Source organism: Marmota flaviventris, chromosome 14 (assembly GCF_047511675.1).
Source record: "Marmota flaviventris isolate mMarFla1 chromosome 14, mMarFla1.hap1, whole genome shotgun sequence".
In the NCBI taxonomy this organism is placed as follows: Eukaryota; Metazoa; Chordata; class Mammalia; order Rodentia; family Sciuridae; genus Marmota; species Marmota flaviventris.
Window position 1 is genome coordinate 47,262,955 of NC_092511.1, and position 288,358 is coordinate 47,551,312.

General features: G+C 34.6%; 2 protein-coding genes across 4 annotated transcripts; one reads left to right on the forward strand and one right to left on the reverse strand.

Annotated features, from left to right (window-relative positions):
- The first annotated feature begins 24,809 nt into the window (after positions 1-24,809).
- Positions 24,810-127,778, forward strand: Vrk2 (VRK serine/threonine kinase 2). Of its 2 annotated transcripts, XM_027934459.2 has the most exons (14): positions 24,810-24,888; positions 26,889-27,029; positions 53,389-53,438; positions 54,154-54,223; positions 55,561-55,648; positions 58,262-58,367; positions 59,770-59,862; positions 90,224-90,356; positions 98,908-99,028; positions 101,697-101,755; positions 105,438-105,604; positions 111,262-111,420; positions 111,512-111,615; positions 127,402-127,480. In XM_027934459.2, exons 2-13 carry the CDS (start codon positions 26,894-26,896, stop codon positions 111,578-111,580), a joined length of 1,251 nt encoding a protein of 416 aa, XP_027790260.1. In that variant the 5' UTR covers positions 24,810-24,888; positions 26,889-26,893; the 3' UTR covers positions 111,581-111,615; positions 127,402-127,480. The 2 variants fall into 2 exon arrangements, with proteins under 2 accessions (XP_027790260.1, XP_027790259.1); XM_027934458.2 differs by lacking the exon at positions 111,512-111,615 and having other exon boundaries at positions 127,402-127,778.
- Fancl (FA complementation group L) lies at positions 127,311-191,778 on the reverse strand. Of its 2 annotated transcripts, XM_027934461.2 has the most exons (14): positions 191,676-191,778; positions 181,799-181,857; positions 179,920-179,980; positions 176,473-176,529; positions 171,473-171,573; positions 158,956-159,052; positions 152,946-153,014; positions 130,889-131,039; positions 130,500-130,583; positions 130,190-130,235; positions 130,002-130,083; positions 129,132-129,248; positions 128,111-128,182; positions 127,311-127,839 (listed from the first exon to the last, which is right to left on the reverse strand). In XM_027934461.2, the coding sequence occupies exons 1-14, from the start codon at positions 191,769-191,771 to the stop codon at positions 127,804-127,806; spliced, it is 1,128 nt and encodes a 375-aa protein (XP_027790262.1). In that variant the 5' UTR covers positions 191,772-191,778; the 3' UTR covers positions 127,311-127,803. The 2 variants fall into 2 exon arrangements, with proteins under 2 accessions (XP_027790262.1, XP_071457692.1); XM_071601591.1 differs by lacking the exons at positions 158,956-159,052; positions 171,473-171,573.
- Between the last annotated feature and the right edge of the window lie 96,580 nt (positions 191,779-288,358).

Genomic DNA, 288,358 nt, shown 5'->3' on the forward strand with positions numbered 1-288,358 from the left:
TGTCTGTCATCTTTTGCTGCCTATGTGTAAGCAATAAATCTGCTTCATATGGCTTGTTATGTGTGGGGGTGTTCTGTTTCACCAGATACAGATAATCTGGTAACCAGTACACAGTGAACTGGCTTCACAAATACATTGGATGTTAAGATTTAAAATATGAATTTGGGGGAACACAAACATTCAGTCTATAGCATATGTGTTCTGACATTTATGTATTTGAGAATATCTCTATTTTTGCTTTCATACATAAAGATAATGCAACAGTGTTTAGAATTCTTAAGTATCATCATTTTATTCACAATCCTGTGGTTGGCACTCCCATCCTTTTTTTATTTAATATCATAATGAAGGATCTTTGAGTCCTATTTAATATCATAATGAAGGATCTTTGAGTCCTATCTACTTTGGCAGTTAAATATGGATGTTTATCTTTGAATTTTATTATCAATCTTTTCTTTTGAATTAAAAAAAATTAAGTTTATCTTTTACACAATTAATTTTGGTTTTTTTGTATGTAACAAATTAGGTTACTTTCATTACTGGTTTAAAAATTTAGAAACTCTAGAGAAAGTGCATGGGGGCAGAAAAAATGGTGGAATGAGATGGACATCATTACCCTAGATACAGGTAAGACTTCACATAGGGTGTGACGTTACATCATGAACAGCCAGAGAAATGAAAAATTGTGCTGCAATTGTGTAAATGAATCAAAATGCATTTTGCTTTCATATATACATACCTAAATAAAATTTTAAGAAATTTAAGATCTTTTATTTATCTCTTTCTTTTCTTTTATCTAGAATGCTTTGTGCTAGTCAGAATAATGAACCTCCCCAAAGATGATTTTCAAATGCCTATAACCTATGGATATGTTACCTTACTTCCAATAAGGATTTTTTGCAAATGTCATTACCTTAAAAATCTTGAGATGAGAAAATGATCCTGGATTTTCTGTATGGGCTCAATGTAATTGTGAGCATCTTTATAAGGGAGAAGCAAGAAGTTCAGAATCAGAGAGAAACACAGGAAGATGCTACACAGTGGCTTTGAAGACAGAGGGCAGGGTCACAGGCCAGGGAACATAGGAGGCCTCTAGAAGCTAGGAAAGCCTAGGCTTTGGTTCTCTTCTAGAGTCTCCAGAAGAACACAGCCCTACCAACTGCTTGATTTTTAGGACTTCTGTCCTCCCCACTAAACTGTAACAGAATTAATTTATATTGTTTAAACAACCAAATTTCTGGTAATTTGTTAAACTACAATATGAAATTAATATATGCCACCTTTAGTTTCATAGGTCAAAATAGCCTCTTTATTATGCATATGAATCAAACATTTTCTAGAGTAGTTTTCTCTTTGTGTGCAAATGTAATTTTAAATGAAGAAAGTTTTAATTTTCAAAGAAGGAAGGTAGTCTAAATTACAGGAGCCTTCTCAAAGGGTAGTAATACTTCTCAGTTTGGTCACTCACAAAGATGTTGTCACTACTTTCCTAGTCTCATTTTATGGCTGAACAGAAATGAATATGGTTTCTGCTAACCTGATATAATTTCCTGCTATAATCTAGCCTATCTAGATTAAGTAGTAAATAGGAAAAGTTACCATATAATATTGCAACTCTGATGTCTTCCCAGACCTCAAGTTTTGCAGAATCACTCTTTAACAACAATAACAACTATATATATATATATATATATATATATATATATATATATATATATATATATATGCATACATATATATTATAACTATATATATGTATGAAATAACTACAGTGTAAGTTCAGATAGTTTAGTCACCTCCCAAATAACTTCTGAGGATTCCAGGGAAGTGCCTACAAATTTTGATAACCATTGCTTCTTCTCACTGTCTATCATTTTACTCAATAGCTGGAATAATCTTGAGATGTAGATGGTAACATGACCTTTCCTTAATTAAAGAAAAGTGGCTACTCATTTCACTTTATCAAGTCAGATATCTTTAAGCACACAAAGATCCTCTGCTTACCTTTCTGGGTCAGCTACTACTACCATCTTTTGCCATTGTTGTTTTGCAGTCTTAAACACACCAAATTTCTTTCTACCTAATGACTTAGCATATGTCCTTTCCTTCAAGAAATGTTCTTCCTTCTCGTTTCTGCCTCCTAACAATTCTTGATTCTCTGGATGTTTTTTTAAATGTAACTCTCTCAAAGCCTTCGTGTGACCCTTCCTATCTGTTGAAATTAGCTCCTCTTGTCAAAGCTTCTAATAGAATCCTGTGCTGTTTTTTCTTAATGATTATTTAACAACTATTCCCTCCACAATGCTTACGTTTTAAAAAGGCAGTGACTTTTGCTACATTCTATCTCTAGAATTCTTAAGAAATTACTGAGTGAATGAACAGATCTGAATTACTGTTTGTGGCTACTCTGGGGATTTCTGGCCATTTCATCTTAACTTCTATTCCAAAACATCAGTTTGTCCTAGCCTCAGAGCATAAATATCATCTTCCATCTTTGTTCTTCATTCCACAAGGCAGTGCTAAAGAAAGATAAATCTTCATTTATTCGATCTAAATATTTATTTAGAAACTGGGTAGTATTTTCAACACTTGCTGGTTCTCTCTTGGTGTGAGAAGCCAGTTTCAATGGTACCAATTCATTAATCATGAGGCCTTGTAGTATTCATGATTGGGCCCAAATATTTTGTTTGATATGTGTTTGTGCATGTCAATGATGAAAATGACTGGGTTTTACCTTTAACTCTAATACCTCCAAAATCATGGGGTGATGGTATTCATTTGCTAATGTTTTCTCTGCTCTATTGTGGGTACCTTGCTCTCCTAAAAGAGTATGTTTGACATTGATAAGACTCCATGCCTCCCTTGAATATAATTCAATCTGCACTACTTAAGAAAAATGTCTTGCGAGGGCTGGGGTTGTGGCTCAGTGGTAAAGTGCTTGCCTAGCACATGTGAGACACTGGGTTCAATTCTCAACACCACATATAAATAAATGAATAAAGGTCCATCAACAACTAAAAAAAAATTTTTTAAAGAAAAAAACATGTCTTAAAGTTTCTTGCTTATGGCCAGTATTCATCTATATATTCCCCCCCCCTTTTTCCCCTTAAAAATATTGGATTGGAAATTTCAGTTGGAATTTGGAAATTTTTATGGTAACAGAGAAATAAAAGCTGCTCTTATTTCCCTAAGATTTCAATGGTTTCCTCACCAGAGGATGGTCCCTTTTTTCTGTCATATCTGTTAGGTATTTATTAGTTTATTTTTGTTATTGGCAAGCATTGCATTCCAGGAAATTATTATGCATATTAAAAACTCAAAAGTATCCATACAGCATGAAATAATCCCGTAATAGATTGTGCAGATAGCTTCAGAGGAAGGTTTCATAACTCTAGTAATATTTGCATTTTATAGTTGATTGCATGCCCTTGTGCAATGAATCAGCACCATTGCAAATACTTCATACTGTTGATTCACTCCAACATATTGGCATTTGAATGTTCATCACCCTTATCAAATGAGTTCAGCATTGCTAACTCCACTTCTAGAGAGTGGGATCATTGTAACTTTCTCCATAACTTGGATGAAGAGCAGAGACAAGGATGCATGTGATATGAAAGAACGCTAGAGTTTCTCCACTTTATGAGGGAATTCAGGTATCATGAGATGCAACCCAACCACAACTGTGTGGCAGTATGAATCCCTAAGTTGTGTATAATATGTGGGCATAAAGTGAAATTACTATGTAAAAAGCACTGTCCTCAAAATAGATTAGATTTTTTTGGACTGCATCATTGAAGAATGATCTTGGAAGGAAGAACTTCCATTACTAGTTTGTTGTTATTCATTAGAAGACTTTATGAGTAGTTTTCAAGTATCCTCTTAAAGGTCCTGGAATATGAGTAAATTTTTTTTGTATATGCCTGAGACAGCTAAGTAAAGAAGTCTTTCCAGGACTAAAACCAACACATCATTAATTTAATCTAATTGCTTCCCAAAGTGGTTCAAATTACATGCTTTTTTCCCCCTCACTGAACAAAGTTAGTACATGGGAAGTAGACTATACAGAACATGATATTTTATTTTCCACCATGAAAAAGGGAATATATTTTATTATTTATTTATTTTAAGATATTATTATCAAATATGTTTGATATAAAATATTAAGATTATTTGAACCCTGTATTTGAAATAAAAAGAATATATAAGTTTTATTCTTTTTTTGTATTTTTAAATTTTTTTATTTATATATGACAGTGGAATGCATTACAATTCTTATCACACATAGAGAGAGCACAATTTTTCATATCTCTGGTTATATACATAGTATATTCAAATCAATTCATGTCTTCATACATGTACTTTGAATAATAATGATCATCACATTCCACCATCATTAATAACCCCATGCCCCCTCCCTTCCCCTCCAACCCCTCTGCCCTATCTAGAGTTCATCTATTCCTCCCATGCTCCCGCTCGGTATCCCACTATGAATCAGCCTCCTTATATCAAAGAAAACATTTGGCATTTGGTTTTTTAGGATTGGCTAACTTTATAGTAGTTACTATGAGTAGTAACTACAGGGAGAAAGTGCTGAGGAGTGATATTGAAAAAATTATATTGGTGTATTGTGTGCATGTATGAATATGAAACAAAAAATCCCACTATTATGTACAAGTACAATGCACCAATAAAAAGTGCAGAAAGAGATAAAAATAGTTAAGTAAATAAATATGTAAATAGATACTTATTGTAAATACTTCATAGTTTAAATTTTAAACTAGGTGATACTAAATTTTCTTCTTCTAAGAACTTTTTAAAAAAATAAATATGGTAAGGAGACCATGGGTATATAGCTAATTTCATTTTATAGAGATAACACATGGATTTTTCTTTGTTTAGTAAAATATTCCAGAAATCTAAAGTAAAATATTAATCTATTCTCACCATTCCTATTCCACATTTCAAATTAACCCAGTGTAATCAGCATCAAGGTGGCACATACTTTTCACACCCTTGTCTACACTCATATAAGCAAAATAATTATAAACTTATACAGAGGGAAAACATGAAATAAACCAAGGCAATACCAAAAAAAAAGTTTATTATAAAATTACTACATCAAAAGGGCTGAGGGTGTAGTTCAGTGCTAAAGTGCTTGCCTATCATCCATGAAGCTCTGGGTTTGATCCCTGTACTGATAAATGAAAGGGTATTGGGTAAAGAGTGGACTTTCCATATGTCCACCTCCTGTATTCCTTGTGGCTGCCACACATGATCAATTAGTGTTATCTTCTAGTGGTTTTCCATCCTCTCTATTAGTGATGTCCAGGAGAGCTTTCTATAATGATGAATATGTTCTATAATCTACACCATCCAGTAGGGTAACTATTAGCTTCATGTGGCTCTTGAGTACTTACAACACAACTCATGAAACTAAGGAACTGAACCTCTAAATTTCTTTTAATTTATTTAAATGTAATAGTTAAAGGCAGTTTGTGACTTCTGCACTAGACAGCAGAATATCAATATTAGACAGCAATATCAAGCCCTTAAGAGCCTCTATAACTTTAGCTCAGACAAACTGAGGCCAAGGTCTTCAGCATCTAAGAATAAAAAATGAAAACGCTGTTAGAAAACATTTATATTGTGTGTGTGAGTGTGAGTGTCAGATGGAGGAATAGGGGACAGAAGTAGTTTTTGACACTTGTTTCATAAACATTTGCATATATACAATGAAAATTTAAAGAAAAGCTGCTTGTGGAAAACAATTCAAACTGCCCATTTTTTGGAATGAGCATTTTAAAAGGTTTAGGCCAGTACCTTCCTCCTGAACAGTATTCTCAGCATAAAAACAAACAAACAAAAAAGTAAGGAAATGAAAACTAGCCTTAAAAATGGTCATTTCCCTGTTTCTAAAAATCAGTAGACAGTATCTACAATTTCCACCTGGTTCTGCATATGATGTCCAAATTATTCCGTCATGACACTGAGTTCCTTGTTCAATGATGCAAGCTTGTTTTCAGAATGCAGGCACAGAACCCTAGCACGTGATCTAGAATAACCTGGAAAGGCTGGTAGATCTAAAAGTCTCCCATGGAGAACCACCATGACTGGAGAACAGGGTCTCAGAGCCCTGGGTTGAAGGCAAGGGGTACCATCAACAGTTGCAGGTGGACCCAAATAATGAAGGTTCTAGAAACTCCCCAGCCACAACCAATCAGCTCTCTATTTCCCCTACCTGCTTACTTTCTTTTGTGATAAGTGGATTGGGGAGACTAATTTGAGCATGGCTCCTATCCCCTTGCTGCTCAATCCACAATAAAGCATTTTCCTTTTGCAAAAATAGTGCCATAGTCTCAGCTTCTGTTTGGAGTGTGGAGCCAGACCTTGCTCAGTATCAGAAGTACACTCATATGTGAGGGGGCACCTACTGTGCTAGGTATTTTGCCATCTTTTTTCTTTCAAACCTAACAATACCCTGACAATATGTCCCCCTCCCTTTTGCCAATAAAGCAACTGTCTTCAGTAAAAGATTTTTTTAAAAAGGGGGGAAATGGAAAAAGCTGTGGACAAAAAACTAATTTTACAAAATACAAATGCCTAACAGACAAAGGAGATGTTGCTCAACCTTACTAGTAATCAGGAAAATAAAAATAAAGCAACATAATAATTTGCCATATGATTGGTAAAATATAAAAGACTGAAAATAGTGAAGCAAGTATTCACTCAACAAGCTTCTCCTCCTCCTCCTCCTCCTCCTCCTCCTCCTCCTCCTCCTCCTCCTCCTCTCTTTTTTAAACTGGGGATTGAACCCAGAGACACTTTGCCACTTTTATTTTGAGACAGGCTCTCACTAAGTTGCTGAGGATCTTGCTAAGTTGTTGAGGCTGGTCTCCAACTTGTGATCCTGCTGGCTCAGCCTCCTGAATTGCTGAGATTATAAGTGTGAACCACTGCATCCAACAAAAAAGCATATATTTGATTGCCTACTATATTCCAGTAAAGGAAATTAGAATATGACACCCTCAAAATAGGCCATTTTTGCATAAAGATTAATTTGAGTTAAAGACAACTGATGTTAAAGCAGCAGATGCAGGCAAAACTTTCTGGACTTTCCTTTCTGCCTTAAAGCAGGGAATAAGTTTCCCTATGTAAAGGCTACTTAAATTTTCACTTATAAAGGTGTTTTTCTAGTAGCAGGCAAAGAAGATGACTTCTATTTTCATAACAGCCCTTCTTAGACAAGCTTATCTACCATACATTTCCTGGTCAACTTTCCACAATTTACTGCTTCTGGGAGTACAAACCTCCTTTCTTTGATGTAGTCACTTCTCCACAATTTTATCACCCTTTGTTAAAATGCTATTTATAAACTCCCAATTCTAATTGCTTCTTCGAGTTTTTACTTACTTTCTATAAGATCCCATGCACATAAAAAAAGAAAAATAACATCAATAGACAGCGACATTTTTCCTGTTTACCTATCTTTTGTTGGTTTAATTTGCAGGCCCTAAACACATGTTGTGGGGCAGGTCACTCAGAAAACACACTAAGTCCCAGTTCTGTCCAAATCAAAGAGTCTTTATTTAGCCAGCAAGTTGGTGACTAACCTCCCCCTCCACCCACAGGACCCATAACTGTCTCTGCAAGGAACAGCCTGAGCCTGAGCATTTTAGGATATTTAAAGGCAAATTAAGTGGACACTACATTTGAATAAAATTTACAACAAAACGAATATAATATAAATAAAATGATATAAAAATTAAGTACAAAAAAAAAAAAAAAAAAAATAAAGGCAAAACCCATATATTTGTTGATTGATTGTATATCCTCTTCTGAGAAATGTCTGTTCATGTCCTTGGTCCATTTATTGTTGGGTTATTTGTTTTTTGTTTTTGGTTCTTAGCTTTTTGAGTTCTTTATATACCCGAGAGATTTTTTTTTCTTTTTGAGGATGACTTTGTTTTTTTTTTTTTTTTTTAATGTTTATTTATTTATTTTTTTAGTTTTCAGCGGACACAACATCTTTGTTTGTATGTGGTGCTGAGGATCGAACCCGGGCCGCACGCATGCCAGGCGAGCGCGCTACCGCTTGAGCCACATCCCCAGCCCCTACCCTAGAGATTAGTGCTCTATCTGATGGGTGAGGGGTAAAGATTTGCTCCCAAGATGTAGGCTCTCTATTCACCTCACAGATTGTTTCTTTTGCTGAGAAGAAAATTTTTAGTATGAGTCCATCCCATTTATTGATTCTTGGTTTTAATTCTTGTGCTATAGGAGTCTTATTGAGGAAGTTGGGGCCTAATCCCACATGAGGAAGATTAGGGCCTACTTTTTATTCTATTAGACGGAGAGTCTCTGGTTTAATTCCTAGGTCCTTGATCCATTTTGAGTTTTGTGCACGGTGATAGGGGTTTAATTTCATTTTGTTGCATATGGATTTCCAGTTTTCCCAGCACCAATTGTTGAAGAGGGTATTTTTTCTTCAATGCGTGTTTTTGTCTAATATAAGATAATTGTAATTTTGTGGGTTAGTCTCTGTGTCTTCTATTATGTACCATTGGTCTGCCATGGTATTTTGTACCAATATCATGCTGTTCTTAAACAAATATATGAAAAAAAATGTTCATCATCTCTAGCAATTAGAGAAATGCAAATCAAAATTATGCTAAGATATTATCTCATTCCAGTCAGTATGGAAGCTATTATGAAGACAAACTTATTGTTATAAGTGCTGGCAAGGATATAGGGAAAAATGTACACTCATACATTGCTGGTGGAACTGCAAATGGGTGCAGCCAATAAGGAAAGCAGTATGGAGATTCCTTGGAAAACTGGGAATGGAACCACCATTTTTTTTATTAGTTGTTCAAAACATTACATAGCTCTTGACATATCATATTTCATACATTTGATTCAAGTGGGTTATGAACTCCCATTTTCCCCCCGTATACAGATTGCAGAATCATATCAGTTACACATCCACGTTTTTACATACTGCCATACTAGTGTCTGTTGTATTCTGCTGTCTTTCCTATCCTCTACTATCCCCCCTCCCCTCCCCTCCCCTCCCATCTTCTCTCTCTACCCCATCTACTGTACTACATTTCTCTCCCTTGTTTTTTTTTCTCCCCCTTTCCCTTCACCTCCTCTTATATGTAATTTTGTATAACAATGAGGGTCTCCTTCCATTTCCATGCAATTTCCCTTCTCTCTCCCTTTCCCTCCAACCTCTCGTCCCTGTTTAATGTTAATCTTCTTCTCATGCTCTTCCTCCCTGCTCCGTTCTTAGTTGCTCTCCTTATATCAAAGATGAAATTTGGCATTTGTTTTTTTAGGGATTGGCTAGCTTCACTTAGCATAATCTGCTCTAGTGCATCCATTTCCCTGCAAATGCCATGATTTTGTCATTTTTTAGTGCTGAGTAGTACTCCATTGTGTATAAATGCCACATTCTTTTTATCCATTCATCTATTGAAGGGCATCTAGGTTGGTTCCACAGTCTTGCTATTGTGAATTGTGCTGCTGCTATGAACATCGATGTAGCAGTATCCCTATAGTACGCTCTTTTAAGTCTTTAGGGAATAGTCCAAGAAGGGGAATAGCTGGGTCAAATGGTGGTTCTATTCCCAGATTTCCAAGAAATCTCCATACTGCTTTCCAAATTGGCCGCACCAATTTGCAGTACCACCAGCAATGTACAAGTGTACCCTTTTCCCCACATCCTCACCAGCACTTGTTGTTTGACTTCATAATGGCTGCCAATCTTACTGGAGTGAGATGGTATCTTAGGGTGGTTTTGATTTGCATTTCTCTGACTGCTAGAGATGGTGAGCATTTTTTCATGTACTTGTTGATTGATTGTATGTCCTCCTCTGAGAAGTGTCTGTTCAGGTCCTTGGCCCATTTGTTGATTGGGTTATTTGTTATCTTATTGTTTAATTTTTTGAGTTCTTTGTATACTCTGGATATTAGGGCTCTATCTGAAGTGTGAGGGGTAAAAATTTGTTCCCAGGATGTAGGCTCCCTATTTACCTCTCTTATTGTTTCTCTTGCTGAGAAAAAACTTTTTAGTTTGAGTAAGTCCCATTTGTTGATTCTTATTATTAACTCTTGTGCTATGGGTGTCCTATTAAGGAATTTGGAGCTCAACCCCACAATATGTAGATCGGAACCAACTTTTTCTTCTATCAGACGCAGAGTCTCTGATTTGATATCAAGACCCTTGATCTATTTTGAGTTCACTTTTGTGCATGGCGAGAGAAAGGGATTCAGTTTCATTTTGTTGCATATGGATTTCCAGTTTTCCCAGCACCATTTGTTGAAGATGCTATCCTTCCTCCATTGCATGCTTTTAGCCCCTTTATCAAATATAAGATAGTTGTAATTTTGTGGATTGGTCTCTGTGTCCTCTATTCTGTACCATTTGTGTACCCGCCTGTTTTGGTACCAGTACCATGCTCTTTTTGTTACTATTGCTCTGTAGTATAGTTTGAAGTCTGGTATCGCCATGCCACCTGATTCACACTTCCTGCTTAGAATTGCTTTTGCTATTCTGGGTCTTTTATTCTTCCATATGAATTTCGTGATTGCTTTATCTATTTCTACAAGAAATGCTATTGGGATTTTGATTGGCATTGCATTAAACCTATAGAGAACTTTTGGTAATATCGCCATTTTGATGATGTTAGTTCTGCCTATCCATGAACAGGGTATATTTTTCCATCTTTGAAGATCTTCTTCTATTTCTCTCTTTAGGGTTCTGTAGTTTTCATTGCATAAATCTTTCACCTCTTTTGTTAGGTTGATTCCCAAGTATTTTTTTTTTGGAGGATATCGTGAATGGGGTGGTTGTCCTCATTTCCATTTCAGAAGATTTGTTGCTGATATACAGGAATGCCTTTGATTTATGCGTGTTGATTTTATATCCTGCCACTTTGCTGAATTCATTTATTAGCTCTAGTAGTTTCTTTGTAGACCCTTTTGGGTCTGCTAAGTATAGAATCATGTCAACCGCAAATAGTGATAATTTAAGTTCTTCTTTTCCTATTTTTATGCCTTTAATTTCCTTTGTCTGTCTAATTGCTCTGGCCAGTATTTCGAGAACTAAATTGAATAGAAGTGGTGAGAGAGGGCATCCCTGTCTTGTTCCAGATTTTAGAGGGAATTCCTTCAGTTTTTCTCCATTTAGAATGATGCTAGCCTGAGGCTTAGCATAGGTAGCTTTTACAATGTTGAGGTAAGTTCCTGTTATCCCTAGTTTTTCTAGTGTTTTGAACATAAAGAGATGCTGTACTTTGTCGAATGATTTTTCTGTATCTATCGAGATGATCATGTGGTTCTTATTTTTAAGTCTATTGATGTGGTGAATAACGTTTATTGATTTCTGTATATTGAACCAGCCTTGCATCCCAGGGATGAATCCTACTTGATCATGGTGCACAATTTTTTTGATATGCTTTTGTATCCGATTCGCAAGAATTTTATTGAGGATTTTTGCTTCTAGGTTCATTAGAGGTATTGGTCTGTAGTTTTCTTTCTTTGAAGTGTGTTTGTCTGGTTTCGGGATCAGGGTGATGTTGGCCTCATAGAATGAATTTGGAAGAGCTCCTTCTTTTTCTATTTCCTGAAATAACTTGAAAAATATTGGTATTATTTCTTCTTTAAAGGTTTTGTAAAACTCCGCTGTATACCCATCCAGTCCAGGGCTTTTCTTGGTTGGTATTTTTTTGATGGCTTCTTCTATTTCCTCGTTTGTTATTGGTCTGTTTAAATTGTGTGTATCTTCCTGACTCAATCTGGGCAAATCACATGACTTAAGAAATTTATCGATATCTTCATTATCTTCTATTTTATTGGAATATAGGGTTTCAAAATAATTTCTAATTATCTTCTGTATCTCTGTAGTGTCTGTTGTGATATTGCCTTTTTCATCCCGTATGTTAGTAATTTGATTTCTCTCTCTTCTTCTCTTCATTAGCATGGCTAAGGGTCTGTCTATCCTATTTATTTTTTCGAAGAACCAACTTTTAGTTTTATCAATTTTTTTTCTTTTGTTTCAATTTCATTGATTTCCACTCTGATTTTAATTATTTCTTGCCTTCTGCTACATTTGCTCTTGTTTTGCTCTTCCTTTTCTAGGGTTTTGAGATGAAGAGTGAGCTCATTTATTTGTTGGTTTATTCTTTTTTTGAGGAATGAACTCCAGGCAATGAATTTCCCTCCTAAAACTGCTTTCATTGTGTCCCATAGATTCCGATATGTTGTGTCTGTATTTTCATTTATCTCTAAGAATTTTTTGATTTCCTCCTTTATGTCTTCTGTAACCCATTGATCATTCAGTAACATATTGTTCATTTTCCAGGTGATGCAGGATTTTTCCTTCCTTCTTTTATCATTGATTTCCAGTTTCATTCCATTATGATCAGATAAGATACATGGTATTATTTCCACACCTTTATATTTACTAAGGGTTGCCCTATGGAATAATATATGATCTATCTTTGAGAAGGATCCATGTGCTGCTGAGAAGAACGTATATCCACTTGATGATGGTTGATATATTCTATGTAGGTCAGTTAAGTCTAGGTTATTGATTGTGTTATTGAGTTCTATAGTTTCTTTATTCAACTTTTGTCTGCAGGATCTGTCCAATGGTGAGTGCAGTGTGTTAAAGTCACCCATAATTATTGTGTTGTGGTCTATTTGGTTCTTGAACTTGAGGAGAATTTGTTTTATGAATGTTGCAGCACCATTATTTGGTGGATACATATTGATAATTGTTATGTCTTGTTGGTGAATGGTTCCTTTTAACAGTATATAGTGTCCTTCTTTATCCCTTTTGATTAACTTAGGTTTGAAGTTGATTTTATTCGATATGAATATGGCCACTCCTGCTTGCTTCCGAGGACCATATGAGTGGTATGATTTTTCCCAACCTTTCACCTTCAGCCTGTGTATGTCTTTTCCTATCATAAGAGTCTCCCGAAGGCAGCATATTGTTGGATCTGTTTTTTTAATCCAAGTTACCAACCTATGTCACTTGATTGGTGAGTTTAAGCCATTAACATTTAGGGTTACTATTGATATATGGTTTGTACTTCCAGTCATGTTTTTTTTTATTTATTTATTTTAATTTGGCTTGTTTTTCCTCTTTGGTTATTTTTCCCCCCTTTCCTATGTTACCTCCCACTGTTTGTTTTGGGTGCTGTTTTTCATTTCCTCTTCTTGTAGTGTTTTGCTCAAAATGCTTTGCAGTGCTGGTTTTCTGGCTGCGAATTCTTTTAACTTTTGTTTATCGTGAAATATTTTAATTTCATTGTCAAACCTGAAGCTTAATTTTGCTGGATACAGTATTCTTGGTTGGAATCCATTATTTTTGAGAGTTTGAAATACGTTATTCCAGGATCTTCTCGCTTTCAACATCTGTGATGAAAAATCAGCCGTTAACCTAATTGGTTTACCCCTGAATGTAATCTGCCTCCTTTCTCTTGTAGCTTTTAATATTCTCTCCTTGTTCTGTATGTTGGATATCTTCATAATAATGTGTGTTGGAGTTGGTCTATTACGGTTTTGTATGTTTGGGTCTTGTAGGCTTCAGGATTTGGCAATCCATTCCATCTTTCATATCTGGAAAGTTTTCTAAGTTTATTTAATTCAACAGATTGTTCATTCCTTTGGTTTGGGCCTCTATACCTTCTTCTATCCCAATGACTCTTAAGTTTGTTTTTTTTAATGACATCCCATATCTCTTGGATGTTTTGCTCGTGGTTTCTTACCAGCCTTTCTGCACTGACTATATTCTTTTCGAGTTGATAAACTTTGTCTTCATTATCTGATGTTCTGACTTCTATTTGATCTAGTTTATTTGTAATATTCTCATTTGAGTTTTTGATTTGGTTTATGGTTTCCTGCATTTCTAGGATTATTGTTTGATTTTTTAAAAAAAAATCTCTATCTCCTGGAAAGTTCATTTTTTGCTTCTTGAATCTGCTTATGCAATTCATTTTCAAAGTATTCTTTCATTGTTTGAACTTAATGTCTAATGACTTCTTTAAGATTCCATTCCATCTGAGTCAGGTATGCCTTGAGTTCTTTCTCTGTCCATTTTTCTGATGCCTCTAGGTTCTCCTGTAAATTTAAGTTGTACTGCATTGTTTGTAATCCTTTTCTCCCTTGTTTTTTCATGGTGTTCACATTAGTTTCCAACTCAAACTGCTGTGTTTCTGTTTTCTCCTATAAATTTGTTTTGGTTTTGTATATCTCTGTGGTCTCTCCTTTGTGGTGGGAGACTATGCCTAGAGATGTTGGGCTTTATTGTAATTTAAAACTGATTCATTCGATTCATAAAAGGCTTACGGATTCTGTAGGCATATAGTGATCTGTTGTTTGGTCTTAGGACTTTATGTTTAGGTTGGGTGCTATGATGATATGAAGGTTAGTATGTCTTGGCTATTTTGGAAGATTGCTCTACTGAAGGGGGATATTAACAGGTGAATGGATCAGGTATTTGGTAATAGCTAGGTATTTAGAAGCCCTATAGATAGCCTCAAAACAATCACCTATTTGCATTTAGAAAATTACATGTAATGAAAGTCGTAATGCTTGGGATGAAAGTTAGGGGGAAAGGGAAGGAAGGAGTCCTTAAAGAGAAAGAGGGAGAGAAAGATAGGTAGAATAGAGGAGAATGGAAAGAACAATAAAATTGAAAAGGGAAAAGAAAGAAAGAAAAAAAAAGATAAATGAAGTCTTAGAGTTCTATATTCTTCTCTTCCAGTAGGTGGAGCTGTGCCCTCCTAGCAGAGCTTCTGCCCTCTATGTGCCGGCAGCAATCCCTGTAAGGCAGCTCCTCTTCCCCTACTGGGCATCTCTCCAATCTTGTTAGTCCAGAGCCAGTTTCTCTTCTTCGGCCCCTCCCCCCTTCCTCCTACCAGCCAGCCAGGCCCCGCTCACAGGAGGCAATCTCCAAGGATCTGGTTACACTTGCAGCCCCACTGCGTGCCCTATTTCCCGAATGACTGAGCACTCTCTTTGTCATTCATCCAGATCCCAGGGTTGTGGAGCAGTGCTCTGGGAACCGACAGTTTAATTTGTCCGGACCCCTTTGGTGGCCACGCCCCCTGGAACTGGCAGCTAAGGCCTTGGGTTTCACCGCTGGTGGTAGGGGAGTTGGAGATCAGGAGTCCCCTCTGCTTCTCTCGGCCCCTACAGTCACGCCCATGCTGCTGGCGGTAGTGGGAATTGGGGGTCGGGAGTCCCTTCTGCTTCCCTCGGCTCCTACAGTCACGCCCACGGAGCTCTGGGGCGAGATTTTTGAGGTTTCCCAGCTGTATGTATCTGGTGGGGGTGGGAGTCACACACCTGCTAAAGCCCATTCTGCTGGGAAGGGATCCCGACCACTGAACTCTGGTAACGTCACCTCTCTGCTATGGCGGGCCCCAGATTCCTTGCCGGAGTGTCTGAAGGGAGGGGTGGGTCTGGCCTGTCTCTGGTCTGTCCCAGTCTGGGATTCAGTTCTGGTTCGCTTTTTCATGAAGGCTTGGTTAGCAACCTCTTCATAGAGTCTCTCCGCTGCACAGTGCTGAACCGCCTCCTATTGTGTTGGTCTCCAGGCAGCGGAGGAGGCCGAGACCTCCGTGCCGCGTGACCGAGATTCACCTGTCTGGGGCAAGCTGTCACCTCCAATAATCCCAAATTCCCCAGTAGGTCTCACTTCAGCGGAATTTTGCTGGGAGTTTCTCAGCAGATAGAATCTGAACATTCTAATGTGTCTCTCTGTCCATGTGGTTGAGGAGGCACTGAAAGCGCTGCCTCCCTGCCCGCCACCATGTTGAGTCTCTTGGAACCAGCATTTGACCCAGCTATCTCTCTCCTCAGTCTATACCCAAAGGACTTAAAATCAGCATACTAAAGGGACATAGCCACATTAATGTTTATAGCAGCACAATTCACAATAGCTAAACTGTGGAACCAACCTAGATGCCCTTCAGTATATGAATGAATTAAAAGAATGTGGCATATATACACAATGGAATATTACTCAGCAATAAAATAGAATAAAATCATGGCATTTGCAGGTAAATGGATGCAGTTGGAGAAGATAACTAATCCCCAAAAAACAAATGCCGAATATTTTCTCTGATATGGGTGACTGACTCATAGTTGGGTACGGAGGGGGAGCATGGGAGGAATAGATGAACTCTAGATAGGGCAGAGGGATGGGAGGGTAAGGGAGGGGGCAGGGGGTTAGCAATGATGGTGGACTGTGATGGACATCATTATCCAAAGTACATGTATGAAGACATGAATTGGTGTGAACATACTTTATATACAAACAGAGATATGAAAAATTGTACTCTATAAGTGTAATAAGAATTATAATGCAATCTGCTGTCATGTATTTAAAAAATCAAATCAAATAAATAAATAAAGGCAAAACCCATATCTGGTTTGATGTAGCTGCAAGCAAGCAGGTACAGAAGCTGAATTGGGCAGTTAGCAAGACAATGCAATGGGTACATTGGTATTTCCTATGGGACTTTTCCGGTTAGCAGAGTGGCAAGCAAGCAGCAGGGAAAGGGGTCAAAATGACCCTAGTTCAGTACAAGTTAGAGAATGGTTACTAACTTCTAGACAATCAATCTCTGACAAGGTACATTGCCCATGAAAAATGGAAACCAAAGAGAACAATTTTACATTGTATAAGAATTGCTATTTTGTGTGGCTAAGTATGTTATGCTAGGTAACTATTAATGGGTACAGAGGCAGGGCTTTCCCATGAGAGAAACATTTCTTACATCATATGGAGTCTCAGGGTAAAATATGAGCCCATACAGCCTGGCTCATAACACATAGAACCTTCAACCACTGCTGAAGGTACTGATAAAATAAGACAGATAAAAATCCCTGCGACCTTGATGATTTATAATAAAATCAAAGGTAACTAAAATATTCATGTAAAACAAAATGGTTAAAGTATGATGCATCTATACTATGGAAAACTAGAAAATAGTTAAAAATAGAAAGTAAAATAATTAGGAATTGATGCAGACTGGGGAAGACAAGATGTGTTAACTGATAAAAATCAAGCTGTGGAACAATAAGTGAAGTGTTATCTCATTTATGTAAAAATACAACATGTTTAAAGCTATTATGTAACCTGCATAATCCTGACCAGTTTGCACCCTTATTTTGAAAAGAGCCTTAGAATAGGATCATATTCTAAGAAACAACTGTCCTGCAGCCAAAGATAATTGAAAGCAATGTGCATTCTTATTGCACTTCCCTGGAATATTGCCAAAAGGGGAAGTACAGTCAACTCTTTAAAATGCTCTTTTTCTATCTCTTTCAGTCTCAGTTATCTCAGAGCAGCTCATATTCCTCTCTTCTTATGCCCTAAAAGTCTCTCCTAGACCCAACAGGATTGAACTTTTGTCTTTTATGCTTCTCTTTCGGCCTTCTTGATTTATTATTTTCTCTCCCTACTAGTTTCCTTTTATTTCAATGTAAATTCCCTGACTTCCCAAGATCATTCCTAGACTTCTTCCAACATACATATTAAGGGCTCAGGACTTAGTGGCTAATTGGGGGCAGGAGTGGGAAAAATATGTGCTCGCTAAGCAACTAATTGAGAGAATCAGAAAATAAAAGATATTATATACATGCAGTATGAACACAACTATGGAAAACACATGACTTAGAACCTTTTATGGGAAGAGAAATCAAAATCTGGTAGCAAACTCAGTTAAAATGTTAACAGAGGTTATTTTTAATTGCTTTTCTGTGGGCACCCCCTTCGTATGTCTACTCCTTTGTATATTCTCAACTATTAATGATAAATGATAATTTGTATTTTATAATATTAGCATAACTTAAAGAAATATAATTTTGCAGGTGACAGCTAGAATCTATATTTTTGCTGATTTACAGATTCAGAGACATCTAAGCCTATTTGCCTGAAATAATAAGTCTCCAGCAAAAAAAAAAAAAATGGAAGTCAGGACACTCACGTTTGTTCAGTAACTTTTTTTCTTTTTTTTGGTACTGGGAATTAAACATAGGGGTGCTTTACCATTGAGCTACATCTCCAGACCATTTTAGTTTTTAAGAAAGGATCTTGCTGACTTGCTGAGTCTGACCTTGAACTTGTGATCCTCCTGAGTTTTTGGTATTACAGGTGTGCACCATCACACCCAGCTCCAGTAAGTTCTTCATGTTCAAAACACATCCGAACATAATGACAATCTAAATATAATGTGGTGTCTTTCACTTGATGTTTCCACTAACTCCCAACTGCATGATTAGGTCCTTCTAAGGGGTGAGCTTTAGAAAAAAAAAAAAAACCTGAATAAGCTGATTACACTAAAACACTTGTTAGACCCTGCAGAAAAAGGAGTAAAGTACTGAGACAAATTGTGACCCAAAAGGGCAAGAAAAGCCTTTGCTTCTGTGTGGGCCACACCTTGGTTTAAGAGCTTTCAGGGTTCCAGAGACCCAGATCTATTTTGATGCCTTGCATGCTTCAAGTTAGCACATTAGCGAAGAGCTTCCCCTGTTAGTTGGTCATGGAGTCTGTGTCTCAGCAGCAGATGTTAACCCAAAGGTCCACTGCATGAGGGAGAAGTTCAAAAGACATCTGAACATTCCCCAAATATTCCTGGACATTCCCAGTGATTATCTCAGATATGCTCCTAAGGAAGATTCTTTTCAGGTCCCTTAGAGGATGGTGCTGCATTTGCATGAAAGAAAACCCTAAAAACTTGGCTTACCTAATGCATGAAAAAACTGCTTTTCCCCTCCTTTTTGAATACATCATCAACTTTATTTTTCCTGAATATAGACCTTCTGCTTAAAAATTGTCCAGCTAGCTCTCCTTCATCACCTTCTTCCAGCTCATATTTTAAAATTATTGCAGACATGTTAGGTGGGGAGAAAGAGTATGTAAAGTATAAACATAGTGTTTAGATTGACCTTTTATGATGTTTGTTTTGGGGGAATGGATAATAGTAAAACTCATATCACTTTTGGCTAGTGAAATAGGTATTATCAAATTCAATTAACTGTGTAAGGGAGAATTTGATACATATTTACATCTAAATTGGCAGTGCATTCAACAAATTAGTGTTCTTGAAAAAGATTTTATTAGACCTGCAGAGGTACTGAAAAATAGTATTATAAATTATTTTTTGCATGCTTGTTCTTCATTTATATAGACAAGCAAGAATTATGTCTTTTGGAAATTCATACTTTGAAATGATGTCATATGTAAAAATTGCAAAGACTATGGATATCTAATCTGACTGTGTATCTGATAGGCTTGGGATCAATGATTTGGATTCTATTATTTTTTTCAAAATTTCTGTTCAGTAACAGCTTAGCTTTCTAGGGACTACGAGTTTATGAGTACAAATAGTCTCCTGGTTTTTCTAAAACAAAAACTAGCTCTTTGGCAGGGAAAACATTTCCACTGAAGTGATCTCCTTTTCTCACATTAAATAACAAAGACTGGATTTTTCTAAATGTTTTGTCTATGCAACATCTTTAACACTTTAATTGATTTGAAATGATCTTGGCCTTGTAAAGTAGCTCACTAAATGATGAGGTTTTTCTTCTTCCTTTGAACCAGTATAAGCATTTTACAACACCTGGTTCTTTGAAAAGCAGAACCCATACACCATACCTACCCGTTGGCATACAGCCAAGAAAGTCCGTGTGTGTGTGTGTGTGTGTGTGTGTGTGTGTGTGTTGAATCATTCATAGCCTGTAAGATCTATCAAAATAGCTTTGTGTGAAAACCTTGTTTTCCCTCTCTTTTTTTTATGATGACTCAGACTTTGGTGCTTTCATGTCTAAATTTCTCTTTTCTTTCTTATTTCTCATCATGTTCATTCAGAAGATGTTCTTTCACTAGTTCCAAAATTTGTATTTCTATATTCTGTCAGTTTTCATCTTGAAACATACACACAGCAATATGCTCTGAATCATAAAATTCTGCATTAAATCCCAACACTTAAAAAAAATATTCTCAACATAGGTTTACCTGCCCTTCTGTTCCCGTTTTTATTTAGTTCAAATTCATTAACATTTTTAAATTCATTAGCACTTATGAAACTTGAAACTTTATTTTAATGTCAGAAAGATTTTTGCTGTAAGCAACATAAAAACCAATGAATACTTAGTGGCTTAAACAATAAGAACACTTAACACCTGGGGGTAAATGTGGAAAGTATGGGGGTTCAGGTTAGTTCAATTAGTAGGCTTGAAGAACTCAGGTTCTTCCCATCTTTTTTTCCGTCATTCTTTTAAATCATTTTTATTGAAGCAGATTATATATAATAAAATTCATCAAATTTAAGTGTATAGTTAGAGTTCTGACAGAAGTAAAATTATATAACCATTACTACCACCAAGAACTTGAACATTTTAATCTGTCTGGAAAGTTCTGCTAGTCACTCTGCAGACAGTCCTGTCTGTTCAACCTAGTCCCTAGCCATTTCAAATAAATGGAACTATGAATATATTCTCTTTGATGTATTTCTTTCACATAGTACTTGCTTTAGAGATTTATTCAAGTCATTTGTATCAGTAGTTTGGTCCTTTATATTGCAGAGTGATATTCCATTATATGAGATACACTGTTATTGATTCACCCATTCACCCAGTTGACGGGATTTTGTTTTCAGTGTTTGGCTATCATGCATGAAGCTATTAATAAATAATCACATGTCTTCATGTAAATATAGGTTTACATTTATTTCGCTTGGGTAAATATCTAGGAACATGGATGCCGGATCATATGTTATTTAAAGTTACACTAGTCAAAGTTTCACTTTCTGAGGTTTCCTTTACCTGTAGTCAACCATGGTTCAAAAATATGAAATGGAAAATTACAGAAGTAAACAATTCATGAATTTTAAACTGCACATTGTTCTGAGCAGTGTGATGACAGCTTGTGCTGTCCTCCTCTGTCCTGCCTGGGATGTGACTCATCCCTTTGTCTAGCATGTTCACTTACCTTGTATACACTACCCATAGATTTGCAGCTGCCTGGGTTTTGAGACAATCTTTTGAGATATTACAGTGCTTATTTTTAAGTAATCCTTGAATAGTAGACTAAACTAGGTTATGGTATCCACATAATTTACCTCTCTTCATCTCCTTATGTAGCCATTGTCTCATACGTCATCATCACAGGAAGAAGAGTGAGTATATCATAGAACAGTGGGGAACTGCACCTCAAAACCTCAGTTCTTGCATCCTGATGAAAGAAAATTTAAAACCACATACAAAAGTCAAGCAAGAGAATTTTATTATAACTTAAAGTAAAGAAAGAGTCAAGCAAAGACCTCTTTCTCTCTCTCTCTCACCCCCCCCACCCCATATCTCCCAGCAAAGAATGACAAAGGAAACAATGCTTCTTCCAAATTTATTACTGTTTGCTGTTTATAAGGAGACCTGGGGTCCACCTTCTGCGGTCTTTACCAATCAGATGATCATCTCCTCCTCCATGTTGGTCCTCTATGGAACTGTTTTGGCAATCATCCTATTTAGGGTGGCTTCGTGTACAAGTCAAGCTTATGTTAACATGAGTGTTGGGGTCAATGACCAGGCAAAATTTATCTTAGTTCACCTGTGCTACTAAAAAACTTTTCCTTATGAGATACATTGAGAAACCTATAGCCATAAATCCTAACTTCACAATGATCTAAGTAGACCCTGTCAGGAGTTTGCCCCATGGATCTTAACTTTTTTTAAAAAATGTATTTCTTTGTTTCCATTTGTTTACTCTCAGGGATAGTACAAGTTACTTGAATATTTATTAAAGTCAACAAGTTACTTGAATATTTATTAAAGACAATTCAAAGAAGCCCCCTGACCCTGCTATTATGGGTTTATAGTTCTCTGCTCATTACTATTACCTAATGAGTACAAGAAGATATTTTGAGGGAGCAAGACCACATTCCCATAACTTTTTTAATTATAACACTATTATAAGTGTTCTATGTTATTTTTGTTGTTGTTAATGTCTTACTCCTCCTAATTTTAAATTAATCTTTATAACAGGTATATATGAATAGGAAAAGCATGGTATATTTAGGATTTGGAGCTACCCAATGTTTCAGACATCCACTGGAACATATCCTCTGTGGATAAGGGAGGACTACTGGATGACAAACTGCCAAACTATTTTCCAAACTTACTGTACAATCAGCAATATAACAAAGTTACAGTTGCTCTGCATCCTTGCCAACACTTGGTATTTTAATTGTTTGAAGAGCAAGTTTTTAATTTTGAAGCAGTTAAATTATGCATGTCTGTATTTAAGTTTCCAGGTTTAATTATTTTATACTTTCAAAGTACACAAACTTAAGTTTATCACAATTATTTTCTCTTAGTTTTTCTTCCAAAAGTTTTATAGTTTAAGCTCATGTGTTCAGACCTATGTCTATATTAAATTCCACATACTGGAGGTGCAGTGTGAGGCTTTTTGCTTTGTTTTTCTTCTTTCTTTTTTTTTTGTATATGTGGATAACCAAGTGTTCTCATATCATATTTGGAATGTTCTGCATTCTCTATACATTCAACTTGTATTTTCTTCTACCCTCATAGTCACAAGATGATCGAGCCATTCTAAGCATCACATTCAGAACAATGTCCAGAAAAGACCTTTCTTTCTAGAAAGTGTTCAGGAAAATCTTTTCACCTCTTATTTCCTTGTCTGAACCACGCTTACTATTTACTGTCTAAAGCAAGCAAGCATTGGAAATGAGAACGAGGCCACCACAATACAAGAACATGGTATGTTTTTTATAATCATTCTAGGTTCTGGGGATACAGTAGTGACTAAACAGGCAAAAAATCTGCCTTCCCTCATGAAGCATGCAGTTTACTAAGGAAGACTATTTGAGTGTTGTCAAAATAAATGAGCAAAATACATAATACATTGCTATATAGTGAAAATGCTAGAGGGAAAGAGGAAAGGGGCTGTGAAATATTTTAGATGGGTTAAAAGTTTAGATAGGGTGGTTAGGAAAGGTCTCACTGAGTTGATTTTTGAATACATACCTGAGAGAGTGATGCAGTAGGTCATGCAGATACCAGATTGAAGAGTGGTCCAGGAGGATGGAACATGCAAAGCACCTGAGAACAGCAGGAAAGCAATGGTGGTTGGAGAGAATAAAAAGAGACCGGAGAGATGCAGAACAGGTAGATTATTCAGGTTAAGTTCTCAAGTAGGGCAAAATTGGCAAAATTTGTAATATTTGGGGACATTTGGGGGTGTCAAACATGTGTGGAAAGTGTCGGGGGGAGGCCTAGGGGATGTTGCTGAAAATCCTGCCATGTATAGCACACCCTACATCTCTGCCCTCTTCCTATCCTTTCTCCACAATAAGGAATTTTCTGGCCTGAATACCAGGAGTGCCTGGGTTGAGAAATGCTGTTTTAGATCATGGTAAGGATTAGTTTGCACTGAGTAACTTAGAATGATACTGAAGCGTTTCAAGTACAGATGTTATTTAAAATAGGCTTCTAAAAGGATAAATGGGCTGTTTGTTGTGAAAAGACTGAGGGAGTAGAAGGAAAACAGGACAGCATTTACTAGAGTATTCGAGTTTTCCAGACAACAGAATGTGACTTGGACCAGGATCATGACAGTAGGAGTGATTGAGTGGTGGATTCTGGATATATTTTGAAGGTTAACAGGCTTTACTCACACTGGATATAGGCTTGAAAAGAGAAGAGTTTTGAGTAATCTGCTCTGGCTGGTGCTGGATCTGTATCTTCCCAAAGAGAGTAACCTGGGGAACTGGTAGAAATCTGAGCATATTTCAAATGGGGGTGGATAAGTAAGTACTCCACATGGATATTAGGATAAGCAACCAGTCCTTTTACATATATATCTTATGAAACTAAGAATGGGCATTGATGGATTAGTGTATAATGACTCTCAGGGCAAAACTGTTCTATAGACTAAGTCTCTTTAAAAATGCTTTCATATCTGTGACATATATACATATATTTTAATGTCTTATGCTTTCATTTTCAAAATGAAAAGTTTGATTAATGCAGGAAGTTTCAATTCCTGATTCGATGGAATTAAAGGGCTGCAATTTTACTTTCAGTATGTACATTCTAAATACTTACTGACTTTTCCTATGCAGAGTGTTAATGTATTGTTTAATGTTTTCTGAGCATTTGGTGTATTCTAAAATACTTTAAGCTCATTATGAGTCCTTCAGGGTTAAAAAAAATTCAATATATTTCTCAACGGTCAAGATATCTTTATAATCAATAATCTTATAACCCAGCAAGTGCGGTTTTGTCCACTTGACAGATGAAATAGCTGAGTTGAGTAGTTTCAAAATTTTTAAGATTATCCAACTAGTGAAGGACAGGACCACGCCTTGAGCCAAGGTGCCTTTGAGGATTTAAAGGCTCTCAAGCCACCCCTCCTGTTCCAGAGGCTTGGGCTGCTGGTGAGTGCTTGGAAAGGACCAGTTGCTTGACATCGAAGGTACAGACGCGGTACAGGTACAGGAGACCCAACCCTCCTCCTGCAAAGAGCACTTTGCGCCTGTTCCACCCCACCCTGAACTGAAGGCTCTTCTGCCAGTTGGGGAAGGCTAGGGCTGATAAAATAATTCTGTCCCATTTCTGATTTACCCCGCCACCAGCTCTTCTCCCCTCTGGGCGTGCACAGGCCGCGGGAGGGAGGGCGCCGGCTGCGGCCTGTTAGCGGCTGGGTGCTCAGGGCGGCGCCGGGCGCAGATGAGTCAGCCCGGCCCCTTGGCGGGCCGCCAGTGCGGGGAACTGGAGGCCGCGCCCCGCCCGGCCGCGAGCACAGGCGGCAGGCAGCGCGTGGCGGGCGGCGGACACTGAGGCCGGGTCAGTCTCCTGCTCTCGGGGGTGGGCCTGGGACGGGGGCGCGTCGCTGGGCGGGCCTGGGGTGGGGGCGTCGCTGGTGGATTCTTGACTTTCCCAACTCGGAGAGCACCCGGCATCCCCTTCGCGGCTTTAGCGTGCGCCGAAAGCCGGGCGGAGTTTCGGCGGGGAGTGTGGAGTTGTTTCTTCTTTGGCTGGTGCGCCCGGAGGCGGGAAGTTGGAGTGCAGACGCCGGCGGCGCCCGCGCAGGGCCCGGCGGCCTCTGGGGAGGGGGCGCGCGGGGCCGTGGGCCGCGGTGACCGGGCGCCCGCTCCGAGGGCCTTGGCCTCCCAGACCCTGAGCCCGGCCCTGGCTGATGATGAAGCCCGCGGGTACCGATCTGTGCCCGGAAACTCGTGTTAGCTCTTCATCAAACCCAGGGAAGTAACCCAGAAAGCAGAAGGGACACCCGTGTCAGGGCCTGGCCTTAAAAGAGCCACCCCCACCCCCACCCCAGACTCCTGTGTCTCAAGCCCTGATGACATTCGCCTTTCGTGAAACCGCGTTTGTCTACTTAATTGGAATTTTTGCCATACTCAACAACAGTTGTTTAAAAAAGACTTGAAAGTTTTAAATTAGTAAATTCCTCCTGGGCATCAGTATGCACGATGTGCTGGTGAAGGGGACACCCCCCTCCCATAAAACTTTCCTTACTTTATGATACAGTACCCTAGTGATGGTTGACCAAATTCCTGGCTTCCCTTGTGTGTCTGCCAGGAGGACAGGTTAATATTGTTAAGGAACCATGCTGTGTTCCTTCATTATCCCTTCATTATGTTGATAGTAATGAGTCATTGACCAGGCCCTGGATTCAACAAGTGAGGGAGGGAAAAACCTGTTCAAAGGAGCAGATCCTTTCTCCTATGGAAGATAAGAAGGAATAGGGGAAAAAAACCTTCACATTTATATGTGCTGGATTTATACATAACTTTTCTATCTAAAGTTCTTAGTTTAAAAATTATTTAGATCGTGGTTACTCCCGCGTTTAAATTAGTTTCAGGTGTTCTGGTATATATATATATATATTTTTCCCTTCTAAAGTTGTCTTTCAACTCAAAATCTTCCACTGTGGAATATTCTAACCTGGGTACAATTACGATTAATTGATGAAAGTCATATGGCTCATATTGTAGTTCTTGTTAACAGGACAGAATATAGCTGTACTCTATACCCTTTTTGTATTTGTAAGAAATACCTGGGATTTGGCCCAGGAGCTCGCTATTATGGAGCTACATATCCCCAGTCTTCCTATTTTTGAGACAGGGTTTTGCTGAGTTGCCTGGACTGGGCTGGAATTTGTGATCCTCCTGCTTCAGTCTCTGGAGTTGCTGGGAATACCAGGCTAGGGCACTTAACATAGGGCTGTTTTTTACTTTGAGAAAGAGGAGCCAGCCCTGAAATTACCCAGGAGCCTAATCTGCTAAATCATATATCTATGAAAATTCCTTGTTTATTTAACAAATATTTACTGAATACCTACTCCTTTAGATGACTTGCTTGGTGGTACATTGCCATGTCTTTCTAATTCAAAGATGAATTCTTTCCTAGTGACTGAAGACCTTTCACATGGCATTCTTAAGGGAGTATTTGCATGTATATGAAATTTATTTTCTCTTCCTTGTTGAAAATTGTTAACCCTTTTGCTTCTTAAGGTCTATTCAGTAATGTTACTATAGAACCCCTAAAGGAATATTGAAATATTAATTAAAACGAAATTCAATAGATTGGTTGTTTTTTGGCTTTTAATAACCTCTTAGATTTCAAGATTGTAATATTTGTGAATTTCTAACTTGACTGTAGTGGGTGGGTTTCCCCAAACTGAATTAACTGCTGAATCCTAATTTATGGGACACTGGAAAAATTCCTCAGAGAAGACATTTTGGGCAATGTGTTTTAACTCTACGTTTTATTTGTGTGTGTGTGTGTTTTTTTTTAACCATTTATCTCGCCCCTTATGCCAATAGGAGTGATGCCACCAAGAAGAAATGGGAAATACAAACTTCCTGTTCCACTTCCAGAAGGCAAAGTTCTGGATGATGTGGAAGGAAAACAATGGGTGCTGGGCAAGATGATTGGCTCTGGAGGATTTGGATTGATATATTTAGGTAAAGTTTGACTGTAAATTACCAAATATTTTTATCTGTGTGATTGTAACTGTGATAATGATATTTTTAAAAATTGAAACTCATATAATGTAGAATTCATAGATGTGCTTTATGAAGTAATTTAAAGATTGTTAATGTCTAGTATGTTAACTTTAGGTTCAAGACATGACTAACACACTCCCTGTTGTCCATGTTTTCCTAAATGACTCTTAGAAATCTTTTCAGAGCATAATTATGCAATCTGCCAGACAAAATGTGAGTACTTTTTTTTGTTTTTGAAAGCTTGATTTCCTGGAAACATACTTCTTACAGTCAGAAACAACAACTGTAAAATATAAATGCTTTCTTTTTGTGAATCTTAATTGTTAATATTTAGGTAAATACAGAGGTCTAATAAATTCTGTTCTCCACTGGAGAATTAAGGTTTAATAACCCAGCATCTATGCATGGAATGGATTAACTTCTCTCTTGAGTGTGTAGAGTGATACTGGTTATGTTCCATCCTTTGGATAATTGAGAAAACAGACACTCAAATTGTTTTTTCTTTTTGTTGTACTATGGTGCAGGTGGGGAACCCTCGTTGGTTATACCCCTACAATGCAGTTACATACTTAAAATTTAGATCATTAAAATCTTTCTTAAGTCTGTGGTGGAATGAGGAAGATCTCCCTTGCAAGATTTGATTTGATGAATAAGTAAATTTTTTTTTAATACCCTGAAGCTGGGGGTGGTGTAGCTTTTGGTATAATGTTGCTTGGCATGTGAAAGGCTCTGGGGTTCCATCCCAAGCACCAAGACAACAACAAATAAACCACAAGGATAAATTCTACTAAAAGTGACTCACAACTATTTCTGTGGGTTCCTCCTCAAAATATTTCCAAACAAACCTGTTGCATGGATTATGAAAAATGGAGAACCTTTTCTGATAATGTTATGATTGTAGTTTTGAATAAATGAATGAAATTCAGTTAATAAACAACTGCTTGTTATCATTTTAATTTTATTAGAAAGACAAGATCAGCCCAGAAAAATTGCCTGGGTTAAGTGCGGTTTCCCCATTTAAAGGATTTCAACCTGCTTGAAAAATGCTATGATGTTGAGTGACACAGACAGCACTATTCAACAGAAATGTAATGTGGGCCACATATGTAATTTAATAATTTCTATCAAACACATTAAAAGAGTGTTAAACAGGTGAAATTTGTTGTAATAAAATGCATTATTAGGTGTTTAATATACCCAAAATATCATTTCTTTGTTATTATAAAAATAATGAAATATTTTACTTTTTTTGTGAACGTCTTTAAAATCCCGAGAGCATCTAGTCTCAAGGGCCCAGTTTTACCTGTGGGGTACCATATGAGATAGTGCAGATAAAGTACAAATAGAGTAGAAATCCCTATAGAATAAGTGTTGTTTGAGACTTCAAATTAGTTAATTCTCTTAGAGCAAAGAGTGAAGATCTCTAGTATACTGTCTTGACTTAAAGTCAGAAATATGAAGTCAAGTAGATTATTTCTTTTTTTTTTTTTTTTTGTACTGGGAATTGAACTCAGGGGCACTCAACCACTGAGCCATATCCCCAGCCCTGTTTTGTTTTATTTAGAGACAGGTTCTCCTTGAATTGCTCAGTGCCTCGGTGTTGCTGAATCTGACTTTGAACTCACTATCCTCCTGCCTCAGCCTCCCAAACTGCTGGGATTACAGGCGTGCGCCACCATGCTTGCTTTAAGTAGATTATTTCTGATGTGACTGAGCTATGGTCTTGCTTCCCACAGCTTATCACTTATACTTTTAGTTTTCTAACATTTGAATTACTTGAGTAATTCCAAAGAAAATCATTGACTGTAAAGATCTTATGCCTTTTTGCTTTTTAAAATGTAAATATTATTTATTAATATGTATTAATTTGTATTATATGTATTTAACTTCAAGTGCATGGTTAAGATTATTATGTCTGTACACATATACACATATGTTTATATGTGCTACTTGTTTGATTCCTGTTGTGAAGTTGTGAAAAGGGAATGTCTTTCCTTAGGTATAAGATTCATTTTTACTATTCAAATACAGAAGTCTTTTCTTTTTTCAGTCCAAATACGTGTCATATTTTTTAAATTCTTTCTCATTACCAAAATAATACTTATTTTAAACATATTTCAAAGTTCAATGTTATACAGTACTCTCTAATATCTGAATTTTAGAACCTGGATCCGGGGAAGATTAGAAAGTATACCCCACTGGGGAAAGCCTTTAAAGAAATGTTTAACTATTTTGAGAAAAAGGCTCCATGCTTCAGAATGTATAATAAAGCTGTGTGTTCCAAATATTGTCATTGTTACCAAAAGTGGTACCAAAGAATCATAGAATCCATTTAACTTCATTAGACTTAGTTTTTTTATTATTTTTGAAACTATGTAAGAAATTACATTGCTTTTTGCAGTTCACTGTGGTTCACATCACTTCCTGTATATAAATTAAGAAGCAGTCATTTTCAGGTTTTCCTTAATAACTTTGTATCCAGCTATTTTCTTTTCAGATATTCTTTCCAGATACACTGCTTTGGCAGACACTTTATCAGCATTTGTTGCCTAAGGCTGAGAAGAAACTAGCCACTATGTCTAACTCATTGTGCATGTGCAACTGTCCTCTAGCTTTGAGATCAATAGCCCAGGCCTCTCAGTAATCAGCGACTTACAGGAAAGGGGAAGGGGCAGAGAAGTTTGGTGTTTACTCTTGACTCAGAGAAATGATGTGCCTGTAGCATTAATAGAAATAGTTTTAAGAGGGAAAAGGAAAGTCTGAATACAAGAACAAAGTCAAGGTTCTTTCTTTGTTTCTGAAAGGTGTGGGGGCAGGAAGAAAGGAATCTAGTCTAGGGTATAGGGAAACTTGCTGTCATTTTAGTATCAAATGATTGAAAAAGTTTCTAAAACTCCAGGGAAACAGAATTGAAGGTCTGAGTTGTTCTTTTAATGCTAGGTATAAGATAGAATCAAGTAACCCAAGGGAGAACTGCATAATAGGAGCAGGGGTTTTTTTTGGTGTTAGGCAAATTTGAGTCCAATCCTAAATTGACTATGCCACTTAAAATCAGAGTGACTTTCACTTTCTCAATCTTTTGGAGTCTTTATTTCTGTTTTGTATAATTGAGTTAGTAATAATTATGAGGATTAAATGAGATAAGGTGTTTAAAGAACTTGGAATTTTGTAAGCACTTAATAAATGTAATTTACTTATTTGTTTAGAATTTCCCATTCTAAATATCTCATGCCAGAGTGGATTAGGATAGTGACAAAGACCTTCATTAGAAGGATTTTCTGTTTATCCTGTTATGGATTTTAGAAGAGTTGCCTATGTGATAAAGCTAAGAACATAGAGAATGTCCACAGAAATCTTCGGGAGATTTTGCTCACCAACCTATATATCTGCTTCGCCTCTAACATTTACTATAGAGGCGTAAGAGAGGGTGAAAAATTCTCGTTTAAACTGTACCTCTTCTGCTTCAGATAAGAAAGATAAATTTCAGAAATTATTTAAAATCCAGAAAAACAGAACTACAGGATAAACTTCCTCCAAATTTCTTTGCAGGATTGTCCTATGAGTAAAAGTAGATGTGATTTACCTATGGAAGTTTTAAATTTTTGAAGTTGGGCTTAGTGGTGACCATTTACCCTCTTTGGAGTGTCATGCACAGGGGGGAGTTCAACAATTATTTGCTTGAAGGATTGAGACTGAGATTAGGGTATTTAATCCACACAAGCCAGTTACCTTTGATCTCTTCCACAATTAGAGATGTTACCCTTAATCCAGTGTGCAGTTTCGACAGATGAGTACCCTTAGTCACAAGGAAGGTCAAGGCAAGGGAACTATCATGACATCAACCGAAAGAATGTGCATATGCTTTATTGACAGTACATCAATAGCATACTCTTGTATAAAGAAGAACACGTTATTATAAATGAAACTATGAGAAGTCTTAACAATTGGATTATTTCTTTGTGGATGAGTGTTTAGACTTTATCCCAGGGACTGTCAGACATTTTGGGAGTCATGTTGTCAGAATAGCCTAATTTTGCTTTTTAGAAACAGAAGGAAACTTTTTTGGGGGGGCGATTTTTAGAAATTATGAAAAAATAACTTATATTACTGGTAAGGAAATTTTTAAAAATGTTTTTTAGTTAATAGACTTTTATTCATTTATATGCGGTACTGAAAATCAAAACCAGTGCCTCATACATGCTAGGTAAATACTCTATCACTGAGCCACAAACCTAGTCCCATAAATTTTTTTAATAAATAAATAGAAAAATTGGCTGTGATGGATTGATTTTTTTTAAAAATAGTACTGACTGGATATTAAACCCAGGCGTGCTCTGCCCCTGAGATATATCTACAGACCTTTTTATTTATTTGGACACACAGTCTAAATTGCCCAGTCCAGCCTCAAACTTGGGATCCTGTTGCCTTAACCTCCAGAGTATAGATTGATTTTTTAAGGTATACAGAATAATGTTCAGAAGAGCCTAGTGTAATGCTAGCAACAAGGTAGAGTTATTGTAACACAGACTGCTTTATTACACATTTCAGTATTAAATTTTATTTTGGCAGTGTTTTATGTAGAAGGCTTAGAGACAAGCAGTGTTATGGGGGAAAAAAAGAGTAACTGAAAATAAAGATAATTTCTATAGGAAGCTATAGTATAAGTAGTTCTCAGATGAAAGTATAGATGATCAGTAATACTAACTCAAAATATGAATAATTTGGGATTTTTGTGAATTTAATATACTTGTTGGATGTATAGACAAGAAATTAAAGTCCCTAAAAGGTGTATTTTAATTTTGTATGTATTCTCCATTAGCTGTTAATTTGGAGTTTTAAAAGAGCATTGCTCTTTTACCTGTAAGTCAAGAAACTAAGTAGCTAAGAAAGTTTGGGTCCTTTCTATTAAAAAGAGAAAGTTCTTATAAAACTTGGCCTTTGCTTTTGTTTTTCATTTTTAAAAATTGTCTGACCTCATTTTTAACATATTTCACATTATGTTTCTTCATTTTCAACATTTTTACTGTCAAACTCTTGCCTCAAGGGAAGGTTTATAAACTACCTCATTCTTCTGTGCATTTATATGTTATGTCTCTTCCACTGCACCTGTTACTATCTTGTAACTGTTTACAGTGTTCAAGGTTTTTTAATTTGAAACTTATTGCTATGGGGACATTTCTTCTTCATGAAATGCGCTCACCTCTATTGCCACACAATAAAAGAATTCTCAGCTTTTGAGAGCTTCTGGGTTCCTTATGAAATATGGATAGACTTCTGCTTCTAAAGTGTTTTAGGTTTTGTTTCTTTAGATAAGGAAGAAAAGGAATAAATAGTATGAGGTATGTTTCTCCTTTTAAGACACCAGGAATATCTATGTTTATAAAATAAATAAGATTAAGAAACTTTAAAGCTATAAATGAGAGAACTCACTAGAAGTTAGCTATTTGAATAATGAAAAATTTCTGTCCTTGCTTAATGATACAAAGGTGTTTATGGATTTTATACTGTTTAGATCCTTGGCTTTGCAATTAGTACTTCTTCAGAATGTTTGTCCCTTACAGCTCCATTACGTGGACTGTGTTTTTCCTGAATACTGTCTTCTATGTGGAAGAGCATTTTAGGAGAAAAGACAGATAACAGAGCAATTATTGCATGATAATTGTTAGACTTCTGTTTCTTTTAAAAAGATAGCCAGGTGGACTGGTATTTTCTTTAACATCTCCAATTGAGGGAAAAGATTCTGTAGAAAGACATCCATTGAAGGCCAGAAACATCTACAGATGCAGTGTGATCCCAAGCAATGAAGCATGTGGCCCTTCATTGGCATTATATGATAACAGGAGGAACTTCTGGCAGAAGGACTGACTTTTGCTGCGTTCTGCATGCTGCCCCTCCAAACCCATCTTTGATTGGCACCTATGCCCTATTGAAACTGGCATCACACCTTCTGAATGGGCACTGTGCCAGGCTAGCAGATGGGTATAGGCAAAAGCATGCCAGAAACCCAGTATGTGAATCAAGTTTAAGTATCAGGGGCCCAAACTCCCATCCAGGGATGTAAAAACTGCAGTCTGTTGAGAGCTTTTTGTGCTTAAGGTTAAAGGACATGCCATTTTTACTCCAGCTTAGAGGTTGATTAATTTTGAAAGTCAAACAGGAACTCCTGTGGCTGTGTCAGGCAAAATTCTATCTTTGGTGAATGAGAATTACTACTTCATGTAGGGAAGAGAAAGTATTGTAATGAAGTTTCCAATGAGAGTTACTCTCCTGCAAGTGCCTCCAGCACTTAAGCAGCGTGTATTCAGTGGAGATGAATATTTCTATTCTCCAGCAGAGCCAGGTGCAATCAAAGCCAGATCTTCAACCTGCTGCAGTAAAGAACCCTAAATTTAGAAAGGGCAGGCAAAGTTTAGAAGAACTCCATGGTGGCAGCTCTTCTCACCATGAACTGATGGTGCTTCATGAAGTATATAAAGAAGATGATGAAGGGAACACTCCAAATAAAAACCTTTAGAGTATTTCAGCCTGAAACAGAAAGATTTTTAAAAAACCAAAGGAAAAAGTTTAGTCCTTTCTCCTCATTGCAGAAACCCTACTGAATTTTTCTATCAACAAAAACTTAGCTTACCAAAATGTTAGAACTAACTTAATGCAAAAGGAGTAAAACTTCCTGTTCTTACACTTATTTCATTGCATGTCTATCATGTATATAAACTTTGCTTCTTGAATAATGGATTTTGCATAAAATTGCGTTCTAAACATCATATTCCTTGTGATTGTCTCACACCCACTACAGAAATCCCCCCCACCAAAAAATGAAAAATAAAAATAGGGAACCATTCCCTGTGATCACTTCAATCATTTCACCTACATGCTCTTAAATTTACAGGGATGCCTGTAAGACCAGCTGTGGGCAAGAGCAGCTTTTTCTAATCACCGCATAGCCATTGCTTTTGCTTTTCCACTGTGTAAACTTTATCTATGGAACAGATTCCATGAGACCGTTGTGAATACTTCAACGTATTCAAAACATATAACTGCCACAAATTAAACTACTAAAACTAAAGCTGGTGCATCGCAACTGCCAACTAAAACTGGCACGTCCCTCTGTCAGACTGCAGGAGAGTGTGCCATACAGTCCTCGGAAAACACAATTCATCCAGAACCAATCTTGTCACTTGCTCTGATATTAAACCAGAGAAAGTGACATTAATTAAAGAAGTGACATGAGCCAACAAAGGCAATGAAATTCTAAGCTTTGGCTCATGTGCAGACCTCAATCCAACCTGCTCTGCTTAGGTATTATAGCCATTTCTGAGGAGGAGGAGTGTGACTACTTTTGCTCCTCCTCATCTTCCCTTTTTGAAACATTTTCAAGCAACTCACGTTTTATATCCAGCATTGGGCTGGTTAATTAGTGTACTAGTAGTCACTGCAGGGCTTCCCAAAATACTGGTGTGGTTGCACGTGGTACATTTACTGCACTTGGTAACTGCGTAAGCTATAGAGGTAAAGGTGGACAAGAGATGATCTAACAAAAAAGCAGGCAACAGCCAGAGTACTTAGACTTGGTCAATTGTAAGTTAGGAGGTCTGTTGCTAGGACTAGTTGTAGAAAACAAAGTGTGACTGGTAAAACTCTATGGGAATTTGGTCATGCTAAAGACTCAAGCAGGAGTGCCCATAACTTTTTTCTTTGTTTCCATAGTATGCTTTCTCATAGTGCTCAGCTTATTACTTCTTGTGATGACTCTCTGCTTACTGTCTTTTCAAACCCTCATCCTGCCCTTGGGTGAGAGCACATTCACATGCATTGTAGTAAGTTCTTTGTAGGCAATCTGTCTAGAGTCTTAAATATGACCTTGCATATCAGTTTTAAAAAAAGGATTTGTAAATTAACTGTAGAACTAGTCTTTAATGGAAAAGTAAAAATCACCTTCCCAATAGGTAGGTGATCTATTTATATTAAATTTTGTGATCTCTATACTAAAATATGTAATCTGTGTGTAAGGTACTACAATTTTAGATTTAGAGACATTATTTTGTATATTTGGAAGAGTTTTGGGGAAAAGAATCACTCAATTCTTAGGAATTTCCAAGTATTATTAAAATATAAGAAACCATGCACTTAATCCATAGATTGTAGGCTTCATTGGGAAAAGTCTATTTTAAAACAACTGGACATTGTGTTAAGAATAATAAGTTTTATGTTTAGAATAAAACAGTTATACTGGATAGCATTTAATTGGAATAGGTCTAATAGAAAGTAAACTTTTGTGGGGAAAAAAGATGGTGTTTACCACTAGATGAATTGATAGATGTGTATTAGAAATCATATGTAAGATCAGATTTTCAAAGACTGTAAACACAACTTTAACAGAAATCATTGAAATTTCTTTGTGTGTGTGTGTGTGTGTGTGTGTGTGTGTGTGTGTGTGTTGCTGGTGATCAAACCCAAGGCCTTGCAAATGCTAGGCAAGTGCTTTACCACTGAGCTGCATCCCCAGCCCTGGAATTTCTTTTGATCCAAGTCAGTTAAAGGTTTGACTAAGGATTTTGTACATAGTCAGAAGCTTTTGTTGTGGTTTCTGAGTATAGGCATTTTTTGTTCGAGATCCAGAATTTTCTGTCTATGTAATTAGTCATGAGGTTTAATGTACATTTTTCATATTAGGCAGACAATGGCTTCAAAGAGACAGCAATGCTGCAAAGGAGCAAGACAAGAAGGCCAAAGTTGACACACACAGAGGCAAAACAGTGTAGGAAAAATCAACACGTTTTGCAAAATCAATCATTGAAAATGTGTCAGTGTTCAGGAGACTGTCTTTAATTTGCAATCCAAGTGAAATAGAGTATTTAAATATGAGAGGCAGTATTATTGAGCCCAGCATGCCTGCTACCACTTGTTTGACTAGCTCAGAACAGAACACTGAGAGGCAAGGGCTCAAAGTTAAATGAACATTTATACATTTTAAAATCAAATGAAAGATTCAGAGTATATTCATGAATTAATTTTTTTCAGAATCCTAAATTTAATCAGCTGGAATTACTTTTAAAGTGTCATTCTATTTAACTTCGGGGAATGATGAATTTGCCTTTTAGTGGGGATGCTGTATTTTATCATGAAGATGAAACAAACTGTCTTTTGTTAATTATTCCCCAGAGACACTGGCCATTTTTCTCTCCTAGGCTTAGTGTAGAGTAAAGGCAGCTTCCTGCAAATTTATTTCAAGCAAGAGCAATCGGAAGCTTCAACATGTGTGGAAGGGGTACGTGGAGAAGATTGCTTCTGTTTCAGGTATTCTGAGTGCCACCTAATGAACCTCTTAGAGGCAATGTTACCAAAGCCTCACCTAGGAAGCTATGAACATAGAGCTTACAAAAGTGAAGAAGGAAAGACGGCATCCAGGAAAACATAGCAGATGTGTCAAACATCTCTGACATCTCATAACTGCTGCTGGGACTGATTAGTGAAATCCTTTGTAGGAAATCATCATTTTCATCATCAGCTACTAAAGTCTTGCTCTTAGTATGTCCAAGCTCTATGTTAAATTTTTACGGACATCCTTACATTTAATCCTTCCAACAACTTTGTCAGGATGATATTGAGGTCTGAGGAGGTTAAATAATTTGCCTCCAGGGCACAGTTTTAATAAATGTCTTCATCTACATTTGAACCCAAATTTCTTTGCTCTACTGATTGATGTCCCTTGTCAAAGAACACTTTGAGTTTTTTTGCTAGCCAGAGAAGATAGTGGCAAATGGTGTGCTGATGACAAGCTTATTTCTAAAATAACAGCAAAATATGTAATTGATAGTATTGGCAACTAATTTAAGAAATCTGTTACTGATGATGCTTCTAATGTTGTCATTTTCATTCAGATTGACAGCTCAAGGCATAGAGCATCAGTGATGTGTTTTTAATATTAAGATTACCAAATCTGTGAAAGAGCATCTGATATTTATAGTAAATCTCATGTTAAGCAGTGGAAAAAATATATTAAAAAAATGTGCTATACCTTAGATAAAAAATATTTTAATGAAAAACAAAGCGATACTAGTCCACCAGTAGTGCATACAACCTGATAAAAGATTTGATGGCTTTTCGGGCTTTTCAAATTTGAATAAATTGTCTAGTTTAGAGGGATTTTATACATTTGTTTTTAGTCTAATAAGAAATAGGAAGATCAAAAGATACCTCTTTAAATCTGATAGAAATTCAACAAGCATCATGTAAAAAATAGATATTTTTACAAATATTGAATTGGTCTCTATCATGTCTTTTCAATGGTAATTTAAAGATGCTCTTCCTATAATACTATATCCTGTATTGGATAAAGTATAAAAATATACTCAGATGAGTGGAATCTTGTGAAAAAATAAGCCTCTTGATGCAGAATTTGTTTCAGATAACAAAATATATATAATAGTAGTCTAGGTTTTTGAAAATTATTCACTTCTTTCAGGATATTACATAATAATAATTACAGATGTTTTCATGAAAAAATTAGAACATTTCATGTAGGGTGAACTTTGAATATTTTTAATATTATCAACTATATATATTGCAGTACTAGATGTTATATTAGAATACTTTTTTCTTTGGAGTATATACATAATAAGAAAAGGAATGGACAAAACATAAGCTATTAGAATATAAGTTTTTGAACAAAAGCAAGCTATTAAAATAAACTAGACAATTTTAGTTTTATTCAATTTTGAAAAGCCTGAAGAGCCATTAAAATATCAGCTTGTATGCACTATCACTTTTTCATAAAAATATTTTTGATCTAGGTATTGCACATATTTTAGCAATATATTTTTTCCACCGCTTAACATCAGATTTACTATAAATAGGATATTAATTTCAATTCCTGAGAATGTGAAGAAAAGTTCATTTCATTTGATCTAGTATGTATTGGGAGATCATGCGTTACAGTTCTAACTTGATCTCCAGTGTCGGATATATTATAATTGAGAATGGAATATTGGGTATGTAAAACTACTGTCTTATTAAATATTCAGAGGTTGCTATAAGAAAAAAGTGGTAAAACTGATTTTTAAATTCCCACACACAACACTTTAAGTAGAAAACAGACATTGTTGTGTATCTGATGGGCAAATGTTGCATGATGAAAAGGTCAAGAAAAACTATAGACTCTCATGATCATCAGAACTTCTACTTCAGCAGAAAGTTTGTGAACTGGCATGTATTCTTAAATTGATTATGTAATTAAATGTAAATTGAATGCAGTATGGAATCACTGTAAGAACAAGTTTTATTAAGTCCTTCTATGAAAGAAAATGGTATTAAATATGTATCTATAAAGGCTTTAATGAAGGAATCAAATAAAAAGAAAAATGACACAAATTATTAAGAAGAAAAAATAATGGTTCTGTTAATCTGCATAGGTAGTATACTTTTGGATAATAAGAGTATCACATGGAATTATAAGTCCTGCAAAATAGAAACCATAATGAAAGACATAAGAATGACTTCCCTCATTGGAAGCCTGATTTCAGCATAAATATTAGAAAGTGTTTTAAAAAAGTGGGAATGGGGCTAAAGATTGTTAGTATGGTCTTTACATTTAAAATACAAAATTTACAATTTTTTTTTTTTTAAAGAAAGATCAAGGGGCTGGGATTGTGGCTCAGTGGTAGAGTGCTTGCCTAGCACACGTGAGGCACTGGGTTCAAACCTCAGCACCACATACAAATGAAATAAAGATATTACTATCCACCTACAACTAAAAAATAAATATTAAAAAAAATAAAAGGAAGATCAAGAACCATTTCAGTCCTTACTTTGTACACTTTGAAAATAGACTCATGATAGTTAAGAGAAATATGGTTATCATTCTTGTATTGGCCAAATTTTATGTCTCTTGGGAGATAGAAGTAAAAATTTGAGATTGTAGGAAATCTGAAATCATTTTGCAACAGGTTATTACTTATATAAAATAGACTTTAATGGCCTTGAATGTATATGATTGAAAAAAATTAAAAAATGGTTTAAAATATTAAGATTTGATGATATAAAGTAAAACAAGGTTAGTAAAAACTGTAGAACTGGGGCTGGGGTGGTAGTTCAGCGGTAGAGTGCTCGCCTAGCATGTATGAGGCACTGGGTTCGATCCTCAGCACCACATAAAAACAAACTAATGTATCCACCTAAAACTAAAGATACATAAATAAATAAATATTTTTAAAAAACTGGAGAAGTTACTTTAAGAACAGTAATTTGAATATAGAATTTTGTAATGAAAGTCACATTTCTGAAGTAGATCAGTGAACTGTGTGTGGTAAGGAATTTTAAGATTGACAGTTAAACCCAAAAGTTGTATTTTGGCCCTTCATGCAAGCTCCCAATGTATTTAATTAATAATAAAAATGGATGAATTAAAATGTCAGGGTTAATATCTGAAATAGATATTTAAAAGATGTAATCTGTTATAAAATGAAATAAATGTGTAATGTGTACCACAGCTAGTAAGTAATAGGCAAAGGAAAACAAAAAATAATATTAACTTGTAGAATATTAGATGATAATGTAATTGTCTGTTACTGTGTTCAAGTCTTTCATCCCTTTCAAAGAATATGATTGACCAAAATTCTATAATTTCTGTCATCAAAAAATACTTGATAAGATACAAACACACTAAAAGGTTAAGATTTTTCATGCACCTATAAGAGGAAAACAATACAGTTTTATTAGTTTATATTCCATAGAAAGTCATTAAGAGAACTAAACAATGTATTATGTAATGCCAAAAGCTTAATAAAGCAAAGTGAAATCACCATAATGGCAGAATTTAATATGACCAGAATGCTACTGGTTTATTTTTATCCTTTAAAAATAGGAAAAGAAAATATATGAGACATCCAATAATAAATTAAGTATCACTGGAGGTATTATAAAGAAACTGAAAATAAGTCAGTTACCAGAAAGTTTTCACAGGTCTCGATGGAGCTAGGTATATAAGGGAAAAGGGCAGGGACTGTGTTCCTCCATCCACATTTCAGCTTGTGCATTTCAGCTTTCATCTGCTCCACATACCAGGCTTCCAAGAAACACAGCATTACTAACAGGCCTTGAAGATAACTAATTGTGCTACAGTAATTAATGTAAAATTTACAGGAAAAAATTCTGAGTGACTTGAATGGTATTATAATAAACCTTTTTTTTCCAATTATATAAGAATATATTTAAAGCATTTCATGTGTGGTGACTTAGTAAATATAAAAAAATTCTTATTTATATAGTCTTGGAATCCATTGCTGGAAATAAAATACAGAGATCATCTTGCTTGTTCTGTTCTTCCTGTTTTTCACCTACATGCTCTCTCCAGTTTCCGCATAAGCAAGTATACTCCTTTGAAGTCCCCCTTCCTGTTGAAGCCCGTTTTCCTTTCTGCACTTTTTACCAAAGTTGTGCATTGTGGATTTCTTCTCTGCGACACTTTTGCCTCTATTTTATCTCTAGGCATTTACTGTTTTGTATTATAATTATGCAGTTGTCTATTATTTTAGCACTTTGTTGTGTGTGTATATTTCTATGAATTTTCACATGCTGCAAACACAATTAGGATTTAGAACAGATGCATCACCTCTGAAGTCCTCATGCTCTCCTTTTGTGGTCACACCCTCCCTTTATTTCTAACTGCTGATCTGTGTTCCGCAATACAATTTTATCTTTTTGAGAATGTACAGGATTTCTATAAATGGAATCATAGGGAATGTAACTTTTCAAGATTAGACTTGTTCTTTTTATTGTCAAGTTGTATGGATGTATCATGGTTTGTTGTTCTGCCATTTTAATGGCTGAGTACATTTGGGTATTGTGATATTTGGATAGTATAATTCCTTCAACTTTGTTCTTCCTCAAAATTGTTTAGATATTCACATATCTTTACTTTTTCATGTACATTTTAGGATCAATTTATCTATATTGATAGAAAAAATTTCTGGGATTGTGTTTGGCATTGATTTGAATTTATAGATGAATTTGTGAACCAGCATTTTTACTAGAAGGAGTCTTCTAATTTGTGAATATAGTATGTGTCATCTTAGATTTTCTTTGATTTCTTTCATAAGCTTTTTTTATTGTTTAGTATATTAGGCCTGTACATGTATTGTTGGATTTGTTGGACATGTTTTCCTTTTTAATTTTGATGCTATTGAAATATTACTTTTGTAATTACTTCATTTTTTAGTATATAAAAATATGATTCAATTTTATTTGTCTAACTTATATCTCATGATCTTGATAAGTGCTTACTCGTGAACTATTTTGGAGGGGCAGATTTTGGTTGATTTTCTTTGTAGATAATCATGTCATCTGAAATTTGGCACCTGTTCCTTCTTCTTTCCCTTCCTCTCTTTTTTCCTCCCTTCCTCTTCTCTTTCCCTTCCTCTGCCTTTCTGTTCTTCCCTCTGCAGTCTGTCCCTCTCTTCTTGATTAACTGCCTTGGCAAAAGTGAACATCTTTGACTTTTTCTGAGTTTCAAAGGAAAAGCATTCAGTCCTTACCACTTGTGATGTCAGTTGTACCTTTTTTTTTTTTTTTTTTTTGTAGATGTTCTTTATCAAGTTGTGGAAGTTTCTCTGAAGTGTATTGAGAGTTTCAATCTTGATTATTGAATTTTGTCAATTGAGTTTTCTACATCAGTTGATACAATCATGTGATTTGTCCCTTTGAGACTATTAATGTAGTGGATGATACTGATGGATTTTTGAATATTGAAGAATCCTTGTATTCCTCAAATCAACCCAACTTCATCTTGGTGTATTATTATTTTTTATATATTTCTGGATTTGTTTGGGTTTTTGGTAGTGCTTAAATTGAACCCAGGGGTGCTTTACCACTGAGCTACATCCCCACTCACTTTAATATTTTATTTTGAGATGTTTTGAATTTAATATGTATTAACTTTTGATCTTTATGCCTCAGCGGCACCAAGCCCAGCTGATTTGTGTTTTGTTGAGGATTTTTCTATCTATAGTGTTATTGGTCTGTGGTTTTCTTTGTTTTTCATACCATCTTTGTCTGGTTTTGGTATTAGAGTAATGGTGGCCTCAGACAATGAGGTATGAGGTATTCTCTTTTGCTTTCTAGAAGTTAATATATAGAATTAACATTACTCCTTTTTAATTTTTTTTTGTTTGTTTAATTCTACAGTGGAGCCAGGTGGGCTTAGATAACTCTCTCAAAGTGGGGTTTGAGATTTTTTTAAACCATGATTCTCTTTGTTTAATGGTTGTTGGATTAACATGGTCATTTGTGTTCATCTTAGATAACTTTTAGTAGTTTGTAGATTTTTAAAGATGGGCTCCATTCTTGAATTGTCACATGTGTAAGAAGAGCTGTTCTTAGTATTTTTGTGCTCTACTGTTTTGTGTGTGTGGCACTGGGGATTGTACCCAGAGCCTCATGCATGCTAGGCAGGTATTCTGCCAGCCCTCCAGCCCCGTGTGCTATACTTTTAATGTCAGTCTTTTTTTTTTATATATTTATTTTTGGGTTGTAGTTGGACACAATACCTTTTTATATTTGTTTGTTTTTATGTGATGCTGAGGATTGAGCCCGGGTCCTTGCACGGGCTAGGCAAATGCTCTGCCACTGAGCCACAAGCCCAGCCCTAGTGTCAATCATTTTTATAGTGCTGTTTCCTCTTTTTTTTTCCCCCTGATGTTGGACATTTTAATTTTTCTTTCTTTTTGTCAGTCTTGGTACAAATTTATTTTATTGACCATGTCAAAGAAATAGAACTTGGTTTCATCAATTTACTCTGTTGTTTTTCTGTTTCCAATTTCATTGGTTTTTGCTTATTTTCTTCCTGTAAGCCCTGCTTTGGCTGCATTCCACAAATTTTTATGTTATAGTTGTTTTGTGTGTTATGTTTGTATTCATCAAAAATCAAACCAATTCATGTTTTCATTTTTGCTTCCACTTTCAAATACATTTTAAACCGAAGAGATACATATATTGATTACGTTTTCCAGATGTATTCCACATTTTCTCTTATTTTATTCCCAATAGCATACAGTTTCCTTGTATAATATTCCTATTCTCTCAATGTCTTCCTTTTCTTTTTTTAGGGCATTTTTGGTGGGTATGAGGTTGAATTTTTTTTTTTCCTGGCACTTCCCACTTTGTAATTTCTGATGAGCAATCTGCAGTCATTTGAGTCATTGTCCTCTGTAGATAATGTACTGTTTTGCTCTAGCTTCTTTCATGATTTCTCTTGGTTTTTTGCTCTCAGCAATGTAACTGTGATGTATCTGGGCAATGATTTTCTGTGTTTACTCTTTTGGAGAAATTTTCTGAAATTTTTGAGTCTGTAGGTTTATGTGTACATAAAACTTGGGATGATTTTCCATCAAGTAATTTTTCAGTATCACTTCTCTTCTCTGTGACTCCAAATGTTAGATGTTTTATTATTGCCTTCAAGTTTCTAAGGCTCTCCCTGTTCAGTTTTTTCCATATTTTTTCTCTCTCTTCAGGTTGGATAATTTCTATTGACCTGTCACCAAGTTTAGTGACTTTTTCATGTGTCATCTCCATAAGTGTATTGAACCCACTTTGGAACTAAAGACAGATTTTTGGTTATATACTTTCCACTTCCAAAAGTGTCATTTGATTCTTCCTTGTATTTTTTGTGTCTTTGCTGCTTGTTCTATCCTTTCATTCATTTTATCTTAGTAGAACATTTTTATAGTAGCTGTTTTTAAAGTCTTTGTCAGATTGTTTCAACATCTCTGTCATTTTGGCCTTGGTAGTCTGTTGATTTTATTCTCATGGGCTTTTTTGTTGTTGTTGTTCTTATACCTAGTGCTTTTTGGCTACATCATGGATATGTTGAATATTATGTTAGCAGATTTGGTTCTTGTTTATTTCTAACATCGAATATCAATATTTTCTCTTAGCAGGCAGTTGTCCTGGGTATATTCAGGACTCAAGTTCTGACAGATCTTTCATAATTTGAAAGATGATGTTGGTTCAGTTTTCAATAGCAAAAGTGTTACTCAAGTTGGTCCCTTGTGTGTTCCACTTAGTGACCAGATTGGAACTTGGCCAGTGGCCTATCCTGTAGTTGACTCTTTGAAATTCACATGCTGTTTAGTGTTAGCTTCACTTGTGCACAGCATGAGAGTGAGCTCAGGAGTTCAACACAACTTTTTGTGGTCACTCTCCTGAGTCCTTCTCCCTTTATGTTCTCCTTGGTACTTAGTGGATCTCAGGGCTCTCCTTTTCAGGTTCTGTTACTAGAAAGCTGGGCCTTTTTATATCTTGTCCTGTGTACCTGTATCTGGGGCAAGTGGTAAAAAGGTATAGAGAAAAAAAGAAATTGGATCACCCTCCTTTGGGGGGTCCTAGCTTATCTAAATGGAAAGGAAGGTTCTCTTCCTTCAGTTTTGAGTCTCTGGGTCCCTGTATCACCACATAATTGCTCAGGCACTATAATGGGAGTGAACTAAGGAAAAATGGAAAACAGAAATTTCCATGCTCTCTGCATGTTTTAAGACTCATTTCTTACTCTTCCTCCCTCTTCCAACCTTAATAAGAGGGCTTTTCCTGAAGATCTATTTGCAGTGATGCCAACTTCTAAGTTTTGGTGTTCTTTGAATTCCAACTGACAGATACCAGAGGGAAAATAAATGGAACATCTGCTGCAGATTGCTACTTAAATTCTGACCTTTTTTCACATTGAACCTTCTATCATATATTATTTTTAATTAGGGGACTATTATTTAGAGCAGTTTTAGGTTTACAGGAAATTGAGCAGTTAAAACTGAATACCTGTACATGACCCCTCCCCTCGCCCCACTCCATTGTCAGTTTATCTTATGAGGAGAATATTGAATTAGTGTGATATATTTATTACAGTATTAATGAACTAATATAAATACGTTATTTCTCACAAAGGTACATAATTTAGTGTTCACTTCTTTTATTGTATAGTTTTATGAGTTTGTGCAAATGTATAATGTCATGTACCACCATTACAGTATCATATGCAAGTAGTTTTACTGCTCTGCAATTGCCTGGGCTCCACCTTTTAGTCTTCTTCTCCCTGCCTATTAACCCTTGATGAGGATTGGGAGTGTAGCTCAATGGTAGAGCACTTGCCCAGCATACACCAAGCCCTGGGTTCTATCCCCAGTACTAGGGGAAATAGGGGAATCTGGTAAGCACTAATTTTTTTTTCTGTCTTTTATGGTTTTGCCTTTTTCAAAGTGGCATATAATTGGAATCAAACAGTATAACCTTTTCAGACAGGCTTTTTTTCACTGTGCAGTAAGCATTTAAAGTTCTTCCTTGTTGTTTTATGGTTGGTAGAGCATTTCTTTTTATTGTTAAATAGTATTCCATTACATAGATATACCACAGTTTATCCACTCACCCGAATATCTGGGTTGTTTCCAGTTTTTGTCAGTTGTAAGTAAATCAGACATAAATATTCATGTGCAGATTTTTATGTGGCAATATTTTAGCCAATTTGGATATATACTTAACTCCAGGATCGTATAGTAAGACAGTTCAGCTTTGTACAAAACTGCTAAACTCCTTCCTAAGTGGCTATACCATTTTATATTCCCTGCAGCAACAAATGTGAGTTTCTCTTGCTCCAAATCCTCCTGCCATCTTTTGTCATTGTCAGTGCTTTAGATTTCAGCATTCTCACAGATGGATGGTTTTATCTCATTGTTGTAATTTGTGAATTTCTGTTGATTTGATTTTGAGCATCTTTCTTATTTATTTGACATCTTTATATCTTTGGGGAAGTATATTAAATCTTTTCCCTATTTTTTAAATGAGTTTATTTTCAATTGTTGAGTTATAAGAGAACTTTGTATATTTTTGATATGCCTTTTATCAGACATGTGTTTTCTAGATATTTTCATGAAGATTGTGATTTCTTTTTTTAAATAGTATCTTTCATGGCAGGAATTTTTAATATCAGTGAAGTACAATTTATCAATTTTTCTTATATAGATTATATTTTTGTTATTATATATATATAAATTACCCTCCATCACCTAAATTTTCACCTGTGTTATCCTCTAGATGTTTTATAGTTTTGCACTTTACATTTAGATCTGTTATTTACTTCAAGTTAATTTTTTTGTAAAGTTAGCATCTCTCTCTCTCTCTCTCTCTCTCTCTCTCTCTCTCTCTATATATATATATATATATATATATATATATATATATATATATATATTTTCTTTCTTTTATTTTTTTGGCATCTGGATGTCCAGTTCTAATATTTTATTGAGGATTGTTGTATCAATATTTATTAGAGATATTGATATAGAGTTTTCCTTTCTTGCAATATCTTTAGATGCTTTGGTATTTGGGTGATGCTGGTTTCACAGAATAAGGAAATGTTCTTTTTGCATCTGTTTTCTCAGAAAAATTGTAAAGAAATGGTGTCATTTCTTATTAAAATGTTTCAACATTTAAATTGAATTTTACAACCTGTTTAGGTCTGATGCTTTCTATTTTAGAAGATTATTATTGATTTGGTTTCTTTAATAAATATGTCGCTACTTAAATAATTTCTCCTTGTGTGGATTTTGTTAGATTTTGTTATTCAAGGAATTGGTACATTTCACATAAATGTCAAGTTTGTGAGCACCGATTGTCATACACAGTTTTTCCATTTTATTCTCTTAATATCCAAGATTGATAGCAGTGGTCCTTAAGTAATTTCTGATATTAGTACAATGCATCTTCTTCATTTTGTCTTGGTCAGCCTTGCTTAGATATTTAAAGTTTTGATCTTTTCAAAGAACTGGCTTTTGATTTTTTTTTTTTTTTTTTGCATTACTTTTCTCTTTTCAATATAATTAATTTTTACATGGAAATTTTAATTTCTTTTGTTTCCTTCTCATATTGTTCTTTAGGTTCTCAAAGAATAAGCTTAGATGATTGATTTTAGCTCTTCTACTCTAATATTTATGTTCAGTGCTATCAATTTCCATGTAAGCATTGCTTATGCAGCATTCCACAAATTGTGTGTTTATTTGTGTGTGTGTTTGAGATGGTCTCAAACTCCTAGGTTCAAGTGATCCTCCTGGCTCAGCCTCCTGAGTAGCAGGAATTAAAGGCAGATGCTATCATATTGAGCAAAATTGAACTAACTTACTTTCTTTTGTTGCTAGGTATTAAACTCAAGTCCTCAGACATGTTAAGCATGCATGATATCACTGAGATATGCCCCCAGCCCTATCCCATAAATTTTGAAAAATTGCATTTTCATTTCATTTAGTTTAAAGCATTTTAAATTTTTCCTTGGGGTTTTTATTTTGGAGTCCATTTGTTATTTAGAAATGTATTATTTAAATATTTTGGGGTTTTTCTGTCTGACTTTGAGCTATTTATTGGTTTTTAGTTTATTTTTATTGTCATCTGAGAACATATTTTGTGTCATTTCTATTCTCTTAAACTTGTTAAGATGTATTTTTTGTCACAGAATATTCTGTTTTGGTGAACATACAATGTGAACTTGGTAAGAATCTGTATTCTGCTGTTGTTGGATATAGTATTCTATAAATGTCAGTTAAATTTATTGATTGATGGCGTGCTGTCAGTTCAACTATGTTCTTACTGATTTTCTGCCTGCTGGCTCTGTCAATTTACAGATAGAGGGGTGTTTAAGTCTCCAACTATAACAATGGATTTGTCTTTTTCTACTTGCAGTTTTCTTAGTTTTTGCTTCATGTATTTTAATGTTCTTTGGTAGTACCTATATATTAAGGATTATTAAATCTTCTCTTAAGATTTGACTTCTTTATCATTGTATAATGTCTCTCTTTATCCCTGATTATTTTCCAAGTTCTAATATCTGCTTTGTTTGAAATTAATATGGCTACTCCAATTCTTTTGATTTGTTAGCATGGTATGTCTTTATCCTTTACCTTAATCTATCTGTGCATTTGTTTTTAAAATGAGTTTCATGAAGCTAGATCTTGTTTGTTTGTCTTTGTTTTTATTTTTGTAACAACATATAGTTGGGTCTTGAGTCTTCTTCTTATCTACTCTGCCAATCTCTGTCTTTTAATTGGCATATTTAGACCATTCACATTTAAAGTGATTATTTATATATTTAGATTCATATATTCTATATTTGGTACTGTTTTCTGGTTGTTCTTTGTTTTAAAAAATTCTTTCCTTTTTTGCCTTCTCTAATTTTAATTAAGCATTTTATATGATTTTATTTTCTCTCCTTTTTTGGTATATCAATTATTTTCTCTCCTTTCTTGGCATATCAATTATGCTTCTTTAAAAAACTTTTAGTGGTTTCTCTAGAGTTTGCAGTATATATTTTTACCTAATCTAAGTCTACTTTCTCATAACAATATACAATTTCCCAATTAGTGCAGATACCCAATTATACCTTTTCTCTTCCTCTGCCTAAATCTATTTCACTTCCTATAAGTTATTATAATTGCTATTATTATTTGGAACACTTTACAAACTAAAATAAGAAAAATATTTTAAAATTTTATATTCATTTATTCCTTCTCTAGCATGGTTTGTTTATTTATGTAGATTTGAATATCTGACCTATAATATATTAGTCAAATTTGCATCACTATAACCAAAATATCTGACAAGAACAACTTAGGAGGAAAGATTTATTTTGGCTCGTGGTTTCAGAGGATTCAATCCATAGTTGGTTGGCTCCAAGGAGGAAACATCGTGGTGGAGGAAAGCTGCTCAGTTCTTGGCAGGTAGGAAGCAAAGAGAGAAGGAAAGTGGGGAGCCTGAGAGAAGATAAACTCTTCTAGGGCATGCCCACAGGGACCTCTTTCCTCCAGTAGATCCCACCTTCTTGTCCATTCAGTCCTCATGATCTAATCACTGCCTAAAAGCCCCACCTTGCTGCACTGGGGACCATGCTTTCAACACAGGAGCTTTTGGGCGACATTCCAGATCCAAACCACAATACCTAATATTATTTTCCTTTCTGAAGAACTTAACATTTCTTGCAAGGTAGATTGGCTGTTGATGTGGTGCAAGGTGTGGGAGAATTGAAGGCATTTTATAAACTCAGAATAAGAGCTTATCTCTTACTTAGTCTATGACCCTAGGATGTGATGTTTACCAGTGTTTATCAACTCCCTCTCCCCCATTTAGGTGAGATGAGAAGGCTAGAGATGGTTAGAGTTAGTTAATTCCCTTATCTCGTGTTGATTAGGCTCTGGCAAGGTAATTTCCCCTTTGCCTACTGGAAACCAGACTGGCTCTGATCTTCACTTTGAGAGCCTGGTGGGGCTCCTGGATATAAACTCTGTCCCAGTAAGCTGTTATTCTCTGTATTCATTTGTTTTCCCCTAGTTGTTAGATGTTGGTTTGTCTGTAATCTTAATTCTCTGATGGATCCAGGAAATACAGTTTTTCTTTTCTTGTGAAAGCAGGAATGAGGAACTTTAAGCTCTTTTATCAACAGTGGAAACCTCAATTTACTTCTTTTTAAAATTTATTTTTTATTTGTTCTTTTTAGACAGTAGACTATATTTTGACATATTTATACAAACATGGAATGTTTCTTTTTAAAAAATTTGTTACATATGACAGCAGAATGCATTACAATTCATATTATACCTATAGAGCACAATTTTTCATATCTCTGGTTGTACACAAAGTAGAGTCACACCATTTATGACTTCATACACATGTACTTAGGGTGATGATGTCTATCTCATTCCACTATCAATTATGGGCTGGGGTTGTGGCTCAGCAGTAGAGCGCTCGCCTAGGGTGTGTGAGGCCCTGGGTTCAATCTTCAGCACCACGTTAAAAAAAAAAAAGTAAATAGAATAAAGATATTGTTTCCAATATCTGTATTCTCTGACCATAATGAATGGTTTATTAGGCAAAAGAGAAATCACAATAGAAATTAGACAATATATGGGAATAAGTAATAGTAAAAATATATCTAAACTAATTAAGGTAGTTAAAATGCTTATTACTTGTCTTCCTTAGCTAGCATGTAAACTTCACAAAGACAGACATATTATGCTTTATTAAGATGTATCCCAAGCACCTAGGTACGGATGTCTAGTTAGGCATCCATTAAATATTTGTAAATAAATTAATGAATGCAAATTAGAAATTTAAAGCATTAAACATCATTTTAAGAAAACTGAAAAATAAGTTCAGTAGCAAATCTTAATAACTTAAAAATGGAAGATATGAACAGAAATTAATTAAAATCAAAACCAAAAAGCTAAAAAGGCCTAAAGAAATAATCTCCCAGTAGAAATGAGCACATCTAGTGCTAGAAATGTGGTTTCTAAATACCATTTCCAATAAAATGAAGGAGAGCTACTTGGAGAAATGGCTGATTCCATGTTGGGCAAGAAAAATATACACATAAAATACATGAAATACATAGTGATAGTAATGTACTTTAACCCATAGAAAAATAAATATCCATTAACCTCAATGATGTAAATAACTGACCAAATGAATAGGACAGATAAAACAGTTCTACCCTGCAGTTGAAATTCAATTAATGAATGTAGGAGTAATGATAAAAATAGAAATCACTTTGGGTACACACCACAATAATAACTGTGGCAAGCAAAAGTCATTAATGGATGCTAAAACAAATAATACTTTCAGCTATAATTTTCAGCTATGTACATGACTCAATTGAAGTGAAGACAAACAGACATCTAGGATTGACTTTGTCAGTGTTCAAGCAATGACAGCTATGTTATAACTGCTGTGTGGTCAACACCAACTATATAGTCTCATCAGTTATCAGAGGTATTCATGCATCAGAGGTGTTAAAGTGTGCAAAAATGTGTGACTAAAGATAGACTTACCCAGGTATTATCATTATGTGTTTTTGATAAATTTCTCTCTATTTCAATTTTTAACCCTTAATTTTCTGTTTACTAAGTTGTCTAGGTATACTTTTTTCTCTACCGGTTTTGAAGTTTTGACCTTTATTTCTGTTATTTTAATGGTTACCCTTCAAAATTCAGTGTACTTGCTGGCATTAACCATGAATCTAATCAGTATCTCTGCTTTTCTGGATAATAAAAGGATATTATGGGACTTTGATACCTTTCTTCCTACATTGTACATTGTTTTTGTCAATGTTTCCAGTCTGCTTTATCTGAAGTTGCAGTTTTTCATTGGTATGCAAGTAGCTGACTAATGTCCGATTTCTCCCCTAGACTGCAAAAGTAGATGTCATGATTGTTGTTGTCATTATTTAATTTTACTAGCTTGAATGGGGCTTGGCTTATAGTAGAAAATAAATATTCCCTTAATTAACTGACTGATTATTCTCATGTAAAGAGCGTTCCCTGGTAACTGGAACAACCTGTTTGTTCATATGAAATATACATCTCTGTAAACATTTTAGTCAATTTATCTTAGATTGAGGCTTCCAGTATACCCTGGAAGTTTATTAAGGCTGTGTGCAGCCATCAAATAACGGGTATGGGGATGTTTCAGATATGTGTTAACACGTAGTCATGTTCATGTGAAATAATATGAAAAGAAGATTTCGTTTATAAAGTGATGGGAATGTACTGATTGAAATCAGCCAGAAGTATGACCTTGGACTGGTCTGGTATCTTCTTTTCCAGTGGTGACATGATAAGTTATTTATCTAGCTGAAATCCCCATTTTCCTTTCATACTTTTCTGTTGGACATCAAGATTTATTTGCTGCTGTGGTCACTTGCTTTTAGAAAAAAGGCTGGAGGTTTCTACCACCCTCCTCAAGAAGCAGAGGCATTTGTCTGGAGTGGATACTGTTCTAAGTGGACAAGAGCTGGGAAAGGGCCATTTCTTCTAGGCTTGGGCACCACACCAGTAGAAAAATTCATCATGGAGTGGGACAAAAAGGTTTTCTCAGCCCTTTTCCATAAAGCATCAGGCCTTCTCCCCTCCATTTGCTTTCTTCAGTTTTCTTTTTACATCTGTATAATCCCCTCTTTCAGCTGTTCCCTTAGAACTACTGAACAGGTGAAAATGAAATACCATTACATGAATGAAGATGAGAAGGGAATCTTAACTGATATAAATAAGTTTAGTTTCTTTTTACTATAAAGAAGCTTAGGCTTACAGTTTATATTTAATATCATCTATTACAGTATTGATAACATCAAAACCTTTGGAGGATGGGTAAGAAAACTGAGCATGAGTTCACTGGACTATAATGTACAATTTATATTTTATAAAAATTCTTATTTTTTTGTTTAACATGAGCATTACTAGTTGACAAAATTGTTGATAGATTTAGAAGGAAAAGAAAGAAAAATATTAGTAGGGAACACAGAATTTTAATAAACACACTGAAACTATAGCTTACAGAATGTTATCTAAGTACTGAGTTTCAATACTAGGTCACCTTTTTTTCTTTCTCTTTCTTTAGAACATTATCATAACTAACACTTGACGTGGTGCCTAGCATATTTTGGCTTCGCAGTAAATATTAGCTCATTGATATATGAAGGGATAAATGGATGAAGGGTGGATAAAAGAATGGAAGACAAAATGACTTCTACAATACAAATAAATATACATATAAAATTATAGAGATTTGAAAGCATAATGATCTTTTAATCATGTAGATAATATAGAGGAAAGGATTGATCTATTTGAACACTAGATTTTTCAAAAATAGAAAATACTTTCTGAAATTACAAGTGGAAAAGAATAAAATGAAGACAAATTGAAATAGAAATAAACTTATATTAGATGATACATATTCTTAAATGTGGGAATGCTTTGGTTGCTGAGTCAGAAGCTGATTTTAAAAGACTTTATTCTCATTTTAACCTGATCTATTCTAGGATTTTGTCAGGTTGAAATTTTTTCAAATATCTATTTAAAATGAATCAATTCATTTCTGAATTATCATCGTTTCTCATTTAGTGAAATTGAACCAATCAATGGATTTCACTACATATCATCTATTGAGTTTAATGCTATACATCTAGAAAACATTTCCCCTTATATTTTAGATCTATGTGACTAATGTCATCTTTTTTCCCCATGCTTTAGTATTGTGAATATTAAGAAGTGTGGGTTCTGGTGTCAAGACAGATTTAAATTTCAGTCTCCAATCTGCTCCTCCTTAGTGAGAAAGTTGTTCAACTTCTCAAACCTTCGTAGCACCCTGTGTAAGGCAAAGGTGATACCTAGCACTACCATAGGAGGTTGTTGGGAGGATACAATAAACTAGTATATGTAAGTACATAGCACAGTCTATGGGCTATGTTAGATATTCTGTCACTGGCAACAACAATCATTCATTCATTTATTTATTTTTTCTGCAGCTTTCCCCACAAACAAACCAGACAGAGATGCAAAACATGTTATAAAAGTGGTAAGTATTGCTCTTAAATTTGTGTTTTACACATATTTGACATTTTTCCTCTTTGCTTTATTTTTGTAAAAGTTTCTCATCTTAATTTTTCTTACAATTTACATATCAATAACCTAATGTTATATTTTCACATTATTAACATGCTACTATTGAAGAACCATTGTTATGGAAGACCATCCATCATCCATCATTCTGATGGATGGTATTCTCCAGCAATCTGTCCTCCCTCTTTTTTCCCCTCCTCTGGACATAAGGTCCTTAAAGGCAGGCATAAAGTTTCATTTCTGTATGTGTGCCCCATGCCTACTACAATGAATATAGCCCAGTAGACATTTGGTAAAGGTGTCATGTATGAGTGAACCAGCAGGGTAGTTTCCAGCTGTCCGCTCTGATGTACGTGTAGTTACTCAGTGTGTATGTTATATTTATGTATGCAGCTCTCAGTGCTTTTAGTAAGTGCTTTCCATAAGGCTACTTTCATGTGTAAGACTATATTGGGATAGAAGTACAATATGTTGTTTAAAAATGAGATTCTTCAAGTTTATTTAGTGTTTTCTGAGATTTTTAGTGGAAATCTGGTGCCTGAGTTTTAGAAAAAATGATTCAGGTACTATAATGTATTACATATGTGTACTTACATTTTCACAATTGAAATATCAATTCTATCTCTAGGATAATTTTTCCTAGTAAAATTAATGTTTCTTTTCTTTCATAGGAATATCAAGAAAATGGCCCGTTATTTTCAGAACTTAAATTTTATCAGAGAGCTGCAAAAAAAGACTGTAGTAAGTAAAATTAGCCAAGCAAGCTACTTCCATATATGTACTTGCTAAAGTGAGTGTTAATATTTTGGTCTTTTTCTGGCCTTCTGGAAAATTCTTTTCTGTAAGAAATTTTATTGTAAAGTGATACAGTTAACTGTTATAACATATAAAAGCAAGACAGATGGTATACAAATCTTGATATGGCATACATAATGGGTTATATATTTTAAGTCTAAATTGTTTCTACTACTTAACATAAAATGTTGAGTTGTTGATCAAAGCTACCAAGAGTTCTCTAAGTATAAAAGATAGTAAAATGAAATTATTTTTTTATGAAGAACAATTTGGATAGGAAGGATATACAGAAAAGACATTAAAATAGGCAGTAGACATATATACAAAAGGATTGGTTGTAAAATGGATTAGAATAGGTGTCTGGAAATGATTAAATGTTAAGAAAATATTTGAAACTTCAATGTTGGGAAATTAATTGGAGTTGTATATCATATGCCAGTTAAAGAATTTCAATGTAAAATGAGAATGAGTAGAGAAGAAGGATAAAGCATTTTTAAAACAATATATATCATAGTTAGGCTAAGTAAAACATTAAGGAATTTGATAGGGATAATCACTAGTATGGCTAAAGTTCTTTGCCTTATGCTTAAATAAAGGAATGATATGTCTGGCCTAAATAATTAACTTTGTTTTCCTTAAAAAGCCTGTTAAACATTAAGATTGTAGTCCTTACTAACTGCTTAAACTCTGTCAGAGTGACAAATAAAATCCATTAAACTTGATTGTTTATGGGTAGAGCTGTCTTAAACATGAAACACATATGGTAGAAAAGTGAAAACATGATTAAGCCACCTGATTCTTTAAATCAATTTGATTTTTTTTTGTAAACTAAGTTTAATAGAAAATTTTCTATATTATAGTTTCAGAATAAGATGATTTTTCTGTCCAATTCTTATTGCTTGGAATATCATGGTTTTAGATTTTAAAATACAAGCAATAAGGAGGAAAAAAAAAAAAGCCATGTCAGTACTGAGCCTTTGGAAGTTAACAGGTATAATGTTTAGAAATTTAGTACATAAGAAAATGATTTTTTCATAAATAGAAATGTTTGTGAATATAATACCAATGTATTTTGAAGACTATAAGTTCTTACTATTGATTTAATGTCTATATTTTTTGTATTACACTGATAACATTTTGAACTCATTAGACAGGTATATTTATTTTAAAATTTTTATTTTAAAATAAAAATACTATTTTTGTTAGCTCTGTGAGTCTTAGCATGTACACAAAGATTGAAAATATAATGTGAATAATTTTTCTTGTTAAATTTGTCTTTGCAGTCAAAAAGTGGATAGAACTCAAACAGCTTGATTATTTAGGAATTCCTTTGTTTTATGGAACTGGTCTGACTGAATTCCAGGGGAGAAGGTAAAAGGAAGTTAAAATATTATTATAATCTTTTATACAAGACCAGAGTACTACTTATTCTAATTAGGATCCTAGTCTTGTGATTGTATATGATATGGAGATTCACTGTTGTACATTCATATATGTATATAGGAAAGTTAAGTCAGATTGATTCTACTGTCTTTCCTATTTCTGTCACCTCTCCCTTCCCTTCATTCCCTTTGTCTAATGTACTACTGTTCTTCTCCTTCCTACCTTGTTGTGTGTTAGCATCCACATATCAAAGAGAACATTTGACCTTTGGATTTGGGGGATTGGCTTATTTCACTTGTCTGTAGATCCATCCATTTACTGGTAAAAGTCATAACGCCATTCTTTTTTTACGACTGAGTAATACTCCATTGTATATATATATAGAAACACACTTTATTTATCCATTCATCTGTTGAAGGGCACCTAGGTTGGTTCCATAGTTTAAGCTATTGTGAATTGAGCTGCTATAAACATTTATGTGGCTGGGTCACTGTAGTATGTTGATTTTTAAGTCCTTCAGGTACAAACTGAGGAGTGGGATAACTGGATCAAATGGTGGTTCCATTCCAGGTTTTCAGAGGAATCTCCCTACTGCTTTCCATAGTGGTTGTAAGAATTCACAGTCCCACCAGCAATGTGTGAATGTACCTTTTCTCCCCACATCCTCACCAATCTTTATTGTTACTTGTATTCTTGATAATTGCCATTCTGACTAGAGTGAGATGAAATCTCAGTGTGGTTTTAATTTGCGTTTCTCTAATTGCTAGAGATGTGGAATATTTTTTCATATATTTGTTGATCAGTTTTGTTTCTTCTGTGAAGTGCCTATTCAGTTCCTTTGTCCATTTATTAATTGGGTTATTAAATAACTATTCTTTATGGTATTTACTAGTTATCTGTTGCTGTGTAGCAAAACATAGTTTCTTATAGTAATAAACTTACAATATATTTGTTTCTGTGGGTCAGGAATCTGCAAGTGACTTATCTGAAGGAACTCTCAGGGACTCGCTTGAGAATATAATATAGTCAGCTCTCCGCCAGGCTGCAGTTATATCAAGCATGGATTGAGGAAGTGTCTGCTTCCAAGGTCACTCAAATGCCTTTGGCAGATCCAAGAAGACCTGCTCTTAACTTTAGTCATGTGATTGTTTGCAGGCCTTGCTTCCTGACTTTGTAGATTTCTGCATAAGCTATGTGGGTGTTAAAAAGAAATGGCAGTTGGTTTCCCCTAGAGCAAGTGATTAAAAGGGAAAGAGACCATATGCAAGAGAGTGCATCTACACTGAAATTATGGTCTTTCTATAATCTAACCCTAGAAATGATAGCCTGTTACAGCAGCTGTATTGCCTTTGCTTAAAACAAGTCACCTAGGTTCAAATGATATGAGAGGAGATTCAGTCTCCATCTCTTTAAGAGAGTACAACAAAGAATTTCTAGAAATATCTTTAAAGCCACTCAATATGAAAGTCATCATATATAAATAATTCATTAATAGAAAAAAAGTAAAGCAATGTCATTTGTTATATATTCATTTCATGCCCAGAATTTCATATATCTCATTTTGTCCTTTGAGTAGCCTTTTTAAATAGGTGATATTATTTTTGTTTCACAGATGAGAAAATAGGAACAGATGTCAGCACTTTGTTCAGATTATCTTTAAACATTATAAATAAAAACAAAATGAGGGATTGAGGTTGTGGCTCAGTGGTAGAGAGCTGCCTATCATGTGTGAGGCACTGGGTTCAATTCTCAGCACCACATATAAATTAATAAGTAAATAAGGTCCATCAACACCTAAAAAATATTTTTTAAAAAATGAGAAACAAATGATCATGAAACTAAGTGAAAGACTGCCAATAGGGGACTGAATGGCTTTGTGAAGCATGATACATTCATATTGTGCAATATGCATCCTGTTGAAGAAGTCAGAGCTATACCAGTTGACTTGGAAGGATGTATATGAGATACTGTTTAAATAATTAGTGTAGAGAAAGTTCATGTGATAAGATCACATTTTTATAAAACACAAATCCAAAATGTTCTTCCTGTATGTGTATGTATGCATAGATAGGTGCAGAATGGGGCTAATGTGGGTATGTACACAAAAGGAAGATAAGGGGTGGAATATGCTGAACAGAAAAGAAAACATACAACTGCACTTTAAAAAAAGACATGTTTATGAATATATGGGGAAGCAAATATGATTTTTATAAGGTCAACAAACAAATATAGATAACATTTTATGTATGCACCCATAATTTGTTCAGGGCTATATGGCAAGAAGTTGATGGAATTAAAATGAATTAAACTTAGGACTATCTAATTTAAAAAGACCATTCCCTTTTCATTATCTAAAGGAATATGAATGATTCAGTACAGCATTCTCTTTGACTACAAAACTAACAGCAAAGAAAGTACTGAGAAGTATCTTTTTGCAAAAGACTAACAGGATTGTTAATGTGCATTTATTCTCTAAGGTGCAGATTGCATCATTTTTGGTTCTTAGGTTGGAGGTATTTTTCCTTGTTTCACATTTATTAATAGAGAGCTTCAAGCATTATAATCTCGTGGAGATCTCTTTCTGATGTCTCTTTCTTATAGTTACAGATTTATGGTAATGGAAAGACTAGGAATAGATTTACAGAAGATCTCAGACCAGAACGGTACTTTTAAAAAGTCAACTGTCCTGCACCTGGGTATCAGAATGGTAAGAAAGAATGACTTGTTACAAATACAAATCTTTGCCCTTTGTGGAATTATCAGAAAATGAAGGATTATTGCCCTAGAAATGTCAATTATTGAGAGTAGAGGCTATTTTGGTGAAATTGATAACAATGGGCTCTGTAAATGACAGAATGTGTGCTGTTTGGTCCTGCAAACACAATTAGGTATTGGTGCTATAGTCTTTTTCTCCTTGTAGTTTTGTTTTACATATCAGTACAAGTTTACATTACTTTAAGAATAACCTCTCATTTGTCAGTTGTATTTATAACAATGCAAACTATGGCCAAATATATTATTTTGCATCCTAAATATGATAATATGGGAGGGTGCGTTAAAGTTTTTAGTATGAGTTGGGGATGGTGGCAATAATTAGTTGTGGTGATGAATTATACACACACACACACACACACACACACACACATATATATATATATATATATATATATTTTTTTTTTTTTTTTTTTGCTAAATAAGGAGCAATGAAATCTTTGTAGCACACATGCATACCCTTGTTTATACCATATATTTGTTTTATCTTGTTTGTATTTGGCTTGTTCAAGTCTCATTCTATTTTTTTCATTCATTTATTTGTTTGTTTATACTGAAGATTAAACAGGAGTACTCTACCAATGAGCTGTACCCAAGCCCTTATGTATTATTTTGAGACAGGGTTTTACCAAGTTGCCCAGACTGGTCTCAAACTTGTGATCATCCTGCTTCAACCTCCTAAATAGATGGGATTACAGGTGCGCACCAGTACACCAAGCTATTTTTTCCATTTTACATAGAATGAAATTACTCATGCCAAAATTGGATGTAACAGATAGAACTCACGAATTTCCTGCTAAACCAGTAAATGTTTATCGAGCATTAGGTTCTGTAACATGGAAGGGCAAAGGGCTTTAAAGATGAAGCTCGGAAATTTTCTATTACTACATAGAGGATGAATACTTATGGGCATGATATTTTGTTTTGACTTCCCCAAGGTTTACTTATATAATTACTGCTTGGGTGAGAAATTACTGAGTGGTCTTCATCATTATTTCACTGTAGATCTCTGATTTTATGCTGTTTTTCCTATTAGTACAGTGCCATTTAGCCATTGGGCTCACTAGAGCAAAACCATTGCTGAATTCTGTTTTGTTTTGTTTTGTTTTTTCATCAGAGGTTCAGTTAAAACATTTGCTACTTGAGGATCATGTTGTTGAATTTTTTTACCTAATGAGCAATCAGAAATTATGATATTTTAGGATAATTAACCAATAATTTTGAAGTATATCACTTTGTCATCATTAATATAAAATGTTAATCTGTATTTAAAGTGTCCAAGTTGATCAGGAGTTCTAAATAACTGTATGACCTTATGTTATCTGTTTCTTTCACAGCTGGATGTACTGGAATATATACATGAAAATGAATATGTTCATGGTGATATAAAAGCAGCCAATCTACTTTTGGGTTATAAAAATCCACATCAGGTAAATAAAGTATTAAGCCTTTGCTTTTAGTAAGTATACTGTATTGAGACTATAAAAACAAACTCAACCCACTAGAGTTTACAAATGAAGGCCTAAAATGATGAATGTTTTAATTTATCTTACCTTGCTTATCTAATTTAATCCTTGCACCAAACTAATGAGTAATTAGGATAAGGAAACTGAGAGTCAGAGGGGTTAAATCATTTATTAATGGGCACATAGTTAAGAAGTGGCTAAGCAGAAATCTGAATTTCTAAATAAATATAAACAAAGGACTATCAAATTCCAGTGAGAGCTGGGTGCAGTTCCTGTAATCCCAGCTACTCAAGAGGCTCTAATAGGAAAATCTCAAGTTTAAGGCCAACCTTAGCAATTTAATGAGACCCTATCTTCAAAAGGGCTGGAAATGTAGCTCAATGGTAGAGTACTTATGTAGTATGCACAAGGCTCTGAGTTCAATCCATAGTACTGTTGGGGAAACCACCAGTAAAAGGTTTTCTTCTCTTATTGTATAATCAGTTAAGTTTTAAATAGAGGCCGGGTGTGATGGCACATGCCTGTAATCCCAGAAGCTCGAGAGGCTGAGACAGGAGGATCACCGGTTCAAAGCCAGCCTCAGCAATGTCGAGGCGCTAAGCAACTCAGTGAGACCCTGTCTCTAAATAAAATACAAAATAGGGCTGGGGATGTGGCTCAGTGGTTGAGTGCCCCTGAGTTCAATCCCTGGTACTCCCCCACCTACAAAAAAAAAAAAAAAAAAAGAAAGAAAAAGGAAAAGTTTTAAATAGAGAAGGTTTTCTGTTAAAACTTTCATTTATAATGGAACTGTGCTGTGTTTCTCCAATATGGTCACCATTAAGAACTGTGGCTGTTAAGTTCTTGAAATGTGGCTAGTACAATTTCCATCTGCTGGCAAGTGTGTGGAGCAAAAGATACTCTCTTTTATTTCCGATGATAATGCAAAATGGTGTAGCCTCTGCATTTTTACTGTTTGTTAGGAAATGAAAACTCCAGCCATACCATCTAGTAATTATGCTTCTCTATATTTACTTAAAGGAATTGAAAACATTTGTCCACACAAAAAACCTGCACACAGATGCTTATAATAGTTTTATTCATACTGGTTGATACTTGGAAGCATCCAAGTATTCAGAGGACTGGATACACCCAGACAATGGAACATTATTTAGTGCTAAAAAGACACTATCAAGGTTTGAAAATTTAAGTGCACATTAATACGTAAAAAACAGTAAGTCTGAAATGGCTGTATACTGAATACTTAAATTATTTGATGTTCTGAAAAAAGGTATAACTATGAAGACAGTAAAGGATCAGTGGTTGAAGTGAAGGAAGGATAAACAGGCAAAAAAACCAGTTAGTTTTTAGCTCAGTGAAACTCTACTGTAGACCACAGTGGTAGATGCATGTCAGTATTTCTTTATGAAGGCCCATAGAGTGTAAGCCAAGAGTGAAACTGTGTAAACTGTGGACTTGAGGTGATAAAGATATGTTAGTGTAGGTATATCCATTGTAACAAACACACCATTCTGGTGAGGGATATTGATGGTGGGAAGGCTCTGTCTACAATCTAGAGGTATGTGGGAACTCACTGTACTTTGCACTCAGTTTTACTTTAATTGCTCAAAATTTACATAAATTGAATCAAGAACTTCTCTAAAGTTTATTTTACAAATGTGGCCTATTTGACTAAACTAAAATTTGAATTTAACTTAATTTTAAATGATTTAAATGGTTACATGTAACTAATATCCATTGTATCAGCTCAGGTTTAAAGAGTTAATTATTATGTCTGTAAAAATTTAGAGGAAAAAAATCCATATTTAATTGACCTTTGCATGGGGGAAAAAGTAAATAAGAAACTTGGAAATATACATATGACAAACATTGAGAATATCTAGCACACACTAAAAACGTTCAGGGGTGGATGCCATGGCACATGCCTGTAATTCCAGCAACTTGGGAGGCTGAGGCTGGAGGATCAAGAGTTCAAAGCTAGCCTCAGCAAAAGAGAGGCACTAAGCAACTCAGTGAGACCCTGTCTATAAATAAAGTGCAGAATAGACCTGGAGATGTGGCTCAGTGATCAAGTGTCCTAGAGTTCAATCCCCAGTACCCTCCCCCAAACAAGTTAATAAGAAGGACACCAAATAGTTTCATAAAGCAATGATCAAAAGGAATGAACAGATAGAACACAGTGAAAAAAAGTCATCTTTACTATAAGTAAAAGATAGGAGACCTGAGCAGTAAGGCAACATTTTTAAAGGTTTTATACAAGGGAGAAGTCTGAAATAATAATATTCTGATAACATTGAGGCTTGGGAGGGTGCAGGCTCTTGTAGAATGCTGGGGGTGAATGTAAATTTAATGGTAATAGATGAATAAATTAAGTTAATGGAAGGACAGTTTGGCAATCTATATTAGAAGCCTTTAAAAAGTCAGCATAACGATCTACATTCGGTGGGGTCGGGCTCCAAATTCCTCAATAGGACACCCATAGCACAAAAGTTAATAACTAGGATCAACAAATGGGACTTACTCAAACTAAAAAGTTTTTTCTCAGCAAAAGAAACAATAAGAGAGGTAAATAGGGAGCCTTCACCCTGGGAACAAATCTTTACTCCTCACACTTCAGATAGAGCCCTAATATCCAGAGTATACAAAGAACTCAAAAAATTAGACAATAAGAGAACAAACAACCCAATCAATAAATGGGCCAGGGACCTGAACAGACACTTCTCAGAGGAGGACATACAGTCAATCAACAAGTACATGAAAAAATGCTCACCATCTCTAGCAGTCAGAGAAATGCAAATCAAAACCACCCTAAGATACCATCTCACTCCAGTAAGATTGGCAGCCATTATGAAGTCAAACAACAAGTGCTGGTGAGGATGTGGGGAAAAGGGTACACTTGTACATTGCTGGTGGGACTGCAGATTGGTGCAGCCAATTTGGAAAGCAGTATGGAGATTTCTTGGAAAGCTGGGAATGGAGCCACCATTTGACCCAGCTATTCCCCTTCTTGGTCTATTCCCTAAAGACCTAAAAAGAGCATGCTACAGGGACACTGCTACATCGATGTTCATAGCAGCACAATTCACAATAGCAAGGCTGTGGAACCAACCTAGATGCCCTTCAATACACGAATGGATAAAAAAAATGTGGCATTTATACACAATGGAGTATTACTCTGCATTAAAAAATGACAAAATCATAGAATTTGCAGGGAAATGGATGGCATTAGAGCAGATTATGCTAAGTGAAGCTAGCCAATCCCTAAAAAACAAATGCCAAATGTCTTCTTTGATATAAGGAGAGTAACTAAGATCAGAGTAGGGACAAAGAGCAGGAGAAGAAGATTAACATTTAACAGGGATGAGAGGTGGGAGGGAAAGGGAGAGAGAAGGGAAATTGCATGGAAATGGAAGGAGACCCTCAGGGTTATACAGTGGAGGGGGTAGAGAGAGAGGAGGGGAGGGGAGGGGAGAGGTGGGGAGGGGGGATGGTGGAGGATGGGAAAGGCAGCGGAGCACAACAGACACTAGTATGGCAATATGTAAATCAATGGATGTGTAACTGATGTGATTCTGCAATCTGTGTATGGGGTGAAGGTGGGAGTTCATAACCCACTTGAATCAAAGTGTGGAATATGATATGTCAAGAAATTTGTAATATTTTGAACAACCAACAATAAAAAATTAAAAAAAAAAAAAAAACAAACACTGAAGGGTTAGAAGCCCTTGAAAAAATTAAAGTATATCTAACATAATGAAGCCACTGTATATCTGTATGCACATACGTTCAAGGGAGGGAAAAAAGCATATGAACTGGAAGATACACCTAACAGATAAATTGATATTCATTTCCACTTTGAGAAGTTTTAACTGAGCATTTTTTTTTTTTTTTTGGAAAAGCTACATAATTTTCATTAGGTAGATAGTAAAAAGATAAAAAGTCAGCATACTTTTTAAAGGTTAGGTTTATCAAGTTATAATTTACAAACAGTAAAATTCACTCTTTAAAATGTACAGTTTGATATGTTTTAACGCATACATACCATGTAACCACCACCACCACCATCAAGTTAACAGAACATTTTTTTTTTTTCATTCCCAAAAGTTCTTTCATTTCCTTTTGCTGTCAGTCCCCTTCTCTTGGCCCCACCCCCAGCAATGATTTCTACACTTGTATTTTTATATTTCCAGGAAGGTTACATAAATGGAATTGTAAAGTATATACTCTCTTATGTTTGTCTTCTTTCACTTAACATAATGCTTTGGAAATTTATCCTTAGAGTTCATTCCTTTTAATTGCTGGCTAGTATTTGATTGGAAATTACAATTTCTTTATCTGTGGACATGTGGGTTGTGTTTTTGATGAAATCATGTGTTTTGGATGAAATGATGTGTTTTTGATGAAATGACTATACACTCTGTATCCATGTATAGGTTTTTGTGCAGACTCGTGTAAATTTCTTTTGGGTAAATAACTGGAATTTCTGGGCCCTGTAATGTTTGTTTAACTTAGAAACTGCTACAGTATTTTCTGGAGCCATTGTGCTATTTTATAATTCCCATCAAGCAGTGTGCGATAATTCCATTTGCTCCACTTTTTGCTTTCATTAATTTTCTAAATTTTAGCCATTATAGTGGGTATTAGTCATAAATAGTAGTTTAAATTCTCATCAGTCATCTCTAGTGACAAATGATATTGAGCAAATTTCATGTGCTTATTTGCCATTCATATATTCTTTGGTGACTACGTCCATTTTAAATTGGTTTCTCTTCTTAGTTGTAGATATTTATATTTTATAGTTTATCAGATATTTGTTTTGCAGATATTTTATGCATCTATCTTTTCATTATCAATGTCTCTCAAAAAGCAGATTTTTTTTTATGAAGTCTGGTTTATGATTTCTTTTGTGATTTGTGCTTATTATGTCCTAAGCCATCATCATAAATATTTTCTCATACATTTTCTTGAAGAACTTTTCTAGAATTTTTGCATTAGGCTCCAGATACATTTCAATTTAACTTTCATATCTGGTATAAAGTAAGAGTTACGGTTTGTTCTTTTTTCTACTTGCATATATATTTCAAGACTATGCAGCTACACTAATCAAGGGAGTGCAACTCCAGCTATATGGCACTGGAACAGAGAAAATTCAGAAATAGACCCATATGTATATGGTCAAGTTATTTTCAATCAAAATCCCACAGCAATTCACTGGGGAAAAGATACTCACTTCAACATATGATAGTGGAACAACTGGACATATGTATGCAAGGAGAAAGGGCCAAGCATGGTGGTGCACACCTGTAATCCCAGCGGCTCGGGAGGCTGAGGCAGGGGAATGGTTCAAAGACAGCCTCCCCAATAGTGAAGCACTAAGCAGCAACTCAGTGAGACCCTGTATCTAAATGAAATACAAAATAGGGCTGGGGACGTGGCTCAGTGGTTGAGTGCCCCTGAGTTCAGTCCTCAGCACCCACCCCCCCAAAAAAGAAATTAAGTAGTATGAATTTTCCAACTTCATTTTTTTGTTTTCTTCAAAATTGTTTTGACTATGCTGCTTTGGAATTTTCCCATATATAATTTCTATAATTCTTTAGCATTCCCAATTTTTGTTACAATTATTTCTAACTATTATATTTTTGTGGGTATTGCCATTGTGCTTTACTATATTGTAATGTTTTCTGATTTTTGTTTGTGTATATGAAGCTTTGATTTCTGCACATTAATTTAATATTCTGTCAGTTTACTGCATTCTTTTGTTAGTAGTAATTTAGTAATTATTTACTAGTTTTGTTAGGAAACTATCATCATATGCAAATAGAGATAATTTTCCTTTCTAATTCTTATATTTCTAATTGACTTTTCTTATCTAATTGCTATGTAATAATCTATAGTACTCTACTAAATACTAGTGAAGTGAATGATCTTGTTGTCTCTTCCTTATATTAGTGCAAATGCCCGGAATGTTATCCTATTAAGTGTGATGCTGGCTTTAGGATTAAGGTTTGTCTACTTGTGTGTGAATATATATCTGAGTATGTTATATAAGAGTATGTGTTTGTGTGTTCATAAAGTTAAGGATATAACCATCATTTTCTATATTCTTTATTATAGTTTAGTTTTATGGAATGGATATTGAGTTTTTTTAAAAGGCTTGTGTAGCATCTATAGAAACAACAATCTCTTCCTGTCAGATATATTAATATGGTGCAGTATATTAATATTTAACTCACTCCTAATATTGAACTCATGTTATAGGAATAAATCTCAAGTTGTAGTACCATAGTATTTACTTAATATGGCACCTGAAGTATGTTTGCTAATACTTTATGTTTAACCTTCTATTCATAAGTGATATTGGACTATAATTTTCAGTTTTTTATTATTTCAGATTTTGTATCACATTGAACTTTTTTTATAAAGAAGATTTGGAGATTTTGCTTCATTTTCTATGTTCTAGAACTCTTTGTCACATTGGACCATCTTGGTCTTTGAATGTGAAACCATCTGATTATGTTGCTTTTCTGTGAGGTAGTTCTTTGGGATTCTTTATTTTTCCTGTGAAAATTGGTTGTTTAAACTCTTTATCTAGTTGGTAGGTTTAGTAATTATCTATTTTATCTAAATTTTCCAAATTTATTTGTTTGGTGGTCTGCAGCATAGTTTCTAATGACTAACATTTCTTTTACTTTAGGTACCAGGGATTGAACACAGTAGCACTTATGCACTGAACCACATTACCAGCCCTTTTTGTTTCCTATTTTGAGACAAGGAACTTGTGATCCTCCTGCCTCAGCCTCCCATGCCACTGGGATTGTAGGTGTGCACATCACCACATTCAGCATAACTAAAATTTCTTCTGTTTCAATGATTATTTCTTTTTTTTTAATCCCTTTCTGCTGTCATCTTAAAAATGGCTAATAGTCATTTTGTTAAATTTTCAACAAATATATTTTGATTAATTAACAAAATATATCTCCTTTTCTATCACATTTATTTCTGATTTTGCCTTTATTATGTTTTCATATGCTCTTAATTTTACCCTTTTATTTCTTTTTCATCATCTTCAAAAGGGGATCTGATTTATTTTTTTCTTAATTTTAATTTTTTAAAATAATTTCTTGATTATGGAAGTATGCATTTTCATCATTGAAAGAACCATTTTGGACAAGGTTAATACCTCTGAATCTGAAACATTCATAATAATTACTTTTTTATGTGTGTGTGTGAGAGAGATTTCTTTTTAAATTTTTTCTAATTAGTTACACATGACAGTAGAATTCATTTTGACATATCATACATAAATGGAGTATAATTTCTCATTCTTGTTGTACATAATGTAGAATCACAGCAGTCGTGTAATCATATATGCACATAGGGTAATAATGTCAGATTCTTTCTACTATCCTTCCTACTCCCCTATCCTCTAACCTCCCTTCACTCCACTCTGCCTAATTCAGAGTGCCTCTTATTCTTCCCTAGCCCCCACACTCTTATTTTGAATTAGCATCTGCCTTTGTATTTTGGGGATTGGCTTATTTCAGTTAGTATAATTTTCTCCAGTTCCATCTATTTACCTGTGAATGTCATAATTTCATTTTTCCTTAAGGTGAGTAATGTTCCATTGTGTATATATACCACATTTTCTTTATCCATTCATCTGTTGAAGGATACCTAGATTGGTTCCATAGTTTAGCTATTGTGAGTTGAGCTGCTATAAATATTGATGTGGCTGCAACACTGTAGTATGCTGATTTTTAGTCCTTCGGGTATAAACCAAGAAGTGGGATAAGTGAGTCAAATAATGGTTCCATTCCAAGTTTTCTGAGGAATCTCCATATTACTTTCCATAATGGTTGTACTAATTTGTAGTCCCACCAGCAATGTGAGAGTGTACCTTTTCCCCCACACCCTTGCCAACAGTTATTGTTCCTTGTATTCTTGATAATAAACTGCCATTCTGACTGAAGTAAGGTGAAATCTTAGTTTTGATTTGCATTTCTCTAATTGCTAGTGATGTTGAACATTTTCTCACATATTTGTTGATTGATTATATTTCTTCTTCTATGAAGTGTGTTCATTTCCTTACTCCATTTATTGATTGGGTTATTTGTTTTATTGGTGTTAAGTTTTTTGAGTTCTTTGTATATCCTGGAGATTAATGCTCTGCCTGAGGGCCATATGATAAAGTGATAATGATTTTCTCCCGTTCTGTAGGCTCTCTCTTCACATTATTGATTGTTTTCTGGTCTGAGAAGAAGCTTTTTCATTTGAATCCATCCCATTTATTGATTCTTGATTTTATTTCTTGCATTTTAGAAGTCTTGTTGAGGAAGTCAGTTCCTAAGCGGACATGGTGAAGATTTGGGTCTACTTTGTCTTCTTTTGGGCACAGGGTCTCTGTTTTAGGGCCTGTGTCTTTGATTCATTTTGAATTGAGTTTCATGCAGAGTGAGAGATAGGGGGTTTAATTTCATTTTGCTACATGTGGATTTTCAGTTTTCCCAGCACCTTTTGTTGAAAAGGCTCTCTTTTCTCCAATGAATGTTTTTGGGATAGTTTGAATTCTTCTTTTCCTATATAGATCCTTTTAAGTTCTTTCATCTGTCTGATTACTCTGGCTAGAGTCTTTGTCTAGTATGCAATAATTTTATTTATTTTGGTTTGTCTCTGTGTCTTCCGTTCAGTACCATTGGTCTATGTTTCTATTTTGGTGCCAATACCATGCTGTTTTTTTTTTTTTTACTATATTTCTGTAGTATAGTTTAAGTTCTGGTATTGTGATACATCCTGCTTCACTTTTCTTGTTAAGGATTGCTTTGACTATTCTGGGTCTCTTATTTTCCAAATATATTTGATGATTGCTTTTTCTATTTCTATGAAGAATGTCATTAGGATTTTAATAGGAATTGAATTAAATCTGTATAACACTTTGGTAGTATGGTCATTTTGACAATATTAATTCTGCCCATCCAAGAACAAGGGAGATCTTTTCTTCTTCTAAGGTCTTCTTTAATTTCTTTCTTTAATGTTCTGTAGTTTTCATTGTAGAAGTCCTTCACCTGTAATGTTAGATTGATTCCCATATATTTATTTTTTTTGAGGCTATTGTGAGTGGAGTAGTTTTCCTTATTTCTTTTCAGGGATTCATCACTCATATATAGGAACACATTTGATTTATTGATGTTGATTTTATATCCTGCTACTTCACTGAATTCATTTATTAGGTCTAGAATTTTTCTGGTAGAATTTTTGGATCTTCTAAATATAGAATCATATGATCAGCAGGTAGGGATAGTTTGAATTCTTCTTTTCCTATATGGATCCTTTTAAGTTCTTTCATCTGTCTGATTACTCTGGCTAGAGTTTCAAGGACAATATTGAATAGAAGTGGTGAAAGAGAGCACCCTTGTCTTGTTCCAGTTTTTAGAGGAAATGCTTTCAGTTTTTCTCTATTTAGAATGATGTTGGCCTTGGGCTTAGCATAGACAGCTTTTACAGTGTTGAGGTATGTTCCCACTACCCCTAGTTTTTCTAGTATTTTGAACATGAAGAGATGCTGTATTTTGTCAAGTGCTTTTTCTGCATCTATTGAGATGATCATATGATTCTTTAAGTCTATTAGTGTGAGGAATTATGTTTATTGTTTTCATATATTGAACCAACCTTGCATCTCTTGGATGAACCTCACTTGATCATGGTGCACTGTCTTTTTAATATATTTCTATATGCAATTTGCCAGAATTTTCTTGAAAATTTTTACCTTTATGTTCTTTAGGGATATTGGTTTGAAGTTTTGTTTCCTTGATGTGTCTTTGTCTGGTTTTGGTATCAGGGTGATAATAGCTCCATAGTATGAGTTTGGAAGGGTTACTACCTTTTCTATTTCATGGAATAATTTGAGGAGTATTGGTGTTAATTCATCTTTGAAGGTCTTGTAGAACTTGGCTGAGAATTGGTCTGGTCCTTGGGTTTTCTTGGTTGGCAAGCTTTTGATGGCATCTTCAGTTTCATTGCATGAAATTGATCTGTTTAAATTGTGTATTTCCTCCTGATTCAGTTAGGTGGGTCAGATGTCTCTAGAAATTTGTCAATGTCTTCAAGATTTTCTATTTTATTGGAGTATAAAGTTTCAAAATAGTTTTGAATTATCTTCTGTATTTCAGTAGTGTCTGTTGTTATGCTTCCTTTTTTCACCATGGATTTTAGTAATTGAGTTTTCTCTCTTTTTCTTAGCATGACTAAGGGTTTATCAATTTCATTTATTTTTTTCAAAGAACCAGCTTTTTGTTCTATCAATTTTTTTATTATTTCTTTTGTTTTAATTTCACTGATTTCAGCTCTGATTTTAATTATTTCCTGTCTTCTTCTGCTTTTGGCATTGATCTTCTTTTTCTAGGGCTTTGAAATGTAATGTTAAGTCATTTGTTTGTTGACTTTCTATTCTTGTAATGAATGAGCTCAATGCAATGAACTTTCCTCTTAGCACTACCTTCATAGTGTCTCAGAGATTTTGATATGTTGTATGAATTTTCTCATTTACTTCTAAGTGCTTTATTTCATCCCTGATTTCTTCTGCTTTCCATTGGCCATTCAATAGTGTATTATTTAGCCTCTAGGTATTATAGTAGCTTATATTTTTTTATTTTATCATTAATTTCTAATTCCATTCCATTATGATCTGATAGAATGCATGGTCTCATAACTATTGCATTGTATTTGCTAAGAGTTGCTTTGTGGCATAAGATGTGGTCTGTTTTAGAGAAGGATCTGTGTGCTGCTCTGGAAACAGTGTATTCAGTCATTGATGGATGAAATAGTCTATACACACACACGTATATATGTTCGGTCTAAATTATTGTATTTTTTAGTTCTGTAGCTTCTTTATTTAGTTTTTGATTGTAGAATTTATCTAGTGGTGAGAGAGGTGTGTTAAAGTCACTAGTTTTATTGTGTTGTGATTTCTTTGATTTTTGAAATTGAGAAGAGTTTGTTTGATGTACATAGATGTACTCCATGGTTTGGGACATAAATATTTATGGTTATTATGTCTCATTGATGTATAGTTTTCTTGAGCAGTATGAAATGTCCTTCTTTGTTCCTTTTGAGTAACTTGGCTTGAAGTCCACTTTATCTGATAAGAGGATGGAAACGCCTACTTGTTTACATGATCCATATGAGTGATAACGTTTTTTCCCATCCTTTCACCTTCAGTGTGTAGATGTCTTTTTCTATGCAGTGAGTCTCTTGGAGACAGCATAATGTTGGGTCCTGTTTTTTAATCCAATCTGTAAGTCTATGTCTTTTGGTTGATAAATTTAGGCCATTAACATTCAAGGTTATTATTGAGATATGATTTGCATTTCTGGTCATTTTGGTTTATTTTTGGTTTTTAATTTTACTTAGTTGCTCCTTTAATTGACTATTCCTTTAATGTAGTTCCTCCCCCTTTGCTGATTTTCACTTTTTTTTTTTCATTTCATTCTGATGGGATAGTTTGTTGAGAATGTAGTGTGCAGGCTTTCTAGCTGTGAATTCTTTTAATTTTTGTTCATCATGGAAGGTTTTTATTTCATCTTCAAATATGAAGCTTAGTTTTTCTGGGTATAAAATTCATGGCTGGCATCCATTTTGTTTCAGAGCCTGATAAACATTGTTGCAGGACCTTATAGCTTTAAGGGTCTGGGTTGAGAAATGAGCAGAGATCCAAATTGGTTTGCCCCATATATAATCTCATTTTTCTCTCATGGTCTTTATAATTATATCCATGTTTTGTATGTTAGTTATTCTTATTAAAATGTGCCTTGCTGTGGTCTGGTGTAATTTTTTTTTCTTTAATTTTTATTGTTGGTTGTTCAAAACATTACATAGTTCTTGACAAATCATATTTCACACTTTGATTCAAGTGGGTTATGAACTCCCATTTTTACCCCGTATACAGATTGCAGCATCACATCGGTTACACATCCACTGTTTTACATATTGCTATACTAGTGTCTGTTGTATTCTGCTGCCTTTCCTATCCTCTACTATCCCCCATCCCCTCCCCTCCCATCTTCTCTCTCTACCCCATCTACTGTAATTCATTTCTCCCCCTTGTTTTTTTTTTTCCTCTTTCCTCTCACTTCCTCTTCTATGTAATTTTGTATAACCATGAGGGTCTCCTTCCATTTCCATGCGATTTCCCTTCTCTTTCCTTTTCCCTCCCACCTCTCACCCCTGTTTAATGTTAATCTTCTTCTCATGCTCTTCCTCCCAACTCTGTTCTTAGTTACTCTCCTTATATCAAAGAAAACATTTGGCATTTGTTTTTTAGGGATTGGCTAGCTTCACTTAGCATAATCTGTTCTAATGCCATCCATTTCCCTGCAAATTCTATGATTTTGTCATTTTTTAATGCAGAGTAATACTCCATTGTTTATAACTGCCACATTTTTTTTATCCATTCGTGTATTGAAGGGCATCTAGGTTGGTTCCACAGTCTTGCTATTGTGAATTGTGCTGCTATGAACATCGATGTAGTAGTGTCCCTGTAGCATGTTCTTTTTAGGTCTTTAGGGAATAGACCGAGAAGGGGAATAGCTGGGTCAAATGGTGGTTCCATCCCCAGCTTTCCAAGAAATCTCCATACTGCTTTCCAAATTGGCTGCACCAATTTGCAGTCCCACCAGCAATGTACAAGTGTACCTTTTTCCCCACATCCTCGCCAGCACTTGTTGTTGTTTGACTTCATAATGGCTGCCAATCTTACTGGAGTGAGATGGTATCTTAGGGTGGTTTTGATTTGCATTTCTCTGACTGCTAGAGATGGTGAGCATTTTTTCATGTACTTGTTGATTGACTGTATGTCCTCCTCTGAGAAGTGTCTGTTCAGGTCCTTGGCCCATTTGTTGATTGGGTTATTTGTTTTCTTGTTGTTTAATTTTTTGAGTTCTTTGTATACTCTGGATATTAGGGCTCTATCTGAAGTGTGAGGAGTAAAGATTTGTTCCCAGGATGTAGGCTCCCAATTTACCTCTCTTATTTTTTCTTTTGCTGAGAAAAAACTTTTTAGTTTGAGTAAGTCCCATTTGTTGATTCTAGTTATTAACTCTTGTGCTATGGGTGTCCTATTAAGGAATTTGGAGCCCGACCCCACAGTATGTAGATCGTAGCCAACTTTTTCTTCTATCAGATGCCGTGTCTCTGATTTGATATCAAGCTCCTTGACCATTTTGAGTTAACTTTTGTGCATGGCGAGAGAAAGAGATTCAGTTTCTTTTTGTTGCATATGGATTTCCAGTTTTCCCAGCACCATTTGTTGAAGATGCTATCCTTCCTCCATTTCATGCTTTTAGCCCCTTTATCAAATATAAGATAGTTGTAGTTTTGTGGATTGGTTTCTGTGTCCTCTATTCTGTACCATTGGTCCACCCGCCTGTTTTGGTACCAGTACCATGCTGTTTTTGTTACTATTGCTCTGTAGTACAGTTTGAGGTCTGGTATCGCTATACCGCCTGATTCACACTTCCTGCTTAGAGTTGTTTTTGCTATTCTGGGTCTTTTATTTTTCCATATGAATTTGATAATTGCTTTCTATATTTCTACAAGAAATGCCGTTGGGATTTTGATTGGCATTGCATTAAACCTATAGAGAACTTTTGGTAATATCGCCATTTTGATGATGTTAGTTCTGCCTATCCATGAACAGGGTATATTTTTCCATCTTCTAAGATCTTCTTCTATATCTCTCTTTAGGGTTCTGTAGTTTTCATTGTATAAGTCGTTCACCTCTTTTGTTAGGTTGATTCCCAAGTATTTTATTTTTTTTTTGAGGATATTGTGAATGGAGTGGTTGTCCTCATTTCCATTTCAGAGGATTTGTCGCTGATATACAGGAATGCCTTTGATTTATGCGTGTTGATTTTATATCCTGCCAGTTTGCTGAGTTCATTTATTAGCTCTAATAGTTTCTTTGTAGACCCTTTTGGGTCTGCTAGGTATAGAATCATGTCACCTGCAAATAGTGATAATTTAAGTTCTTCTTTTCCTATTTTTATGCCTTTAATTTCTTTCATCTGTCTAATTGCTCTGGCCAGTGTTTCGAGAACTATGTTGAACAGAAGTGGTGAGAGAGGGCATCCCTGTCTTGTTCCAGATTTTAGAGGGAATGCCTTCAATTTTTCTCCATTCAGAATGATGCTAGCCTGAGGCTTAGCATAGATTGCTTTTACAATATTGAGGTATGTTCCTGTTATCCCTAGTTTTTCTAGAGTTTTGAACATAAAGGGATGCTGTACTTTGTCAAATGCTTTTTCTGCATCTATCGAGATGATCATTTGGTTCTTATTTTTAAGTCTATTGATGTGGTGAATAACATTTATTGATTTCTGTATATTGAACCAGCCTTGCATCCCAGGGATGAATCCTACTTGGTCATGGTGCACAATTTTTTTGATATGTTTTTGTATCCGATTCACCAGAATTTTATTGAGGATTTTTGCATCTAGGTTCATTAGAGATATTGGTCTGTAGTTTTCTTTCTTTGAAGTGTCTTTGTCTGGTTTAGGAATCAGGGTGATGTTGGCCTCGCAGAATGAATTTGGAAGTTCTCCCTCTTTTTCTATTTCCTGAAATAGCTTGAAAAGTTTTGGTATTAGTTCCTCTTTAAAGGTTTTGTAAAACTCTGCTGTATACCCATCTGGTCCTGGGCTTTTCTTAGTTGGTAGTCTTTTGATGCTTTCTTCTATTTCCTCAATTGATATTGGTCTGTTTAGGTTGTCTATATCCTCCTGACTCAATCTGGGCAGATCATATGACTTAAGAAATTTATCTATGCCTTCACTAACTTCTATTTTATTGGAGTATAAGGATTCAAAATAATTTCTGATTATCTTCTGTATTTCTGAAGTGTCTGTTGTGATATTGCCTTTTTCATCCTATATGCTAGTAATTTGAGTTCTCTCTCTTCTCTTGCCCCTCCGTGGGTTTCTGGGCCTGTTCTGCCGGTGGGTCGCAGGTCCGCCTACCTTGCAGGCGCGGTTGGCGGCTCTGCCCCTCTGCGGGCCGCTGGGCCTGTTCTGGTGGTCACAGTTCCGCCTACCTTGCAGGCGCGGTGGGGAGGGGGTGGCTCTGTCCCTCAGCAGGCCGCTGTGCCTGTTCTGCTGGTGGGTTGCAGGTCCGCCTACCTTGCAGGCGCGGTTGGCGGCTCTACCCCTCCGCTCTGGTGTAATTTTGTACATTTCGGATACTTTAAGCCTCTTGTATTTGATTTTCCATTTCATTCTTTAGGTTTGGGAAATTTTCTGATATTATTTAATTGTTCAGAATGTGCATTCTTTGGTTTGTATCTCTGTGCCTTCATCTATCCCAGTAAATCTTAAATTTAGTCTTTTCATGTTATAATTCTTAGAAGTTCTGTTCATGCTTTGTTACCATGTCTTCTGTGTGGTTAACTTCACTTTTAGGATTGTATATTTTATCTTCATTGCCTGAGATTTTGTCTTACAAATGGTCTATGTTGGTGATACTTTCCATTGAATTTTTAGTTTAGTTTAATGATTCCTTCATTTCATGGATTTCTGTTTGATTTCTTTTCAGAATCTATCGTTTTATTTAAGTGATCTTTCACCTCCTAAAATTCATCTCTGATTTTACTCTGATATCCTCCTTCACATTGAAGATCAGTTTAACTGAGTACATTCTGAACTCTTGACATTTCTTCCTCTGTGTTGTCAATTTATTCTATTATTGGAGCATCTTGGTTTGTTTGGAGTGCTTAATTACCTTGTTTTTTTTTCATATTGTTTGTATGTCTTTCCATCTAGTAGTATGGATCTGAGGCAGTACAGTTTCTACTATGTAGACTATTATAGTATCCCTTAATGTTTCCAGTACCTTGCCTTTAAGGAGGAGACCAATATTAAGAGCACCCAGTGCAAATAATAGACAGCCTTAAGCCAAATAGCTCCTACATCTACAGTTTTATTGTATTACACAGAACTGATGTGTTCAATTATGTCTATAAGATAAACAGTAGGTTTGCCAAAAGGGTTTACAGTTTTAAATGGGGGAGAAGGAGAGAACAGAAGTGGTGTAGGATGTGGTGTTTATGAAGAAGGAGGAGAGAAGATAGAAGTTAAAAATTATTATAGGAACAGTGAAAGAGGAATTAATAGAGGTTGGCTGTTAGAAGGAAAAAAGAGGGAAAGAAAATCCAGGCAAACAGATAAGTGAGAGGAAAAATATATATAAAGTAAAACTTTATTTTAAAAATTTAAAAAGTAAAAACAAAAGAATATACAACAAAACTATGATATACTATTCAGACATCCCAGTCCCCAATAAATTGATGTGTAAAAAATACTTGGTTTCAAAAATGGTAAAGATGTGAGAGAGAGAACAAAAGAAAAAGGATTTCGATGGAAAATTGAACAATTGCCTCTTCCCTTCTCAGCCAATAGGAGTGGTTATCTGGAGTTTGATGGTAGCTCCACCCTTAGAATGGTGAGAGTTTCTAGGGTAGCCAGGTTAGCACTGGAGGCAGAGTGTAACAATTGCTGCTTTGAGTTGGAAGACTGCACCCTAGGAATCTCTTTTGGGTTCCACTCATATGATATACGAGCCTGATCTTAGCCTCTTATGTTGCCTACAGACCCCATGATTCTGGTCTCTGATTTAGTCTCTAGACTCAATCTCCTCCCACCCCCAGTCATGTACTTCTCTCCCAGGTGGTCCTAAGGGCTGGTCATCAGACTCTGCACCCATCTCAGAAAACTGTTGTATCAGGCAGAGCAAGACCAGGTGTTGAGACCTGCAGATTGGCCACATAGCTGCAGGTGATGGGCTGGCTTGGGGAATAGGGAGGGTTTGGGGGATTGGTAAGCTGGATGTCCCTGTTGGGTGCTGGGCTGATGCTTGATTTGGCAGGATTCAGGGATTGGTGGATGTGGGACTCAGGAGGGAATCAGGGACCCCATCTGCTCCTTTGTGCTTCAAGATTTGCTAAACTGGGAAGAGGCCAGTTTGGGGACAAGTGCATGGAGTACTGCATATGTGGCATACGTTAAGGGTGTCTGAGTGGCAAACCACTCCCTTGTACTAGGCGTGTGAGCAGCAAACCTCTTACTCCTTAGGCACAGCCCTGGGTGTGAGGCTTCCTGTTGCAGTCCCTGAGCTTGCTCCATGGCCCCTTCCTTGATTGGTTGCTCCAAGGACAGTTAGCCAGAAATTGCATTGGTGGCTGCCTGTAATCTGCTTAGCTATTGCCTGAGTATGTATACATAGTAACTGCGCAATAAAATCAGACCTACTTTCTACTTGGTCTCCGGAGGTCTTGAATAGCGACTCCACAGCCACACTCTACCCTGTTCTGTGGACCTCCTGGCTGGATGAGAGATAGCCCATGCAGCTGGTGCCCAAGCAGGGACCTGAGGTAAGCCTATTAAGACAGGGTGGCCCCTCACAGAGCAGTGAGGAAGGGGAAATGGGGAACCTACCAAGTTCCCCCAAAGACTCGCAGCTGCAAGTGCTGCACACTCTCTTATACTTGAGTTTTAACCTTGTATAAGAGAGAAGCCTAGAAATTCTGGCTATGTTTGATACCAGTCCATGGATAAGTGCTGCTGATGTTTTTGATCCTATGATATGGGACAAGGTAATGGCAAATTGCAGCAAGCTAAAGTGAGACAGGGGTACACTATGCTTTATCACTACATTTTTTTCCTATTGTGACAGCCATTTAACAAAGTTTAAGGGACCCTGCAACAGACCCTTGTCATATAATGATGGCCCTGAGGGAAGATGAGGCTGTGAAAGATGGACAAGGGGAAAAAAGTGGGGTTGAAATCTACCTCAAAGCAAGCAACCACAGCCCAGCTTTCTTCAGCCTTTCTAACCTATGTTTCCCCGGGGTTAAATGCTCCCAGTTGTCTGACTTTCCATTGGATTGCTAGGCTCAGACAGGCCTACGCAGACCTAGTGGAAAACTTACAGACGTGGGTTTCAGTTTCTATAGGCTACACAGTGCTGCAGTCCCAAGATAGCTCTTGGATCACAGAAGATGGAGAGGTTCCTCCTTATTTTTTAATATATCTGAATAATGAGTCAAGCAGTCCATGGTTCACCTAGGGCAGACTGCCCCTCCAGTCTCGGGATTTTTCACTCTAAGTATCAGGGAGACATGGTATTCTCACTGTTTGAGTTCTGGGTAGCTAAGCTAAGAGAAATGCTGTCTTGCACTATTCCACCATCTTTAAATCATTCTTTTTTAAAAGCTATTTCCATAGTGTTTAAGGCTATGAATTTTCCTCTGGTTACTGATTTGTCTCTCATGGATTTTGATATACAGTATTTTTACCTGTATAGTTTTTAGAAGGCTTATATTTTTCCTTTGCCAAAAAGTGATTCAGTAAAAGTTTCTTAAATTTTTATTAAAATTGTTTTTTTATAATTGCTTAAATTTATTACAGTATGATTTGGATATTTTAGTGATTTTACTCTTTGTAGTTTACTTGTTACTTAGAAGATGATTAGTTTTTGTTAGTCTTCCATGTTTGCTTAAGAAATAGTCCTTATTTTCAGAGTATAAAGTTTAATATATACCTAAATTATCCGCCTTAGTGACTCTATTTGTAATCAATACCTTTACTTAGATTTTATCCAGGTGATATATTTTATACAAGAAGGTACAAAAATCTCTTATGTGCAATTCTGTCTCCTTTATTCTCCTGTAGCTTCTTCCTATAAATATAGTTGCTTTGCTATGGGATAGTCATTACAATATTTACTCTATCTCCTTTTTAATTTTATATATTTAATTTGATCTTATATCCTTTAAATATATTTGAAGGATGGAGGAGATATTTAGAAAAGTTGTGGTTTCATTGTTACTAACTTGACCTTTCTATCTGTTGAAGAGACTCTGAGGCCCTTTTATTATTCAGTCTTTTACTTCTATAATTATAGCTGTTGTATTCATTTACTTCCATGTACTGCTTATTCATTATCATTGAATTTATTTCACTTTTTTCTTTGTCTTACCATTGTCATCTCATGTTTTAGCTGTACTAATTTTACTTTTTTAAAAAAAATACATTTTTATAATTCCTTTAATTTGTCCTATGTTTTGTTTTATTATTAGATGTAATATTTTAAGTACTTACCCTTCTGTCTTCTCACCAAAGTTATTCTGTCATTTTCTGATTGCATGTAGCTCATCTCCTGGTACATTGTTCAAGAAGTGCCCATTGGTACATGTCCACTTTGTTGTTTTTTGTTTTGTTTTTACCATAGATCAAACCCAGGGTGCTTAACCACTGAGCCACATTTCTAACCCTTTTGGTTTTGTTTACTTTATTTTTAATTTTGAGACAGAGTCTTGTTAAGTTGCCTAGGGCCACATTAAGTTGCTGAGGCCAGCCTCAAATTTGCAATCTTCCTGATTCACTGGGGCTACAGGTGTGTGCCACGGGTCTTGGCACTGCATTTTTTTAAACTTATAAAGATTGCATTGATACTTGAAAGATAAACTTGGATGGATTTAAAATACTTAGTTCACTTTTTCTTGTGTTTCTTGAAAACATGCCATTGTATTATCTTGATTTAGATGTTAAAACAAATCTAGAAATTTCCTATGTTTTTTTTTTCAATTTTTATTTTGAGATAGTCTCTCTCTAAGTTGCTAAGGCTCCCCTTGAATTTTTTCCTCCTGCCTCAGAGTCACAAGTATCTGGGATTACAGACATGCGCCACCATGCCTGATCAGGGATTTCCAATCCTTCAAGCCATCTCAATTTTAACAAGGATCTTAAAGAATTAATTATTTTAGACAAAAGACTAAACAAAATACTTCAGTGGTAATACCCTATTTCCTATATAAAATGTTATTTGTCCTTTTTATAGGTTTGTTTAAATATCAAATTAAAACTTTAAATTAAGAAGCATAGAAGAGATAACATTTTAAGGAACGATAATATAAAAGCATTAACTAATTTTTTAAGGAATGATACTATAAAAGTATTAACTAATTTTTAAAACATTTATTGTGTGATGTCCTTTAATGTCTTTCTGAATCTTCCTATAGAAATAGGTAAACATCATAGTAAACTCTTGGACTACCTAAGGTAAACTCTTGGACAACCTAAGCTAAGTTTTAAAGTTTCCTGATTTTAGAATATACTATTGTCTAATTTATAACTGGAGAGTTAGGCTTATAAGTACTGATCTAGTATTTAGAAAACAAATGTTTTTTGTTGCTTATGTAGGCATTACCAGAAGTAATGCCAAGTGGTGGTTTTCAGTAAAACCCTGGATCTCTCAGGGGTCACAGTGAAGAAGGTTGATGCAGTTTAGCCAAAACCAGACCTTTTAGTCCAGTGGTGCACTCCCTGTTAATCAAAAGCATTTTTTTTTTCTTGTGCCACCGTACATCCCTACTTTTGGGTGAAGTCTTGATTCTGGTCTATACTGATCTCCTTTTCTGATTCCCTTTAGCTCCAAATATGTATTTTAAGCCTAGAAGCTCTCAGGTATCACTTGCCTTGTGTTATTTTATATTTTGAACAAAAATGAACTCCTTAAGGCTTATAGATAGGTACAATTCTCTTTCTTCCTTTTATATTTATGGGGCCTGTGTACATATTTCTTTTATGTAACTCTTCAAGTGATACTTCATTGACTGTCTAAGACATGAAGCCAGTTTAGATATAGTATCTGTTATCTGACTTGTTGCCAGAAGTACCTTGATTGTAAAGTTGCATGCCTGTTCATATTCAGTATCTTTCTATTACAAAGCTGCATACTAAGTCAAAGAGGGTGACCCTCACAGGTAGAGAGCAGCTCTTCATGTCAACATCTGGAGTGTTAAACATGACTTAGGACCTGTGATGGCCCTCCTGACTGCTGGGAGCCATGCTGGAATAACTCAGGAGACCAGGTTCCAGTCCCAGATCTGCCATCGATCAGATCTGCAGCCTTTAACTTTCACTTATACAATAAGAGACTTCAGCTAAGTGATCTCAGAGACTCCTTCTAGCTCTAAAATTCTGTGATTCTCTAAAAATTTATTCGCCAAGTACTGAATGCTCATTCCAGAAGGAAATGTTTCTTATAAAGTTTCCACAGCCTATTGTTGCAAAACTAAGGAAGTTAAAAAGTTTAAATTTAGAAAAAAAATTATAGATTTTGGAGAAGGAATTGTAGCATCTGACCTATATATCTGGTGACAAAATACTTTCAGAGTCTCTCAAATATCCATAGTTTAGGGTCATAAGCCTTATTAAAGTTGCTTGTTCACTGTGGGCTAGAGGGAATTCTAACACAATCTATTTATCAATCATGGTTGCTTGTAAGATGGAGTTTGAAGTGTTCTAAGAATTTTACATGGTATGTGTACATAATACGGTTACAATTTTGGGAGTGGCATTTTCTTTGTTGAACATATATAAAATTTAGTTCTTATAATACCTTAAGTAGTGTTGTATATCTTAGCTTGATAATGCCATAACATTAACTGTATGTTACGGCTGGTGAGGCTGTTTTAAAGTGGTTTGCTATCACGTGGATAGGGTTGTGTCATAGATTAAATATAACATGGTGATGTTGGCCACTTGTAGCATATAGTGACATGCATATTATTTTTTCCTAGTGAAATCCTACTGTATATTTTTAGTTAAAAAAGGAAACTTGAAATTGTTCCTATGACTTTTTTAAGGAATGATATTTTATTTTTAAAATTTTATGAATTTTTAAAATTTTATGAATTTTATATTAATAGTGCATATTTAAAAAATAATCCTATCACCAAATGTTTCTTTGAATAAAAATTGAATATGTTATAATCACTTCTATGAGCTATTTTAGAATTCTTTCAGTATGATTTGTCAAATGAAAGTAGTCAATCCTAAATTTTATTTTCATTTAACTTTCTGTGGTGTGTTATTATTTTTCTGAACTCCAGTTTATTTACTTAATTTTTTAAGAAATACTTAATCAAATACATGATATAACAATGTTTCTCTTATCAATTTATTATTATTTTTCTTTTTTTGTACCAAGATTAAACTCAGGGGTGCATAACCCTCTAAGCCACATTTCAAGCCCTTTTTAAAAATTTTTATTTTGGGACAGGTCTTGCTAAGTTGCTGAAACTGGCCTTGCTAAGTTGCTGAAACTTATGATTCTCTTGCCTCAGCCTTCCAAGTAGCTAGGATTACAGATAGCTGCCACCACACCTAGCTCGAAAGTTTATTCTTAAACATATTAAGATGTCTGTTTCAAAATCAAATTGCAACCATTGTTTAAAAATTTGTATTTCAGAATACTATGAGAATGATAGCTATGTGATTAGTCTTATGAGAGTGTATCAATGGATGGAAAATATTGAAGACAATATCATAATAACTATAATTTGTAATTTGGGTCTGTATTTAATATTTTGCAATGCTTATTTTCCAGTGCTAAAACTCTGAGAACCTGTTAAATATAAAATTTTGTCTCTAGGCAAAGTATATTTTTTAAACTTTATTTTGAAAAATTTTAAACATACTACAAATTAGTGGGCTCCATAGATACCTTGCTTTAAAAATTAACATTTAAAATTTTTGTTTTATTGATTTTTTTGGCTGAAGTATTTTATAGTAAATTATAAATATTATGACATACTACTTAAATATGTAAGTATGTATACATCTTCAAAATAATGAAGTTCATCATGTCATCATGTCATTAGCACTCAACAAAATTAACAGCCATTTCTTAATATCAGGTACTGTTTTATTTCTTTCACTTTCTTCTGTATTCTAAATTTATGAGAAGTTGGGAATACAGATAATTTTTATTCTAGTTAATAAAACTCCAGTACTGCAGATCTCTTTCTCCTTTAAATAATTCAGTAGGCTTTTTAGTGGTCCATCTTCCCCTTCTGTAAATTGAGTAGCCTACGTGATCTCTTTTGTCCCTTTCATTTCTCACCATATAGAACTGGTAGTTAGCTGCAGATCTGATTTAAGAAACTACTGGTATAGAACTAGGTTAGTGTGATTCTCTCTGTACTGTGTACTGGACTTTCAGAAAATCAAATTTGTGATCATGTCAATGGGAAAACTAGGGTTGTGTTCTATCGACTGATTTGTTACCATCAACTGGCAGAGAGTATGGAATGTATAATACACTTAATATATGAATGATAAGGGAACAATAAGAAATTGAAGAGATTAATGCATATATGAATTTTTTATTTAGTCAGCATTCAGTTGTAACAGTTACTTCCAGCAGTAGTATAGCCAGGTACAGTAAGTCATTTGTGCATATCGTAAATTTCTTTTGCAAGAGATCTATCAATGTCAAGAGACCTTCACAGTTGAATGTGGCCATTATGAGTGCTTTCTTGTAGCGAGAACCCTTTCTGGTTATTTACAAACAGAATGGTGATTGCTGTAGATGGAATTGTTTCCTCAAAAGCTTTTGAAGGCCTCATCTCCATTACCTGTGAGAGTGACCTTATTTGGCAATAGAGTCTTTGCAGATGATCAAATTAAAGTGAGGTCTAATATTAGGGAGGACTCACTTCAGTATGGTTTGTGATCTCATGAAGAGGGGAAATTTGAACATGGAGACAGATGTGAAGAGACGGGGAACACCATTTACAAGCCAAGGAGTGCCATAGGCCACTAGAACCAAGGAGAGAAATAGGGACCAGATTATCCCTCACAGCCCTCCAATACAATTGCTAGAAAATACCATCTTTTATTGGTTGTCATGCTGATAAGAACCCATTTTTTTTTATTTTGCCCCACAAGAATTCTTTAGTTTTATGAAACATGATTTATAGTCTGGTTAGCTGTTATTTTCTGGGTTTTGCTATGTTCTGGATACTAGTCTAAGACTTTGATAGGTTTAAATCACTTGGTCCTTTCAATACCACTTGAGAGGGGTAGGTTATTTCTTAGATGATGAAACAGAAGTACAAAGAAGTAAAGTAACTTGGCTAGGAATACAGTAGGAATCAGAGGTAAAGCCAGGACTTACACCCAGGGAATCTGATTCCAGAGCTCCTATTCTTGACTATCCTTCACTGAATCTTCCCAATTGAAAGTTATATTTCCATTTGAGCCAGTCTAGCTACTCCTTACTGGGGAATCCTGATTCTCCAGGAGCAGGAAGATCAAACCTTGATGAGAAAGAGATCCTTTATACTCTTTTCCATCAGCTGCTACTGTGTCACTCAGTTCCAACATAAGCTGACAGAAACAGAAGCTAGTTGGTCTAGACTGTTCATCTCCAACTGGCCAGTTTGCTTTGAGTACAAAAGTTATCATTTTATTTTAAAAACATCTTTTCCTCCTCTGATCCCTTTTTTCTCTGTTCATTGAATCCTCATTTCCCTATCCAGTCACTCTCTCTTTACAGTCCCCACCTCAAAAAACCATCCTATAATTTGTGGCCTTTTTTGTCTCCCTTCACCAGTACCACTAGTCCAGGCTCCTCTTGCCTGAACTACTGTCATAGTCTCCTAATTTGACACTCCGTTCTGCTGCCAATGCTGATATTTTTTCTTGCAAAGCCTTTCAGTGACATGAATTTACTTACAAAAATTGTGTTCCAGCTTCTTAGCACCATTTCCAAGGCTCTTTGTAAATGAACGTGGATCTTTTTTTTTTCTGACTTGTGTTTCCACTAACCTCTAGACTACCAGTACCCGCCAACCCACACCTTGTTTTCCTTCTTGTGTTGTTTCTTCTTCCCTATCTCCATTTGTGGAAATCTTAGATGTATTTCAAGGCCCAATTTAAATGTTGCTGCTTCTTCTGAGTCTTATTAATGGAAATAATCTCAACTTGCTGAAAACTTTCATATTGTCAGAGCATATCTTACTTCTCTACCTACAGATGTGCTAAGCTCTCTCCCTTTCCTCAATGTGGGCCAGATAGAAAATAACTCAGTCTTCTGGTCAGACTGATTTAAGTTCAAAGCCCAGCTTTTCTAGCTGCTATAAGTTTGTTTTGCACAGAACACCAAACCTTATCCTATTTTCTCATCCTTAGAAGAACTTAAAATAACTTATTAGACTAATCAGGTTTAAATGATTTGTCTAGTATAAGGCACTTAATGCCCTCACTTAGCAAGAGTTCAATGAATGTACGTTTTTTTTTCTTATTAAAATGTACAATTCCCAATAGTTTATTATGCTTGGTGCCCAGATATCTATGGAAAGAAATTAGTTCAGTTGGTCCAATTATTATCAAGTCAAATCAATAAAATTTTATTTAAACCTACCATGCAGAAGGCCTTTGAGATGTCACAGATACAAAGGTGTGTGCACCTTATCCTGATCTTTCCTCTCCTTGGAGCTTACAGCTTCCAGATATGGAACTGAGACATAAATAAAAGCTAAATACTTTTTTACATTATTATAATAGTAAACCACAGGGATACAAGTGAAAACCAAGACATTGCTCATGATTGAAAGTATCTCAGTGCCAGGATAGGTTTCAGGTGAGTCCAGGAAGTAGAAGTGTGAATTCTGAAAGTGTGGTAGAAGGTAAGAGTGTACTTGGGGTGGCGCAGGAGAAGTGCCCAGTTGAGGATAAAGGCCCTTCTGATACAAATTATGTCAAGGAGAATTGTCACAGGATGCTTTTTAATCCTTAGTTCACCCATTCTTCTGGAAAAATAAAGCCTTTATTGTCCATGCAAGCATCAGGCAGCAAAGGCAACTGGAAATAAAAGCTTAACCAAGTGCAAAACTTGAGAATAAGGTGTATATGGGTACATCCTGGCTTATGGCAAATTGTGTTCTCATTGGTAGTACTTGAAGGATTATGTGTTTTTCATCTTCATTTCATTTATTAATCAAGGATATTATTTACTGACGAGCTGTGTCAAATGAGGTTCTCAGGGAGACAGATGCTGAGACAATTAGGATACAAGGACTTCGTTGGGAGAAGGGAATATGATACCTGTGCAAGATAAAAAGAGTAAACACAATTGGATAGGGAAGCTCTCAGGGTAGGCTGTGGATCTGACCCTTGTGAAAGGGAGAACATTGGACTGCAATGCATATTTGACATTCTCGGCCTACCCATCTCTGGGCTCCATAGCAAAGATTATTATTTTTTTAAATAATAATTTTTTAAAAAAATAATGCCAACAAATAACTATTTCTAATAATATTTATCATTATAATTTATTATAAAGTAATGATAATAAACATAAATAAAAAGATTTTTACATGATGATGATGATGATGATTGGAGATACCAACTGAGTAGAAGAGGGTTCCCTTTCCTCCCCATGACTAGTCATCTGTGAGGCTGCCTAAGAATAGTATGGCTTTTGTTCTCAGGCTGTGCAGCAGATCCAGTGGCCCTGCTGCTGGAGGCTGTGGGCCTATTGTATTCCTTATAGGTGAAAGGCCAATCCTTTTTTAATGGGAGTGTACCTTGATGGGTGCCACACTATCTGTTAAGTTATAAGATATTAAAATTGAGAGTCCATGGAAGCATTAGTTCCATTTGGGTGTTTTTCAGGGGAACGATATAAGAAGTACACTAAAACAATGAGACCCTCCAAGGGAATGGTTTCAGTGAGCACTGGTAACTTGCACTTAGTAAATGTGGATACTGACATGGTGCATCTCCCCTCAAGAAGTTGGAAAGGGACATAATTGATATGGAGTGTCATATGGAAATGTGAGAGGCAGCAAAGTACAATAGAAAGTACTCTGAAGCAGGGCTGTCCTTTGTACTTATGGAGGAAGGAAGGGGTTACTGTATTCAGAAAAAGGGCATAAAAAGAAACTCACTTAAAATGCATTAGAGAGATAGCTATTTAAATATTCCTATGGCTAGTCTTATTACAATGCAAATAATCACCCCATACTCAATTCTGGTGTAAATCTTTGGGTTTCCTAAGGCAGGCCTGCCTAAAACTAGGAATATTATACATATTTATATGTAAAGTGAAAAAGTATAAGCTATCTGTTTTTTATTTTACACAGAGAGAAAAAAGGATAGTATAAAAAATAACTAAACCAAATTTCATCCTAGAGGTTGACATACCTCTTCTGTGAAGAGCCAGATAGTAAATATTTTAGGCTTTGAGCTCCTTGGGCCGCATGTGGTTCTCTATTAGTTCCTTCCTCCTTCCCTTCCCTGCTTCTCTTTTCTCTCCTGCCTTCCTTTCTTCCTTCCTTTTACAGTCATGTATTTTTCCTCTCTCAGCTTTCACATAAAAATGTACATTTTCTTAGTTTTAAAGGGTACAAAAATAAGTCCTAGCCTGTGACCCCTACTGTAGATTGGGTTCTGCTTCAACTTATTTTTGATGTTGATATGACTTCAGAAATTGACAGAGACACTTCTATATTTTTTTAAGAGGGGAAGAGAGGATGATTTTGGAAGTCATACTGATCTGGATTTGAGTACTGCTTCCATCTTCGTTTCATGAGCAAGTTATTTAAGTAGTGAATGGTCAGCTTCCTCATAGAATCAAACCAGTGCTACCTGGTTTGAGAATAGTTGTGTAGATTTAATGAACTAATTTGTGAAAAGTACTTTGCCCAGTAATTGTCACATAATAGAATCTCATAAATGTTAGCTCCTTTATTCCCTCCTTTTTCTTGTTTGACGATTTTTCCAAGCCCTTATTCCCTGTCTTTGAATTGTTCTGGCAAAATTCTAGACTGTCTGTAAAACTTTGAGTTTGACATAATTGAGTCAAATTAATTTGTTGACATTTTGGTTATTTGAGACAGATTATTGACTTTGCTTTCTATTACATAAAGTCTCCATTCACCCCTAGATATCTTCAATAGAGCCCTGACTATATTTCTAATAGTGTTGATGATGTATGCTAGTGATATGCAAACTTTTCATTAAAAATTTTAGAATTTTCCAGGTCAATTCTTGTAAAGCTATATGAATATAAATATTTTGAACTATATGCTAAATTAGGAGACAAAAATCTGAATTAGTAGATTGTAAAAAAAAGATGTATGAGAGTTGGGAAGGGAGTGGAGACTTGTTCTTTTTGCTAAGAAATCTTAATTTTATATTTTGATCATTCATGATCCTTTGAGTTCTACCTATAACTCTTATTAAGACTAACAAGAGCATTTCTGGTTGGCTGGATAATACCTAGCGTGCTTTAAAGATCACTTTCTTAGAGTATATGCATGCTCCTTGAAGCTGTGACTGTGCATGCTTTAAATCACTTTTACATCTGAAATATTCATTGACTAAAATATAGTTAATATATGCCTTCTTTCTATATTATTAGCTTCTTGTCTTTAAACCTTGCTCTGCCAAATTTTGAGCATCCTAGCACAACTCTAAGACCTATGGCTAAGCAAAGACCAAGATGGTTATAAGGAGCCCATCAACCTAACTAAACTTTTGACAGGTTTCTTCCCGACCATAGTCTTGACTTCCCTTTTCTTAGAGTATTCACTTAAGAAAACTCAAAATTGTAAATCCTTTCCTGTCCCTTTGAGACAGATTTTCTCCCAGTCTTACAAATTTTAGAACATAGGCATGTTTTTGTTAAGGAACTGGGAGTTGTCCCTATGCAGGATGGTAGTCTCTGTGGGATACAGTAACCCAGTGCCAGTTAGCAAACATAGGTGGCATATTCACATTGACCAATGTCCCCCTAACATTCTCTAGTACTCTCCCACTGGCTCACTAGCACTTATAAACTTTCCTGCCTTTTGTTTCATTGGAGAAGAAAGTTTCCCTTGTGAGTTTAACTCAATTGCCTGCTGCATTTTTTTTTTTTTTTGACAGTGACTGAGAGTGAAGACTCTAAAGTCAGAACTGCTATAGAATCCTGGCTGCCTTTTCTTACACAACTCATACAGATACATTAAGCCTCCATTTCCACAGGAACAAAATGGTGATAATGTTACCTACCTGTAGGAATTCAGAAGGATGGTTGGGGTCAATGAAAGTACTGAACACCCCTGGTGCCTAGTATTCTTTCTTAAAATTTTGGTCTTATGACAACATGAAAAGCTTTTTGATAGCACTTTCTAAAAAATAGTAAACTGCTCTTATGTACTAAAACATAATTCTGTTTGCTGAATTATCATATATACCCTTCCAGGTGAAGTCTATTTAGTTCTTGAAATAAAGAGATAAATAAATGCATCAGAAATAGTGAAGGGAAGCAACTGTTCCTGAAGTGTGTGGTTATTTAAGGTGGAGAAATTTGTTACTTTTAAGGATATACTGAGAAGCAGCACATGTGGGAGAGGGAGACAAATGAAAATATGTGTTTTCAGTCTAGCAAGTGATATTCTCCAACAAATAAAATTTGTGCTTTTATATTTTGAAGTTCAAAATATCCTCTACTTAAGCTATCCTAAAACCAAAAGTTTAAACTAATATCCAAATACTGAATTTTCTTTTAAAATGCAGGTTATAATTATCTATTATCTTGAAGCCACTTCTGGAAATATTTCCTACTTTGTAAAGAAATATATATATGAAACTACATGTGTTAAAAGTTGAAACTGCTTTGTTTTGGAGCAGGGGAATGGAATGGTAGCAGATGGGTGGGAACTACATTTTCTGAATCTGTGTTGCAAAAAATGTCCAGCAATTCTCCATTCTACATATGACATATCCGTAAAACTACTCCTTCCCACTTCTCTCCAAAAGTAATATGAGAAAAATTCATTTGAATTGTCTGACTTTGAACAGTCTATGTTTCTGTTTGGAGACCCTGCTTGCAATTCTGATTGACTTACAAAGATAACAGTAGTGATATGGATCAGTCTAAAAGACCAGAAGTCCTGCATTGATGTTCCATTCTTAAATACAGACAACATGAGGGTGATTTTTTGGTTTATTTTGAGACATCAGCTCTATAGTCTATTCCCTATTTTTATACTTCCTATTAGAGGAGACTTATAAAATTAGATTTATATTTTTAGAATGTTTGCTTTTATGTCTCTTCCGTGCTTAAAACTGTTTTGTTTCTGGGAGGGGTTACAAAGGAAGGCCGAGCCTCGTAAGCCTTTATGAATACAGGTAAAAAAGACATATTGTGGTTTATGACGTCTGGATGCCCACCTGGAGAAAAGGGAATTCAGCACCAAAATAAGAAAAATTAAATCCAAGTTAGCCCAGAAATCAGATATGCCCATGATGTAATAAGGATTTAAGTTGGAAAGTTAGTTGTTATAGCCCCCTAGTTGTATATATGTTATCCTGAGGCACCACTTGGTTTAATAAAATATAGATCCGAGACTGTTCCTAAGTTATCAGCTTCTAAAGACTTAATTATAAAGACCATATTTTCAGAGGACAAAAGCATTATTCATTTGTCTGTTCATGTCTTCCAGGTTTATCTTGCAGATTATGGACTTTCCTACAGATATTGTCCCAATGGGAACCACAAACAGTATCAGGAAAATCCTAGAAAAGGCCATAATGGGACGATAGAGTTTACCAGCTTGGATGCCCACAAGGGAGTAGGTGGGTTTCTCTTTTCTTTTTCTTACTTTTATTTCAGAAGAATGATTAGAGTCAAGAGTAATAAAACTGCATGAGATGACCTTGGCAGAGTCGGTTTGAAGAGTGAGAGCACTGCTGAGGTTTTTATGTGCATTAGTGAGTTCCTATTATACCAATGAATATTTCTTCTGATAGTGCATGGGGATATAGACTGTAACAACAGAAGAAGGAGCCAAAGAGTAGCAAGTAAACAAAGTTTGATGTTCTCTTGCCCAGAAAGTCACTAGCTTGTTTTTGTTAACCCTAGAGGTTAGTGAAGAATTTTTTATGCTGTAGGTGACTATCAGACTTGATAAAGTTGCACATGTGAATGGTTATTTGTTTTTCCTTGTGCCCTTATCAGAAATCTAGAAGATAACATCTCTCCATAATAAGGATATCTTTCTTGAAACTATAAAGTGTTAACTTGTGGAAATCTCTCCTAGTCGCCTTTCATATATCTTACTTATTTAAACTCACTTTGATGGTATTGGAAACACATTTGCAGGTAAATTACATACATAGTCCTTTTATTGGATATTGATTGGACTGCCTTGCATTCCAAGGCAGACTTAATTCAACAATTCCCTAATTAGTTAAAGTCATAACCTATGTCTTGTATTCATTTACCATTAATTAAACCTTAGCTGTTTATTACTCTGCAGTCCAAATCCAATAGCCGACCCAGAAAGCCATGGAAAAGGAAGTAGGAGGTCAATATTGAAAATATATGGTGCTGAGTCCCACTGATGGTTGCTTTGTTCACAATCAATATGGTCAATGCAACTGTACTTTCTTAGTTGCTCTGTCAGCAAGACAAAAAGTCAATTCTAATGTTATGCTAGTGAAAAAATTGTGATTATTGAAAAACTTTGGCTTTCAAAATTATATTCTTTGTAAACTTTGTTTATAAAGGTATTTTCAAATATGCTAAATTAAATAAACAATTTTTAAATAGCATTGAGATGAACACATTTTCACTAAAAGGCAGCAAGACATTTGCACTTCTTAATGGTTTGTTGAACTGTTACCCTAAACTGAGACTTTCTAACGAGTTTTAGTTGGCGCAAACAACTGTATATTATTGCCTTTTCTATTAAAAGGACCATTGACCATGTAATGTAGAGGGTCTTGATCATTTTCCAGAGCAATTAAAAACCCATATTAGTTTAAGGTAAGCTGATGAAAAAGTAAAACAAGTGTGTTGGTTGTATACCTAAGAAACTTAGACTATATTTCTGAAACAGAATTTAGCCTTTATACTCCCAGCAGAAAGTAAAAGAAATCACTACCTTTTTTCAAGTATGATTTTCTTAAAAAAGTAATGATCACTCAGAAATTTAGTAGAGTTGCATAATTTTTCACCATTTACATTGCTAATAAATCAGTGAGCACTTAAAGACAATGGGACATAACTTTGATTAAATTAAAAAGCATAAACATCAAGAATATTGTGGGGGTTTTTTTTAGCTTAAAGTTCTTTCACTTCTGATGAGTTTTATTCTTCACTTTTGCCAGAATTATTTTACAATACCTAATAGTTTTCAGAAACATGCAATTACTTTTTACATAGTGGTACACATGGAAATTCATCATACAGATTCTTACCTATTTGTACAGTTTTGTTAACAATGATACTGATTTATGGTTAGGCCACTTATTTGAATTGATGCCACTGATACTGATTAGTCTGGTTTTGTGTATGAAAATAGCTAAGAAACTATTGTACTTATACAAGGGGAAGGAGAGTTATTAGTTGTTGGTCTGACCAAAGTTTGACAGTAGTAATTCTGAACATCATCTTCAGTTAATTCCATAGTTGAATGTTGTGTTTGCATTGTTCTATCTTCATGAAATATTTGAACAATTTTTTATTCAGTAGTCCACTTAAAGTTTTTTCTCCCTTAAATCTTATACATGTTGATGAGTAGATTTAACCATTCCCAGTCTTGAGGGAGAAAAATTGAATTCAGAATGATCACAAAAAGATATTATATCTCTGGAAGGAATATTCAGGGAAGAACCTACATTAAATATTTTTGGTGTTTGCTGGAAAGTTTTATGCTGGAATATTCATTTTTATCATAGGTTTTCCAAGGTTCCTAAATAGTAGATTACCTTCAAGCATTTAAAATATGATATATTTTAAACTTCTAGGCATATCTGTATCTACTTGTACATATAAATATATTCATGTTTATGAGAACATGTGTATACACACATTTGCTGAAATTTTTATATGAAGTTACTCTGGTATATAAAATGGAAAATTTGATATTCTCAAGTGTTTGAACAGTGTTTTTAAGGTATTGTATTTAATATTCTAAAATAAAACATTTCAGTTCAGCATTGTATAAATAATTATTAGGTAATAATTATTTAACCATATTTAGAAGCCAAAATAAACAGGACCATAAATCCTATAGGTGAATGCAGAAGATCAAGTTCATAAATATTCATGTGTTTACTTTTAGTACAACCACTGTGTAGCTTAATCTCAGAAAAAAATCTTCTGTACCAGTCCAGCTATGATGTCAAATAGATATGGAGGAAAGATAATGCAAAAGAAAGCACAGAGAACAAAAGTTATCACTGCAAAGTAGAGCTTCTGGTTGCCAAACATTTGCTATGTGTCCAGTATATCTGGGTTTGGTCAGGCCAAGGGAATATTCAGATTTTAATACTATCTTAGGAGTTAGCCACTCAATTAAAGACTATTAACCTGATCAGACTATCTAGTTGCTCCTACTTTTTCTAATGGTTATTCAGAAATTGAAGGGAAAGCTCATTTTTGTGTGTGTATGGATTAAGTTTTTATAATGAAGGAATGTGTATAAAAAATATCTCAGCCTCTTCACCTAAGTGTTTTCTCATTCAGCTATAAAGGGAGGGAAAGAAATAACCATCTTAGCTATTAGCTCATATTATTATAGATTAAAAATTATGCATAGAGATGAATGGACAGATAACTATACCTGGAACTATCATACATCTCTGTATCTGTATGTTTTTAAACATTTCAGTTATTCTTCCAAACTCAATTCTCTCATGTATCCTAAATGTATTTTCTAAGTGGTTGAACTGCTTTTATTCAGTATAAAATTAAAGTAATATATGTTGTATTTATTTCTTCCATTATTTCTTTACTCTTCATCGAAACTAGCACATATAAATTTGACATATATTATTCTCATTGCCTGATAATTAAAGAGAATTATATCTTTGTCAAATATACTATTTTAAAATTTGTTACATTCTTAGTAATGTTAAAAAGCAATATTTGGATCAATGTGTGGTATGGATTTCTGTAGATTTTTCTACTCACTGAGGCATGCAGTCAATACCTAATTTCTCTAGAGATATACTGCATTTAACATATTGAGCTTTTTAAAATACTTCAGACCTAGGCATTGAGTGTATAATACCTGTTTTAATTCGACATCATTGATGACCATAAAATATGATATCTAAATTGTACTTTAAATGTCCATTTGTTTATGTAATATATTCAGTGTCAGATAGATATATTAACTTTTTAAAAAAAATTTTTTTTGCCAATTGCTACAGTATATGAAATCCAAGTCTGGTGTTATTTCTTGCCTGGTTTCCTTTCATTTTGCACCAACTTACAAAATACATGTGAAATAAACTGAGAATGTATTTTCATGTTACCAAACTTAGGAAAATGACATGGTTTGCACAATACTTACCTTCCCAAATACTAATTCAAAAAAGAAATCTCATTTTCCTATTATAAAGTATAAAGGTAAGCCATCAAATATTGGTATTCCCTTATTTCATTAGTTGACAAAAATATAGGTAGGTAATGTGTAGGTAAATTTGACTGCTCTAAATAGTCTGGCTAATGTATAAACAATAATGAAGATTATTGCTTCTCTGTGGCATATAACCATTGGTTTACATTCACACATGACTTTTAAAGTCTTAACATACATCTTGACTTTTTAATTGAACTCTTTTTGTTAAAAACTATGCAATGGCCAAATGTAAACTATCTCTGCTCTGTTGAATGGCTTTTCTTAATCTTCACGTAGTAGGGTTTCATGAGGAAACGTAATTTAAAACGTAATTTAAAAGGTACTGAAAAAATAGAGACCTGGGTTCAGTATTTTATCTGAAATATTATTTATTATATTCTATTTTCCTAATATCCTTTTTGAAACTACAGTAAATGTGGTTACCATAATATTTTGTAGCTCTTTGTACATTCTAATGGACAAAATATTGAATTATATAAGTTATCCGTTAGAAAACTAAGAACAAACTTTAAATTTGTCCTTCATATATCACTATTCAGTTTGTCAAGGAGCATCTTATCAGCAGTTTTCTGCTTTCATATTGTCATGCCTGGTTACATATATTCATATTTTGGGCATTTGAACCCAGACATTTTCAAGTTCATTTTATTTTCTACCAATCCCTGTTTCTCTTCATACTCCATGATGCTACTATATTAAGAAATAAAACTAAACAGAAAGTCCCTTAGGCAAATAATCAGATCCATTTTGGGGGAGGGCAGTTAACACTTAAACTTTGCTTTTTCTCTTTCATTCCTATTGGTGAATTTTACTCCAATTTGTCTTTTGAGGACCAGTTCTCAAAAGTGGTCTCTCTGTTGTTTGATTGGAAGGACCATTTAACACTTTATAAATAAATATTCTAACTTAGAGATCCTTCTTTATGAGAGTGAAGTAGCTTGAAAGAAATAATTTTTCATTCAACTATCCTTTTATAAAACTTAGGGATGCAGCTTAGATCTTGGCTTGTTTATGACCAAAACATGTTTCTTTATGTCAATATGTCTTTCAGTGCTTTAAGTTAAATTGCCTGTTTCAGTAGTGTAAATAATGCTATTTGAATAATGTTAAAATTAATTCTGGAGGCAAAGAATTCTTAGATTGAGCATGGACTTTGGATTCTGAAAGTCTTGAACTTCAGTGTTGAGCTCCGTCTAGTTTTGCTCTTTGATACTGAACAAGTTATTTAGCCTCTCTTAGCTTCTTTTTTTTTTTTTTTGTCAGTATGGTTAATAATATTTTACACTGTTCGAGTGATTCAATGCAATAATAAAAAAACAGGTAGAGTACCTGGCACAGTAGCAGCTCTCTATAAATCACAACAATTGTTTTTATTGGTTCTGCATTCTTTTTTTTTTTAACTTGCTGCATGTCATGTTTTATTCTATATGGTTTATATGTTTTGTTTGTTCCTTTTAGTTATACATGACAATGGAGTCTATTTTGACATTTATACAAACATAGAGTATATCTTATTCTAATTAGGATCCTAGTCTTATGGATGTGCAGGATGTTGAGATTCACTGTGGTGTATTCATGTAGGTACATAGGAAAGTTAGGTCAGATTCTAATTCATTGAAATAAATTTAAGTTCTCATATAGGCCTTTTTTTTTCTTTTTTCTCTTTTTCTTTTTCCATTGCTGGAGATCAGACCCAGGGCCTTGCACCTGCTAGGCAAGTGCTGTACCACTGAGCTGTACCCCCAGTATTCTGTTTTTTCGTTGTTGTTGGTGGTGGTGGTGGGTTTTTTGTTGTTGTTGTTGTTTGTTAGTTTTTGGTTATTACTCTTGGCAATGCTTTATCATTTTGAAATGTTGAACATTTGAGAGCACCACAGACTTAGACTGAAAAGACTAATTTACCTTGCTGCATATTAGTAAGCTCAGTAAACATCAGATGCCAAATAACATTTAGAAACTAAATTGAGAAAGTTTGGAGGAAAAATCTTTTATTAATAATAGTGTCACTATAAGTAAATTACATTTACATAAAATAGTAAATTCTTGATTTTTTTTGAAATCTATGAAAGCTTACTATTAATAATTATGCTAATTATCAAGTGTAGTCAAAGAACTTTATGTATTATAATTATGCAGAATTATGACTCAGAAAACAATTCATAATATATTTTCTGAGTGAATGAAAAGATGTTAAAAGAAATGTATCATCTGGCATTATTGAATCTTAGTACTAAAATAGTAATAATGGTGGAGGCTGGAGGTAGATCTCTTCTCTATGAATTCCTAGTCTAGGGCTCCTTCCATTTACTGCTTCACTTAGCATGTTTTTAAATGCATTTTTAAATTCTGTAATAAAAGAAACAACTTTCAAGTTAGAAGGTTTTTAGTTTTTCCAGTGCTAGGGATTGAACCCAGGGTCTTGTGCATTCTATATAAGTCTCTTACCACTGAGCTGTACTTCCAATGCTCAAAACCCTTTTATAGTTAGATATCAATAGTCTTTTTCAGTGATGACTAATTCTGCATGTAAGTGGGTACACACAGATTCTAATATTGTCTTCTAGAATTTTAAAATTAACTTAGCAGATATTACTGTATGGTAGATGGAAAGTAAACATTAGCTTCCTAAATCAAGTTGTTTATTCTGTTTTTCTGGGAGGGAATATAAGGGAGAGATACTCAGAAACACTTCATGCTCTTATCTTTACTAGTAGAAAAGGGTGACCGTTAGGTGTTCTTTTAAATAATATGTGTATTTTTATAGAAATTAGTGGAAACAGTGGTAGAATGCTTAGCCATTGTTATTAATGTGTATGTGCAGTGAAAGAAAATAAGTGAAAGAATGGAATATGTGATAATGTATTTTAATTAGGTAAGACCAAAAACTATAATAGTGAAGTAAAGTTAACTCTCAAAGGGCTATTTTAATTGAAGACCAGTTTATGAAAGATTGACTTCAGAAATCTAAATGACTTGTCATTACTTACAGCTTCATATCAATTAATCCCTCAGTTGGGGGGTGGGGAGAAGTGGCTGGGAAGGTTCATTCCATTTTAATTCTGATTGTTTTTCCTCAAAGGGCCTCTTGTAGTCTGTATCATCCAAACAGGTGCCAAAATATCATTTTTTGAAAATTAAAGGATGTGAACATTTTTTAAGTGGTGGTAATCGGGAATTGCCATAATGGAAAAGAGACTTGTGAACACATCTGTACAAATGGAACCATTCCATTATTAATGGGAGATTTATTACTAAAGAAATCACTGCAGAACAGCATGGTAGAGATTGTGTTTTTATTTTAATACAAGAGCCAAGTCTTGCATTAGGACATTGTTGAAGCTTGTGCAGAAAGTAAATGGCACCCATGGGACTGTAACATTCTTCTGGATTGAAGGGCCTTTAATAATCCAATACTCTAATAGCAGTTAAGATAGAGTACGTGTAAGAGCTGATCTTGTCTTCTGCTTTTATAACTACTTATGTATGGTAACCAAAAGTAGTTGCAACATGATGGCATCATTGTTCTTAGTAGATGACTTTTTAAATTAAAAACTAAGTTTACTGAGTGACTTTTCAGAGTTTATTTAATGAAAGAAAATAAAACAGGATACCTGTTTACAGCAGGTTTAACAGTCACATATTGGTCTTGGGAGATTATATTATTCTTACACAGATGAACATTCAAGTAGTGGTAGAAATATAAATACCAGTCTATTGTTTTTATAACAGTCTGAAATGGTTGTTAAAAATGAGTTTATTTTATGGGTATTTGCTGATGTTGCAATCATTATTCCAGTGACTTGTTAACAAGTATCAATTATGTTTGACACATTTCTTAGGTTTCATTGTCCGTCTTTTGATAAGAGGCACTTTAACAGACGTATATAAAATCATGATGACATTAGTTTATAGCATTTAATGATTTGATATAAATGATATTTACAGGGCCATGAAAATGTTCTTTGTATTTTTTTAAATGAAAAGCCATCTTGTATTAAATTTGGGGAACCTCTATTTCGCTTCACACTCACTCCCACCTCTCTCCTGTGGTCCCATCCATTGTCTTACCTTTAGATTTCTTTCCAGGATCTGGGGTTAGAATTTTAGCTTAGAGCTGCTTAATTATAAGACAATATCTGTAACATTGTAGAATTGTGCATCCAAAGCAGTGGACCTATTTTAATTATCCTTTCATGTAACTGAAAAATCCCCAGACAAGCCTGTTTAAGACTGCACACTAGATGGCAGTTTTGTCATATTCTTCCAATTTCAAATGCTGCCACCAGTGTGGGTAAAACAGGAAAGGCCATCAGTGTTTAGTCTGCACTCAAAGGGTCTCTGCATGACCAATGCAGACCCCATGGACTTCCTGGAACATATGTTAGCAATTTAGCTGCAGACATTTATTTCTTTGTTTTACTGCTTGGCTCTTTGAGAAAGTGTTGGTGCCGGGTTATGGGTTGTCTGGATCATGTCAGAGGCCATGGGGATCAAGTTCATGTGACAGGCCAGACTAAGGAAAGATGAAGTTGGAGGAGGTGAGGAAACTGACCCTGACTTTCAGCAGCAACAAGTCACTGCCTGTCTGTGGACTGGGGCCAAACGCCTGGGCGTTTTAAGTTTTGCTCCAGCTGAACAAACAAAACACTTCTCCTATTTTGGCTTTTCCATATTTCATCAATAGTAGTTCACTCAAAGATTTCACTTTTTCTCAAGGACTTACTTATCCCCCCTCTTAATGTTTACTCCTGTAGCCCTGTCCAGAAGAAGTGACGTTGAAATCCTCGGCTACTGCATGCTGCGGTGGTCATGTGGGAAACTTCCCTGGGAACAGAACCTGAAGGACCCTGTGGCTGTCCAGACTGCTAAAACAAAGTACAAATTTTTAAGCATTCCATCCTTTACTACAACAGGTCTGAAGGGATACAGTAAAGGGAGCTAATATCTCAGGATTACCATTCATCCACTGTGACAACCAAGTACATTTCTTTAATTGAAAAATACTTTTAACAACAAACAAACATAAAATGCATTAAGATAACACCTATAAAGTCACATGTACTTCAATTGCAATGCAAAATATAAAGTGAAATATCCATTCCTTTACAGGGTGTTTTCCAGAGCTTAGATTGTAGGTGGTGGTGTTTTCAAAGAAGAATATTTTCAAATTAGCATTGTACAAGTGTATAAAAGTAGTCTGAACTCAGTGTGATTGATGTTAACTGTGCAGAGCAACAATGTGAAATGGGACAGTTTGGGCTTTTATCTTTAAGGTGAGAACAATGTACCTCTTATTCCTGTTCCAGAGGATGTTCTGTTGCCTAAGGAAGAAACAAAAATTTTATATGAGCCATTTATATGAGATAATCTTGTAGCCACAAACATTTTTAATATTCTACATTCAATTTTTATTACCTGATTCTGTTAGCAAAAGAATTAGGTCAAACTTAGAGTATGTTACTATTTTACAATTCTCTTACTGGTCAGGCCCACGAAAGTCAATTGGATGTGGCACAGAGTACCCAGACTTTCATTATATACTAAGATATGCTGCAGTTATCTGTAGATACAATATCACATTTGGAAAAGGCAGCTAAGTTTTAAATAGGCCAAGGCACAACAGAAGTGTACTAAAAGGGGTAGCTTATCCATAGAAATCAATCTTCAAATTCAGAGTAGAATTAGTTCTGAAGGAAGAAAGACTATGCTGCAGATTCACAATAATACAGATGATATTTATAAATACTGACATATTGTGAAATATTTTTTTACTTGGAATCTCTATTATCCTAGTGCCTTACCCAAAATTGACACATTCATATAAGTAAATATTAGAACCATCTAATCAGTTATATACTGTGGTAATTGATGTGTCTGTATTAATCCTCATATAACTGATGGTCTCCAATGTATGTGTCAAGTCAGAGCACAATTACAATAATATATTATTATTATTACTATTAGTAAAATAATAGCCAGGCATGGTGGCACATGCCTATAATCCCAGCGGCTGAGGAGGCTGAGGCAGGAGGATCACGAGTTCAAAGCCAGCCTCAACAACAGTGGGGCCCTAACAACTTAGTGAGACCCAGTTTCAAAATAAAATATATAAGGAGCTGGGGATGTGGCTCAGTGGTTAAGCGTCCCTGGGTTCAATCCCTGGTACAAAAAAAAAAAAAAAAACAATAATGGGTATGCATGGGCATTTTTATATCCAATTTTCCAACTCAGTTTACCTAATTTGAATAATGTACTTTATTTCAAAGGCTAGCATTTTAATTTGAATGAATATATGCATGTTTTACTTTTAGGAGGACTTACTAATGATTTGTTTTAGTTTGTGTCAATATGTATATATAGATGCATTCATTGTAGGATCCATAATGAATATATTTACACATGTATACTCAGAATATTAAGGTTTCATATAAAACTCAAGGTTTTAATAAGTCAAACATAACCTCCATTTACATTTTGGGGAACTCTTATATGTTAATATACTTTCATTTTGGTTTGATTAATAATGTAAACCTGTAGGCCAGTAAACTTACATTGTGAAGTTTATAACTCAGATAAACTGAATTCTAACTTTTTAGTGTTTAACATTTTAAACAATTTCAAACTTCTTATGGTTTGTAATACATAGTCATTATTTATTAAACTTATTAAGAAGGGATAGCATGGAATATCTTCATAAGGGCATGATTGTATATTCAACCATAACATTATACTTCTCTTAACCCCTTTGTTTCCCCCAAGATAGGATGAAATTAAAATGGTGCATTTATTGCTGCTATTCTGCCTTTGCCTGAGTTTGTGAATTATTCATTCATTTTCAGTAATTTTAGTTGAATATTTATATATTTGTGCCAAAAACAACTTAAGAGAGTTGTGCTTATTTAGCCTAAAACATGGGAAAGTGCTTATAATGTTTTTTTCAAGAATTTCTTGTTAACCAGTTTAATCTTAGGATAGCATAAAATACTGCCCAATGGAGAACAATATACATGAATAAGTAATATATGCCTCTCCAATAGTAAATACCTGAGGAAAAAATGTCCTCAAAATCCAGATGTATTTTTATATGATTTTCCTTTGTTTTTAAGAAAAAAATCATAATACTCCTACTTCTGAATTTATATATGTATGTATATGTATATGTATGTATGTGTATATGTATATGCATGTATATGTATGTGTGTATATGTATGTATGTTTGTATATGCGTGTGGGTATATATGTGTATGCCTGTGTATGTGTATGTGTGTGTGTGTGTGTGTGTATACTTTAATTAATTAAATCATTCATACTATAATTCTATATAGTTTAGTTTCTAGGTGATTGTATAAAATTGGGCAGTGAAAGTGAAGGGATCTCCCTCACTTTTATGTATCCTCCAATCTATTACAGGTGGGTGAAAAACACCAATGAAAGTCATAATTTTGGTGACCTACCAAGATAGAATTACAGTTTTGTTTTCTAATTAAAACAGTGAACAGAGAATTGGACGCAGATTCACTGTGTCTTCCTCTGTTTGTTTTAGTCTGTTGGATGAGCTGCCTGGGTCAGTGCTGAAGTGGGCTCCATCTGGAAGCAGTTGCTGTAAGTCAGATGATAACTTCTGCTTTATCTTGTGATTTTCAGGTCACCACATTTGTCATTCTTGTTTGTAGTTTTTGCTTAACTCACCTACTCCTGTTCCCACAGGGTGGGAAGAAACTCCTCAGGGTTACAGATAGGTTGCTGGAGAAGAGAATGTTTAGATCATCACTGACATTAGAACACAAGGACCCTGTAAGATACTATTTAGGTGGAGTTCAAGCCTCTGTCAGTTGCATTTTTAAAATACATATTTTGAGAATCATGCACAGGTTAAATCATCATCTGCATCTGATTTTTCTAGGATTAAGGTTTTCCAGTTTGCTTCTCTATGTATTGTTGAAAGAAGATAAAGTCAACCTAAGGAAAGACTACTTTTCATCAAATATTTAAAAAAACACATCATTAAACACTCAAATGCTTTGTAGACCTGGGTTATACCCTAACCTAACTGGCAAATTTTTTGATGAGCAAAGTATCTGATCTTGGAATTTGGAGGTATATTTGACAAAGGATTTTCTTTTTTAAGTTCATACAGAACTTTTTGGAGTTCTTTAATTGACAGTATTATCAGTATAAAATAGTAAGTCAACTCAGAATTACCCAAATTTCTGTCATTTCTTTATGGATACATGACACATTATTTAGTACTTATTTTACAGTTCAGTTATTTTTTTATATGAAAGAACCAACCAGCTCTGCAATCACACTTGCTTTTTCTTAGAGTCAGATTAGCAAAATGAATCTTAATCTCTGTTTACATCGAGCAATGTCAAGGTTAGCTTTTAACTGATTTCTCAGAGTAGATTTCTACACCGAACCTCTAGTTAAGGTCACATAGCATCAGTGCCCATTTGAGAGTTGAAAAGTAGAGTTAAGTCATCTTAAACTTATATTCACAGCCCTTCTTTGACTAGAAACCAAAATTTTCGTTTGTAAAGGAAATGAAAGAGAAACGGTCCAGTTCTGCTTCCCATTTCTCATTTCTAAGTCTTACACCTTTCCTCATGTGAGTCTTCTGTCTTCCCCATTCTGTGGTACTTTTCTTCTGATGAAGGGTACCAAATAGGAAAGACTCTCTCTCATTCAGGGAGATGGGTTACAAGATAAAACTTTTGTTTCTGTGACTATGTGAAATAACTTTGAACAAAATGATAATATTCTTTTTTGGCTAATATTCTTAAATTGGGGTTTTTGCCAAGTCATAGAGTTTGTTTTACTCAATGAGACCAAAAAAAAAAAGATATCATTATTTCTTTTTCAAATTATATGTCCTTCAGGTTTGGATTGGAAAAGAAAGTTCAGATACTCTAGATTGTTCAAGATAAATGCTTCTTTCATTAAAGACAAATTAAGATTGAATCACATGAGAAATCTAGATGGGAGGCACGCCTGGTTCCTTAGTACAAGCCATTTATTCGAGTCTGTACTGCTATTTATAAAATGCAGATTTCTATTCCTAAAGCACACAATGTTGAATATTAAGTGACATTCTCTTAAGTTGGGAGGCTTAAGCACAGCTATGAAAAAGGAACGGCCTTGCAAAGCATTTACTACCAAGATGTTTTATTAAATAAAATAGTCTAGAGGTTTGCAGCATGCATGTCCAACCCAGTGTAATGATAACTTCAAAAGTTTTTATCTTTTGAAATGATAGTCAGTAATGATACTTAATATTTCACTAGCTTAAAAAGCAGGTGATTCAAGAATATCATAATTTCATCCTACTCAAAGCATTTTGTTTTATAGCTCTAGAAATATGCTAGTAAATTAAAAAATGTACTTAATACAATAAATCCAGATCTTGAAAGGCTAACATTTAAATCAGTACTACATCATGATAGTCTAAGCTTCAGGTTTATAATAATAAATTTATAATGGAAGTGGCTTTTTTCATTTTATCCTTCTCCTACCTCACTGGTACCTCATTTTTCCAAACCTCAGTCCCATGAAGGCTTTGCAGCACAGCTGCTATCAGTTGGTGGAGTGCCAGGAGTTTCCATTGTCTTACAACAATGATTTGTTCCCACAAACTCAGCTCTCTTCTCCATTTGGGATATTCTGGTTAACAGAATTGTAAATATACACCATACTTGGCTTACCACTTTTAAAAACCAAAGAACAACTGAATAATACCATTTAAATGGTACATGTGAATGAAATTCAATTTTTTTTTTTTTAATCATTCCTTTAGGATTGGATGTTCCCACCCTGGGTTTTCAGGAAACTATTATAAATGTGATGATAAAACAGCAGCATTTGCTACTTAAGAGAGATGTGTTTGACCAAATGCTAGATAGCACAGGTTGATGCATTTCATAAATAGAAAAGGAAAAAATGTAGTTGTGTAATTGCTCAATTGTCCAGGTTCAAAAAAAAGGCAGAGCCTAGAGTTCTCATTTTGGCCACATTAACTTTGTTTATGAAAATAGCTCTGAAGTCTATAACGTGGTCACTCTCACTTTAATAGGGAGAAAGGGGTGATAACTATAGCTTTTGGAATTTTTCCCTATTGGAAGTGAAACCCATGCCTCTGCAGTTTTCCTCTTGAATGGAGTGGGCCTGGAGGGGAAGGGAAGGATTACTAGGAAACCACTCTTGCCCTCTCATGATTACTTCCACATTTTCCAATTGTGGTGCATAAACAACTAAGTGAGAGATTAAATGATATTCATGTTTGGGTCAGTAATATCTTTTGAAGGGGAAAGGCATATCTAAACAGCTCTATTAACAAATGAAAGTCTGCCAGTTTTTCAGTAGTATCTGATATTACCACTACTTCTATCCCAATTTTAGATTTAATCTCTACCAAAACCAAAAATGCAAACTAGAAATAATTTGATGCGGCTATGTTTGTAATTTTTGGTTACTAATGCTACTTATATTTAAAAGCTATTGGGTTGAAAGGTATGGTTCAGTGGTAGCACATGTTTAGCATGTGTGAGGCCTTAGGTTCCATCCACAGTACTGAAAAAATAAAAATAAAAAAAATGTAAATGAAATCTGGTAGTCCACAATCTTTTTAGGGGATGGAGGATAACCATGTGAATATGTTTTATTTTAGAGAAAAAATAAGAGTTGATAATTCCTTATCCTTATCCTTCTGAACTAAAATCAAAACTGTGTTGTGACTGCACCTGGCTAGCTAGGTATGGAGGACTTGAGGGAGGGTTTGTGCAGTCTGAATTGAATCCTTGCTAAAAACATGGAACTCAAGATTATTTCTATAATATTTTGTTACAATTTCAAAAATGAAAACTTCAATTAAAATTTTCACTGATTTTTTTTTCCTTTTGAAGTGAGGAGGCTCATAAAACATTACATTGGTTTTTAACTGAATTTTTAAAGTTCAAAATAAAGCAATGTCTGAAGCAAGTCTGAAATATTATACTTTTTGTGTAGTCCTTAGTAGCTGCATGATATTAAAATTTGCTTCCTTCCATAAGATTAGATGACTGTAAACATACCAGCAAAAGGTTTATCCTATTAAGTCAAATCTGTAGGTAGGTATATTTCAGTCATTTTTTAATATCATTTAAAAAGTGGTCTTTATTGGATTGTTCATTTTTAGTTTAATCAGGGTATATGTACAAGAGAGAAAACTTAATAGAAAGATTTTAAGGTTATTGAGGTTTTGCTAATCTTGCCAATATGAATTACATGTAAACAATTTAATACTTCACAGGTGAAATAGCTGAATTTTTAGCATGTGTTTATAGTTTAGCTTACAATGAAAAGCCAGACTATCAAACGCTCAAGAAAATTCTGAATCCTGGTGGAATACCCTTAGGACCACTGGAGTTTTCCACTGAAGGCCAGAGGACATGTGTATATTCTCCTCCCAATAAAAAAGTAAGTAACAATCTTGGGATTGTCTCTGTGAAACTTTTCTATCAAATGAAGTTGTTTACAACTCAGTTCCTTGCTCATTATATTTAATTCCTGTTCCCCCTAACTCAGCACCAAGGAGGTGGTTGACCTTAGTGTAGGATCTGTAGCCTGCTGTGTCCTGTGAAGGAAATGAAGCCATCCTGATGTCTGATCAGACTTGATTCATGAGAGCCTTTATTTGCTCCTTTTCTTTGGGTTTTCTTCAGTTTTTGCCCTTTATTTTTGCCCACCAGTTTGGCCATAATTTAGTGTTGGATAATATTCTTAGATGTTATCTGTATTGGTTGATATTTCAATCCTTTCAAATGATTCTTTTTTACAAAGAGCTATCAAGGCTCCTCCTTTATTCAGCCATCTTCCTTTGCTTCATTCTTTAAAAAAGAAAAAAGGATTAGAACTTGATACAAAGAATTAGGATTTAAAATTTTTAAAAATGTTCAATCTTTACACTCGGCATAGGCCTGAGACTACTATAAGCAATATTATTGGACAGGTAATTAAATATCCATTTCTTTCTTGACACTGTCCACATGCAAAAAAAAAAAAAAAAAAAAATGTGGAGGGCATTTTTTTTTTCCTGATGCATGTACAATAAGGTAAGGTCAGGATGCCATTCATTTTTAATATTTCTTATGAACTTTGGATCATCACAAGTGTTCATGAGCCAAGAATGCAGGATGCAAACTAATGTGACTGATAGGCTGCGAGATGAATGGTGAGTCAAGTATCAGTGCACAGATGGTTCTGATTTGCTGAATTTTGTAGCTGCTGCAACTGAAGACATAAAATATCCTTCTAGTCATAAATTAGCTCTTTGGAAGCAAAACCTTGGCACCAGAGCTTTACAACCTTCAATTAGTAGGAAAAGAAGTATTTGAATGACTGTGGTATTGACATCTGTAGGCCTGCATAGTAATCATTCCTAATAGAAGAGAATATCTGTTTGAGGAGGTTTTGCATGGCTAATTAACTACCAGTGAGAATATGTAATTTTTTCATGATCTCCTGATTGTCACCTTTCTCTCATGATACAATTACATTTTATTGTAGCAAGTGCCTCACAAACCAATTGTCAGCACTATTTACGTATTGCAGAAGGCAGAACAAAAGTTCATGTTTAATAAAAAGCCACTGGATTTTGATCTTGGTAATTACTGAGACTTATTTTAACAGTTTTATTGACTTTTGTATTTTTATCACTTTTCCAACAAAACAAAGAGCCATTTCCTAGACATAGTATTTCCCTTGCAGTAATGGTCACCACTTAATCTACACTAATTTAAGTAGAGTTTTTTCCTTTTTTGTAGTTTTTCAGTTTCATAAACTTAATTGAAATATAAAAAAGCCATTTTAAAAACCAATAACTATATCCTCTGATATAAAACTCTGATTATTATCCACCAGAATTTTCAGTTTCATCAGATTCAAAGGGTGTTTGTTATGAAACCATTTTTATATGCAGAGAATAGAATATAAAACATTTTTGCCAGTGAGCTCCATCAAAAATACTTTATTTCTTTTGATTAGAACACTTTGGTTATGAGTAAAAAAGAAAACACTTTAATAACCTAAGAATAACATGCATTCTTAAGACCTTAGTTTTGGTTAACAGTGTGATCAGACCAACGTATAGATGTTAAGATATATTTCACAGCAGATCAGTATTTAATTATTAATGACTTTATATTGTGCACAAATTTATTTAATGATAGTATAAAATACAGTTTCCTGGAAATTTCCAAATGCAAAGCATAACAATATCAACTATCCTGTGCTTAATTCCTGCAAATGATACAAGTGTAGTATGATTTCCACAGTTGATTGTTTCTATAACAAAAATGATTTAGAGCCAGAATGAAATCAACCACATGGCCCCAAGTTTTTCTTTTGTCATAAATCCTCTTATTATTATAAAATATTTCTTGTTACTCTGTATGTGGATTGTTGTAATTAGTTAACAGACTAGTGAATAAACTCTGGACTTGTATTTTTTTTTTTTACAAAGATACTTAAAAAGAAATCATTGGACCCAAAGAGGAATACAGATATAAATAAAATGTTTCTATGATTCATTATTCAAAGGGAAGAAGTTATGAATGTTCTTTCATTCAAAAAATTTTAAACTTACACTAAGGGAAATTTAGCCTTTTTAATAAAAAAAATGTTTGGGTTAGAGTCTAATAAGAATTGCAGCACACTTATAACATCTTTTTGCAAAGCAAAATGAGATATTTTTCTAATAGATTTTCCTAGGTATCATAAACTGTTCCAGTAATTCAAGGCTTCCTTTTGAAGTCCTCAAATACTGTTACTATAGTTCAGTTGGAAATGAAGTTTTGTCAAGATAGTAAAGAAATTGATAGTTTTTTTTTTTTTTCTTGAAAAGCAAATCTTTTGGGGTATTTGCCTCAATCAAAATCATGGTATGTATAGCTGGTGTCACTTGCTAGTAATTCTGGCAGCTCCTGTGGTCACACTGTCAATCAAATTAGAAGATTCTATCATCAGGGCTGCTGGAGTCTATTTATGCTACTCACAGAGATGTGTGTGTGTGTGTGTGTGTGTGTATGTGTGTGTATGCACTTGTATACACATCCAATAGACGGAACTCAGAGCCATGTCCCTGGAAAGTATGGTCTCCACAATGAGCTAATGTACCCCAATTCCCCACCGGAATATAATGTTCAAAATTCAATGAAGAAAACCATATTTTAGTATGAACACTTATTGAGGTGAACTAAAACTCTAGAATTCCCAGATGAGAATGTCAAAGCAAATTGGAAAATAGTATTATTGAAGGTCCAAATTCAACCCTTGGATAATCTACTTCAAGAACTGGTAGATCCTTTTATTAGTTTTATCAATATGGCTCTCCTTATTGAGGTGCCTGAATCCATACTGTAATGGTGTAGACACTTGGGCATAATAAGCCACCCATTCTTCCTAAAATCTTTAGTAAGGTAGAAAAGTAAAAATGTTCAAGCTCTCCTGCATTTCAGGCAGTAAGTTTGTTCCTTCATTTACCCTAAATCTGAGTTTTCCACAGCAAATCCAAGGTGTATTAGTAATAGTAATTTGCAAAATTCTTTCCTGAGCTTTAATTCTCAAAATAATTCTATTAATTTGTTTTCCCATTTAGTTTATGTATATGAGAAAAGTGGCAATACAAATTCTTAATCAGAAGCACATTTTTATTGATTTTTTAGGAGTCTAGAAGTATGCTTGATTGTAGAACACAGTACGAATTTTCAATGGAAAATTAAATAAAAACTACTTTATTTTGAATAGCAACTTTTTTGAAAATGGCACGTATTTGGATAGTGTTCTTTGGTTTGATTATGTGGGGTGCCTGAGCTGTTTTCTATATTTTCATATCCTTGAGAAACAGAAAGTTATACTCTGTTCACAATTAGGAATTAAACATAATCATCCCACTTTTCTCTCATCATTTTAAGTTTCCCCAGAATTAGAAATATCCCATACACTGGATATAGTTTGTTTATCATCTAGAAGAGTTCATAGCAATGAAGCCTAACCATCCAACCAATGACAGTATGTGCACCAGGAACCATCACATAGAACTGAACACATTTTACTTTTATGTCAGAGGCTCCCGGTGAGAAAACTGGTACCTAAAATGCTTAGCATACAGGCGGTACTAAAATCCTCAATGATATCTCAACTAATCTCAGTTCTGGGTACATTTCCAAAGGAAGTGAAATAATGATGTCTTAGAGGTCTCTGCAGTACCTATTTTTAATTTATTACAGCACTTGCTTCACTAAGTACATTTTGTTTATTGTTTCTTATAGTATTATTTACATAACTAAGGTATAGAAAGAACATGGTTTTACTAATAAATCTATAGATAAAATGTGGTAACCTGGCAAGTGGTGCACACCTATAATCCCAGTGGTTCAGGAAGCTGAGGCAGGAGGATCAGGAGTTCACAGCCAGCCTCAGCAACGACAAGGTGCTAAGTAACTCTGTGAGACCCTGTCTCTAAAAAAAAATAAAAATAAACCTACAAAATAGGAGCAGGGATGTGGCTCAGTGGTTGAGTGCCCTTGAGTTCAACCCCCAGTACCCCTCTCCCCCCAGAAAAATGGTGTGCGTGGAATATTATCCATCCATAAAGAAAGAAATCCTGCCATTTGCAACAATGTGGAAGAGGACATTGTGCTATGTGAAATCAACCAGAGGGGGAAAGATAAATACCATGTGTTATCACAAGTTGATGATCTTAACTGTGCCAATTTCACAAAGTATATGTATATCAAAACATAGCATATGCCTTAAATATATAGCTTTTATTTGTCAATTATATTTCAGTAAAGATGGATGGGAAATATCTCAATTCTTTATAATACAGAACACATTTTCACAATGCTTACTAAGCCAGTCTTTTCAGAGGATCAGTGTGCACACACCTCAGGAGACCCTTTGTCTCTCACTAGAGGTATGATAGTACATTTATTACCAAGATGACGTCATTGGAAGAGTGGCTCAGAAGATGGTTACCCATCAATTTTCCCAGTAGTTTGAGATGGTTGAGTGGTGAAATAAAGAATCCCTGAGTGATTAGGAAACATTTCCAATTTGCAGGTTACTAAAAGGCAGTAGTTTTGCCATTCTTTGATAAGCTGAGATCCGGGAGGAGGTGGAAATAAAGAATGGTGTTGTGACAACTTAGAGCTAGCCACAAAACACCAGCATATTTTAAAGGGATGAAATGAACACACTTGGCAATAGAAGCTAAAAATCGAGAGACTACAAATTAAGGCTCTGTTTGCCCAGCCAATGTAATTTATTCTCTGTCTTGGCACTGGCTACTCCATTATTTCCCTTTGTGCTGTTCCTGTCTTCTGCTCCCTATTTAACCCATGAAAAAAGGTGATGGCACTTTCAGCTGCTGTAAACATGAAACTGCTGTACAAATACTTCACATAAGGACCTTCACGTAGCTTTCAATCTTCCAGCTGTATTGTAGGATCTGCCCTTCTATTTCTGTGTCTCTTCAAGGTTATTGAGAATCAGCCATCCCCCAGATAGCACCATGGTGTGAAAGACAAACCTTAGAGACAGCAAGCTTGTTGCAGAAGTTAACCTCTGGTACTGGCACACTGCACTAGATGACATGAACCGTTACTCATCTTGCTCACAGGTTAAACTACCTGCAAAAAGCAAGGAGCAGCAGCATCTCCTTCTCTACTCTCACATTAATTAGACTCACTTCAACGAGAGAAAACTTAAGATTTTAATTAATAAGAAATTAAACTACAAAGATATACTGGATCCACCCCAGCAAAGGTTAATAATGAATTCACATGCAGTGAAAAATGTGACAATTTTCCAGAAAAAAAAAAAATGCTGGTTTTCAGTAAGCAAGTTATCTGTAGAGATAATTTCTAAAGAATGCCTAACAGTGACATTAATTTTAATTGTTCTTGTCCCATTGATGAGAAAGGGTCTGGATCTTGCTACTACACATTTTTCCAGCGATGTTCATTGTTGCTTCCCTCTTTCTGTCTTTGTTACAGTGTGGCAAGTTTAGGATTTTTTTAAAGAATTTGAAATGTCAAAAAAATTCATAATAAATCATTACTTCCCACCAACAGGTTGATTCACAAAAGGCTGCGACAAAGCAAGTTAGTCAGATGCAAGAAAAGTCAGCAGAAAGAGTTCACAGTGAGAGAAGTGCTGAGTCCTTGGCCACATGGAGAAGAGTGCCAAAGGAGGACAAGCTGATGGGATCCATGAACAGTGAAGCAGCTCAGGTGAGGGGGTTGGTTGGGTTTCATTTTGTTTTGATTAATGCTACATTAGAATATTCCCTCTGGGAATAAAGACAATTTATTTTTTCCTTAGGTCCAAGGTTGTATGGCTTTGTTAAATGAGAAGGGGCAGAAGATATCCTATCCCGCTGATAAAAAATAAAGGCAGCCGACACTAGTTATTGCAGAAAAGTAACAGTGAGCACATTTGTGTACTGATCTGGTTTCTTCCTTTATCCTAAGAATGTAATGAAGTGCACTTAAGTTTCTCATGCCATCTATGATGGCATATTCCATACTTTTACATGCATATTCCATACTTTTACATTGGTTCTTCAAGTCTAACCCTTACAATTAGATATAAGTGAAGTGTTTCCCTATCAGTAAGTTGTATTTTAAAGTGATGATTTTTTACATGATTCGATCATTTATTTGGCTGGATAGTGACATACCTTTTGCAGAAGGCTCATTTAAGCAACAGTAAAAATCCTTCCTAATCCAACTATTTTTGATAAAAGAAGCATATGATATGTTTATATCTAGACTGAAAAAATATTTGATTTTGTCAAACTGGCCAGCATTTTATGTGTTTTATATGTGACTATTTTCCCCAGATGATTTAAAGTGGTTCACAATATGAACAGGATACTATAATACCACCTTTTACACCCTCTGTCCCAGAAAAAAATTAATATATCAGGGGGCTAAGGTGCTAATCACTAAACTGAGCACTGAACTTGGCTCTGAACTTCCTGGCAGCTAAGACAAAAATTAGAAGCCTAATAGTTACATATTCCTCAGCCAGCCAGCAAGCAAAGTATATTCAGAGAGAAGCACTTCTTTTAGTGCTGGGAGGAATCTTTAACCTTATTCTCATATAAATAGTAACATTGTTTGTTGTTTTGTAAACGGAATCGACTTCAAATAAGTATTTTATAGTTCCAATTTATAAAATTAATTACTGCTTGGTGACAAAATTGAGAAATGCTAACTCTTCAGTGAGAATATTTCTCAAATCTTCCAGTTCACCAGTGTCACTTGGTATCTGGGCAGGGAGGAGCTATAATATTGATACCTGGATTCAAGCAGAGAAACGGATTCATTTTGGCTAAACTGGCAGTGAGATTTTGAGATTTTTAGTGTAGATTTTATGACTCCAGAAAGTCCTTTGCTCCTTTTCCTTGTCAGTTCCATCCCTCAGAAGCAAGCCCGGTTCTGACATTCTGTTTCTCATATCTAGATCAGTTTTGCCTCTCTGGGACTTCATATGCATGCGTTACTACAGTGAGCAGTGTTTTGTGCTCATCATCTTTCAGCATGTGTTTGAGATTTGCCTGAATTCATGCATGGCTCTATAAATTGTACTTTTTCATTGCTAAGTAGTCCTCCATTGAATCATCATTTTACATGTCCATTTTCCTATTAATGGACACTTGGGCTACTCCTGATTTTGGCCACCATGATGATATAGTTGTCATTCCACTCCCTCCCAAACATTTGGTGTTGTCAATCTAGCCTTAGATTTTAGCCACTCCAATGTATATATTAGTACATTGTGATTACAATTGTCATTTATCTGATGACTAATAATTTTGAACAGTTTTTTCCCCTGTGGCCATTTCTTACCTACTTTGGAGAAATGTCTTTCCAAGTGTTTTCACTTATTTTTAGTTGGATGTTTGTCTTTTAATTATAAAGCTTTAAAAGTCCTTTGTGTATTCAATATACAGGATCCTCATTAAATACACACACAACACACACACATACTTGAGATCTTCTTTTAAGTTGTGTGCTTTATTTTTAATACTATATTCATCAAGTAGAACCTTTTATGTGTTTATTCAAAAGTTTAGTTTATGAAATTTTTAATAGTGTATTTTTCTTTAAAAGAAAAAAACCTAAGAAACTGTGGTTTACCTCAAGTGTCACAATTTTTTTTGCTGCATTTTTTAGTTAACACATGGCAATAGAATGTATTTTGACATATACATACATGTATAAGTACCATTTCTGTGGTTGTACATAAAGTGGGATTACACTGTCATGTATTTAGATATTAACATAGGAAAGTTATATTTGATTTGTTTTACTCTTCTTTTCCATTCCAATCTTCCCTCACTTATCCCCACACCCCATCCAATCCAGTAAACTCCACCTGGACCCCCCACACCCTGCCTATTGTGAGTCAGCATCCACATATTAGAGAAAATTTTTGGCCTTTGATTTTTTGGGGATTGCTTTATTTCACTTAGCATGATAGTTTCCAGTTCAATCCACTTCCCAGCAAATTCCATTCTTCTTTATTGCTGAGTAATATTCCATTGTGTATATGTACCATATTTTCTTTATTTATCTGTCGAAGGGCACCAAGCTTGGTTCCATAGCTGAGCTATTGTGAATTGAGCTGCTGTAAACATTGATGTGGCTGCTTTAATAGGCAGATTTTAAGTGCTTTGGGTATATGCAAATGAGTGGGATAACTTGGTAATATGGTGATTCTGTTCCAAGTTTTCTAAGGAATCTCCATATTGCTTTCCAGAGTGTTTGCATGAATTTGCAATCCCAAGGGCAATGTGAGAGTGTACCTTTTATCTACATCCTCACCGACATTTATGGTTACTTGTATTCTTGATAATTGCCATTTTGACTGGAGTGAGGTGCAATCTTAGTTTTGATTTGCATTGCTCTAATTGTTAGTTATTTTGAACATTTGTTCATTAATCATATTTCTTCTGTGAAGTATCTGTTTAGTTCCTTTGCCCATTTATTGATTGGTTATTTGTTTGCTTATGGTGTTAAGTTTTTTGAGTTCTTCATCTATCCTGGAGGTTAAGGCTCTATCTGAAGTGCAGATGGCACTGTAGGCTCTCTATTCTTGTTCTTGTTTCCTTTACTGAGAAGCTTTTTAGTTTGATACCATCCCATTTATTGATTCTTGATTTTACTTCTTGTGCTTTAAAAGTCTTATTGAGGAATTTGGTTCATAAGCCAACATGATGGAGATTTGGGCCTGCTTTTTCTTCTAGTATGTGCATGGTCTCTGGTCTAATGCCTACGTCCTTGATCCACTTTGAGTTAAGTTTTGTTCAGGATGAAAGATAAGAGTCTGATTTCATTTTGTTACCTATGGATTTTCAGTTTTCCAGGTGCCATTTGTTGAATAGGCTCTCTTCTCTCCTCTGTATGTTTTTGGCACCTTTTTCTAGTATGAGATGACTGTATTTAAGTGGGTTTGTCTCTGTGTCTTCTATTTTGTACCATTGCTCTATGTGCCTGTTTTGGTGCCAATGCCTTGTTGTTAGCTGTATTTTACAGGTTTTCAAATATCGTGTTTTCATTATTGTTTGGTTGAATATATTTTCTAATTGCACTTGACTTAAATTTTGAAACATGGATTTTTTAGAGGTTTGTTAATTTCTAAATATTTTGGAGATTTTCTGGGTATCTTTTTGTTATGTTTCTAACTTAATTTTGTTGTCATCGTAGATAATATACTATATTATTACAGTCCTTTAAAATCACTGAAACTTTTGAACCTTGTTTAAATACCCAGCAGAAATTCAAATGTGATGAATGTTCCTTGTGTGTTTTTTGAAAATATATATTCTGAAGTTTGGGTATACTATTCTTTAAATGTTAATCGGTTTAAATTGTTTCATACAGTTGTTCAGATCTTCTATAGTCTTTTCATTTTTATTTCATCCTTTTATTTTTAATGTCAGTGAATTATATATAATATTGGAGTTTTCTGTGACATATTCATATATGCATATAAAATAACGTTACAGTTTATTTCCCACTACTCACATCCTTCTTCTACCTCTTCTCCTTCCTCATCTCCTCCAATATTCTTTCTGATTACTTATATGTATATATATTTTTTCATTTGTGCATTATAATTATATAGATGGGATTCATTATGGTATATTTGTACATGTATTTAAGATAATTTTGTCAGTTTTATTCCCCAATTCTTTCCCTTTCTATCCTTTCTTTCCTCCCCACAGATCTCCTTCCTCTTCTCTATTGGTCTCCCTTATATTTTTGAGAGATTCTCCTTCTTTTCTCTCTATCTCCTGCATATGAGGGATGACAGTTGACTTTGGATTTTGAGTTTGGCTTATTTCACTTAGTATGATATTCTCCAGGTCCATCCACTTTGCTGCAAATGACATAATATCATTCTTTTTTTATAGCTATGTAGCCCTCCATTTTGTATATATACCTTGTTTTCTTTATTCATTGATTTGTTGACAGACAAATAGCCTGTTTCCATAATTTGAATTTTGTGAATTGCACTACTATAAACATTGGGATGTTGTATTGCTATAATATGGTGATTTCAGTTTTTTTGGATAAACACTAGGGAGTACAACAGCTGGATCGTATGTTGGATACATTCCTAGTGCCCTGAAGAATCTCCATACTTATTTCCACAGTGTTTGTACTAATTTGTAGTTCCACCAACGATGTATAAGTAAAAATTCATTTCCCCAATATCCTTGCCAGCACTTATTATTATTTTTTTTTATCTTCTTGATGGTTGCCATTCTAACTGGGCTGAGATGAAATCTGTGTAGTTTTGACTTCCATTTTCTTTATTGCTAATGACATCAAACTTTTTTAATGTATATGTTGGCTATTTTTATTTCTTCTTTTAAGAAATGTCTAGTTCATTGCCCATTTATTGATTGAATTATTGGGTTATTTGCTTTTTGGTTTTGTTGGGGGGTTGAATTGTGTTCATTATGTATTTTAGGACTTTTTTTTCTATGAAGAATGTCATTGGAATTTTGATCAGGTTTTTTGTTTTTGGTTTTGTAATGGGGATTGAACATAGGGGCAATTTAATACTGAGCTACATTCCAATCTTTTTATTTTTAATTTTAAGGTAGGGTATTGTTAATTTGCTGAGGGTCTCATTAAGTTGCTGAGACAGGCTTTGAACTTGTCATCCTCTGTCTTTGCCTTATTAAGTTATCTGGGATTATAGGTATATGCCAGCACACCATGCCTTTTCATCTTTAAAGATCTTCAGTTTCTTTCTTTAGTGTTCTATGATTTTCAGAGATCTTCAATTCTTTGGTTAGATTTATTCTGGTTTTTTTTTTTTTTTTTTTTAGACTATTGTAAGTTGAATTATTTTTCCTGATTACTTTGCATTTGTTATTCATGTATAGGAAAGTTCTTTATTTTGATCTTGTATCCCATACTTCACTGAATTTGTTTACTAACCCCAAAAGTTTTCTGGTAGAGTTTTTTTGAGGTCTTCTAAATATAGAATCCTATAATCTGCAAATGATTTGGGTTTGTTGTTTTCCTATTTATAGCCCTTCAACTCATTCTCTTGTTTAACTGCTCTAGCAGAAAGTTCAAGAACTATGTTTAGTAGCAGTGAGCACAGTGAAATAGCAGTGAGCACAGCTGAAAGCTGATGTTTTCTTTGGGTTTGTCATATTTAGCATTTATAATGTTAAAGCAAGTTTCATCTCTTTATTGTTTCAGAATTGTTTTTAACATGAATGGGTACTGAATTTTATCAAAGGTTTTTATGGATCTGTTGATGTGATCATGTCATTTTTTTGTCCTTAATTCTGTTTATGTGGTGAATTATATTTATTGATTTTTGAGTGTTGAACCAACCTTGAATTTCTGGAATGAATCCAACTTGATCATGATCTACAGTCTTTTTAATGCATTTTTAAATGAAGATTGCTACAATTTTACTAAGGATTTTTGCATCTGTGTTCATCAAAGATATTGATCTCCAATTTCCTTTCTTTAATATGTCCTTTATCTGGTTTGGGTATCAGGGTGATGCTGTCTTCACAGAATGGGTTGTGTTCTCCGTGTCCCACCATGCTTTGTATTTCATAGAATAATCTGAGAAGGATCAATATTCTTCTTTAAAGTCTGTCCATTTGTATTTCTGTATTTGTAGGATTCAGGTGGTAAGCCATCTGAAACTGGACTTTTCTTTGGTGGAAGGCTTTTTATTAAAAACTTAAATGCTTCAGTCTCATTGCTTGTTATTGATCTGTTTAAGTTTTTGTGTCCTTTTTTTCTATTTAATAGGACATGTATGTCTAGAAATTTTTCAATATTTTCTAGATTTTCCAATGCATTGTAATACAGGTTTTTAAAATGGTCTTTATAGATCCTCTGGATTTCTCTAATGTCTGAGATAGTATCTCCGTTTTCATATCTATTTTTGTTGATTTGGATTTTCTGTCTCTTTCATTAACCTGGTTAAGGATTTATCAGTCTTGTTTATCTTTTCAAAGAACCATTTCTTTGTTGCATCAATCTTTTGTATTATCTTTTTATTTCTATTTCATTAATTTTGGCTCTGATATTAATTATTTACTATCTTATGCTGGTATTAGAATTAGTTTGTCTCTGCTTTTTTTTTTTAGGGCCTTAGGATGTAACATCAGGTTATTTGGGAATTTTCTGGTGGTTTTGTGTTTTTAATGTAGGCACTCATTGCTATCATCCTTCCTCTTAGATGTGCTTTCATAGTGTCCCAGGGATTCTGATATGTTGTATCTCTATTCTCATTTCATTTCTTGGAATTTTTTTCTCTCTAATAATCATTCGTTATTTAAGTGTGCTTATTTTCCCTATGTTAAAATGATTTTTGTAGCTTTTCTTGCTATTTATTTCTAAATTCATCCCATTATTATCTGATAAAATGGAAGGAGTTATCTCAGGGTTTTTGTGGGGGTTTTGTTGTTGTTGTTGTTTTGTGTGTGTGTGTGTGTGTATTTACTAAGACTTTGTATCCTAAAATATCTAATTTGGAGAGCATTCCATGAGCAGCTGAGACGAAAGTGAATCCTTTTTTTAAAAAAATTCTGTTTAGATACACATGACAATAGAGTAATAGAATGTATTTTGACATATTATACATAAATGGACAATAATTTAGTATTATAAAGTGAATCTCGTTGTTGATGAATGAAATATTCTATAGATATCTGTTAAGTCCATTGGTTAATAGAATTTTACAGGTTTGAAGAGTTTTGCTTTAATGTCTGTATGACCTATTTATTGGGGTGAGAGGTGTGTTGAAATCACCTGCTATCACTGTATTAGAGCCTGTTAGTCAGCTTTTTGTTGCTATGTTCAAAATACTTGACCAGAATAACCTAGAAAAATAAAAAGTTTATGTTGGCTTACCATGTCAGAGATTAAGTCCACATCCTAAGCCCAGAATTAGCAGAACATTTGGTGGTAAAGGATATCTGCTCAGCTCATTATAGCCAGGAAGCAGAAAGAGAGAAGGGGCTGCAGGAAAGATGAACACACCCAGTGTATGTGCCCAGTGATCAGTCTCTTCCAATCACAACCCACCTGCATACAGTTACCACCCAGTTAGTCCTTTCAAACTAGGTTAGATTGATTAAGTTACAGGTCTCATAATCATCATCGAAACTCTGAATGTTTCTGCATTAATATAGCCGCTTTTAGGGGGATACCTTCTATTCAAACCATAATATTCTTCCACTGGCCACTGAAAGCTCATGTCCAGCTCACAATGCAAAATAAATTCAATCTATCTTCAAGAGTCCCTGTAGTCTTAACAGTTCCAACATTGCTCAAAAGTGCAAATTCAAAGTCTCATCTGAGACTCAAGGTAAACCCTTGGCTGTAATCCCTGTAAAAATGAAAAGCCCATTACATATATCCAATATACAATGGCACAGAGTAGACATTCTTATTCCAAAAGGAAGGAACCAGGGGCATAGAAGAAGAGATAGAAAGAAAGACAAAATCCAGGACAGGTATTAGGTTCTGTAGCTTCAAATTTAGCATCTGGACAACATGGTGGCAAGATGTTCTCTTCAAAGGGCTTGGCAATCCCACTTCTTTGGCCTTGTCGCAGTGCTCATAACATCTCTCTTAGCTTGGTTGTCTTCTTAGCTATGAACAGCCAGAAGCTATCATCAGCTTGTCCATTTTACTGGCATTTCTTATCTAGGTGGTTTCCACTGCAGTTTCAGCTTCCATCTCACAGCTTCGTACATCACACTTTCAGGCAGCCACAAGGATTCCCTAACCTTATCAGGTCTTCCTTTGAAATCTCAGTAGACATGTCCATGACCCCCTAATTCCAGCATCCTATACTCCAGCAGAAAAAATATCTTGTAGATGATGTAAAGATCTTTGCCAGCTCCAGCAGTACTCAAGACACCTTGGACCAATGTTAAAAAGGCCTCTGAGTGCTTGGGTGGCTGAGCTTGGTGAAATGAATACTGGGGAAACAACTTTCTGGGCACCCTGTGCAAGGTACATGTCCCCATGATTTCTTAAAGAGATTTATTGTCACACCCTGAGCTTATAATGGGTGTGGTCTTTTTGGTCTTGGAAATTTCTAAGGCAAACTCTTATTGTTTCTGTGCAAAGTACTTAGCATCTCTTTAGTGGCTCTAATCTCTTTTAACTGTCATACTGTATTTTCCCCAATTTGACACTTTTCTGGCCAAACTGCAAATTTTTAAAATCCTTCAGCTCTTCCTGCTCCTAATTCTTATCGTAAACTTGGTTACAAGCTGCCAGAAAAGTCTGTGCCACTGCCTGAATGCTGTGCTGCCTTGAAATTTCCTCTGACAAATTAATTCATCGATCACCTATGAATTCAGCCTCACACAAAGTTTCAGGATATGGGTAAAACATAGATAACTTCTTTATCAAAATATACCACAAATGGCTTTTAGTCTGATACTCAATGGAATCCTAGTTTCTCTCTGAAACTCATGAGCACAGTCTTTACTGTCTGCATTCCTATCAGTATAATTGTCTTCTCAGCTGCCACCAGAATTACTCATTATGCTCTACTTACAACATTCTAAGGCTTTTCCAGCCTGCATCTTCAAACTTTTCCATACTTGTCCCATAAACTAATTCCAAAAACTTATGAAACATATGGCCATGTTAGTCATAGCAGTGACCCCACTTCTTGGTACCAGTCTCTATATTAGTCTTCTTTGTTGCTGTGACTACAATGGTAATCAGAACAACTTAGAGGAATAAAAGTTCATTTTGGCTCATAATTTCAGAGATTCGGTCCAGTTAGCTGGTTCCATTGCTCTGGGCCCAAGGTGAGCCAGAATGTCATGGCAGACGATAGCTGATCATCCCATTACAGTTAGGAGAAAAAGAGAGACAGGAAAAGGGGCTATAGGGAAAATTAATCCTCCTATGTCATGCACTCATTTACCTACCTCCTCCAGTCAAATCTCACCTATCTATACTTACCACCCGGTTAACGCATTCAAACTAGGTTGCACTGATTTAGGTTACAGGTCTTATGATCTAATCATATCAACTCTGAATATTCCTGCCTTAACACAAACCTTTTGAGGGATACCCCATATCCAAACCATGACAGGGTCTATCTAAGTCTTTATGTTGAGTTCATTTAATGTAAGTAGGTTCCCCAATATTTGGGGCATAAATTTCTCAATCTTTATATTAGGTGAATATAGATTTAGGACTGTTATACCTTTTTAGCAAACTGTTCTGTTTATCATTTTGAAAAATCTTCTATATGTTAATACTTAAATTCTACTTTCTCTAATTTTAACAATTCCGGCCTTATGATTAGTATTTACGTAGTGTAACCTTTTCCATCCTTTTATGTTTAATCCACCTTTCTTGTATGCATGTGTCCTTTTGTAAATAACATAGTTAAGTCTTGTTTTTCTGTAAAATCTAACAAATACTACCCATTTATTGCTCCATTTCTATTTAATGTAATTATTGATAATATTTGTGTTTAGTCTATGATCTTGGCACATGCTTTCTTTATGTCTCACTTTTTCACTTTGGACTTTTTCATTTTGGACCAATTTGAAATTTTTTCTCTTTTAAGCTTTTTTAACTATATGCACTGGGCTTTTTAATGTTTTTTAGTGGTTACTCTAGAGCAAGGAATAAGTAAACTATGGCCTACATGCCAAATTCAACAATCCACCTATTTTTGTAGTTTTGTTGAAAAACAGACATACTTATTCTCTTACTTATTGTCTGTGCCTTTTGTCATGTACTGTTGACTGAGCTGAGTAATTGCAAAAGGGACCATATGATTCCTCCAAACTATACTATTAAAACTGTTACAGAAAAATTTTCAAATCTCACCTCTAATGCAACTCTAATAGAAATATAATGTGACCCACATACATAATTTTAAGTCTTCTTATAGTCACATTTTAAAATATAGACAGGTAAAACATACTCTAATTAAACCAATATCCAAATATTATCATTTATAAAAATTGTTGAGATATTTGATCCTTTTTTCACATATCTTCAAAATTTGATTGCTATTTTATACTATCAGCACATGTTAGTTCAAATCAGCCATATTTCAAGTGTTCAAGTCATGAGACAGCACAGCTCCTGAAATTGCAAAGTGAACATTTTAACTTATACCACAATCTGCCTTATTAATAAACAAGTTCACAATTACAATATACTGCTATACCCCATCCTTCATTGTTATACATTTTGCTTTACATAATAAATTTCATAATGCTTATTATTATTGCTACAAACAGTTCTTTCAAAGAAATTTTTAAAAGAAAATTTAATAAAGGAAAAAGAAAGAATTGGAGTACATGTAGCTCAATCATAACTTCAGCGATGTAGCTCACATTTGCCTAGCATGTGTTGAGGCCCTGGGTTCAATTCCCAGTAACCCCCAACACATATATACACACATACATAAAAGAATTAGAAGTCTTAAAAAGTTTAATATTTAGTTATTGGAATTTATACTATCAATAAATCTGAGTTTACATTTCATATCTTTTCCCTTCAGTGTAAAGAAATTCCTCTTATCATTCTGAGAGTATCTTTACTTTAATTTTACTTTTTATTGGTGGAGGGAAAGCTGGATTTATATTTCATTTCTGCATTTAAAAGTATTTTGATCCCTAGCTGTGCAATGAAGAAAACATAAGCATATTTTTATTTTATCCTGAAGTGATTATAGATTCAGAAATTGCAGAAATGATCTAGAGATCACCCTTAACCCAACTTCCCCCAATGAAAACATTTTATATAACCATGGTATAATTTTCAAAACCAGGAAATTGACATAGGTATATTACTATAATAATATATATTATTACTATATATAATTTATATTAGTATACTTACTGAATAGACACAATTCAGATATCATCACTTTATTTTTCTACCAGACATCACCAATTTTTATGTTCACCAAAGTGCAACTTTTTTATTACATGTCTGGAATAAACAACATAATCACCCTACAAAACTGTTCTGTGACCACAAATCCTTTGTGGTGCCTTGTAGTGACATTCTTTCCTCATTCTTAATCCTGGATAGTATTATTTTTTCTACATCTCTATAATTTATTAATTTTGAGCATGTCATATAAATCACCATTTTTATTCAACACAATTCTGGAAGTCTCAGTATGAGAAACCAGATAAGAGAAAGAAATATAGGGCACAAAACCGGAAAGGAGGAAGGCCAGTTGTCACTTTTTATAGATACCATGATCTTACATGTAGATAACACAAAAGACTCCACCAAAAATTATTCAAAATACATGAATTCAGCAAAGTTGTAGAATAAAAAAAAACCTCAGTATATAAAAATAAAAAGCATTGCTGTATGCCAATAGCCAGTTATTTGAGATAGAAATCAAAGAAATCCCATTTACAGTAGCTACAAAAAATTAAATACTGTGGAATAAATTTAACAAAAAGGGAGAAAGATCTACACAACAAAAACTGTAAAACATTAGAAATTGAAGAGAATACAATGATGGAAAGCTACCATAGGAAATTGGTAATAAGCAGAAGCATTGTTGCCGTGACTATACATCAGATGACGTGGAGAAGTCTTAACTATTGGTTTGCTGGAAGAGTTTGGAAAAATTTGGAAAAGTAGGCCAGAAAAAGCCTAGACTGCTATGAGCCAAATTTAATGGGTGATATTGATGAGTGCTCAGAAGACCAGAATGCTGATAGAAACGATGATAGCAAAGACTGTGCTTGGAAATGTGCTTCAGATGGAAATGAGGACTCTATTAGCCATTAAACTACAGGCTGTCTTATACTGTACCAAAGAATTTAAATGCATCATGTCCATGCCCTGAGACTTTGTACAAGACTGAGTTTAAGGATGACAAACTAGTTTCTCTGGCTCAGCATTCAGGCAACAGCATGGATATTGTTTTAGCCAAATTCACCAAGAGAATCAAGAGCAAAGAGGAGCACAGCAGAAAAATTTGGAAAACTTGCAGTTTAACCAGAGAGGTAGCATATTAGTGCTTCCAACAAGGGTGCAGCTGCTAAAAAGATTAGTTTCACTAAAAAGAAGTCAGGTACTTTGCACTGGGACAACAGGAAAGGTGCTTTGACAGCATCTTGTGAATCAGCAACACTCCATACACTGCAGATTCAAAAGTGTAAATTTAAAGACTTGTGGTTAAGAAGATAGCCCCCACCCATCTATCCGGGACCATGGGATTCATTCCAGCCAGCAAGGCACTCAGAGGCCATTGTAGCCATGGTTCCAGTGGGATCCAGCACAGCTCATGTCAGCAGCAGACCCCACCATCACCCATGTGATGATGGTATTGCATGCATTAGTCGGGTATCATGGAGAATTTACACCAAGATTTCAGAGGAAAGCCTGGAAGGCCAGGTAGTGTGGGACAGGGCCAGAGACCCTGCAGGCATCTCCTGTCAGGGTGATGTGTGAAGCTATGAGAGTGAAGCCAAAGCCACACCGAGGACCACAGAAAGTTAGAGAGACCAGCATGTGGAATATCTGCCAAGGGAGGCTGCAAGCAGTGAGCAGAGCTAGCCAAAGAGAGTGGCCATGTAGGCTGCAGCCAGCAATGTGATGGGGGGTGGGGCTACCCAAGCCATTGGGAGTCCATATTCTACCACTGTGTGCCCCAGATGCTGAAATTGGAGCTGTAGGATTTAATGTTTGCCATCCTGGATTTCAATCTTGATTTCGTAGTGTTCCTCATGATTTTCCTATTCCAAACTTATGGAATGATAATCTTTATCTTGTGCCATCGGTGACTTTTTTATATTTTACAGGGGCTCACAGATAAATATGCTTTGACTCTTTGAGATTTTTGGAATTGGACAATTGAGAAATGCTGGAACTTTTAAAATTTTGTAGACATTTGGATATGGATTAAATGCATTTTTCATTATGAGAAAGACATGAACATTCAGGGGCAGAGGTAGACTGCTGTATTTTAGATCTTGGCATTCCCCCAAGACCCATATGTTGAAGGTTTGGTCCCCAGGCCATGATGCTGTTAAGAGGTGGTAGAACCTTTAAGAGCTAAGGCCTAGTGGGAAAGTTTGGTTACTTAGAGCATCCCCCTGAGAGGGGATATTGGGACTTCTGCCACTTCCTCTCACTTTCTGGCCACTCTGTGGTGAGTAGCTTCCTTCATTATGCATTCCTAATATAATGTACTATCTTGCCACAGACCCAATGGCAATAGGGCCAAGTGGCCATAAACAGAAATCTTTAAACCATGACCTAAAATAAAGCCTTCTATCTTTTGATTCTCAGATATTTTGTCACAGTGACAAAAAGCTAAAAAATATCTCTGGCTGCTTTGAAGATCTCCTTTTAATCTTTGACTTTCCTAGGCATGGTGGTCTTTGTTGTGTTTGGGATTTATTGAGCTTTTATCTATGGGTTGGTATCAGTCATGAAATTAGAAAAGTGATCATCTATGACATCAGTTTGTTTCATGCCTTAACCCCTCCTCCTCCATGATCCAAAGACATGTATATTAGAATACTTCACCTTTTTCACATAAAATTGAGACATTTTATATTTTAAACATTTTATCTTCTTTGGATGTTTTCTTTTGCCTGACTTCTATACTTAACTGTAAAATCAGCTATTAAATCTAGGGCGTTTTTCCTTTTCTGCATTTTTCATATTTTTGCTAATGTTTACCTATCCACCATGTTTAATTTTTCCTTGATGTCCGTGAACATATTTATGTAGCTGTTCTGCGGTCTTTGTTTGATAGTTGTCTGAACTGAGACATCTGAGTTCTTTTCTTGCCTGGTTATGGTTTACATTTTCATACATCCTATATGTAGTCAAGTATTTTTGTATACTGAGCACTGTGGATGCTATGGTCAGAATTTACAGCATTCCTTTAAAGAGTTTTGGGCTTGTTCTAGCAGTTAATGTACTGATCGTTCAACTTGATCTTGTCATAACTTCGCTTTAGGCTTTTGTGGCCTGATCTAGAGTAAGTGTAACTTAAATTGTGGACTTTCTGAAGTCTGGATTTTCTGTTTCTTGTTAGTTTTAGATGCCTCCTAATGGCTTTATATTTTTCTTCTGACTTTATCATTTTTTATCATGGGTTTTTATGGCAGAAGAGCCTGATACCCATTACTCATGGCCAGAGAAGTTGCATTTATATTTTCCAAGCTCCCCAGTTGTTTTTAATATGCATTCAAGCCTAATAACTGCTGTAATGAAGGCTTTCTTGACAGCACCATTGACTTCTGGGACTGGATTATTTTTTGTGGGGTGGCTGTTCTTTATGTTGTAGGATGTTTAGCAACATTCCTAGTATTTTCCAGATGTCAAAAGTACCCCCTCCCCGTTGTGGCAACCCAAAATGTTTCTAGAAATTGTTAAATGTTTTTGTCTTGAACTATTCAACTGTATGTGCAAAAGCAGCCATAAATAATCTTAAAAAATGGACAAAGTTGTGTTCCAGTAAACCTATTAAAAAAATTCAGGTGGCAATTATTGCCAACTTCTATTATAAACTGAGATCTTTCCCAGTCAGATCTCAGAGACCAAATACTCTTATAAAAGAGTACTTTCCCATTTGATGTCAATTGTTGGTGCTGAATGAGAAAATGAGCGGTATAGTTTACACAATGGATGGTTCTTAAAATTTTAGTAGCTTGATTTCTAACTATATGGAAATATTTCTTTCACATGTAAGTTATATATAAATGCTGCTTAACTAATCAGTGATTCTCAGCCCTTAGAATTATGATTTGAAGGCACAGTTCTTTGAGAATGATTTACAATGTACTAGAATACTACTTATTTATCTTACCTCTAGTGAATGAAGTCAACAAGACTTAGGAAAACTGCATTAGTGTAACTTTGTTAGCTTTATCTCTCAATTAGTTTGTTTATTTTTAATAGGAAAGCTAAAGAGTCTTTTCAGAACATCTCTACTTTGTTTCTTGTGAATTATGTAGAAATCCTTTCTTACCTTCTAAAACTCGACCCTGAAAGTGACTTTTTTGGGGTGGGGGAGACTTTTTGAAGGGTGACAGTTTAGAAATTGAGCTTATACTGAAGAATGATGGTGTTGCAGATGTTTCTGAATGAAAATAACAAGAAGACTAAGGTGTTTCTGCTTTGTTTTATAAATTGAATAAGGAGAGGGCAATCCAAGGATTACCAAAGTGAAGAAGAAACAGAACAACTCCTGACTTTCAGCCAGTTAAGTAGTGAGGAAAAAACTGATTCCTGAGGCTCTGATCCACATGAATGATGGTGAAAACATTGAAGCAACTTCTGAAATGTGTATTTAAGTAACCAGTTAATTTATTATCTATTCAGTCTGTCCTGTTTGGGCTTCACAACTTTGCAACAATTGTGACACATCATCCACTGTGAATTTTTCCTGGTTTGTACACAGCCTCATCCTTTACTCAGTAAATAAAGCTGGAATCATTTGACTTGCCAAGATATGCAAGGTTGAGACTAGTGGCCAAAAGCTTGACCATCTTGCCCAGAGAATTGTTTTTTCATATTTTGTTTTTAATTGTACACTATTTAGTGAAATTGTCTATTTGTTTTAAAAAGAACCATCCAATGACTCTGATTTGATTAAATTTTATTTAGCATTCATACAGAATATTCAAAAGACAAAAAAAATCTAACAAACTATATATGTATTTTTTTCCATAGGAAGGCAGAAAGAGAAGACAAAAATATTGTGAGTCTTCAGAACTTCTGAATGAAATAAACAGTTTTCCCCAAAAATCTAGCTATGTGCAATTCCCAAATTCATTTTATGAGCCCTATCAAGATTTTACCAATTCAGATGTAATCAGCAAGTCAAGGTCTCCTCCTTGGTACACACATACTTCCCCAATTGGTACAGGGGTCACAGACTTAGAAAGTTCTACAGGACTCTGGCCTACAATTTCCCAGTTTACTCTTAGTGAAGAGGCAAAGGCAGATGTATATTATTATGGCTTCATCATAGTTTTCCTTTTGATATTAGTATGTCTTGCTTTATGTATTCTCTGAAGATATCAAATAAAATCCTTTTAATAAAGTTTCTACTTCTTCATAGAAATGCTTATTTCAGGGTTTCCTTCCAGACATTTTCAAGGTAATTGGCTAAAAAAAAAATATATATGATTTTAAAGTTCGTGAACACTAAAATTCTTTATGCTAGAAATAATATCACTATACAGTTTGGGACATCATTTTCTAAAGTTTCAAGTAAATGAGGAAATCTAGAAAAGGAGTTCTTAGAGAAAACTTTTCTCACTAGGTAAATAGAGAATGTGTTTCAAAAAGTTTCAGATAAGCTGATATTCTCTATAGGTGTCTTTTATAACATTAATAAAAGGCACATTCTATGAATTGTGATAAACACTTTGCTTACCTTACTACAGTATGGACATTCACCAAAGATGATATTAAAACTCTGTCTACTAGTGAGTAGTCCTCTCAACCACTGGAGATTTTAAAAAAGAGAAAAAAAAGTCAGTATGATTCCAGATGGTTAACCTTACTAATTGTTTAATTATTAGAGTAAGAAATACATTTTTAGCCCTTGGTTCAGTTCCAAGCACCACTAGGGATTGGGTAGGGGGAGACACATTTCTTGAGCCAAATAATACCAGAGTATTGTTAAGTTGAATAACAAGAGGAGATCAACATGGAATAGTCTGAACCACTGGTTTATAAGACCCTTTGATGAGAGTTATACTTTCTTTGCCCTCAAAGATAATGCATAGAAGTTCCTGGGGTTTACATACCTTCCCTAAATCCATTAATCAATATAAAGAACTCCTGCCACAAAAGATCCTATAAGCTTCCAAAAATTTAATCTCACTGTGGTCTTAATCACCAAGATTGTATTCTCAAGCCACTGATTACAAAGCAATATTTTAAAGTTAAATTTCGTATTACAAAAGCACATGTTCCCTTAGCGTTCTATAATCAGACCTGATATTTATGTAATATAAATTGATGTTTGTATCTGAAGTCTCTATTGGTATGGTGTATATAGTACCGAATGCTATCTTTAACCAGAAAAGTGTGATTGTTGCATTTCTTCTATGGTTAAGTACAGCCTGAAAAATAAGGTACTGTACCGTGTGTTAATTCCCTCACCTCAGTGCTGCCACCAGGATGAATCTATGGAGCTTGCACTGGGATAATGTACCACCAACTTAAACTGTTATGCAAAAAACAAGTCTGCAAATATATTCTGGATAGATTTTTCTCCCTTCTTGGATACTTTAAGCATCTCTTCATTTACTAGTAAACTGGTAAAAGAAATTAAGGCAAAAGGGGATCACAACTGAATAAACAAATTTGTTCATATATTTCAAATATGCATATTTTCTATGCTGTATTAGCTGGAAAAAAAAAGTCTTGCCATTATTTTTTAGTTTTACCTCATATAAGCATATTTGATGAAAAGGCTGTCCACACTGGGGATTACCACACACTTGATCAGGAATGGTACCATCAAGTTGATAGGCATAACAAATTCCACAATCCATAGTAAAATCCTTCAAAAGAAAAATATTTATATGCATATTTCTTCAAAATGCATATGTAAGATTAGGGAAAAACAGTACATATACAATATTAAATTTTATATCATTTTTATAAAAGTAACTTGCCATATTAAACATCTAGTAAAGGTACTTTTTAGTATTTCCTTTTTCATTCAAATATACACATATGTACCAACTTTCATTTTGGGGCCTTAGAGATTTCATCCATACGCATGAATATGTCTATATAATATGTAAATAAGGGAATTGACATAATCTAGTAATTACTAACTAAGGTTCAAAAATTTATATAACTACAAGAAAAACATCACCACCACTTAGTATTCTACAACCTTAGTAGCTATGTGAACATCAATTCTTTATCTTTGCAATAGTAGTTTTCATTTAAAAAAAAATACTGTCATCCTTCATAAACACTTACATCAAGTTAACTGAAACTATACTTCAGTTATCCATAAGTAGATAATATAGAAGATCCAAACATCTCATTAGCTATTTTGGACTTTTCCCTTTATTTCTAATGATAAACGTCTGTCAATCACTCTGCTGCTGAAGACCATGATAAAAAGTACATTTAAAACCACCAAAGGTTAACAAGTTCTTTGATATAAAAATTTGTAGTTCAGAGGTCTGTGTTAGAACATTATTCTAATTCCCTCCCTGTTAGCCTCATTTTTCTGAGAGAAGCATTTAAATTTAATTATGCAACACAATGTGGAATATCAAAGCACTGATAAAACTTACAGATTTTTCCAGGATACCACGAGCTGGGAAATCAATTTCTAAAACATCTTTCAGATTTTGTAATAGACTATTTTCTGGATCCCTAAAAGCATGAAAAAAAAAAAAACATATACATACATATACAATCATATATTTGCTATAAAATTTGTGAAATCATAGACAAATTAATATATTGCCAAGATACTTACCACAAATGTATGTTCCTGCTCAGCTTAATTCCCAGGGGTTTTACCACTTCAGATATTAAAACAAAAAATAAATAAATAAATAATTTAGGGTTTTCTCTCATTTCATACAGCCACATTTGATACAGAAAGTAAACTTCTGAACTATTTGACTTGAAAACCTAAATCATATGCATGGTGTTAATTAAAAGTATATAATTCACAATGAGAAATTTTCATTTAAAGTAATTACTATTTCTAATTCAGAATTATATTTAACAGTGGTAGCCAAGGACTTTATGATTCTGTTAAAAATATTTCTGAGTTCTGATACCATGGTCAGCTCCAAGAAAGCAGCATTCAGGAAGCATAGTAGGATGCCTGGGGTCCACTTCTATATTTATGGAAGCATTATTTCCTAGAACAAAAGAAGATTAAAGTTTTCACAAGTGTACCAGTTCATCAAGCCAACAAAGACATGTCAGTCTGACTGCCAATTTTACTGTATACCCACTCAAGTAAAGATTAACGAAATGTTTTATTAAAAGAGGTAATTTTGAAATCATGATCATCAGTAAAGATTCATGGATCTCAAGTTTAAAAAAAAAACAGTCAATTTCTAATGTAAGTAACTTGGGATTCTGGTCAATTCTGTTACAGAAAAGTTCCAATAAATATAATTTTAAACACCTGAAAATAAAACCTAATCATCTTTTTCCCTACCTAATGCAATTCTGCGTGCTGTTGCACTCCGGGTAGGTTTTTCTGGCTCAAGTACCCAGGTCTTCTCATCAATTTCATCCATAACATCCCAGAATGCCTTCAGTGATTCTAACGCTGCCAAAAACTGACTATGAATGCTTATTAAGGAGCCCTGTGTAAAGATGAAAGCTGAATAAGTTATATGGCACTCTACCAATAGGAAATAATGTTTCCCTCAAAATACCTCAATTTAGAAATTTTAAGCTCTGTTTCATTTCAGCTAGAAGGTGGACTCCAACAAACAAAACAACTCTCCCTGTATTACATCTCTTCATCTCCACTAGCATTAACAGGATTCTTTTTCTGTCAATAGATTATATCCTTTATAGAGAAAAAAAATTTTTAAACCCATATTTTTATGACATATATAGCACAGTAATTATTAACATATGAACAACTTCATTAATGTATACTATATATCTAATGTATTGAGCATAGTGTCTAAATGTCGATATGAAAATATTTGTGCTACAAAATGAAGTCCAGTACAGCATTGTCATTTTATTATAAAACTACCAACCTTTATCATTAAGAAATACCTTTGCAGTTCTAATTAGGCAAAATGTACGAAAAAGGTTTAACATATTTTTCAAGAATTCAGATAACCATGATTTAACTTTTAGTTCATCTGAATTTGGTGTTTAAGATATTAATCCCTTGTGGGAGTTAGCCTAAATAAATTTTCACTAAAAGCCACCACCAATTTTTTAAAAGTTTTTATTTTTACTCCCCCCCCCCCGCCCCAGCTCCTTTGGTAGTATTATGGATTGTGCTCAGGGTCACTTTACCACTAAGCTATATCCCTGCTCCTTTTTATTTGAGATAGGGTTTCACCAAGTTTGGTGAAGCTGGCCTTGAACTTGCAATTCTCCTGTCTGGTCTCCTGAGTCACTAGGATAACAGGTGTGCGCAACCATGCCCAGCCTTTAAATAAAGTCAAAGTCACTTATAAAATAATGTGATATGTTTAAAAGACACAACTATTTTCTAAGCATTTTTTATATAAAAAGTAAAATGATTTGAAAAGAATTAAAGGGTGCAGTTACTCTTTCAAATAAGCGAAACATAATTAAAATAGTATAAGTGTACTAGGCCAATGTGACATAAGCCAACAATGCAAGAATAAGACATAACCTGTGTAAGAGAAAGACAGTAGCCACTCTTTACACATCCCAGGTGCTTAAGGAAAACGAATTCCATGTCATCACTTCTACCAGTGTTTATAGTTAGATGAATTCATGGCTCAGTTTCATCAAGCTGAGTTCAACTATTTCACACAAAAGAAAAAAAGTAAGAGTAGGAACTAGAGCTTAATGTCTGAAAATAACTTTTTAAGACACTAAGGGTAGAATGTCTTTTCTGATCTATCATACCTACAAATTTGGAAGAAAAAATCCAGCAATTCAGAAAACTAACTTCCCAAGTAACTAGTTTTTAAATCAGTATAGCAGTCTTTTCCTTTCTCATTTCTCCCCATAAAATGTTTTCATAATATTTTATTTGAAAGTATTTCCAAATGTCCATTTCTCTTACATGCAGCTACAAATAAAATTCTAACTGTAGTTTTAAAAAAATATTTTTAGTTGTAGATGGACACAATACCTTTGTTTACTTAGTTTTTTATGTGGGGCTGGGGATCAAACCCAGTGCCTCACACGTGCTAAGCAAGTGGTCTACCACTAAGCCACAACCCCAGCCCCTCTAACTGCATTTTGAACAGAAAATAAGATACTTCAAAATAAGAAATGAGCCAATAACAGAAAAAAAAAAAAGCACGTGAGAGAAAATAACATAAAAAAAAGGAAACAATCCTCAAACTAGAGATCACTTGGTATTTATAGAAAAAGTGCATTTTAAATCCTAAAAACCATTATCAGATTTCATAAACACACACACATACCATAAATGATAAGGAATAATGTAAGTAAAATTAAAGTTAGTTATATTTCAATAAGTATTTTATAGGGAAATTATCTAAACTATTTTTTTCAAAATAAAAAAAAAAGGCAACTCATTTTGTAATAAAAGCAGTTTCATATCTCACCAAAACTACTATGCTGTTTTAAGATTTACTGTTTTGGCCAATATGCAATCTGAAAAATAAAATGAAAAATGGATCAAAGAAAATGTTCAGAAACGGGTGAGAGAGTGAGAACACAAATTGTGAGATAACATTAAGTTGAAACAAAACAAAAACACAGCTATGTAAAGCAACCTGAGCTCTCATAGTCCTGGTGGGCATGTAAAATGGCACTGATTGCTTTTGGAAAGATTTGGCAACTGCATGTCTTTAAAAACTGAACACATCCATATCCTGTTACCTAACAAGCCTAATCTAAGAGCAGTGAAAAGATATGTCCATGACAAGACTTCCCCCGGAAAGCTCTTTGCAGCTATGTTCCCAAGAACCCTTACTAAAGCTTTATTCTCAAGAACCCAAAACTAGAAATAATCCAGATGCCCATCAATAGAAAAAAAGGATAAATAAATCCCAGTAAATTTAAGTGACAGAGTACCACTCAGGAATAAAAAGAGCAAACTATTAATATATGTCACAACATGGGTAAATTTCAAAACTTTATGCTGGGTGAAATAAGCCTACATACGAAGAGTATATACTGTCTGCTACTGTTTATATGAAGTTTGGAACAGGCATAATTAAGCTATCAGAAAAATATCAAAATAATGGTGATTTACTAGAAGGGATAGGACCCTGGGATGGAACATACTGCATTTTGAATATGGACTGCACAGGTGTGTCCACTTACTGGGTTGATAGTATACTTCAGATTTGTGCATTTCATTGTTTTCAAATTGTACAAAGTAAAAGGTTTGCATGCTGATGTATTTTAGAAAAAGTGTTCTAATACTAGCAAATTATTTTGCAAGGCACTAAAAATCAGATGGCTTCATGAATGGATAGAGTGATGAATAAATGTAAAGATATATAATAAAGTAAGTACAGTAAATGTTAAGTGTAGAATCTAAATAATGGATATATGGGTATTCATCATAAAACTTTTTCAAGGTTTCTGTATGTTTGAACATTTATAATATAATATTAAAAGGGAAATGAATCTTTAAAATATTAAATTATATCAATTATGCATGAGTTATTTATTATAACTGAAAAATTTTAATAATTAGCCTTTTAAAATAAATTTCTAAATTTATATAATTAACTTTTTAAATATATTAGGGTTAAATAGTAAACTTGCAATCATGTCTTCTTAGGAAAAAAGCTCATTCTATAAGTAAATTATAATCTTTGAAATGAAATATCTATGACAGGCATTCTTAATCAGACAATCTTAAAAGGATTAAAAAATATATTCTCTAATTTTTTAGTAAAATTCACCCTTTCCTTCAACTATGAATATAATTTAAAAAAAAAAACCCACTGAAATACCATTAGCACATCTTTCTCTAAAATAAAAATCACACAGGAATAACTCAAATAACACTAATATATATTCTACACAGACATTCCTTTTCAATTGATCTTAGTTCAGAGCAGCCTTTGGCACTGGGACTTTTAAAAGTTTCCCCAGTGATTCTAACATGCAGACAAGGTTGAGAACCACTGGTGGAACAATGAATAGCCATGCTTGTTATAGTTTAAATGGTCCCAGAGTCATACTTGTATAAGATTCAGGCAATCCAGCCTGTAAGGAAAAAAGCATCCTTCAGAACATTTTCATCATAACTTTAATAAGTAATATTTCATTTTTATAATAAATTTTGGGATATTAGGGACTATATGAGTTTGTAAAAGTAGAATTCATTTTATAAAATATCAAAGAAAATGCTTTATCTTCAACTTAAAATTCTCAATTTTTAGCCACATTCAACAAACTATGAGTCAAGCAATGAAGAAAGCTAGTCTTCATTTATAGTACAAAGTAATACAAAATTAAATAAGTAAATACTACATAAATGAATTCTGACCTAATACATTCAGTTCAGCAAATATAAATAATGTGTTTACCAAGTGTTATTCTGTATGCTAGATACTGATGATGTTAAGAATACAGAGCAAGAGTGGTGGCACATGCCTATAATCTCAGCAACTTGGGAGTCTGAGGCAGGAGGATCACAAGTCCCAGGCAAGCCTCAGCAATGTAGCAAGGCCCTAAGTAACTTAGTGAGAACCTGTCTCAAACTAAAAAAGTTCTGGGGGCGTAACTCAGTGGTTAAGTGCCCCTGGGTTCAATTCCTGGTACCAAAAAAAAAAAAAAAAAAGGGAAAAAACTGTGTTAAGATCATAGACTGTAGTCAAATCTCAAGGCACATTCGTAGCTCCACCATGTACAGTTGCATTTCTCAGCAAGTTAGTTAATCTCATTTAGTTTCTTGTGTTAGCTTTCTGTCACTATAATAAAGTACTTGTGTTAATTAACTATGTTAGTCATCATTTTGTCATGGTTTCGGGGGTTTTCGTCCACAGTTGGCTGGATCCATTACTCTGAAGTGAGGCAGAACATCACAGCAGAAGGGTGTGGCAGAGAAAAGCTGCTCAGCTCACAACAGCAGGGAAGGAAGTGGGAAGGGGCAGCAGGGACATGATATAGTGGTAGAGGACACAGACCCCAGTGACCTCTTGGTCCAATCATGTTCCATGTGCCCAGTTTCCACCACCTTACGTAGTCCATGCAGTTATCAATGATTAATCCACTGATGAGGTCACAGGTCTCACGATCTAATCACTTCCCAAAAGCCCCACCTCTGGACAATGCTGCACCAGGGACCAAGCCTTCAACACATGAGCCTTGGGAGAACATTACATATCCAAACCATAACATAACTTATCAAGTGCAAAGATTTACTTCATTTCACAGTTCTGGAGTTTCCAATTCAAAATCAGGCAAACTCATCACTTCTGGGCCTCTAATAAGGGTGCCAAATGGCAATGGCAGGGAGCATGTGGTAGAGCAAAATGCTCATCTCACTGCAAGGAAACCAAAAGAAAGCAGCAGCAGCCTGGGCCCCAACAATTCCCAACAAGGACATATTACCAGTGGCCTATGGACCTCCCAAAAAGCTCCACCTCCTAAATGGTGCTGCCCTAGGGACCAAGCCTTTAACATATGGATCTTTGGGGGGACACTTATCCAAACCACAGCAGTTCTATAATATGGAAACAGTGTTACTCCTCAGGAGATCTGAATGAGATAATGTATACAAAACACTAATTGTGGGCTGGGGTTGTGGCTCAGTGGCAGAACGCTTGCCTAGCATGCATGAGGCACTGGGTTCGATCCTCAGCACTGCATAAAATGTAAAATAAAGACATTGTGTCCACCTAAAACTAAAAAATAAACATTAAAAAACCCCACTAATTGTTTATTAAATAGTAAATGTTTCAATTTTGTAGCCATTACTGTAAAACATTATTGTAAGTTCACAGCCCAATAAAGGAAATGGAAAACAGGATGTACTGTACTATATTAGGGAAAATATTGCTACCATTAATATATAAGGGATTATTGATCAAATCAATAAGGAGAATAAAAATGAACAGATAAAAATATTAAACTGGGGGATAATGGGAGAATTCCCTAAAGACAAAATATGCATGATCTAATAAAAAATATTCACTCAGTGAGACCCTGTCTCTAAATAAAATACAAAATAGGACTGGGGAAGTGGCTCAGTAGCTGAGTGACTCTGAATTCAATCCCTGGTACCAAAAAAAAATAAAAAATAAAAATAAAATTAACCTCCTCAGTTTAGGCATTATTTCTCTAACTGCAAAGCTTTAGGGTAACCAAAGGAAATTAGAACAGTCTCAGGGTTAGAAGATGATGGTGAAAAAAAAATAAATAAATAAAGTACACTGGATAGGGAATATGTATTCTCTGAAGTAGCTTTTCCTTCAATAACAGCTCAATCCCAGAGTTTGGCTCTTTTCTCACCAGACTCCCATTATTAGTCACTACTTTATCACAGAACCTCAGTAAACAGACAAACATTTTGCAGGTCCTATGGGACCCTGATCCATGACCTTAATCTACTCCAGACTAATCAACAGTAGTTTTGTTCTGAATCTGTTCTAATTACTTTATTCCATTTCTTCATTAGCCCCTGGTTAGTGTGGTTAAAAAACAACCTAACGCTCTTTATAATGACAATTTTGATACTCTTGTTTGTACTTTTTATTTTCTACAATAACACATTATTTTTATAATCATAAAAAAGCCTAGGTAAAAATAGATATAAAAGGTCAGATAGCCATCCTTTCATTTCATGATATATGTAATATACCAAAAAATATGTTGTCAGTAAAACTAATAGGATTATGTTGAGGTCTCTGATACTAGGATACAAATGCCCAGTTCATAAGCAAGTCACAGCTCTAATCTTGGAAGTAATGAGGTATCTGAGATATGCTTAGCCTCTCTAAAGCTTTAAAAACTGTAATTATAAATGTAGGTGTGCAACAGATAACTTATAATGTAACTTCCAGGCCTAAAAGTCAAGAATTCTAAATCTGTTTGAAAATCCATAAAGTAATGCTTTCCACTTAAAGAATCCATATTCCCTTTTAAGATGCCAATTACTATAATGTACTCCCATTTATTTCAAATTCTCATTTGTAAACAGATTTTGTCAAATTATATATAAATGCATATCTATTAAATATAATGTATATTTGATTTACTGTAATATTTTATCTTGATCAAAAGAACTTTCATATAAAAATATTAGCTTTTAGGTAGAAATAAAAATATTTAGATTACGTTATATTTTACGGTCTCCACATATTTAAGTCAAAATGTATTATGTGATTATTATTTTCTAAAATATACAGCAAAGATTGCAATCTCCCCTCAAAATTGAATTTTTGAAATAGGTTTAGAACCACAAATTTCTAGCAGGAATAGCAAAGCAGTTATAAGGACTAAATATACTAAAGACCCAAAATTTATACTCAGAGCATTGTGACTGAAGAATTCACATACTTACAGTGTACATACATACATACAGTGCTACGATTAAAAGAAATACAATAGAACGAAAAAAGACCAGAAAAATTTGAGAAGACAATAGAAACTAACTTCAGAAAAAGGTCAAGTAAACCCATACATATACATCTATAGGGCTGAAGGCCCAAAACAATAAAGTCTCTCATAAAGAAGAAAAGTAGCTCACAATCCATTACCATAATGCTGAAGCCTCTCAACTAAAATTCTGGCGTGGTGGAAGAAAGATGTAAAACAGACTGTCTTTAAGATACCTACCACCTATAGCGATACCAGACTTCAAACTATATTACAGAGCAATAGTAACAAAAACAGCATGGTACTGGTACCAAAACAGGCGGGTGGACCAATGGTACAGAATAGAGGACACAGAAACCAATCCACAAAACTACAACTATCTTATATTTGATAAAGGGTCTAAAAGCATGCAATGGAGGAAGGATAGCATCTTCAACAAATGGTGCTGGGAAAACTGGAAATCCATATGCAACAAAATGAAACTGAATCCCTTTCTCTCGCCATGCACAAAAGTTAATTCAAAATGGATCAAGGAGCTTGATATCAAATCAGAGACACGCCGTCTGATAGAAGAAAAAGTTGGCTACGAACTACATACGGTGGGGTCGGGCTCCAAATTCCTCAATAGGACACCCATAGCACAAAAGTTAATAACTAGAATCAACAAATGGGACTTACTCAAACTAAAAAGTTTTTTCTCAGCAAAAGATACAATAAGAGAGGTAAATAGAGAGCCTACATCCTGGGAACAAATCTTTACTCCTCACACTTCAGATAGAGCCCTAATATCCAGAGTATACAAAGAACTCAAAAAATTAGACAATAAGAGAACAAACAACCCAATCAACAAATGGGCCAAGGACCTGAACAGACACTTCTCAGAGGAGGACATACAATCAATCAACAAGTACATGAAAAAATGCTCACCATCTCTAGCAGTCAGAGAAATGCAAATCAAAACCACCCTAAGATACCATCTCACTCCAGTAAGATTGGCAGCCATTATGAAGTCAAACAACAACAAGTGCTGGCGAGGATGTGGGGAAAAGGGTACACTTGTACATTGCTGGTGGGACTGCAGATTGGTGCAGCCAATTTGGAAAGCAGTATGGAGATTTCTTGGAAAGCTGGGAATGGAGCCACCATTTGACCCAGCTATTCCCCTTCTTGGTCTATTCCCTAAAGACCTAAAAAGAGCATGCTACAGGGACACTGCTACATCGATGTTCATAGCAGCACAATTCACAATAGCTAGACTGTGGAACCAACCTAGATGCCCTTCAATGGATGAATGGATAAAAAAAATGTGGCATTTATACACAATGGAGTATTACTCTGCATTAAAAAATGACAAAATCATAGAATTTACAGGGAAATGGATGGCATTAGAGCAGATTATGCTAAGTGAAGCTAGCCAATCCCTAAAAAACAAATGCCAAATGTCTTCTTTGATATAAGGAGAGTAACTAAGAACAGAGTAGGGTCGAAGAGCATGAGAAGAAGATTAACATTAAACAGGGATGAGAGGTGGGAGGGAAAGGGAGAGAGAAGGGAAAAAGCATGGAAACGGAAGGAGACCCTCAGAGTTATACAAAAGTACATACAAGAGGAAGTGAGGGGAAGGGGAAAAATAATACAAGGGGGACAAACGAATGTCAGTAGAGGGGGCAGAGAGAGAAGAGGGGAGGGGAGGGGAGGGGAGGGGTGATAGTAGAGGATAGGAAAGGCAGCAGAATACAACAGACACTAGTATGGCAATATGTAAATCAATGGATGTGTAACTGATGTGATTCTGCAATCTGTATATGGGGTAAAAATGGGAGCTCATAACCCACTTGAATCAAATTGTGAAATATGATATATCAAGAACTATGTAATGTTTTGAACAGCCAATAATAAAAAATTAAAAAAAAAAAAAAAAAGATACCTACCACCAAAATATTTTAAAAATTTAAAAAATAAAGAGGAAACATTATGAGAAACCTGGAAAATACCAAAAGGTTAAAAAGGAAGAGCAGCCACAAACATTTTACTTCAACTACTTCAAGGTTTGCAACAAAGGTCTATGTTCAAGGTCAACCACAATAGATTTTTTTTTGGGTCCATTTTAATGTAGGGTTCTGCTACAACGGGGGAGGGGGGGGCGAGCTTTGAATGAACAAGAGAAATTGGGAAACTGCCTCTAAAATGTTACATGCACAAGGCACACAAGAGCTAAGTGTAACAAGGAGCTATCCCCTGATACAGAATGTAATCTTCCTATGGTAAAAAAATGAAGGTCAGAAGAATTCTAAGTATTGCTTTGGGGGGAATAGGGTACTACAAACTGAATCCAGGGTACTAAGCTATAGCCCCAACCCTTTTTATTTTTTATTTTGAAACAGGATCTCATTTAATTCATCAGGGCCTCACTAAGTTTCTGAGTCTGGTTTGAAGCTTGTGATCCTCCTGTCTCAGCCTCCCAGTTGCTGGGATTACAGATGTATGCCACTGCCAAAGTATTACTCTTAAAGTATTTAGCACCAAGCCGAAGTACTATTTTTAGAGGAAAAGACATCTCCAAATGATTTGGAAAACAAGCATAAAGATACTAATAAATCATTCCAAAATTGGGTTCACTTAAGACAGTGAAATTCTCTGCACCTGAATCAGGTGTCTGGATTACTCTGTATATAGGTTTTACCATTAAAACAACAACAACAACAAATGTTATTTGGGATCCCTGTGTTGATTTACTAAGATTTTCTGAACACAGACAATTGAAAAGATTTCTAAATCAACCATACATTCAGTATAACTTTTCCATTTAAATCTTGAGATCATGAACCATTAGTAAGTTAGTTTGGCCAAAGATCATCAAATGATGACTTTAACAGAAAACAAAGACTTATTCTATTTCCTGAATAGTTTTACAATTCCAAAACTAGCCACTACTCCAAAGCCCACTCAGGCTCTTTTTGCAACACTTTCCAATTTTCATGCTGGAACATGTACATAAATCAAGTATCCCAATATCTGAGCAGGGTAAGGCCAGGTTGGTTATTTTGTTCATGTTCATGTTTAATAAATAAACCACATCATTATTCCCAGACCTTAAAGGTGTCATTTTTTCTAATTATTGCTTATGAAGCATAAGCAGTGAATAAAGGAAATTCTTCTTATTAGCTCCATGACTGGAGCTAATAAGTGTCATTAGTAAAAGAAGTTTGTGATCTGGTTTTTCTTACCACGTCATCAATTCATTGATGAATTATTTATATGCTTAGATCCAAACTCTTCAAAACATAGTAGTACCTGTATTTCAGTATAACTGAAATACTGAGAAACACTTTTCTTTCATTCTACAAATTAGCTATAAATGCAGCTAAAATGTTAGTGCCTACAGTCCACTGCTACTCATTTAAATTGTGGTTACAAGTCAAAAGAAGTTGATAGCAATTGTGAGGAAGATTACAATTTTCTGGGGTCAAGGATATCATTTTAAAGAAGCCTAGTGCAGCCTTTGATTTATAAATTGATTTTAAAGAAGGTGTGCCAAGTTAAACAACATAGGAAATCATATGTAGTTGCATAGGTTTTGTTCAGTCCTGAAAAACAAGTCAAATAATCACATAGCAAACATCAGAATTTTTTTAAAAGGTGAATTTCCAGGCTATAAGTATGAGTGTTGTATTTAGAACACGTCCTATGCCATATTTATCTGTAGCATATGACAATGACAATTTGAGTATGAGATCCCCTCAGAAAGCAAAGCCTGAGACAAAGGCTTATCTGAGGCAAGTGTGTTGGAAATGAACTAAGAGAGTAGGAGTGGGGACTGGACAGGAGGAAAAGCAAAAATAAGGGTGTGTTTTCAGGCCAGTCACTGTGCTCAATGGTGGCTTTACAAGAAGCTGTAAAGAATTCTAAGGAATTCCTGTCCCAGAAATAGAATCCAGAAGCATTTATTACTGGCTTCCATTCCCCACTGGTCAAGTTGCCTTTAGGAGGATTAATTTTCTTACATTTCCAGGTTTGCACACATATGTATACCTAGTGGCTCCCCCAAGTACCTTTGGTCAGAGAGAGAAAAATGAGAATGGTAAAGCTGAGGTGGGATGTTTTGTGAACACATACCATTATGAAGCTGACTAAAGCAAAGTAGCTCAGAGTGTTGCAGAGAAAGTGAACTAGGAAGCAATCATCCGACACCTAGCCAAAGGTCATCAGGCACATGAAGTTCAATTCTGAGTTAAGTAAGTACATTTTGGAAACTTTTTTCACAAAAAGTCAATTTATATACAGCTTTAATGGTCATAAAAGAGTTATCCTTAAGAAATTAGAATATATTCTTAAGAAACTAGAAATATATGGGTTTTCTTGAGCTTTGAGAGTTCTTGACCTATTCTGAAGACAAGTGCATTATCAAGTATATAATTTCTAAATATTTTCTCTTAGTCTGTGTGTCTTTCTGTTTCATTCCAGTACCTTTTTCAATGATAGAAATTTTTTATTTTGATGAAGTCCAATTTTGTATTTCATGGTATAATAAGAAAATTCTGCCTAACCTAAAGCTACGAACACATTCTCCCATGTTTCTTCTAGAAGTTTTGTAGTGTTAGGTTTTACATTAAGGTTATGATCCATTAGGAACTAATTTTGGTATATTATTAAATTATTATTAAATTTCTTCTTTTTGACACACAGACATCCAATTGTTTCATCACCAGTTGTTAAAAAGACTGTCCTTCTTATATTGAAATGTCCTTGCATGTTTGTTGAAAACAGGTATCTATATATGAATGAGTTTATTTCTAAAATTTTCAATTTCGGTGACTGTGTGTCTACCTTTTGACAGTATCACATTATCTTGAAAAAGGTGGATTAACAAGTTTTTAGTTCAGGTAGGGTTAGTTCTCCCACTTTGTTCTTTTTTAGGATTAGTTCAATTATTGCATAGGTCATTTGCATTGTTATATGAATTTTAAAATAATTTTTCAATTTGTAAAAAATGTTCAAATTTTGATTTGGGTTACACTGAATCTACAGATCAATATGTAGAGAACTGACTTCTTTTTTTTAGGTAAGTAATTTTATTTTAATAAAAGTTCAATGAAAATTGGTAAATAAATTCTTCAAAAATAGTAACCCTTCTTATGACTAACAATTTGTTCTTTCATCCTAAGGTTTTGCAAAACTAATTGAGGAAAAAATGTCAATGAAAGAGAGGTTAGTTTTATTATCTACTGTGATTCTTGGTTTTTAATGTCAACTTGACTAAGTTGTAGTGCCCTGTGATCAACACTAATTGTTGCCATGAAGACTTATACATATGTGGATAACTTCCACCACTGGTTGACCTGAAGTAAGGAAACTACTTTCACTCGGTCAGGGTGAAATGGTTGTGGTGCACCTGATCCAGCCACTGAAAGAATAAAAAAATAAATAAAAAATAAAAAAAAAAAGTCAACTGGAAGAAATTTTGCCTCAAGATTCAATAAATCTTCCAACCCATAAATTTGATGTGTCTCTCCTTTAATGCAGGCATTTAGGCAAAAAAATGTGAAGGCACTTCAACAAAGATATCTGGATGATAAATAAGCACATGAAAAGATGTTCAACACCACTGTTCATTAAGTAACTGTAAATTAAAATCACTTTTGAGAGAGCATTAAATGCAGATTACAGTGATGCAAATGAAACTGAGTGACCATACCAAATGTGAACAAGGAAGCAGCTGAATAAGAAGCCTCAAACACTACTGTTAGGAATGGAAAGCAGCACAACCAGCTCAGAAAATAGTTTGGTAATTTCTTATAAAGTTAAAAAGATACCCCTCCTATGTGATCCAGCCACTACTCTCCTATGTATTTGCCCTGAAGAAATGAAAACATGTTTATACAACACTGAATTAATGTGCATCGCAGCTTTATTTGTAATAGCCACATCCTAAAAACAACCCACATGTATATCCACAGGTCAATGTGGAATTTATGTGGTACACACACAAACACTTAGCAATAAAAAACAAATGAACACACTACAACATGGATGAAGTAATTCAAAGTAATTACACTGTAGAAAGAAACCTGACATCAAAAATCACAAAAATTATGTAAATTCTACAAAATGCAAATTAATCTAGTGATAGAAAGCAGGGGGACCAGGGAAGAGACAGCAGAGACAGAAAGAACAGGAGACAGGGACTACAAAGGGGAAGGACACTTGGGTGTGACAAATGTTTATTTGTCACATCTGGATATATCTGGATTGTACAGATGATTTCATGGGTAAATATTTGTTAAAACACACCAAAGTGTACACTTGAGTATGTTCAGCTTATTATATGTCAATTATACCTCAATAAAGCTGTTTTTTTAACATAATTCAGATTTCTGGATGGTAATGGATTTATATAGCTGTAGCTCCTTTATAATAGTTTTTTTCCCCCAACAATTAGGAACTTAAAAACAAATACAGAATAGCAATATTCCTTATAGCAACAATAAATAAGGTATAACAGTCATAGTTCATACACCATCACTTAAGAGAATGAAATTATATCACTTTTATATATCTATGTCTATAACTTTTAAGTATCTACATAGATATATAAAATATGAATATATTGGAGAAGAAAGGAAGAAAGATATATATGGGAACTAAGATGTTAGCTATTCCCCCATAACTGTTATTAAATTACGTTAAACTAGGAAAGCACTTAAGCAGGAAAGTGTGAACACTGCCAATCTCAAAATGTAACGCTTATTATCTTTAAAAGCATTTTGTTACTTTTATAATACCTGAAGTGAAGCAATAATGTCAGTCACTTAACCAGATCTTAGAGTATAATATCTTCAACTTAAGTACTATTATTTCCAGTATCTTAATAATGTTCACATAGTCCCAGAATATGATCTTTTGTGCTCTGATGACACTTAAATTAATAGCATAATTTTCTGGTACTTGCAACAGTTGCTTCCCATTCTGATTTTTTTATACTTCCTTATAACACTTGCAGATAAATCCTCTAATAACCATTTTTATCTTTATCTTTAGGGAATTCAAAAGTTTCAATAGAATAAGGAAATATTAAAGATTAAACTTTTTAAAAAATTTTAATGTTGATTGCAATATTTCTAATCAGATATCTTTAAAGAGGTAATAAATCTTCTAAATACTCAGTTCATTTGATCTTTCTTGCTTGCTTCACTGATGATGTTCTCAACTGTTTTCTATAGATCCATCTATAACTGAATCTGTTTAATCAAATGCTGTTTGTTGTCAAAGCAATCCACAAAGAATTTATCATCTCTTCAATACTTAAGTTATTTAATTGACCACTGATCATTAAAATATTAGCTGTTTTCAATTCATGTGAAGAGGGTATCTGCCCGCAAAGCCAAATGAAACAATCATCTCATGTGAAGCCATCATAGAATGACTGCAGTAATTCTACTTTAAAAAAGAAAAGTCTGTCTAGTGCATGTTGAAAATAGACATTTTCAATTTTGTCCTTAGCTATCCTTGTTTTAAACAAACAAGCCAATTAGTAAAAAATATAAACCAGTCCAGCTTTTCATTCCAGTTAGGTTATATCAAATAAAGGTATAACCTATGCAGCAAAAAAAGTTAGCTCTATCTAATTTTTAATCATTCATACTAAAAACAATGAAATAAAGAAATAAATGGCAACAAAAATCTTTACATCAAATAAAGTTAAGTCTAACAGAAAATTAGTGTATTGCTGACTGCCCATGCTACTCTCATAGCCAGAGCCAGGGAACTAACCTCAAATAGTGACATCATTAAATAAATACTGCCCCATTGCTTCCACAATTAACCAACTCCAATACTCTGGTTTGGCTCCCTACATCTATCTGCTAAATTGAATTGGTTTCTAACATTCAACATCTATTTCACTATAAAAATATGGTGGAGTTCTTTCCTAGCTGAAAGAACTAATATCTCTTAGTGATATCTAAGAGATATGTGAATTAACACTTTTCCTTAGTGAATTTTTCTGCCTGCAACCTACTAGACTTTACCTTTAAAATGGGCTATGTTTCTAAAAGAATGTTTTAAAACATAAAAATACTCCCATTCACAAGCACAACACCCACACATTCCAAATTAACCCTAGGATTAAAAAATAATAATAAAAGTACAAATAGACAGCCTATCAATTCACCAGAGTCCCTGACAGGAACAAAACCTGAGGTAGAGAATGTTAATAAACAGTATGTTGGTTGTAAGAAATTAACTTTACTGGATAATTAGCTAAAATAATTTTCTTGTATTCAAAAGCATTTAAAAATATAAAATATACCATTAAGAAGTCATTTATAAACTGTTTTTTTTTTCTTTTACTTGGGACATCTGCTATGTACAAATATTTCACTGATTTACTCCAAAGGTAACATTATTAGTTTATTTAAGTATGAACAATGTTAACCAATAAAATCAAATAATATTTCTCTTAACATCTTTTATCTTTTCTTACACAATATATAGTCATCTGCTACATCCACATACTTGGTGAAATTGGTAGTTATTTTTCATCAATCATCCCCATTTCATTTTGAACATCAGAAAATTCCTTAATGCTGCATATAAATGGGAAACACTATCTAAAGTCTTAAAAGTATACATAATTCAATAATAGACCAACTATTTGTTACTATGTATTTATGAATATATGTATATACAAATACATAATAATAATACTGCCCCATTGCTTCCACAATTAACCAACTCCAATACTCTGGTTTGGTTCCCTAAATCTATTGTCTATACAAATACATAATATAAATTTGTGTAAACATATATTATTTCTTTTCTATTTTATTAAAAGCTCACCAATGCACACAACTCCTTATATCACTTTGTACATCTCCATATAGCACTTTCCAATTCAACAGGACTTTCATTCATATCTGTTTACTCCAACATGCAATCTATGACAAATTATTATTTCCTTCTTTTTATAAAGTTAAATAAACAATATATATAAGGTCATGAACTGGTAAAGACAGAGACAGGATTTCATCCAGAAGTTTAGACTTTGTTATGCTACAGTAGTCCTGCAGAATAACTATGAAGACTACAATGAACATCTACAGTGAAGACAGATTAACATCAACAGGTAAATCATTTAAACTATAACTTAAGGTAATAGTAAAAGCACCTGACAAACAACCTGTTCAATAAAACTAGTTTCTTGGGATCTCCAAATTCGCATAAGAATTTTACCATTTCATAGAACTATGTCATTCATGTGTTCACAGTCACAGGTCTCAAATCTTCTACAAAGCTTCGACCAACTTCAATAATACTTGAAATAAACTGAAATTATAGTACATATTTTCTTCTTTAATCTAACTTATAACTGATTGAGATTCAAATTCATACATCTGTTTGACCACTAAAAATATTTACTTAGATCTATCATAGGTATATGGAGTTAAATGAGTTATATCCAATTTAGAAAACTCAGTGAATAAAAAAATAAGATAATTCTTAACTTTAGGAATAACAAAACCAGGATGTTGAAGGAAAAATAATTATAGTTAACTACATACTGTTTACTTGCATAGCATACATAGTCAGAATGACATAAACATTGAATATTTACATCAAAATTACAATATAATTATTGATAAAAAACAAGAGATTAAGAAGTATTCTTGTGTATATAGAGTGGCAACAGAGAGACAGAGCAGCCAATTCATTATCCACAGTGGGAAATTGATATACAATGCCTGAAACAAACAAAAATTAGCATAAATATAAGAGAATGTAATAGCAAATTATAATACTGCTATAGTTTGGATCTCAAATATCTCCCAAAGGTCCACGTATTAAAGGCTTGATCCCCAAAGTGGTGTTACTGTGAGGTAATAGAAACCTTTAAGATATTTTAGGCATGAAGATCTGCTCTTAGAGGGGATAATGGGACTCCAGTCCCTTGCTCTTTCTGTTTTGCATCTGGCCATGAGGTTAATGATTTTACTACACCATTGACTCCTTCCAAGACACTGCCCCACCCCCGGGCCTAACCCAAGTGAGTCTAAGGATTATCTGGAATAATACATGTACAATATTATCAATGATATTTTGAAAATGAAATTTGCTAAATAACAAAACAGAGTTTTTGAAACTATTATCCAGTAAGATTCCAATTCTAAATAAGGTATAAAATTGTTTTCTTAATTTTGACTGCTACCATTTTCCCTCTTTTTTCCTTCTCTTTTAGAATTAATGCAGAGTATTTTTAAAATACATAGTTATTGAAAAGGGAAAAAAAAGAAAGGCAGTTAATTATAGACTGAGCCTAATAGAACCCATTACTCCTTCTCTCACACTTTTTCTATCATATCACATAATCACAATAATGAACTTTTCTTCTTTTGATCCTTTTTATCCACACCACTGTGGCAACAATTAAGATTGCCAAGAAAGCAAAAGCATATGTAATTAACCAATTTAGGAATGAACAAAAATTCAGTACTATTTGACAGAGACAGCGAAAACAAACAAACAAACAAAAAAAACCAAAAATTATAATCTTGTTGTTCAAAAGAACTTACACAGGTTACTTATAGTGAATAATTAAGTTTTGTTTGTCTGTACCCCTGATATTGGATTTGTTATTAACCAAATTTAATTTTCTCAACATATCTGTGAGAGAGAAAAAAGATTCACATACATATGAACTGAGGCAAAGGACAGTCATGTGACTTGTTTGAAATTATACAATTAAGTCAGTGGCTGAACTGTAAACAGAACCAAGGATACCCAACTGCTAGTGTGCTGCTCTAACTAATGGATCATGCTCCCTGCTATGTAATAGGACTGTTTCCTTTAATTACAAATTCTTCATTCACCATCAGATTATCAGCCAGAGGCTTTATCATTAGTTTTGCTCTTCTTCATTCATGGCACCATTCCAAGAATATCAGATTTCCATGATAAAAAATATAAATACCACTGCTTATTGCATTAACCAGATCTGAAAATCCCAACTGCCTGTGGCAAGGATATTCCACCATATCTGTACCTAATAGCATATTTACAGGTAGAACTGCAATTTTAGCAGCCATTTTTGCTTGATCAATGATCTGGACAAAATGGATTTCATTTTTATTTAATCACATTATCAGTGCATTTATAATTTGACATTACCACATTCTATAATCTCATTAGTCAACACTATTAACATATATGACCTGAATGTAAAAATTCTAAAGGTAGCAGATTTTTAAGGATATACCTTAGGGGACATGTGATGTTAGGAAGTAGATGAAGATAAAAACCATGAGATGTTCTTACATTCTGTGCTAAAATCTATAAAAGAGAATTTACTGGGTAAACAAATAAAATAAATATCTTTAAAGAGGTATCTAGACACTTGTCTTTGAGAAGCACTTTGTGTTTCTTTGGCACATATCACAGTAGCAATAGTAGCAGCAGCCTTGCCCTTGGTGCTGATTTCTTACTACTCTAAATGTCTCCTCTGAGCCAGAATACACTGGCTGTTGCTGATCATGCTGTGAGACACCTGCACTGGCTACTAGGCTTGTCATGACGCACAAAACCCTACCATCTTCAGCTTGACATTGTGCAAGTTATAATTATTCATCCAAATGAATATGTCAGAGCAGCAGCAGCAGACCTCTCATCAGAGCAAAAGAAAAATACATCAAAACATTATCAACTCAGCAGGAAGACAGGGACCATAAGGAAAATTACCCATTTTTAATATGGATGCCACAAAGCCATGTCTATTATATTACAAAAAGAAAAGAAAATAAAGATCTTCCAAGTGTAAAGTCCAGAAACACTGAATCCAAAGAGAAAATGTACAAAAGCAGACAATGATTTTTAAAATCAATTATCTGAAGCCTATTTACAGTCTCTTAAATATAACTTTACTATTAGATTACAATGGTAACATTTATGCTACATAAAAACCACAACTGTTTAAAAATGGTTAAAACTGAAAATACCCACAAGAATTGTTTTCTGGTGAGTCAGTAAGCAAGGATAACACATAAGCAAAGTCATCTCATACTGCTTCTTACATTTAAATATATTTAACTAATATTGCCAACCTCATCATACTAAACAACTCAGAGTTCATACTGCTAATACCATTACCAAAATCCTTATGATGTTTAGCTAGCATCTAGACTCTCATTGATAAATATTTTTAAACATTCAAAATTTTAATATTATATGTAAAATAAAAACTAAAATTACTCCCATACCTGCACAAATGAAGAAGATATTTCTAAATTGTATATAAACATATAACATAGGCAAAGATAATTTCAGATTGCTATCTCATCTTTAAATAAATGTGAAAACTGTTAACTTTTAGAACAAATTATACATAGGAGTTTACCTTTTCAAAAAAAAAGATATGATTTTCTTGAGACAGAAAAGGCAGAAAACACAAGGATAAGCCTGATACATTTGACCACAATGAACGTTAAAATTCTGTATGATAAATATATCATATACAAAGTTAAAGATATGCCATAGAGAGAATATAATTTACATTCCACATAACCAACAAAGCATTGGGATTTAAAATAAATTAAGAATGCTCAGAATAAAAAAAAAAATCTCAAGCAAAGACTATGAACATAATAATAATGATTATCAATTCTTGATAAAGAATTAAAGTCAGATTAACTAAGATCATAATAACACTTGGAAAAGATTTGGGAAAGTAAGATTATTATACATAGCTGAATAGCAGTAATCTCAGCGGTATATTCCCTATAATTCAGCATTTTCACTTCTAGGAATAATCCATACACAAAGTCTAACATATATGTACCAGGAAACATGTAAAAGTTTTCATTGTGGACTGCTAGTAAGAAACTGTGAATAACCTTATCAACAGGGCAATGGCTAAATTAACTGGTTGATGGACATAATGGAATGATATACAGCATTTTAAGATAAAAATGTATTAGGCACACAAAAATCATGGATAAGTCACTGAAACGATATCATATAAAAAAAAATCAAACCACAAATACAGTTTTAAAATGTAGTAAAAAGTCTGTAAGGATAGCATACACATCAATTCCAGAGAAAAGAGATAACTCGTTAGCAGAAAAGCAAATAGGAAAGAAAGGACTGAAAAAGTAATGGGGTCTGTGCTATTCCCAGAACTTTTTATTTATCAAAGGGGGGGGGGGGGGGAACTAGAGATATATCTGAAGCAAGTGTGAAAAACATTAATACCTGTGAAATTTAAATTATGGATAAAAAGCCACTGTAATTTTATCTGTATTTTGCTAACAATATCAGTGTATTTATAACTTCAGAAAAAAATGTATGATATTCCAGTTACTAATCAATTTTGTTTCCTTAGCACAACTGCAAAAAAATACTAATAACTATTAAATCAATACCTTGAGTATAAATTATTATTATTGTAGGCACCCCAAACTTATATATACAAGGCCCTGAACCAGTATTAAGTAAGGAAACAAAATCTAAAAGAAACTGCCCTCAAAGATATTCCACTCTAGCAGTCACAAACTAACTTTGATTTGATACAAACTTTTCCATAAAGTTTGTACAGTTATCTGCATTTTAAAACAACACTAAAAAACTCATCAAAACTATGTTCTTCAAATTTGGAACTGTGATAAACATTAATTTGTGATTTAAAGGTAATATCTAGAAAGAGTAATAAAATCTAGATATAATATTTTCTCATGATCTCACTGTCTTAAAACAGAAAGATAAAGCTTTCAGAACCAAATAGAAAACATGTATTTCAAAGTTATACAATCATGTATACATGATTCAATTTTGGAAAAAAATTTTAATAAATTATAACATACATCAAATACCCAAAGTAAATCAAAGGCTTCTTCTTCTCCTTTATTTTGCTGTTTCTCAATTTCCCCTGAGAGAAATAGGACTTATTTTTAAAGAGAAAAATGAGAACAGTAATTTTTTTGACAAATGTGTGTAATTAAAGTGATATTTGGACACTTGTAAGCCTATTTAAAACCTGTTAAATGTTGTTTAAACTTTAAAAATTTTTAAAACTAATTTCACTTATAATTACTTTTATGTATGTATAGTTTAAAATATATGTATCAACTTTTACTTGAACCTAATCAAATTTTGCTAACCAAAAAAATGGGTAGCTTCCATTCACAGAAAATTCATAAAATATCACTCTTCATTTTCTCTTTGCCTAAGAATACAAACATTTTCTCCTTTTTGCTATCAACTATCACAATTCACTTGGTGAGATAAGGCCAATGTCTATTAGACTATCCTGCTAACTTTAATAACCATATTCTGCCACTTATTTAAAAATCACACATGAAATTCTGTGAGTGTACTATTAATAATCCAAAGCACCTTGTGACTACATGTACATTTTACAACACACTTCTAAAACATCAGCTTGTTAGATATAACCAATGTACTGAGAAACTAAATTAACAGAAGCAGGAGAATCTTCTATTATCTTTACTTCAGTATGAATATATGAAAACATATAAAAAAGAAAATACATAATCTAAGTTCAAGGATAAACCAAGTCAAACATTTTAAAACCATGAAAACTGAGTACAAATAGCAAGGTTTTTATTTTTACTTTCCTATGATAAAGATTCTGATATAATATCATCAACGTTAAAAATTTTAGCAATATAAAAACTTCCATTCACTTTTACACTTACTGCGTATTGTTTTCTACATGGTTCTTTAGGATTTAAACTAAAAAACAAAATGGATGTCAAGAGGGCTTCTGCATGTTCACTGAAAAATGAAACTTAAAGATCTAGAGGGTGAATAATGTGTGTGAGGTGTGTGCAGAGAAAGAAGGAAATAATGGACATTAACTATTAGAAAATATAACTAAAGCATTGTATAAGGCTTGTTTATAAAAGAATGCTCTAAGAAAACTGGAAAATAAATCACTTTAAAACCTATAATGGCTTCTTGACTTAAAAAAATATAGTTTTTAATTACTTAAAATAAATTTAAGAATTTACCTGTGGTGTCCAGGAAATAGAAAATGGAACAGGAAAATCCACAAAACAATCTGGTGATTCTGCGGGATACTACGAAAAAGCATAAAATTTGGTCATTTCTGATTTTCTGGAAAAAATTGAATATACTAGGAAAAATATAACTGCAAATGCACTAAATATAAATATTTTTATTCTACTATTACAGTGATATGGAGAGTTCATTAACAGTCAACATATGTTCATGAGGTACAAAGTTTGGTGATTTAGTGTGCCACAACAGTCAATGTTAAGCAAAGAAAAATGAACTAAGTTAGTGTCAGGATAGCTGCTAATGTTATGATCTGAGGGTGAGTCACACTGAATCTCATTTTATCTTTAAAATACAGAATCAAAATAGTTGATATTTAATTCCTTCCAGTCTAAAATTTAAACTCAAATAGCTTCAGTAACATTTAAATAGTCAATGTGATAAAAGAACCAAGATATGCATAAGAATGACTACATAACTATCAATTTAAAAAAATGATTTTTCCGGGCTGGAGTTGTAGCTCAGTGATAGAGCAATTGCCTCACAAGTGTGAGGCACTAGGTTCGATCCCAGCACCACATAAAAACAAATAAAGGCACTGAGTCCATATACAACTAAAAGAAAATTTTTTTAAAAAAAATAAATTTTCCATATGAAAACAAGTATTTTTAGCAAGTAGATAAAAATCAGGTTTCTAAGTTGACAAAGACAAAAGATATTTTTTCTTAAAATTAATTTTTTATTAGAAAATCAAAGGATTATAATAAAATTCTATTCTGAAATCTTCAAAGTCACATAATTAAAAGCACTCATTTCTTTCCATTAAAACACTAAATTTACTAAAAGAAAATTCATTTTAGGGAAACTTTCATTTAACAAACTTAGTTAATTCAGATCTTTATGTTTTTTAGTATCTTATTATTGAGTATTTCACTGGAAAAGCCAAAGGGGATAAAAAATCATCACTATAATATTTAACAAACACCAGCACAAAGCAGATGCTTACAAAAATTAACATTTTGATATAATGATCAGTAGGCTAAAAATAAACAGCATCTGCTGCGCATACACTTGTAATCTCAGCAGAGGTTGAGGCAGGAGATCTCAAGTTCAAAGTCAGCCTCAACAACTTATGAAAGGACCTAGAAAACCTAGCAATACCCTGTCTCAAAAAATAAACAGGGAGGGGGATGTGGCTCAATGGTTAAGCACCCCTTAACCTTAAGTGGTATCAATTCCCGGTACCAAAGAAAAAACAAAGAATAAACAAAAGTATACTATCTGGTTATATAAAACTAATAATACAGAGACACATAGAAAACCACCTAAAAATATTACAGTGCTTAAATTCTGTAAAATGAAAAATGATCAGGCTGAGATAAGGAAGTCTATTTCAAACAATTCAAAATATCACAAGGTGATATTATTATATCAGAACACAGTTGCTATAATCACTGGAAAAACAATGTGTACACAACATTAAAAAGTCATGAATGTCTCAAAGTAAATGCAGGTAGAGAGCTCAGGTCTCTCTGGTTCCACCTTTATTAACTAGCTAACATGACCTTGGAAGAGTTATTTAATTTCAATGACTGTTTCACAAGTAAAACTGATAAAACTCAACAGTATTACAAAATCTCATTTCTCTCTAAAATGTGATGATTCTTTTTTAAAAAATTATGCACACTTAAAATCTCCTTGGGTCAAAATGGAAAGTTTAGTTCTCCTTTGGGTTGCTGCTACTTCTTTCCCAGAGATGCTAATAATGAACAAGATCAACTCTCTAACATAAATAAATTGTCAATATACAATAAGAAGTTAATGAAATGTTTACTATATTCTAAGTAAATATATCTAGTAAAATATCTGTGGCCTTTGAAGTCATTGAGTACATACATTCATATCTCATTATGCTAAAAGAGAATAAAATCCTATATTCAAGTGAGACTCAGTACAGTAAATGGTACAAATGCACAGATATGGAAAAAGATCCACAAAGAGTTAAACAAAAAAGCAGGTTATAATAAATGTTATCCCAAATACAATAATGACTACTGTGTCATCTGTGAAAGGATAACATCTTTCAAATATATTTTATATTATACTTATGCAAAGATAATAACATGTATATAATAAACTGTAGTAATCTATATGTGGGTGGCTTTAATACATATCTATTAAAGTTGAATACAGGTATATTTTATATGTTAATTGTATTCACAAATTAAGAATGATTTTATTTACATAATAATCTTCACATAATTACATAAAACTTAAAAAGAGCAAATTTATGTGCATTTGGGGATTTATTATGAATTATTAAAATAGGAAATAACATCCTAGATATTCATTTTCAAAATAGTCTGAACTGCAGTAGTACTAAGTACAGTGTAGTGTATATATAATGTCACAAATCTGCTTGATCAAAATTAAGACAGTTTTTAAAAGTTATATAGATATATATAAAACCACCAGAAACTGTCAAAAATTTCCATTTTACAAGTTTGATAACAAATGCTCCAAAACAACAAATTTTAATTAAAAAATTAGTATTTAATTATTTTTAAGTAAAAATATGGGAGAAAGAAGGGAGATATGAGAAAGTAAAAGAGGGGAGACATGATCAAAGCACACTATATGCATGTATGGAAATGTCACAGTAGAACCGTTCATTTGTACAATTAATGTGTGTTAATTAAAAAAAGCTCTTCAAATCGCCCTTGAAGCAATCCAAATCAGTAATTATAAAAAATTATTCCACAATATTAAGTACATATAATATGTACTTATAGTCATGATATTTTTTATAGACTCTGTAATATATTATTCTAAGAAAAATCTTAACCAAATCAGTTCTGTTCAGACCATCTAAAAAACAAGGCTACCCCCTGCAAGTGAAACCATACATATTGCAACAAAGACAAAGTGCCCAGCTTCTGATACACATCTGTGATTTTTTTCCCCCCAAGTAGTTCTGATCTTGGCAGAAGCTGAGAAAGCTCTAAGATACATTTTTTGTACAGAAAAGATAACCCCATCCTATAGTACAGGATGCACTATAAGTACTACATAAATATATCTAAAAACACACAAAAAAATCCTTATTTTACACCTTTTTAATTTACATATTTATTTTTAATAGGAATTGTCTAATTCAAATTAGTGTTCTTTTCTTTGTGGGTTCTTGGAGATGAGGAGTGACTGAATCACAAGAGAATGTGTTCAAGAAAAAATATATTTTAAATACATATATACATCAAATCAAAGAAATAAAGGTTGTGTAGTCAGAAAAATAATCCTGCTTTAAGGTTTGTTTCAAAAAAAGTTTTTAAAAATTGATTTTAAAAAAATCTTAGTTTAAAACTTAGATTTTATGAAAACTTTGTCATGTATTCTGAACAAATAGTTTTTGCTATTCCTGTTTTTTAACTGTCAATTCCAGACCCAAATAGTCCTCAAAAAACAGAAATTACCACATAAAAAAGATAACTTTGGGGGCTGGGGTTGTGGTTCAGTGGTAGAGCACTGGCTTCGCATGTGTGAGGCACTGGGTTCAATCCTCAGCACCACATAAAATTAAAATGAAGATACTGGGTCCAACTACAACTAAAAATTTTTAAAAATAAAATAAAAAAAGATAACTTTGGCCTCTATAATGCTAAACTAAACAGGCAAATAATGAATCTAACAAATCACCACAATGTAGTATTGTCATCCTAACTTTTTTTAATAAACACTTTTTCCCCTAATATCTTCCTAGCTCCAAGTTTTCTCTTCTTTCTTGCTAGTAGAGCTTCACAACTATAAATGTTGCAAAACTAATCAAAACCACAACTAGAAATCATTTCACATAAACCAGGAAGGCTAAAATAAAAAGATATCCTTAAACAGTGTTAGTGAGGGCATGGAATAATTGGAGTTCCTGAATATGTCTGATGGAACTGTAAACTGGTGCATCTATTATATGAAAGATTTTATAAGTCCTCCAAAATGTTAAAAAAAATAGTCATCATATGACCCAGCAATTTCACTCCTAAGTATATAACCAAGAGAAATGAAAAATTTGAGCATACACCAAAACCTGTGCACAAATGTTCATAGAAACACTCTTCATAATAACCAAAATATGGGAACAAATGTTGCAACAAAAGAAGAATGGGGAAATGAAATATGGTGTATCTGTAAGGTGAATATTATTCGGCAATTAAAAAGGAATGAAGCCCTGTTACATATATGAACCTTAAAGACATTACTCTAAGAAAAAGGAGTAAAAGACTGTATACACAATTCCATTTATATGAAATGTCTGGAATAAGCAAATAAATAGGACCAGAAAGTATATTAGTGGTGTCCAAGAGCTGGGGAAGGGTTAATGAGAGTCTGTTTATGAATGTGAAACTCTTTCCTGGAATGATGGATATGTTCTAAAGTTAAGTAAGGGCAATTTTTGCACTGTTAATATACTAAAAACTAAAAACTAATAAAATGTACATTTGTTAAAAAGAAAAAAATGTTGCAAAACTGACACTGGAAAATATTTCCTGGAAAAATGTTAAAAGAATCACCTAATATACCTTAAAAAGATGTAAGAAAAAGCAGACAAAATGGACCATATAAGTGTCCTCAACATAGGATAAATATTTTTTATCACACAGAACCCCATTAATATGTACAATTAATACATTAATAAAAATAAATAAGGACAATCATAAAACCTTCAAAGCATAAAAGGCAGTGTATGTTTAAGGCATTATCTTCTTAGTAAGTATAAGAGTTTATAAAAATGAAGACGGGATATACTTAAAATCTTTAATTTTGGTCTTCATAGCAATAAGGGAACTTTTTATCAATGTACAAAATAAAAACAAAGTATTTTGCAGAATATGACAGAACCTTTGCCACTAGCAGTATGTGATCTTTTAAAAGGATAAAGGCAGATCTTAAAGCATACGTTGAAAAACTTAAAAGGAAAATAAAATTATTTTTATTTTAATGAAAATAACTATCTAATTTCTTTTACAAATAAGGTTTCTATCCCACTAATTTTGTTCGACACTTATATGGGTCTCAAAATTATATCTAAGCATTCTGTGTGTGAGAGGAAGAGAGAATGAGTCATTTCTCAAACTGTCTGATGTAGCACCACTATAAGATATCAACTTTTCTGTGTCATCCAGTACAGCTTTATATATTAATTTTCTCTTGTGGAAAGCTTAAATGCCAGACACATTTTTTAAAAAGGACAAACACAATTGATCTTTTCATCACTACAATCTTCCGAAATAGAATTGATTGATGACTACTGGGAACAATAAAAAAAAAGGTTGGATGTCCTGGTTTTCTTTAAATTCTAATGTTTTCCCAGTGATTACCAAGTAAATGATTAACATACTGATCTTGCTTATGCTACTTATTTCCTAAGATTCACAATCTAGGACTAAAAATAAAGACAAAAATGGAAAGATGTTTTGTGTCAATAAATTAGTGAATAGTTACAGATCACTAGCCTATAAGGACCCTACAAACACATAACCTTTGAAAATTCTTAATATATAAATGCCAAAAAGCTTTGGCCAAAGGAAATAAACAAACAATAAGAAATATGTATATAGGTATGTCTGTGTTGGGGGTTGGGACAAGTCAGTGACAAGAACTACAAAAGTAATTCTTAAGAATTGAGAGCAAAAGGCATTTTCAGAACTTTACTAGAGAGCATGTAAGAATCCAGTCTTTGTGGGATGCTACAAAAATAACACTATAGTACTTAGAGGCTACTGAATCTTATTTGTAATATTTCTCTATTATTAAGTCTATAAATTGATCAAATTTAAACTAAAATTTTGACATGAAATTATATCTAGGCTTTTGGAAACCTGGTGAATAAATTCTCTGATGCTTTCTCAAATCCACTTTTTAAAGCATTATTTATGTACATTAAAAATATTCAGAGTCTATTTCTCAAAATATTTCCTGACCACAGTAACAATTAGACAAGGCACATACCTTTGCTTTCAACTTGACAGTGATTAGATGTTCTCTACCAGAAGCATCTTCTGCTTTTAACTTGATGGTACTAAAGCAACTATCTACAGATACTAGTCTGGTAAGGAGAAAAAAGTAAAAATAATCAGACTGGGGTAAGTTCTGGAGGGGGATGGAGATTGTAGGATTGAAAAGAAAATATTTGTTATGTTACTATTAATCAATTATAAAAATTAATCCGAGGAATTTCTGTATGCCAACCCTTTCTGCTGCTATAGATTTACTGCCGTTAATACACCAGCCTAGTGCTTAATGCAGTCATAGATCTCCAGATTATTTACAATGTGTGTCAAGGCTCATGCTGTGGTCAGTGAGCACTATGTTTCGGTTTTCCATCACTGGAACCTTTAGCACACACAGCATGTTTCTGTCAGCCTCTACTTATGTACACATTAAACTTCCTGTCAAACTCTTTGATCCATTTCTGTAGTTTCATACAGCATGAGACATTTATGCTTCTTTTATTTGTTTTTCTCCTCAATGAACCTCTCTTTTATTATCAATTATGTTACTGTACAAAAATCTGGCTGATATTAGTTCATATACTCAAATTGATCCTCTAAGGAAAATGCTATATAAGCACATATACAACCTGGTCTCCTAACAGTAAATTTTCTTCTTGTACAATATATAGCTTCTGACACTTAACCTAGGCATGTATTCAAGATGACTAATATTTTAAACATATTACACAATCACAATTGTTTTTGCTTTAAGTTGCTCTAAATGCATGAATTTTCTACAATGGAAACCAATATCTTTTGAAATATATCATTCTGTAAAAATATGGTCCCTTGAGTAGCATAAGCTACTGCCAAAATGGTTCAAATTTAGCAGTATATTTACTAGTGAACAGGGCATGTGGATATTTTTTGACATTTTTACAATACTATTCTCTTGTAGAGATAAAAAGTAGCCTAAGAATATTGAACAATGTATCACCCAGACTGCTGGCAAGACCTATTAGAGTTCAGAAGTAGCATTAGCCTCCCAACTTAGGCGACATTTTATGACATCACTTTATGCCATTTAGTTACTGACCAAGTATAATTGTAAAATGGGTTAATTCCAATAAATGCTGGACAATAAAGATATAGAACACTATAACGAAAAAATAGATCTAGATATGAAAAAAAAAAATATATATATATATATATATATATATATATATATATATATATATATATAAAACAATGATATAAAAAGTAAATCAAAAAAATCTACCAAGAAATAGAAGTTTCATCAAAATCTGTAAAAATAATTTAGGGTCTTAGAAAAAAAAGCAAATATTATTCTAGAAAAAAATGTATATTTATGTAATAATATCAGTGACTATATGGTTAATTTTTTTCCAACTATATCTATAAATGCCTTCAACTGCCTACCTCCAAAAAATTTGAACATGAGCGCTTATCATGGTTTTACCATGACTAGGGTTGAGATACATGAGCATCTGACTCTGAATGCCTCTACAAAACAGATTCAAGTTGAGAAGAGCACATGCATTTATACTCTCCCTCTATTCACTAAAAAAAAATAAATAAATAAATAAATGAAATTTTTTAAAGTATGAAATTCCAGTTACAAAAAGAACAAGAAAGATCATTAATTAAAGCAAATTTTTAACAACTTTTATGAGAACGTATAGTACTTAAAAGAACACTGGCTGACAAAACAGATTAGAAGAGAAAGAGGGCTCCAGGAGGGTGACAGCTGGCAAAAAGGCAAAATCTGTAGAACAGAGTATGATTGATACACACTGGCAGAGATTATGGGGATTTTTTTTAAATGAAAAAAGCAAAGAGGAAAGAGAAAATTTAAAACTAAATTATAAACAATAAAGTCCTTTAAAAGACTTTTGAAAGACTATAAATATTCTGTTATAAATTATTCAGTGAAAAATATTTATGTAATCATAAAAAATAAACTGCTTACTAATTATAATTTTTAGATTCCAGCAAGACAAAATGCTAAAAGACTTCATTATAGTTATAGAAACTAATGTAAATATACTTAACCATAACCATTGCTTTTTTTTTTTTTTTTTTTTTGGCCAATATTGTTCCCCAGTATCTTTCCTGAACATTAGTATTTAAAGGAAAAGATTACAAAAAGTGGAGCATAGAAAGGGGACCAATATCAGGAGGAAGGATAATCACAAAATCTGTAATTCCTAACTTGAGAGTCAAAAGATAAATCCTTGGGTTCAAAGGAAAGAGAAAAATAAATAATGAAAGGAGAGAGAAAGTGGTATATGAGCTAAATCCTTTTTTATTATCACAATCAGTATACGATTCCTAAAACTAGCAAATCAAGAAATAATACAGACATGTTATTTAGAAGGGTAGAAGTGTAAACATGATCAAAGTGTTTGTTTCAAAGAATAAGACTTGGAATCGGAAATGGATAGCAAAGACTGTTTGCATTTCAGTGTAAACGCTGAGAGAGCATGTGAGCGAGAAAGAGGGGTTTGGGTGAGACAAAAAAAAGGACAACTAAACAACCAACAAGTGTTTTCTGTACTTCATGGTGCTACTCATTAGCTGAATGTTCAAATCATTATTGAATATCTATGAAATCAGAAATAAGAGCTCTAGTCTTTTGTTTATAATCACAGCAATGTAAGAGTATCATTATTCCACAATTTCACAGAGGTAATACTTTAGAGAATAAAGTGACATGCTCAAAAATATTTCAGTCCAAATGGCCATGAAGTTACTTTTGTTAAAACTTTAAGAAGTACTAGAATTCAAATAAAGCAGTATGAAATGCTTATACTTTCATGTTAATCTCAGCACAAACAATTAAAATTAAGAAACATTCATAATTACCCATATGAATTCCTGGCTACTTTGTTGGGGGGCGGCGGGAATCTTACTGCAATTATGAACATCTTCAGTACATATGACCTAGACTGCCAATTTTCCTCTGATGCTTATTCTCACCTTCTTCCCTTTGGCAATGGAATCCCTGGCTCCCACCCTAACCCCACCTAAACCTTGATTTACCTGGGTACAATCCACCTAGCTAATGACTTGCTAGCTGCCCTTCCACATGGACATATAACTAAACTTTGGCCACAAGGTTACAAGCAGAAATAATATGTACCTCTTTTGGATCATTTATAACTAAAGTGCACCCTCCTCTCCCCCTTCATCTCATTCCCCTCCCATAGATTGAACTTGGACAGGCTAGTATGAAACAGCAAAGACCATGAAGACAGGAACAGTTTTGTTGGCAAAACTGGCCAACAGAACCCTCTGTGGTGTTCTGTTTGGACTGTCCAAAACAGTAGCCATTAGTCACAAGTAACTAATGGAGGACTTAAAATACAGCCAGTACAGTGATTTTTTTTACATTTAATTTTTAAAATTTTAAATTTAAATCTAAATGTCAATAGTCCTGTGTGGCTACAGGATACTGAACACCAGTATCCTGGTGTTCACAATGGATAGTGAAGAAATCAGTTTAAAAATTCCTGCATTCTTCAAGGACCTTCTGAAACAGAGCCACCAACCTATTTTTCCTACTTTTAACCATCTGCCTATATCTAATTTGTTAAATAAGAAACAAATAAAATTCCATTTTATTTGAACTACTGAGAATCTGAGGTTTTCCTTGTCCTAGCAGATGAGCCTGTACCCTAACAAATAAAGCATAAAAAATTTATATCGATTCATGATAGGAAAAAGTATCCTGGTTTTGATAATGAAGGTAAAAAACAACCAACTGGGTGATAAATTCTCACAAACAATATCAAATCTGTCTTTCAAAGAAAGTCCACTTCAAATGTTCTGCCTTCCTCTTAAATTGGGTGTCTCAACTTAAACAATAGGGAATAATTTTTGTTCATTTAAATGAAATATAAGTAATTCATTTAAATAAATACATTTAGGGAAGTTTCATCAATGAAAAGCTTGAATTTTTTTAAAAGTTTATGTAAAATGCTAGAAAAATACCCACAAAAATCACGGTGAAAATTTATACTGAGAGGAGTTTAAGTATTATTTAGCTGGGCATATTATAACACTGACTAAGAAACTATAAATACAAAATGTAAGGAATAAAATATTTTTTTTTTGGTCCTCCACTTTGTATTTATCATCTGCTACATTTCTTTATAAGTCTGTTTGCCATAAATAAAAGACACTAAATTTGAATTAACTTTTTTTAAAAAACATTTGCAAAGAATACTAATACTTAAAATTTCAGGGAGATTTTGCTATTCCTGAGGATGGTGGCCCTGTGAATAGCTGAATATATCAGTACAGACAGAAGAAATGTATTCTCTTGAAATTTTGACCAACAGCTTAAGTTATGTAGTTTTTCTTTCCTTAATCACCAAGGTACATTTAAGTAGTAATACCTTGATATCCTCAAACAGCAGTCTGAAGATAGCCATAATTTAATAAAGTATCAAAGATTTCATTTTTACCACCACTCTCAATGTAAGCTTTAATTGCTTTATTCCTTGATTACTCAAAACAACCTCCCTAATGGGTATGTTCTCTTTATTTCTACACAACAATTCATCCTGCCTTCTGTGTCTAGATTTAGCCTTCTTATATACCTCTTAAGTCAATTCAACCCCTTGCTCAAAAGCACTCATGGAGTCCCTATCACTTGCTTAAACAGAAACATTAGTCTAGCAGTCAATATCCTCCAGTCTAGCCCTAATATATTAATCCCCTTATGTGAGCAACCCCTCCACTCAAAGTCCCAAAATGAACTGCACACTTTCTTCACTATAACCTTGCCTCCACCATTCCCTCCTTTCAAGGTTACCCCAGTACTCATCTCCTCTAAGAACTTCTCAAATTTTTTGTAGACCCAAAGTATTTCACCTTTCTCTAAACTCACATCGGTTTTTTTTCATTTGAGTTTTAGGTTGCCAATCAAATAAGTTTTTTGGTAAGGAATATGAAAGTTTTCTATTTGTATATATATGTAATGCTATATGTGTACATGAACATGCAGAAGCTATTGTCAGACTGGTTCATTATTTACCAATTTATGTCAAAATTTTAAACAACAGATGAATATAAATACTGTTTAAATTAAATACTATAAACATATTACCAATTCAGAAAACAATTTTTTCTCTATATTGTAATTTGTAATTATTCAGTGCTTTGGATATATGTACAATGGAAAATCACCCATTTATAAAGGTAGCTTAGAATGAAAATGATACTGGTTAATACCTATACTCATATGTGCTATAAAACAGAAATTATCATTTGTTGCAATTAAATTACTACCCTAATTAAGTTCTATAAAACTTATGTTGTCTAACATCTTGACTCAACTAATATATCAACAACTGCATTCCTGCTATACATAAGAAACTTTGTTAGTTTCATAATGTGTTCTTTGTTATTAGGAAGATTAGCTTCATTTGAAAAATGCAGAAAATATGGCTCAGAGACCTAAGTTACTTGTCCAGGGTTACACAGGTGATAAGCCAGAATTAAAGCTCTGTTCTAATTATTGGGATTACTTTAGTATAAATAAGTGTGTATCTCCAGATTCCCCAGTATCATTCTTTAAAATACATTAGGAATTATAAAAAATATAATCATTAATCAGCTTCCAAGATAATAAGCTTAATCAAAAAGTCTAACAATATATGTTGACAATGTTTCCCAGCACATCAGATTTAGTACAACTCAGTAAACTCTTTCCCAAGATAAAACTGAAAGGCCAGTAGTTGAACTATACTCACTTTAAATGATAAATACTATGCTGTCTGAAAAGGAGGAAGCATCAGCTCACATCTGTTAGAACCATTCAATCGCTGAATTATCTAGGGACATGTGGTTAAAATAAATATAAATTATCTTACAAACAAAGTGACTATGCATCTCTCAAACTGGGACAAATTTAAGACTGAAAGGAATCAAGAAAAAAAGGCATAAATTAGGACTGTCTAGGTAAAGTGAAATGCATGGTCAGCCTATGCATAAAGCTCAAGTATCTTGGTGCTTTCTACTCCAGAATGCTCTTAGTACCAAAAATACACGCCTGTTAAACCTAAAGAATTCTGTTTAATTCTGATTGTTTTAATGAACCACTCTATAAAACAGCATAAGTATAAGTTGACAGAAACCCATCAAGTCATCTTCTGACATCACCTACCCTTGTGAGTCAGTGTAACACCCAGAATAACCCAGAACTGTCATACCACCTTCATCTTACCCCATAAAGAAGCTGCTGTTTTAGAATGCTGAAACAAGTACAGAAATTACAACAAAAGTAGTCAAACTTAAGGTCAGCAACTAATTTCCACTGTCACTTTTATTTTTTAAAAAATCTGAATAAAGGTAAACTCATCATATTTTAACTATTTTTCTTTTCCAACTCAAATTTTTATAATTCCTGATCCTATAGGGTTAGAAATGCCAAAGATATAACTTAAAAAAAAAGATTTTTCTTTTATTATTAGATTTTATAACACTGAGAAATCTACAAGTTTACTATTTAGAATATAAGGAAAATGCAGACATTTTGACATGGTCTAAAAATCATTAACATTAAAAAATTCCATTTTAATCAATCTGTCATGCAAATCATGTGTGTATCAAAGTATATTTTAAATTAAAAAGCTAGCCAGCTGTTCAAGCAGGACCTCAAAAGATAGCAAATCTAGTATGCAACCACACAGTTCAGGTCTCAGCTGCAGCTCTACAGATCCTGAAACCCAATTTTATCAGGGTGTCAGTGGGTGGATCTGATTTAATTTAAAAATAAGTCACAAAAATAAAACTAACTAATGATTTTTATTAGTTTACCAGATAGTGTTACATAAATGCTGACAAAGTCTTATTCTCTGGCTTCTCAGGATTCATGCAGACAACTTCTCTTCTGTTGCTAATACATTACTTGTAAATAGCAAAACAAATGATTAAGTAACAATGGCTATATTCTTAGTCATTTATTTATCTTGGTCACTATAATTAAATTATGATATTTCACAATCTAAACAGATTTTAAAACTATCTCTAAGGATGGGCATGATTTTGCAAATGGCCAATTTTACTCAAAGTAAAACAAGTTTTCATTAGCTTCAACCTTGGCAGAATCTTGCAAATACTCAAGTAGTAGAGGGGACTTTATTAAAGGGCCTATATTGGAGCTGTCCCCTGGTACAACTCAAGAAAAGTATCATTTACAATGGGTGTTCTGGTGCATGCTTATAATCCCTAGAGACTCAGGAGGCTGAGGCAGGAAGACAACAACTTCAAAGCCAGCCTCAACAATTTAGTGAAACCCTAAGCAACTCAGCAAGACCCTTTCTCAATAAAAAAAAAAAAAAAAGACCCTTTCTCAAAATAAAACATAAAAAGGGCTGGAGATTTGGCTCAATGGTTAAGCGCTCCTGGTTTCAATCCCTGGTACCAAAAAAAAACAAAAAAGTGGTATTATGTAGACAGCCTTATCCATATATACCCATTTTATATACAAAATTGGAAATAAAAATATACATCTTGAAAATTATTCTGAGAATTAAATAAGAATATGAAAAGCAGCTAGTACACTGAGTGACACAAAACAGAAACTTCATAAAAAGCAGTCCTATGTGAAACAATCTAAATCTAAAGAGGAGATAAGCAATTATACTGTAATGAATGATTTTTGGCAGACACATTCATATCCTTACTTTTGCCTTTTATTTATTATCAATTTAGAAATCTGTTCTTTTTTCTCCCACATTAGAACAATGGATATAATGCCAAAGTCAGCACTTTCTATTTATCTCTTAAAACCCTACATAAAATATTCTATTTCTCTTATAAACTTTGCTGCTAATGGCTCTCAAGAAATCTTATAATTACACTCCATAGTACTTCTCACAGTTGAAATTAAGTACTACTATGATCATCCACTTAATTTCTAACTTTTCCACTAGATTGAAGTTCCATAAGAATCTTAAGTCTTGCCTAAGTATCTTCATTACCTTGCATCACAGACATTCAATAAATAATTGCTGGGTGAAAAACTGAATGATTCCAAAATCTCATCTTGCATCCTCAATGATTCAACCAATTTTGCTACTGGATTTTTCCAAACAATGTCAGATCCCACTTGGAAAACTGCCTTAAACTCACTCTATCAATATAATCCAAACAAAACTAGAACATTTCCTCCCCCTTTGCCAAACCCTTTTTGCACTCCCAACTATCCTCTGAACACTAAGATTTAAAACCAAGCAGCTAAAAAATAATACGAATAGTTTTTCTCTGTTCCATCAATCTGTATCTGAAGAATGAGTGTAATCCATGACATCAATGGCTCAAAACATATCTTCATAACCTCGGTTGAAATTGCTGCTATAGAGTCTAAAATTTTGCTTGTGTTTCCTATCTCTCCCCTCCATTATTAGCTTATTTTTATTAAAAAGGTCAGATCCATCCCAATTCTAGTCAATTCTAGTACCTTCATAAATATAAAGCCTGTTATGAATAAACATTAATTAATCCTCAACATCATGATAATAGTACATTTTAAATTACATGTAATATCCATTTCTGGCTAAAATGAAACAGACCAACACCTCTGTTAGCAACTAAAATAGCCTGGGAAAAGGAAAAGGCATCAAAGAATTGCTAAGCTAACTGGGACTTGAAGGGCCAAAGTCCTAAAAAAGAGAAGTAAGCCAACACTCTGAAGCCATTTTCCCCTGAGCATATTTATCAATTCTGGGCACAGGGCAAGAAGAGAATGATCTGGGCAAAGGGCCCAGACAGAGAGTGCTATGAAGTAGCCAAAAAAATAGAAAAAGAAGCAAACAAACAAGAAAACTAGCAGCATTTTTGGCAATCTCTTGAGGACAGGGATAAAAATAACAGACTTGAAGGGTCAGAATGTGGTAAAATGGTAGGACCAGAGAACTTGGCCTCATATTCTGCCAATTTTCCCTCAAAACTTCTGATCAATCCTTAAAACTATAGGAGACAAGAGGGTAATAAGCCAAACTGAAAAACAAAGGAAAATATTTAGAAAGCTCATGATACTCAGGAGAGATTAATTAGAATTAGAGTCTGTGTGTGGGACAAAGTCCAAATGAATACCCCTGACATCTCAGTGAGAACCCTTGAAGAGATACTCTTAAAAGCAAGGCAGACAAGAGGTAGGTGGAGCCTTGCCAAAAATGGTCTCTAATTGAGAGGTAAATTGGTCTTGTGGAGAAACAGAGTATAGAGTTTAGAATCTACCAAGAGAGAAATCACAATGAATATACCTGGCTTTTGCTTGAAACGGGAGAAGGAGAAGAGATTGACCCTGTGGAAATAATAAACTGCTCCGAACTCATGGGCCCCATGGCAGTCATCCCCAACTCTATCTTCCCAGCAAAGGAAAAGGGAAACCCACTATGGGGAAGGGGAACAGTAGCAAATGGAGCCTCTCAACATTTTTATGTGCACTAACACTGAATAAAAACTTATTAGGTATAGTACGGCAGCCTGAATAAACAAGGGCAAACACTGAAAAAGTGCCAATAGGAGAAAGTGATCAAAGATTCATTAACTAAAATGTCCCCAAATTAACCTACTTCCCTCATTCCTCTTTTACCAGTTTCTTGCGAAAGAATAAGTAGTTGCCTTATTGAACTGAGACAAGATTTTAAGCAAAAGCAAAAAAAAAAAATAAAAAGAAGGCAACACATTAACACGTTTGAGTTCCAAGCAATCAGGAAAATTCAACAGCATGGAATATAAATTTCTCCACTTTATTTTTAAAAATCAATTAACAAGTTCACTGGTCGGGGAGAGGTTCCAGTGGGAGACGCAGAAATCTAGAGAGGCATTGAGGGAAGATGGTAAGTCGCCAGCAGAACGTGACCCGTAGGACTCTGAAGTTTAAAGAAACTACACATAGGTAATAGGAATAGGTAAAAATATAAAACCAGTTATAGGCCTATAAGTCAGCCTGTGGTTGTTCAAGAAAATGGATGAGCAAGAGGTGCATTCTTTACTTCATTAAACACATGACTACTTCTGTTCCTCAAACCATTTTTAAGAGATTCCAGCAGCTAAATTCAGTTACAGAAACAGTTTCTGTAGGTCCAGATTTCCACTCAAGAAATTTCTACAGGAATGTGTTTTGAGGCCCCATATCAAATATATAAACTTTTAAATGTATTGGTTAATAGCTGACTCAATTAAGGGTGTTAAAAGCAGAAAACTAGTCTATCAAAAAGAAAAAGAGATTAAAAAAAACAGAAAGAGAATTTAATGCAGTAATTAGAGCTATTCAAAATTAAAGAGATTCTCTCATCAGAGTACTTGGCATCATAACAAATTTAAGAGGGTCCTGATAACACTCTAGAAATAAATACATGGAAAGCATCAAGATGTGTCATGCCCAACATAACTGAAAACATGTGTAGAACCAATGCCTTCCAATTAGAGAACTCTGGTAGAGTTGTTTTGATTTTAGTGGGGGAGTGGGTGAAACTTGTTTGAGATGATGAAGCCAAGCTTTTTAATACAAAATGTTTGTATGGAACTTGGTAAATATATAAAAAATCTGAAGTCAAACTACAGAGAGGTGGCAGATGAATGGAGAAGACTGATTAATCTCTTTGAGGGGAAAAAAAAACAAGGACCACAAAGGATCATTCACATTTTGGACATGGAAGAAAAATCTGAGCCAGACTGAAAATAATTTTTTAAAAAGGAGAGAGAGAAAGAGACAAAGAAGTATCCAGGATGGTCATAAAAGACAAAAAGAATTTTAAGAAGGAAACACTGGCTAAAAGTATCAAATACTAGAAAAAGTCAAGAACAAAGACCAGACTTGTCCAAAGGACATAAATGTCAACTTTCGTAAATGCAATTTTTAAAAAATATATTTATTTAGTTAGTTATAGTTGGACACAATGCCTTTATTTTATTTATTTATTTTTATGTGGTGCTGAGGATCAAACCCAGGGCCTCGTGAGCGCTCTACTGCTGAGCCACAACCCCAGCCCTCATAAATGCAATTTCACTGAGAATGTCAGAATAAAAGTCAGGCTGTAAGAGATCAGAGACAATTAGATCTTTTTATTTTAAATACCACTTGTTCCAAAAAGAATTCCAGGAACTTTACAAGAAACAACAGAAAAATAGCAGAACAGAAAATAATATTTGCATACAGAAAGATAGATCATATATCCAGCATGGCTCTACAGTGGGCCAAAAACTTGATCTTGAGCATCCTAGGGGCCATGTCAAAAACAGCTTAATTAAAGTATTCATATTGTTCATTAAATAAAAGATCAGATATTCAGAAGTATGACTTCTCTAACATCAAAACGGAAGAAAACTTTCATAGTTTCTCATGAAGACAATGCTGAAATATAAAAAGCAAGACCACCAAACAAAATCCCAAATGCAATTCACAGTACTGTTTCATTTTTCATTCCTTAATGCCAATCAATGTCATCCTCAAAAGTAACTACATAGGAGACCAAAATCATGATGTTCAGTTCTAAGATCCAATTTGGAAAACATATACAGTAACTATTAAACAAACTTTAAGCAGTCAATCCATAGTGAAACACTACTAATTGTAATCATGATTTTAAAAAGGTTTCAACAGCTGAATATTGAAGTTGTACTTTTTAGCAAGAAGTCACTGTTTAACTTCAGGGCTCCTAAGTACAGATTTGCCAACTCTATTAACCAGAAATTTAAGAAGTACTTATAAAAAATTAAAAAGTCTGACTAAAGTATATATATAAAATCTCTGTAATTCTCTGATTACAATGAAACACTTTTTCTAAAATCATATAAAATAAATTCAGCAACTGAAAATCAAGTAAATCACCACAGATCTCTTTTCAGGCGATAGATGAATAAAGTTTTAGCAACTTGCATACCCATCTATTGAACTTGTTTTAAATTTTTTATTCATCTCTTTTTTCAAAAAAGCTACATGATTCTTCTAAATCATACCTGCTAAAATATACTACTCAAATTACAAAAGCACTTAAAAATTCATGTGTGTGTGTGTATACACACACACGGAGTTAAATTTAGAAAGGCCAAACTGTATATTAACCAAAAAATAACTAAAAATATAACTATATACATCTCTCTGTGTATATCTATATCTACATATAACAAAATTATAATAATTTTTTCTCTTTCACATTTATCAGTATCACTTTTCAACCATGGATAATTTACTAACATTTAGAATAATGCTATATGTTCAACAAAAATACTGCTAAATGTTCAATAAAAATATCTATTCGTATAACATCTTACCATGTATATTAAAATGTCATGTTTTCCCAAATTACATTTTGCTTTGCAGGTCAATTTTTTTTAAATATCCCCCCTTTAATTCATAGTAACAATAAAAATCAGATTCTCTGATTACAATAAGACACTTTTTCTAAAATCATATAAAATAAATTGCTAAAATGGAAATATGTTAAATTGAAATGTGTAAAACAAAGAAATTTTTAAAACATATGTAGACATACTTATCCCAACCAAGAGTTCCTATCTCTTCAATAAGGCTTGAATAGAACTGGGGAGGAGGAGGTAGTGCACATAACTCTTGTCTATTCCTTAAAGCAACTTCCTGTTTAAAAACAATAATAATCAGTTGTGGAATGCCAGACAATGAATTGTACCTGATTACAAAACATGAATCATAATCTTCTTAGTGTCTAACAAAAGTGTTCATTATTTTATAGAAAATCTAGGTGACCCATTCCCCTTTACATGAAAAAGTTAAAGGAATACAATAAAGGTCATGCAAAATGTCAATTTTTATACCAAGAAAAGAACTTAAGGTTTTAATATTCTCCTGGGCTATTATGCCTATTAGAAAAAAGATCTTAAAAAATACTCATCTTCAAGGCTTCACTATCTTTCTAATCCCATGCATATGATGTTTGATATTAAAAAACCAGGTGCCTTTAAACAAAAGGCTGAACTCTAACTATATTAACTAGATTGATATAAATTACATCTTAACAAACCTGCATTATCACAACAAATACCTACCTGCAAATTTCTTTCATTGACTTGTATTCAGCATTACTCTATAACCTGGTAAGTATGGTATTTTTTTATTCAACTAGCTAGATGACAGTCCCTTTTCCTTGCTAGGCCCACTTATGAAGGCTTTAAAATGGTTTATGAATTAAACTAGAATGTAAACTTTTTACAAGCAATGCAAACAAACCAGAATTGCTGAGGCTAAAAATTACCAGTGACTTTGAAGTTGCCAACCTCAACAAATATCTCATGTGAAAAGTAAAAACATATATAGCTACAATTACTTAAATATTCATATGGTCAGGATTATCAAAAGATATTAAAAGTTGAACACCCTTTATGTGAAAATTCAAAATCACAAATTTTAGTACCGACCTGACACCACAAGTGAAAAATTCCAAACCATAAAACTTTGTTTCAAGCACAAAATTATTAAAACTATTGTCTAAAACTACCTTTAGGCTATGTATATAAGGAATATATTTGAGTCTTTATTTCACTTTATATTTGAGTCTTCTCCCAAAATATTTTACTATGTATATGCAAATATTTCAAAATATGAAAAAATCCAAAATCTGAAATATTTCTTCTCCCAAGCATATCAGATAATGGATGCTCAACCTATATAAAAAAAAAGTCAAAAAAAAAATTAGTCACAATAGCAATAATAGATGAGAACAAGCTGAAAAACTATGAACACTTCTGGTAAACATAACCACAATAAAAATCTGAAAATTTTATTCCTTTAAGTATATGTTTTAGATTAAATATAGATTACTATTTGTCCTTATACTTTTTTCATTTAACAAGGATAGGATATTATTAAGTTGAGGTAATACTAGAAAGAATATATTTTACAAAAGAGAATTTCAGAATTAGAACTATTAACTGAAACTACTTCAATCTAATTCTGAAAAAATTTAGGATGATAAAACCATGAAACCAGATCTGTAAAGCCAAGAAATCAATATGGATTTAGAGGGTAAGCTCCTAAGAGAAAAAACATACACTGCCTTTTTTATGACCTAAATGTCTAATATTATCTAAAAATAGCTTGGTGGGCCACAAAATTAATTTGTATCATTAAGATTATCCTCCACTTGTCACTGAATGAGTTAATACAGTTCTTTGAATTAACAATTACCCAGTATTTCTTTTGAAGTTTTTTTATTCAGAAATATTAATTACTGAATATCCATAAATATTGAAGGTAAAAATAAACTTGGACAATAAAAATGTATTTCAAACCTAGGTTTATGTCATTTGCCTTCCACTGTGGGTCAGGACAGTTACTCCTACTTTAGAACCTTAATAGAAAATAAGGCAAAGACAGAGAGACAACCACTTTTCACAAAGGGGACAAAGGGACTTGGTAGTGAAGATTTAACATATATACTAAATTGCCACAATATGCCCAGTTATTACTAGGAAATCCATAGGAGATTTACAAAATTTCCTGAATAAGTTCAATAACTACTCATTTCATTTGGGTACCACACTTAAGAACTCCAATGTTGATTATATTCTAGGAATTCTACTACTAACAACACAGCCTAAGAAATAGACTAGTAATTCTTACATATTTAGGTATAATATCTTGAATGAGCAATAAAATCACCTATTTTACTATGATTCATAAAGAATGATAAAATATAGGCTCTCATTTTTTATTCAGAAAGGCAGCACAAATATACTAAGTAAAATGCTGGAAATCAGAAATAAATTTTAATATCTCATCTTAAAATGTTTCCTCAAAATGACATGACCAATAGCTCTATTACTTACAACTCAATAAAGTTACTTTTAGTAATAAGAATTTAATAGTGTATATAGTTTTACTCTGGTTCCCTCAGACCCTATATTTGTATAACATTAAAATTATTAAAAAAAAGATAAGAGAAAAATTTCAAACTTTTTTCCAGTGTCAAGGGGATACAAAACAAATATGCTTTACTTCTTCACCTGATCATTTTTAAGGTTATTATATCATGGTCTTTGATGACATTCATAATCAACTTTGGGTTTAAAAATTCATAATTTGAAATTTAATGCAGAAATTAATTTTAATCTCTTTATTCTGACCCCAAGCATTTTTAAGTTCTACCTCAGAGGGTTATTAGAAGGATTTTTTTAAAATGACTCAAAAAAATCTAGCAACTAAGTTTTCAACATGTGGCAATGCTACAAAAAATGAAAAAGTCTCAAAGAAAACCATGAAAAAATATCCAAGTGCTTTCAACTGTTGGAAGCAATATAGGTATTATAATTTTGATATAAGCAAATATAATAATAAACATATATATGGAGAAAAAAACATAACAAGTAAAGCATAACCAAAGAACGTAATAATGCTAATATCATTAGAAACCAATATTTCAAAGTAAAAGACACGCAAGCATAAAAACAAAGAAGTAAAAACTCAATGCCAAATCTGAATTGGAAATAGCAACATTAATAGATAATTAATTGTAATTCTTCTAAAATGTATTTTTCCTAGCTTTGTCCACTGAAAGAGTCTAGAATTAGTAATATCAATGATTACTTCACTTTCCAGTCACAGCAGCCCAATACCATTTCACACATACACACAAAAGAAATCTATGGTTTTGGAGAAATGTCTAATTACAGTTCTAGAGTAAGATGAGTAAATGAAGCTAGAGCATAGGAGGTTTGGTTACATTAAAAGAACTGAGAAGCCAACATGAAGGGGCTTACACCAACCAAAAGTGGGATAATTTAAGCATCAAAAAGAAAATGAGTACAGTGCATAAAAGTTAATCGAATATATAACAACTCATGAGTTCATAATGACACTAAAAAGAAAAATCTTTAGCTCCCTGTAACAGTTGCTAGGCACCAACTCATTATTCTAAAAATTGATCTTAAAAAAAAAAAAAAAAAGGAAACGAAACAAGCACTTATCCTATCTTCTAGTACGAGCTGTACCTCAAATTAACCGAATAACTATTGAGGGTTCTTCTCTTCAGAAGATTTTCAGATAATAAATGCAGATGACAGAATTATTTTTAAAATATCACCATTTGTAAATTCTAATGAAATAGTGGATTTAGGCTATTATTAATACTGGATGCTAAAATCACTCTGTGAGAGGCTGATGGGAAACTCTGAGATGGATCTAAATCTACTGATCAATCTTAATTAAAAGAGAAATTATGGGACATCATGTAATATAAGTACACAGCACTGAGTATGCTTATTTAAAAAAAAATGAATCCAAATCTACTGGGACCTCTAGATCTAACTGCAAAATTACAAAGAAGATAAAAGTTGAGTACTCCTATTCTCAAAATGCTGGGGATAAGAAGTGTTTCTGGATTTTAAATTTTTTCAGATTTTGGAATATTTATAAATACATAATAAGATATCTTTAGGATGAGGCTGAAACTTAAAGAGAATTTATTTATTTCATATGCACCTTATACACATAATTTGAAGCAATTTTTTAAAATATTTAACAATTTCTGCAACAAACCAAGTTTCATAGTGTGAAATTTTCCACTTGTGGCATGATGTCAGCACTCAAAAAGTCTGAGATTATGGAGCATTTTGGATTTTCAGCTAAGGAATGCTCAATCTATAGAAGACTGTTAAAAAGAATCCACAAATATCTAACAAACTAAATCTATAATGTGAGAAATTTTATAGGATATATAATTTGGTTTATTCAACAAGTAGATGACATAAGAGAGAAAGGGTAAGATGAAGGGGAGATATTACTATAAATTAAATATCATATAAATCTAATTTAAGACTAAAGACATTAATATATTGTGTGGACCTTATTTGGATATTGATGCAAGCAAAGCCACTATAAGGAATTATTAAGTTCACTGAGTCTTCACTGAGTCTCTTCTTAAAAAAAAAAAAAGTAGAAGGAAAAATATATGTAAAGGTTAGATTACAGGCTCATGATATTCACTATAACCTTCTCTCCTCTTTTGTTTATGTTAAAGACCTGTGTAATAAAAAGATTATAAGTAAACAATGTCTACAAGATAAACTAAATAATCAACTATTTTATGCAAAATTAATTAACTGACCAAACACCTATTGTTTGTAACTGAATATATTTAATGAAGTCCAACAAGTTTTTCAGGGATCTGCAGCTACATGCAAAATTATTCATGCATCTTATTATATCTTTAAGTATAATTATCTAATCTCTCCCTAGATGTTACATTCTCCCATAGGCCAAGAATGCATTTTATTTCTTTAGCATCTATCGAACATTAGTATCAAAGGTACCAAGTTTATGATACAATGAAACTGATTCCTACATATAGTTCTTTCCTTATGCAATTCAAGGGAAGTACCATTCACATTTATGCACAAAGTAAAATAAAAGAGTAAATGACTGGAAGTTGACAAGTTTTACATTCTAAGAGATTTTTAAAAGTTTATGGAAACAAGCAAGACTTTAGAATATGGTAACAATATTAGAAGAAAAGATTCTTACCAAAATCATCTTCAACTCCATCATAAAACTCATTAGATCAGCAGAGTGCTGCATTCTCTAAATCAAAACATTTCTAATTAATTTAATATGTAAATAAATATTCTAATCATCAAAAATGGAATAAAATACAAACTAAAATGAATGTGAAAAAATACTGGCTATGTCTACAACTTAAAGGAATTAAGTAATAAAATAATGGTCATCATTCCTACTATTCTTACCAATTTCATTTTGAAAAAAGTAATTAAATCCCTCAAATCTATTTTAGTGAGACATAATGAATTGTATAAGAATGTCACTTAAAACTTCACATACTCCTCTGCTCACTGCCAAGTTTAGCAAATCTAGCAAATGACATCATTATTTTAAGAAAGAGGAGGAAGAGGGGAGAGAAGGGGAGGAGGGGAGAGAGATGTAAATGGAAAGAACATAAAACATAAAAACCAGACAAATCTACATAACTTTAAATTTTTAATTATTATAAGGACTAACAAGTGTTTATCAACAATATTAAATATTTTTGTCATTTCCTTGACCTTAAAGACCACTTATAGTTATTTTTTGTCCTTTCACAACTAGCCCATATTAATTCAAAAGGAGATAATCATTCAATAAAATAAAAGCTATTATAATAAAATGGCCAAAGGAAATAATCTCTAAAGTAGAATGAATATTTAGGAGTTATGGTTCCATTTCCCTGAAATCTTTCTTTCTCAAAATAGCTATAGAATAAAAAAAAAGAAAGAAAGAAAGAAAAAAGAAAAACGAGTTTTACATTGCTTTCTTAGAACTCAACAATCATTTCTGTGCTTCAAAATATTGTATTTTGGGTTTTTGTTGCACTACACTAACTCCACATAGTTCTTAACAAAGTCAAATATAAATCTGGTCTATCTTTTTAGATGAGAATAATAAGAATCTAGGATATTTCAACAATGCATGAAGACATACTTACATCTTAACATAGCTTTGAGCAGACATATGTTCACAGAACATAACTATACCTTTTTTACATGGTATTTCTTTCCTTTAGTTTACTACAGACAAGTAACAAATTACATCAAGGGTCTATAAACTACAGCCAGAAGCTAAATTCAGCTTAATACCTATTTTTGTTAATAAAGTTTTTATAGGAATACAGGCATAAATTCATTTGCCATTCGTCTATGGTTGCTTGGGTGCTATAAGAAGGGGGTAAAGTAATTGTGACGAGATTTATGGTCAACAAATCTAAAGATGTTACTATTATTCTTTACAGAAATAAATCTGTTAACCCCTTGGGCCATATTTACTGAAAATGAGACAAGATAAAAATAATAATATTCAAATGGTCTTTGACTAAAACAAAAACTCAAACTAATACTGAGGTCTACCTGACCAGTTGGAGGGCAGGGAGAGATAAGCAACTGACATGTTTTCTAGAAAATTTGTTGGTCAATTAGTAGAGGAAAACAGAATTGTACATTTTACTGTTATACATAGCTTGATTTAACATTTTTTTCCAGACTACACATCACAATAGATTAATTTCTTAAACTTCAGTGTATACTACAAATTGTCATAGAAATGTGGGGAGGGGCAGTGAAAAAAGGAAATTTAAACATTCCATTAAGAAAAAAAAAACTGCTGTAATTATTCTGCAACTATCACAGCCTATATTCTACAAAGTAAGTAGTTTATCTCCTGTATTTCTTTATGACTCAGTAATGCTTTATGTGAGTGATTCTCATTGTTGGTTATCACACATAACTTGCTTGTAAGATAGAAAATATATAGGAAATAGGAAAAATACAAATGGATAAAAGAATCAAAAAATGCAATTCTATTAACATTTATTTTTCTATAAGAGACAATTCATTATTTTTAGTTGCTTCAATAACATTATGGAGTTTTTTGTTTGTTTATTGGTAGGTGTTTTTTTTTTTTTTGCTTTGTTTTGTTTTGTTTAAGTTTCTCTGATTATTCAAGGAATTTTCAGGTACAGGACCATATACATTAAGAATAACTAAATTAATCCTGCCTGTATCTCACCTTGGCTACCATTTCTCCTCTCATTATGCAAGTACACCTGATCCTAAGTGATTTCTCTCACACCTTTTCTGTTGCTATTCTAGAGCTAAAAGATTCATTTTTGTTATAGATATGCTACAGCGCTAAATGGGCCCAGGGTTTTTTGTTTTGTTTTGTTTTTGCTTTGTTTTGTATTTTTCCTGTCACCACTATTCAGTCTCAGGAGAAAAAAAAACAAAAACAAAAAAACATCACCAAGAAAGCTACAAACACGAATAGGGGTGAATCCATTTGAAGGGCCTAATGGCTCAAGGATGAAAATCAGTTTCAACAACACAAATGCTACCTGGGAATCCGCTGAGGATTCCAGAAACCTTTTTTTTTTTTTTTTTTTTTTTGTAGTTATAGATGGACAGCATATCTTTATTTTATTTGTTTATTTTTATGTAGTGCTGAGGATCAAACCCAGTGTTTCACACATGCTAGGCAAGCACTCTGCCACTGAGCTACAGCCCCAGTCTTCCAGAAACCATTTTGTGTAATCTATAGATCCTTAAAATATTTAATAGCCAGAGATGGAACCTAAAAACTTTAGCAACTATGAAACCACTTTGTTATAACATTCTGCAAAGCAGGATTTTTTTCCATGCTATTTAATTGGTGTATTCTAGTTGTACACAATGGTGGGATTGTTACATATTTGTATATGAACACAATATAATAATATAATTTAGCAAATATTATTCCTCAGTATTTCCCCTTTCCCTCCCCCTGGTTCCTTTCCTATACTGATCTCCCTTTGATTTTCATGAGATCTCTCCACCCACCCACTTTTATTTTCCTTTTTCCTCTCTAGCTTCCACATAAGAAAGAAAATATATAACCCTTGACCTTCTGAATTCGGCTTATTTTGCTTAACATTACACTCTTAAGTACTATTCATGTTCCTACAAATGACATAATTTCCTTCTTCTTTATGGCTAAATAAAACTACGCTGTTTATAATATATACCACATTTTCTTTATCCTTTCATCCACTGATGGGTCACCTAGGCTTGTTGCATAGTTTGGCCATTGTGAATTGTGCTGCTATGAATATGGGTATGCATGTATTGCTTTAGTACACTGACTTTAACTCTTTAGGATAAATACGAAGGAGTGGTATAGCTGAGTCATATGGTGGTTCCATTCCTAGTCTTTGAGGAATCTCCATACTGATTTCTATAGTGATATACTAACTTAAAATCCCACCAACAGTGTAAAATTATTCCATTTTTCTTCACACCGTCTCTAGCATTTATTATTGTTTGCATTCTTGATGACTGCCATTCTGAATTGAGTGAGCTAAAATCTCAGTGTAGTACAAAGCAGGGCTTTAAAAAGTAAATTTAATACTTTCTTATCCTCATTTAAAGCATAAACCTTTAAAAGACTTACCTGTTGGACTATTTGATGGTATCCATTAAGTATAGCTTTCAACTGCCAACTGCATAGTAATCTAAAACTTTAACAAAACAAAATGGTTTTATTCATTGTTCAGAATTAAAATAAGAAAATTTATTTGTATGTTAACACAAACATGCACATATGATCAAAAAAATGACATAAACATAATTCTGACAAGTTAATAAAATTTTACCACTTATACTGTTGAAAGTCTTGTCTTCAAATTGTCAGTATTAATTTTACTTCGAAATATAAATAACCACAATCAATAAATGACAGGCAAACAGTACATCTTTTTAACTTTAAATTACCCAAAGCAAAGTTTACTATTGCACTCAATTCTTAAAGGTAGGTTAAATAAAACCAAAGGTTTTGAGTACATCAAAATTGTATTTAAAAAAACATATACAGCACTATATTCTTATTCAACTTCCAGATTAATGTAACCAAAAGAATACATACTTTGAACTGTATAAGTAGTGATAAGTTAAAATTCATCTATCTACTAGGCTTACCTCACCTGCAGGTAAGTAATTTCTCTAAGGAATTATATTAACTTGCCTTCAACTTTTAAATCCTGTAGGGACCCCATCTCCTTATGCAGAGCAGTTTATTCAACTGTCTATGGATAACATCCTCTCCAAGTATGCACTGGATTCCTTGCTACTACCTTGGTCACTTCATTAATTATCTTTTTACCTGTGATAGCCTTAACTTACTCTCTGCAAGTTTTTCTCCTTAATGAATTAAGTATATATCATCTTGAAAAAAATCATAGCTCTTCCTTAAATGCACATGCCTTCCCTTTTCCTTAAAGTAGTTTATATTTTCCATTCCCTTTCTACCCACTCATCCAGTCAAAACCCCAACAACCCAGTTTCTTCGACTGCACAAATCTATTCATATCTAACCTCATCTTTGCAACACTCAGCATGGCTAACCATTCCTTCTTTCAATCCCTATTTAAAACCTACTGTTCAAATTTTCCTCTTTTTTTGCCAATCCTAGTCTTATAAATTCTATAAATCCCTCCCTTAAGATCCCATCACTGGCCTTCTCTTTTCACCCCACAGACACAGAAACTAGAAAATCTATTAATACTGACGGCTTCAACTTCTATGCCAACTGTGATTTTCACATATAACTTCACTCCAAATCTCTCACTCAGATTCCACACCAATATACTACTACTACTTACTAAATAGCTACTTCTGATGTTTTACTCTCAATATATTCCTAAAAACAATCTCCCTTCCACTTTTCCATCTGTGATCTCTTCATAAGCTTAATAATCTGAGCCAAGAACTTGGAAAGTATCCTCTAATCTCTTTCCCTCTTACTGCCACTTCCAATCACAAAATCCTATCAAATCTACACATAAATATCTCTGGATTCCTCCACTCTACTCCAGAGATATTTAGGAGCAGAACTGAGATTTGTGACAATGCCTAAATACCTAGTCTCATCTTCTGACTAGTCGTCTGTACCACCTGTCCCTATTTATACATAATTTATAACAGAACTAAACTAGATTTTTGTCACATTATATTATTATATTACATATAAATACTCAGTCCAAAGTTGGGGGGAGGGATTTCTAATCCTTTTAAACTTCTATTCAGTTCTTATTAGGGAAGTATACACAATTATTGTTTACTGCTTTAAAAAAAATGTATTACCTCTGAAAAGCACTTAAGTAGCAAGGAAATTACTTACAAATGCCACTGGTTTCAAACAATCAGAAATGTTTTAGGTTTATTGATAGGATTCATTAATAAACATATTAGACAAAACTCTAGTCACCAGAATCAGTTTAAACACACTTGCCTATTCCACCAAGATACAAGCATGTCACTAAACATCACATCACCTTGCATTCTTCACTTGTAAATCTTCAGGCAACACTATTCTAAGGTGGAAGTCTTTCCCCTATAGAGAAAATGTAAAAAAAAAAAAAATCACTCAAAGTTTCATCTTTTACTTAATGCTAAGAGAAGTTAAACATAGAATCACAAAAAAGGCAGTATTTTCCAAAAGTTATCAAATTTACCCAAATTTTTTATACTTAAAAAATATAAGCAACGGAATACAGGATTTGGGGGGAAATATTTCATAAATGTATGTCAAAAACTTTGGAAATATTACAAAATCAAAATCATATATACTTGGACCTTGTTTTTAGATAAAGTAACTTATATACAAGAAATTCAACCTCAACACTGTTAGCAGACATATAAAGGAAATTTAAATGTTCTTAGGAAATAAACAAATTCCCTCAGGTTGCTCATGATTGCACTTACTTTCTAAATTTTCATAAATATATTACACAATTTAAATATTTCAACATAAAATACTTCCATAAACTGGAGTATATTTAATTTTTCCATACTAGTAAACCTTTAATAGATAAAAGCAGAAACATATTGTTTATTTTAATCTAAGTATTCACAAACTTACATATTTGAATATACAGAATTTTATTCAAGTTTCTTTTTAAGGAAAGGGAAGAGTGTTCTCTGGGAAATATATTCAGTTTTACTTTCTTTAGAAAGTGAATGGGTAAGCAGTTTAAACTTTATAACTTAAATAGGATAATACATGTGAAATTTGAGAAAAAAATAAGCAGAAAAAGACAAACAGAAATGTAATCTTTTGCTTCAACAGTATAAAATGAAAAGAGTAATAAAATTCTCAAAAAAAAAAAAGAAAAAACAATTACCATGTGGAATTTTAGCAGTCTCCCTCAAAGCAGATTCAAAAACAGAAGAACACAATTAAATGTACCCCATAACCTTTACTTTCATGGTAATATTACAGTTCTGACTTTCATTACATTTAAATGTCCTTTTGAAAAAATGAAACAAAATGTACTACTGACCTTTTCAAAGGTCAAGTAACAATAATTCACTATTTCATTAAAACACTAAAAGGTATTATGTAGCAACTTTAACCTAACTTTATAGACATCCCACACATAGGTGTAAGAACCTATGTTCACAATTCACAATTTACCTGAGGAACAGTATAAGAATAAAATTCCAAAGTTCCCTATTTGTGAAATCGAACTATTTTAGAGGTCAAATGACGTGTCACATACCACAATACTTTTCTGGTTCAAAAAAATGTCCAAATTTAGACTTTTTGTAGTTAAACCACCTGAAAAAATATTAACTCTTCCCCAAAAGCAGATTTTCCAAGCTTACGAGGAACAGAAGATTAATGTGAACACAAAAGTCAAAGAAACAGTCTTGTAGAGGAAATGATTTAAAAGCAGAAGACAGTAAAAAGGTAGGTAAAAAACACCTTTTGGAAACTGGGCATTAGGAAGAAAAAAAGACTGGAAAACTTAAGCTCTTATATGAGAAAAAAAGAACATAATACTCCCCTCAAAAGTTCCCCCCCAAAACCATCCATTAAACAAACTGCATTTTTTTCTTTACCAGTAAATAGTGTATTATTGAACTAGGAATTTTATAACTATTGTACATAGTCAAAATGTTTAACAAATAATGTTTCCATCAATCCTTTAAAGTTACCATGAAACAAAAGCAGAAAATGAAGATCAAACATTTCAGATGACAGACCCAGGAGAAAACCCAGACTAAGATCAGAAAGTGTTTTTTTCTTAAAGTAGGAATGAATGAGCTATTAAAATGGGAGAATAAATTTAAAAGTGTCCAAGGAAAAAAGTTAAATAAAAATTTCATAAGGAGTAAGAAAAAGCAAGAAAATTACCAAATGAGAAAAAAAATAAAGGCCATCAAAGAAAAAGGGTTGAAGATGAAATCAGGCAAAGAAAGTCCAAATGCATATAATTGGAAGACTTAGAGAAGAAGACAGGAGGAAAAAATATTTAAAATTATAATCCAAGTATACTTTCTGGAAATCCACATAACAAAAGCGACAACTAGACACAAGAAAAATGACTCAGAATGATCCACTCTGAGATATATCTTAATAAAGACTTTTAAAATAAGGAAAAAGTTCAGTCTTTCTAGGAAAAAGGTCAAAACACTTACATGGGCAACAAAATAAGATTGTTATCAGTCATCTCAAAGCAAGATTAAAAAAATTAAAAAGAATGAAACTAAAATTTTAAGAAACTAAAGTGTTTCTGCTTTTAGGCAGGATGAAGTAACGGAGGCGGGATTTACCTAGTCTACCTTAATTTAAAAACAGGACTAAAAATATGTAAATATGGTTTTCAGACATTAAACAATAGGCAGCACAGGACATTGTTCCTTGAAAGAAGAAAACAAATTAAAAATCCTTATAATTGGCCAGCCTTACTCCCTGAAAAATATTTAGGCCACAGGTAAGGATGAGGAAACAAACAGCTAAACAGCCTCCCTAATCTGAGAAGAGAGGTTAAGTTAGAGGAGGCCAAAGCATGTAGAATTCACAAGATAATTAAGTACCAACAAGAAGAGAGATGCAAAGAGAGGGACAAGCACACACAGAGAAAACTCCCATGTACTTCAGAGAATTTCTTATGTGGGAGACTTCAGCATTGATGTGAGAAAACCATTTAAACTGAGAACCATAAGAAAAGGTGATGTAAGTATTCTAGGAAATACTGTATAAGCAGAATATGCAGAAAGGTATTGCCTCACTGGCATAGCCAAATTAAACTAAATTCTGTTCTGGTTTTGCCTAAAAAAGCTTAAAAGCAAATCTTGAAAAGATTAAACTCTTTCCAAGTAATTTAACTGTAATGCACAACAAATCTCAAGAATATTTAGAAAACAAAAGCATCTAGCATGCACCAGGTAGATGTCATATCCGACACCAATTAAGATATATTAGGTATGCAAGGAAGAAAAAATAAGAACCATAATGAGGAGAAAAATCAAGAGAAGCAGACACAAAAATAGCACAGATGATAGAACTGGTCAAAAATAAAACAGTTTTATTTCATATGTTGAAGAAGAAAGAGGAAAGCATGATCACACTACATAGAGGCAGGAAAGATATAAAAAACCTGAATTAATGAAATGAAAAAATACAACATCTGAGATGAAAAATATGCAAAATGGTATAAACAGCACATGAAACCACGTAAAAGATATTAGTTTACTTGGAGACATAGCAACAAAATATATCCAAAATAAAACAGGAAGAGATGGAAGGGAAAAAAATGGGACCAGCCCCACTTGGAACTTAAAGTGGCTTAATAGGCACATAAGTATTGGAAGTCCCCAACACATGAGAGAGGAAGGAACAAATTTCTAAAGAAATAACAGCTAATGTTTTTTTTTCCAAATTAAATGAAAATATAAACTCACAGATCAAAGAAGTTCCATAAGCCATATTGGGAAAAAACAGAAAGAAAATTACATCAAGATACAACACAAATTAGCTGAAACCAGTGATAAAAATCAGAGGAAGACAAAATACAACAATAAATAGAGGACAAAGCTAAGAGCACAGACTTCTCATAGGAAGAGTGCAAGGCTTAGTGAAACATCTTTATAGTACCAAATCAAAAAAGAAAAAGAAAAAAAACCTGTTAACTAGATTCTACACCCAGTGAAATTATCTTATAAAGGCCAAATAATCACATTTTTCCACATAAAACAGCTAAAAGAATCCATCAGTAGCAGACATGTACTATCCTGAAATGTTAACAGAAGACCTTCAGGAACAAAGAAAATAAGATACAAATGTGAATATATAATAAAAAATACTAGATACAGCAAATATATAGGTAAAGATATAAGATCTTTTATTTAAAAAATATATTTTTAGAGGATAATGACTTAAAAAAAGGGGGAGGGACTGACTGTTGCAAAGCAATTTGAGCAATGAAATAGTATTAGTTTATAAACCAAAATATAAAATAAGTGCCCATAAATCATACTTGTGTAAATAAATAATTTAATGAATAAATAAGGGAGAATAAACAAATTTCCCATGCAGCATTTCAGATTAATCATAAAAGAGAAACTAATTCCCACTCTTTAAGCTGGGACTGCTTATAGTTACTTCTTTTCAGAGAGTATAATATTAAAAAGGGAGAAAACAGTGACTGCAGTGAAGAAGCCTGACAAATACTACATCAGCAAAATGATCAAGGCCAGGATCAATCATCATCAGTGATATTAATTGACTGTACCCTTAATAAAATGAAATGGTACTTTAACTCTGTGATCTTCCTCTTAAAAACCTATAACCCTAACTCAGGAGAAATATCAACCAAATTCCAATAAATGAATATCCTATGATAAATCTAACTTGTACTTCCTCAAAAAATCAAGCCATTTCATATTCATAAAAGAGTCAAGGTCATCAAGAACATGAAAAGCCTGAGGAAATGTCATAGCCAATAGAAGCCTAAGGAGATATGATAACTAAATGTAAGGTGGTATCTTAGGTGGGATCCCAGGAGAGGGGGAAAAAATTAGGTAAAGGTAAGGAAATCTTAATGAAGTATGAAATTAAATTAATAAATGTATAAATATTTTTAACATCAACCAAATCATTAATCATTAATTATAACAAACACACCATACTAATATGAAGATGTTAATAATAACAGAGGGCTGGGGATGTAGTTCAGGGATACAGCACTTGCCTAGCACACTCAATGCCCTGGGTTTGAGTTCCAGGACCAAAATAAAGAAATAATAGGAGAAACTATGTGGAAAAGGCAATGGGGATAGAAATGCAGTATCACCAGTTCAAGTCTCCTTTAAATCTAAAACTATTTTTAGTTTATTAATTAAAATAATCATCTAAACCAAAATTAATAACCACATTGGTTGGGCTGGGGATATAGCTCAGTTGGTAGAATGCTTGCCTTTTATGCACAAGGCCCTGGGTTCAATCCCTAGCAACACACACGCGCACACACACACACACACACAATAATCACATTGGTGGGATTATAAGAGAAAGTATGTGACAATAGCACAAGGACCAGCAGATAAGAAACGAAACTATACTGTCCTATGATACTGGGCTGGTGGTGTGGCTCAGTGGTAGAGTGCTTGCCTAGCACGTGTGAGACACTGGATTCGATTCTCAGCACTGCATATAAATAAATAAACAAAATAAAGGTCCATCAACAACTGAAAATATATATTTTTTAAAAAAGTACACTGTCACGAGATTCCTTAGGGAAGTGGTATACATGAAAGCAGATAGTGATAAATTAAAAGATGCATACTGTGAGCCCTAAAGAAAACACACACAAAGAATGAGGGATAAAATCATATAGCTAATAAATCAATTTTGCATATAAAATAGAATCCTAATATTACTTTAAGGTAGATCATGACAGTTTTAAGATATATACTATAAACTTTTAAGCAGCTACTTACAAAAACAAAAAACAAATACTTCTAGGCTTTGGTAAGTCCCCTGAAATTCTTGTGTTGGAAAGTTAATCCCCTAAATCATATATTAATAGCCTATGGGAGATAATTAACAATTACAAGAGGCCAAGAGAATTGAGCCCATATGATGCCATTAGTGACTTGATAAGAAGAGCAACAGAGACCCAAGCCAGCAATCTTGCTCTTCACACCATGTGAAGTTCTCTATCATGTAAAGATGCAACAAGTAGGCCTTAGCCAAAGGTGATAAGAGGCCAGCATCATGCTCCTGACTTCTCAGCCTCCAGAACTATTAGTTAAACAAACAGCATTCTTTATAAATTATCCAGTCTGCAGTACAAAGTTGTAGCAACAGAAAACAGTCTGACAAACATATAGTAAAAAAGCTAACAAAGGAGATGAAACAGAATCATAAAAAGAACGTGCATGTAAAATGTAAATGCAGAAAAATAAGGAATGTAAAATGCAGGAATATAAAAAAAATAAGGAATGTAAAATGCAGAAAAATAAGGAAAAAATAAAGAACACATTAGACAAAAAGAAAACAGCAAAACAGAATATTTAAATCCAACCATATCAAAAATCACATTAAATGTAAATGGTCTAAGCATGCCCAAGTAAAAGGCAATGATTGTTAGACTCCGTAAAAAAGCAAAGTCCAGAAAGAAACTCACTGTAAAGATCCAAATAAGTTTAAAGTATGGAAAGAGAAACTAAACCAAAGAAAGCTGGCATCACTATATTTGTATCAGAAAATACAGATTTCAAAGAAAAGATTATTAGGAATAAAAAGGGTCATTTCATAATTATAAAGAAATCAATTTTCCAAGAGTTTATGCCCCTAAAAGTTTATGTAAATAATAACAAAACTTCAAATTATGTGAAGGACAAACTAATAAAAATGAAAGCAGAAACTGAAAAACTGAACAGGAGAAGAAAAGTGAAGGTACTAAGAAACAAAACTGACAATAGTACACTTTTCTATTGTATGCATGTACAAATACATTACCAAGAAATCCCACTATTATGAATGATTATAATGTACCAATAAAAATTTTTAAAGTAAAATAAGAAAACTTACTAGTTGGAGATTTTAACACCCCCTCACTAACTGATAGAACAAGTAACACACAAAAATAAGGGTATAGAAAAACTCTAATAGTATTATAAATCAACTTGATCTAACTCATATTTATAGAAAACCCCATCCAATGGCAACATATTTTTTTTTTCAAGTATAAACAGAATATATACCAAAAGAGACAAGATTCTGGGCCATAAAATAAGTCTCAGTAAATTTAAGGGTTAAAATCATACAAGTTTGCTCTATAGCTAATACAATATTAAATTATAAGTCAATAACACAAAGGTATCTGAATAAACCTGTATCCAGATGCCCAGAGAAAAATAGATAAGGCACAAATTACCAATAGAAGGAAATAGAACAAAAAAGCATTTTAAAAAATATATCCATGAATTATCTGACGACTTCTACCTTTAGGAGTTGGTGCCTGATGTCATTCCTTTTGAATATGGACTGTACTTGAAGACTTGCTTCTAACAAATAGAATAAAATACAGGTAAAATCGTGTGACTTAAGAGGCTAAGGAAAAAAGATAATGTGCAGCTTTCTGCTTGTTCTTTTATCACTCACTCTGAGATGCTAGCTGTTATGCTGTGATGACAGTCAAGCAATATTATGCAGGTCCATGTGATGCGAACATGAGGCTCCCTGTCAAAAGCAGAAGACTCAAGCCACTAGCTGTATGTATGAATAATCTCGGAAGCAAATCCTCAAACTATTCAACCTTTGAATAATCAAAGTCATCATCTTGGCAAACAACTTTATTGCAAGTTCGTGACAGACTCAATCAAGATTTACCAATTAAATCGATCCCAAATTCATGATCCACTAAAACAGAGATGATTAGTGTTTGTAATTTTAAACCACTAAGGTTTGGAATCATCATACTGCAAAAGATAACCAATAAAAGAAGTATCATCACAGATGCTAAGGACAATAAGGGACTATTATAAAAAATTTTAAGCTCACAAATTTAAAAACCAAAATGAAATGAACAAATTCCTTGATGAACACAAACTACCAAAACTCATTCAAGAGATAAGAATCTAATAGTAGAAACTTTCACCAAAAATTTTTTAAAACTTTCTAGTAAACAACTCAGGGGTTCAAAGGAACTACAAATAGAAATTCCATAACTTATTAAAAAAAATGATGATGAGAAACACTACATGTCAGTATGTATAAGGACAACATCTACAAACTACTATACTGGATAAATGTTTGTGAGGGGTGTCCAGCACCTGGAGTGCCGATTTCTCCCAGGCTAGTGGCCAAGTAAAATAGGGCAACACGAAAATAGGAAGTTTATCTACATTGAACTCTTTTGTAGAGACTCTTTTGCTGACAGTCCTAAAATCAGCCATGGTGAAGATTTCTGGAGAAGCCCAGTTAAGATTTTTTTGTGTGTGTGGAGGAGGGGTGCCACTACAACATGACAAATTTAATTCAAGATTTTACATCAGAATAATGGGGAATGAAGGAAGTATAAAGTATGCAATTATACATACCATTAACAATATTTAAATATGGACTCTAGGTTAGAAAAGGTATTATACCATAATTAAATGTCCTGCTTTTAGTAAATGTACTATGGTTATGTATAAATGTATCCCTGTTTTTATGAAGTGTATGCTTAAGTATTTAGGGATAACAAGAGAGTGTGTCTATGGTTTAATTTCAAATGGTTCAGGAAAATAATGAGTACATATGCTCCCACAAACACATTCCACACTCAAGAATAAATCAAAGGGGGTCAAATGTAAACTGATGAATTTTAATAAATATACTAGAATTCTTTGGTCACCCTTGCTACTTCTCTATAAATATGAAATATGCAGAAAACATTTTTAGACAAATAATGTTTAGATTGATATAAACAAGCTGCTTAAACTGGGAGCTTTGGCCCACACCTTTAACTCCAGCTATTCAGAAGGCTGAGACAAAAGGATTGCAAGTTCAAGATCACTTAGGCAATTTAGGAGGACTCTGTTTCAAAATAAAATTTAAAAAGGGCTAGGGAATGTAGCTCAGTGGTGAAGTGCAGGCCTAGCATGCAAGAGACCCTGGATTCAATCCCCAGTAGTCCTAAGTAAAAAAAATATATATATATATATGAAAGCTATTTAAGGAAGGTACAAATTAGAATTGTAACTTTGGGCAAAGGTCATTAAAAATTTCATCCAATTCTGATAGCTGCAACTTTTCTAAAGGATGTTAGCAGATGCAGACACATATATAAAGTATTTCCCTCAAAAACTGCCTAAAACTAGGTGTAACAGGATTCCTTTAAAAAAATAATAATAACTTAATGCTACTTTTTCAACTTTTCTAACCACTGTATGAAATCAAGTAGTATTTTTTTAACTAGGTAATTCAACAATTGAGGAAGGAACGGTAGGTTTTTCTTCCATATGTAATAATGAATTTTAATCTTTACTTTCTGTGATGGTCACATGAATTAGAAAGTAAATATAATCTTTCACTAATCACAGAACATTCTGATTAATTTCATCTTCTGAAACTCCTTGGGACAATTTTCATTTAGCAAGTGGATTTGATAATGCACTTAATATTTTTGAGACATAAAGTAATTGCTAAGATATCATCCCTCTCCTTAAACAGTTACGTATGCTGTGCTGGCTGGGAGGAGTGAAGGGGACAGGAATGAGTGTCATGTTCAGAGAGGAAAAGTCCATACTCAAAATCCTAACCTAAGATATCTTCCTACAACGTGAAAGGAAAATATCCGGGATTGGATCAGCCTGAGTTTAAGGGAAGGTGATGCAAGATTGTGGACAAGTTTTTCAACTTGTCTCCCCTGATCTGATTTCCTCAACTATCAAAACCAGAATATTTTTCTGCCACAGGGCTGAGGCTTGAGATACTATGCCTGGAAAACACTCTACAAACTTCAAGACCTTGCACGTGTTACTAGTGTAATGAACTCCGTATGAGAATGCTATCGGTACAGGTAATTAATTCCGTTGTTATTAAGATTTCCTACAAAACCTCGCAACTAGAGGTGCTCAGGTTCCCCGGATTCGGCAGAGGAACAAACTGAGGTTCCCCCCCCCCAAAGCAACACAAATAGCGGGGGCTTGCGGGTGACCAGCACCGAACCGAAGGGGGACGCCGCCTGGCGAAGGAAGGCGGCGAGAGTCCGGCTTCAGGGAGCCGCTGTCCCCCCAGCGTCTGGGACCCGTCCCGCGCTGTCCCGCTGCATCCCCTCCGGTCCGGGTCGCTAACGCCCGCCCGTCGCAGACTCCGGAGCCCGGGACGCCACGCTGGAGGCTCTTTTAGCGAGAGTGCAACAACTGGGCGAGTACCTGAGCCGAAATGAATCCCTCATACACAGTTTTCGCCCGGTTCTGGGGCAGAAACAGCGGGAACTGGCGCAACAGAGTCCCCTCCGTTCCCGCCATTGCGCCACAACGCCGAGCATGCGCAGTTCCGCCGGCGCCCGCTGGCCCCGGTCCCCGCAGCCAGTTTGGCGGGAAGAGCTGGGCTTCAAGGGCGGAAGTGAGCATCCAGGCCCCTGAGCCCCATCTGAGCGCCTGGAAGAAGGCTCTCAGGCCGCAGGTCCGGCCGCTGGGGATCCTTCTAGTCTTGATTGTTCAAAGAAGCTTTTGGTGATTTTATTTGCTTTTATTGAAAGACTGCTACAACTTCTGGGTTGCATTTCCTCCAGCACTGATGGATTTTACAGCCTGCATGTTGGACCAGTTAATGCACTCCCCTTCTTCGCTGTTGTTCTCATTCAAGAGTGTCACCTATATGCCCTCAGCATGCACTATCACTTATTCTGTATATAATAATCAATATATTATAATACATTCAAAATATCACGTACATTGCAGTATAGTTCTATGCTTTACCATTTTTAATCAGATATTATATTTGAGAGACACATATAAATTGCTGAAAATTCGAGTCGACCTCTATCCAACTCAGGTTTTGGTGTACTACAAATGCAAACACATAAGCCAAAACATAAAGAAGTTTGCTGATAGATTAGATAAACTTAATTTTTCTCTGACAGCCCTTCCTATAGGTTTTTGTTGTTGTTGTTTTGTTTTGTTTTTTGTTTTGTTTTGATTTTTTTCCTAACTCAGGAATGGGATCTATTCCTTTTTACTAAGGGCTGATTAAATAAGAAACTTATTAATATTTACCATATAGCTATTTGATATTCCTATTAGTAGTCAATGCATCACATTTTCGAATCCTGCTGTGTGTCAAACATCATTATAATATGCCAATGGTTGTGCAAAGATAAATAAAATACACCCCTTCCATCTGTACTGCCCTCAAATGAAATTGGACTTTGGAAGATTCTTTTTCATTTTTAGTACCTCAACCCTCACCACCACCAGGCTTCCCTGATGGAAATTCTACCCTTTATTCAACGTCATTCTCAAATGCCACCTCTTTTTGGAACTCTTTCTTATCTTCTGAAAGGTATTGCTCTATATATGTGTTAGGTCCTTAGGCCAAAGTAACTCCATTTTGAAAATCAGCATCTGCCCACCCAGGCATGACTTTTGCTTAGGCCCACCCCAAGAGAGTCCCTAACTGCAGAAACCACAGCAAAGATGCAAAATAATAATCACGGGATCAGATGGTTATTTTTTAACTACTCTATTGTACATTACTATGTAGTTAAGTTTTTCCAGCAGGTTGCTGCGCCTTGCAGAAGGGCAGTCTGGCAGATATTCTGTCAATAAACCTTTGCTAGAACTCAGAGATGTGCCTCTCATAGATATTTGCGCAGCTACCCTAACAATATGGTTTCTTTCTTAGTCCCTGATGATCGTATTTCTTGTATTACAAACTTTATCAATAGGAAATGCTCATTTACAAATTCAACTACCATAAATAGTGATTTGACTATATTTTGCTTAAGAACTAACATGATATCTAGTAAATTTTCTGGGAATTTCTGAGTTGAATAAGTTAATTGTGAGGATTCAGAGGCAAAGACCCAATGTTTTTTGGCAATTATCTACATTGAAAAGAGTGAGATGTAAGATTACAGGGAAAAGATTGCTTTCTAGAAGGTTGCCTCTCACCATACACCAAAATCTTGAACTTGACTCTTGATCCTAGGTTTCCAAGTGTGTGTAATTGTGCGAAATAAATTTCTGTTCTTTATAAATGCTTCAGTTTATGACATTTTTCTTACAACATCCTGAATAGACTAAAATGACAAATGGCAAATAACATTTAACATTTAGCAAATGGTGAATGAGCACCTACAATGCACTAGGCAAGAAACTATATGAAGACTTACAGATTTAATGATTCGACCATTACCCTAAGGTTTTCAATACGAAGTGGTGGACACTCATTATCATCATCAATTCATACATGGTATGCTGGCATCATTATTTACAAAAAGCCCAATAAAAATCAACTACAGAAAATACTCACTAATTTAAAGATCAGCCAAGGAACTACTGTTACCATCATGATAACATGATTTCAAAATTGAAATCTCTGACCAATAATATGAGGATCATATTATTGAAATCACCAAATTTCAAGCTCTTCAAGGCATCCTTAGGCATGATTTCTTTAATACACTATGCCACAAAAGATAGTAGTATTTAAATGTCATTAACTGTGGGAAAATATATTACGTCATGGAAAAATCTCAAAACTTTTTTTTTTTTTTTTTTGCAGGGTGGGGGCACTGGGATTGAACTCAAGGGCACTCAACCCCTGAGCCACATCCCCAGCCCTATTTTTTGTATTTTATTTAGAGACAGGGTCTCACTGAGCTGCTTAGCACCTCACTTTTGCTGAGGCTGGCTTTGAATTTCCAATCCTCCTGCCTGAGCCTCCCTGAGCCATTTTGATGAAAGAAAAGCACAAGTTCTGTCATGGTTTGTTTACTATTCTAACATTTATGTTAACATAAGAAAACATACTGTGTTGCTAGTAGTGGTTATATTTGGGAGGGAAATAAGTTACAAAGAATAAGCATAATAGCCAGAGGAGACTTTCATCTGTTACATTTAATTTTCTTAGTTTAAGCATTTGATACCATTGGGAAAACAAGATTTAAAAGGAGGAGGGGGAGGGGGAGGAGGAGGAGAAAAGTAAAGCAGGTCAGTGGATCAGTGGAGAGGAACTGTGGACACCTTTGTTTCCACAACTCCAAACTCTTTCTTAGATCATCTTCAGTTAGCCTAGTTGCATCTTATACTTTCTTCTACTTGGAAATTTTCTTCAGGATTTAGTTGATCTTGATCTCATCAAATCTCAAATACAGAAATTCAGATCCCTGTATGGTTTTCCTGAGTTCCAGCTTTACATGGCAACAAGGGTTTATCTTTGAGACAAGGGCCTTAATGTACCATCGCCTCTTCATCTCAGGCCCCAAAGTCTGTTGTCTCAACAGCTATTGTTCAAGAAGCTCTCTTAGATTTCTGTCTTGTGGCTCTTTCAGAATTTAGAATTGACAGCAACTTGGTCAGATGTGTTCCCGCCTTGCTTTTGGGTTTCAGCAAGCAAGAATATCTACAGATAATTGAAATCTACGTTTGCATATGCAGACAACTTAAGAATCCTGGCATCTTCATCAGAAAGGTACAGAACTCCTCCAGGGAACCCTCTAGATAGAGTTGGCTCCATAACAGCTCCTCCATGATGTCTGGTGGTACTCAGGCTTGCACTTCTTGAGCTTTCGGGAGAAGCTTAGTCTGCAAAGGCCCTGCACCTGCCTATGGCTGAGTACTGCCTATTTTAAAGGAAAATTATTAGTGTTAAAATTTCTTTTTTTTAAGACAAATTTTAATTTCACAGGTGTACTAAAATTAATTTGTATTTTGTTGCTTAACTGAAGTGAATATGACCTACATAAAAATAAAGAATAGAAATCAGATATATTGGTAACATTTATAGGAAGCAATAAAAATCAATTTTCAACATCTATACAGTAAAGAAATATGCTTTGAATAAAGTAAGAAAGCAAAGAAATTACACTTTTCATCCTAAAATGTCCTTCAGTTTTGAAAAATAAATAAGATTTGGTTGTGTCCTAAGCCATGCCTTTACAGACTCCTTTGTTGATACTAAGTACTCCTTTGTTGATACTTACTAAAACATATCTATGGACAAATTAAATAAGTAACAAATTATCTGTAATAAAAAAATGTTTGATTTTATAAATTTTTGACAAATAGTTAAATTAACAAGAGTGAATTGAATTTTGTTCTAGAATTCAAAAATGATTGTATACATATATATTTTTAAATTAAAAATTCAATTATCTTTATAAAAATTTAGCAAGACTGGGCTGGGATTGTGGCTCAGTGGTAGAGTGCTTGCCTGACATTTGTGAGACACTGGGTTCTTGATTCTTAGCACCACATATAAATAAATAAAACAAGGTCTATCAACAACTAAAAAATTTTAGCAAATAACTTATGCTTTTTAAAATCTTAAACATAAATAGTCAATATTAGCAAGTCTATGGAGAAACAAATATAATCATACATTGCTGATAGTTATTTGTAATGGTAAATGCTTTTAAAAAGCAATCTACTTATAAACATAAAATTTAAAAGTGGTGTTCTTTTGTTATTTGTTTTTTAGTAAATACCACTTATGGGAGTATATCAGCCCCCCACCCAAATAGGTGCAGAACTCTTTATGGAAATAGGAGACAATCAAATTTTCAATAAGCTAGAAATGGTTAAGTTACAGTAACATGATTGAAAGTCTAAAAGACATTTAAATTGTATGTATATGTACAATAGTGGTCCATAAAAATATATACAAAATATGATTTGTGAAAAGAGAAAAACAATGTCAAGATGAAGAGAAGATGATATAATTAGCTAATTAAAAAAAAATAAAGGGTCTTTCACTTTTCCATGTAAAACAAATTACTTAACAGTACTATAAATTTTTAAAAATAAAGCATTAGCAAAGATTCCTAGAAATGTAAATGCTGTCATGTTTCAAATCATCTATTGAGTTGTAGAAAACACTTACAATGAAATGCTTCACAATTTTTTCTAAATATATGTTGGGAGTTTATTGCACTCCGGTAAGTATATATCAAACTCACTCCCTCTAAAGACAATATAGAATTTGAAGACACAAAACATTCTTATTTTGAACACTTCAGGCCTAATGCATACAATTATACTACAATTGTAATGTACAATTCTGTAAATTTTGACCAACATATACATTCAATTGTAATTTCGATAGTTATCGCTAGATTACCCTCTTGAGAAGTTTACCAGTTCAAGTTGTACCAGTCCACTTTCTCACAACAATTTATGAGCCTTTCTACAGCCTTGCCAATTCAGATGTGTCATCAAACTCTTTGATCTTTACCAATCTGTTGGTGAAAGTATAATTGCATTATCATTTAAAAGTCCATTTCTCTTATTATGGTAAAGGTGAAACTATTTTCATTGGTATAATCTCCACATATATTTCCTTTTCTGTAACCATCCGTACCTTTTTTGTCTTGGCTCCTTTTTTTCATTGCAGGTTAGTCTTCTTAAATATGCTTGACCTTTGCATAAATCACTTAATTATCTTTAAAATCCTTTGCAATTCTAAAATTACGTTCGTGCGAAATAAATGGACTAAAAAACAATAATTACAGCTAAATATTTATTTTCTGAATGAAAATTTTGAAACACTTGGAAATTCTTATTCACATTATCAATGACTCTGCTTAGCAAGAAGGTGTTTCTGAAATGTAAGTAGAATGCCAACACTGGATATTATTACAATTTTGTCAACAGTAGAGAAGATAGGTTGATCATGTACCTTTTAAGTTGAACAGTAATTGCTTCTAGGAAATGATGCCGTGAAATTATGAACTAATTACTGCCACAGGAGAAGAATTTCATGTTCACTGTGGAGTGAACAGCAACGAAGAGTTGAGGCAATACATCTTTACATAATGTTTTATGATTTTGTTTGATGAAATGAGAGTTCCTAAAATCTTCAAGATGCTCCCTCGTATTCAAGTGATGTACACAAAAACCATACAAACCCAGATGTGATAATCTGTCCTGTAGGTACCTATCCTTCAGAAATTATTATCATTTCCAAATTCAAAGTAATTTTAAATGCATGCACATATATAGTTATTTCAAAATAATAAAGACATTTTAAGTAACTATTGGAAATTAGCAAGACTTTGAAAATATTCTTCAAAATCTTAATTGTTTTTAATTTTTTTTATAAAATGGATATACTTTTCAAACACTCTGAGTAGAATTCATTTAAATCTTATTTTCCTTTAAAGCCTCCCCCCCACCAAAAAAAAAAAAAAACCCACCACACACACACACACACACAGGAAAAGATATTAGGGAAGGGGAAAAGACATAAAGGAAAATATATCATATTAAAAATCTGACTGGTCAAAGTTTTACAGTTGGAACTCTTATGAAAACCTGATTGACAAAGGTAAAAGATGAAAATGCACAAGTTTTTAGATATCTTTAGAATAGTATTTAGTCTGGTGAATAAAAAAAACATCTAGGGATATATTACTATAAATATATATATATATGTGTGTGTATATATATATATATACATATATAATACATTTATACAAACTGTAAAGAAACGTTATTGTTTCATATAAATTATTATAATGTAGAAGTTACTGTATACATTTCAAATTTGTTCAATTTTCTGAAAGTGATATATCTTACCTTGGTGTGCACTGTTTGGTAGAAGGCACAACCTAAATTTTATTATCTTCTATTATTCTGAACCTCAGAAAAATAGTGTAGATTCATAATGTAAAAATTGAAGAACTCCATTCAATAAGCAAATGAGTTCACCCAACAAAGATAATGCCCCATAGCCAATCCCCTCCTCAAAATAGTCTTAGTTTTTGCTTAGTTAATTTTCAATACTCTATCCAAATGTAATTTCATGTACTGTAGAGAATATATTGAGCTGAAAACCATAGTTCTTAAGTATCCTAAATGTAACAACAATCATATCAGATATGACTATGGATAATAAGGTACAAAGAAGAGTCCTTGGGAGAGAGAGGGGAAGAGGCAAGGACAACAGGGAATAACAGACTTCTTCTAATGAGCACACTCAAAACTGAGTCAAGAAACATTTTCTGCTACTAGAGAGGGGCTCCGTCTAGTCCTTATGCTTCCAGTTTCATAATTGTTATTAACAAGTAAGTGTTTCGTATTTCCTACTATTCACTTTTCCAAATGGGTAAGCACTGGAATTTGGATTGCATTTATCCTATCCTTCCCCCACCATTGGATTTTGTATGGGTGGTTGTGTGTGCATAGGCAGGGGGTGGTAGCAGTGTTATGGTTTAGATATGAGGTATCCCCCAAAATCTCATGTGTGAAACAATGCAAGAAAATTTAGAGGTGAAACAATTCGGTCATGAGAGCCTTATCCTTAATCCATGCATTAATCACCTGATGGAGATTAACTGGGTGGTTAACTACAGGTAGGTAGGGTTCCACTGGAGCCATCTCTCTTTGCTTCCTAGTGGCTGCATTCCTTGCTGCTTTCCTCTGCTACACCCTTCCATCATGATGTTCTGCCTCACCTAAGGCACAGAGCAATGGAGTTGGCCATCTGTGGATTAAGCTCTGAAACCATGGGACCCAACTAAACTTTTCATCCTCTATAATTGTTCCTGTCCAGTCTTTTGGCCAGAGCAGGGGAAAAACTAATGAAAACAGATAGTGACCAAAGGAATCTAAATCTAGATTCTAATGGAGAGGACATGCCTCACTGGAAGATCCTGAAATTGGAGAAGAATGCAGTGATGACATGCTGTGTTGTCCCCTTAGGAAGAAGAGTATGCCTCATGCATGGGAAGAAGAAGGATATTTGGTGGAGAGAAGTAAGCTAGAGGAGATACTCTTTTGCACTCCTCAAACTTATTTTCTCTTTCCTCTGGGCCTCAAACTAAACCACACTCCAGCCTTTCTTGCAGTTTGATGTGGCCAAGTGACTGAATTGTAGCCAATGCTATGTGGGTGGCTCTTATAACTTTCTATACTTAATTCAGCATTTTCTTTTCTTGTCCACTAGCTTGAATCAAAGGATTCTGAGGCTCTGGGGGATGATAAAGGCACAAGATGGAATAAAGCTATGTCTTCCAATTGAATTGATATGAGGGAGAAATAAACTTTTTTTTTTAATGTGAAGGCAATGAAATCACATGGGTTCATTTGCTACACCAGCATTTAGTATGCATTACTATAAAACAGTGGGTATCAAATTACTATGGAATTTAGATTTCACTTGAACTTCTAAAAGTAAAGTAACAGCTTGATTGTAAAAAGTCAAATATTTATACCATGCCCTTTGGAACTATTTAAACTCACATTGAAAATTTTAGATGGCAACAGGAATATGTGCAATTTAAGAATTTAATTTGGGGGACATATGACTGAAAATGTTTAAAGAAAACTGCTCTGAGGCACCACCATTATTCTTCAGTTTATTCCTATGAGGAAACCTAGACGATACTGTGCAGATTAAGAATCCACACTCTGACACATCCAAGAAAGCCAGAACAACTAACCTGGGTAAACAATTACAAATTACTATTTATTAAATTTTTTTTTCTTGTACCACTTCTGTTTGAAAACACTTCATTAACCCCATTTTACTTAGGAGAAACAAAATTGAATTTAAGAATACTTGTTACTACGGATGAGTAATATATTCTTACCAAGTTTCAGTAACTTTTTTTTTTGAGCTTGCTCTTGACTTTTTTTTAACCTCTTATTTCCAAAGTGAGTAATTTTAAAGACTTAAAAACTCAAAAGAAAAAAAATTTGTTAAAAAGTAAAAAAGAAAACCTTTTAAAAATGAAAAGTTTTTAAGCTTCTAGGTAAAGGTAGTTTAAGCTTTTTAAATATTTTAAGTAGCAGTTGCAATGGATGACTTCAATGGACTGAAGTATTAACATACTTTCATTGTTTAAGGGATCTAGAAAAAGATATTTGTGTCAAAAGTTAATTTTCTTCTCTCATAATCAATTTTCTATTGCCTCTGATAGATTTGGTTCATTATCAAAATACTTTAAAACCTGTATTATTTTGCTATTCAAATAATTTTAAAGAAATTTTTGCATTTACAAAACTTTAACATCAAATAATAATGGCAATAAAACAGAAATATATATATCTGGGGCTGGGGATGTGGCTCAAGCGGTAGCGCGCTCGCCTGGCATGCATGTGGCCTGGGTTTGACCCTCAGCACCACATACAAAAAAAAAAAAAAAAGATGTTGTGTCCGCCGAAAACTGGAAAATAAATATTAAAAAAGGAAAAAAAAAAGAAATATATATCTGAGGCACTCAATAATTACTTTGTACCAAATCATCCTAATGAACTTACTCCATGAAAGAAAACCCTATTTTAGCAACTAAAATAAACTAATGATTACATTTAAATAGTTTGATTACTTATCTTTTCAATAATCATGACTACTAAAAACTTTTTCTATTAAAAATATAATCAATTATGGACATAGCCAAAATTATTTTTTATTTACTGAATCAAAAGTGTGTGTGCATGTGTGTGTGTGCATGCCTGTGTGTGTGTGTGTGTCTGAATTAGATTACTAAGACAAAAGAATATAATTGACCTTATTTATCCAAATTTGGAAATCTTTCAGTGAAGTTTACCAATGCTTACCTAACCTCCACTATATACTATCATTTTCAGGGATGGTATGCATTGCAGCTCTCCCTCCCTGTAAGACTGACAAGTATTGTCCCACCCAAGAATGCTGTCCATTGACAGTGTTTACCTATAAACTCTTTCCGTGTCTTTGTTAAAAAATTAGCTGACTGGTCCAAAGTCAAGCTCTGTTTCTAAGGTAGAGCTTATCTAATGGCCACTCATGAAGAGGTATAAAGGACTCTTCCTTTTGCCACATGGGGTAGGGGTGGGGTGACTCTGAAGGGCTATCTCAGCTTCGGAGCATCTCCTACAGTCATATGAAACTTTTGTGTACCTCAGCCATGATCCATCTTCTCCCTCTATTAAGTCCTGCTTCGTTCCCTGCCCCTACAGGTGCTGTTCACACAAGAACTTCTGAATAAACTCCCTCCTAATAAAGTTTCTCTGTCACAGTCTGCTTCACAGAGAACTCAACTTGTGGCCATTATTAACTAACATCTGAATAAATACATGTGCAGGATAGCTGCGATAATAATCTAATAAGGATGATTACTTTCAGCTGTTAAGTTTTCAAAAACACTTTCATGCATGTTCTGTCATTTGGGCTTTCCAGTTACACTGTGAAGTTGCAGGAGCAAGGATGACTATGCACATTTTACAGCTTTTTAAACCAAAGCTTGGAAAGAAATGACTCCTGGATTCAAGGCAGATATTGCTATTCATGTTTTCTCCAAATTTGCTTCTTTGCTTCTAACACCACTTTTCTAAAAGACTTTTCATTCACAATTATTATAAAACTCTAACTCAAAAATTGTAGTAACTTTATACTCGTCTTGGCAACATGAAATTCCAATACCATACCATATGCAGATTTTTCTAGATGGTATCCCCAAGCTCATTGCCCACATATACATAATTTGCCTCTGTCCTTTCTCGTTTTCAATTATTGAGCACCTGCTATAAATGAGACATAACATTTCTTGAGAATATGATGTGCCAGGTATTTTAGTAAATTTTTTGTATGCATAACTTCATCGTATCCCTGTGACAACTCTATGATTTTATTTCTATCACTTCCATTATATAAGTGAGGAAACTGAAGCTTAGGGAACACAGGCAGTATGTCACAACACTGGGACTCAAACTCATGTTGATCTACTTCCAAAATCCATGCTCTTTGCCTCTGTACTAGAAGAGAGAGGAATGAGACATGATTGCTGCTGTCTAGGATTTACTGTTTAGTACAGGAAGATACTATAACCCTTATAATAGTTTTATTGTGATATAATTCATATATCATATAATCTGCCCACTTAAATTGTATAATTCAATCATTTAAATAAATTCAGAGTTGTTCATCACAATTTTAGAACATGTTTAGCCCTCCAAAGAAAACCTCTACTTATTAGCTGTCACTTCCCATTTCCCTTACCTCTATCCTGAGCCAATCACAAATCTGATTTCTCTTTCTATAGATTTACCTATTCTCTACATTTCATATGATTGGAATCATGGAATAGATGAATTTTCTTGACCATCTTCTTTCATTTAACATTATGTTTTTGAGGTTCAGCTATGCTGTACCTTCTCTCAGACCTCAATTATGATTGAATATTATTCCATTGTATGGATATGCCACATTTTATTTATGTACCCATTGATTAGTTCACAGACATTTTGGTTAAAACCTTCGATAAAGCATTAATTTCTAGGATATATAAAGAACTCAAAAAACTTAACACCAAGAAAACAAATAACCCAATCAATAAGTGGGCTAAGGAACTGAACAGACACTTTACAGAAGAAGAAATACAATTGATCAACAAATATATGAAAAAAGTGTTCAACATCTTTAGCAATTAGAGAAATGCAAATCAAAACTACTCCAAGATTTCATCTCACTCCTGTCAGAATGGCAATCATCAAGAATACAGGCAACAATAAATGTTGGCAAGGATGTGGTGAAAAAAGATACACTGCTGGTGAGACTGAAAATTGGTGCAACCACTATAGAAGGCAGTATGGAAATTCCTCAGAAAATTGGGAATGGAGCCACCATTTGACCCAGATATGTCACTCCTTTGTTTATAGCCAAAGGACTTAAAATCAGCATACTATAGTGACGCAGCCACATCAATGATTATAACAGCTCAATTCACAATAGCTACACTATGCAACAAACCTAGGTGTCCTTCAATAGATGAATGGATAAAGAAAATATGGTATATATACTCAATGGAATGGTATATATTACTCAGCTTTAAAGAAAAGTAAAATTATGGCTTTTGCCAGTAAATGGTTAGAGTTGGAGAATATCATGCTAAGCAAAATAAGCCAATTCCACAAACCAAAGGCTGAATGTTTTATCTAATATGCAGATGCTAATTCACAATAAGCTCGGGGAGTACTAGGGAGGAATAGTGTTGCCTTAAATTAGGTAGAGGAAAGTGATTGGAGAGAAGGTAGGGTATAGGAAAGATAGTAGAATGAAATAGACATTATTACTCTATGTATATATTTGACTACGTGACCAATATGATTTTGCAACATGTACACAGAAAAATGAGAAATTATATCCTATCTATGTGTGATATCTCAAAGTGCATATCTCAAAGTACATAAATGCATTCTACTGTCATATATAACTAATTAAAACAAATAAAAAAGAATAATCCTGCTAATAACATTCATATCTGAGATTTTATATGGATGTATGTTTTCATTTCTTTTGGGTATTCATCTAGAGAGGAATTACTGGGATGTATAGTAGTTTTAGAGAGATTTAACCTTCTTAAAAAACTGCCATCCTGTTTTCCAAACAGTTCACCTGTTTAGGTTTCCTCTAGCAGTTTATGAGGCCTCCAATTTCTCCACATTCTCCACAATAGTTGTTATTATATTCCTATTTGTTTACAGCTATCTTAGTTGGTGTGAAGTGAAATCTCATTGTGGCTGATTAGCAGTTCCCTGGTGATTAAAGATTTAAGCGTGTTTTTATGTGGTTATTGGTCATCGGTATATGTTCTTTTCAGCTTATAGCTCCAAGCATGGGACCTTCACACTATAAGCAAGCTGGGTGAGTATAATCCGGAGCCCCAGTATTCTGGGTCCCTACAGTTCCTAGAGGGGAAGCTGTAGGTGTGGGTAGGGATAGTGGAAGAGAGCCTGTAACTTCTCAGCTGTACTCACTAGAATTTAGGCTTTGCAACTTGAAGCTATAAGGGGTAGCCTATCCCTTCCAGTGGTATAGGATCTCCCTTGTCTGTGAAGTGAGGGAAGTGAGAGCCACATCTAAGTGACATACATCTAAGTGGATCTTCCAAGAGACTGAGCTGGAAAGCAGGGAGGGAAAGAGCAAGTCGTGGCTCAAGTGACACAGTCAGCTGTTATTATTGAAAATTAGTAGATTTTCTTGAATAGATATTTCTTCCTTTAAGAAGAAACCATATGTCTTTAACATCTAGAGATATTAAATGTTTTCCTTTTTTAAAATAATTTTCACCAGTTGTGATTGTTTTGCTGTGAAACAGGCCCCAACAGGTCTGTCTGCCTCTTTTTCAGAAGTGGAACTTTCACTTGATTATATTTGAGATGCAAGTAGTTAAAGGTGGGTCTTAGGAATCAAACTGAGTGGATCTATGTGTAGACTCAAGTCCACTAATGTATAACCTTGGGCAAATTACGTAAGTCTTCTGTTCCCCTGTTTCCTTCTTCATAAAATATGGAAAAATAAAATATATGCCTTATTTTAGTCAGGTTGTTTGTTTGTTTGCTGCTGTGACCAAAAGGCCCAACAAGAACAATTTTATTTGGGGATGCATGGTTTCAGAGGTCTCACTCCATAGATAGCCAATTCTATTCCTGGGGGCCCTAAGTGAGGCAGGATATCATGGCAGAAGAGTGTGGTAGAGGTAAGTGGCTCAGGACATGATCAGGAAGCAAAGAGAGGGACTCCATTCACTAGATACAAAATGAAAACCCCAAAGGCACACCCCCAATGTCCCACCTCTTTCAGCTACACCTTACCTACTTTCAGTTATCACTCAATTAATCCCATCAGGGGATTAATACACTGGTTGGGTTAAGACTGTTAGAACCCAATTATTTCACCTCCAAGCCTTCATTCATTGCCTTACACATGAGCTTTTGGGGGACATCTAATATCTAAACCATAACATACCTCTAGGACTGTTGCGAGGATTAATGAGATGTATGTAACATGGCTTAGCACATTGCTCTCAACAGATGTCAGCAATTATCTATAATAATTATTTTAATAGTAGTTATTATTATTTTTATGCCCCACCAAGAATTAAACATGAAAGGTTTTTTTTGTTGTTGTTGTTTTTTTCTCTTCTTCTTCTCTTTCCTACTAAAAGTGATGCCCACAGAGAACTAGTTACTGAAGCACTGAAGTTAGTTCCTCTTCCCAAAGGGAAATACCTATCTTCTGGAGTAGCTGAGACACACACACACAAAAAAACAACATCAGAATGTGTACTTTGCTACTTTACTAGATAAAAATATAAATTACCCAGTGTGTGTGTGTGTGTGTGTGTGTGTGTGTGTGTGCGCGCGCGGGGGGGGGGGGTGACATCCAAGGGTAGTAGATCCAAAATCACAAGAAGCAGACACCTAAACTGGCTTTAGTGTGGTGCTTCTGTGGTGGGCAGGGTGAGGGGCAGCAGGCAAGGAGGAGGATGTTTTGGACACTATATTGGAAGAGCCAAACCTTAAGACTCTGGGAGGCCACTAAAACTAATACTGGCAGAACTGAGCCCTGATGGAGGCTATTTCTCTCTCCAACTCTAGAGCAGCCTGAGTAAAGTGCTGCATTAATGGCAGGTCTGTATTCCCCATAGCAGTGATTTCCAGTCAGAACAGTGTTGATCCCCATCCTCAGAGAACATTTGGCAATGCTTGGAGTCTTATGTGAGGAGTGGCACCACTAGATAAAAGGCAGAAATGTTACTTAGCATCATACAATACACAGGATTGCCCCTATTTAAATAATTAACCAGAACAAAATGTAAATTCTTGAACAATTGTGTAAGATTATGCCTATGTTGAAACAGTTCCCTATCAGGAGGTGCATTCCAGTTCAGCTAAGCTTGGTGATCAGTCTTATTTACTACACTTATCAGACCCTATGCTCTCCCTACTCGGTGCATATGCCAGCCAGGTCTGGCTATATTATTCTGAGCTAACAAACAATTCCAAACTCTCAGTGGTTTAATACAAAAAAAATTCATTTCATACTCATACTATATTTGAACACATGTTGAAATGCTCATCACACTGGGACTCTGGCTATGAAGACTCCATTCCAACGAGTGTTTATTCAACCAACTGGCTTATACAGGGAAATCATTTCTGCTGACATCTCACTGGCCTAAATAAGTACCAGTGACACTTCTTCCTTCAAGGGAGCAGAAATGTATATGACAACTCTGTGCTTAGAAGGAGAACAGAAAATTTGGTCGACAGTTCTCAGGAATAATACAAAGTAAATATCCTTATGACTATCCCTTTCAGATGGCATAAGCCTCCAGAAACCTTGGAAAACAGGGAGAAAAGAGCAAAGAGGGAAGTGTTGTTTTGTTTTGTTTGTTTGTGTATAGCATGGTATTTAAGGTTTACTCTAGGTTATTACAGAGACTAACCCACAAAATTAGAATTATTTTATATTAGACAAAGGGGCCAAAATTATGCATTGGAAAAAAGATAGCCTCTTCAACAAATGGTGCTGGGAAAACTGAAAATCCATATGCAACAAAATGAAATTAACCCCTATCCCTCACCATGCACAAAACTCAACTCAATTTGGATCAAGGACCTAGGAATTAAACCAGAGATTCTCCTTCTAATAGAAGAAAAAGTAGGCCCTAATCTTCATTATGTGGGATTAGGTCCCAACTTCCTTAATAAGACTCCTATAGCACAAGAATTAAAACCAAGAACCAATAAATGGGATGGACTCAAACTAAAAAGTTTCTTCTCAGCAAAAGAAACAATATGTGAAGTGAACAGAGAGCCTACATCCTGGGAGCAAATTTTTACCCCTCACACATCCGATAGAATACTAATCTTTAGAGTATATAAAGAACTCAAAAAGCTAAGCACCAAAAAACCAAATAACCCAATCAACAAATGGGCCAAGGACCCGAACAGACACTTCTCAGAAGAGGATATACAATCAATCAACAAGTATATGAAAAAATGTTCATTACCACTAGCAATTAGAGAAATTCAAATCAAAACTACTCAAAGATATCATCTCACTCCAGTCAGAATGACAGCTATTATAAAGACAAATAACAATAAGTATTGGCGAGGATGTGGGGAAAAAAGGTGCACTCATACATCTCTGGTGGGACTGCAAATGGGTGCAGCCAATATGGAAAGCAGGATGGAGATTCCTGGGAAATCTGGGAATGGAACCACCATTTGACCCAGCTGCTCCTCTTCTCAGTCTATACCCAAAAGACTTAAAAACAGCATACTACAGGGACACAGCCACTTCAATGTTTATAGCAGCACAATTCACAATAGCTAAACTATGGAGCCAACCTAGATGCCCTTCAGTGGATGAATGGATTAAAAAATGTGGCATATATACACAATGGAATTTTACTCAGCAATAAAAGAGAACAAAATCATGGCAAATTTGCAGGTAAATGGATGGCATTGGAGAAGATAATGCTAACTGAAGTTAGCCAATCTCAAAAAAACAAATGCCCAATGTTTTCTCTGATATAAGGAGACTGACTCATGGTGGGGTAGGGAGGGGAAACACTGGAGGAATAGATGAATTCTAGATAGGGCAGAGGGGTGGGAGGGAAAGGGAGGGGTCGGGGATAGTGGAATGTGATGGACAACATTATCCAAATACATGTATGAACACAAGAATTGGTGTCAACATACTTTATATACAACCAGAGATATGAAAAATTATGCTGTATTTGTGTAATAAGAATTGTAATACATTCTGCTATCATTTAACTTTTTTACAAAAAATCAATAAAAAAAGAGAATAGACAATAAGTAATCACAATAGTACTTCATTTGTAAAGGAGTACATTAAAGTCCCACTTTGGGACACATGCTCACATTGCCATAAGGTAAGAATAATGGAAGTCAATTCTACATGATGAGGGTTCAGGAAAGATTTTATAATTAAATTGCCTTTAGCTTTGTCCTAAAATATGGGTTAGGTGTTAATCAAGTGGAACAAGTTCTTCCATAAAGAAGCTAAATAAGAGTTACAGAAACATTAAACAGTCTGAATGTTTGGGGAAACTGCTCACGGGTAAGGAATGGCAAGTTGTGAGGTTCAGTAGGTAGGGAAGAATCACTCAGAAAGAATCTACCTATGTAGTGGCAATAGACATTGGGCTTTATACTAGCAGCAATACAGAACCATTGAAGGGCTTTTGTTAGTTTTGGTGCTAGAACCCAGGGCCTCTCACTTGCTAAGTATGTGCTCTAACACTGAGCTATAGCCCCTAAAGGATTTTAATCTAGGAATTCATATGATAGATTTAATTTGTAGAAAAATTTCTGCTATTTCTGTGAAGGGTGAATTGGAAGGGACAATAGAGGCAGGAAAGTCAACTAGGAGACAATTCCCACATTCCAGGGAACATTGTGAAAAAAAGTTATGTGGAACAATAAAAACAGAGGTAAATCATAACTTCTCGGCCCTCCTTTGGTTTCTTCATCCAGTTAAAAACCAGGATGCCTTGGTGCTTGCTGATGGACCCTCTTCTCATCTCAGCGATTATATATACTCTATGGGTATTAAATGCTTACCATTCTATGGGTATTAAATGCTATTCCAAGTCTATCTTTCTAGCCCTAACCCTGCAGATATACTTCATGATGTACCCACCTCATATGTCTATTTATCATAACAAATTTTTTGAGATGAGCCTCCTTTTGATCATTTCCTAACTCCTAATGGAATAATTCTCTTAGGCAATAAACATCCATAGATGCTAAAACCATTAGTTGAAAGGCTATTCACAACATGCAATACTATCAACTTTATGATAATTGAATCATGACATGACACCTCTAAGAGTGGGACACCATATGTTATGTGTCAATTCACATGCTACCAAGTGAAGTATAGCATCAAAAATGTTTGGCCCGGAGGGGTGGGGTTGTAGCTCAGTGGTAGAGTACTTGCTTAGCACCTGTGAGGCACTGGGTCTGATCCTCAGCACCACATAAAAATAAATAAAATAAAAGTATTGTGTCCATCTACAACTAAAAACAAACAAACAAACAAACTAATAACAACAACAACAACAACAAAATAAACTCAAAAAAGGTTTGGCCCAAATCTAATCAGGCTTTGGGCTATAACTTCTAGTTTACAGAAAAAACAAACAAACAAACAAACAACAACAACAAAAACAGAGGAACAAGCTAAATGACATCAAGAGGAAATGATTAGGTAAATTTAGAATACAAAGTATTTACTTGGACAACTGACCCAATTTCTTTATCCAGTTTATAGCTTGGGAGTCATAAAAGAAGACAGAGGGAAAGGACCTTTAAAGTTTAAAAGAGACTTAAGAAATATAACATTCAAGAGCAATATAAAATTGTGTCTGAGTACTGATTACAATTATCCAAAAATATGCCCTAGTTAAGGAATATTTCTGGATTTATAAAGTATTGATAATGGAACAAACATCCAAGATTTGAAACAATGAAGGAAAAATTAATATATTTAGCAATTTAAAATGTTATAAATTTATATGCTAAATATATTTAGCATATATTTATGTAGGTTTTAAACCTTTATGTAGAAATAACTTTAGGTGATAGTTCTCAATTAAGGGCAACTTTGACCCCTAGGGGACAGTTAGCAATATCCGGATTAATTTTTGGTTGTTACAGCAAGGGAGGGGAATGTTAATGGCATCCAGTGGATAGATACCAGGAATGCTGCTAAATACCCTATAATACTCAAGAGAGCCAACATAACAAGCAATGGTCTGGACCAAAATGGCAACAAGACAGAGGTTAAGAAACTCTCAACAGGCAACAAAGTATAAGCGCAAAGAAGATATAGACCAGGATTGTTTTTTTTACTCTGAGCTTGGCAGTTCCTTATAAGTGTAACAATATTTGATAATACCTTTTAAATTGTATAAGCCTCCAGATTCTTGGGAAAATAGGGGGAAAGGAGCAAAGAAAGAAATATTGTTTTGGGGACTGAAGCTCAGAGACAGATCCTAGGGAGATTTATAAATGCATGTTATTAGCATAGTATGTAGGTGATAATAGAAATCTTAGAAGTGACCAAAAGAACTTCAGTAGCAGTAGTTTTATCAATATCACCATGAATAAAAATCAATTGGACAGATTTTTTAAAAACTGCAGATGCTTAAAATAACCCCAGAGATTCTTATTTGTGTATGGAAGTGGCAGTGTGTGTGTGTGTGTGTGTGTGTGTGTGTGTGTATGTTATATGCATCTTACTTTTTACCCCCCCATATTATTTTAATGTATAGAAATCTAATATTTCTTTATTTCTGAACATAAATGAGCTGTATTTGTTATTATTCATTCATGCCTAAGACATACTGTATCCATGGAATGTTTCAGGCAGTTGACTATAGTTTTCTAGGTTTGCTAAAGCAAACAGGAACCCACTGTTGGCCTCATTTGGTGAAATAAAAGGCCAGAAAGTACTTGGCAGACTGTATAGGAAAGAATTTAAAGACTCTGGAAGATAAGAAAGTAGATTAAATATATTATGTGATGTATTATATGTTTCACCCCTATATCCTGCCAGGACCCTGAAGACTTCTCTCTATTGCCAATAAAAATAGAGAGAAAAGGAAAATACCCAAATATTTAAAAGTGTTCTTCTGGCTCTTTTATTTTCCTGGACTGGGAATGCTTGTGGAAGGAGCTACAATAAAAATGGTATTCCTGATCTCAGTGGGAATGTGAGAAGCCCGGCTGTGGCCTGGCCCAGGTGATGACTATTAACAGTCTGAAGCAAAGTGGGTATTGTTTTAATAGCCAGATGCTACACTCAGGGATCAGGGAATGGCTTCAGTAGCAGAAATCTCTGACTGTGGTTAATTAATCATGGGGTCCCCAGGAATGAAATAGACAGACAGCCAATTAAGGTGTGTCTTGATTTATTTAACCAAAGCTATTCTTGGTCTGGTGAACAGAGGCCTCACTGGAGCCAATGTACTAGAGGATTCGGAGTTCACAGACCCAACATCACCCAATGAAGGGGAGGCTAGTGCCTATGAGGAAAAATCCTGCTGTAACACTACAGAGGCAAACTGTGAACCTTCTGCCTTGTCCTTCCTAATGGGGCTGGCAGTCGTTAACCTGAATACTGGAGCATTGAGAGGGAAACATTTAAACCTGGGAAATATTTTGTATTGGCTTGAAGTGATCACTGATTCTTGGAAACCTGGAATTTCACTGTAGTCTATTGACAGTCAGTGGTGGGGATCATTAGGGAACTCAAGTGATAAATGGAGTTCTGACCTGGGTTTATTTCACAGAACCACCACCACCACCACACGCCCCCCCCCCCAAAAAAAAAAACATATTAGGGTTATATCCTAACAACTGAAGTGAGTTATTGGAATGAGCATTTTTGGAAACTGGCAGAATCCACATACAGTTTCTTTGACTTATAAAGTAAGGACTAATATTTTAGGAAGGGCCAGGTAGCGGTCATTTGGCATTTTCCTTCCCTGCCAAAATAGAGAATTAACAGGAGTGCTGCAACCCTGAAAGCTGCTTTCTGAAAAGTGTGCATTTGATGATTAATTTAGTGATGGCTTTTTGCCATCCGATTGGCTTGGAAAAATTATAGCTGATTTTTTATTGGGAAAAAAAACAGTAGAGGCTCTAGCTGTGCCTGCAATTGTGGTCTATTTCTTCTTAATAGAATAAATTAATGTTTCATTTAGCATTTCTGGTACAGTTCTTGATCTTGCCAAAACATTTTATCTTCCATTTTGGTTTATGGTCATCATCAGAAATTTGCAAATCTTTGTCATATCTCAGGACATGCATCTCTGTCTCTAGTGTACAGTCTAGTTTGCTGGAATTTTGTTACTATTATATTTTGATCCAATGCCCACAAAATATTATGCTAATAAGATATCATAAATATCATAAAGTAGAAAAAAACCTTGGATGATTTTATAAATAGAGTATGATTGTAAAATTCTGTAAAAATAAAGAGAATTTATAAGACAGGAAAAGGCCTGGATATTTAAGGATCTGTGGCATTCCAGGCTACTGCTTGCAAAATGGGTATATTAATAGTAGATAAAAGATATTTATGTGTCGTATTCTGACCATTAACAAGATCATCTGAATTTTATATTTAGGATCTAGCATAAAACAAAGCTTAGTATCAAGTCCAGGTCTTCATTGCAAGTCATTCTGTCAATTGGTTTTTATGATCTGGAAGCAACAATAGTGCTTGATTTTCCTATAGTAGAAGATACTGAATGGAGAATCACTTAACTCCATATAGCAGTATACACTCAGAAGAGCCCTCAAGTTTAGTCAAAGGTGATGCCTTCTTTGGCACCTTACATTTTGTAGGCAGTTTCTGACTTGATACTAATTCTAGAGGAGACTAGATACCATGGTTTTCCATTTAGCCCATGCTGCCAGTAATAAACTGAGTGCTATCCAATTATTGCAACCATCAGTGCAATCAAAGGGACAGGATGCAACATATTTGTAATACATCTGCAGGATGGTCTTTGGGCTTGGTGTTTGACCAATGACCTCATCAACTGAGTGGAGTTGGGGTAGGAGATCTGATGAAGACAGTTAGAAAGGAGAAAATGGAAAATGGGAGAGGACATTGCCAATGACAGAAGATGTAGAATTTTTTGCCATATGTCTCTAAAAACCCAGATGAAGCAACAGATGATAGATTTGTAGCTGCAACATGAGCAAATGTTTTTCTTCATCATCTTGAATATAAGAACAGAAAAGCAGAATTGATTCGAATTAGAGTTACAGGTATCCATAACTGGTAGTATAGCTTCAGGGGAGTTGTTGTTCTCCCTGAGAAAATCCTATTTTCCAATGTAGGTAACAGTTATGGTTTAGAAATTAGGTCTCCCTTGGGCTAGGGATGTGGCTCAAGCAGTAACGCGCTCGCCTGGCATGTGCTGGGCACTGGGTTCGATCCTCAGCACCACATAAAATAAAATAAAGATGTTGTGTCCACCGAAAACTGAAAAATAAATATTAAAAAATTCTCTCTCTCTCTCTCTCTCTCTCTCTCTCTCTCTCTCTCTCTCTCTCTCTTTCTCTCTCTCTCTCTTTAAAAAAAAATTAGGTGTCCCCCAAAAGCTCATGTGTGAGACAATGCAAAAAGGGTTAGCTGTGAAATGATTGGGTTATGAGAGCCTTAACCCAAGTGGTGAGTTAATCTGGAAGTAGGCAGGGTATGTCTGGAGGAGGTGAGTCATTGGGGGTGTGCCTTTGGAGTATATTTGGTGAGTTGGGCTTAGTCTCTCTCTGCTTCTTGGAACTCTGTCCTGAGCTGGCTTTCCTTCACCACACTTTTCGACTATGAAGTTCTACCTCACCTCAAGCCCCAAGGAATGGAGTCAGCCTTCTATGGACTGAGACCTCTGAAACCGTGAGCCCCATGTGAACTTTTCCTCCTGAAAATTGTTCTTGTTGGTTCAATCAGTCATAGCAGTGAAAAAATTGACTCAAACAGTAACTTTTCAAAAAAAGAAAAACAATATTTGTGGAATTAATCGTTTATTTTGTTTAATTGTTAAAATAATTATTAAATTATTTAATAAATTATTAAAATAATTGTTAAAATAATTATGAGAAGACACAAGTAGGACTGTGACTCGAATTAGAAAGATAATTTGAGTTTGTTCAGTTCACTAGCACCTAGGGCAACAGGCTCATTCTTCTGATGTCTGAAACTGGCCATGCTGGAGTTAGTGGAGCAAAACAGGGTATAAGGATTGAACATTCTGGCCGTAGAGGGGTTTCAGGGATATAGCCATGAGTCTATGCTAATTAGAAAAAGAAGTAATAGTTGATGAACTAAAAAAGATTAAAGGAGTGTTTTGGATTAGCATGGTTTACCATTGCAACCCGACATTGCTCTGGCCAGATGTGTGCTCTTGACCTTTCTCAAACATACTCAGTCTTGGCTCATTCCCATGTTGTTGACCCACTCTTATCACTGGAAATCCCTGCCCCCCACCTACAATTCATACACTAGAACTTTTTAAAAACCTCACACAAAACTCATCTTCAAAAAAGTGTTTTCATAATTACCCTAATTATACCTTAATTTCAATCTAACTTTAATCTATTCTTTAATCTTGTACTGTGTGATGACTGCATTATAGTCATTTGCACTTATTGATGTTTCCCTGAAACCGTGTTTTTACTTGTTTCATGTGCATTTGTTCTGTTTCCTTACCCAAACTAAATAATTGCTAGCAAGTACTCTAATGTGGTACATTCAGTAATGTGCTTGCTGATTCCGAAGAGATGCTAAAAATGTTCGATTTGATTTGAATCACATGGATAGGTCTGAACTGTTGAATCAGAGATTTTAATGATAAATCCATATTTTGTATTTTAATTGGAGATGAAAAGTAAAATTTAAATTTGAATTGAGTATTTCCAGTCTTTGAAAGCATAAACTGAAACATACTGAATGATATTTTGGTCAAGAGGTAAAAATTGTGAGCTTAAAAACCCAAAAGCATTGGAACAACAAGAAAAATCAGCTTTGGAAGGTTTTGGTTTAATTTGAGAGTCAATAAAGAAGCATGAGCAATATACAATTAAGATTATACTAGAGAAAGAAAGTATCCATTTGTTAGAGAAGACTTCATCTGTAATTTAAAACTGTATGGAAAAGTATTGAAATTATTAACAAAGAGGAGAATGTAAGCTAATCCATGGTGCTATTGGTATGGTTCTCACACCACTAGTTGTTTAGTTCTTTTAATACTGACAATATTAGTTGTTTTGTACCAGCACTTTTCACAGGGCCCTTCTTATGAACTGAATCCTTGAGTTCAAATAGATTTAATTTTGGCAAATACTGGTTTGTAATGTCACAGAAAATATTTCCCAGAGGGGAAAAAAAACCCTTTGTTTACATCATTTATAAAAGATTTTGGCAGGGCTTGATAGACTCTATTTTTTAAACAACTCTCAAAATAAACTGCTATTTGTTTTAGGCTTATATATTCCATCAAAGATTATGAGCATTACATTTTAAAAGATGGTTCCATGGCAATTCAAAAACTGGTCCATTTTGGCCCAGCTTGAGGGCGCACACCTGTGATCCCAGTGACTTGAGAGGCTGAGCCAGGAGGATGGTAAATTTGAGGCCAGCTTTGGTAACATACTGAGAATTTGTCTCAAATAAATAAATAAATAAATAAGATTGGCGGTGTTAGCTCAGTGGTAGAGCACACCAAGTTCAATCCCCAGTATCACAAACCATAACAACAACAAAATGATCCATTTTAACCAGTTTCCAATAAGGTCATTTAAATAAAATCTAGAGTAATACTTTTTAAAAGATTATTTAATATAATTTACATATCCAGGTATAGATTTTGGATGAATTGATAAAGGGCTTTACAGAGGAACTCTACTTTGAGGAAAGATGGGACAATTTAGATGATTCTTCTGATCATCTTGTGACATTTTTAGTCTATTAATTAGTGAGAAAAAGCACCATGCTAGAAATCATGAGACCCAGGTTAAGCCACAATCTTCCTTATGAATGTAAGTGTGTGTGTGTGTGTGTGTGTGTGTGTGTGTGTGTGTGTGAGAGAGAGAGAGAGAGAGAGAGAGAGAGAGAGAGAGAGAGAGAGAGAAGTGTTTGTGGTACATGCACTGAATTTTATAACATGGTTTGGGGCTTATTATGAAATTTTTTATCACAGAAAAATTTTAAATGAGATTACCAAAACACTATAAATAAAGACCAATGGCCAAAACTTAGAAACATTTTTCATTATTTGGTTTCTATTAAAATTGACTTTTATATCAAATTTTAGCTATTTTAAAATACTTTAGAACTTAACTTTTAAGTCTGGAAATTCTGGGCAAATTGCTTGATTCATGTTGCTACTTTATGTTGTTAGTATAGACTCTGGTTTTTATGCAGTCTTTAAGAAAACATCTCAAATAACATTGTAATCTCACCTACTAGCATTAGATACTCTTCAACAGCTGTGTCTTTTGTTTTTGTAAAAACAATACATATCTACATGAAGATCAATTTCTGTTGCTACATGTAATAGTTACACAGGAAATCAGGTGAGATTGTTGAAGCTATCTGATTGTAGTAATTTCAAAATATAAAACTTTTGGAATCCAGACTGTATCAGATTATAAATATGTTTATCCTAAGGTAGATAATAAGTCCAATTCCCCATAGAGTTATTCTTATTCAATTATAATCCTATCTCATGAAATTTACTATATTATAAGTAAATTCCTCAAGGCCAGGGATATGTATGATATTAGTTTCTATCCCCTAAAATAACTAAAACTGTGCTCTGCAATAATAAAAATTAAGGAAATAACTGTGTTATGAATTTATGGATGAGTATGTTAGGTTTCTAAATTACATGCAAAGATGAGAAAATATGAGGAATTTCCCACATTGCACAAAACATGACTAGGTGCTTTTACCTGTCAAGGAAATGCTGTTAACATTTCCCAGGTTTCACAAGAAAACTCTACCACTTCTAGGAAGGAAAGAGTAATCATTGGAGACTATTAAATTTACATTTAATGCATCTCCACCAGGTTTTACTGTATGAAAAACAAAACTTAAAATTCACAACCTTAAGTCAGTTCATTTAGGATTAACACTGGAGATGTAATACCATACTTAGGAAGTTGGCAAGACTAGTCCTCTAAGTAATACCCTAGCTGATCCCTTCTTCTACTCCTTCCCCTCTGTTACCAATACTGAAGCCAGATCTTTTTAAAATGGAAACTATATCATGTCACTGTACCACTCAAATTCTTCCAATATCTCCTTATTTCAAACAAGCAAAAGTCCAAGTCTCCAGAGAGTATACCAAGCCCTATAGGATCTCTTGCTACCTCTTTTTCCTCTTCTCTCTCTCTCTCTCTCTCTCTCTCTCTCTCTCTCTCTCTCTCTCTCTCTCTCTTTTATTAGTTACACATGACAGTACAATGATCTTGACATATCATACATTTGAATCAAATGGGGTATAATTTCTCATTTTTCTGAGTGTACAGGTTGCAGAATCACACTGGTTATACAGTCATGTACATACATGCAGCAATACTAGTGTCTATTCTCTACTATTCTTGCTCACTGCCTTAGCCACTGTGACCACTGTGCCATTACTTGAACACACCAGGCATGCCCCATTTCTGTGCTGGCTATTCTCTTTGCCTGGAATGATGATCTCCCAGATGGCTTCTTCCTCTCTTTCCTTCCTCAGGTTGTTATCCAAATTTTATCTTTCCAAAAGTCTCTATTTAAATTGTAGGCCATCACCACCACATCCCATAAGCATTAGTCTGCTTTAGTTTTTTCCTTTAATTCTAACAACTATAAATTAAACTTGTTCATTTTGCTTATTGTAGGTTTCCCCTCCAGTAGTATATAGAGTCCACAGAATAATTTTTTTCTGATTTATTTTCTGCGTATGTACAGCACCTCATCTAGACTTTAAATATTATAGATACTCAAATACATTTTTGTTGAATGAACTACCACATATACAAATTTTGCCTTAATTTCATCAGTTTCCAGTAATATTAAAGTCATAGAATTGCTAATAAACAGATGAATGAAGGAGCTCCACAATATTGAATAGCACATTTTCCTGAGTTTTAATATATTGGGACCTTGAACATATTAACAGATTGATCACAAAAGTACCCAGATTCTGAATGAAACTTTTATCCCCATTGTGATAGAAGAAATTTGGATCCATTAGTTTGGTAAGCCAGGTGTGTCTGATGGTTACTAAAAGAAGCCAGGACTTCCCTCATGGGGAGAATGCTGGGTGAAGGAGATCATTTCTGGGGAATACATCACTTGCAGGTTTTCTATGTGCTCCATTTTGATCTTTCTTGAATCATGGGTACAGAGGAGGAGTGAAAGGTATTCATCAGTCAGAAATAATTAGTCATGATTATTCCTAGGAGATTTTGGCCTACCATATTAACTCCATAAAGTATCCACTGTACCACTTAATAAAGTTTTCTAGCACTTCAGATTCTGCCATTGCATCATGGACATACAAATAGATCCTGGCCACTTGCATATCTATTGACACCAAGCACCACAGTCCAGCAAAGCCCATAAATTCAGGTAGGACTCACATGGGGAAATGTGAGATGAGAAGGATGTTTGAGCACATTTGCCAAGTCAAATTTGGTCAACAGTGGGGTGATAGAAGTTAAGTCTCTCTCATTTTGACAGAATCATATATGATACTTCTGCACCATGTACAAAGATTCAGATATGACTTATACCCCCAAAGCTCTGTCAAGGCAGGAATATTTGGAGGATAAATTATTTGTTTATGGGAGCTATAACTAATAAGTTCATCCTAGTTTGAATGGACTGGTAGGGTAGATAACTGTAGGCAGGTGAGGCATGGCTGGAGAAGGTAGGTTGCTGGGGGTGGACCCTATAAGGGTGCATCTTCCCTGTGCACCCTTGCTTCCTGACCCTGCCATGAGCTGATCAGTTTCCTCTGATAGGCCCTTACCACATGATGTCCTGTATCACCTTGGGCCCAGAGCAATGGAGTCAGCCATCTAGGGACTGAGACCTCTGAATCCATGAGCCCCAAATAAACTTTCCTCCTCTCAGTTGTACTTGTGGGTATTTTGGTCATAGTGATGAAAAAGCCTACTGAAACATTTAGTATGTTCTACTTTTCATTCCCTCAATACTTTATCTTTTTGTTCAACAATATTTATTGAGAAACTTACCTCTATAGGACACTTCATAGTCCTTGCCACAACGGAGCTTGCATTGAACTGAAGAGGCAGATATATCATACTACTACTACTGTGATATCTACCAAAAAAGAGTAGAAATTGACAACAGTGTACAACCTAGATGTGACCTTATCTGAGATATAAGGTACAAAGTATTACTTATACTATCATGTATAACTAATTAGAAAGTGACCAATCTGAGGTGGATAGGAGTTTGTTGCCGCTGTCTAGCTGGGCACAAATCACGAGCCACTGAAGCAGGAACAAACTTTATTTTTGAACTCCAAGAAAAAACCTCACACAGGCTCCTGGGGAATTCTCCTGAATGCCAGGCGGCTAATCCAGGAACCCCCAGCCGGAAATATCTCTCCCGGAAATCCCTCCTCCTGCACTTCCCCAACCAATGGGAACTCTCGGGGAATCCCCAGAAATCCCCACGAGAACTCCAAAATAGTGCGAGAACTCAAAAGTAGCGGCAGAGGCAGATAGTAATGCCTCGCCTGTCAATCAATACTGTTGGCAAAATGCCAGGGGCCATACAGACTCCGCCGTGGCTCTCAGCAGTTTGTTAGGCTGAAAAAAAAAAAAGAAGAGAATAATATGTACAGGCGTGTCCGCCTGAGATAAGAAGGCCCATGATATTTTCAAGAAACTGGAGTATAAAGAATAGGAGTATGGAGAGGAATAAAGCTATTCTAATACATGAGACTGGAGATAGATCTTAGAAAGCCTTGAAATCAATGTCATGTAAATAATTTTGACTAAGGGTGACAGGAAGAGTTTGTGGAACTTTAAGCAAGGGCATGACAGGATTATATCTCAGTTTTTAGGGGGGGTATCACTCCCTACAGTATACAACACTATTTAACACATAAAAATCTTGACTGGTTGTGATGTTGAGATAGAAGGGCGGGTGGTGGTGGGGATTCAGTGGTCAGTTAGGAGATGAGTTAGATAACTACTTCTGATAACTATGAACTAGGCAATTAAAAGTCTCTGGTGATGTTCTGAAGTGTAGGGCTATGTTTTAAGTTTGGCTTTTCACCAATCCCAGAGAGCCAAAGGCCAAATGTTTTATCTGATATACAGATGCTAATTCACAACAAGGGGCAGGCACTAGTGAAGAATAAAGGTACTTTGGGTTAGACAGAGGAGAATGAAAGGAGGGGAGGTTGTGTGTAGGAAGGATAATAGAATGGAATCGAACATTATGACCCTATGTGCATATAGGATTACACAACTGGTATAATCCTACATCATGTACAACCAGAAGAATGAGAAGTTATACTCCATTTATGTATGATATGTCAAAATGTATTCAATTATAATGTATAACTAATTAGAACAAATTTTTTAAAAATTGAAAAAAAGAAAAAGAAAAGTTTGGCTTTTCATACATTAGAGCAGATGGAGAAAGACCAGTTGAGGAGCCCTTGAAGTAAACTGGTTAAGTTATGATGGTGCTTGGACTGGAGTGGTGGGGATGAGGAAGGGAAGAATGGGAGAATTCAGAAGACAAAGACAGAATCAGTAAATCTTCCTAATGTTAATTGACTAATGAGGTATGTGTTAATCAGCTTTTTGTCACTGTGACCAAAACACCCATTAAGAGCAACTTAGGGGAGGAAAAGTTTATTTTGATTTACCGAACCTCTAAAAGAAGTTAGTCCATGGTGGGCCAACTCCATTGCTGTGAGCCAGAGATAAGGCGGCACATCATGGCAAGAAGGGTGTGTTAGATGAGGATTGCCCCATTCATAGCAGCTAGAATGCAGCTCTAAAGGCTTCTGAACCTCGTGGTCAGATTGGATACAATGACTCTACTTCTCCATATTAATTTCTATGCCTTTCAGTTTCTGTTACTGTGACCACGAAATCTGATAACAACAACTTAGGGGAGGAATGGTTTATTTTGGCTCACCGTTTTAGAGGTTTTGTCCATTCTGGGCTGACTCCATTGCTGTGGGACCATGATGAAGCAGAACATCATGGTGGAGGAACACCCTTTATGGTAGTCAGGAAGCAGACAGAGGGAAGGAAGGAAGAAGCACAGGGAAGAGGAGCCCTTCCAGGGCACACCCTCAATGACCCACCTCTTTCAGCTATGCCTAACCTGCCCATCTTAGCACCTATCACAAACTAGGATGGACTCTCACAATCCAATTATCTCACCTTGAACATTCCTGCATTTGGGAAATGCCTCACATCTTAACCACAACAAGGTAAGATGGGCATAAGTGGAAAAGGAGATGAGATGTTATGCAAAGTTCAGACCTCACCTCAGGCTCAGAAACAAATTCTCCTACAAAGGGTATTTATAGCATTCCTGACTAATGTGTATTAGACCTGGTTACCTAATGGGCTACACTATGGTGAACTTCATGATCATGATCCTGAGGTGCTTTTTAATTCCCTAAGTCCCCAAACACTTATTCCAGGATAGTTTGAAGTGTAACACATTTGTAAAGAGATACAATGCAAAGTGCCTACAAATTGGAGGACTCCTTAGTTGTGACTTTGCTTTGAAATACAAACTATATTTGTGGCAGTAAAGGCAATTAAGACTTATTTATAGTAGAAAAATTGAATTCACTTAAATTTTTTAAAGTTTTATTTTATAAGGTATATATATATATATATATGTGTGTGTGTATACCTTATAAAACATATATATGCATATATATGTATATAATAAGTAATTATTCTCTTTATAAGTGAGGGAGACTAAATACTCTGTATTTGGATCAGCGTTTAAATATTTAAATAAGATAAAACTATGCTTACACAACTTTGCCTTCTGCAAAGTATATTCAAAGTAAAAATTGAAAAACTATCATATAAAGAGAAGAGAAAAAAGAACTAGAAAATATTTAATATGAAGAGAAGCTGATAAGGAAAATTAAAAGGAGGATTTTTACAGGGAAAAAACAATTTCATTTTATTGTAAAGACCTAAATGAATAAAAGAAGACTTTGAATGTGAGGATGATTAAAAAGACAAAATCATTAGCTAAAGATATTTACAAGTTTAGACTCTTTCATTTTGATTGTAATTTTAATTAGCTGGACACTGGGGGGGAGAAAATGAAAGCCTACATCATCTACTTACTCTTTAAATTGCATTCCACCTTAATTTTCTGCTCTTCAGTTCTTAATTTTCTCTATTTTTGTTCTAAGTAATCCGGTTATCAGGGTAAAGTGATTTTCCCTCAGCCAGGTTTAGCATTCAGTATTTGCTTCTGTGAACCAAAAGTTCACTGCATTGCTTTAGTTTTTATTCTTTCAATAGCAAAAACTCTCTACAGGTAACTTTTTTCAGTCTTTTGTCTATACAGCAGGGTGCTTTGTATACCCATGACAGTTAGATGACTAATAACAAAGGCTCCTATTTTTAAAATAATTATGCTCTATTTACACAGTTTTCCACAAAATTTACTCATAAAATTTAGAAAGCAGCAAAGCTTTAGAAAGCTTTAGCTTTATTGTTCATTAAAACCATTTTTCTATGTGCAAGCAAGTAGCTTGGTTCTGTGTCTGACAAAATAGAAGCCAAGAATTCAGTATCAACTGATCGAGTCCAGGACTTGAATGTATCTGAATAATGTTTTTGAAAATTACATTGGCATAAAACAAATACATCTATTTAGAATAACCTACATTAGATAGGACTTGTCTTCAAGATATTATCTGGCTTTTTAGTAGGTTATTTATTTTGCATTTGTTAAAGAAAACAAAATTAGCACAGCTAACCGGTATCATGTGTGTCTCAATTTGTCTAAAAAGAAACTCACTCAGATAATGTGAAGCAACAATGTTGAAGTGCCCTGAGGCCTAAGGATGAAAGGCACTACTTAGGTGATGACATTGATTGTTATTATTCTGCCATGGATAGAGTAACACTTGGCTTCTAGGACTATAGTCGTCTACGTCTATGTCTATGACGATTCCATTTTGTTCTTCCACACTTCAGAAACAATCAGAGCCTGGAGTCCTCAGCACAGGCCCATACACTCAAAGGAGAACAACCCATATACAGTGATATGGAATATAAAAGTAACTATTCTGGTAATTAAACATCCCCAATACAGCACTGACTGACAGTCATAGCCATCCAGGATGGAATGGTTTAAGGGATGGCAAAAAAATCTCAGCTGTACATCATTTGTCTTATGTCTAAAATTACAAAATTTAATTTGCATTTCTTTATCGCTTTCCTCACCCTAAAATGCAAATATTCCTTGAGATGTATGATCTTTTGAACCTTATCATTGGGGCATTATTTTGATGAAAATGAGCTCCACCTATTTTCCAGATAGAGAGTTTGGGGAAAGGGTGGAATAACAGAGAAGAACTGGGAGGGTTAAAAAAAGGAATGAGAGGGGGGTTTGAGATTGAAAATTGTGCAGAAAATGAAATACAGCAGCAAAAGTGATTAAGTTCCTGATTGTGCTCAAGAAGGGGATGATAATGAACATTATAATCATTAAAAAATATTAACAAGGAACGCTATAGAATATCTTATCTGGAAGCCTTTTAAAATAGGATTCTTGAGTCTTTCCAACACAGTGTTTGACTGAATATAAGGTGATGACATTTATTAATTGCCCTGTCTATGATAAATCACACTTTTAAATGACCATTCCTGAAAGGTCTTCTTTTTTAATGCACTATTGGAGTGGTGTACCATTTTGATTACCATTTGGATATGAGGTAGCAGCACTGAGATTTTATTTCTGTAGTTCTTGTTTGCTGTTGTTCATTTTGTCTAAGAATTGTAGTGTGTTCAGACTCTTGTATCAAACTCAGCCAAAATGCTTTCTAAGTATATAGATTTCTGAGATCCCATCCTTTTCTGGGGCCAGATAAACCCAATTTTTAAATCTGCAAAAGCTTAATAAGATATGGAAAAGTTAGGAAGTCAAACAGAGCAGCAAACTGGGTGTTCTTCAATAAAGTGATGTTACTCTCACCTGTTGGAGATCTGCATCAGGTGCCTGCCCCAATCCTCTGGGTCCGTAACATCTCTACCATTCCTATTTTAACACTTCCTAAGACTGTATGATAATTGCTTGTTGCGTTGGGTAGCCCCTTCGTGACTCTCATGACAATGTATGGCCATGTGTTTCTTATTTACTCTCAAGTCTCCAGAATCTACTTCAGTTTCTGGAACGTGGCAAGTGTTCATAAAATACTTGTTGAATAAAATAATAAATTAATGAATAAACTTAAAGGAGAGCTGGTTGGGTAAATTAAGTTTTCAAAAATGGAGGAAAGAAGAAAATGGATGAATTTTTCATTAACTGTTGATCATTAAATTCTTACTATGTGTTAGAAATTGTTCTAAATACTTTAAATGTAGAATTAATTCAAACAGTTGTGTGTCATACTACTACTACCACTATTTTTCAGAATAAAAAAGGAAAGACTATTACTATTATTATTTTTCAGAGGGTACAATAACGTGCCTGAAGTCACATATCCAGGAAAACAGGACCAGCAATAAAACTAAGGCTACTGGACTCCTGCACACACTGTAAGCTCTTATTCCATGGATTTCAGATATTGTAAAGATCTGTGCTAGTGATGGAGGATGTTAGGAACTGGTTCCTATTTCAAGGGAGCTTAGTATAATTAACAATTCACGTTTATCTGAAGAATTTGTTTCCCTTTTTTTTTTTTTTTTGAAGTTTAAGAGGATACAAGGTGGGAGGAGTAAAGAAAATAAGAAAGGAGGAAAAGGAGGGAGAAAATAAAAAAGAGAAGTAGCCCCAGTTCCCAGTTCTTTATCAACAGGCAGTAAGAATCCTCAGTTTGATTTCAGTGAATGAAAAATTCTCAAACCAATTAACCTAAAATTTTTTCACCAATTTGTTTATTTAAAAAAATCTGAGAATTAGTCTTTATTAGAAAAAGAAGTCTTTTCTATAAAGAAAACTTGAAAGAAATCTTTTCTGTTTATGTTTAAATCTACATCTGTATACTGAAATTTTTCTTGGACCTTAAATTTCATGCTACTGATTTCAGCACTCCTGCCGCAGTATTTACATGTACTCTAAAACTATACAATCATGTGGCATAAAATAGCTAATTCATTTTTACTGATGATCATGAAACCTTGGAAGAATTTTATTTTTGTCAAACTTCCAAATAAAAAGAGCAAAAATAATATAAGGTAAAAAGAGAGAAATAACTTTTTGTACTTGTTAGAAGAAAGGGTTCAGGTGAAGGATGATGCGTATCAAAAGCATATGAAATGTCATTACTTTGCAAAGAAACAAAACAATCACAAGTTTAGAAAATTAACTATCAAATTATATTTTTTTAAGAGGGGCAGTTAAAACGTTGATGAACAAATATAAGATGATGACTCAGGGGCACTAAAAGTCGAAATGTGTGGGTTCTACTAGATAATACAATAAGTACTGGGAGTTTCACTTTATCACCCATTGTGATTAAACAGCATACTGCTGAAAATGCAGATGTGATACTGACATAGTAAAACCAGCCTTTTTAAAGATGTTTCTAATTAAATCATGAAAAATCAAAAAGAAAATGTTGAGAGAAGCCATTTCGAAGATTTTATTAATGGTGCATTCACGGAGAGGGCTTTATAATAGATTTGAACTAGCAAATGCTAATGCCAGTGTACAAAATGATAGATAAGCATTTTTTCCTGCTAACAAGATTTCTCTCTCTCTCTCTCTCTTTTTTTTTTTTTTTTTTTTTTTTTGGAGAGGGGGGATAATATGTGCATCCTTTGATTCAGTTAAATTCTAGTCATCAGATACTTTGATATTTGAGTTAATATTGCTTTAGTTAATTTATCTATGCTGGCATTTGACTTAGAGGTATTGATTGTTGCCATTTCTCAGTTGGCATTCTACTTGTCCTCTAAGTGAAAAATTCATTCATGTCCATTTGGACTTCCTCTTTCCCGAATGATGCCGTTAAAAGCATTCACTTTTTAATGTTTTGAACACACTTTTAAATGTATTCTTATAGGTTTCCCAGTTATCCACTGGGTTGAAGCTAACAACCAACAGCAAACCAAAAGTCCTTGTCAGTGAGCACTGAAAATTACTCATATTGACTCTACTACCTACATGGAAATGTGTGAATATTAAAATGAACTTGTTGGAAAATCTCTTTTTAGGGGATCTGAAGTGAATAATAAAGTGATCCATATTTCATGGAGGTCTACATAATACTAGCTTATATTTCTTACCATAATCTGAAAGAGACAATTTCAATCCCTGTATATGGTATTAAAATAAGATTCTTCTATACTTACAATTGGTGTTGATCATAAAGACCCTGTAGATCACTGTTTTTTATAATAATAGTAATGCAACCCATTGTAGGTAAAGGCTCTCCCTTATTATACCTGCTCTTTTACTTGACAAAAATCAAGGGATAAAAATCCTTTGAACTATCGATTTTTCTCTAATCTATTAGCCCACCTCTGGCTGAAATTACATGTGGCTTATCGCCTCTACTATTTTCTCTCTAAACTCTCTATCTACTATCCTTCTAGCACATCCACTAAGCAATATATGACTTACCCTGGCAATCTAAAAGATCATTCCTCTGCTATACCTAGAGAATACCTGAGAATACCTAGAGAAAAGCTCCAGGGCCATCCACCGATTTGCACCATTATACATTTACAATTTCTAGTCTTGAAAACTCAATACCATCTCCTCAATTCTTGAAAAAGATATCTTGCCAGCTCTCATTCCAGTTTGAATTCCATTCGTCTTCAACATCTTGCCATATTCTTCAGCTTCCTTACCCAAATGAGCTTGCCTCCTATTTCCCAGATTTAAACCTATGAAGTTTGAGATCTCAACCCTCTCCGCTCCACCCTCATCAACTCATCTCTACCTGCCATTCACCCTTGGTTGCTTTTCTCAAGTCTCAAAGGTAGAGAGAAGAGGTAATGCTTTCCTCATCTATCATAAAGTTCATGGCTTATAAAAAGAGAAAGACGAGTAAGAAGAAAGTACAAAATTTATTTAATATAAATCCCATGTAACATGGGAGCCTTCAAAAACGAAAGCCCAAAGAAACATGGAAAACTATTTTTACACTTTAAGTTTGATAAAGAGTGACATTTAGTACTATGATTGAACAAAATTGAGTGCCATATAATGGTAAGCTGAAGCGAACTTAGCAAGACCTCTTTGCTCCAATTCTTCTTTGTGTTTCTGTCTTCAATCCTCTCCTCCAGGCATAAGGACCCATCTGGAATGAGAGCCTTATGATCTACTTTAAAGGAAGATCAGAGAATACATTCATGGCCTGCTTCAGGGGAGAAGTACAGGAAGAGGTCAAAGAGAACTTCTGTTGTTTTCTCAAATACCGAGTTACCATATTTTGGGGTAGTGTGTCCTAAACCCTGTCAAAGGTTAAGGTCTACTACCACCTGTTTAAGACCTCTATTTCCTGTGCTTTAGATCTCAGCTCTTGCTGTTCACTCCAAGATCATGCTCACCATTGTTATTCCACACTTTATTATTTTCTCTTGTTTTTCTCATCCTAGGAACATGTTCAAACAGCTCTAAGTGTTAAACATCTCTTCCTGACCACCTACACCCTATACTCTTTCCTTCTTGCTTCTACCATTCTGCTTTGTATTTACTCAGCTGCCTCTCTATAACTCTCCAACACTCAAACTTCCTACAGTTATGTTCTGCAAGGACTAGTGTTGGAGGGGAAATTTCCAGCGGTTTTCAGATAACCATGTTGTGGTCCCTGTGTGAATAAATCTCACTGTGCCATTCAACACCATTGACTTTTCTTGAAAATCTCCATTGGTTAATATTTTACTTTTATCTCATTCTCCTCTCCCACCTCAATCCATTTTTTTTCTTCATTTCTTTGTGATTCTTTCTCCTTGCTGTTTCTTTCATACTGATGTCCCATGAAGTTCCAGTTCTTCTTACCACTGCTATCTTTCCCTTTTATGAGGACAATCTCATCATTTTCATGACTTTTACTTCCATTTATAATTCTAATAACTTCAAAAAAATGACTTTTCAGTCCTGAACTAGTCCCTCTTGTTTATATTTATAGATCCAACTGACTGCCAGACTGTGCCCTTGGATGTTCTTTAGCAACCACATATATACCATATTCTAATCTGAACTCATCACCTCCTGCCACTCCCTATGCTCCCCCCTTCTTCCAACCACATACATAGCAATGATGATGCATCCAAAGCACAGTCTGGAGTCACCATTCCTCTGCTTAAAAACGGTTTGGCCCTGCATTACCTGAGGTCACAGCTTCTTGGCCTGGTGTGTTGTAGGGCCCTCCTTGACCTGGTTCTCTCTTAACAATTTCCCCATCCTCATCTCCAACCATTTCCAGCTTCATGGTTTAAGCATTAGAAACCTTAAGGTGCTTATTGTTTTCTATGCCCTCTACACTATTTTATGATATGCATCTTTGTTCATGCTTTTTTCTCTGTGGCCTGAGGTTCTATTCCAAATGTTCTTACACTGTTTAGTTATTATTTGTCTTTCAAAACTCATTCCAGTCATTATTTCTTCTAGGAAACAAATTTTATTGACTAGTGATTGGTAAGATAGAAGTCAAAGCAATTCTCTTTCCAGAGTGGACTCTATAAGGGCAATATTGGGTGAGATTTTAAATATCCTCATTTATGGGTATTTCAGAAGTATACACTGAGTATTGGGTGCTTATTCAAGAACAGCTGCTGCAAGAGCAATATCTCAACTTTCAAAGTAGTATTATGATAATGTATTTGGGCACTTCTGTATTTTGTTTTAATTATCTTATATCTTCCATTTACATGAAAACAAAACAGGACAACTAGGTGTGAAAACAGGTAGATTGTTTACTGGTTACCAACCTGACTGAGTCTGGTGAGACCAAATAATCATATAACAAGATACACGAAACTGATTTATTACTTCCAGATAGACAGCAAGAGACAACAGAAGCCTCAGATTCATTGATACTGGTTCCCTAAGGCTCAGGAAATCTTCCTGGGGAGGATGGAGATTCATTGTATGTGCCCCCACTTGCACCACTGCTGAGGAACCCTGGGAAGCAGCCCACCTGTGTTTTATACCCTTCAGTGCTGGGCTAAAACACTGAAGGACATCTTGTTTCTAGAAGGGTAATGAAACTTATGCCCGTGTGTTTCTAGTTAGTCCTTCCTTACCTCAACATGTTGCATTTCCAGCACATTCTACAGTTATTCTGAGAATGACAATCAAGGAAGGGGGAGAACTGGTTTGGCCCAAGGCTACCAAGAGAACTGTCCTGCACTAGGCCAAAAGTTTGTTTTCATATCTCTTTTTATATACATGTAGCTGAATTATTTCTAAAAAAAAAAAATTATACAAATATTTAATACCACAAGCAGAGTTTTATTGCATCCTCCCCAGCATTCAATATTTTTAGTAACATCTTCTTTTTACTTCTGTTTTTTGCTGAGAGCCACGGCTGAGTCTGTATGGCCCCTGGCATTTTGCCAACAGTATTGATTGACAGGCGAGGCATTACTATCCGCCTCTGCCGCAACTTTTGAGTTCTCGCAGTATTTTGGAGTTCTCGTGGGGATTTCCGGGGATTCCCCGAGAGTTCCCATTGGTTGGGGAAGTGCAGGAGGAGGGATTTCCGGGAGAGATATTTCCGGCTGGGGGTTCCTGGACAAGCCTCGTGGCGGGTTCAGGAGGATTCCCCGGGAGCTGTGTGAAGTGTTTTCCTGCAGTTTAAAAATAAAGTTTGTTCCTGTTTCAGTGGCTCGTGATTTGTGCCCAGCCAGACTGCGGCAGTTTTTTAATAGGTAAATAAAGCAGGACATTTTATGTTAATTTGAATAATTTGCATACTCATAATGCTGTTCATTTCCCCATATATTTGTTTACCCGTGGTAGTTCTATGTTTAGGTATCATATTTTATTTTCCACAGCTCTTATTCTCTGATGGACCCTCTTCTTTTAATAACATCTTGTTTATATTTTGTGGTTATAGTATTTTCTAAAATATTCATAAAAGAATATTAGAGATTATTTATTTTTTTCTTAGTTTATTGTCTTTAGCCTGAATTCTGTCTTTCTTTGATGGTCATTTATCTGTTTGAACTTCTTGACCTCTTTTTTCATATTGCATGATTCATACAATGCCAAATGATTGTTTTTTAACTATCTGATTAAGAATGGGATAGTAAAAAGAAATGACTGTGTATCTATATCATGAGCAGAGTTTATCCCCTGTCGTGCTAAGCTTTAGAGTGAGTAGGATCAGAGCCTATGTCAGGCTGGGCAGCCCCAATGCAGGGAAAGCAAGTTTTGCTATGAACAGGTTTCTTGCATTCTTGAATAGAGAGTGGTTCATTTTCTTTGAAAACAAAAACTCTGATTTTGTTTTCTTTTTTAACTTGGGCAGTAAAGCCTTAATTTCTGTGGATCCTGCACTCATATGTGCTTGTGAACAAAGGAGGAAGTGAGATGGAGTTCTGACAACAGTGATGAGATTCCATGTGTAAACAAACTCTTTTTCTCCTCTGTCAGCTCTGCATATTCAGGCCCTGACTCTCTCTTTAACACCAGTAACCATTCTTGCACCCGCCTTCTCTTTTGCAAAAACTGGAAACTTTTAATAAATTTTTTTCAGTGCTGGGGATTGAACCTGGACCCTTGAACATGCTAGGTAAGCATTCCACTCCTGAACCCTATTCCCAGCCCTGGGAAATTCTTAATCTTTTTATTGTTTTTATTTCAATTGATTAATTAATTATTTTTGTATTTTCCTTTTTGGACATTATTATCTGAATAATTTGCTTTTTTCACAAATTGAGACCTTTTGGGTTTTAATACTATGGAATGAACACATTAAAATTCAGGTATGATACAAATATATCCTTACCACCTTTATATTTTGGCTTATTTTAATTTAAAGAAAACTTTAAATGTTATATAGCCATCCCTCTGTCTTTCCTATATTTTTTTCTATTGCAGGTATATTTGGAAACTTCTATGTATTTCAGATATTTATACTGGTAAATTAGGTGTTTGTATTTCTCGGTGTTTTATTTTCAACTATAAATATGTCTCCTCTTAAATATATTTTTATATATGTCAGATTGTCAAAACCTTTTGTTTCTTTTTGGTGAAACTTATTACAAACTCTATTTTGTTTGAAACCGTCACCTTTATTTCCATTTATTTGAGTTTGTTTTATCTATGTTCCCTTTTATTTTATGTTTGGCCTATCTGAGTTACTTTGTTTAAATCACATCATTTGTAATCAGAAAATTGTGTAATTACCTCCAAAAGCAAGTGTGTGTGTGTGTGTGTGTGTGTGTGTGTGTGTAGTGACTGCTTACAAACTTCCTTTGCCAGTCAAGAAATTAAAATCTTACCAGGCTATGTCAAAGTGTTAATCACTATTCCTAATTTTCTCCTGTTTTATTTTTAGCCCTGCCAATCTCCAGTTTTAGGTATAATTTTAGATAGTGAATTTTTTTCCTGTTATATCTTTATTTATTGTTTCTGATCTGTTTGCTCTGCTCTCTGCTCTTAAATTATAATTCAAATTTCTTTCCTTATGTAGTCGTTTAGGTGTCTGGGAACAATTCTCACATTTAGCTTCTTCAAATCATTGATTTGATTCTTTATAGTCTTTTTTTTTTTATTTCCAGAAAAGCTAATTTAATTTTGCTTTTTGTGTTTTTCATTTTATTCTACTTTCTGCACGTCTCATCTGCTATTCCCAAGAGCATACATTAGGGTAAGCTGGGGTGCCTGGGTATAGCATAGTAAGTTTTGGCTCTCCACCAGGTCTTGGCTGGTGAAGATATTGGGTGGTTGAAGCTACATGTATGTTTCTATGGTGTTTGTTGAAGTAGAACAGTTATCATCTAAGAATCTCTGTGTTATCAGGATATCCCTTTCTAATTCTTTTGATTAGAGAGAACATGATTCTGTTGGGCTTTATAATCTGCACACTTCTGCATTTCCTGACTCTCCAGGACCCAGTCTGGATATATAAAGCCTGAGAAAAGCCCAAGAACTCACCACCATGCTATTCCTTGGGATCCAAGTTCCCTAATGTGTCTGCCTTCTCTTTTGTACCTTTGAGAGTCTTATGTACATTTTCTATAATGCCTGGGATTTTAGCAGTAGTTAAAGGAGTAGAGAAACCATTATTCAGAACACAGAATCTTTAGCTGAAAATGTAAAGGTAAATTGGGAATAATGGGAGACATGAAGTATATAATTTTTCAGGAAAATCATTATAACTTACATTTTGCCTGTTTGTTTATTGTGGTGCTAGGAAACAAACCCAGAACTTCACATATGCCAGGCAGGCACTCTACCACTGACTTACATTCCCATCCCAGAACTTTGATTTTCAAAGAATGGCCCTAGTTTCCCAGTTTGCTTTACCTTAACTAATCAAACTCACAAGGAAAGCTGCTAGGTCACCTCCACAAAAATGTGATCCACACATACAATCCTAGAATATTTGGTATTTTAGTTCTATAGTTAATTTCAGAATCATTTTTACTGCTTCTCCTGTGTTATAGCATTTGACTCATTTGTCTTTCAAAGGACTAGTAAACCTTAATTTGCTTTAGCAGCTTTGAATGGATTTTTATTGTTTCTTACCACTGCCTTTCAACTCATGTAATTTGAAAACTAAATGCAAACTGTAAAACTCAATCAATCCGGTAGTATTCTTTTAATATCAATTTTTATATAATTAGCCCCCAAACTGTGTTCAATTACTAACAATTAATCTTATGCACTTTGAGGGACAACACTAATTTCACACTTAGCAGTCTTTAAAAGGAAGGTGGTGTGAATACCATAGGGACAAAGTCCCTCCCTAAGGAGTTATGCTTTATTATCACTGACTAGAGAATAAAAGTGCTTTCCCATTGCAATCCACTGTAGGAGCCCACATTTTCTTCAACTCTAGATCAGGAGAATTGGTAACAAATGCACAAGCAGAATCACACATGCTTTAATTACAGTTTTCAGTAAGATGGCCAATCTTTTTAAAAAGATTCTGAAATTTCCATGTTCTTTTGACAATTTTCTTGAGTTAGTATTTTTATCAATGCTATATAGTTAATTGCGCCATTGAGGCTGACTGTGAGAAGCCAAATAAGGGAACCATAATAGGACAAAGAATGAGAACAACAGCTGAAGGTGGAAAATTGTGAAACTTCCTATTATAGAATAAATGTCCTCAGAAAGCAAGAAATCCCCAACGCAGAATGCATGTAGTCCACATTTGACACATGTTAGAATGTTACATGATTCTTCTTATACATTATTGATTTTATTTTTCCAAGTATACCAATTTCCAACTGACACATTATACTATCTCTTTTTACTGATTTATAATTGTACAACAAGTACTTTCCCCTAATGTTTGGTCTCTGAAGAAGATATCACATCTGAATCATATGCAAATAATTTTTAAAATATCATTTTAATTTCACCTAATAATTCAAGGTCAAATACTATGAATAAGCCAAGGTTTGAACTAGCTCCTAGTGTCAAAAACATAATTCAAACAGGTTGAATTGTTTGCCTGGTATTTAGCAAAAGGTGCACAGTTCTGTTTATTTCGTTTTCATGACACTGACCTTTTAGGTGCTTCTTGTTAGTAATTGGTTGATGAGGAGTTGTCACAAATTTTAATGTTTGTAATTCATACTCAGATATGCAAATTGATGAACACATGATAAATTTTTAAGCTTCTAGGAACAATTTATAGTGCAAAGTGGCATTGTTCCTGGGGATGAGCAAGACCTCAAGAACATAGAGCTCTGCATTTTAATTCTGATAAGCTCTCAGTGTGACCACATACACAGTCCCTTAATCTCCCCATATCTTGGATTATTCATCTATAAAACATGTGTAATAGCTTCCATTTGTTGTTGGAAAGACATGAATAACTATGAAATAGAGGTCATGAATAACTCTGAAATAGTGGCTAAAACAAAAGTGATATATACATAAGACTAATAACAACTTTATGAGTTTAATAAACATTAATTGCTATATCATTCTCACAAAGATAAGACATAAGTCCACTATCCTGAGTATTATGGAAATCACCTTATCCCAATCTAGAAATGCATGTAACAGGGCTGGTGCTGCAGCTTAGTGGCAGAGTACATGTCCAACATGTGTGAGGCACTGGGTTTGATCCTTAGCACCACGTAAAAATAAACAAATAAAATAAACACAATCTGTCTATCTACAACTACAAAAATATTTTTTAAATAAAAATATGCATGTGTTATAAGAAATAAGAAGTTTTTAATAGCTGTCAAACACTTAATGTGGACACTAATTATTAAATGAGATGTATTCCTTATTCTGTGTTATCTTCAATACAGTATATCTTACAATTGTTTGATAATGCATTTTAAGGCATGCTCTTTAAAGGAAACTCCTCACTCTCTCTCTTCCTCACAATGCTAAGGTTTCTATTAGGCACTTAAACTTTATACCAGGAAAACAAAATACATACAAAGAAATTGAGCTTGAAAATAGGGCACTATTAAAAAAAAAGAAAAAAAAAACACTCAAATTCACAGTAACTCATAGAAAAGAGTAGATCTGAATTTTTAAACTCACCCAGTTGTCTTACTTGTTAAATGATATACTGTATCCTGAGAGTCACAGAACCATAGGCGCAACTGGTGAGTTGGTGATGAAATTTGAGCCTCTTTTCTTTTCCATATATTGAAACATCCATCTTTTTAGCTTAATAAATAGTTCTGCAACATTGAATTTCAGCAGGGAGGCCATTCTCCAGTTGTGTAGCAATACAATTTTGAGTCCTAGTGTCTTCCCAAGCTTCCCTTGCATTGTGAAGCCAATATTTAGAAAGCTCTAGCAAACTAACACCTGCTAGACATAAATCACATGCAGAAATCTACCAGTGGACAAGCTCAGGAAGATATAATAGATCAAATCCATGAAGAACCTCACAACGAATTAAGAAAACTTTAAACTTAATCCTATAACCTGACAGGCAGTCAGCAGACTGACTTATGGAGAACTGTAATGTGGGAATTAGACTGAATGCCAGATGGCTTCTAGAAGTCAAATTAAAAAAGAGGGAGAGACAGAGAGAGAGGGAGGAACAAACTGTAGTTGATGATAAGCATAGGTAGGGAGCCTGACAAGGAAAATGAAGTAACGAAATAACATACAAGGATGAACTAATATTTTACAATATATATTCTTTCTTTTGTTTCTCCCAGCCAGCTTGACAGAAGTGGTAATGTTTGACTAGTCACAAGCCTAATACCAGGTGCCAGTTTGAACAGGTGCAAAAACAAAGAACAGAACACTTCCATTTGGAACATCAGCTTTCCTCTTTATATAGCCCCTGATATGCTTTGTGGGAACTCACCTACTAGGTTTCTTATTGTTATTTCCTTGATTAGGTAAGTTCTATTTGATGAACACATCGCATGCTCCCTTAGTCAATGGAAGGAATTAAACAGAAAAAGGACCCATTTGTTTTTCTGAGACTCAGTCTAATTCCAAAAGCCCACCATTGTGAGATGATACAAGGGCTGGGATTTTGAAATCACCCTGGATGGAAATCTTCTAGTTACCTATGTTGCCACACAATACTAAAGAACTACCACATTCTTGTATTGGTGAAAGATAGTGGAAATTGGCATTGCCAATTATCAATGTTAAATGTATGATCAATCAAACAGGGACTCCAACAAACAGGCAGCTTGTTCCATAGAGTCAGTTGGTAAATTGGATGCAGGCTGACAGAGGAACACAATATCCCTCCTCTGTAGGTGGTCTCTGTTTCATTAGGTTTCCAATTGATGTTGCTGCACAGTAATCCAAAAATGTGTGACGAGAACATCACTCTCATTTTTCATTAACACTCCTTCACAAATGTATTGGAGGCAGGTACAAAACAAAGATTTTGCCAGGCTTACTTTTATCCTTTTGGAGACTATTGGGTATCCAACATCGCTGCTGGGTACTTAGTTTCTTCTCATTTAGAGTCACTGTTGTGACTCATCCCTGTTTGATATGAGCAACTTCCTTAGGGTATTGTGGAAATAGTGGGAGGGCTGCTAATCTTCACAAGACAAATGATTTAGAAAAATCAGCTTGTATGTAATAATGAAGAGTAACTTGACCACTGAAGTTAGATGGGGCTAGGAAAAAATAGAAGTAATGCCTATTTTTTCGGGAAATCTACCAGAAATGTGTAAAACATGGAAATTTTTGAGATATCTTACAGATCATCTGTCTGAATTCCTCATTTTCATTTCATAAATGACGGAATTATGGTTCACACTGGCTCTGGCTTTCCCAGAGCAGTTCAATTCTTGACAATAGCTAAGACTGGAAACCAGTACCTGTCACTCATGCTCTCTTCATTATAGACTATGTTCAGTCTATAATATCTTGTGCAGATGACTACCAAGAGCTACATAATTCACATCCTCTGCTTCTTTAAGCCTACATCATAACTTCTATTTACAAAGTTATAGCAAGATTTTATCTAATATATTTCCCAGTATGTAGCTTTTGGAAAAAGTCATTCAGCGTTATGCTATGAGTGAAAGGGTTGATTTCCTGATATAAAGTGTGACACATTTTGGTAGATTTCCTGAGACAATAAACATAGTCTCTGTTGTTTTTTCTTCTTGTATTAACTAACTTCAGTATTTATATTTTCATTGGTTTGAAAGCCTTCCCTGAATACCATTTAGTGATGGAGATTGTGCCTCCCCCTACCTTGATTGCATCCATAGCCTCACCCCTAAGATAGAAGAGAGAAATGGCTGCTTCCTGCATTCTGGGCAATGTGCTCTGTCTGTAACATAGGAAGAAAGAAGACAGAAGACACATTGCACAGGGCTCAATGCACCGGGCATAACACTAAGCCAGCTGGCTGCACGGGTCCTAGTTTTTCTCCTCTGTTCTCACTGAGTCATATCTTGGTTCCCTGTGCTTCTGGGAATTTCTCATTCTAGTAAGTGGGGGACCACCATGCCTTTCAGTCATCAGCTTGGAAATGCACCCACAATGTTGAATCATGGCTTTTTCTTCTATTTTTGCTTAGGATTATATATCTAGCTAGTTTAAAGATTAATGTATTCATTCCAGAATATAAATCTCCAGGAAATGAATAATTTATTTCAAACTATTTTAAATTGTTCAGAATACTTTGTATCTTATACGTATAAATATAGATACTTTATATATAATAAGTATATTTATATGCATATATATGCATATATATTAGAGTTTGTTCAAGTTTTCCCTTAAGTGCTGTATTGATTTCTTTACCACAAATGTTAGAAGTAAATTCATACTACCCACTGTACTTCACCTCTGTTCTATTTTAAGAGCTTCCAATTCTCATCATCAAAAAGAATACTTTAACTATGGAGATTCCTCAAGAAACTAGGACTGGAACCACCTGGTTCCATTGATCTGGTTGTACCTCTCTTAGGTATACGTCCAGGGGAGTTAAAATGTGCATTCTACAGTGACACAGCCACATCAATGTTTATAGCAGCTCAATTCACAATAGTTAAGCTATGGAACCAGCATAGGTGCCCTTCAATAGATGAATGGATAAAGAAAATGTGATTTTATACACACACACATACACACACACAATGGAATATTTAATCAGCTGTCGCCTGTGTCCTGCACGGGAAACGGAAGTAAGGCCACTCCAGGTGAATTGGGCTGGCAACCAAAAAACCACACAAACATGAAAATACCTTTTTCTCAATTGTGGGGTCAGGACGGCTCTGCACCTCAAAGATCAGCTCCCACACTAGAAAGAGGGCAAGGGGAGCAAGAGAGGCAAGCAAGAGAAAGAGCACACCTCAAACCCTCCTACTTATTGGGGAAAAGCCATTCATAAAATATTCCACTCAAATAAGGCAAGGGATTGGGCTTCGAAGGGTGGAGTGTTGCTTGGTGATGTCTTGTGGTCAGCAGGTTGATTGACATCTTTGCAAGTCATACCCTCTCAGGTGCTGTGTGGGATCAGAGGCAGAGCAAGAGAAAAGGCACACATAGGTCCCACAGCCCAATCAGGCAGTAACGACAGGCCAGTCTCCTCATACTGCTGAACTGCACATAGCTCACACACACAGCCCATGGATGGCTAGCAACACTCAGCCATAAAAAGGAATGACTTTCTGACATTTGCTGGTAAATGAAAGGATCTGGAGACTATCAGATTAAGTGAAACAAGCCAATCCCCAAAAACCAAAGGTTGAATTTTCTCTCTGATAGTGGATACTTACCCACACCAAGGAGGGAGGGGAAAAATAGAAGTTCAATGGATTACACCAAAGGGAATGAAGGGGGGGCTGGGGCTCAGTGGTAGAGCACTTGCACGGCACATGTGAGACACTGGGCTTGATCCTCAGCACCACATAAAAATAAAATAAAGGTATTGTTTCCATCTACAACTAAAAATATACATATTTTTTTTTAAAAGGGAATGAAGGGAAGGGAGAGGAGATAAGAATAGGAAAAACAGTGGAATGGATCTACCATGACTATCCTATGTTCATATATGAACACACCCCAGTGTACGTACGTGATCTCCACATCATGTACATCCACAAGACTGGGATCCTAATTAGAATAAGACATACTTCATATTTACATAAGTATGTAAAAATATACTGTACTATCATGTATAACTAAAAAGTACAATTTTTTTTGAAGAGTGCTACATAGGTAAAAATATCAGATAAAGGAAAAACAGCAGATTTTGGTTGTGCTAGCTTCATGGTAATTGGAACTCACCTAAGTAGCTACATCCTATTCCCTACAGTAAGGGTAAGTGAGAAGAACATAGTAATCAAATAATGAAAGTAAATACGAGTGTATTAAGTGTATCATAGTGCTTCCAGATGTACACTAGTTGCTTTCATAAAATGTGTCTTAAAGTCACTTGCAAAGTGATGACCAAAAATAAGCTTAATGTTTAGTAAGTGGAGAAACTTAAAAAATATATGTAATAAGCACTCTGTTTCCTGAGTAAAGCATTTCCTTGATTCATATCAGGATAAATTTTGTTTATGATAGCTGTAATGGAATTATTTGATTAGGGTTATTTATCATTATCCTACTTTGTTTAATGTCACATGTGTATTTTTCTTAATTCACCTTACTGGAATTATGTTAAATAACTGTTTCAAAATAATATTCATATAATGTTACTTTGCTCATACTCTGCTTTAGTAAAAAGATCTGCTGGGCTTCACCAGAGTGTGCATGGTATAATTGAAACACAGTGCTCTCATTAGTGTGTTTCTCTAACAGAAAAGATGTTTATGGCATCTTTACATCCTCAGGCTCAGAGAGATAAGCAGGCCAAAACCAGGTATTTTTAATTTTTTTTCCACATTGGCACATTGTTAGAAATAATGCAAACATCATTGAGAAAATGAATTTGGAATTTCAATATTCATATAGTGGAACATTGGGCACAGCTGTGACGTTAGGAGGAACAGTATGATTTGCCTCAAATAATCTATGTCCCTTGTGGCAAGGACAAAATGGGGAAAGGTATAGATTAAAAAGTGGGAAGTTAGAGTATCATTTAGCAACTGTGAGGCTGGCTGCAAATAATTGAAAACCCAACTGCAGGATACCTGGAGGAGAAAGGGATTGATTGTTCAAGTAAGGAAAAATCAGAAGGTAGGAAAAATCTCAGAGCTACTTGATTGAAATTTCCACATGCCTCAAGGATTCAGTAACCACCTCCCTAGGTGATTTTCTATGGGTGACAGTAAAAGCCTCTCCCCAAGGCTGCCTTTCCCTTGGTGAGATCTAACCTCCACCTTCAGTGGGGTTTCATGCTTCATCTCTAATTTATGCGAGGTCACAGATAACTCAATGGGACCCTTCCAGAACTGGGAATAGAGCTAATATTCCCTAAAAATATGAATTCTGTCAAGAAAAAAATACTGCACCCCCAATTCTAGTTTTTGAAAGGACCAGAAATCTGGGCAACTATTATTTGTACATTACACACTTAGAATATTCACATTAGATTTGACAAGAACCAATGCAGTGTCCATCATTTTATTTAGGAAAATTATCAGGAAATTTAAAACCTTAAATCTTAGCATATTAAAGAAATTCTCTTTCAGTAATGATAATGAGAGATCATGTAAATTGGTTCTTACAAAACACAAAGGTTTACAAAAATGTAGATGGCATTTTTATTTAAAACCATATTAAGGAAAAATATTTGAAAGACTTTATTTTCCTTGCTAGTATCACTTTAAATTTTCACATCCAATAACTTGTCTTACTGTTTTTTTCTTTTTTCTTTCTTTTTTTTTAGGCCATGAAATAAAAGGGAAGTCTCTCGAGGACTAGCAATCAGAGCTGCCTGGTTGATGAGGGACATTTTGGTTGCAAGAAGACCCTGAAGCAAGGATTCTAAATCAAAGATTCAGGGGCAATCTGAGTTTGCATTTAAGATCCTTCTGCCTATAGCAGTAGCTTATATGCTATGTTCAATTGATGTATATAAGCACTGTGAACAATATTCTGATGACATTAGTATTGTATATTTCATAATGTAATTGTAGATAGAAAGTTGTTCTATTCAATTCAAATTATGACTCTTCCTTAAAAGCAGAACTTGAAAATTCAATTTATTCTCATAATTGGTTTAAGTGTTTATTGCATGCCTAGCAGTGAGTAAGGTGTTGTCAATCAAACATACAGAAAACTCAGTTCTTTTTCATAGGCTACTTATTTCCCATTTTAAGGAAGAAATATGATATGATGCCCTGAATAGTTGTTCAGTTTATATTGGGAATATCATTACTTTGACTAGATGAATTTACCCAAATAGATCAAAGCTATGAGGAATCATTGTGGAAAGAAAAAGATTAAATGACTATAACCCTCCCATCTCAAAATAATAGAACTGATTTTATTTAACCTGTGGAAACTAAGTCCTTTGGAACCTGCGCCTCCAAGGATTTGTACTTGGCTTTGCATGGAGTGGCTATTCTTCCTTATAAAATGTACTTCTGTGATCAAAGTCAGTAACAAATTTCTCCTTCAGCCAAACAGACATTCAATGATAGGAAAGAGAGTAGAGGGAATTTATGAGTATCCTTTCCTCTCTGTGCTGAGACAATGCATGGGCATTTCTGCAGCAAAGGAGAGAATTACAGGAAAACATTCTCTTCCCCACAATCTTTCCTTGAATTTCATTTATAGACTTAGGAGATAGTACAGCTGGCATTGTTTATACTGAATAATGTCTCTCAGTCAAGTGTAAGCTGATTTGTGTGTGTGTCTGTGTGTGTGTGTGTGTGTGTGTGTGTGTGTGTGTGTTTTGTTTGGGGGAAGAGCTGTTAAGTAAAACTTTAAAGAGAAGAAAATACCGATGACAGAGACACATGTACTCCTGAAATTGATTTTTTTTGTTTGTATGGTCAAATATTATTCAAATAGATTTTTCCCCCATCTCCATGTTTCCTTGTAAATGTTTTTACAAAATCAATACAACTTGTGAAAATTTCCTTTTACTTATCACTCTATCTAGCCAACTAGAGTTCTAAACTAACACCTCAGCATTTTAATTTCTATTCATCTCTCTTTGGGTGATGTGATGATATTCTTGTTTAATTAGTGCTAAAATGGTAGATTCTGAGGTCTCAAATTATTTGCCAAAGTCACCAGGTTATTTCCTTAAAGCTGATCAGATGGGCTTTCTTTCTACCATCCTATTATAGGAGGTTTTTGTAAACTAGTGGTATAAACGATTATTTTTAGTTAAGAGAAGCCCCAGGAAAGATTAAAAAAAAATGGATATAAAGACATTCCAGTTCTTGATCTTATCTTTTTCTCATCTCAACCTTTAGAGAGTCTTGCTGGAAGAACACAAGGAAAGGCAGGAAGGCTTCTTACAGATCTTTGAGACCTCCTTCCACTCAAATCCCAGGGGAGCTAGAACGCTATACCTCTGTGGTTCAAAAAGTCTTTGGACCAGAAAAGGGGCCTTTATCTGCCAACATTTCAAACATATTCAATCAAATATTGATCTAGAAAATCAGCTACTTTTTCCTCTAGCAAAGAGATTAAATTAGTACTACCTACTGAAGGCCTACACATGGTCCTCGGGAAGATAATGATGGTACCCTAGGCTATTCCTAGGATCAAAAGTTTATATGGACACCAAACTGATTTAACGTTTTCTGTAATGCATGGAGACAAAAGGGTGAAAGATCTGCTTGCCAATAGTAATGTGCTGGAGATTATCTCATGTGGCGAGTCCTTGCATCAAGAAGCCAGGTTATGGTTTTCAAATCCATCTCATCTCTGAAAATAAAAGGAATGGAACGTGGCCTTCTTCACCTCACTGAAAGGTTTTCATCACCAGAAATATCTGATGCCGCTTATTCAAGTTGACAGTGGCACAGGTTCCTCTGACTCATAAACACTCCTCTCTATTGTGACCTGTTTCCGAGAAGTACCTAATGTTATGTTATTAAAGAGCAGGATGTGTGTCTGCCTATGCGTTCACAAAGATGAAGCTATCAAAAAAAATGATAAAAAAGCTTTCCAAATCCTAAAATCACTTATAATTTGAAGCCTAGTTTATGAAATAATGTGTTCAAGTTGATATATGATCATCTTTAGCCCCTACATACTACCGATTTGGGATAGTTTGAATTTAATTAAGAATTGTAGGCTGCAGAGAAGTTTGTTTCTTCCAATAGTACCTATGATTTACTTATCAGTACTCCTAAAAAAAAAAAATCCTTTATCTTGAACTGTCTTTGAATTTAACTTTATTTGATTAAGGCAACAAGAACGGATTATAAATCTTACAAATTGTACCTACAAAAAATTAACATTTGTATGAATTAGTAAAACTAGAAAATAAAACATCACTCATTCTTCTTTGAATCTTGTGCCATAGCCATAACTGAATTTACTAATTAGAAGTCAGTGTTGTAGATACCAGGCATGTGAATAGCCACAATACCCAAAATAATTTTCCAGGTTATGGAATCATTAGTCATTTGAAACAAAGATTAGAGACTTACATAAGATGCGGTGTATTTTGAAATCTGGGTTAACTTTGGGTTTTATGGCACTGACCCCTTTATGAGGAAGATTATTTCAAACATTCTCACCATAAGGTCACTCGGTTAACAGTTTGGGATGTATTAACTAACAATGAAACCAGAATAATTCTCCAAATTCACTGTTTTTGCATCATGGCAAGGCAGTCAAAGAGTTTGGAAAAGGAATAGTGTTCTTGAGCAACTACTGTATGCCAGTCACTTTGCTAATAGAGAAAGATGTAGTAATGACCAAATATACATGGGCTCTGCTCTCAGAGAATTGCATGATAAACATAATATTACTTCTGTGATAAGTGCTGTGAAAGAGAAGTACAGACATTTGCTAAGCAGCTGGTTTGTGCCAGCTATTTTGTTTATTACAAAAATCAATACAGAGTCTTGCATGAAGGGTGAAAAGATTAATTGCAAGTTCAGGAACTAAGGACATCCAACTTCACAGGATTCTTGCAAGAAAAAAATGTCAAAAGAGTTCAGTTCATGACAAGCTTGGTAAAAGAGTGTGGTGTGATGTGACTCAAAATAACTCAAGCAGTTTTAGAACCATTAACAAAAGCCCAGGTGTAGATCAAGAAAGGAAAAGGCATCTTTGAGTTCGACATTTGGTCACGTGTCTTGGGCATTATTTCTGGGAAGAACAACATAAGAGGGATATTGAAAACCTAGTAATGTCCAGAGAAGTTGAATCTACATGGTGAAAGGTCCAAAAACCACATTTATGAGAAACATTTGAATTAAGTGGAAATCTTGGCATAGAGAAGGGAGATTATGATAGTGTCTTTAAATAATTAATATACTGTCATGGAAGATGAATTGCATCATGTTGTATAGCCACACATGACAGATCTTAGACCAACCAAAGGGTGGGAGTTACAAGTTTAGATTTAACATTTATGATGAACCTTTCAACAATAAAAGCTAGTTCAAAATATAATGAGCTCCTTTGTGAGGTAGAGGGTTCCATGGCATTAGAAATGTTAAAACCATAGCTTGAACAAAGCATTATTTAGAAATCTTATGAAGAGATTTCTTACATTTCTAAGACAATAGACCAAATATTTTCTCCTTCAACTTTGAATTTCTACAATGCCATGTTTTAATTACAAAAGCAAACAAAACAAAGAAAAATAAAGCAATCATCTTTCAAAATATACAACTATAAAATTTTCATTTCTTCTGCAGAAATATAGTGAAGCTCTATCACTGTGGAAAAACAAGAATAAATAACACACCATCCCTGACCTCAAGGTACCGATAGTCTAACAGAGATAACAAGCATTTGAAAATGAAGAAATGACTCAGGGTGCAATAAGTGCTATGATGTAGTTATTCGCAAATTCTCTGAGAAAATCTGAGAGTTATTCAATACTGAAGGAGGTGATAATGAGGAGAAGTAAAAATTGTTAGTAAAGCTAGAAGCTAACTCTTCCTGCTTCTGTTTCTTTTGAGCCTATGGATGAAAAGTAAGAAAGGTTATTAAACAAAAGCAAAAAACACATTATATTGCCTTCCCCAAGATACATCAATTCAACCTATGAAAGACTCATATGATACTAGGAAGAACTGGTTCTACATCTGTCCTAATGGAGTCTAATACTCAATACAAAAGGATGACAGGCTTTTCTATAGTCCTTTATATAAGCCACAAGATTCATCTACCAATACAAGGCATAAAATGCTTTATCAATACATAAATAAAAATGAGTACATAATGACACTTAATATTATATAATTTTTGTACCAAAAGTATTTTGTTTATTTTAGCAGCTACCTCTACCTGGAGATGTGCAATTTCTTTTCTTGATGGTTGATTTTTTTTTTAAATAACAGCTTGTTTGAAACTTTATATATTATACAATTCACCTATTTAAAATGCATAATCCAATTGTTTTCAGTATATTTTCAGGTATGAGGAATCAATCAGTATCACAGATAATTTTAGAACATTCCCATCACCTCAACCCCATTCCCTCTATTTATGACACCTCTTTCATCCTCTCATCTCCCATGCAACAACTCATGTTTTCAAGACTCTTCTATGTTGTAGCTTATGTCAATAAATCGTTCCTTTTACAGCCAAATAATATTCCAATATGTGGATATACTATATTTTGTTGATTTATTCATTAGTTGGTGACATTTGGGGTGTTTTAACCTTTGAGCCATTATGAGTGATGGTGCTACAAACATTTGTGTGCAAGTTTTTTCCTGGTTGTTTGTTTTCATTTCCCTTGGGTATATACCTAGGAGTGAAATAGCTGAAGCATATGGTAACTCAATATTAATGTGTTTGAGAAACTGCTAGACTGTTTTTTAAAGTGACTATACCATTTGATGTCTCCATAAGCTATTTATGAGAGTTTCAATTTCTCCACCTCTTAGAGAACACATATTATTATCTGACCTTTTGATTTTAGTCATCCAAGTGAGTGTAATATGTGATCTTATTGTGGTTTTGAGTTGCACTTCACTGATAACAATAATGACATCATTCCATGATTATTGACTATTTGTATAACTTCTTTATAGAGATAACTATTTAGATCTTTTGCCCAAGTTTTAGTTAGGTATTTTTCTTATTATTGGGTTGTAAGAGTTCTTTATTTATTCTAGATATGTCTTTTATTAGATGTATGATTTGTAAATATTTCCTTTCATTCTGAATATAATCTTTTCACTTTCTTCCTTGAGTCTTTTGAAGTACAAAGTTTTAAATTTTGATAAAGTTCAATCTCTTGGGTGCTTATGCTTCTGTGTTATATCTAAGAATTCACTGCTGAATCTGAAGTCAGAAAGATTTACCCTTATGTTTTCTTCTAGGACATTTATATTTATTGCTTTTACATTTAAGTTTTTGATCCATTTGCATTAATGGTTGTATATGGTATGAGGTAAGGGTCAATATTTATTCTTTTGCATGTAGCTAACCACTTGTCCCAGCACTGTTTGTTGACAAGGCTATTCTTTCCCCCATTGAATGGTTTTGGAACCCTTGTCAAAAATCAATTGGCCATAGATACATGAAAGAGTAATAACAGCTAACAACTGGATGATACTTTACAATTTAAAAATGATTTTCAAATAATTCATATTTTGATTAAGCCTCAGCATAATTAAATAGGAAACATATTTCCTTTTTACAAATGACAAAATGGGTGCTTAGAGATATTAACTGATTTGAAAAAGGTCCAGAAATAAGACAAAATCTCAACTTTTGACTGAGACTTTTAAAAATTACTTTATAGCTATACTTCTGAAAATTTATTCTTTATATTGGATATGGACAATTTTCATGAGCAGCTCAACAGCTTCCACAGAGTATCAAATTGCTAACTATTTCAGTTAGGGTTCATTGGGAACATGAAACAGCATAGTATTCTGACTAATTTAAGAAAAAAGAATTTTTGGAAGTGTATAGTGAATTTCATGGGACTGGAGGTAAAGCATTACCATCAAGCCCTGGAAAGTCAGATCTGATGGTAGAGGTGGGAATCTGGTTTCCAGAAACTAGGAAACAATATTTCCAGGGCTCTGTGATCAAAAGGAATGAGTTCTAGATGTTTTCCACTCTGGTGACTCTCTGCTCAAGATTCCAATTCCATAGAGTCTTGATTTTGAGTGATCTAACTACGTTTACTCACTGACTTTCCAGACCCACAATGAATAAGTTTGGGGGCAGGGGGACAAAAAATTGGGATGCTATTAACGAGAGGAAGTGGACCCTATGCTGGCCTAGGTATTCTAGTTATTATGCTAATATGTGCAAACCACATTTCCTTCCTCTACCATAAGTCACAAATCTCTAACATAGGGCAAGTACAAAGCCATCAGTTGGCATGTTTTGAAAATTAACTTTTTTAAAGGTCTTTTGAGATTTATGTAGGGAAAGTATGCTATGAATACAACCCTAATACTTATGGCATTTTGTCTTATAGTCTTTCCTCCCCAAGGTATCATATATATTTATACACAGAAATAATGTATATGTACCCACATAAATATACAATAAAAAATAAAATGAAAATTTATTTGGAGTCCACACAGAAGTAAATAAAATTTTCCACTTTTCAGTGGGTACAAAGTATACCCATTATCCATTATCTCTGATTTTGGCTTTTTATTTTATCCTCACCTCAGGACATAGAATAGAGTTGTATTATGGGGAAACCATTGTGAGTGTGTCTTAGATTCAATGGTTTATCAGCATAAAATGTATCTTAAAACAACAAAAGCTTTTACTACAAGTATGACCAATGTTGTAAATTGCCTCCATTGCTTCATGCAGAAATGTGACATGGACTACTTAATTACCATTTCCCCCCATAAGTTTTGTTTTTCTTCATTATCATGCCCTCACTGTAGGGATCTATAATACAACATACAAAAGGAAAGCTATAAGATGCTGGGGAGAAAATGAGAAAAATCAAGAGGAGGTAGAGAGACAGGTAAATGGAATTATTATTATTATGAATGGGCATTGCAATTTCTAAATTGTACTTTTATATATAAAGGAACAGAGCTATTTTGAAAAACTACATTTTAACCATGGTGAAAGTGCAGTTTAATTGGTTATAAGTAAGTGCATATGACACAGTGCAGTTGTGGTATCCTGGTGAAATCAATTTGTCCTCCAGTGTTTCTTTTAAAAAGACCTTTATTTTTCTGGATGGGCACTTCTATTGGCTTAACAGTGAAGATATTTGTGAATTTGACTATAGAAGATATGTCGTGTCTGGTAAGCAAGCTGCAAAGAATGTTGGCTTTAATAAATAGGAATCCCAAAGGATTATACAGGTTTTGTTGGGTAATGACACCTACTCTCCTCCCTGTTGCCACAACATGGAATAGGATTTTTTCACCACCATGTCACATTGGACTATGATAAGCAAAGCCATTTATTTCATAAGAAACAATAGCAACATGACATGACAACTTGAGTTGGTCCAGTGCAATTCAATTGTGTTTTCTGATAACAGAAGTGTAGCTTGTGTCATCTCTGTATATCACTTTCTCTGTGTAAATTTGGTGGGTTTTTTTTAAGTCTAAAAGACAAATCCAGCTTTTATTGTTTTTATTAACTTTGGTGTTACATTGCAAGAACTGCTGCTTCTTGTATTACATTAAAAAAAAACAGTATAGAGAGACTTGAATTAAGAAGTGTTTTGACTGGAATATACAGTAAATAATTAGGCTTCTTTCAAATAATAAAATTATCTACAACTTGGTTCCATGTTCTTTTTTCAAAAAAAATATTTTTAGTTGTAGATGGACAAAATAACTTTATTTTGTTTATTTATATTTTATGTGGTGCTGAGAATGGAATCTAGTACCTCACACGTGCAAGACAAGTACTCTACCACTGAGCCACAACCCCAGCCCTTTCTATTCTTCCTTTCAAAATTCTTACCAATTGAGATGCTTCTATTTTAGAAAGTCTAGAATAGTAATTTTCTTATATAAGAAGCATTGAAAGCTTTATTTTGTCTTGAAAATAAAAAACAACCACACCTAGATTTTCATATTAAAAAGAATGCATTTATAAAAATAGGCACGTAGAAAAAAGGACTAGAGTATATGACCCAGAAATAAACACACTCATCTGCAGTCATCTGTCTCTTGACAAAGGGGACAAAAAACATACCTCAGAGGAAAAAAATAGCATCTTCAACAAATGGTAATGGGAAAAGTGGATAACTACCACATGTTGAAGATTGACACTAGCTCTCATCCTGTATAAAGATCCACTGAAATGGATCAAAGACCTTAATGTAAAACCAGAAACTCTGAAACTACTGGAGGATAACAGGGAAAAAAAGAACACCTCAAGATATTGGCACAGGCGGGCTGGGGATATGGCTCAAGCGGTAGCGCGCTGGCCTGGCATGCGCCAGGTGCTGGGTTTGATCCTCAGCACCACATACAAATAAAATAAAGACGTTGTGTCCACCGAAAACTAAAAATAAATATTAAAAAATTCTCTCTCTCTCTAATATATATATATATATATATATATATATATATATATATATATATATATATATATATATATATAAAAGATATTGGCATAGGCAATGATTGTTGAATAGGACTCCAATAGTTTAGGAAATAAGAGCAAGAATTGACAAATTACATCAAATTATGGAGTTTCTGCACAGCAAACAATCAACAGATTAAAGAGAAAACTATAGAGTGTGAAGAAATCTTTTGCAGCTATTCATCTGACAGAGGATTAATATCCAAAATATATAAAGAACTCAAATATTTAACAATAAAAGAACAAGTAATGCAATTAATAAACGGATGAAGATCTAAATAGACACTTGTCAAAAGGCATACAAATGGCTAATAAATATATTTTAAAAATGTTCACCAATTTTAGCCATCAAAGAGGTACAAATCAAAACCACATCGAGATTTCATCTCACCCCAGTCAAAATGGCTATTATCAAAAAACTAAAAAATAACAAATGCTGGATATGATATGGAGAAAATACTATTATAACCTGTGGATAGAAATGTCAATTAGTACAGCCACTATGGAATACAGTATGGAGTTTTCTCAAACTCAAAATTCCTCTACCAAACAATTGATCCACTCCTGGGTATATAGCCAAAGAAAATAAAGTCAGAATACAAAAGAGATACCTGCATACCCATGTTTATTGCAGCACTATTCACAATAGCCAAGATATGGAATCAGCCTAAATGCATATCAACAGATGAATGAGTTAAAAAAAAACCTACAGCAATTATACACAATATAGTTTTATTCAGTCATAAAAGAGAATGAAATCGTGTAATTTACAAGAAAATGGATGGAACTGGGGGTTATTGTGTTAAGTGAAATTAGCCAGACACAGAAAAAATAATTTTTTTCCCCCTCACATGTGGTAACTGGAAAAAAGAAGAAGGAGAAAGAGGAGGAGGAGGACTATTAGGGAAGGGTACAGGGAGAGAGAGGGAAGAAGGGAAGGCAAGAGAGGGTAGTAGGAAGGCCAAATGCAATCAAAGCACAGTATATGCTGGTATAAAAATGTCATCATGAAACCCACTAATTTGCACAATTTAATATAGCTGCATAATTATAATTTTAAAATAATGCATTTAAATTTCACACAACAAATTTCTTAAATTATTTTTTCTGTTTTCATGATAGAAAGATAGCATTCATTAGAAAATAACTTTTTTTGGGGGGGGGGTTACTAGGGATTGAACTTAGGGGCACTTAACCACTGAGCCACATCCTTTTTAATTTTTTTTTTTTTTATTTTTATTTTGAGACAGGATCAAAGTTGCTGAGGCTGGCCTCAAACTTGTGATCCTCTCACCTCAGCTGCCAGAGCCACTGAGATTACAAGCATGCATCACTGCACACCTAGAAGAAAAGAACTTCTTCATTTTATTTTATTTTTCCACCATAGCAAAGTACAATAAGTATGAATATATATTTTTTAAAAAGTATAAGAATGCTTGTTTCATTTTCAAATTCTGCTATAAATTCTACTTGGTGTTGAGGAAGCCCAGATGCCTGTAAACAATAAGGAATATCTGCAAATGTTATCAAGTTATAAAAGAATCTGTTTGATATAAATAGATACTGTATATTAAGTACACAAAGCAGTTACAGCAGAGCAGATTTGAGGCAAACTTGGCGAGCAGAAATAAAATATATAAAGCAAATGCATGCTATTGCTGACTAGTAAGTGACATTTCTTTATAATCATCATAACTTGGTCATGAGTGGCAATAAAATTTACCATTGAGCTTCTCTGTTTTTTCTTGCATAGCATCTTAGAACCTTTAATCGGCTTGTTTGCATTGTCAACCTTTCGAGGTGGGGGATGGGGGGTAGGTGGAAGGATTAAAATTTCACAAATTGACATTTTTTGCAGACTAAATCCCTAATAAGAGGTGATCAACAACTAATACATATTTGAATTAGTATTCAGTAAAACAAAATAAAACATCAAATTTAAGCACTGTTTTAATTTATCAAATCACAGTTTCACTTGATAAGCATCTGTTCCCACAAAGTCATTAAATGTGGCCACACTGCTGGATGAGGTGACACACACACCTGTGATTCTATCAACTCCTCGGAGGCAGGAGGATTGCAGGTTAGAAGCCAGTCTCAGTAATTTAGTGGAACTGTAAACAACCTAGTGAGACCCTGTCTCAAAATAAAAAAATAAAAAGGGCTTGGGATGTGACTCAGTGGTTAAGTGCCCTAAATTCAATCCCTGGTAACAACAACAAAAAAATGTGGTGGCAGTGTTTGCAAAAGGTCAGAAGTTAAGAACAGGGCAGAGGAAAGAACTGAATAGAAATAATTGTCTTTATTCCACCCTCAGACTTTTCTCCCTCTAGAAGGATATGCTGTACACAGGGGGCAGAGTTTGAATTTCTTCCTGATTAATCTCTTAATTTCATTTAACTAAATCAAATTTTCTTGGACACAGAAAAGAACTTAATAAAAATATCAAATATTCTTTTTTTTGTTTTCATTAATGTTATTTCTTGAGGGATTTCTGATCTCCTACCGTAGTTTAGAACCATGGCTCTTCCTTAGGATGCCTGAATTTAGCAGCATTCTGTGATATTCCTGGAGTAGAAGTAGTTAGTTTTCATTGTAGCATTTCTGGATTCAGTGTTTCATTCTTAAAAATGAGACTAAATAAAACATTTTCCCCATCTATAAAAGCAAGCATGCTTGGGGACAGAGTGAAAGTAAAAAAATTAATTAATAATGCAACCCAGAGATAATTACTGTTTGCCTTCTGACATATACCTTCCAGATTGTGTGTATGTGTGTGACATATACCTTCCAGATTGTGTGTGTGTGTGTGTGTGTGTGCACGTGCGCACGCACACTTACATGTCTCTCTCCCTTATATCCCAAGCACTTAGAATGTTTCTAGATCATTCCCCGGTATGGGGAAGGAGTTCACTAAGTGGAGCTAAATATTCTTACACGAATAAATATTTAACAATTGGGGTCACTATAGGTCTATTTTTTTGGAGGGGGAATGAACACCCAGGGGCATTTTACCATGGAGCTACATCTCCATGTATATATAATGTTTTGAGCACAATAATGCCTTGTTATCTTGGGTTGTCTTTTTCAGTAATATACATCTACTCTTCAAGGCCTTAATTTTGGTTATTCCTTTCATTCTGAGATTATCCATATCCACTAGCAATTACTTCCTTTGATTTATTATGGGCTGCAACTTTTTTAGACTGGCTATTATACTCTGTTTCATGGGGCTGGAATCATAGGGTTTGTGGGTAGAGGAACACAAAATGTCCCTAATAGCTCACTCAGGATGGGAAGGACAGGGTAGGGCTGAAAAATCCATGCAGCATGACTTTTGCCCATACCATGCCTTGATGGAGGAGAGAAGGAGGATTCTCTTTTTTTCAGCCCCAAATAAACGAAGGATGATGCCACATGGCAAGGAATGTACAGGCTCTAGAAGTGCATTTTATTTATTTCTAAAGCTTGCGAGAGACAAAGGGGTTTTTACTTACCACTGGAGAGGTGACACCAATGACAAGGAGACCAATATTCAGATTAAATGAGTCAATGTTGATGTTATCTGTCTTATGATAAGAAAATAAATCATTGCCCTTATCATAAGGGAACAAATTACATGACTTCTAAGGAACTCTCTCATTCTGTGTCTTATAGTGTTATGACTCTGTCCCTTACCATGATGTCTGCTACAAGAACCCTTTTTTTCCAAAGTTGAGCAACAGACTTTGCTTGACTTCAATCATTTACTCATTCATTCCACAACCACTTACTGGGCAATCACTTTTATCAAAGAAAAAGTGGAAATGGACCAAAATGTTATCATGTGACCAAATGCCATCATGTGACCATCACTGTAAGGAAGGTGGGCATAAACTGCAATGGGAGCCATGAGAAAGAAGTATATAAAATCCAGGAAGCCTTCACAGGAGGAAACAAATGAACTGACTCTTAAAGGAAGAGTAGAGACCTACCTTCTGAGGAAAGGAGGAAATTTCAGGGAGCAGAACTACTCTCTGCCAACTCTTGCAGGTGAGCACAGTTGAATAAGAACAGCTCTACATGCCATAACCTTTAAAGGCAGAGGGTATACGGAGCCTATGGTTACTTTTAAAGGTGTAGTTACAGGCAGCACTATAGAGATTGGCAAAAGTCTTAGTTAAGTAGGACCTTCTGTGGATAAAATTGGAAATTTATCCAGTAGGAAGTATTCAGCAGTTGTCTAATGTTAGATCACACCATGATTGCATTAACACTTTGTAAATCTAACTTTTGGTATGTAGAGACCAACTTGTATCTCCAAAGTTAGTATGAAGATGACTCTAACCTGAAAATATTTGATCTGAAGAAGAAATCTTATCTGGGCTTCCCTTACCTGACTAAAGAGAGTCCAGAAAATAGAGCTTCCGTTAATCCCACTCTGAAGGAGTTTTCTGCAAATTCAGCCACTGTGAAGACAGACTACCTATTACAAGCATCAAAAATGCCAGTGGAGGGGCTGGGGTTGTGGCTCAGTCGCAGAGCGCTTGCCTCGCACATGTGAGGCACTGGGTTCGATCCTCAGCACCACATAAAAATGGATAAGCAAAATAAAGGTATTGCATCCATCTATAACTAAAAAATATTTTTAAAAAATGCCAGTGGAATCTTCTGTACCTTCCCAGTGAAGCCCTAACCTTCCCCCATCACTTTTGTTAGTTTGGTTTATAAACCTTTTATCTCTGGCTATTGAAGGAGTTACTTATCTCTGATGAAAACAGTTAATGCTTGGACATGCCCTTAAATAAATTCCTTAAATAACAAAGTGCATAAATTGTTTTTTAGGAAAAGCCTCCAGAATCCACTCCAGGTCAGCATTTCGAGAATGGTCTTGCACAGAAGAAACTCACTCATTTAAACAATGACCTTGTGATATCACAAGCTCAAAATCCCTCATGCAGAACATGATAATTCATTCCAAAAGAAACGAGCAGCCCACAAAGAGGCACAATGTTCATCTATTCCCGAGAGAACCCCTAAAACTTCCTTTCCTCACCATCCAATCAATAAGCTGCTTCTCTCCACTCCTTCCTATGAATCCCTTCACTACTAAGCAATTGCAGTGGCAGATTTACCCTCCTTCCTGGTCAATCTTACAATGAGGTTCCTTATTTTTTGCAATAACTGGTGCCATAGGATTGGCTTAGGCCAATGTTAGGCAACAAGACTTCACTAAGTATCACTAAGTACCATACAAGTGAATAAACCTGTCTTTTCTTCTGTTAATCTGTTGTCATTCAATTTGCAGTTTCCCAATCACTGGACTCAAGTTAGAAAAAGTAAGTTTTCCTTCAACAGGGACACCCATAAATGATGAACTGTGTACAGAAATCTGGCGAGGGGCAGGCAAAACCAATAGGAGATTGACAGCTTCCATTAAACAGACCCAGGATCCATAGCTGGGCAGAGTTCCTGGGAAGGCCAGCTAGTGTCCAGAAATGGCTCCTCTGGGGTGTTGGTGGAAGGTTTTCCATGGTTAGTCCATCACAGCTCAGGATTGCCTGTGAGTTTTGGAAATCCTCTGTTGTTACCATGTTTAGAAAGCATCTACATACACTTAGAGCTGCCACAGTTGAACTTTACTTTAAATAAACTCATTAAACGGGTTTATAAAACCCTAGTGTCCTGGTTAGTTATAAGAACCAGCTACCCAATGACAGCAATCCAATCATAAGACCCAAGAAAAATGAAAGTGTATGTTTCCAGAAAGACTTTTACATAAATGTTCATAAAAGATTCATACCCCAAAGCAAGCAATAAGTAAATAAATAGCAAATACTGGGTGGCATATCAATAATCAGAATAGTATTCAACAATTAAAAGAATGAACTACTGATTCAAGCAACAACATGGACATTTTCAACAATCTAAGAAAAAAAAAACAATGCTGAGTTAAGTCGGCAAAGAATTCACACTGTGTGGTTGAATTTATGCGAAGTATTAGATTCTGCTGAACTCGTCTATGGTGACAGGAATTTTAAAATAATTACTTTAAGGGAGGGTGGGCAATTGACCAAGGTCCTTGGGGAAACTTTCTGGACAGATGGAAATGTTCTATATCTTCATTGGAGAAGTGACCAAGATATTTACAGCTCATGAAATTGTACTATTAAAATTGGGGCCAGCTATGAAATAAAATTTTACTTTAATTAAGTGACCATTATGAACAAATAGTTATGCACCCGGGAAAGAGATGGCACCATGGAGTGAATATGAGAATAAGATAAGGTAGGAAAATGATTTGCACCTGAATTCAAAGTTTCCAAGAATTCTTGTTACAGGAAATTAACAAGAGAAACGTAGGCACATTACAGTAAGAAAACAAGACAGTAACACATGAAGAAGAAGAAGGAGCACTGGTGGGAAGAAGATGAAGAAGAAGGGAAGGGAGAGGAGGAGGAGGAGGAGGAGGGAAAGAGGAGGAGGAAGAGGAGAAAGGGGAAGAAGAAGGAGGAGGAAGGATAAAGAAATAAGAAGGGGGGAGGAGGAGGACACATAAGCACAAACTCAATATTGAAGAAATAAGGTAATTAAAGGAACAGTTCATTGTGCTAAGATTACAATCATGAGAGACAGGATAAAATGAACTGGTTCTTAGGATGCCAGAAGTACTGGATTTCTGACAGTGTTCATTGTGGGTGTGTCCGGGGGGTCTCTGCTGATTTGCCAGTAGTGTCCTAATGACAACATACAAAATCACCGAGGTTTGTCGAAGTTGTAAAAGATTCAGTGAGGGACATTGCATCACCACGGTGGCCTGTCTTCTGGAGAGAGGCCTTGGGAAGGCTCAGCATTCCAGGAGAAGTACTTTCATGTGGATGCAAAAATTTAAGGTATAAAATGTCATTGTTCAGAGTCATGGAAGGCTTGGCCTGAAGGTTTTTTTTATGTGACATATATTTTATATGTGTGGTATTATTTGTAGTGTGATTTTGCTTTTTTATTACTCATTTTTACTACTTTAAAATATATGTAATATTTCTGGTGCTCCTATGGTATTGTATATCACTTGTTTATCCAAAAAATTTTTACATTACCCCTATAGTTCTGAAGGCATATTGTTGAGTTACTTGAATGCAATCAGATTTTCTATGCAATAATTTAGTTTTTAAAGTATTTTCGATGTAAAATATATTTAATTTAGAATTCTCATTAAAATGTAAATTTACATAAATATTTTGCAATTGTAGTGTATATACTATGTAATGGATAATTATAAGTTGTACAAATAATTGAACTTGGAACAGTGGCAGCATACAGCAGTTATGACCTCTGTGGTTTTTATCACCTATTTGTCCTTATCCACACAAAGTAATCATCAAGACAAGGGATCATAGAATATTTGTTTCTCCTTCATCACCAGAAAGCAGTTCCTATTTATGAACAAATAACATTTAAAATTTTATTTACAAGTTGGCTGTTGGAAATTTTATTCATTAAGAAGCAAAGTAAAACAGTTTTGAATATTGATTGGGCTCACTTTGGGAGTACCTTCTCAGTTACAGTTCCTTCTTCAAGAATTTTTCCTTGCTACAGGTGACCACGATGCTTCAAAGTGACTACCACCCTATAGTGGTAGTTGGTTAAACAAAGGTGTGGATGTTTGGTCCTAGTAAAACCACTCTAAAGAGTCAGCACAGCCAGATCTATTCTCTCTCCTATGCATTCAGGACTAAGGATTGAGATGTGGGATGAATGGGTCCATGGTAACAGAGTGCTTTTCTGGAAGGTGCTGTTAAATTAAGGCTGGTGGGTGGTTGTGGAGTGGGGAGAATGCATCTGTTCACCCTGAGCATGAGGAACAGAGACAAGCTGGTCTGCACAGAGAGAAAGAAGTTAGAGAGCCCACAGCATTCCAGAAACTTCTATGAAATGGTGCATATAAATTTCCACCAGTTTTCTGTCTGTTGTCCCTAAGTCCTTGTGCAGTCAAGCAATGCTTTCTACTTTTTTGTTTCATGCTATTTCCCATTCATTCAATGTTTAATTAATTTATCTTTTTCCTTTAGGTTAAATGGGTTATTTTCCCTCTCACCAAGGGATTCCATTAAGAAGATAGCTGAATTACCAATAAGACTCACCAGTGTTTGGTTTTCTGGGAATAGAAATATATGTGAAATAGGAAGGTGGAGCAGAAAGAGTTTAGTTTCTCATGAGTGACAGGTCAACTTTAGGCAACATTGCTAAACAGGCAAATTGTGAGCATTGCAACTTGCTGCTACTCTCTGAGCTTGTCTTTCAGTGTCTCTTCTGGTGCTCCTAGACCTCCACCACAATATCCTTATTTTGAGGAGAATAGAAACATAAATTTATTTAGTTTCCCAAAATGCCCAATATCCCCTAATTATTTACTATTTCTATTCATTTGAATTGGTATGGCACTAAATGGAAAGCATATAACTCTTGGAATGTGAAATTATAATATTGTCACATACCTGTAATTTACTATGTGGTTGCAGTTAAGTTCCTTAACCTTAAAGTCACATTTTCCATATTTCTAAATTAGGTATCTAACCATTTCACACATATCTTTTTGACACCACTTTAGCAATAGCCCCAAATTCTGACTCATTTGTCTTAAATAATAAAGCAGATGTACTCATTCATATAAACAAAACCGTAAGTCCTGGAAGAGTTAAACTCATGGCTAACGACCTTGAAACTTTTCATCTTTCTGTCAGCCATTTGCAGCATGATTGCATAGTAACCTCCTCGTTGGAAAGTGACTTCTGTAGTTCTGGTTTTATTCCTTTCTGAAGTGTGGCTCACATGCAAATATAACAACTGTTATGAGAAAAAGAGACTTATTTCTTCCTGTGTATCCTTTTGCTTTTTGCTTTCCCCCCTGCAGAACAAAGTAACCTTTTCTAGCAGCACTTCAGCAGACCTTCTGCATAGCCCATTGTGCAGAAATGAGTTATAATGCTTTCCCCAAACCAATTATTGGCAAAGCCGATGATAAATTGTGATTGGCGTAAACTTGTCTCACTTTAACCCTGAGTCACATGGAAGTGTGATGTCTACCCCAAATCAGGGTTTTACATGCAAGAAAGAAGCAAAGCAATGTCTTGTAGGCCACCAAGAGTGTCTTTCATATCACATGACATTTATGAGAATCAAACTAATGCATGTAACAAATCTTTTAAAATTATATATATATGTATATATATATATATATTTGTAGTTTTATAACTACTCTAATAAATAAAAACTCTCATCCTGAAAGTAGATTTGCTTTCAGTCGTTAGGAGGAAAGCAATAATATTAAATATTTTAAAATTAATTCTTACTAACTTGTGAATAACTATTAGTTTCTTTCTTTTGTCCTTCCTTCTTTTCCTTCCTTCCTTCCTCCCTTTCTTCCTTTCTTCATGGTGTGTGTGTGTGTGTGTGCGCGTGCGTGCATGTGTGCACACGTGCACACATGTGCATATGCAGGGAATTGAACCCGAGGTCCTGCACATGCTAAGCGTGTGTCCTGCAACTGAGCCACCATTAACCGCTATTCGCCTTATTACTCTCTTGTAAATTATTTGTAGTTTAAAAAGAAGATTCATAACAAACCAAATGATTCAGTAGTAAATAGAGTTTCCTGAATAAAAGAAAATGACCTGGAAAATGTTGCAGTGTGGGAGAAATTGTGAGGGACCCTAATGAACACAGATCTTCCAGATGCCTCTGTAGCCCTAACTATTTCTCATTATCAGCTTCTTCCCCTCTCTGTACTGAACTCAGAGCTTCTGCACAATTCCGACATGGTCCTATAATGTTCATGCCTAGTATACAACAGCCATTGGTGATCTTGGGAATTCCTCTACATATGCATCTTTTAAAAATTGCATTTGAATTCGGGGCTCACTTTATCATACTTAGCACAGTTAAATAAAAGAGAAAATTTTACCTTTCTGAGCTTTACAGTCGTGAAGGGAAACTTAGAGCTCCTAGTTTTATTTTTACCATTGCCTGGAGAAGCCTCAACAGCTGAAAACTTGATAGTTCAATCTAGTGAGAAAAAAAGGTTTGGGTTAAAAATATATGCGTTCAATACTGTGACTGCTGTGTTTTATGTCAGAACTATATTTTTCTCAGCCATAACTGACTGAAATTCTTCTCTTACATTTGCTTATATGGTCTAATTTATTACCTATGGCTCAGGCACAGTGATCATTGCATAATACTGTGGACTTGAATGGGAAGAAATTGAGTTGAAAATAATCATGTCTTTTAGGCCTTCTACCATGGAATTGGTAATAAACCTATTCTTTGGATATCACCCAAACTATTTGTTGTCATTTCATGACTTGTTTTTGTGACATGAATCCATAATATACCTACAATGAACTTCTAATGTTTGTCCTCCTGTTGAAAACTTCCTGATTAATTGCAGAAAGGTTAAGTTATTGTTCTCATCCTATCTAGTCCATAGAATAATTCAAATATCTTCCTTCCAACTATAAAATTATTTTAATCCTATCACTGCAAAGTTGTTCCTAGAATGTAGTCTATTGTGTGTTATGAATTGGTTAATGAGTCTCTTTATACAAACACACACACACACACACACACACACATGATAATAATTATTTCCTTGAAAGAAAAATGTTTACTACCCATGAAATCATTTAGAGAACCGTGCAGGTTGGAGCACTATGAGATGGTATCTGATACAAGGCCTATAATCCATTCCTTATGTTTTCATTATTTTTTCCAGGTAGTTAATTAATAACTTAGAAGTCTATGTGACCACCTAGGAGTAACTACTTCTGTGAAGTCAACAAGGCTGATGAGGCAGATGTCTTTACTAAGCATATCTACAGTGACGTTTTCAAAGGCCATGTTTTAACTACCTGTGATGCACTGGCTGCGTGTAATCATGCTGGGAAATTGGCCCTAGTCATAAATGACTTTAGATTGAGATAATTATCCTTCAAAAATTAATTTTTTTTCTGAAATAAATATGTGTTGTATGTGAAAATTGAAAAGGCATGGTGAAAAATGATCTATTTAAACATAAATTTAAAAATAAAAACTGAATTTTTTGAAAGTCTTTAAAAGTGAATTTATGTCTTTAAAAACCCAATACATTTCAATTAAGTTGAAAGAAATATTTTAAATGCATTTTTATTGTATAAGGTAGAAATAAGTAGAAGCTATCTAAGCAACTTGCTGGCTCCATTTCTTTTTAGATCTTCCTTTTGATGCACTTGAAAACTTCCTGATTAATTAGAGAAAGGTTAAATTATTGCTCTCATCCTATATAGTCCATAGAACAATTCAAATATCTTCCTTCCAACTATAAAATGATTTTAATTCTATCACTGCAAGGTTGTCCCTAGAATATAGTCTATTATTTGTGTTATGAATTGGTTAATGCGTCTCTCTCTTTCTTTCTCTCTCTCTCTCTACACACACACACACACACACACACACACACACACACGGTGGTATGATAATAATTTCCTTGAAAGAAAAATTATTTTGTACTCTGGTTCACTCTTATCCTTTTTTTTTTTTTTTTTTGAAAGAATGAGAATAGTTATAATCCAATAAAGTCTTTTCACCTTGGAGCTGAACTCATTTCCCATTACCTTTAGCATAGCGACCTCAGTACTCCTACCTTAGTAGGGTAGGAGTACTGAGGTGTCAGTTTTATGCAAAATAAATAAATAAACATGGGGAGGGATTGAATTTCATAAGCTAGATTAGTTTGAGGTGAATTTTGGTTTTGATTTGTTATCTTTAGTTCTTTGTTCTGCTGACTTTGGGTACATTAAAGAAAAAAATAACGGATGTGGTTAAGTTATTGTTCTCATCCTATCTAGTCCATAGAACAATTCAAAATTTTAAGAGATTTCTTTTTCCTTAAAATCTCTACTGAGCCTGGGAATGGGAATAGGGCATAAAAGATCTTTTAGGGCAATGAAAATGTTTTAAACTGACTGGATCAGGGTAATGTTTGCATAATTCTGTAAATTCACTAAAAAATCATTGAATTATGTCCTTAAAATAGGCGAATTTTATAACATCTAAATTATTCCTTACTAAAGCTATTAAGCACATATGTATCTAAATAAAATGATAAATGACCCTCACATAAAGCAAAAAAAAGAAATTGCTTCCAAAGAGATAAAATTAAATAAACATCTGTTCATGGATTATATTTATGGCATATTTTATTACATATTAGCTATATTAGCCTTCTTTAGTAAGAACATAATTAAAACTAAATAGAAAAATCTGTTTTAATAAATGTTTGATATTAAACGCTCACTGTTTCAAATTCAGTGACAGGCGTGTCTTTGTCACTATTGGTGAAAACTTCCTTTTACAAGATTCCAGCAGGGACCAAAGAAAGGCAAAAACTTGATTTTTAAAATAAGCTGTCATTAAAGTGAATATGGCCCCACACTTATTTTACTTAATTTTTAATTATAGATGGTGCATGGAAAAACCAATTCTTTCATTAAAGAGAGATAAAATGCAAAGTAAATAAAACAGCGAAACAAAAAATCTTTCCTACCAGTGGAGGGGTCACTTTTTTTTTTTCATTTTTCTTCCTTATTCCCATAGTTTCAAAAATATAGAGACATTATTTGGGCAGACTTTCAAAATATACCTAGTAGGTTTTAGAGTCAGAATTTTCGAGTCAGAATCCAGATCCAGGAGATTTGGATCTGGAACCTGTATGTGTATCACCACATTGTGATCTTTCACATACAACAGGTATGTCTTAGGGGGGTGATAAAACCTCTCTTCAGAGGTTTGATATTTGAATCTGAAAAATAAACTGGCAGTAGACAGATTAACAAGAGAAAATGGATGCAAATTTATAATGTAAAATTATACAAGAGTCACACAAAGTCTGAACTCAAAGAAAGTCCAGGTGGTTGAAGCACTCTGAGCTCAGAAAGTGGTAGGGGCTTTGAGTTTCTTGGGGGGGGAAACAGGACAATATGATTTTTAGGGGAAGTGAAAGGGACCACACCAAAAAACAGACGTAGCCTGGGACAAAGTTTGGGCTCTGGTATGGTGTCAACTCTAATTTTTCTTCCTGAGTTAATCCTCTGAAGGATTGGGTCTTTAGGTAGAGAGAACTTTAGAGAAAGCTCCTTCAGGTACTTCGAGAGGAAAACAGGAACCAGAGACAGAGGAAGGTCCACTGGCCTTCTGGAGCTTCTGCTTGTCTGCATGTCAGGGTGTCATATTTTGAGGATACCATTTTTTGAAGCTGAACAGTGTGAAGGACAAAGGAATCCTCAATATGAAATCCATGGAATTTTTTTTTTCCTGACCAAAATCAATTGAGGCTTATAAAATTTATTCATTGCTTCTATAAGAAGATGGCTCCAGGGAGAAAATAACTGGTGGTAATGTGTGAAGAAATGTACAGAGAACAGTAGCACTGGGATCAAATTAAGTTTTCCTTCCAAGAATCCTGGTTGTTTGCTTGGCCTGAAACTGTTCCCACTCAGCTACTAAGGTCAGGGTAGGAGTACTGAGGTCGCTATGCTAAAGGTCATGGGAAATGAGTTCAGCTCCAAGGTGGAGAGCCTTTATTGGATTATAACTATTCTCATTCTTTCAAAAGAAAAAGAAAAGCCAGGGATAAGAGTGGATGAGAGGAGTACAAAAAAAAATTGTGTGTGTGTGTGTGTGTGTGTGTGTGTATAATTTTCCTTCTTGACATAGGGAAGAAGGTCAAAAATTACTTAAGTGCAGATATTTAATTTTCAAGATAAGACAACCAGTCATTTAATATGAGTGGTTTGACATAGCACATATCTTTCCATGTCCCAGAATTACATAGATCAATGCAGTAGCTAGTAATAGCAGAGCTAGCAAGAGAAAAAAAAATTTGATTAATATTAAATCTAAACTGAGAGCTGTCAGCAGTTTCCTACAGGAGAATAAATAAGTAAATTTCTTCTGCAATTAACATTTAAGTCCTAAAATAAAAACATAGACATTACAATATAAAGACATTAGTATCTGAACAGTATGGGTTATAGAAAATCAGTTAATATAAAATAGAAACAAAGAAATAAGCAAACAGAATGACCAAACCTGAAAGAGATTTCAAACTAGGGAAAAATGGAAATATTCTCGTTAGCCAAAGTTGTCTGAGGGGTTCCTTTTTATTACCTAGTGAAGAGGATTAAACAGAAATGCTTATCACTTTTCTTCAATTCTTTAAGTAATAAAGTGTATACAGTCAACTCTATAAATTCAAATTCTGTCATTCTATGCCTCAGTTTGTGGTTTTTCATAAAACTTCATAGTTCTGGCAAAAAAGGTAAAAGGATAGAGTTTGGGATGACAAGGACAAGTGTTCTCTGCAGAGTTCTACCTCTCACTAACAATGCTCCCGAGTGGAGTGGTTTGCTAAATCTACTCTCATCTGTAAAGTGAGGATGCTAATATCTCATGGTGCATCTCATCTTTCTAGATAGCAAATATTTTCCTAAGGGGTAAAGGATTTGTCTTGAAGCTGCATTTGCAGAATAAACGTATGGTTTCTACTCAAATTTATTTAAAACAATGAAAATTACAAGAAAGTGAAAGATGATTCCCCACATTCAAATCACTCATTGGCATCACCATGGAATACAGGAAGATTTGGGGGTAACCTAAGCATCAAACTCAGGTGTTTCTTAAATATTAATTTTGTTCATGTTACCTTCCTATGAGTTCAAATTTTACATGAGTAGCTATTAGAGTAAAAATTCTAAAAGAGGTGGGGGGCAGGGAAATCAGAAAAGCCACACATCTGAGAGACTAATGTACGGCCAAACCCTGCCTCTATCTTGGTTGGCTACATGAAACAAATGCACAACTTGTTTGGGCATGTTAAATTACAGAAGATATCAAAGATGCCAAAGATATTCCCAATATCTTTTTCCTTTTCATTGACTGTGAGTTTTAAAGACAACACCACAAGGACAGCCCCAATATAGAAAAATTGGAAAAGATTAACTAATGCAAAGAAAGGAATAACACTCGGGTAATCCCACTGTATAGATACAATCCATTAACATTTAATTCAGTCAGAAATTCCTAGGAATGACATCTACTGTGTTAGTAGTGTAGATGGAAAATGACTAATACACCACAGTCTCTGTCCTGGAGGAGAAATGGAGGAAAAGGATTTTGCCAGTCCTGTGCCTGGAATGTACCGATTGAGAAATCATCTTATGTATAAGTCCTTTCACAAAGCTTAGAATTAACATGGTGTGGACAATAGGAAGTGCTGCTGTAAGCTTGGTCTTTCTGATATTTTAGAAGTACCAGTTAGAAAAGTGAAAGAAAGCAACACGGCTGTATGGGGCATCTCAGGAAGAATGGGCGGGAGGTGAAGGTTACTCACAGAGACCTTTTCCCTGCCCCCATAAACCTGGCATTTCTCACTGGAGTTCATCTTTAAAGATGTCAGAGTGCTTTTGCAATGTTTTACAGTATTTTCCATTAAAAGTATGTCATGTAAATCAATCATGGCTTCAATTTTTCTGTCAGACTCCTGTAACCTTAAACCAAAGCTTTCAAAATTAATCAAATGAGTAACTCAATTTAATTTTTCATGAGAGAATAACAGTATGGGGTTTTTCTTGGGCTGTCTCAATTATAAATATTTATTGATGAATTTTGGTTAACACATTTTTACAAAAGAAGTTTAAAAGATAGATGATTTTTTTTTAGATGCCTGCTCTTAATTTCTGTATAAGTAGTTGCTTTCCTTCCCAAAGGATAAAAGCAGTTGCATTTCCTTCCAATGGACAAAAACAGGGTGTATTCAGTCATGTAAACCATTTATCAGTGTGTTTATTTACTTAAAGACTGTCTCCCTTCCTAAACTATTAACACTTGGGGGACTCCGATCTCTATACTCAGCCCTTTAGCCGGTGTCTGGCATATAATAGATGTTTAACAATTATTCAACAAATAAATAAACATTTGTGTATAAGAGTAGGGGAACCAGGCAGGAGAGCCATCCTGACCAGTCCTTATGATATAAATCAGAGAAAATTGGAATTAAAACAGTAATCTCCTAGAAAGCTTCAAAAAATGGGTTGACCATTTTAGGCAGCTATTACTAGTTCATTGATAAACTAAGTTTACTTTGTAAGTTTAGGAATTTTACAGGGGAAGAGATGATGCTATTTTTTTTAATATTTACTTTTTTAGTTTTAGGTGGACACAATACCTTTATTTATATTTATGTGGTGCTAAGGATCGAACCCAGTGCCTCACGCATTCTGGGCGAGCCCTCTACCACTGAGCCACAACCCCAGCCCCAAGGATGACGTTATTTTTAAAGCCAATTTGTTAAGGTGATTAACATATACAATCATATATAAAAAGCTATACATATTTAATAGATATATTTTGATGGGTTTGGGAATAAGTATATACCCATGAAATCATCACTACCATCAAGACCATAAACAGTCATCCCTTCCCTAGGTTTCCTCCCACTCCTTGATTACTGCTGCTGTTTTGGTTTTAATATTGCTGTTTGGGTAACAGAACTTAATATAAGACCTACTTTTCAACAATTTAAAGTACATAATTTGGTATTATTAGCTATAGACACCATACTGTATAATACATCTCCCGAACTTATCAACATATTTTCTTGTTTCTTTGAAAAACATGGAAAACCATTTTAAAAATTAGCAGCTACCCATCCTACATTCTTGATATATCCCTGGGTAAGAGTCATTCACTAAGTAGATCTGACTATCCGCTTAGCAGCCTAGGCAGTTTTAGAGAGGATTTGTGCTCTGCCAGTTCTTTGCCTGGGCATTAAGGATATACAACCAAGAAGAAGCAGTTAGTTTCTGTCTTCAAAGAGTTCACAGTCTTGCTGAAGAAGGACACATACAGAGATCATTAACACATCATTGGTGAGAAAAATCATACTTAGCTAGTGAGGGTGCATAGTAGAGGGGCTAGTAGCAACCTGGGAATAAGCAGAAAGGGTCATGAGAAGTTTTCCTGCTGGAGATGATCATAAGCTGAATTTTAAGGGGCGAGTAAGATGGAGCTGCAAGTTGGGAAAACCCACAAGGCAATGCAAATAAATGGTTATACAATGAAATGTGGGCAGAGAACACTCAAGTGTTAACCAAAGAGCTACAGGGCCAGAGAGGTAGATAGGAGCTAGATTTTGAAGGGCTTTGTTGATTAAAAACTACTTGAAAAGTTCAATTTTGATACCTACAGAATGTTCTATTTTATCAGTGAACTATAATCTATATACTTAATATTCATCATTCAGATTATTTACATTTTTAATGTTTTTATTTGTGCATAATAGTGGGATTAATTCAGACAAAATCATACATGCATGGAATATAATTTGCTCCATTTCAGTCTCCAGTACTTCCTCTTTCACTCCCTTCCTCCCTCCCCCTCTTTCCTTGCCTCTACTGGTGATAATTTGCAATTTTATCTGTTATAGAATATTTGTGATAACAATCACTCTGCATAAATATTACCTACATTCCTGATTATTAAGAGAAATATACTAATAAGACATCTTCAATTGCAACAGGAAAACCAACTCAAAATGGACTAAGCAACAAAGGGAATTTATTGGATGCTATAACTAGAAACACAAAGTAGAGAAATTTCAGGTTTGGTGTGTCCATCAGCTCAATGATGTCACCAAATACCCAATTTCTTTCTGTCTTCCCTGCATCTTCAAGAGTCAGCTTCATCTGAAGGCAATCCCCTCCAGGGCTGGGAAGTGGCTGCCAACACAATCAAAACTGTATAATTTTATTACTTTGTTCAGTGGGTGAGTCAAATGACTGTTAAACAGGAGTCTACAATACCTCAGCCACCCCAAGCCACACAAAGCTGTATGCTGACCACCAGCTCAGGATGGGATATGTTTCTGTCTCATCAATTTTTAATGTTCAAATAGATGACCAAAGAAGAGAAAAAGATGATTTCCAAACAAGGAAATAAAATTAAATAGCAAATGTAAAAAAGGAAAAATATTCTTCCTTATAGGAATTTCCTGTTTTTCTGTTCATAAACAAGTCAGCATTAAAGGAATAATGTTTTCCCTGAAGTTTGATAGAAATTTTCTGAGACTCTCTAGTCTTTGTACCACAGGAAGTTTTAAAAATATCATTATGATAAGTAAAGTAACACAAACAACAAATATTTTGTCTCTGTAGAGAGACATTTATTTACTCTTGACTGTGAATAGACAAAGATACATATTTTTACCAAGAGTAGGGTACCTTACATATGTTATGTAATTTTCTCTTTGTTGACCTAAAATATTTCACTTCATAATAACAGTACATTTTATTATTAATTCATAGAGCATTACTTTATTCTTTTTCATTGGCTCTTTTTTGTTATACATGACAATAGAATTTAATTTGACATAATTATAAAAGCATGGAATACAATTCGTTCTAATTCACTCCTCAGTACTTCTTTCCCTTTTCTTCCTCTCAGCTCCTATTCCCTTTCTTCTATATTACTGATATTTCTACTTCATTCTTTTTTTTAAACAACAATATCATTTCCATTACATGGATCTACCATGATTTATTTAGTTGTTCTCCTTTGGGTAGATTTTTAGGTTGTCAAAAAAACTTGCACACTTAAAAGAGACAATTTCAAAGTTTAATCCAGGTCTCTCTGTAGCTATACATAATAATATATCTTAGATATAACAACACGGTGTCTTTTCTACATGGATGAACTCAGTCTGGAGCAATCACGCTGTGGGAAAACACAGAACTCTACAGACCCCCAGACTTGTGGAGAAAGGATAACACCCACACTTATACAAAAGAAGTTAATTTCTCTAAAAGGAAAGTGGAGAAGAAAATGTTCTCACAGTGCATTGCAAGTCTGAGGACAGAGAAGCAGAATCTCTTTAGATAATGAGGTCAAGCAGCATAGTGATGTAAAATACCTCTTTCACTCCAAACTCTGTATGTGTGTGTGTCTGTGGGGGGGGGGGGAGGTGGCGGGCTATAAAAACAAGTGCATTGAGTGAGAGATGTTTTAATAGTAGAGGGCTGCATTCCCACGTGCAATGATAGTTTGCAGACCACAGAATTTCATGGAAGCAGGAGCTTGCAACCAGAGAAAAACTAGGAATCAGCTATGCTTCCCTCCCATCTCTGAGAGCTCCCAGAGGTATTGAGAAGAATGCAAGACACACTTCTAGTAGGTTTTAAATCCCAAAGGACAGGTGCTTTGTAGGATATCTGTGTTAGGTTTTTCTTTGTGTGTTTGTGAAATACTTTTGCAAGATAGCTTTCTAGAAATGAGGTTATTGAGGCAAATCCTATAAAGTATGGTGATGATGGCCCAGGTCTAAATTCAGTGGCTGACTTATGTGCTGTCTTGAGCACTCTGTGAGAGGCTGACCAGCAACCCACATGCACCTTGAGTGGGCAAGTGCCTGTACATGCCTGGAAAGAAGTCCTTGTCTCTTTGAGGTGACTTACAGGATTTTCATTATCAGTGTACAACACTGAATGCTTCAAGTAAAGGTACTGCATGTCAAGCCAAACTCACCTGGCTAATATCTGTCCAAAGATGATCCTGAAATCTTCTTTGGCTGGAAATCTTGGTTTGCAGGTTTCGGCTAAAATGAATGGATTGGCTGTTTTTCTAAACTACCAACTGCTAATTAACATTTTCTCATTTTATTTCAAAGCAGTGTTAATTGAACTTGGTAGAGTGATGGTGTATTGTTACTCCATTCTCCCTCTTTAGAAATCACTTGTTTAGCCTATAAGCATATATGGTATTTTTTCTGGAATGGGTAGAAAGGATTATTGCTGCTGTTGTACAGAGGACCTGTCACAATTGGCTCTTATCTTTTACAGCCTATTCAAAGAAAGATTATTTTTTAGGACTTTCAGCTAACATTCTGATATTTCAGTGGTTGTCATTTTTTGTTTTTAATTTCTCTTTATTTAGATATCATCCGCAGAGCATAAAGGGAAGAGAGAAAGAACACTCTGAACTCTAAAGGAAAATGGACAAGCCAGATCTATAAGAAATTCATTCCAAGTTTATGTGTTTAGCACATAGATTATTGCTTTATCACTTATTTGGCAAATTCTATTATAATCAGAATATCTCACAAATATTAAAAATTTCCACTAAATATTTTTGAGGCTAAATTACTTGAAAGGAAACGAAAAGTAGCTAAGCAGAAATCTACAACAGGCCTATGTAAGTGTTGAATGGATGGTATAAACAAGTGAAGAAAATTCAGCAAAAGAAGGCTCTTCATAGAGGCTTGTCACAGAAGAGATGGGGGAAAGAATTGGCCTGTTAAGAAAGATTCAGTTTAAATATGTGGAGAGAAGCTGGAGTTGGATAGTGGATGGATTTGAGAGTGTGTGCACACACGTGTGCTCAAGCATATGTTTAAGATTCTATAAAGACATACTATTTAGCAGTTTTTCAAGGAGCCATGAATAACCTGGAAGGTTCACATACAAGGCTGAAGAGCCATAAATTTGTTCAAGTATGTCAAGGTCAGACTGTGGAAGGCCCAAAATGATGAAGGTCTAAGTGGCCTGGACTTTGTACATTTGGCAACTAAAACTATACCGACACAGAACACTTTCATTATTCACAAAAATAATGAATTAGTAAAGGGCTCACATGTGTTGAGTTATATTTTAGTGTCACTGGAATATATACAACATGCCTTAGTAAAATTTTGACAATCCTTTTATTTACTGGTATACAGGTTCCTAATTACTCAGTGTGTCAAGAAATCATGTCAAACATTGCTTATTTTCCTTAAATAAAAGCTCCAACATAGTCATTGTATTTAGCTGCTTCTGAGTTAGTTCTCAAACTTTTATTTACTTTAAATATTATGAAGACAATCACCTCTATAAAATTGCTGAAGAGTCCTTTTATCCCTAAAAGAAATAGCCTGCTATCTCTTACCTCCTCCAAATCTTGTTGCGGAAGCTCAAACTAGCAGCAACATTGATTGAGTAGAATTGTATCAAATTTTTCTCACTTGCCGCCCATCTAATGTTAGTGACAATGAGTGTATACATGAGCCAGAAGTGATATTCAGGAAAAAAAAAAAAGGAAAGAACAGAAACCTGAAAATCAGTACCTGAGTTGAGAAAAGTTTATTGCATTTGGAGTGGTGTTGATTCATGATATATTTACAGAGTTATCTTGACTATGCTGGTTGTTATGCTTTCCAGTAGCAAGGCAATATAATTGAATAAATACCCCCACAAATAAGAATATGCTATTTTCTGCAGTATACTTTATCAAACCAAGTTTTATTGAGACTCCTGGCATGCTGACTTAATTTTAAAATTTGTTTGTTCCTTGAAGAAAATGAACAGATGAAGGGTATCAGTGTAAAGGAGATGTTAATAAACTGTTCTCCATTTCTTTGAAAAAATCCAGGTGTCTTGAGTATTCTGCTGCCCCCTCTAGTTCTGCAGCACCACTTCCTCCTTCATATTCCTCTCTGTGCTTCAGAGACTTGCTTAGGTCACTCTTATGATTATGTTTATATTGTAGACTTGCTTATCCTACCACAGCATTATGAAAGTGGTTATCACGTTCTAAAATGCCAGATACTTTTTAATTGTAATGGTTCCTACTTTTTTATTGAAACTATTCATATTTTATTACTGTAAACAACTTTGATCATAATGATGCCATTCAAAAGAGCTGATCAAGCTGAGAAAAATGACACCACAGTCATAAAGTCACTCTATATGTAGCTATTAACATTTTATAGTGCATATAAGGAAAAGTGTTTTAAGTTGCAGCCAAAGACAAATAAGAAAATTAATTTTAAACACTGGGCTATTTTCTTAAAGATTAGAAATATGCTACCTCAATAATTACTGCCAACAGATACTTTTTTAGATTCTAGCAGATGACCTTCATTACAAAGAACAGCACACACTGGAACTTACATTAGATTCAAATCATCACACTTTGCCAGGGTAGAAAATAAGAGCTTTCATTCCCAGGAAGAAGTAAGAAAGAAACACACCATAACCTCACTTCAGAGCTATTCTCTGGTTATATTCCAGAAGGGACAAGGTTACAGATGAGGAGTTTTAAGAGATACATTCTTGTGGCACTTCTAGGATTTAACACTCTCTTCAAATGAAATCAAAGACACTTATCGGGTGTGTACTACGTAGGTAGCATGTTTTAAAGTATAGCGGAGAACGTGGCCTCTGACACAAAGGAGCCTATAATCCAGTTGAGGAGCGATGAGATAAACACATGAACAATTAGCGACTAGAAGCCCGCGTCCACAAATATTTAAATATCAGTGTGACAACAATAGAAGCAATACAAGGCCATGTGCACACATACACAATAACCAAGAAAACAGTGAGAAATAAGCACTGCCAGAATTCATAGAGGGAGTTTAAGGTTAGGGTGATCAATGAAGGTTTTATGATGAAGGGTTGATAATAACATCTCACATTTGTTTAATATTTTGCAGGGTGTCAGGAAGAGTCTGAAGCTATAGAATGAACATGACTCATCTTCCCTTGCTATCAAACTTACTTAATAGAAAGTAGCTTAAACCATTTTCTATAAAAATAAGCTGTGATGATGATGATGATGATGGTTTAAACCATCAGTACTGAGAACTAAAATTGCAAACCACTTTTGTCTTGGCAATGCCTAAGTGCTTCACATATATACGATTGCTTATAGTGAAATTTATCGTTTATAATGGAATTCAAATTTTTATTTTCACAGCTCATTCGTGGACATGGGGGAGATTTTGTAGGCCTCTGTGAAATATGTGCTTTCCTGCTCAGGGTAACTTCTACACAGGAAGTCATGGCTTGCTTTGCACTGATTCTCTTTGCTTTGATTTTAACAGAAATCATGAGGTAGGGAGCGCGAGTCCTAAGACACAAGGCTATTTCTCTAATGGCAAATGAATGCAGGGGCCAGGTATATGTCATATGTGATTAGAGTGAGACTGAGAGTGACACAGTAGGAAGAGACTGGTAAACTAGAGTCCCCTGAAAGGCATTCAAATTCACTTAAAACAAACAAACAGTCCATATATTGGAGAGTCAGATGGGGTCGGTTCCAGGGAAACTTTGAGCTTTACTTGAGCTGTTTGCTAAAAATGAACAGATGGTTACTTAGATGATTATAATAGTTTAAAAGAAAACAAAGCTCCTCAAAATAATCAGACAAACTCCTGGGTGGTAAGCAAAACCTTATGGCTTTATGCCACCAATTAGTAATTCCTGACACTTGCTTCCTGGCTGTGATAGGACATGGACAGGATAGAAGGAGGGGAGTGGAATCTGCAGGAACAATCAATCACCTTGGTAAGTCTGTGAGGAATGTACCTACAAGGTGGGGCTGGCGTCTGACTCAACCCATTCCCTGTGCAGTATGTCAGAACCCACTGGCTGGGCTGCTCTTTGTGAAGATCATTCAAATTCACTTGCAACTTTTCCTCCTTCTCCATGTTTATCTGGATGTGGATTTTCCTTGCTGTGCTAAATAATTTATATATTTATTTATATTGGTTTACAAGATTTACTCTCATTTCATTCCTGATAGTCATGTCCCTCCATCACTAATTCTATGAATTCATTTATTCCTCATGCTCTTATCGGGTGCCTCTTTGGTCAGGCAATGTAGTAGGTATTGGAACTGGGGTGATCGAGTCTGTTATCCTTCAATGTCCTTCATTTTTGGTCAGTAGCAAACACACTCCTCCTGATTTTGACAAGCAAAAATGTCTCCTGTGGATGTTGCCAAACACTCCCTGGGGACAATACTGCTCCAGTTGAGAACACTGGACTAATCATTTTCAAATGAAAATATTGCAATATCAAAGAACTTTTTTTTTTTCCTCAAGAAGTTTACAGTTTAGTAAGTGCCTGTACTGGAATCATGGAGTAAGAATTTGTAACATAGGTCTGAGTATTTTATTTTTTTTGGTCAATTCCATTAAAAATTCTCTTATCATTTACTTAAAATGATTTTCTTTCATTTACTTGAAATCCCCTTTAGATTCATATTATAGGTTGGGAGTTAAATATACTCAGTCCATGAACAGGATTGTGGTTTCTTTACTTTTTTTTATTGGAGCATTATAATTATACATAGTAGTGGGATTAATTGTTATGTATTTGAACATGCACACAATATAACAATGTAATTTTGTCAGGTTCATTACCTAGTACCCCTTCTTGCCCTCCCTTTCTCCCTCCCCTGTCACCTTCCTTTACACTGGCCACCCTTCTATTTTCTTGAGATATACTCACTCCTTCCCCCACCTCCTTTTTTTTTTCTCTAGCTTTGACATATGAAAGAAAACCTACCACCCTTGACTTTATGACTTTAGTTTATCGTCACTTAACATAATGTTCTCAAGAGCCATCCATTTCCCTGCAAATGACATAATTTCATTCTACTTTATGGCTGAATATAACTCCATTGTGTATATTACCACAGTTTCTTTATATATTCATTCATTATTGGACACCTAGTCTTGTTCTATAGTTTGGCCATTGTGAATTGTGCTGCTATAAACATGGGTATGTATTTATCACTGTAGTAAGATTACTTTAATTCTTTAGGATAAATACCAATGAGTGGTATAGTAGGATCATTTGGTAGTTCCATTCCTAGTCTTTTGAGGAACCTCCATATTGATTTCCACAGTGGTTGTATTAATTAACAATCATGCCAATAGTCAAGCACCTTTTAACAACCTCTAACAAAGTTCAGATGTGGGAAATACAAATACAAAAACAGTATTTCTATCAGCAAAAATATTTTTATTGGAAAACAAGGGTGTTTTCAAAAAAGTTTGAAGAAAGGGTAGAGATTAAGAATGTTTGAGTCATATTAAGAGATTGAGAATTTCTCAGAACAGAAATTCTATTTAACCTTGTTACCCAAAATTTACTTGCTTCAATTAATTCCTTTTGGTTTTTAAACATAGTAATTATTAATAGCCTATGAGTTACTGTTCCATTAATGTGCTTTGAGAAATTCTATGTTTTATTTTAATTATGTAACTATTAGTGGTTGATAGATTGTAGGCATTATTATCCCATTATGTACCCTTGATAAGCTATCCCTTGAAGAATAGGCAGGACTCTGGTAACTAGAAAGGAGAAGCAAAGGCATGGTTTTAGGCCAGTAGTCTCAACATTTAGAGTGCATCAGAATCACCTGGAAGACTTGTGAAACATATTTCTATTGCAACTGGTCAGGGTGACATCTGAGAATCTGTGTTTTTCACTGGTTCCCATGACATACCAGCCTTTTCATCCAAAGATTCACTCTGAGAATCACTGTCTAGTATAATAAGGACATCAGATCAGGTTATGGTTTCTGTTTAGAGGACAATCCTTTCTTGGTATTTTGATGTAGCTGAACGCTATGGCTATTGTTGACTGTGACAGAAAATCAGAGAATGGACCACAGATAAAGCATGAGTCTCTGTAACGGGAATGACATTAAGTAGCACACAGACAAACATTATTGGCACTGTCCTCTTCCGTTGTCCTTGCATGCTGGAAGTCTCTCAGTAACTGGGGGTCTACTACATACATTCAGATGTTCAGAGCATTGTATAAAAAGCTGAATGAATTATAAATAAGGCTCAGACAACTTCTCTGCCCTCAATGAATTTATGATTTGAGAATCACTTAACAATACAAAATAGCATGTTATAATGGCAAAGACTAGTAGAAGAGAAAATGGGGGGGGATTAATGAACATTATTAATACTATTCAACATAAATTATTTCTTTAGTTGTTACACAAAAAGGCAGGAAGTAATAATTAATATTTCCACTTTTTTGATAAGAAAACCAAGACCTAGAGGATAAGCAATATTTCCAAGGATATTGATTCTGGATAGCAGAGCAAGGTATCAAACCCAGGCCTATTAAACCTACAGAACAATACTATTTCCTCTTTGTTCATGGGGCAGGAGGAGGGCAGAGATCTTGCAACCATTTTTCTTGAGGTCATTCCCTTTCATTATTTACCGAATTTGTAAACTAGCCTTCTTTAATTGTTGTAGTGTAATAAATAAAAATGTCTGAAAACCAACATTGGAGCATATTTGAGTTAAATGTCCTCTATACCAGAATTTCACCTGCACTGATTTCAAGACTCAGTGAAAACAATACTGTTTACAAATGTGGAATTCACCTAAAAACACAAGATGACTCTGATTATCTCTTAAAAATATTTTTTTCAGTTTACTATGCTCTGTCTTTGATAGTATAAGTCCACATAATTTTAGTGTATCAAATGTTGCTATCCTGAACTCTATATGCATGGAAACCTTCAGGGGAAAATTCTTAAATAAATAAATAGTACTAAAAAACACAGTAAATAATAATTATAAAGGAAGAAGAACTGTAGAACTTGAAATGAGAGAGAATTCAATGGACATTTTGTCATGTTAAGATTTTTCAGGAGAATCTTCAAATCTAAACTGACTTCAGGTCAAAAGAAAAAGTGAATAAAGCACTGCACACTTCTGTCATGATTTGTGTAATTTGACCTAACAATACAAATATTTCAGTGCCCTAATTAGATGCCCCTTTTTCATTTTTTTCTTTTAATCACTCACTCTCAGCAAGTGTTCACTCTCAAAGTCCCAAAATAATAGATACAGATTGAAATTTTAAATATGATTTCATTAATAGGATCAGAATGACAGGCAGGACATCCTATTTTTCCTTCCCTGTATTTCTTTTAGTCCATCTGGGTCCAAAATGCTCCCCTATATGAAGTATGGGTATGTCGCAACCAACATTCTACACCGCTTTCTCTTATGGTTTGGATTATATCTCCCTGGAAGGGTTACATCTGTTGAAGTCCCTTATGCAATCCTCGAACAAATGGCTGCTGCTAATCCTTTTACTCAAAATTCCAGAGGGAACTTAGGAAGGTGAGTTCTGAATTCATTTTCACTGACCCAGAATAGCCTGTTTGGGAGCAAAAATATTCTGCAGAAGAATTTGGCAAAAGATTTTTCTTCAGAGGTCCCTTTTCTTCCAAATACCTATAAAACTGGTTGATTTTTTTTTTCAATTTAGTACAGGGTTTCTCAGTAGCACTATTGCTATTTGGAGCTGAATAACTGTTTACTCAGATGGGCTGGCATTGTGGGTATATGGCAATATTCCTGGCTTGTACCCACTAGATATCACTATCACCACTTGCCCTAGTTTTGACAATCAAACTTGTCTCTAGGCATTGCCAACTGTCTCTGGGCAAAACTATTCTCATTTTGAAACACTGATTTGTTTAATTAAGTTGTATTTACCAGTTTTATTAAGTTGTATTGATATACAAATATCTGCACATATTTAATGTGTCCTATTTGATGAGTTTGGACGTATACCACACCCTGGATACCAGACCACAATCAAGGTAATAGACATACCGAATCCTTCCCGAAATTCCTTGTGCCTATTTTCTACCCTGTAGTGGGAATAGTTAACATGAAATCTACCCTCTTAACACATTTTGAAGTGCACAATACCTTATTATTATTATTGTCATTATTATTGCAGTGCTTGGGATTGTATCCAGGGCCTTGTGCATATTAGGCAAATGCTCTACCACGGAGCTATATCCCAGTCCCACAATACCATATTGTTAACTGCAGGTTCTATGTTGTGCAGCAGATGCTCAGAGCTGATTTACTTACCACCATTGAAGCTTTATACCCAGTAAGTGATATCTCCCCATTTCTTCAATCCTAGAACCATTGATATAATACTTTTAAAATAATTTCATTTTTAGACAAATTTAGATTATCAATATTACCAATAGATATCTATATGCAACACTATATTTCCTAACTTAAAAAAACATTATGCATATGTACAATATAAACATGATGAATATTGCCTTTTCCACATCACTCTTATCCAACCAACAGAATGAAATAATGTCTCAATAGTGGATTACGGAGCAACTGAGAGCAAAACACTGATAAACATAAAAATTATTAGGTGACCCATAAACTAATACTGAAATAAATAAGAACTGAAATAACCAGTAATTCTGTTTCTACAGCAAGACCATTTTCGTATTTTATCTCCCTTTTAAGGAGCTATTTTTCATTCATAGCACTGTTGTAAATTATGCATAGCAGACTTCTTCATTTAATAGGTTCAGGTCAGAGAGTGATTGTATTTCAGCAGTTGGTATTCAGGGATTTTGTAATTTATGAGGTTTATTAATTTAGCAGATTATTTGCTTAAGATGCCACTATCTCTTCACTGAGTATTCACTGTGAGAATTTCTGGTTAGTTAGCATTGCATTTTTGAGAGAACCTCCAATACTTAGAACATTACATCATCCTCAAAATTATATAAAGTCCATAAAAATCAACCCATAGGAAATGAGTGGAAGGGAAGTTAAAGACCTACTTGTTCTTTGGGGGAATGCAAAAAAGAGTGGATGGGAAAGTGGAAGTTAAGGGCTGAAGATAACATCGTATTGTTTCCATGGAAGATTCACTAAAATCAGGGTGAATCACTAAAATTTACCCTGAAATCAGGATGGTACAGGGAAATGCCCTTCCAGGAAGTGCTTACAGAATTAGGAGGACCAAGTGGACAATCCCCAGTACTTCTGAGAGGATTTTGAATTGCTCTACTGAGACAAGAACAGAAAATGCAAGAAGTTCCCCCAGCTGAAGCAAAATGGGAGATAAAGTACTCAGTGGTGGGTAACTGAGAGAGGTATAGGTAAGTTCTTAATATTTAGAAAATGAACTGTTGCCACTAGTTCATATTTGAAGCAAGACATCGAGTTAGTAGAAGTTAAATGAAATGGTATTGTTTTCAGGGGACTATGTGTCCCCCCAACACCAAATCTGACCCTGAAGTCCACTTGATGTGAACACAGCTGTCTGGTCAGTAGTTTTCTAAATGAAAACATTTACTAGAGAACCTCTCAGAGTATAGGCATGGTCCTTCTGCAGAACAAGGGCTTACCTCAGTAATTAGAAGCCAGTTCATTTCAGTAAGATGAGTCAGATGTTATTCCTTTTAAAAGACTCTCCATGATCAAGACAGACAACAGCCAATCCCGTTTTTTTCTCTTATATAACTTTTTGAGAATCTTCTTTCTGGCATCATTTCTTCTCTGCCCTTGCACAGGCTTCCAGAATTTCCTCATCTTCACACTTTACTCACCTCTCTTCCCTCACTTAGAATTTCTTTCCATACCTTTCTTCCCTCATCCTATCATCCTTGAAGCTCTGATTCAAGACTCACATCTAACTGAGTCCTTATTTGAGTTTCACTTTTCACACTCACCTTGAAATCCTATCATTCATCTGCAATACCATCTGCAATACCACTTGGTGCCCTTGGTGCCAGGACTAGTCACTTGTCATTTCCATTCATTGCATATTTTAATATTTAGAGCTTCATATGTTCCATCATAGAATAGTGACCACAAATATAGAGATGACTAATACTTTAGTTTTGCACATAACTTCAGTTTAATTAATTGAAGAGAAGGAGAATTCTCTTTGTTACTTACATAAACTAACATCAAGGCATTCTTCTTCTTTCTTTCTGAACTTTGCCTCCCATTGCAAGCATCTTGCTTCCTGAACTCTGATCCTAATTGGCTCCATTTCCATTTTTCCACAGCCTATAAAATTGCATTGTTCCCTATAGGTAACACTAATGGGTTAATCAGATAGGTTAATACCTGCCCTTGAGAGAATCAGATTGTCAAAGACAAATTAATACTGGATTTTTGCACATAATATATTCATATATGTTTCTCTGTGTGTGTTTGTGGAAAGAATAAAGAGGTTTCTTCCAACATTCTCAGATAATGTCCTCCTGGCTGCGGTCCATTGTCAGTGGATGAGTTGCTTACAGCAACAGTCTACAGGAAAACAATAAGATAAGAAACTACAAGCTAATAAGTGTGATGCAAATTATTTTAATCCACATTTACGAAACACCTAGAAGAATATATCAGAGGTTATTATTTTCAATGGGACTTTTTACAAATTCAGGTTTTTTTTAAAATTTCATTTTATTATCCAATCCCTCTTGTGCCAATGCGGTTTCTTGTATAAGCATTCAATGGGCGTTATATTCCCTTGCAGGTAAGAACTGGAAAACTACAAGGAGATCCTTTATTCTAATGTAATTAACCTAAGTTCACTACTTCGATGTGTCTGCATTAAAATTTCATGATTCCATACCATTATTGTGTTCATTTTCAACTTTACAAAACAGAATGATCACACCTTCCTCTGTCTCCTTTTTCTCTTCCAGTATAGCTATTTTAAATGTTCCCTGGTTTTCTTGAAACTTAGCAATCAGATAAAGCTGCCTTGATTGATGTTACAGAATCATGGATTTCCCCACCAAACCAAGGAAGCCTTCCACATTATCTCTGGTCTCTTCAGCTAAGCCATGCTCATCTTCAGGTAAATGTGCTTGTTCCCTATCTTCTCAATCAGCTATCCACTTTTCTCCAGCCAAGCTTGGCTGTAAATTGACAAGATCTCCAGTTGTCTTTGTGATTTCCCTACAGAGTGCAGCTGGGTCCCTTTCAGTTTAAACGAAACAGGTGTGGGGGTAACTCTGCTCAACCTTTAAAAAATTGCTGTCATAAAAGGCGGAGATGGAGTGGTGACTTAAATCTGTTTTTTTTTTTTGAATAGCAGAGATGTTGTACTCTAATGAAACAGAAAATTTACAAACATAAAATAGGCTAATCACAAAACATTGAGTTTACTGGCTGCTTCTATTTGTTCTTCAATTTTTGAACAAGAAGAAACTTTGATATTCAAGCTCACAGCTTTCAAAGGCTCTAAATACACTTAGAAAAATTAGAAATAGTGAGGTCAGAAGGGGAGTATTAGCTTTGAATCCTCCCAAATTTGGTAAACACCAGAAGAGGTTTGTTGTAATAGAAGGATTGATGAAGTAGGAATTAAAAAGCATGGGGGTTGGTCCCATCTGACATTAACCAGCTGAGAGATCTTTGATGGGTCAGGAAAGCTCTTTGGACCTTAGAATTCTCATCTATAAAAGGAGAAAATTACACTAGATTATCTCTGAGTTATAATCCAAGTCTAAAATTCAAGACCTCAAACTGATATTTGGGCCTATTTAATTTCCATTAGTGCATAGTAAATGCAGCTTTTTGTCTTCTTCTAGAGAGAATGAGAGAAATTTAAGAATAAAATAGTCACACCTTAGTCTTAAAACTGGAGAGGCTAAGAAGCAGGTAGAGTATGGGAGAGCATCCAGTTACAGAGTTCCATGTATAGACGTGAACATATGTAAAGTGAACTATGACATAAACATCCTCAAATCCCCTTAATTTATAGTTAATACTTTAAAAATTATTATTAGGCATGTGTTAGCAGCTTGGCTGGAATTTGGTTGATCTAGACTGGGTTTGACTGGTAGCTCTGCACTAGGCCACTGGTTTGTGGGTGAGTAATAACCACTGGACTCCATATGTCTCTTGTCCTTTTCATGGCAGAGATTTTCTTCTTTTTGTGATGGTGGAGGCTCAAGGATAATCCCCTTAATTTATAGATAAGAAAACTGAAAGCCAGAGAGGTTAAGTAACAATAAAACTCATCCCAAAGCAGATGAAGGAAAATGAGGGGGAGAAGGAAAAACCTTCAGTGTCCATAATTAGAAAATCCAAATATATGGTGAGACTTCAGGGCACAGCTAAATTTATTGCTTCCAATGATGTTCTTAGGTCTCTGTCTCTCTCCATCATCAGCCTTGCTTTCCCCTGCCAGCAACTCAGTTGCCTGAGGCATTAGCCCTTAGTCTTCATGATGCAGAGACAAGCATTTAAACTTATCCCTATAACATTTGCAAAACCATTTAGATTGATAGAGTTAGAGGGAAAAAACTTGTAAAAGCCACTTGCATAGCCCTGAGATAAGAGAAGTAAGGCCTTGGCATTGGCATGAGGGAGGGGGGCGAATCTTGAAAGGAAAAGAAGTAGAAACCAAAAAAACTTTCATGTATCCATTCAAGTCTTTACCTGAAAGCATCCCAAAGTGGCAGATCCAGGACTGAAACTTATTTCTCACGTCCTCAACAGGACTCTTCTATGAATTAGCAGTGTCCTCTTCTTTGCCACAGCAGTGGTGGAAAACAGGATTGCCTAGTGGTGATTCAATGCCAACTCTGAGCCCTGCATAAGCAGAAACAATGCCCAGGACACAGTCATCTCACATCTCTAGATTCAGGACACATACATGTGCCACTCATGTAATCTCTAGTGATTCAACAGATGAGGCTGATCAGACTGCCCACAGCCCAACTCTGCTTTAATGACTGAAATAAAAGGCTGCTTGTGCTGGTGAGAGGGATCTCACATACACTATCCCTCCATGCAATTGTAAAGAGGGGAAAAAAAACACGTTTAGTATTATTATTACTTTAAAAGATATTACCTTACTATGATGGTTTGGGCTCTATTGAAGACTATTCTAAACATAATGTGATTAACTCTGCATTAGTTCCTAGGGCTTCTGTAACCAAGTGTCACCAATTGGGAGGCTTAAAGCAACATAAATTCTTGTCACGGTTTTGCAGGCTAGCAGTCTGAAATGGAAGTCTTGTTCTCACAGAAGCTTGTAATGGGGGGAGCTGTCTCCCCTTGCCTCTTCCTTATGTCTAGCAGTTTTCTCAGCAATCTTTGGCAACCCCTGGTTGGCAGCTGCATGCCTCCAGGCTCTGCTTCCATCTTTAGGTGACTTCTCCCTGTAGTGTGTTCCCATGGCCATCTTCTGGTAAGGACATTGGTCACGTTGGATTAGGCGTCCACCTTTCTTCCAGTAGGGCCTCATCTTCACTAAGTATATCAGCAACAACCCTGTTTCCAAACAAACATGACGTTCTGAGGTACTTGGGGTTAGCACTTCAACAGGTCTTTTGGAGGGAGACACCCTGGAAGCCATAGCAGTTCTTGAGAGGATCGAGGGTTGAACCTAAAGAAGCTGCTGGCTAGTTGTCACACCAATTAGTGAGTACTTTTTCCTCTAGGCCTGCCATGCTCAGCCCTTCTCCTCTCTTTCTCTCTCTCTCTTCCTTGCTGGTCAGAATTTCCAAAGGGCTTGAAAAACCACAGGAAACATGTAATAATTAACCTTCTGAGAGCATTTGTCATGCATTGCTTTATCATAACTTATACTAACCCTTGAGGGAAAGTAGGCAAAAACTTCATTCTCTCTTTTTACTAAGAGACAGGAGAAAGAAGTGGGGTGGGGAAAGAATGAGAATGACCTGCCTAAACATCATTCATTTGGATGATAAAGCTTGATTTAAGCCCAATGCTGATAGCTGATATTCTTTCACTTTTCTACTACCATCTGATACCAGCGAGATCCAAGGATTTGGCGGCTTTCAAACTGGTCCTTTCTTCCTGCAAAAGCCAGTTTCCTTGGCCTGACCTGTGCCCAGCCATGTCTCTGTATTTCACCATGCTCTGATAACTCACACTGCTTTAAACCAACCCCAGGGCTTTCCTAAGCAATCTGCCTCCATTTCAATTGCAGAGCGTGCATCTATACTTGGAGGTCCCTTAAGTATGGCAAGTCAGTATTTCCTACCTCCCCAAATCTATCCTTCTGGAGTTTCCCTGTTATTGGCCACAACAGAGGCCCAAGCCAGCAACCTGGGACTTCTTTTCTCTCTTGTATCACACAAGCATCTAATTCATTGTAGTTCCTGCTGCACACATTCTCCAACTCTCCCAAGTCTTTCTTGCTTAAGCTCAGTCCCTCATCAGCTCTATCTGGACTGTTGGTTTTCCTTCTCTCATACTCTCCCTGCCCCAATCCATCCTTCCCATTGTTGCTAAGGTCATTATCAAAACGGCCAATCTAAAGTTCTTCAGTGGCTGTGAAAAATAAACTACATAAGAAATGTAAGTGGACAAGATACTCAAAACATCAGGGGGGACTGTGGGTGGAAATATGGAAAGGGTAGTTGCCTTATTAAAAATATACAAAGATAGTGTCAAATTTCTCAACTGCCTAAGAATATTAATTACTCAAAAAGAGTTTAGGTAAATAAAAAGGGTTGTTAAGTAGGGGGAAATACATATGGGAACTTTGAACTAGTTGCTTAATTTTTCTGTAAATACAAAATTGCTCTAAAGAGTAAAATATATTAATTAACAAAAGAAAAATAAAAAGGATTGAGGCTGCACTACCATCATTACAAATAGGTATAAGATAATATAAATAAAATTAAGCATAATTACTTAGATATTACAGCAGGTCTGGATCCATGTTTAGGGTTAAGCAGACTGAAAGGAACCTATTTGCTCAATCATATTAAAATCTAACTTGCTGATATGCTGCCTTGCTCTAAATTGCAAGTTTCATAAGCACTAAAAATTGGCTGACCTACTTCACCATAGTAATTGAAAGGGATTATTACTGACAATTAGCAAGCAAGCAATAGTAATAGATAATTTACTTTCCAAATATTTTGCAAGCAAGCACTTTTTTTTTAAAGGAAACACATTAGATAGTATTTTTTCTTGGCAAATTACAATGCATCTTTTATTTCTTGACAAATAATTCATACTGCAATATTTTTTATAGCCTGTAATTCTAACATGGCTCTTACATTTGTTACATCTACAGACACTGTTGGGATAAGTATTCAGTACAGCGTATGGGGACTTAGCTACTCAGCCCTCATTATAGCCACTGGTCCCATGATCATGGCCTGAGCAAAGCTCAGGGAAGAGGCCTTTTAAACTGGATTTTGTCCTTGTAAGAAAAATGGAGTCATTTTCAATGTAAATGTTAGAACTCTTCCAGCCTCAGAAATTCTATTATGTCATTTCCAAAATATAAAATTTTTCTCTAACCTTAGTGAAAAATATAATAAAGTTATGGCATATCTATTGAATATCTTTCTCATCCCACACATAGTATAGATGCTCAATGTGGTGAGGAATTGAAGTCTGTAACAATTTAGGATGTATTATTGGACAATGTCTTGAATCATTTTTAGGGAAACTACTTTTTGCATTTAAATTAATCCATGTTCATGGTGTTATATCTCTGATCAATATGCCATTGACCAGAACTTACAGTTCCCATGACTTCTTTTGTTTGCTATAAGGTTAAATTTAAAGCAATATACATATTAGGGACTCCAAAATACTTAAATGAATTTAGTCCTCTTTGAATTTTCCTGGAAAGACTTTGCATTAGTGGGTTCCTCGTTGTCAGTGAATCATTTTCTTTCTTTTCCCTTAGGGAAATATATTGTTTTCTGTATAGACAAGATACAGGGAATTGCAGGACAACTGGCCCTCTGTGTCCATGGGCTGCACATCCACAATTCAATCAACTGTATTGATTGTACTATATATTATAATGTGCATATATATGTGCAACTGGTGGTTGCATCTGTATGAAATGTGTATAGACTTTTTTTTCTTGTCATTATTCCCTAAACAATATAGTATAGCAACTATTTAATAGAATTTACATTGTATTATACATTACAAGTAATCTAGAGATGATTTAAGGTATATAGGAAGATGTGTGGAGGTTTTTTGCAAATACTTTATACAAGGTTCTTGAACATTTGCAGAGCTTGGTATGTGCAGGGCATCCTGAAATCAGTCTTCCTGTGGACAAAGGGATAACTATATTTTCAAAGAAAAATTTCTGGATACAACTTACACTCTTTCAATCTAATGAAATAAATGAATGTCCTTTCTACATTCTCCTCCCCAAATCCAAGGTATTCTTTAGCATTCATAACCTTATTGTTATGACTTGGATAAAAAAAAACCCTACCACATCTTATGTCCCCACACATCAGGAATCCAACTTTTTGTTTGGTAAGTACTCAGCAAATATGTAATTAATTAATAAGTGCTATAGTACTTTACTTGCCTTCTCAATATTTACTCTGCCTTTCTTAAAACAATTATAGTCTTTGCTAATTTCTCCTATCTTCTAGTTATTCCTTCTCAGGCTCTCTTAGAGACTTTATCCTGAGCCCTATATTCTGTGTCTTTAGTTAATATCATCCATCATTTTAGCTTTAAATACTCTCTAAATGTTAAAAACCTTCCAAATTGTGTTTCTTCTAACTGTTCTGGAGGCTGGGAAGTCCAAGATCAAGATACTGGTCAATTTAGTTTCTCTAGGAGGCTTTTCTTCCTGGTGTTAAATGACTACCCTTCTAGATATGTCCTCACATAATGGAGAGAGAGACAGAGAGACAAGAGAGAAAGAGAGCAAACACCTCGAGTTTTTGTTTTTGTTTTTTTTTTTCATAAGGGCATTAATTCCACCATGAGGGTCCCATCATTATAACCTTACCTAATCCTAATCACCTCCCAAAGGTCCAGTCTCCAAATGCCAGCACAGTGGGGGTCAGAGCTTCAACATGTAAATTTAAGCAGGGGGTTGGGAGGGGGCATGCCCTTTATTTCATAGCACAAAGCAACTGATCCATGGGTACATCTGTGAACAAAACTGATAAAGAATCCATTTTAATGGAGTTGACACTCCAGCTGAGAAAAATTAACAATAAACTAAAAAACAAAAAAAGAAATAATTTCAGATAGTGAAAAATGCTATGAGGAAAACAAGTGGTATGATGTGACATAGTGAGATGTTGGAGCCATCCATGGACCGTGTGTGTGAGTTATGGGCGTTTGAACAAATGAGGGGACTCGTCTGGTGTTGCACGCTGATGACGTTAGTGTGCCTTTCCTCTCACTCTGCCTGTAATCCCACACAGCACCTGAGATGGGTGTGACTTGCCAAGATGTCAGTGAATCTGCTGACCACAAGACATCACCAAGCAAGACTCCACATTTCGAAACCCTAATCCTTGCCTTATTTGGGTGAAATATTCTATCAAATGTCTTTTCTCCAATCAATAGAGGTTTTCCAGGTGTGCTGTCTCTCTTGCTCTTTCCTGTGCTGTCCAGTGCAGAGCTGACCCTTGGGGTTGTAGAGCAGCCCCACCCTCAAAACTCATATTTGTGGTTTCATTGCCATTTTTCTTTGTTATTGCTGCAGTCAACTCCTTTGAACTCAGCTCATCTTGTCAGCCCTGCCAGCTGTCTGGAGTGAAACTCCATGGGGTCAGGAGTTGGTAGAATGTGAGAAGCAGGGCTAAGTGATAGTCTTGCTAAAAAGGTGAATATTTGAATCCTAGGTCTGATAATAAGAAGGAGCAAGATGAGGTGCAGGGCAAGGGTTTTCTAGGTACAACAAACTTGAGGTTATTACTTTAAAAACAGAAATTATTTTATAACCAAGACAATAATTGGCGTCTGCAGTTGGCTATCTCAAAGACCTCTCATAAGTAGAAGTTTCAAAGTTCTAGATCAACCCCCAGAAAAGTCACTCTTTCCTTATTACTCAGCCATAAAGAGGAATAAAATTATGGCATTTGCTGGTAAATGGATGAAACTGGAGATTCTCATGCTAAGTGAAATAAGTCAATCCCCAAAATCCAAAGGCCAACTATTCTCTCTGATATGTGGATGCTAACAATGAAGCTGAAGAAGGGAAGAATAAAAGTTTATTGGATTAGACAAAGGGGAATGAAGGGAAGGAAGGGGAGGTGGGAATGGGAAAGACAATAGAATGAATCGGATATAACTTTCTTATGTTCATATATGAATACACAATCAGTGTAACTTCATATTATGTACAACTGCAAGAATGGAATCCTAATTAGAATAAGTTATACTCCATGTATGTATAATATGTCAAAATATACTGTCATGTATATCTAAAAAGAATTAAAGGAAATATCACACACATACACATTGGAATTTTATTCAGCCATGAAATTATGTCAGTGCAGGAAAACGAATATAGAGACCATCATGTTAAGTGAAATAAGTCAGATTCAGAAAGTCAAGGGTCATATGTTTTCTCTCAAATGTAGAAACCAGAGAGAAAAAAAGGAAAAGAAAGATGAGGGTAGATCTCATAAAAATTAAAGGGAGATCAGTAGAGGAAAGGGATCAAGGGGTGGGAGTGATATTGGCCAAATTATATTTTTCTCTTATATACATGTATGAATATATTACAACAAATCCCATCATTATGTACAACTATAGTGCACCAATTTAAAAAGTGGGAAAATTAAAAAAAAATAAAAGGTACATAGAGCCAAAGAGAAAGAAAGAATGAAAGAAAAAAGAAATGTGATTCTCTCCCGATCTTCCCTGGTTCAGTAAATGGTTTTACCATGGGCCTAGCTGATTAAGTAAGACATCCAGAAGTTACTTCTGTTAGCTCCCCTTCTCTCATCTCCTACATGCAATCCTGATATGAGACCTATTTCCAAATTACACCTGTCCACTTTTCTACCCTATAACACCAATATGAGCACCATGATTTCTTTGCAGAAACTCTTTCAGTCACCTACTGATCATTCTCATTGCCTCTGCTCTTAGCCTCCTTCAAGACAATTCACATGAGACTGAGGGAGTGACCATTTAAGAATATAAGCCATTGGGTGATGTTACAACAATCAAAATAAAGAGGTACTGGTGTAAATTTAGATGTAGAGATAAATGGAATAGAAAGGAATCTAGATATAAACTCAAATTATGCTCAGGCAATGTTTGACAACAATGCCAAAAGAATTCAGTCAAGAATTACTTTTTTCATCTGGGTGTGGTGGTGCACATTTATGATCCCAGAGACTTGGGAGGCTGCAGCAGGACTATAACAAGTTTGAAGTCAACCTAGACAACTTAGTGAGACTCTGTCTCCAAATAAAAACATAAAAATGCCTGGATTGCATAGCTCACATGCACACACAAGAATTTTTTTTTTCAACAAATTCTGGTATAACTGAATATCCACATGTAAAAAATATGAAATTGGACCAATTCTCTATGCTATGGCATAAAAATTAACTCAAAATGGATTTTTAAATGGACTTGTATCTAGAATATATAAAGATCTCTTACAGTGCAATTACCAAAAGATAATTAGATTTAAACTGTAGTTAAAGAATTTAAACTGGCCTTTCTCTAAAGAAGATGTACAAAGAGGTGATA

Bases quoted from the DNA above. Each gene is read 5' to 3' on its own strand.
- Vrk2 (XM_027934458.2), top strand. From the start codon at position 26,894: ATGCCACCAAGAAGAAATGGGAAATACAAACTTCCTGTTCCACTTCCA. The intron at 55,649-58,261 runs GTAAAAGGAAGT...TCTTTCTTATAG, and splicing joins ACTGAATTCCAGGGGAGAAG to TTACAGATTTATGGTAATGG. The intron at 99,029-101,696 runs GTACAAATTTTT...TGTTTGTTTTAG, and splicing joins GTCCAGACTGCTAAAACAAA to TCTGTTGGATGAGCTGCCTG.
- Fancl (XM_027934461.2), bottom strand. From the start codon at position 191,771: ATGGCGGGAACGGAGGGGACTCTGTTGCGCCAGTTCCCGCTGTTTCTG. The intron at 171,574-176,472 runs GTAAGAATCTTT...GTTTTTAAACAG, and splicing joins TGGAGTTGAAGATGATTTTG to GAAGTTGCTTTAAGGAATAG. The intron at 128,183-129,131 runs GTAAAACTAAAA...TAAAATCTCCAG, and splicing joins ATCAAATATGCTTATATGAG to TGGTTGAGAGGACTACTCAC.